Below are 288,358 nucleotides of genomic sequence, written 5' to 3' on the forward strand. Positions count from 1 at the left end.
AGAGAATGATGTCCTTCAAGCACTGCTTTAATGCTTGCTGCGTCTGTGTGGCATAACTTCTAATGTAAACCTATTGTTATTTTTTTTCCTTGTCAAAACAAATCTGAGCGGCAGGAATATGTAATAAAGCAACAAATATGGCTAATATACAGTTTATACAGAAGCCATTTCGAAAACACATTTATGCACTCCTAGGCGAAGGATTCAGCAGTCAGACTTACATTTTTTCCTCATCCATAATAGACTGCCTGGGACAATTAGGCTAATTATGTTTCCATCTTGCAGTTGCTCTGATTTATGGACCTGGCTGCTTAGCTTGTTTCTGTAATGAGTGAAAATGTCTTAGGACTCCGATTCACTAAATATGATTTAGAGCACATCTCTTTAAAATGATAGGCAGTCAATATTCTCCCTTGACCTTTCATGGTGGGGGAAGGCTCACCGTTAATTTCGTACGGTCTGATCAGTAATGTGTGATTTATCATGGCATCGGCAGGGCTCTCATTTCGAGGCTCAAGTTTCACGCAAGAAGAACTGTAGCGGGAGGCTTCTGACAGAGCCGATCCGGTGTGATTGGATGGAAAGTCTCCTGAACTGTAGAAAAGAGAATTCTGACAGCTGCAACTTGTCATTCAGGGATGAGAAAAGTGGTACCTGTGGAAATTGCCCCTTCGACAGCTTCGTCCCTTGCACACGTCTTTCTAGCTCTGACAGCTACAGCAAAGGTAGAGGACTCAGCTGTCACACAGTTCTCGCCATTCAGGTGGCACATTGGAATTGTCTGGGCTGCCTTACCAAGGGTCACAGACCTATGCAGGAGTGAAGGATGGACCAAGCATGCTCAAGCATCGTGTAAGGCTTGCAGTGGGGTGGGATAAGGCAGTCTGGAACAGGATACTATTCTTTGAGCATGCTACCAGCCACTGGGTGTTTTGGTGTTTATTTGGTTGGGTTAAATTTTTGAAAATCTCTCTCCTGCTGCACTACATCAGCTCCAGGGAGGGAGGGTGTATTCCATGGGGGTGTATCACTCCAGGGAATATCCAGGGGATGAGGAAGTTTTGGAAAGGGCAGATCCAATGACTTCCCTGGAATTCTTTGTTTTCATCCTGACTATCAGCAGAGCTTCCCTGGTGGAGCTGCTGTAGCTGCAGAAAGTTCTGCTATCCAATAGAGGCAATTGGCTCCAATGTCAGTGGTGTGGTGAATCTGCTCTGGGTTTCCATCAGAACTAGTCAGAACCTTAAAGGAATTATCCAAGGTGCTGAACCTAATTGGAGTTTAGTGTTCAGCACCTTGGATAGCTCTTTTAGAGTCCTGGCTGGTTCACAGCCCCAATAACATCGGCGCTACCAGCCTTCAGCACCGCCATCATCTAGGGAGGACCACCACTCTCCATCCATGAAGGACTAGGTCCGCAATATCCTATGGTCCCCATGGCAGTCTCTCAAAGATCCCGGGACTGCACCCTCAACTGCTGATTTAATATTTCCATTGATATTTAAATGGAATTTTATACTCCACCAAAAAGCCAACACTTTTGAGGCAACTTCCGATATATGTAAATTAGCATCAAGCCGGCAGAGTCCTTCAATGGGCTTCATCTGAGCTGCTTCTGCTATGGGATTGAATCCATCTTCCTCATTGTGCAGGTGAAACAGGTACCACTGGTGGAAGAGGACTTTCATGTCCTCTCCTCCCCAGTGCAACCCCCATCATGCACGCCCCCAGATGTCCTCCAGCGGGCTTCCTCACCAAGTTCAACGGTGCAGTTAGGCAATGCTAGACTCTGGACGTAATTGTCTTTCAATAGTAATCACTACAAAATGTTGTAAACCAGCACTGCTGTGTAAAGGGGTTTCCTGCTCATTCTACTCAGTAGGACCCTGGATTTCTGCCTGAAAGTCCTGTCTTGATTGCATCTGCACTGCTACTGATGTTTCTCATGGCTTCCCATGGATGGGGAGGGGGGAAGGATTGTGTACAAGCCGCATTCAAGCAGGTGTACACAAGCCTTCCACAGTCTTTATATTTCTACCAATGTAACAGTAATATTGACTTCTCCCTAAACAACCCTTTAGCTGGAATGCTGAAAATTCCATTAATTGGAATGGTGCTGGGCCAAGCAGATAATGGAGTTCCTTCCCTTCAGTTCAGCGCTAACCATGGAGAAATTCAGGAGACAGAGGCCATTTCTACACCTGCCTTTTTTCCAGGGAGCATCCAAATGACACACAGGGGATCCTGGGAGCAGGCAGGGATGACCCCTCCATTTTCCTGGGATAATCCTTAGGTGTAGAAAGGGCCACAGTCAAAATTTCTTCATTTCCATTCTTAAACTAAACATCCGTCCAGTCGTTATGGGTTCCCTCAGAAATCAGGAGAGGCTTCCAGATAACTGTTCTGCCAAGCACAAAATTGTCTACAACCGATGCACTTGGATCACCTCAGGCAAAAAAACAAACAAACAAACAAACAAAAAACCACCCTTCTAGGCATCAGCCCTTTTGAACAGAGAGTTCCGTGAGGAGGAAGGAAGCATGAGTCTTTCTCTCAGTCCCTGGAGGCATTCCTTGGGTTTCTTCTCCTGCTTCTGTCATAATGAACTTCTAACAGCTACGGTAGGCAACATCCACTCACTCTCTAGTCCTGGTGTGTGTCAGTGTGTCTATTGTCTGGGGGGGGGGGGGATGACCCAGATGGTTTTCTATACAATGTCATGTTTGGGGGAGGGGGTGTAAAACTAGAAAACAACAACGTGCCTAATGGCTAGTTCAGATTTTGCACATTCCTAGCTTACGGGAAAAGCTTTGTTATTGTAAAAATGGCATTGAGGAAATTGCATACAGTGGAATGTGGCATGTGAAGTCCATATTTCTGCTCATTAACAAACTATATGCACCCATCAATTCCTCTTCCTTGAGCCGACTTGAGTAGTGGCAGGGCCATGGTCCTTCACTTCTTTTGTGATGGGGAATGAGGGTCCACAGCTCAGCCACAGAGTATACCCTTTATATGCCAAAGGTCTCAGGTTCACTCAAAAGCATCTCAACTGGCACACAAGGAATGAGTTGATCAGGACAAGAAACTGGACCAGAGGAAACAGCTTTATAGAGACTGATTATTCCTGATTGGCTCATAAGAAGATCAGAAGAGCCATGCTGGATCAGACCAGGGGTCCATCTAGCACACCATCAGTTCAAACAGTGACCAACCAGCTGTTGACCAGGAACATACAAGCAGGACACAAGTGCAACAGCACCCTTCTGCCCATGTTCCCCAGCAACTGGGGCATATAGGCTTACTACCTCAGCTAATAAAGGTAGCACATAGCCATCAAGACTAGTAGCCATTGATAGCCTTCTCCTCCAGGAATTTATCCACCCCCTTTAAAAGCCATCCCAATTGATGGCCATCACTGCATCTTGTGATAGGGAATTCCTTCTGTCACCTGGTCTCTTCTGAAGTGGGAGCTGCAGTAGCGCCCTCTGGCAATCTGCAATGACAGGGCTTCAGCACAGCAAAGTTCAGGCCTTCCACCCCCTTTGGTATGCCTGGGCTTCTCCCCCAGAATCCCTGCTTTGGAAAACAAAACAGACAAGCAGATGCATTGCAGCAATGAGGAAGGTGTCATTCCTCTCTCTTCCTTCGTAGGCTAACATTGGCACTGCAGGCAAGCTGAGTGGCTTGCAGGAGACTGCAAACCAGAGGTCAACAATTGCCCAGAGGGGCCACTAAGCAGCTTTCACTCATGAGCATCATCTGGTGGTTGCTAGGCAGATTGGAGCACAGTCCAAGGGTTCTTTCCCTGCAAGATGTTTTCATCAGGCTGGGGCTTCTGTGATACTAGCCTGATCCCAGTTGAATGACTTCAGTCATCAAAGCTGCAGGGGTCTCTGTGTTGTTGTTCTTGTTTTCGTATGGCATGCTAGCAATTGCCATAGGGCTGAGATAAGACATCGTCGACTAATTAAACATGAGTCACACACTTACGCCTGGTGGAAGGAGTCGAGGCGCAAGAAGGGAAGGAGAATGACATTGTCGGAAAGACATTTTGCCCCAGATTTTTCAAACGTCAATGTCCAACACCCCCACTCAGCATGGCCAATGTTTAGGGAGAATGGGAATTGTAGGACCAGGTTGGGAAAGGCAGTGTGTAAGCCATCCTAACCGGGGCCTGTTTCATGCTTCATACAGCTTTTAATAAATACTTAAGCCCTTAATAAAGAATAGCGATCATCATCTTGTCAACGTAAAAGGAGTGGAAGGACAACCATAGCTCCTTCCAGACTGCACCAGACGAAAGGATGGTCATAAGAACATAAAAACTTAAGAACATAAGAACATGAGAAGTGCCCTGATCCTGCATCAGACCAAGGGTCCATCTAATCCAGCACTCTGTTCACACAGTGGCCGACCAGCCATCGGCCAGGGATGAACAGCACCCTCCCACCCATGTTCCCCAGCAACTGGTGCACACAGGCTTACTGCCTTGAATACTGGAAATAGCACACAACCATCAGGGCTAGTAGCCATCGAAAGCCTTTGCATCCAGGAATTTATCCAACCCCCTTTTAAAGCCATCAGTAAATTGTCCAGATTCACTGGTCTCCATCATCCCATGCATGCCAGTGTTCTCCATCTTGAACACTTCTGTAATAGATCTCTCCTGATGGTGATGTCAGCAATCCTTCAAACCAAGAAAGGCAGTGTGGTGTAATGGTTAGAGCTGTATTGCTGCCTGCAATGATAAGATCTGCAGAACAACAGAGGAAACTCTGTTTGGTAAGGCTGAGTTAGAGAGCCAAGCTACGGCAGAAGAGACCTGGGTTCTATTCCCCACTCCACCAACCATCTCACTAGGTGAACCACGTACATCGCCTTGAACTCATTGGAAGAAAGATGGGATATGAATGTGATAAATAAATCAATGATGGTGCTAAAGACTATTTAAAAGGAAATGTTTATTTAAGAGGAATGATTTGGGGGTAGATGGTTCATTTAACAAATTGAATTTGTCATCAACCTCTGAACTTTGATCATAGAATCATAGAATGGTAGAATTGGAAGGGGTCTATAAGGCCATCGAGTCCAACCCTCTGCTATAAGGCCATTGAGTCCAACCCTCTGCTCAATGCAGGAATCCACCCTCTAGTGTGGGAGAACCCACAACCTCCCTAGGTAACTAGTTCCATTGGCGTACTGCTCTAACAGTCAAGAAGTTTTTCCTGATGTCAAGCCAGAATCTGGCTTTCTGTAACTTGAGCCCATTATTCCGTGTCCTGCACTCTGGGATGATGCAGGGATAAGAATGCTGGTGTGCCTTATAGGATGGTTGCTGTGATGATTGCCGGAATACTGCATGCAAAGAGCTTTGAAAAAAGGCCGTATGAATGCAAAATGCCCATATCCCTCTTTTTCCATTTTGATATTCTTCTAAATGTTTGCCATCTGTCAACACGTCCTTCCCTTAATCTAATTTTCATCTCAGGGCTAAACATACCCTCAGCCCCGGCTCGTCACAAAATCAGCCCAAAGTCACAGCACTCTGCATGTTTTGCTTTCCTTTAACTTTAATTAATGCGAGCTGCAGAGAATGAGATGAATTATTCATCTTTAATTTTTTATACATATAAATGTTTCCTTTTAAATGTTTTAGCAAGACAGTTAAGATGAACATGTTTCCAGAAACCTAATTTACAGTAATAAGCCATTTCTGGGCCATAAAATTAAATTATAAGCTAGGGTTCTCTCCTCCCCCCATGCCAGCTTGTTCTGATTTGTTTCATGCCTCGTGTAACATTTTTTTTTTACTATTGCTGAACAGAGAGCAACAGGGCCATAAGAACTGGGATGATCCCGACTTCAAAGACTTTCATTATGAGGATGGGCAAGAATTTTGTTTGATCCACATTTTTAAGCAAACCCATCGAATTCACACGTCCCCCAGACAAACATATTGTCCACTTCTCACATTTTGGAAAACAGTTCTGGTTTCAAGGGTCACATACAAAAATGGGCACACTAAGGAAAGTTGCGTAGAGAAATAGGGGATGCGGTGTTTGAAAACCAAGGTGGTTTTGAAAATATTGCAGACTGATATGGAAATTGAATGGAAGAGAGTTATGCAAAAATGGTGAGGAGTGATTTGTCCATCCCTACAGTTAATAGAATGTTCCGAAGGAATGAGTGTTTATTTGCCTCATTTTTCCCCATACGAAGTTTGGGCCAGTTTATCTTGGATGCCTTTGAAACATCTTCAGACATGAAGGTGAAAATAAACATTTGGCTGCAACCTTGTGAGTCCCAGCCCTATCATGGTTTAATTTGTTTTTAGCTGTGTATATTTACTGTTTCATACTGTATGCTTTTATCTGTACGCTGCCCTGAGATCTTAATTATATAGGGTGGGATATACATGTTTTTTTAAAAAATTATTATTATTATTATTATTATTATTATTATTATTATTATTATTATTATTATTATTATTATGCCTTTTTTCCTCCAAGGAACCCAAGGTGGCATACATAATCCTCCTCCTCTCCATTTTATCCTCACAACACAACCCTGTGAGGTAGGTTAGGCTGAGAGTCTATGACTGGTCCAAAGACACCCAGTGAGCTTCCATTGCTGAGTGGGGACTGGAACCCAGATCTCCCAACTCCCAGTCCAACACTCTAATCACTACACCACCATCTTTCCCCCCTCTTGTGAGGAACCCAGAGTGGCTTATATGGTCCTCTCCATGTTATCCTCACAACAACCCTGTCGTTACGATGCCCTGCTTTGGTTGCAGCAGACTTTGAATGAAGGGGCTAACCAAAGAGCAATGTAATGAAGCAGGCAAAGATTCAAGCACACAGGTTTCAGTCCAGTGGGGAATGGTCAAGATAGCAGGAAAGAGGTCAAAACACTGGCAAGTAGTCAGATGCATTGGGTCAGGCTAAGGCAGGAGTGGTCAAGATAGCAGGCAGAGGTTAAAACATAGGCAAACAGATATATTACACAGTGCAGAAGCAGAGTGAAGAATGAGTCCAGGCATCAGTAGAATGGAGCATCAATTACAGGGCAAGATTGAAGACACTGGAGATGAAAGAATGGTACTGTTTCCAGCACTGGCTAAGCAAGCACTGAAGACTTTTAACACCAGAGCCTGCTGAGCCCCACTTACGGCTCAGCTCAGTACACTAGAGCCTTCTGGTCAGAGGCCTACTCATGAGGAGTCACTTCCTCCAGAGGAGGCCTTCTATGCAACCAAACACTCCTCATGGGAGCTCTACTGGCTGGTCACTTGAGGCGATGGTGCTCCTTGGGGCCGGGGGGGGTGTTGCTCATAGGTAGAGTCCCCTCCCGTGACAAGGCTGGACCTGCAGCCATCTCCCCCATGGCCCATCCTGCCCCAGCTCTGGTGACAGTGACTTATCTAGGGTTCCCTCAGTTTATGGGAGCTCCAGCACTTCCTCTGAGGGAGATTCCTCCAGTGGGGGGGTATGACATCAGTGAAGAGTCAGTCTCTGCCCCAAAGAAATGGCTGAACAAAAAATGTTAGAAATCACCAGGATTCTCTGAACATTGTCTAGTCACTTGTTTCATGCCCAATTCCCTTTTTACATTTGCAAGCACTCCTTGCTCTGTACTAAACTGGGCACTTGTGCAGCAATTGAACAGGCGGAGATTTTCACAAGTCTCCCCAAATTTGTGCAAATTTCCTGATTTGCACAACTTTCCTCCATAGACTAAAACTGATTCAGTCTATGGAGGGTATTGGAATAAATCAGGAAATTTGCGGAAATTGAATTAGGAATTGGGGACGAGAGGAACGTGAACACATCTTTGAAAATTTACAAATATTTTCAGCCACCTGCTTGCGCTCACATTTGGAGCTTCTAGGTTACAAATGGACACATCTGTCCATTTTGTTTTCTCTCCGATTCATTTTTTTTTTAAAAAAAATCACAAATTCTTTCAATCCCAAAATGAAGAAATGTGCAAGTTTGGAAAATTTATTTTTTAAAAAATGCACTGAAGACAAACTTTAACCCATCCCTTTTTGCTCTTGCAACAGGCCCTTAAGAGCAACATCAAATCATTGTGTGGACAACTCCCCTGCCCAGTCAGGCCAAAGCCCTGCTCCTGCTGCTGTTGCCATGTCAGACAGTTCCCTAGCCTCACTGGTCCTACAGGACCCAGTCCATCCAGGGCCAAGGGGCAATGAGACCCAGTGGGGAAAGCAACAGGGGGACAATGGATTAAGCACCCTCTGGATCCTCTGATTCTCCCGTGGAAATGCCCCCACAATCAACACTTTAAAGATCCAGAATTAACATGGGGTTAACAATCCCATGCTTATTGCTGTCAGCTGCATGGCAGGCTGCGGAAGGGTCCCTACTCAGATGTAGGCAGATGAGAAGAGCCAGAGACTGTTTGGGACCCATCATCTGCTCTGGGCTTAGGCAAAGTGGCAGAACTTCATACACACAACTGGAACAGGAGCCGTTTTGGTACCATGGCCAGCACCTCAGCTACCAGCACAGAACGTGGGGTGGTTTCAGGACCACGGAGAGCAGAATCACAGCTACTGTGTCAACAAGTTTCCCTAGCCCTGGCTTTAAGCGACTGGCAAGATTGTACAGCCATGGGCATGTTTGTCTTGTTTTGCTTAGGGTAATACGTTCTGCAGCTGTTGTTATTTTTCATAATTTCTCTTAGGTTTGGTAGCCATGGGAAAGGAGCTTAGTAGGAAGCCTAACCTCAACAGCTGGAATAATAGGGGATTCAGCCATGCCATTGGTGCTGGAAAGGTCACTGTCCACACCCTTTTAACTTTATCTGGATGTCTCTAAGGGCTAGAGACATTCTTTGTAACAAATTGGAAGCTCAGATTTCCAGCAAATCAGATCCTGTGCTCGTTTTCTACTCCTGGACCATTGGGGGCATAGAAACAGTCCTTGCTGGCCACCATCTATTTGAGTGGAGGCACTCAAATAGTTTCAAGACTTATCCACAGATGTGAATATGTAGCTTTTTACTGGAGGAGTGGGAAATCACAGCTATTTGCTGCACATCTAGTGAATCCTTATAGCAATTTCTTGTTCGTTCGCTTGGCTTTTATTCAGCAATAAAGGCATCTCAGATGATGGATGCTTTCCTTGCAGCATCTGTGATCTTCAGTGCCGTAAGCAGTGCTTCCAGAAAGGTTATGCAGAGAGGCGACACTGTGTGGACCACTGAGCTAACATCCCTGGGGGGATCTGGAATGGTGTCTTGAGACAAGAAGTGGCCGACGCCTGAATTGCTGCTCAACATAGCAAATATTGAATTCCAAAGACCAGCATGTAAAAATGAGCCCATATGTCTTTACCTGTAGAATCCCCAGAACAATCAGGACATATTTGGTTACGCGGCACCAACTTACCCATCTTGAATGTTGACATACACACAAGAGTAATACAGCTGCACATGCATCAGAAAAGAACATAACACAACCTCAACGGATTCAAACCACGGACTAATTTTTGACCATGACTAACCGGTTGAGTTTGTGATGCCTGCAAGCAGGGCAGAAAGGAATCAGCCTTTCACCACTCTTTGTCCCCAGCACCTGGTATTCAGAGGTATAACCGCTCTGAACATAGATGTTTCACTGAGTTAACATGGCTAATAGCTCACAGCTGCTGATGGGGTTCTTCTCCATCAAATCCTTTTAAAAAGACACCTGAGCTAGTGACCATCACATGCCTTGTGATTGTGATGGCCACTAGGTCACCGTGTCTTCTGATGGTGAATTCCATAACTAGGCGTGCCTACTAGTTATGGAATAGTAGGAGTGCCTACTATTTTTGCTTGTAATTGTATGCTTTTTATGGTTTTAAATTTTGTATATTTCTTTTTAATGTTCACCATTTTTAACTTTTGTAAACTGCCCAGAGAGCTTCAGCTATGGGGCAGTATATAAATGTAATAAATAAGTTAATTAATTAATTAATTAATATTATCAGCTTCAGCTGATATGCCAGCTGCGCCCCTTCCTAGAATTGGAAGACCTAAAGACGGTAGTGCATGAGCTGGTAACTTCAAGGCTCGACTTCTGCAATGCACTCTACATAGGGCTACCTCTGTGCTTAGTCTGGAAACTTCAACTAGTTCAAAATATGGTAGCCAGCTTGGTCACCTGTACATCTAGGGGTGACCATATTAAACCAACTTTAAAATCACTTCACTGGCTGCCTGTTAGTTTCCAGGTGAAGTATAAAGTGTTGGATATTACCTTTAAAGCCCTACATGGTTTGGGTCCAGGTTACCTGCGGGATCACCTTCTCCCATACAATCCGCCCCACACACTCAGGTCCTCTGGGAAGAGTTTACTCCAGTCAGCCACAACTAGGCTGGCAACTGTTACCCAGAGGACCTTTTCTTCTGACACCCCCAGACTGTGGAATGGCCTGCCAGAGGAGATTCATGAGCTTAAAGCTCTCTCTGAGTTTAAGACAGCCGTAAAGACTAGTCTCTTCCAGCAGGCCTACCCAGAGGGATTTTAAACCTAAGAATTTTAAGATGCTGTGATTGTTATTTTAATATTGTATTGGTTTTATATGCTCTTTTAACTAATTTTATGTAGTATTTTGTGTTTGGTGTTGTTCCCCGCCTCGATCCAGAGAGGCGAGTAATAAATTAGTAGTAGTAGTAGTAGTAGTAGTAGTAGTAGTATTTGTGACACTCTCAGTGAATTCTCAAAACTCTTACTAAAACCAGACTTCCCTTTGGAGAAGCCACACTGTTTGGTCCTCAGCAAGGCTTGTTCTTCAATATATGTAATATAGGCCCATACTCATGATGGCTGCACCAACAAACACAGGAATGCGGCCACAGTCAAGATGGCCACTGCACATGCTTGGTGATAAGATTAGTAAAATTAACTCTGTGTGATTTTAAGGCAGCTTTAGCCTTTTCTGGCAGGCCTATCCAGATCAATGTAAAATCAAGAATTTTTAAGATGTGTTGATTCCTGTACTAATGTTGTTCCCGCCTTGATCCAAAGGGAGAGGTGGGTAAGAATTATTATTATTATTATTATTATTATTATTATTATTATTATTATTATTATTAGCAACATGGCCATGGGAATGACTACAAACTCAGGTCATCGGAAACATTTCATTAAGTTTTTCAGTGAGACGGGATTAGAAATGCTATCCATGTCCAGTGGAAATATTAAGGTTGTATTGAGGATGCTTCTGGTGGCTCTGCAAGTTTTCCTCCCAGTTCTCCACTGGGAACCAGAGTGTGCACATCTTTCCATAGCCACTGGGAGTTTAGCCTACTAGCAGCTCAGGAATGGCATCGGGGCACAAGATCACAAGATTTTTGTGAACCACCCAGAGAGCTCCGGCTATTGGGCGGTATAGAAATGTAAATAATAATAATAATAATAATAATAATAATAATAATAATAATAATAATAATAAATCCTTGGGCAGCTACTGGAGCCCAAATGCCCAGCAGGGCTCACCAGCACTAATGCCAATGCTTGCGTTGCACCACCTCCATTCTCTAGCTGTGGGCTTATTGGGCTACAAAGCACTCTTTTAAACTTCCCACAATGTCCCAGAGCAGTCAATGTCACATAGTTCTGTCTCACTGTGGGAAATTAAACAGTGGCTTCTCAGACACAGTTGCCACTGGTGCATGAATCCATGGCTGGACACTGATGGTGGGATGCCTTCTAGATCCCCTTCAAACCAGAAGCCAGTCTGTAGCAGCTGGTAGGCTTAGATAACTGTGGCTGTTGGACAGAAACAGGAGCCAAGAAGGACTCCCAATGACCTAGTAAGGAAGAAGTCCATTTTTGGGACTGACGGCAGAATATGACTACAGAAGGAGAGCCCTGCAGATATATATCAGGAGTAGCCCTCTGAGAAGCCCATGACAAAATGTGAAGGCTTCACCCTTAGGAGGAGAACAAGAAACAAGTGCTGGGTTACATGGTTAATCTAGTTATACTAGTTGCTGGGGAACATGGATGAGAGGAAGCCATTGCACTCATGTGCTGCTTGTGGGTTACCCTTGGGCAGCTGGCTGGCCATTGTGTGACCAGAATGCAGAACTAGATGGACCTTTGGTTCATCTAGTCCTTCTTACGTTTTTATGTAATCCCCTCTCCCCTAGTCTGAAGCTCAGGGGCACAGACTTTGAGGCATCATCCACAACCCATCTGTGAACCACCATCCTACCCCTCTTTGCTATGCTCAGACTCTTGCAAGCACGTATTATTCCACCATGAACCATCTCCAAGCCCTCCTCAATTATTTCTTCTCAAAGGCCCATTTCTCCACACACTGTTTTTTTTTCCCCTTTGAATATTGGAAGCCATTGTGCAGACTTTACGTGTGGAACAGACAGACACCTGGCTGCACCCCCTCTGTGGTGTGCACTACTGAAAACAGAAAAAGGATAAATGCAGACACAACATCACTGTACAGGTACACACTGCAGGGTTACAAAGAAAAGAGTGTGAAATCAGTTCTGGGCCCCTTAGAAAGCAAGGTGTGACCATGCTTCAACCTAGATTTAGGCCACAGCTAGACCTAAGGTTTATCCTGGGATCATCCAGGGTTCGCCCCTGCCTGAGCACTGGATCCCCTGTGTGTCACCCAGGCCGTAGCTAGACCTAAGGTTTATCCCAGGATTGTCCTGGGATCAAACCTGTTCATCTAAGTGCCACACAGGGCATCCAGCGCTCAGGCAGGGATGATCCTGGGATGATCCTGGGATAAACCTTAGGTCTAGCTATGGCCCTAGATGAACAGGTTTGACCCCTGGATGATCCAGGGACAAACCTTAGGTCTAGCTATGGCCTTAGTCTAACATCACCAGAAGAAGTAGTTATTCCAAAATTCTCTCTGGAAAGCAGTAAATCGGTATGTGTGGGTGTGAAAAACCTATCAGTCCTCAAAGCTCCAAACAGAAGCAAATCTTGGGAAGGAGCAAAACAATTGGAATGGGGGCAAGGCAGGCAATTTGAGGATCAGAACAAAAACTTTGCAGCAGAAAGCCTGAAAAGCAGAACTGCAACACTGGCTGAATATTTCATTTAAAAAAAAAGGAAATGCAGTATTTTGTGTACCATGTGGGTGGGCTCCTTTGTTCATGATCCTTTTAATGCCTCATTAATTTTGCAGGTTACTACTTTGTACTTTCCCTTCCTGAGGGGATTCCATTGTAGGGGTTATTATTATTATTATTGTTATTGTTATTGTTCGTTCATTCATTCATTCATTCATTTTTTTTCAATAATGAAGGAATCTGTTATTATATTTATTGCATTAGACCCTTTTTTATTTTATGTTTTGGGGAAACTGGAATCAAAAACCTGTTTCCATGGTGATGTTTCTGTTTCACTGGTGCACTTCTCTTGGAGAGAGATGAGCCTGGCAACCCATCTTGGGCTTACACAGCATTTCTACAAACTACCCAAGAGGCCCCTGGATGGGACGGAACCAGTGCTAGCACATGTTCATATCTTTTACTGTGAGGAACAGGGAGTTCACCAGAGCTGCCATTTCTGTCATGAATCCGGTCTCCTGACATTTGACTTTGACTTCCATAAGGAGGATACTTGCCTTTCTTTCTTTCTTTCTTTCTTTCTAATGGCCCCATTCAGAAGACACCTTAAACCACAGCTTTAACTATGGTGGTTAAGCCAGAAAGTCAAGCTGTGTTCAGAAGACACTTTAAACCATGACTTTAACAACAGTGACTAGGGCAAAAAGTTTTATGCATCGTGGTTAAAGCCATGGTTTAAGGTGTCTTCTGAACACGGCCCAGCTTTCTGGCTTAACCACCATGGTAAAAGCTGTGGTTTAACATGTCTTCTGAACGGGGCCTACTTAATAGAGGAAGCTGCTTTATACTGAATCAGACCATTGGTCCATCTAGCCCAGGACAGTTGGCCTTGGCTGGCAATGGCACTTTGGGATTGTAGTAAGAAGTCTTTTTGAGCCCTAACTGGAGATGCCAGTAATTAAAACTGGGACCTCTTGCATTCAAAGCATGAGTAGCATCCAGTGGTACTCCTACACAGAGTAAACTCATTGAACTGAATGGATTTATTCTAAATAGGACTGACATTGGATACTGCCTTATGAGTTCTATCACTAAGCAATGGTTTCTTTCTTTTTTCTTCCTTCCTTCCTTAGTACTTACACAACGAAAGAGAGGGGGCTACAACAGGAGGAAAAAAGAGGAAGGTTCTGAAAAAGAGAGCAGGGTTGAAAATGGAGATGTACATATTATAGTAAAAAAAAAAGAATGTTGTCTTGCAATTTTGGTCTAATGGTGGGTCCAGCTTTGAAAAGGCTGAAGACTCCTAATCAAGTTGGACTGAACACCTTAGTTGTCTTTTTGTGTCCAGGCCTTTTAGATCTTATGGTTTAAATTGGTGTCTAATGAGTAGTTTTATTGTCTTTTTAATCATGGTTAGCTGCTCCAAGAGCTTTTCTGGGCTGAAGAGAAGGGTATGGATATTTCAAGTAAATCAAATCAAATAGATAAAACGTTAGCAAGGACAGAAGAAATGTCCACGGCCCACCACAGGCTCTCAGGCACCGACGTCAAAATCAAGCAAGCCAATGACCATGAGATTAAATAATTTATTACCATTGCTAAGATGAACACATATGCTTGGTACCCCCATTATATGGTGAATTGTAAAAAAATAGTTTTAATACAGTATCAAAATTTACATACGTCTTATGTCAAAAGACCCAGCAACACTCAAACTAGCTCCTGCAGAGAGCTTGGCCAAGATCCAATAAGCCACCAACGTGTTTTGAACACTCAAATGTGGGGGAAAGGGGGGCTTTGGACTCTTCTTTCTTGAACAGCAGCTGCCCAATGCCCTGCAGCAAAGTTTCTGTTTGACTGAATAACATTTCCAAACCACGTTGGAATCTGCATTAGGAAAGAGGGCTGCTGTTCAATGAAGAATAGTTAAGAACCCCACTTGAAGCACAGAAACCCTTACGCATGACACAACTAGGTGTCTGGATCTGGCCCTTGACTGCAGGGTTTTGAGGGTTCCTCTTTTTCACTGTTCCTGGTATATAGGAATACAACAATTTAAGATGAATAATAAAAGTGGTGATTTTTATCACCATCAAAGAAGGTGACCGAGTCGCTGCAACAAATCAATCCCTTTGTGATTTTTTTTCTTTCCGTAAAATGTGTAGCCAATTTACGCCACGCTACCATAGAATAAAAGGGTTGTACCGCAACAACGCTGCCACATTCCACGACCCACAGATCAATAACACAACATGTAACGAAGCCCACAAATTAAAAAAAAAAACCAAAAAAAAAAAAGGAAGGTATCAGCTTGGATTCAATTTAACCAACAAAACTTGGGAATTGTTGCATTCCTATTTTTTTATTTTTAGTTTTCTTTTAAATATTCAGCTATGGTTAAAAAGTCAAAGCAACAGCATTTAATCACAAGCCTGTTGCACATTCATACGAGAAACTGTTGCTGCATTTTGATATATACACAAAATAGCTATCCGAGCATTTCAATACACACGATCTAATGGTATGATGTAGAGGGGGGGTTGGAATGTCCATGTAAGCCCATCCAGGTCCAAAAACTCAGACAAACTGAACCTCAGATTAATGAAGGACATGCTTTTGAGAATATTCAACATTTCCTTTAAAGGATGCGACCATCAGCAAAGAAAGCCCCCCCACCCCCTAAATGCAGTGCTAGTTAATTAGGCTCTTATAGAAGTAAAACATTGGGTGGTAAAGGAAACTGAAGAAATTAGGCGTTTGATACTCAGAACGGTCCGGTGGTGGGGTTTTGCTTAGAGTCTCAAATATTTCATACCTATAACAGCCCAATCCTAAAGCCTACCCCACCAGCAAATAAGCATGTGGAAAGGGGTGCATTGACCAACCAGTCAACATATCGCCATGACCCAACCTAGGGCTCTGCACCAGTGCAGCAGACGTCAGTGCCATTGAAATCAGGACGAGCTGCCATTTGCCAATTGTCTTCAAGTGATGCATAACATGTTTACATGGCATAAAAACGGGATTGTACGATGGGGTTGGCTGCGTACACTTGGGCACTAGCCCAAAGGCCTGCTAACAGTGTAGAGCTGTACTTATTATGGCTCTACACCAGAGCATACTTATTAAGTATTTTGACCATACTTGTCAAAAGAAGGAGTCAAGACTAGGGATGGATGGACTTGCCTGTGTCCTGCACTGAACCCAAGCCCCTGCATAAGCTTCTTTTGAAGCTCAGCGAGCATCTGACAACATCGCGAGCCCATCCGCCCTTGGCTGGAGCCTCCACTGTGCACAACAATGGAGGCTCTGGAAATTATGTATTTCTCCCCGTTGCATAAATGGCATACGTAAAGGCCCCATTCACGCAACAGGGGAAAATACATAATTTCCAGAGCCTCCATTGTGGCGCACGGGCCTGCAAACGCACTGTGGGTGCCCAAAAGGGTCTGGGAGAGTCCATTGGACTCTTGGACCCAGTCAGGTAGCCAAGGCATCCCTAGTTAAACATGGATAACTAATGTTCTGTAAATTATAGGCATTAGAAGTTGGCTACAGACGAATTAGTTAAGTGGTGGTAGATTAAGAAATGAGGTAGGGGGGAGATAGACACTGGAATTTGTTTGCCCATACCTTTGGTTCAGATTGTCCAGGATCCAATGAAAAAGAAGTCCAAATCTTTGGAGGCCTACAGGCCTGGTAGCCTGCTGCAATCTTCAGGTTGGGAACGTTTTTTTCTCTAACTTTTCTCCTCACCCCACTTTGTGTTAGCAGTGGTGGTGTAGATTGGTGGATTAAAGGATGTAACAGGATCTTTCAACCCACTTTGTGGGGAGGCCGTGGCTCAGCAGCAGAGCACATGCTTTGTATGTAGGAAGCCCCAGGTTCAATTCCCAGCATCTCCAGGAAGGGCTGGAGAGGTTCCTGTTTGAAACCCTGGAGAGCCGCTGCCAATCAGTGTCAACAATGCAAGAACAGATGGACCAATGGTTTGACTCAGTACAAGGAAACGTCCTTCCTAGGACCTTGGACACCATACATGTGTGGTGTATCCTATCCAGGGCACCTGGACACCATGAAAGCTGCAGAATCCCTGGGGGCCTTGTGCATGAGCTGATGACACACATGCTGGAATAGCCAGCGCTCCTGTGAAGCCTGTGGGCCCCAAATTGGGGTCTCTCCACTCTCTGCACCCTCTCCCACCGGATTCCTCACCAGATGTGGATTTGTGACCTAGAAAGCCCCAGATGCACCCCTACAATACTGAACACCTGGGCATAATGGGAACTCCAGCTGCCTGGAGCACATCATGCCTTCAAAGGAGCACCCAAGCATCTTTTAAGGGCTTTCGGGCTACAAAAGTAATCCTCTCTGCTGCCCCTAGTAAGTAATGCCAAAAGAGGGGCTGCGAGGAGAAATCATTTGTGCCTAGGTATTGGGGGGTTCTGCGAACCCCTCCTCGAAGCTTTGCTTCACTTCGTTCTCATTGCTGACTGCAAGCATCTTTACTATTCCAATCAGAAAAATCTGCACTTTCAATTGGGGGAAACGTATCTTTTAAAAACTGCACATTTATCTCAATTGTAAAAAAAAATGCACCTTTTCAAAAGTGCAAATTTTCCAAATCAAAAATGCTCATTTTCCCCCATAGGTTGAAGTGTGAAAACACAGATTTAAAGGGGGGATTTGCGCAAATGTGAAAATGCACATTTTTGGCGGCGTACATTTGCACACGTGTGCACTTTTGAATGTGAATGCAAGTTCTGGATGTTGCGAAACTTTCCCTAAAATTGCATTCCTGCTCATGTTCAAGGTTGTGAATTGGACATGCTCACAAATTTGCAAACAGGAATGAAATTCTCATACATCCCTATTTGCACCCCAAAAGTTACAATAGAGTCTCAAGTCTCCAGAGTCTTGTACATAGCAATGACCTCATCAATATGTGCCAGGGCTTAAGAGACCCAATCTAGACATAATCTAGAATCAGGGTTAATTTTATGGACATCTAGACAACATGGATTACATTCACCTGGATACTCAAGATTATTTCAGGAGCAGGTATATGCATGTGCACTGACTATCATGAGAGGAATGGGAGTCTTTCAGATCTAGAAGCCGATATCAGTTGGCTGGCCTGAAAAACCTAGCAAGTGTGGACATTTGCAGAACATCCTATTCCCTGAACCAGTGAATGCTGGTGGTTCTGATTTAAGTGGTGCACTGAATCCATTCAGGGTTTCACCCAGAACCTGTCAGAACTCTAATGGAGCTGTACAAGATGATGATCCCATTTTAGGGATAGGGTTCAGCACTTTGGGTAGCTCTTGTAGAGTTCTGGCTGGTTCTGGCTGAAACCCAGGATGGAATCACATCCCCACTGAAATTGGGACATCCAGCCCTTAAGAGATCATTCTAGTCAGGTGAACTTTTGAAAGCATCCTCTAGCTTCTACAAATCCTTCCTTCTGTGTATGTGGTTCCTTGCCTGTTTCCCCCCAATGCTGACAATCCTCCTTTGTACAACCATCCACTTGTTTTCCAGAATATTTCTTCAGCTTCTCCCTGCTTCACCCAAAGAACATAACTGATCCCAAATCAGATTCAATAATGGCTCACACTGCAGCCATTGGGCGGTTGGGTGGAGGGGCATGGCCCTCCTTCACTTTGGCTCATGGATCTACCTGATCTCTCAAACAGGATGTTTCACTCGCTATAAGAGCATAACAGGCCCTTGGAGACTCCATTATGGGATGGCCTTAGGATTGGGCTGGAAGTGTTGCATTTGTGCTAAGGGGGGAATGCCTTCTCTTAAGAGGTGAAACACCAGCTTGCAGGAAGGCATTCAAAGCGAATGAAACTAAAAGTATTCTTCTTGTTGTTGTTTGGCGGAAGGGACGCACCTCAATTTCAGTGCTGTAGTTTTCTTTGCTACACTACTGGCTGGTTCGGAGACCTGACGGCCTTTTTTTAGCACCTCAGAATGCAATTATTCTACACACTGGAAAGGAAATGGTTTCAGTTGCTATCTGCCTAAGCACCATTAACTAACATTTTATACACTCAAGTGTAGGGCTAACTGGGAGAACCCACTTTCTCCAAACTGCGAAAGACCAAAGGCACAGCTTGTTGGCATCTCTCCAATCCAGTGAAAAGCTTCTGGGGGGAAAAGTCACGGGAAGTCCACCAAAGCACTCTCTCTTTCAGGAAAGCACTTCCTCTGTGGGTTTTCCTCCTGGGTCAGATTCTGAACAGCTTTGTGGATAATCAGCCGGATCCTCCCTTTAATATATACACTGAAGATGCTTGTGGCAGAAGCAGAGCTGGACTCATCAGCATATGTGGTATATGTTGAAGGCCAGGAGATCTGGATACTTTAACACGAAAGTCTTCGCAGAAAAAGAAGAAGGTTGCATTCGAGAGAATGATTGGAGCTATCTCACGGTTAGTAAAGAGGTTGCTGTGAACAGATTCAATTCCGCCAGCACTTGAAACTCTTCCTCATTTTGGTATCCATTCACATTGGCCCTTTGTACTGGTTTCCAGACAAGTGTTGTCTAATTCCAGGACACGAGCCTGCAGCATCTCCAAGTTTCCTCCACACAACCTGAAAACAGAAAGGCACATCAGTCATCTTCACCAGAAACCTGCAGCTCAGCGCACAGAACCATCCATGTTCTAGATCGGTACATCTACTGCGTATATTCATTTCAAATTCGGTACAGGGAGAGGTTTTATTTGGTCCAAGAACTATGAGCTGAACTACATGTTTTGGCTCCCATCAGGATGCCATTAAAAAATTGCATACCTGTAGCAATTTAACCATGCTTCCTTCAGCTGTAACATCTGCACAGTCTATATCATGTGACACGATAATATTGTGTTAGGATGATTATGATTAATATGTTCCTTATATAGTTCGTGCATCACCTTTTGAGGGCTTTTAAGTCCTGAAAGGGGGTTCAGGACTTTAAAATCCTCAAGAGATGGTGTAAAACATAATAATAATAATAATAATAAGAATAATAATAAGAATAAGAATAAGAATAAGAATAAGAATAAGAATAAGAATATGTTACCCACCTCTCCCTCTGGATCAAGGCAGGGTACAACACAAATGTGAACACCATAAAATACATATAATTGATTAAAACATTTAAAACTAACATATTATTAAAAGCAGCACATTATTAAATGGCATCTTTTAATAGCATTTAAACTGACCATTCTTCAAAACATATCCACATACACATCTTAAAATGAACAAATCCTCAGGCTAGCAATTAATAAAATGCAGAGTAAAATCAAAAGAAATCTTCTTTTCTTAACTGGTAATGATGGAGCAGAAACCTCAGGGTGAGGAGTGAATCCCACAAAGGCTGGGCCACTGCTGAGAATGCCCTGATCCTGATACCTACCAAAATGGGACTTTTTATTGCTAGGTTCTGGAGTTGGGCCCCAGCATTGATTTACGTGCATGGGCAGGTTTGTGGAGTGATGTGACAAAGCCACCTTAAGTGATCATTTCAGCAGAGTTGTCCAAGTTCCATCTGCATCAGTCTTGCTACGACAAACATTCAACATTATCACTACGTTGACTTGCACATGCCCACATTTGCTTGTTTCCCTCTACACTCACTCTTCCATTCTCCCTTTTGTATTGTGTCTCCTGACTTTGGGCATGATGACAATGATGACGTTGATGATCTGACATGTGACAAGGTCATGGCTGATTATTTCCTGGACCAACCCAGATCTCACATGCTTTCAAGGAGTTGCATTCTTGTTGCTATGTTGCCTGTGAGGTGTCAGACCATCCAAATAACCACCCGTTATGCCAAAGGAAAATCAACCTATGGGAGCTTCTCCTTATCATTCGCAACCCATGGCAAAAGTGAGCAGGAATGCAGCCATGTACAGAGTACCAGCAAGACATTTTATCCACACCTATCAAACTCCAAACTGCCAATATGATGTTGCAGCAGTTCCAGAAAAAGATGTCATCCGTTTTCAACACTGGTGACCACCTCAGCAGGGGAGATGTTGCATCCTAAACAGCAGATCCTGCATAAAGCGGGCAGTTGGACTAGATGACCTCCAAGGTCCTCTCCAACTCTATGATGTTATGAAATGTTGCCTTATTAGAAATACCCAATAGATTGAATTCTTGTGCCACTAAGGAAGTTTTCTGCCAAACTATGTCAGGCATTTCACTATTGTATTAAAATTCCATCCCCACCCCACCCCAGTACCATATTGAGGCTTATCTCGTCTTTTGTTCACTTGCATTTGTTGCTGCCCTCTTTTGCTCTCACATGACTTTCATAGAATCACAGAATAGCAGAGTTGGAAGGGGCCTACAAGGGCATCGAGTCCAACCCCCTGCTCAATGCAGGAATCCACCCTAAAGCATCCCTGACAGATGCTTGTCCAGCTGCCTCTTGAATGCCTCTAGTGTGGGAGAGCCCACAATCTCCCTAGGTAACTGATTCCTTTGTCGTACTGCTCTAACAGTCAGGAGGTTTTTCCTGATGTCCAGCCGGAATCTGGCTTCCTTTAACTTGAGCCCGTTATTCTGTGTCCTGCACTCTAGGAGGATCAAGAAGAGATCCTAGCCCTCCTCTGTGTGACAACCTTTCAAGTATTTGAAGAGTGCTCTCATGTCTCCCCTCAATCTTCTCTTCTCCAGGCTAAACATGCCCAGTTCTTTGATAAAAGGCAGCTCTGTTTAACCTCTTACTCAGTACACAAGCTAGCCTCTTCCTCTAGACAAGTGTACCCTTCAGAAGTGATATCAGGTAGACTACACACAGAGAGAAATACTGTTCCCATCTTTTCCCCTTTTCCCAGATTACAACATTAATGGACCTGAAGGCAATGTAGATGTTGCTCCAGCTTGCCATCCACCTTGCTAAGGTAAGAGGCCTTCCCAGGTGAGTAGCACCATGCCCCCCCCCAAAAAAAAGGGGGGAAGAAAAGATGGGGGGGAGTCACATGGCATTTCGTCTTCCTTTTCATCAAAAAGAAACGGTGATTCACAATTGCCTTGCTCATAGGAAACAAACAGCAAACTTACACAAATTCGCTTTTCTGATGTTACGCAATCTAGGCTGGTAGAACAGTTCTGCTAAGAGTTATTGGGGGCACCTAGCCAGCTAAAAGGACTCTCCTTCAACAGTGATGTACACATGATAATTGGCCATTAAAAACAGAGATAAATTTACCTTCACTGGTATTGCCATCCATGGGGCTGTGCCCTTAGTGTTGCTGTATGAACAATGAGGTTTCCCTGCATCCTCCTTTCCATCTAACAGGTATGTTGATTGATATCCAATCCTGTCTGGAGCACTGTAACATTCTCTATGTAAGGCTGATTTTTTAAAAAAAACCTTCAAAACTTTAGCTTGTCCAGAATGCTGTGGCTAGACCATTATACGGAGCATCCCTAGTTAGATCAACTTCACTAGCTACTGGTCCATTCCCAGGTACAATCTGAGGGGTGCTAAGTTATGACCTTTAAAGCCCTACATGACTTCAGACCTGGCTACTTGACATATCATGTTCTCCCTTATCAGCCTGCCCAGGATTTAAGATCCTTAGAAGATAGTCTTCTCTCTGTCCCACCACATTCAGAGGCACATTTGCCAGGAATGTGAGAAAAAACCTTCTTGGTGGCAGCTCCTGGGCTCTGAAACTCCCTGCCATGGATGGCCAGGCTAGCACCATGAAAATGTAAGGAAAGCCATGCTGAATCAGGCCAAAGATCCATCTTGTCCAGTATTCTGTTCATATGGCCGGGGTAGGTGGGTGGAGGCGAACAGATGCCTGCAGGAAGCCCAAAATAGGGCACTCTCCTGTTCATGTTCCCCAACTGGTATACAGTGGCAAACTATCTCTGATACAGGAAGTAGTTCTCTTCGCCATGACTAGTAGTCATTGATAGCCTTACCTTCCATGAATTTGTTTAATCCCCTCTTAAAGTCATCCAAATTGATGACCATCACATCTTGTGGTAGCAAATTACATAGTTTAGATATGGGTTCTGTGGAGGAGTACTTCCTTTCATCTGTCCTGAATCTCTGACCAATCAGGTTCATGAGATGACACTGGGTTCTAGCATTATGCTAGAGAGAGAACAATGTCTCCCTATACACCATGCATAACTTTGTACATAGAATCATAGAATAGTAGAGTTGGAAGGAGCCTATAAGGCCATCGAGTCCAAACCCCTGCTCAATGCAGGAATCCACCTTAAAGCATACCTGACAGATGGCTGTCCAGTTGCCTCTTGAAGGCCTCTAGTGTGGGAGAGCCCACAACCTCCCAGGCAACTGGTTCCATTGTTGTACTGCTCTAACAGTCAGGAAGTTTTTCCTGATGTCCAGCTGGAATCTGGCTTCCTGTAAGTTGAGCCCGTTATTCCATGTCCTGCACTCTGGGAAGATCAAGAAGAGATCCTGGCCCTCCTCTGTGTGACAACCTTTCAAGTATTTGAAGAGTGCTATCATGTCTCCCCTCAATCTTCTCTTCTCCAGACTAAACATGAGACATGATAGAGATAGACATCTCTATCATGTCTCCCCTCACTCACCCTTTTTCAAAGCTGAACAGTCCCCAGACACTGTAACCTTTCCTCATATGGGATTTGCTCCAGCCCTTGAAGATTTCGGTTGTCCCTTTATCCATCTTTGTTGCCCTTCTACCAACAGACAAAATATTCGCAATCAGACAGGCGTTTAACTTTTGAAATGACATTGCTTAATTAGATTTTAACTGGTGGATGCTCTTTATTTCCCCCCCCCTTTTTTAATGAAGTGCTTTTAATTTATTTGCATTTATGTTTTAATTATAATGTTGTATTTCAGTTTGTGCTTTATTACTGTTATGAAACAGTATTTTCCAGTGGAAAGGTAGTATATAAATGTAATAAATAAACCAAAACATATTTCTTGTTCCTTCCCCCCACCCATTTTTTTTCAAGGTTGCTTTAACTCTACGCATCTGTAGAAATATCACACAACAACCTTCTGTTTTGTTGCTATGGTATTGATTCTTAGCTAAGAGGCTGGAGCAAAAGTTCTCATTATATAAAAAGTGCATCTCCCAACAACTGGTTTTCTGCTCAATGAGCAATAGAAAATATTTACCCAGCAGATAATGCTGATGCAGCAAGAAAGTGTGACTTGACATTTTCAATTGCCTCTATTTCCAGGACCATAATGACCTCTAGCTAGTGCGAAGGGACGCACTGCATAAAATCTGAGTGTGCTGATTGGAGGACACCCACCCGAGCTATTAGAAAATTACATCGTTCTCTTGCAGCATTTCCAATGCCCGTGTGCGAAGCAACAATCGTACCTAAACCCTAAATTCACTTCAATGGTCAGACGTCCTGAAAATGACATTGGGTTTCTAGCTGAGCAGAATACTTAACCACCACTTCCATGTACATGCTGCCGAATCCCAACTGAGGCCATAGCTAGATGGGGCAAAATCCCAGGGTGATTCCAGGGATAATCCCTGTGTGTCCACATGACACACAAGGGATCCTGGGATCAGGGAGGGAAAATCCCTCCCTTACCCCGGGATCTCGCCCTCACCTTTGAGCCAACTTTTTCTGCAGTCTCGGGATGATCCTGAGACCGCGGAACATGTGGGTGGGCATCGCAGGTTATCCTGGTTCCTTGTGAGGAGCTGGGACCCTCAGGAGCTCTGCACCCATCGGGGTGGGGTGGGGGAGGGGAAAATTAAGTTTAAATTTTAAAAAAAACCTACCTTTCTGTGCACGAGTGTTCGTGCGCTCTTCTTCTTTAAGAAAAAAATTAAAATGGCGGCCGCGACATCCTCGCCCTCCGAGGGCGTCGAGCATCGCATGTAAACAGAGGGGGAGATTTCACAATAAAAATAGCACGAGACCTTCACCCCTCCTTCCCACTAGACCGCTAAGTCTAGCTGAGGCCTGAGTTAGTTCCACTTAGTTCCACTGAAGACATGGCTAACTTGTCCAGTTGATTTCATTGGGACACAAGCTCAACTTAGTCGGCCTCCCATCCGGAGATGCCAACCTTCTCTACCAGAAATATATTTGCCTGTAGAATGATCATAGGTAGGCAGATTATTTTCTTCAGATCAAGAAATGAATGGAGGATAGGGTAGGTTTCTAAATAGCTATCAGCCATGGTTGCTTAAAAGATCAGGTTCGTAGCTTGGGATTATTCCTAGAACTGGCCATACTATTAGGTGTTTGGGTGTTTACTGTGGCTTTTGCCCTGCTTTGGCCAGTGTACCAGCTGCACCCATTCTTGGCATGGTCAGACCTGGCCATGGTTCATCATGCATTAGTTACAGCTTGTTTGGACAACTCTGTTGGCAACTCCCTTGAAAACTGGTCAGAAATGTTCAACTCTTCAGAATGCTGATGCTAAATTCTGGACTAGGGCAAAGTGCTCGGATCATGAAACCCAGTCGATGCTGGTGGCTCTGATTTTGGATGGGATTTGATTCCATTCTGGGTTTCAGTCAGATCCTGCCAGAACTCTAGAAGAGCTATCCAAGGTGCAGAACCCTATCCCCCAAAATAGACTCAGCACCATGGATGGTTCCTTTAGAGTTCTGGCTGGTTGTGACAGAAACCCAGAATGGATTCGCAGCCTCACTGAAATCAGAGCCACCAGCCTCTACTGATGTCACTCCTTTACTGGATCAGCTGCACTGGCTGCCAGTTTGTTTCTCAGTGCAACTCAAGGTGTTGGATATTACCTGTAATGCCCAAAGCAATTTAGGACCAAGCTACAAGAAGGACCATCTCCAATGAGCCTCTGCCCATCCACTGAGATCACCTGTTGTGGCCGTGTCTGGGGGCAACATGATTTCCCTGTGGCAGTGCCCCTTTTGTGGAACTCCCTGACCCAAGTGGTAAAGAATCATAGAATCATAGAATAGTAGAGTTGGAAGAGGCCTAAAAGGCCATCGAGTTGAATCCCCCGCTCAATGCAGGAATCCACCTCAAAGCATCCCTGACAGATGGTTGTCCAGCTGCCTCTTGATTGCCTCTAGTGTGGGAGAGCCCACAACCACCCTAGGTAACTGGTTCCATTGTCGCACTGCTCTAACAGTCAGGAAGTTTTTCCTGATATCCAGCTGGAATCTGACTTCCTGTAACTTGAGCCCATTATTCCATGTCCTGCACTCTGGGAGGATCAAGAAGAGATCCTGGCCCTCCTCTGTGTGACAACCTTTCAAGTATTTGAAGAGTGCTCTCATGTCTCCCCTCCATCTTCTCTTCTCCAGGCTAAACATGCCCGGTTGTTTCAGTCTCTTCATAGGGCTTCGTTTCCAGACCCCTGATCATCCTGGTTGCCCTCCTCTGAACACACTCCAGCTTGTCTGCGTCCTTCTTGAAGAGCCATGCTGGATCAGACCAAGGACCAGCACTCTGTTCACACCATGGCCACCAAGGATCCACACAAAAAAAGGACAAGGATGCAACAGCACTCTCCCACCCAAGTTCCCCAGGCGTATCTAAGCTTACTGGTTACTTCCCTCTCTATGTGTGTTCTGTTAAAACATTTCTTTTAAAAAAAATTCCTTTTAAGAAAGCTTTTTGATTTTGTTGCTTAACTTGTTTGTTACCCTCCCCTCCCCCCTACACACACACACTCCCCCCCCTTACTGTTTTGCTTGATGCTCATTTTATTCTGGTCGTCTTGTTTTAATGATGGATGACTCTTATATTTATTCTTGTATCTGGCTTCAGCCACTTGGAGCGACTCCTTTTGGAGGGGAAAAGTGGGATAACGATTTTTGCATACATGCCTCAAGGAAAATAAACACCAGATGCTAGAGACTAACAGCGAGGGAGGGCTATGCTTGGACACCATGCTTCTGAGCGTTCTATGAGGCACCTGGCAAGCTGCTATTAAAAACAGACCTTTGATCTGATTCAACAAGAATGACCTTAGGTCCCCTTCCTGGAGACACCAGTGTGGTTCTGGAGACCTCTATATGGCCACCGAAGGAAACAAAATTACAAGCTAGGCAGAACTTTGGTCTGATCCACTGGGGCTGCTGTTATGTTCAGATGCTGAAAGTCTGCCCATATTGTGTTTATAATATATGGAATCTGAGGGAACCTGCAATTTCTGGCTAGTACAGATCGATAACACGCCTGGGATTTGCTAAAGGGTTTATTGAAAGGTGAGGTCATTTTGAAATCTAGATTGACAATATCAGCAAGCAGTAGTCAAGTCTCCAAAACAGGACCTATTTATTTGTTTGTTTTACTCTATCTGCCTGCCCGAGACCTGAGATCTGTTGGAGGAGCCCATCTCCGTGCCCCACCAATGCAAGATATACACTATGGTGGGACATGGGAGAGGGCTTTCTCTGTTGTGGCACCCCGGTTGTGGAATGCCCTCCCGCTGGAGGCCCGACTGGCGACGGCACTGGCTTTATTGCAGCACCAGGTTAAGACATGGCCTTTGATGGCTAAATCCACCAGCCTGCACACTGTCTTGTTTTAATTGCATTTTACTGTTTTAAAATTTCATATTGGTTTTAACGTATTAATGGTTTGATTTGTTTTAGAATTGTATATTTGTTGTTCTATTTTATATGTATGATTTTATCTGTACGCCACCCTGAGATCCTTGTGATATAGGGTGGGATATAAAGGAAGGAAGGAAGGAAGGAAGGAAGGAAGGAAGGAAGGAAGGAAGGAAGGAAGGAAGAAAGAAAGAATATACAACCAGCCAAATTACCTTGGGCAGTACAAAGGGGAAGAATACATGTCATGCCCCTGTGGGAGAAAACTTCCTCAGAGGAGGAGCTAGAGGTCGCAGAGATGGGCAACATCAAGGGAGAACCCATGTAAGGAGATCTGGGGGAGCCTGGGCCCTCAGGGGAGATGGTTGTGGGTCTCTCCTCGGAATAGTAGGGAAACGTGACCACCTAGTCCCGGAAAGCATTGTTTCAAATTGCAACCCACTAGCACTCCTTTGAGAAGAAGCGCTTGGTTGCAAAGCAGGGCTCCTCAGGAGTAAAGGCCTCCTGGTGAGCAAGGCCCTACTCACAAGTAGAGCTTTTGTGATGAACTGCAGCTGAGCCCTGAGTGGGGCTCTGAAAACTCTGGCCATGGCCATAGCTAGACAGGGCAAAATCCCGGGGTGATACCTGGGATCATCCCTGTGCGTCCACATGGTGCACAGAGGATCCTGGGATCAGGGAGGGATGATCCCTCCATTGCCCCAGGATCTCGCCCTCCCCTTTAGCCTTGGTTTTTCTGCTGTGGAACGTGTGGCCAGGCGCCGCAGCTTGACCCAGCTCCTCGCGATTCCCTACCTCCGATGGAGTTGCACCCATTGGGGGAGGGCGTGGGGAGTGGGGAAAATAATTTAAATTAATAAAAAACTTACCTTTTGCGCACGAGCATTCTGCGCTGCTGCCCCTTTAATCCAAAAAAATGGCGGGTGCAACGCCTCTCTTTCTGAGGGCGTCGCCATCGTGTGTAAACAGGGGAGGGATCTCGCCATAAACACATTGTGAGATCTTATCTCCTCCATCGCAGGCTAACCAGTAGGTCTAGCTAAGGCCTATGTAAACTTCACTGTCTAGCTCCTTCCTATCTCTCCTCTCTCATCTCACACTATTGCCCCGCTCGTGCTCTTTGCTCCTCTGACGCCATGTTTCTCGCCTGCCCAAGGGTCTCTACTTCCCTTGCTCGGCTTCGTCCATTTTCTTCTGCTGCCCCTTATGCCTGGAACGCTCTTCCAGAACATTTGAGAACTACAAGTTCAATCGCAGCTTTTAAAGCTCAGCTAAAAACTTTTCTTTTTCCTAAAGCTTTTAAAACTTGCTTTTGTTCTGACTTTATACTGTTAGTTTTACCCTACCCAGTGCCTGTTTACCCTACCCTGTGCCTGTTTGCATTCTCTTCCCCTCCTTATTGTTTTATTATGATTTTATTAGAATGTAAGCCTATGCGGCAGGGTTTTGCTATTCACTGTTTTACTCTGTACAGCACCATGTACATTGATGGTGCTATATAAATAAATAAATAAATAATAATAATAATGTGTTGGGACAATGTGTCCCTATCAACTCCAGTGGCGGGCGTCCTTGTTTCTCTGGCTGAAATGCTTGACTTTGCTTCTTGGGCTGCATTTGTGTTTGACTACTCACCTGTGGTTGGACCTTGGCTGTGCTTCAGATCTTTCTTTTAGAACTTGCCCTTTTACCTAGTAATAATGTGCATTTGACCATTGCTGTATTCTCACTTGAATTGCTCTCTTGCTAGACTGTTATCTCTGTGCTTGACCATTTACCTATTTATTAACTAGCTACTGGATTTGTTTCTTAATTTGCTGTAATGTACAGCCAAATCAGGGCAATGTCTGTGTGTTATTTCCCTCCCCCTTTACCAGCTAGGCCAGGATAACCTATTATTTATTTATTTATTTATTTATTTATTTATTATTACATTTCTATACCGCCCAATAGCCGGAGCTCTCTGGGCGGTTCACAAAAATTAAAAACATTCAACGTATAAAACAACAGTATAAAACCATAATATAAAATACAATATAAAAGCTCAACCAGATAAAAACAGCAGCAATGCAAAAAAACAAATTTAAAACACCAAGTTAAAATTTATTTATAGACTGTTAAAATGCTGGGAGAATAAAAAAGGTCTTCACCTGGCATCTAAAAGCATATAATGCAGGTGCCAAGCAAACCTCCTTAGGGAGCTCATTCCACAGCCGGGGTGCCACAGCAGAGAAGGCCCTTCTCCTGGTAGCCACCTGCCTCACTTCCTTTGGCAGGGGCTCGCGGAGAAGGACCCCTGAGGATGACCTTAGGGTCCGGGCAGGTACATATGGGAGGAGGTGTTCCTTCAGATAGCCTGGCCCCAAGCCGTTTAGGGCTTTAAATGGTAATACCAGCACTTTGAAACAGGCCCGCACCTGGACTGGCAGCCAATGAAGCTGGAAAAGGACTGGCGTGATGTGGTCTCGTCAGCCAGTCCCTGTTAGTAACCGTGCTGCCCTGTTTTGTACCAGCTGAAGCTTCTGGACCGTTTTCAAAGGCAGCCCCACGTATAACGCATTGCAGTAATCCAAACGAGAGGTTATCAGAGCATGGATCACTGTAGCGAGGCTATCTCTGTCCAGATAAGGGCGCAGTTGGTATATCAGCCTATACCTTGAGGTTGTGCCAAGAGGCCCTTCTTAGGTCAGAACAAGAAGAGATGAATGTCCCATGCAAGACCCCAACTCCTGAGCCCCCAAAGCTAGTGAGGTATATGGGAGTTACGGGCTCACAAAGTCTGTTATCCTCCAAACAAAAAGACCTCATCCCAGTATAAAACTAAAACTTTGCACTGCAATTCTGTGACACAGAAGTGGTGATTATATTTGCCTTTCTTAACCCCTACAATTGTCTTTAATCAGTAAAATGACCTTTTGCCAATGTGCAGTTGTTGGTCTGTTTTGCTTTTTCTTATTTGCTTATCTTCCTTTGGCCTGGCCTAATGGACCACTCCCCAAATGCAATAATAGGGAACACCAAATCCTTGAATAAAAGGTAACCAATCCTGATTTGGTTTAAGCCAAGGAGAAATTGGGCCTATTCAGACAACACGTTAAACCATGGTTAGGCCACTAACCCTTTTGCAGCAAATGATTAATGAGCATGTTTAAACCGTGGTTATGTAGCCACCATGGTTAGGAATGGTTCACAAAGCACACAGAGGTCACAGCTAGACCTAAGGTTTCTCCTGGGATCATCCAGGGTTCGCCCCTGCCTGAGCACTGGATCCCCTGTGTGTCACCTAGATGAACAGGTTTGACCCCTGGACGATCCAGTGATAAACCTTAAGTCTAGCCCAAGTCATGGTTCACATAACACCCATCATGTTAAGCTCAAACTGCTTAACCAAGGTGGCTTAGTGTGTTGACTGAACAGGATCATTAGGAGATTACGGGTGATATCCAATGTTACTCCTATGTAGAATAACTTCAGTTATTAATGACTAACCTATATTTCAATAGGTCTACTCTAAGTAGGACTAACATTGGATCCCACCCATTATCAACAGTGGTTTGACTAGGGTAACCATATTTTGGAAACCAAAAAGGAGGACAACATGGTCGCCATGTTAAAATTATTTTTAAAAAATAATTTTAAAACCTCAAACTTTAAAAAAAAATCCTAAAACTCAATGGATGGACAGATCTGTTTGAAACTTGGCATAGCTAAAGTCCTTGTTAAGAGCAGTCATGGTGCCAACTTTCATCTCTTTATCTTTAAAAATGACGATTTTAAAAATAATAATTTTAAAACCTCAATTTAAAAAAAAATCCTAAAAAATCAATGGATGAACGGATCTGTTTCAAATTTGGTATGACTAAAGCCCTTCTGAAGAGCTACCATCGTGCCAAGTTTCATGTCTTTATCTTAAAAAATGACGGAGTTAAAAGCATTTTTGTTAATTCCCATTAGAGCTGCTCTTTGGAAAAATCCGGATTTCCCCCCCCTCCTGGATTTGTCATCAAAAACCCAAACAAATCCGGGCAGATCCGGTCATACGGTCACCCTAAACGGTTTGACTCCTCAAAGCTCATGTTCCTATGGTAGGCAACCTAATCAAATTTCCAAAGTTGGGTTTGACCTATCAAGACAGTTTTTTACACAGTTCTCTAACAGAGAGATGAAAGGATCAGACAATGCTGTATAGACCATGTTTTCTATATCAATATGTTTTCTATTCATACCCACCCTCTGTTTTTTTTCCAAATGGGACTAGCTACATATCCAGACTGACAAACAAATAGGAAAAAGCCTGCTCATCGTCGCACTGAACAGTGCTTTCTTTCACAAAGGTCCTTTATAGAGTATAAAGTGCAAGATGGTTTTGACTCCCAAAGCGGGTTTCTTAGCCTCTGGACCCCATTTTACATGGGGAGAATGTACAACATTCATAGCTGACCTAAGCAGCACAGTGTTCACACTCACATAAAGTCGATAAATTCACACTACAGGAGAATTAAGGGGTAATTGGTTTCATTTCCATATTAAAATACTTCCAAGGCACATTGTCAGCATTTTAAAAAATTCATAACATTTCTCTGAAGATGATTTTGAGCTTCAAAGAGAGAATACAAAATGAAGCATATTTAAACTTACATTGCACATTTCTCTTACGGATCCCCCCCTCCCCGCATTTGTCTCACTAAGGTTACAGTCTTAATCTACATTTTCTTGAGCTTCCAAGACTTGCACACATTGAGGGGAGTACGGAAAGCAAAAAATGCACATTATAGCACTAAAACAAAAATTTGCTTTTCATCTGCAAATGAAAACATTAATGTGCTTTTGTGGGCTAGGAATACGCAGGCAGCATTGACAATCGCGGAGTAGCGGAGTCGTTCAGAACATAAATTGAAAATATAATTGTCAACGCAGCATGCAGAAATCCTGGGCCCAGGTTATGCATTCTTTGGGAGGGAGGGAGTCTCCCTCCCTGCAAAGTCCCATGTCTCTGCATGAGTGAGCTTGTTCTGCCAAGATGTGAGGGATAGTACCACCCTGGTAAATCTATGAGCTGAGATCTACAGTGAAATTAAAGCCAGGACTCATCTACACCAAGCAGATATTCCACTATGAAAGTGGTATGAAAGTGGTATATAAAAGGCAGGAGCCACATGACTGCTTTATAGCAGTATTGAAGTCCACTGACCACTGTTGGGATCTATTGACACATACCACTTTCATAGTGTTATATCCTGCTTAGGGTAGTTGTGTCATGGGCCCCACTAGTTGTCAGTGCACTTCATTACTGGGGTGCTGGGCTGAAAAAAACAGAATGAAATTTAATAGGGATAAATGCCAAGTTCTACATTTAGGAAATAGAAACCAAATGCACAGTTACAAGATGGGGGATACTTGGCTCAGCAATACTACTAACAAGAAAGATCTTGGAATTGTTGTAGATCGCAAGCTGAATATGAGCCAACAGTGTGATATGGCTGCAAGAAAGGCAAATGCGATTTTGGGCTGCATTAATAGAAGTACAGCTTCCAAATCACTCTCTATTCGGCCCTGGTTAGGCCTCATCTAGAGTATTGCGTCCAGTTCTGGGCTCCACAATTCAAGAAGGATGCAGACAAGCTGGAGCGTGTTCAGAGGAGGGCAACCAGGATGATCAGGGGTCTGGAAACAAAGCCCTATGAAGAGAGACTGAAAGAACTGGGCATGTTTAGCCTGGAGAAGAGAAGATTGAGGGGAGACATGATAGCACTTTTCAAATACTTAAAAGGTTGTCACACCGAGGAGGGCCAGGATCTCTTCTCGATCCTCCCAGAGTGCAGGACACGGAATAATGGGCTCAACTTAAAGGAAGCCAGATTCCAGCTGGATGTCAGGAAAAACTTCCTGACTGTTAGAGCAGTACAACAATGGAATCAGTTACCTAGGGAGGTTGTGGGCTCTCCCACACTAGAGGCCATCAAGAGGCAGCTGGACTACCATCTGTCAGGGATGCTTTAGGGTGGATTCCTGCATTGAACAGGGGGTTGGACTCGATGGCCTTGTAGGCCCCTTCCAACTCTGCTATTCTATGATTTTATGAGTACCACTATAAAGCAGTAGTGTAGATCCTGCAGTGCACTTCAGTACTGCTATAAAGCAATGGTGTGGCTCCTGCCTTTTATATACGGTTTTCATTGAACCAATATTTAGCTTCATCCCACGTACCTGTTTCCCTCGAATTATCCCCTACAGCGCTAAGCTGTCGCCATTGTTGTTGTTGTTAGCTAAATCACACCCCGGGCGGCAGCACTCCTAAGATCCTTTGCATACCAGGAAATGGGTTTAAGGAGGGAAATGTAAAAAATCATTAAAAAATCAACGGATGACCCAATCCAATTCAAATTTGTTATGCTTAAAGCTCTCCTTAATATCTATTACTGTGCCAATTTTGATGTCTTTATCTTTAAAACTTACATAGATGTAAGCATTTGTTTAATTTTTCTTTAAACTTATCGAATTCTGCTCTTGCGCCCCCAGTGGCCGCTCGGAAAACAACAAACGATTCTCTCCAAAACTAGTAGCAAAATAGGTCGATTCTTTGGGCTTTATAGCACAATTAAAGCAGTATGCATGGGACTACTTCACAATCAAAACAGATTATAAACTGGAAAACTTTGGAGTCCTTTGCATGCAATTTGCAGTGATTGCACAGTATAACGCTGGTGTGATAAAACCTATCGAACCCCAGGAGCAGACGGGTGAGCAGACAGGAGGCCCCATGCTTCTGCAGGGAGCAAGAGAGCTGAAATTGCCTCCTTCTGCTGGAGCTCTGGAGTCAGCAACAGGGGCTGCTGCTGCCTCCACTGTCCCTACTGGAACTAAGCCACCGCCTCCTCCTCCTCCTTCCCCCCAGAGACACACAGAAAAGTCATCAAAGCAGGCTAGCTGTTCTCTCTTTGTAAAGCAGTAATTAAGTGCACAATTTCAAAGAGGAGTACAATTGCTATTGTGCATTTATGAATGGGAACGGCAGGCTAGTTACACTCACTGCCTAGTTACTCTCCCTGTGGGGGGGGGAGAGTGAATGGGAGTGAGCGGTCCAGAGCGGTCCTGGATCGTCCAGAGGTCAAACCTGTTCATCTAGGTGACACACAGGGGATCCAGTGCTCAGGCAGGGGCGAACCCTGGATGATCCCTTAGGTCTAGCTGTGGCCATAGTTAACTTAGAAGAAAGAAAAATAATTCGATTATTGTATTCAATGTATCAAACAAGGAGAGAATATAATTCACATTTGTGATATGTAGAGAGCCAAAATATAACTTAACCTTTGTGTGTGTATTTTTTTCCTTCCCTTTTTCCTTTTTTCCCTTTTCCTCGGATCTAATGTCATTATGTAATGCTTTTATGTTATGTATGTTTGCGAAACCATAAAAAAATTGATTAAAAAAAGAAGGAAACTTGTTTCACCTCATTTTACCTGAATGAGACTGGATTTTTTAAATCCTAATTGAATAAATATGCTTTTTTCTCTCTTTTTTTTAAAAGCTCACTCATGCAGAGACCTGGGACTCTGTAGAGAAGGGACTCACTTCACTACCCCAGAGAATGCATAAACTGGGGCAAGGATTTCTGCATGCTGCGTTGACAATTAAATTTTCAATTTCTATTCTGAACAACTCCAGATCAAAACCATGCATTTCCCTCCATAGGCTAAAGGGTGAAAGTGAAGATTGGAGGGGGGATTTGTGCACTTGTGTATGTGTGCATATGCTAGGGCAACCACACGGAAGGGGGGACAGGGCTCCTCTTTTGTAGAGTGACCAGATGCAAAAGAGGGCAGAGCTCCTGCAGCTTTAACTGTTGTGATGAAGAGGGAATTTCACCAGGTTCTCCATATATACAAATGACACCTGCTGAAATTCCCTTTTCAATGCAACTGTTAAAGATACAGGAGCCCAGTCCTCCTTTCCATATGGTCACCCTAGCACATGCATGATTTTTGAAAGTGCACAAATGTGCACTTTTGGTAAGTGGATACGCAAACTTTTGAACACAAGTTTGGGAACTTGCCAAGCTTTCCCAAAAATTGCATTTGTGTGCACATACAGAGTTGTGTTAGCGTGATTTGCAAACAATATTCTCAGACTTCTCTACAGAGGACCAATCAAGGATACAGGAACAGATCTCGGGAAAGCTGTGGTTCCAAAGCAAGGTGCTGCTAGAAAAGGAAACTATCTATACTCCTTGCTCAGAAGGATCCAATGAACAGCCTACCTGGGCAGACTTAGTCCCAGTCCAGATGGTTCTTCATCAATAAGGCTGCCACCTACAGTTTACTCATGGACCAGACAGAGCCACCACACCCAACTCTTGACCGGGCGCTTGCACATACAATTAGCCTTGCATGACTTCTGTGAGCAGAATTGGTGTGCTGCAGCACAGCCCTTTTCCCACTTGCACGCCTACTCTGCCTGGTATGCTAGTGCACATGTGTTGGGCTTGTACTCCAACATGGCTACTCACAGGCATGCTATTGTACAGAGCTATTGCTCAAATTTATTTCATGTTGAGCTCTGTCATCCAGGGATGGGGGGGAAATGGGTTTGTTTCTCATATCTAATGTGTGCTTCCCAAATGAATAACTGCTAATAGAACTGACTTCCTAAAGACAGGACAGGGGCTGCTAGCAGGAAATGATACTTCTATCTGAACATGCACAGCGTGTGAGAGAGAAGGTTCCTGCTTGGGAGTGAGAAATTTATTTATTTATTTATTTATTTATTTCATTTTTATACATTCCTGACCGCTTCCACCCACCCACACCATTCACTAGGGCAGCCCAGTTTGCTGAACCATGTAAGAGTATTTTAAGGCAATATTTCAGGGACTGGGTTCAGACAACAAGATAACCATTGGTGGTTTAAATAGTCAACAGTTGGTTATTTAACCCACCATGTTGTGTGGATGGAGTTTTTTAACCAACAGTTGGTTATTTGGATGAAATAACCAATGCAAATAACCAACTGTGCAGAGTTGGCTATTTGAACCACCATTGGTTATCGTGTTGTGTAGAGGATACCATTGGTTATTTTGTCAGCCACAGAGTCGTGAGGCAAGAGCAGTGAAAGCGGTGGCTGCCCCTCTAGTCCAGCTGGCTGGATAGATTTTCAGCAGCAATGGCTGATGGGATACTAGCAGGAGGACTGAGGAGGAAGAGAGGGTGGGGGATGAGTGAGTCAACTCAGCATGGATTAATAGTCAACTCAACGCTGATCCTAATACACACCACGGTTGATCATTACCATATTATGTGGGGAGTACCCCTAGATAAACTACTGTCGAGTTGATTATTACTCCATCGTTGACTATCCTGTTGTCTGAATGCAGTCAATGTGTATTTTCTCTAGGTTGTAAATGTGTAGTTTACATACACATTTTGAAAGGAAAACACACATTGAAATAGCTTTCAAAATCCATATTTCAATAAATATTATTTTTTTAGTTACCTTTCCTAAAAATGGGAGACATGATGTATTTACTCAGCTGTAGCAAAGAGCTGTCCCGGTGGATGTTAGGAACATCAGCCATGCCTGCACCAAGCAGAAGACTTCTCACTCTGGCTGGATGGCTTAGTAAGTATAACCCCAACTTGACACATAACTGATACACTTAAACGGGTGAGAACTGCGTTACAACATTTGGGGAAGCATGAAGTCCAATTCACACATTAGTTCAAAAGGTGCGGCTCAGGTCACTTCGTATAGGAATTCACAAAGACCAAACGTCCAAACCATCCCCAGGAAAAAGGAGCCGTCATCTGATACCTGAACCTCACAAAAGTAGGTGGTAAAATGCAGTGTGTGCAGTGTGTGTGTGTGTGTGCCAGGCAGGACCTTTGGAAAAAGAAACAAACAGATTTGGAACCCATGACACAGCGCATATGTGCATAATGCATACTTTAGCTTTCCTTTCTTATTAAACTGTTAAATATTTCATCAGAATATGAAATATTAAAATATTTATTTTTTTCTGAATTGCAGAAAATGTTGGAGAAAGTAATTTTTCCTCCGAAATGTTCCTCGACATCCCCCCAACAAAGGATGAGGAAAATTAGGAGGTAATTTCCTGTAAACCCTTCCCTTACCCCCCACCCTCCTGCCATAATAGCAACTCATTGCATTTTATGGAAGAGGATTCCAAACAGGGAGGGAAGGAGGTGACCCTCTCACTCACTACTTCCTAGACAGGAATTGTTGAAGCCTGCGCCGGACCGCAACGCGGGCAGGTAAGTGGGGGATGATGGGGGCTTACCTGCGGTGACAGCAGTGGAGCCAGGTAAGGGGGCAGGGGGGACTTATTCGGCCCCCATTTTGTCCCCCCTTCCCCACTTACCTGCCTCCGCCATCCGCTGCAGAGGCAAGTAAGTAGGGAAGGGGGCAAAATCTCGATCTGCCCCTCTGGATCTCGCTCCGTAGAGCGGAGCGGAGTGGGTCAGATCTGCCCGAAGCGGTTCCGGATCGGGCCACAAAGCGGTTCGGGGGGTCTGTGCACAGCCCTACTGCTCATAGGATTCCTGCAAATGCAGGTTTTCCTACCCTGCAGGACAAACCACACTGGTTGACCGCCCGAGTCGAGATGGGTGATACATAATGGGTGAAACATGTGGAGAAACGCATGGGAGATCAAGTAACGTTTGGGGCTCATCATGGTTGCCCTCTGAAAAATACTGATGTGTTGGGTGCAATGGATCACGGATGGTCACAGGACATACAGATGGCAGGGTCGGCATACAGATGTGCCAAACACAGCAAAGCGTGTTACCTTGAGGGCATTAACCACCACTTCAGGCTGCTGAGAAGGTGAGGAGGCCTGTTCATTGAAGCTAGCTGGATGGCTTGAAGAGCAGACTTCCCCATCTGCCCCTGATGACATCCTAATGGGACCCTTAGTAGAAAACCAAAAACTATTTAATAGTGAATCCTGTGCCAGGCTCATAAAACAGAACAATCCCCTGCTCCCATCCCTTTCTGTCTGCTTTAATTCCCATTGGCTGTGCACACACACACATTTATTTCACTCCCCAGCCTGCAATAATTGTGCCCTTGTAAAGTTGGATTCTCCTTGCGCCACAAATTGAGTCTGTGAGAAGATCCTATACACTTATCAGGCATAGCAGGATGGTGGCACGGCGTCTGCCTAGGGAGCCAAAATCTCTAGCCCCGATGAAGAGAAGGTTAACTTATGTTTAAGGGCTAAGCTACACACTACATTAAATGTGTAACATATACCTGATCCTAAGGTGTGTGTTTTTATTTGGAAGGACATACAACTAGGGTGACCATATGAAAAGGAGGACAGGGCTCCTGTATCTTTAATAGTTGCATAGACCTTTTTATTCTCTCAGTATTTTAACACTTAATTTTAACTTAAATTTAAATTTTACTGTTCTAACTCTGTATTTTAATCTTATATCAATTTTGCTGCGTGGTTTTATCCTGGTTGTGCTTTTTATACTATATTTTGTATCTGTGCTTTTAACCTGTTGGTTGTTTTACTATGGTTTTAATTTTTATGAACCGCCCAGAGAGCTTCGGCTATTGGGCGGTATAAAAATGTAATAAATAAATAAATAAATAAATAAATAGGGGATTTTCAGCAGGTGTCATTTGTATATATGGAGAACCTGGTGAAATTCCCTCTTCATCGCAACAGTTAAAGCTGCAGGAGCTATACTAGAGTGACCAAATTTAAAAGAGGGCAGGGCACCTGCAGCTTTAACTGTTGCGATGAAGAGGGAATTTCACCAGGTTCTCCTTGTATACAAATGACACCTACTGAAATTTCCTTTTCTATGCAACTGTTAAAGATACAGGAGCCCTGTCCTCCTTTTCATATGGTCACCCTACATACAACCCCAATCTAGATCAGGGCCATCACACGCAGGAATAGTTAAACTTTCCCACCCGGCAGCTTTCCCTGCCCCTGAAATTCACCCTGATCCCATGCAGGAGCTAAAGAAAGAGGGAGGGGGGCCCCATTGGTGCCAATCATTTTTTTCTTTATCCCCTGAACAGGTTTAACCCCGATACCTAGAGATAAGTGAATACGCAGTGTTTGAGTTCATTGAGGTTTCAGTAGGTGTCATTTGTATATATGGAGAACCTGGTGAAATTCCCTCTTCATCACAACAGTTAAAGCTGCAGGAGCTATACTAGCGTGACCAGATACAAAAGAGGGCAGGGCTCCTGCAGCTTTAACTGTTGCGATGAAGAGGGAATTTCACCAGGTTCTCCTTGTATACAAATGACACCTACTGAAATTTCCTTTTCTATGCAACTGTTAAAGATACAGGAGCCCTGTCCTCCTTTTCATATGGTCACCCTACATACAACCCCAATCTAGATCAGGGCCATCACACGCAGGAATAGTTAAACTTTCCCACCCGGCAGCTTTCCCTGCCCCTGAAATTCACCCTGATCCCATGCAGGAGCTAAAGAAAGAGGGAGGGGGGCCCCATTGGTGCCAATCATTTTTTTTCTTTATCCCCTGAACAGGTTTAACCCCGATACCTAGAGATAAGTGAATACGCAGTGTTTGAGTTCATTGAGGTTTCAGCAGGTGTCATTTGTATATATGGAGAACCTGGTGAAATTCGCTCTTCATCACAACAGTTAAAGCTGCAGGAGCTATACTTGAGTGACCAGATACAAAAGAGGGCAGGGCTCCTGCAGCTTTAACTGTCATGATGAAGAGGGAATTTCACCTGGTGCTGCATGCATGCAAATGACACCTGCTGAAATTCCCTTTTTTATACAACTGTTAAAAGATATAGGAGCCTGGTCCTCCTTTCCATATGGTCACCCTACTGGCAGCTGCCGTAATTATTTCCTCAGGATGCCCAGAATGATGCTACATCATGGGGTTTACTTTAACGGGCATTCTGGGGAAGGGGAGAAATGGTGGACCACCAGGGAAATCAATACAGTACCCACCAGGTCAGAAGGAGCATGGAGGAATCAGTCCCCACCCACTCCAAACATAAATATGTACATATATACACAAATTCAAAATGCTCCTTGCCTCCAAACAACCAACTTAATGGGACTGTGAATGAAGGTGTCTTAAACCTTGGTCCTGATCCATTCAGGACATACAGTAAAAAGGGTTACCAATCTGACTCAAGCCCACTTCTGTGAAAGAATGACATACAATTTAGGGTGACCATTTGGAAGTGAGGACAGGGCTCCTGTATCTTACATTTTATAGAAAAGGGAATGTCAGCTGGTGAAATTCCCTCTTCATCACAACAGGTAACGCTGCAGGAGCCTTGTCTAGCATGACCGAATACAAAAGAGGGCTCCTGCAGCGTTACCTGTTGTGACGAAGAGGGAATTTCACCAGCTTCTTCATGCATTGGTACCCTGTCCTCCTTTCCATATGTTCACCCTAGTGATACAGTTTATTGATGGAGCTAGTGTGGTGTAGTGGCTAAAGTGCTGGACTGGGACTCAGGAGATCCGGGTTCTAGTCCCCACTCGGCCACGGAAACCCACTGGGTGACTTTGGGCTAGTCACAGACTCTCAGCCCAACCTACCTCACAGGGTTGTTGTTGTGAGGATAAAATAGAGAGGAGGAGGATTACGTACGCTGCCTTGGGTTCCTTAAGAGGAAAAAAGTGGGATGTAAATGCAAGAATAAAAATAATAATAATAATAATAACAATGAAAGAAAGGAGAAGCTTGCACATGCCCCTCAACCCAAAGTTGTAGCTGCCCCCGGTTCCCTTGAAGCAGCAGGCATTGCCCCCGGGGTTGTTTTTCCTGAGCAGGTGCCACACCTTCCCTCTCTCAGATGAGAACAAAGAGCAAACCAGTATGTTTGGATTTTATAGGCGTCTCTCCTAATTTCCAGAAACTGTCAGAAGATACACGCACATTCCTCTCTTCACCAAGGAGAAAGGGGGACGGCTTAACTTCTTGGCAGGAAATTAAGATTCTTACACCAGAGCAAGCACAGTTTTATCCAAAAGAAAGTATGAAATGAACAAAATGGCCACTGAGGATTACCTTCCTGGTGTTAATAACAAGAATCACTGGCCTTTACTATATTTGTGAATAGTTGCCAACACTGCATATGGGCTCTATGAAAAGTTCACACTTAATCTAACTACTCGCCATTCTCTTCCGTGAAAATCCATTGCAGAATGGAAGGCATTTTCCCTCAGTCATAGCTACAATGTGTCTTTACCCAGCTAGTTTGCTCTGTGGAGGGGTTTTATTTTTGGTATTGGGGAGCATTCCGACACATGAGTAGGGTGACCATATGAAAAGGAGGACAGGGCTCCCGTATGTTCAACAGTTGCATAGAAAAGGGAATTTCAGCAGGTGTCATTTGTATACATGGAGAACCTGGTGAAATCCCCTCTTCATCACAACAGTTAAAACTGCAGGAGCTATACTAGCGTGACCAGATACAAAAGAGGGCAGGGCTCCTGCAGCTTTAACTGTCATGATGAAGAGGGAATTTCACCTGGTGCTGCATGCATGCAAATGACACCTGCTGAAATTCCCTTTTTTATACAACTGTTAAAAGATATAGGAGCCTGGTCCTCCTTTCCATATGGTCACCCTACTGGCAGCTGCCGTAATTATTTCCTCAGGATGCCCAGAATGATGCTACATCATGGGGTTTACTTCAACGGGCATTCTGGGGAAGGGGAGAAATGGTGGACCACCAGGGAAATCAATACAGTACCCACCAGGTCAGAAGGAGCATGGAGGAATCAGTCCCCACCCACTCCCAAACATAAATATGTACATATATACACACCTGCAGCTTTAACTGTTGTGACAAAGAGGAAATTTCATCAGGTTCTCCATATATATAAATGACACCTGCAGAAATTCCCTTTTACAACTGTTAAAGATACAGGAGCCCTGTCCTCCTTTTCATATGGTCACTCTATACATGAGTCCCCCACCTGCACTCTGGAAGAGGGCTGGCCCAAGCAAAGATTCACTGCCTGGGTGAGGAGGCCTTAGAATGTGAATTTTTGTGAACCGCCCAGAGAGCTTCGGCTATTGGGCGGTATAAAAATGTAAAAAAAAAAAAAAAAAAAAAAAAAAAAAAAAAAAAAAAAAAAATGTTCAAGATCAGTGCAGCTACCGTCAGGGCAAAGAGAGGTCAGCGTTGCTGGGAACGAAACCTCACAAGAGGATTAGGTACAGGAGTAGCTAAGGGGAAAATAAGGGAGGTATAGGGGGCATGCCATGGAGCTGAGGAGGCAGAGATGTTATGGAAGTAGAAAGGAGAGGAAGATCCTGGAACCAGATCCTAGAACACGGAGATCCTGTGCGCCATTAGTGGTGGTGATGGCTATGGGGACAGGTGGGAGGCCTTCAGATTCACATATAAATTCAAAACAAGCAACCAACACTTTGCACTTCCATGTGGATTCTGGGAGGACCTTTGGCCATGCTTGCTTACTACTCCCAAAATTAGTTTCTGGGTTAGGTGGCTGAATAAGTTGTGCAGAGGTGGTTTAATTCACAGAGGGCCGTGCCGAATATTGCGGCAGCCTGCATGAGGGATTAGTAATAGGGATGTGCTCCGCTTCTCCTTGAACCGCAGGAGCGGAGCGGGGGGCTTCGCCTACCCTTAAGGCGGAGGCGAAAAGGATTGGGGGGCCGGTGGAGCGTTGCAAAAAGGATCGAGGTGAAGGCGGATCCTTCGCCTCGATTCGGAGTTCCGCCAGAAAGGTAAATGGGGTTTACCGGGCCCTGCCACTGTCGCTGTCGCCCATGTGGCGACAGCGGCAGGGCCTGGTAAAAAAAACCCTCCCTCCTCTCCCTTACCTGCGTCCGTCCGCGGTCCCTCGGCTTCTTCAATTGAGCCCGTGGCTCAACCAGGAAGTTTAGGCCGTGCGGCCTAGACTTCCTGGTTGAGCCGCGGGCTCAATTGAAGAAGCCAAGGGACCGCGGACGGACGCAGTTAAGGCCCCCCCTCCCCCTTGGTCTCTGCAGGTAAGGGAGAGGGGGGAGGGGGGCCTTACCTGGCACCACTCCCCTCCACTGTGGAGCTCCGATTAGGAGCCGGCGAAGAGGAGCGGACTATGGGCGGAGCGGCGCAGAGCGAAACGGGCCGATCCAAAATTTTCTGATCGGCCCGCGGGTCGGATCAGGGGGTCCGTGCACACCCCTAGTTAGTAACCAGAAGTCGCTGGGCCAAATCCACCCCTTGGGAAGAGCCACCTGGCCCAGTCAGCTGCCAATGGGAAGCACAAAATGACGGGGGAAGCAATCTCTGGCAGTGGGCTTGCTAGTAAGCCATGCAGGAAATGAAGCTTAGGGTGGCAGCTCATCATCCCTCACTTCCATCCCAAACTGCTCGTCCAGGTAAATTAGTTGCTGCCTAACATTCTATATGCTCTTCAGTTGCCTTCTAGCTGAAAGATTTGAATAGACACACTGCAAACTCTCACCCTGTAAGCTCTCCTTTAATTAGGCTGACCCTATGGAAAAGAGGACAGGGCTCCTGTATCTTTAACAGTTGTAGAGAAAAGGGATTTTAAGCAGGTGTCATTTGTATGCATGCTGCATCTGGTGAAATTCCCTCTTCACCGCAATAGTTAAAGCTGCAGGTGCCCTCCTCTCTTTTGTATCTGGTCAAGAGGGCAGGACTCTTGCAGCTTTAACTGTTATGATGAAGACAAAATTTCACCAGGTGCTACATGCGTTCAAATGACAATTGCTGAAATTCCCTTTTCTATACAACTTTAAAGATACAGGAGCCCTGTCCTCCTTTTCATATGGTCACCCTACTTCAATATAATAGGGTGCATAATTTACCAACTCCTCACTAGAGTGACCAGATTCAAAAGAGGGCAGGGCTCCTGCAGCTTGAACTGTTGTGATGAAGAGGGAATTTCACCAGGTGCTGCATGCAGACAAATGACACCTGCTGAAATTCCCTTTTCCATGCAACTGTCAATGATACAAGAGCCCTGTCCTCCTTTCCCTCTGACCATAAGTTTCAAGATGCTTCCTGCAATGTTTGAGCAAGTTCAAGGCGATGCTGCAGTTGCTGGGGCAACCTAACCCAGCCGTCTGCTTTGGCAGAATGCTAAAAATACCCTTGCTGCAGCCTCACAATAACAGCCTGGACACACTCAGGCATATCAGATCCTTAGGAGATCCTGAGCAGTAGGCGAGAATCCTACCTGCACATTTTTCCTCTTTATATCATTAAAAGTAAGGGCCAAACTAAATCACAGAGGAGAGCCATTGCCTGATCTCTCTCTCTCTCTCTCTCTCTCTCTCTCTCTCACACACACACACACACACACACACACACACACACACACATAAAGGCTGCAATCCTATGCCCACTTATCTGGGAGTTAGATTCACTGAACTCAGTAGTGCTTACTCATGAGAAGACATGTATAGGATTGTATTATAAATGCATGGGGGGTGGGGACTGAATTTGATTGGGGTAGTGGCACAGGGGTTTTAACTTCACTGTGCTGCTTCCCAGAGCAAATCCACCCCCAAAGCTGTTACTGGCCTTGTTGGGGCAAATTATAGACACAGAATAGATCCTTGTCTTCCCCCACACTACCCATACAATAGAAGAAGAAGGAGGAGGAGGAGGAGAGGAGGAGGAGGAGGCTTCCCGTATCTTGAGCCCGTTATTCCGTGTCTTGCACTCTGGGAGGATCGAGAAGAGCTCCTGGCCCTCTTCTGTGTGACAACTTTCAAGTATTTGAAGAGTGTTATCATGTCTCCCCTTAGTCTTCTCTTCTCCAAGCTAAACATGCCCAGTTCTTTCCGTCTGTCCTCATAGGGCTTTGTTGTCATGGTTTGTTTTGAAGTCAGGAAATATGTTTACTCTCCCATGTAGCATGTACTCTGGCCATAAGGCTAAGGGGCAGGTTCTCACAACCCCCTTATGTGGTTATGGTTGTGGGGACCTGCATTGTAAAGGATCTGTTGGTTTCAAAAATGTATTTTTCAACCATCTGTTGGCTGGGTGTGGGGAGCCCTTTCCATGAATGATCAAGGGGAAAGGGGAAAGGTCTCCAGAACTTCAGCTTGCTTGCTTGTATGTACTTGCCTTTCTTAACCTTTTGAATTGGCTGAGGGTTTCCCATCCCCCCTTGCTTTTTAAACCTTTTCAAAAAGCCCAACATGACTCACAACAGCACAAGGTGCTCTCTCTCTCTCTCTCTCTCTCTCCAGCTTCCCACTCTCACACTTCCTGGAGAGCCTTGGGAGCAACACAGCATCACGTTGCATGAAGAGGTGATGCCCGTGGGCACCTACAGAGAGTGCAGAGTGCCTCTGTGAGCGATGCAAGCCTTTAAAAAGACTTTTTAAAAGCCAGAGGCACTGATGACCTGATTAGGGGACCTTGTGTGTGTTAATGGGGCAATTCTTGGGTGAGATTGCTTGTTCTTTGCAAAAAGGGGTCCCACACAATGACCTCCATTGGTTCAATGTAAAGATGAGTCAATACTGCTTATACGTATATTAGAGAGAGCACCTAGGACTGGGTTGAATCCGGGGGGCTGCCTTTGCCCCGGGGTGGCTCCAAATCCACGCTGCATAATAGATGACGCAGCTGCAGATTCGAAGCAAGCCCAGGGCAAAGCGGCAAAAATGGGGACTCACCCTGAAAAGTTGGGGACTTACCCTGACTTTTCCAGCCAGAGCGAGGTCAGCCCAGCTCTTCTGCCAGTCCATCCTCGCTTGGCACCACTCCGAGGGCATTCCCAGGTGGAAGGCGACCTCCTATTGGTCACTGGAAGCTGGGGGAAGCGGAGGGGGCAGCGACCCTAACGGCCATCGGAAAGACCACACTACCTCCCCTCATTAGGAGAAGTTGCCGCTGCTGCACACCAGCGAGAGCAGCGCCAACCTGGCACCATGAAGACAGACCCCAGACAAGGCTGAAGAAATTACGATTTGTAAAGCTGGTGATTAAGCAGGGAAAAGGGTTCCCACTCAGGGTTGCTGCGATGGGATAATCCTTACTCCATCCCTTTGCCAAGATATCCAGATTCTGGTGGTAGCCAGAAAGAGCATTTTTGAACAACATCACCGGGATAAAAAGGTTGCAAGCATTTCTTTCGGATGCAGACTGTTCAATCTTAGCAACTCTCTTTTATGCCTTTGTACCCTCTAGGCAAAGCTAATAATAGCACCTATTCGAATGACTATTTTTAACAAGGTTTCCTGAAGCAGTGGTTTTTCAAGCTTGCTGCCTTCAGGGGAGACTTTCCACACTGATTCACTTACCGAATGACGTGTGTGTCTGTGTGTGTGTGTGTGTGTGTGTGTGTGTGTGTGTGTGTGTGTGTGTGTTTCTGCCACAGAACACCTACACACTGTGGGGGACTCTGGCGCATTTTCTAGGACAGGAGTGGGCATAGGTGTGCGTTTAGATCGTGTGATGGTATGGTTTCGTCACTAGGTGGCACTGGACTTAGTTGTATCTGGGTAGAGTCCAAAGTTCCCAAAATTGTTCTGTTCTTGTTAAAAGGAGGCGATCAAATCCTTGTCAAGCTTCCTGAACTGCTGTGTCCTCTGACACTTCCCAGACAGTTGGGATCTACTGGTAAAATTCTGCATAATTTTAGGGTGACCATATGGAAAGGAGGACAGGGCTCCTGTATCTTCAACAGTTGCTTAGAAAAGGGAATTTCAGCAGGTGTCATTTGTATACATGGAGAACCTGGTGAAATTCCCTCTTCATCACCACAGTTAAAGCTGCAGGTGCCCTGCCCTCTTTCAAATCTGGTCACTCTAGTATAGCTTCTGCAGCTTTAACTGTGGTGATGAAGAACGAATTTCACCAGGTTCTCCATATATACAAATGACATCTGCTGAAATTCCCTTCTCTATATAACTGTTAAAGATACAGGAGTCCTGTCCTCCTTTTCATATGGTCACCCTACCTTTACATAAGATGTAACTGGAAGGAGCTCCCTTGTGATGTTTTGCTGTTCTAGGCATAATGTAAGCATGTATAATATTTTTAAGAATGTTTATTGTTGAAAGATGTACTAATAGACGGTAAGTGTTAAATTCTAGAGGGAGGGGGAGTGAGTGACCAGGATGTGAGATGAGTACTGATTGGCTGCTGGCAAGAGTGTGGGAGGAGTTAGATGAGTAGGTCTGTATGTGAGAGTGAGTTAGCTTTTGGGACTGTCAGAGACAAGAAGGGTCTAGGATCTTCGTGGGTTGTTGTTTTGGGGGAGTAGATAGAGGGAGGAGTGATATTGTGGCCTAGAGGGTAGTGTAGGCAGGGTTGAAACTGAAGCAATTTTAAACCGTTTTGAAACCATTTAAACTGTACTGAACCCATTACGTTTTGTGCCTGAGGAAACCATTACGCTTTGACAACTGCAATACCTTACTGTTTGTTAATAAATCTTCTTTTGTTTCACTCTGGGGTGATTTGTGAGGTGCCTAAGGTGGGGCACAGGTATTTAACGGTGACAGCAGAAGGGAAAGTGAGAGGATGGGGTGCTGTGAACCCAGACAAGGATGGCAAGTGCAGCATTCTGAGGAACCACCCCAGGGTTGGGATTTATTTATTTATTTATTATTATATTTTTATACCGCCCAATAGCCGAAGCTCTCTGGGTGGATCCTTTGATTTACAGGAGAAATAAAGGAGTCTCAAGGGGGTGGACCTCAAAGTAAGAGCCAGGGATACAGGTGGGATACAGGATGCTCACAGGTTGGTCAGGCCCTTGAAGGCTGTCATAGGATGCCCAGAGCTGCAACTCGCATCACACTTTGAACACTTCTCTGATGAACACAAAATGCTGGTTTTAAATGGCTTCTTGGCCCAACCCAAAATGGCTACAGCTATGCTTTTACATAAGATGTAACTGGAAGGAGCTCTCCTTTTTTCACTTTTTTATTTTTGACACAAAGCTGACAGCAGAGAGGCTAAATCAATAACAATGTAAAGCAATTCTCCATTGTATTATAAACACGTCTAATTCCTGTCACCGGCAAGCAACCTGAAGCTATTTTTTTTTTTTTAAGTGAACAGGAAATTGGAAGCAGGAAATCTCCCTGAGGGAAATAGTGACAGGAAATTTTTTAACAACAGCTCAGTCATAATAGCACTTTAGAAAATCATATGCATTTCCCTAGGGCTGACCCTTAAAAACGCAGACTTTTTGGATAAGCCTTTGAGGAAAAACTTGGTCTTCTGCAAGTCATGGGGCAGAACAGTATTTCCTAGATTTGGGAAGGCATCATAGCTAGGGTGACCATATGGAAAGGAGGGCAGAGCTCCTGTACCTTTAACAGTTGTATTGAAAAGGGAATTTCAGCAGGTGTAATTTGTATGCAGGCAGCACCTGGTGAAAGTCCCTCTTACCCCAGATATGACACTTTGAAAACTGTGTATGGGGTGTCTCCTGGGCCCCAACAGTTGTCACTACTCTTATAAACTGATTTAAAGCAGTAGTGTAGATCCGGCCTTCCTCTCAGCAGTTAAAGCTGCAGGAGCCGTGCCTAGGGTGACCATATGAAAAGAAGGACAGGGCTCCTGTATCTTTAATAGTTGCATAGAAAAGGGAATTTCAGCAGGTATCATTTGTATATATGGGGAACCTGGTGAAATTTCCTCTTCATCACAATAGTTAAAGCTGCAGGAGCTATACTAGAGGGACCAGATTTAAAAGAGGGCAGGGTACCTGCAGCTTTAACTGTTGTGATGAAGAGGAAATTTCACCAGGTTCTCCATATATACAAATGAAACCTCCTGAAATTTACTTTTCAATACAACTGTTAAAGATACAGAAGCCTTGTCCTCCTTTTCATATGGTCACCTTAGCCCTGCCCTCTTTTGGATCTGGTCACTTTAGTATAGCTCCTGCAGCTTTAACTGCTGTGATGATGAGGGAATTTCACCAGGTGCTGCGTGTGCATAGAAATGGCACCTATTTATTTGGCACCTGCTGAAATTTCCCTTCCAACACAAGTGTTAAAGACACAGGAGCCCTTTCCTCCCTTCCATATGGTCACCCTAATCATAGCTTAGCGGTAGAGACCATGTTCGCATGGAGAAGGTCTCACCCAGAACATTATTTGTGAATGACTAAACTAGAGTTTTTGTGCCAAATTTTCCTTTAAGAGTTAAAACTCTTTCAGTGTTTGAAGCACTAGCTTAAAAAAAAAGGAAGACATTTTCTCTCTGTACTTGATAAGGGTTGGCACAAGTAGGAAAAAAAACCCATTCTATTTGCCCAGCGCATTGACTCGGAGGTTGTATTCCATTTGTCATCGAGCCTCTGTCAGTGAAAGCCTGGCCGGCTGCCGTCTCCCCCAGCTATTTCCCACTGACGTGCAAGAAGTGCCGAGAACCAAAAAAAAAAAAAAAAAAGACAGAGTAGTACATCAGTATCTTGAGGACAGGCGCTTCAGCCGCCATGGGAAGGTTCCCCACAGACACAGTTCTGTCCATCAGCAATTGCTCATTTGGCACTGGAAGATGCACGTGAAAAAAATGACCTCTGCTAGCTACCGGGCTCTCTCATCTCAACAGAAAAGTAGACAGCCAAGGAGGCATATTGTTTCCTGCTGGACATCCTGGCACCCCATCTCAGACTCCCTCTGATTTCAAAGCCCGTCTTTCTCTCCCCCCCCCCCCCCGCCCAAGCTAACCTAACCTTTAGCTCAGCCAAAACAAACATCGCGCCTGTGAACTGGTTTCCCATGCCCTGCCACAATTTGGAAGCCAAGCGGACAACGGGCACAGAGGAAGTAATCGTATTCACGCAGATGGAGCAAAAAGAAAGGAAATAAGCAGGCCAGAACACTGACACCCCACCCCACTGACCATTTGCCTTTGTTTTATGGATTCTCTGTTTCCTCCTCTGTGTTGAACATGAGATTGGCCCTGTTCAGACAACACACTAAACCACAATGGGTAAGCATTTTGGACTAGGGTGACCATATGAAAAGGAGGACAGGGCTCCTGTATCTTTAACAGTAATGTAGAAAAGGGAATTTCAGCAGGTGTCAATGGAAGAGGGTGAAATTCCCTCTTCATCACAACAGTTAAAGCTGCAAAAGCCCTGCCCTCTTTTGTATCTGGCCACTCTACTATAGCTAGTGTAGCTTTAACTGCTGTGATGAAGAGGGAATTTCACCCACTTCAATTGAAACCTGCTGAAATTCTCTTTCCTACATTACTGTTAAAGATACAGGAGCCCTGTCCTCCTTTTCATATGGTCACCCTATTTTGGACTGAACAATAACTCTGTTCAGATGACTCGCTAAGCCATGGTGGTTAAGCATTTTGACCTAAACACTATGGCTTAGCATGTCATGTGAACCATTCCTAACCATGGTGGCTACAGAACCAAGGTGAAAACACACTCACTCACCATTTGCTGCAAAAGGGTAAGTGACTTAACCATGGCTTAGTGTGTTGTCTGAACAGGCCCATTATGGCTTAGCATGCCATGTGAACCATTCCTAACCATGGTGGCTACAGAACCACGGTTTCAACACATTCACTAACCATTTGCAGCAAAAGGATTAGAGGCCTAAACATAGCTTACCATGTTATCTGAACAAGCCCATTGTAAGTTACTTGGAGCAGGATTCTACATTTCTAAAATGCCTGCAGAAGAGAACCATGAATGCTGCAACAGGAGCACAGTGAGAGGAAGTAGCAGTCAAGAACAGTCCATTGCATTTACATCCATCTCCATGGCCAGCTGATCAACTACTTACCAGCTGACCTTGGAGAGTAAGATATTATGCCTGAGTTTGCTTTTAGACCTCCTCCCTCCAAATCAGTTTTCCTTTTGTGTTGTTCCTCTTAGATTGTACACTTGAGGATGGGGACTGTCTTCTAGCTGACACAGAGGCATTTTGATTTAAGCAGGCCTTTGCCATGTAAGCTGGTCTGTTGGGTGATGTTTTTATTCTTGTGTTGCTTTGATTTTAATTGTGTTTTAGTGTATCTGTTTTATGATTGTTTTAACAAAGTCTTTATTTTAATGTTTGGGTTTTTATTGCCATCAGCCAACTTGAGTGCTGTTTTCTTGTAAAAGGTGTCTTCTCCTCTGTCAATGGATTGTAGCAGGCTTATCTGGCTCTGGTGGCAGTAGACGGTTATCGCGAAATCTCCCCCTCTGTCTACACGCGGCACCCAACGTCCCGGGAGGAAGAGGACGTCGCGCCTGCCTTTTTGTTTGTTTTTTAAAAGGAGGAACGCTCAAACGGAAAATGTAAGGTTTTTTACTCGTGAGGTTACTCGCAAGGAGCCAGGACAACCCGTGAAGCCCAGCCAAAGGGGTAAAAGGGTAGGGCAATATCCCGGGCCAAGGAGGGATCATCCCTCCCTGCTCCCAGGATCCCCTGTGCGTCATGTGAAGACCCCAGGAAGATCTTGGGCGATCCCCGAGATATCGCCCTGTCTAGCCATGCCCTAAACTGTGCTGGATGACTGTGCTCAGATACTCTTTCAGTTTCCCATAACTCCCCATTTGGGGAGGCATTGTGGGCACTTAGAAGGGTAGCTAAATCCAGCCATCTGGCAGTGCACTGAGTGACAGGCCAAAAGTAACTGAAGGGGAGCCCAAGGTATGTATCAGCACTGGGGCCCACCAGGGTGCTGAAAACCCTGGCAGCTGCCCAATGATGCCTGGTGATGGCACTATCATCCCTCACCATAAATTCTCAACCTGTCTGGAACGGGTCTCGGCCTACATTTGGGACTACAGATGCAAGTGACATGCTTGAATAGTTTGGCCATTGCCCAAGCTGTGCAGGCAAGCTGCCATATTGCAAGAATAGCCATTCAATCAGCTTCTAAGTGGAGCTTTTCTGCGAAGCGATGAACTTGTGTGTTCTTGGTAAAGTGGAGAGGAAGTTCTCTAATGATTTCACTGCCATTGCATTAAAGCTGGGCGAGAATTAATCAATCCTTATCAGTCTTCAACTTCCACACATAGTTAGCAGAATGGGAGCATAGTGACTTCCAACAAAGGAATACTGTATCTATTGGCATTATAGATTGGGCTTGTCATTGGCACTGTAACTAAGATTTCTTTATAACAGTAATCTCTAGCCTTCTTTCAATTCAGAAAGTGATTGTTCTTTGGAAGAGGGAGGAATGACACACAGCATTGGTCAGCATCTAGGGTTTGGTGGAACCAATTTGGGGCCACAGCTATATGGGACCTATAGGGGCTTGGTTCCAGGTTCCTTCCCTGTAAGGACACGGAATAACAGGCTCAAGTTAAAGGAAGCCAGATTCCAGCTGGACATCAGGCATTCAAGAGGCAGCTGGACAGCCATCTGCTTTAGGGTGGATTCTTGCATTGAGCAGAGGGTTGGACTCGATGGCCTTGTAGGCTCCTTCCAACTCTGCTTTTCTATGATTCTATGATTCTAAGTTTAGCATTCATTGAAGAATGATAAGGCAAGTCTGTAAGAAAAAACAACCAAAGACTGATATGACTTTCTAGTCAACAATCTAGCTAGTTATGAAAGAGAGGATTTAACAATCAAAGCAGGGATAAAATATACTGAGAGCACAATCCTATGCATGCCGGGCTGGAGAATGCTGGAAGTTGTAGGACTTTTTTTTCCTGTTGAGACAAGCATAGAATTGTGCCCTGAGAGGCTAAATTGAAGGCACCAAGGGTGAAATCCAAGGTGATAAACTAATGGAAGGAAAGAACAGAAGAGAGAAACGGAACGTGCTGGAGGTGTTGAAAAATAAAATAATGTGTGCCTGAGAGTTAGCAATGTTATATTGCACCTTAGCCCTCCAGGAGTGAGAAAGGGCAGCAAAGAGACTGTTTAACACACACAGGGAATTTTGCGTTGTTGGGGTTGTTGTTGTTTTTTAAAAAAAGAACACCTACAGACAGGGCAGGGGGAATGGAAAGGCAAAACAGAAAGAAAAAGCATTATAGAAAAGGTGAAAGGGAAATTAAGAGCAGACAACCACAATGAACAAAACAGGCAAGCCTTGGGAACTTCCTTGCCTGAGACTAAATCAATGACTCATCCATCAGAAGGCTCCAACATTACAGATAACAAGGCACAACTGTGTTAAATAATGCCTCATTTTTAGCTATAGAGAGCGCAACATACTCAAAAGTCTTCTCACACAAGCACTACTGAAATAACTGGGGGCACATAAATCAGATAAACTTAGGGTGACTATACTGAAAGAAGGACAGGGCTCCTGTACTTTTAACAGTTGCATAGAAAAGGGAATTTCAGCAGGTGTCAGCAGAGAGCCCTGCCCTCTTTTGTATCTGGTCACTGTAGTATATAGTAGGGTGACCATATGAAAAGGAGGACAGGGCTCCTGTATCTTTAACAGTTGCATTAAAAAGGGAATTTCAGCAGGGGTTATTTGTATATATGGAGAACCTGGTGAAATTCCCTCATCATCACAGCAGTTAAAGCTGCAGGAGCTATACTAAAGTGACCAGATCCAAAAGAGGGCAGGGCTAAGGTGACCATATGAAAAGGAGGACAAGGCTCCTGTATCTTTAACAGTTGTATTGAAAAGTACATTTTAGGAGGTTTCATTTGTATATATGGAGAACCTGGTGAAATTTCCTCTTCATCACCACAGTTAAAGCTGCAGGTGCCCTGCCTTCTTTTAAATCTGGTCACTCTAGTATAGCTCCTACACCTTTAACTGTTGGCTGGCTGGGGCATTCTGGGAGATGCAGTCCAACACATCTGGAGCGCCCCAGGTTGAGAAAGGCTGTCCTGCAGCTTGAACTGTTGTGATGAAGAGGGCATTTCACCAGGTGCTGCATGCAGACAAATCACATCTGCTTTCTATACAACTGTTAAAGATACAGGAACCTGTCCTCCTTGTCATATGATCACCCTAGATACACTTGAAGTGGGGTTTTTTTATATTGCAAGTTGTCATTCTCCTCTTAGGCCTCCACCTCATGCTGTTCAACCAATGCCTTTTCAACTGTGAAGGTCATTTAGAAGAGAACTAAATGGCAGGGCAGGTGGTGTGTGGCATCACAGCATAGAAAGAGATTCTCTAACTTAAGAATTGAGGTTTTGTTCAGGATTACAGAGTAAAGCAAACCCTCAGGGGTCTTGCCCCATCAGCCTTTCCACCCAGATGTAGAAAGGGGTTCCAGTCATCATTTGTTGCAGTCCTATAAACACACCATAGAGAGTTTGTTCTCTTTTTATTTACTAACTCTGTCCCCATCCCTTACCATTTTCACTCTCAAAGCAAATACTAACACCTAAAGATGGAACATTTCAGGTACTTCTGAGACACAGACACCAAGTATAATGTATGATATAAACACATGCATAGCTTAGAGGTACATGAGGCAGCAACTCTGTTGAAGCGAAGCAAGCCTGGATATGGTCAGGACCTAGAAGGGAGACAACTTGGAAGCCCTCTTCATGTCTCCTTCACTTTTGTAATGGCCCAAAGGGAGGCAATATGCCCTGCAACAAGCAGGACAGTCAAGCACTGAAGAATTGAGAGAAGTGTCTGCTATTCAAATGTCCCTTAGAATGGCAGAGTTAAAGGGGGCTGGTAGAATAAGAATAATAATAATAATAATAATAATAATAATAATAATAATAATAATAATATTTCTTACCCACCTCTCCATTTTGATTGAGGTGGGGAACAACAGTAAATATAAAATACATAAAACTGAGTTAAAACATAGTATACATTGTTAAAACATCCTAAAAACATTCTAAAAACATCCTAAAATTCCACTGGATTGACCATTCAGTACAACTCCCTGCTTGACCCAGAAAATCCAGAGCTAGGGAATCCCCAAGAGATGGCTGTCCAGCCTCTGCTCGAGGGAGAGCCCAATACCCATCTAAGTCCCGGGTTCCATTTCTACACTGCTCTCTGCATCAAGACATTCCTCCTAATGTTCAACCGAAATCCACCCTCCTGAAAATTAAGCCTGTTAGCTCTCGACCTGCCCTCTGACAAGGCGGAGAGCAAACCTTTCCCATGTTCTCTTGGAGAGCTCTTCAGATATTTGAAGAGTGCTATTACATCCCCCTCCATGAAGCCCAAGTCCAAAGGAGATGAACATCATCAAACCCTCCTGGGGACCGAATCTGTCACTCTGGAGTCCCCAGAAGGCCGTTCCCCCTTCCACACATCCCCAGAGGGGCCCCACTTCACCCCTCAATTCTTTTGTAGTTTCTGAGCTTTCCTACTATTTTAAAAGGTTGACATGCCTATGATGGAATTTTTGGTATTTTGGCCCCACCCCTTTTTGCCTTTAGCTCCGCCCACCACTGGTATGCAGTGCCCCAAGAGTTTCTCCAAAACTGGAATTCAGCCTTTGGGCTGAAAGAAGTTCACTAAACATCTTGCCTCCACTGTGTGAGGGGAAGTGCAGGGCCGTTTTCGCTGAGCCCGCTCCACACACTGCCACGGGAAGGTCTGAAGTTGGGATTCTGTTCTGTGCCAGTTGGCTTCCCACATGATGTAGAAACCTGATCACACAGGAGGGCACCACCTTGGGGAAGGCTGATGCATAAGAACCTAAGAAGAGCCCTGCTGGATCAGACCAAGAGTCCATCTAGTCCAGCACTCTGTTCACACAGTGGCCAACCAGCCATCGGCCAGGGGCCAACAAAGCAGGAGATGGTGCAACAGCATGCTCCCACCCACGTTCCGTGGCAACTGGGGGATGGCGGCACCGATTTCGACTGAGCTGTCAATCCATTCCGGGTTTCGGTCAGAACCAGCCAGGAGCTATCCAAGATGCTGAACCTATTTTGGAGTCCTTTAGAGTTCTGGCTTGTTCTGACTGAAATCCTGGATAGATTTACAGCCCCACCGAAATCAGAGCCACCAGCCTCCACTGGGCTGATTTATGATGCATTGAGCAGCATAATAAACAAGACAACAAAGCGTTCTCTGGCTGGCTGGGTGCTGTTAGGAGCAGGATGCTGGCCATGGATCCAGCAAGTTGGTTCTTCTATTCCTGACAACATGTAGTTCAGCCCTCACGAACTTGCTACCCTCCAGATTTGTTAGACTACAATTCCCAGCATCCCCAACCAGTACGCTGGGAGTTGTAGTACAAAATATCTGGAGGTTGCCCCATCTGGGGAAGGCTGATATTAGTAAAGTTGACAAATAGCTATTTTTTTTCACTGTATCCAAAGAAGACTCCAATGTATACAAATAGATCTCCTCACCTATGTATCTTTGTGTTCTCTGGGGACTGCCTGGAAGCCAATTTCTATTCCAGTACCAATGAAGAGAAACAGAATGAAGTAGGATATACAATAACTTGCCCTTCTCAAGTGTAATGCTGAAATATATTTCCACGGTCATTGACTCAACCGCTTAAAGTATCATCCCCAAAGATACCATTCCCTACTCTCCACCCCGCCGGCGTTTTTGATTCATGGCCCAACCCCTGCATAAGCACAATACGCCACTGCCTCTTCTTTGTCCAGCTTCTGCCGCGTTGCCATGGAAGTTGAAAATTCAGTTCTTCCAGCTCTTGTACATATGCTTGTATACTTCTAGTAACAAAGGTGGAATCCTTCTGTTTCATTTAGATACTGTTGTCCTGGCAATAGTTTTCCCTGGCTTATTGTTCTATTAAAAGGTGACACGTTAAGGCACAGGACTGGATTTTTAAGTATCTATATATTATTTCTAACAGGTTTCTGGCTTTCACTCTATTAAAAACAAAAAAACCAGAAGCAGTTTCATACACAAAAAGTTGATCTTAGCGCATTGACTGCATCGTCAGAGAAGAGCAAACATGAATTTGCCTGGTCTATTGAATGAAGAAAGTATTCACAATCCTGTGCATGCTTACCAGGAAGTCAGCCCTGCGGCAAGCATAGGACTTATTTCTGAGTACACACACATAGATTTGCATTGCGCATAAATTCATGCCCATCTCTGTTCTGCCAGCGTGTGTTTATTCAGCAGTGGTACATGTCCTTTTGGCTTGTTGGCACTGACAGAATTGATGTAAGCGTTTCTAGGAGCTATTTGATCTAGGGTAGGGATCCCTAACTTTATTGGTTCAATAGGCACATTTGCAGTTTTGAGACAGTGTTGTGGGCACTTTTACCAAAGGCTGCCATGAGGGCTTGCCCCTTGTTCAGGAATATTCCACGCTCTGCCATCCCATCAGTTCAGACAGTCATGTCAGAGGCATCACTGCCGAAACCAAAATGCAATATAGATTCACATCTGGCTCACGCATGGCCTCTCAAACGTGATTCTTAGGAAATTTTGATGCAACCGACAAGGCACAAAGTTAAAAATGAAGAGAGAGAGAGAGAGAGAGAGAGAGAGAGAGAGAGAGAGAGATTAACTTGCAATGACTTGCCAAAGTCATACCAAAACAGAAGATGGGTACCAAGCCTGAGATACCGATGGTTCCAGAGAAACTACATGATGTCACACAAGACATTTTCAAGATGCAATTTGCCAGGCCGCTAGCCTCCCTGAATACATGTCACACTGTTTCCCAGACTTCCTGATTATATTTACACGCAGCTTTGCGCATGGGTAAGCACTGCCATAAAATGATGATACACATGCCTTTGTGCAGCCAGCCAATTCATGGTGACATGATCTGTGGGAGAAGGATCCAGCAGCCTGCTGCAGATCTTGGGAATGGGGGGTGGGTGGGTGTTCTTGCTTTAAAACTTCCATCTACGGTCACAGATTCAGAAGGAGCTTGGATCCTATCCAGTCTTGCACCAGTTGGAAGCATTAAATGTTTATAAGTCACAGCCTGGTCCGTGAAACCTGAAGCTATGTCTCAGCTGCGTCACACAGAACTGTGCAATTTTCTGTGCTGGTTCACACATTCAGAACTATGCTATAGACCAGGGAGTCCTCATCTTTTTGGGGACCTGTGGGCATATTTGGGAATTTGAGAAACAGCTGTGGGTACTGCCACAAAATAGCTCTCGTGGAGGATGTAGCTAGTCACATAATTGCTGGTGCTGGGGCCTGGCTAGTCAAAAGACATGGGGGTGGGTAGCAAGGCTAGAGGCTGGGAGGGAGGGGGAGAGGGGAGAGGGCAGGATTATGGGGTGGGGGAGAAACAGTGAGGTAAGGTTGTGGGAGGGACAGAAATAGCTAGGCTGGAGCCTGGGAGTGGGAGAAAAAGAGCAAAGCTAAGGGCTAGGAAAGAGGGGGGAGAGAAAGAGATAGTGGAGAAAGGGTTGAATGGAGAAAAACAGCAAGGCTAGAGGCTGGGAGTGCAGAGACAGAGAGAAACATCTGCAAGGATGGAAGAAGATTAGGTGGGATGGAAGAAGGTCAGGTGGGGCAAATAAGCACCTTTTTTCTTTTCTTGATCAGTGGCAGATTCAGGATGGAGAACTTGGCACCTTCTGATTTTTCAAGTTTTTTCTTAATAAAAATATGATTTTGAAGAGGGTGCTGAAGGTCTCTGCAGGTGCCATGGCCCCTGTGGGAACCATGTTGGGGACCCCTACTATAGATGTGCTGGAGCAGTTTGTCAACTTGGGCACCTTCTCACCACACGCATGATGTGGCTTGTGACCAGGGCTGGAGTTAGCACCCAACAAAAAATACCACTGAAGTTGAATGCCTAGCAACTTGGAGCCACCATTTAAATTTCCTGCAATGCCTCAGAGAAGAGCTTTTATTTTCCCTTATCAGTTCAAATGGAGATTGCTAACTCTTACCCAGCTCAGAATTCAGAGGTAGCTACCTCCGAGTGATAACCTTGGGAAATCAACTCTTCTCAAGGAGTTCTAGAACAGGAGTAGGTGGGTGGGCGTCACCTTCTTTTCCCCAACAATGTGCCTAGAATAACACTACATTATAACATAGCATCATTACAACTGACACATTATGAGAGAACAGAAATTTCACGTAAAAGAAAGAGAAGTGTAAAAAATAAATAAACAGAGAGACACTGTTGCCTCCGCTTTTACTGGGTAATACCTCTAGCTCTGAACATTTTAAAACATTCACCACTGTTTCTTCTCCCACTTATGCTCACCCCAGCCCCCCAATTCCTCTGAAAACTCTGAAAAACTTAAAACTGAAAGCTCTGGAACAGTGCTAATTATATGTGCTGTGACAACTGAAACTGAATTTCTAGAATGGAGCCGTCAATTATATCGATACTTTGAAATATATTCTGAAGCATCTAAAACTTTCTGTAGAAAGTGACTGGGGTGGGAGAGGGAGGAGGAGGAGGAAGATAAATTCATGAAAGCTGTTTGTAATCAAATATTCATTCTGCAACCCAGGTTTGAGCCTCCAGTGAGATCTTACTAGCAAAGTATCAACACTTGGGGGGCGGGGGGGGGGACAGAGATAAAGTATGAGAAAGAATTTAATATTCACCACCCAAGAGGAAGCACTCAACAATGCCCATTAATGAGGAATTAAAAGGGGAAAGCAGTTGATTGCCATAATGGGAGGTTTTAGTCAATTGCATCGGTTTTGGTTTTCTAAAAACATAGATTTGGAGATAAAAACAAGCCCAGTGTAGCCTGCAAACTGGTGAGAGATGCGATTGAAAGAGACTTTTCTTGCCCCAATTTCATATTTATCTTGAGAAAAAGAAACCCCACCCCGTCCCGTATACATTCACTTGATGTCCTCTTTGCAGTGACTCTACACAGGTAAGGAAATATGTGCATTCTTCGACGCGCATAGGAGCCGCGGACATGGCTTGTGTAGTTGCTAATCATGATGTCATCACAGGCACCTAGGTGGGGGTAAAAGACTGTACACAAGTTGACCATAGGGAAAGGAGGACTGGGCTCCCGTACCTTTACCAGTTGTATGGAAAAGGGAATTTCAACAGGTGTCATTCGTCTGCATGCAGCACCTGGAGAAATTCCCTCTTTGTCACAACAATTCAAGCTGTAGGACCCCAGCCCTCTTTTGTATCTGGTCACACTAAGCAGGCTTATTGGGAATGATGGGAGGGCACAAGATAAGAGAATGCTGCTGTATATATACATCAAGGATCTGTTGGGATTACTAGCAAGATTAACTCGTAACTGACCACTTCCACTGGTGTACTCACATAGAATTGAGGGAAATGACATGGATGGAAACAGCACACACCCTATAAGCCTGTGCCTGAGTGTACTATTTTGGCACACAAAGCCTGATTGCAGATCAGATGTTGCCAACTACACAGTCCTCTCAACTGGGCTGCTTCCGCAATACAGGGACACTCAAACGAAACGCAAGATGTCCTGAAGCAAATAGAAAGTCTACAGACGCAATCCCATGCACGTTGAGAAAGATTAGAAGTCCTACAACTCCCAGCTTGGCACCCTACTAAAATTATAGCATCTCACACCTTTGCAGGTCTGTCTAACTCAGGATGAACCATCCTGTGCTGCCCCATGCCATAGCAGCAGCCCCCCATTGGTACCCTTGGCCCCAACTGCCAAATTTCCCCTCCTCCACCACCACCACCACCAATTTCTCCCTCCCCCAGAGACCTTGATACAAATGGCTCCTTTTACCCACGTTGCTACCTTGCAATGTGAGCTTGTGATGCGTTCCGCAAAACAAAACAATGCTTTTGACAACACGCGCATGTTTGAAAAATGTGCCGTGAACATTTCCAAAATGCACACAAGCCCGCTTCAGTCACCGGCTACCTGCATCAAAAATGGGTAAGTTGAAAAATACATGCGTTCAGAAAATGTGAACGTTGATGTGTACATTACAAAAAAACAAAAAAAGTGCACAACTTTCTGCACAGATTTCTTTTTAAAAACAACAACACAAGCTTGTGCAGAAACTGAATGGAATGAGCTTCACCTAAAAAAAAAAAACTGATGATCTCGGCAGGTGTGAGATTGAGATGTCCATCTATTCTTAACTATTAGAAAAGCCCAATGAAAAGCAGATCAGGATCAAGCATAGATCTTAACAAGCGGGACCTGCAGCAAAACTGTTGCATGATATTCTCATCTCATACGCGTGCTGCTGCCCAGGGTTACAGCCAACCTTTGTCTCTTTCTCTTTGTTTCTATTTCACTCTTCTCTCCAGCCCATTCCGCTTTTCATTTACAACAGACACGCAAAACTCTGCAGCTAGGAAGCGTGTCCAATCCTCATTTTGGTTGTTTGTGGGGTAGGGGGTTTGGTCTGGGAGTGACCTCTTCAAAAAAAATCTTTTTAAATTGTACTTCTGCAAACTCTGAGGTTCCCCTGAGTATTCCGATACGTCCCTCTTGCTTAGCTTCATTTCTCTTGGAGCTCGTCATCTGGGCTTGCTTTTAGAAAGAGCGACAGCACACCAAATTAAAGACTCCTGGAAGCCAGGACCTTCATCTGCAGAAGGAATTGCATGATCAGCTCTGCTACCCACAGACACCACACAGGTGGGCTGGCAAGTCCCACCACCTGACACAGCACCTGGGCAGGTGACCTGGAGAGCCAACGGAACTCTACCTGGCGTGAGCTGTGGATCCTGCTCACCAGTCTGGGGAACTTGAACCCCGGCAGACTGAACTCCTGTGCTCCACCCTTCCTCGCCCTCGTTGCATCTTCCGGAGTGTGACCATTTGTCTCCTTGAGCTACACGGCTCCCCTCTTGCTCCTAACCGGGCTACTGGTTTGCTCCCTGCTGACTTGAGTTTTCTGATGCTAACCCCCACAAAGAACCCTTGTGATCATGGAATTTGCTACCCATCCATAAAAGCCACTCAGATTCACTCAAGCTCAACCCGGGCTTCGATACCCAACACAGTGAGGTATACTCAGGCTTGAGTCTGTGCCAGTCATCTACCTATGGACCTGAGCTACAAGCTAGGGTGCCCAGCAATAGAAATCACCCACCTGGGGCAGCATGCGATTTTCCTCCTCCAGCTGTCTTACTCTTGCTTCCAGCTGCCTAACATAGGACAAGGTGGATTCTACAATTAAAAGAAGACAAAAGAAAAAAAAAAGCTCGTATTACACACACAAGTCTGCTTTGGCACCCTGGAGAGGTCAGAGCTACTAGATGATTTCTGGCCGGGGGGTCTTCACAGCAGTAGCTACGGACTCTGAGATATACGGTAAAAACATTCCTCTCTGTCGAGCTCTCCCTGGGATAATATATCCAAGCACTGTCTGCGACCAGAAGCCATCTCAGACTTGTAACTCTTGATCAGCTCAGTTTTTTTTCCTTCCTGAATCTAAACTATTGAACCCACAGACCACTTCGCCAGGGTTTTCCCCCCCACACTGTTTTCTGGATTAGCGGGAGGGGTGAGAGATGTCGATGAATTTTTGCACATGCACTCAATGTGTGAAGTGGAATCACATGGTTCTTATAAATCAGGGGTGGGCAACTGAAGGGGGTCCAAGGGGGATTTTCAACCCACCCATCCCAATGTGTTGTATTCCATTGGGTTGTCCTGCCCTATTATAAACGGCTTGGGGCCAGGCTAGCTGAAGGAACGCCTCCTCCCATATGTACCTGCCCGGACCCTAAGGTCATCCTCAGGGGTCCTTCTCCGCGAGCCCCTGCCAAAGGAAGTGAGGCAGGTGGCTTCCAGGAGGAGAGCCTTCTCTGCTGTGGCACCCCGGATGTGGAATGAGCTCCCTAAGGAGGTTCGCCTGGCACCTACACTATATTCTTTGAAGACCTTTTTATTCTCTCAGCATTTTAACAGTTTATAAATTTATTTTTAACTTTGCTGTTTTAAATTTGTATTTCTGCACCGCTGCTGATTTTATCCTGGCTGTGCATTTATATTGCATTTTGTATCATGTTTTTATACTGTTTGTTTTATACTTTGAATGGTTTTAATTTTTGTGAACCGCCCAGGGAGCTTCGGCTATTGGGCGGTATAAAAATTGCAATAAATAAATAAATAAATGCTCAAGTCCATGTACTAAAACTGATTTGAGAGCACAGAAGAACAAGCAGCGGCTTTCTCAGCTAATAAATCAGTTTGGACGCGTGACCATTCCAACTCTTGATCTGGCTTCGGACCACTCAATTCGTGCAGTTGGATGGACCATTTGTATCCCTCCTTAGTGGGGAATCCGCTAGAGAGGTTCTCCTGGCCCCTACATTATACTCTTTTAGACGCCAGGTGAAAACCTTTTTATTTTCTCAGCATTTTAACAGTCTTAGGGTGACCATATTTGGGAAACCAAAAATGAGGACACCTAGTGTGTGTGGGGGGGGGAAGCAGCTTTCTGAGTCCTGCAGAAAGTATGTTATTCCCCTGCCACCTTAAAGAACCCGATTGGAGTGGAGGAGGGGAAAGGATTTCATTCTGTACCACCACCATCCACTCCAATTGGGGCCTTTTCTATAATGTCCACGAATGACCGACTTTCCCCTTTAAGACCTCAATTGGAGCTCGGGGTGGAGGAATGATGTGCCTCAAGAAAGCATGTCATTCCCTCCTGCCATGCTAATGGCAGCCTTAAAGGGGAAGGTGTGTCATTCCGGGACATTATTGAAAATTATAGAAAATCCCCCCTGACACCATGGAAAGAACAAAAATCAGGACAAATCCGGGGAAATCCTGACAGTTGGTCACCCTAAACAGTCTATCAACTTAATTTTAACTTTGCTGTTTAAAATTCGTATTTTAAAATCTGTATTAATTTCTGCATTGCCCGCTCGTAGTTATCCTGGCTGTGTTTTTATATTGCATTTTATACTATGCTTTTATATTGTTTGTTTTATATTTTGAATGGTTTTTATGGATTTAATTTTTGTAAACCGCCCAGACAGCTTCAGCTATTGGGCGGTATAAAAATGCAGTAAATAAAATAAAATAAATAAAATAGCTATGATGCTGCGCACTTCAGCCAAGGAGTTCCTCTATGGCGAGTCTGTTGGTCTCCGTCAGCCAGGCTGCTTTCACAGCTAGCAATCATTTATTTATTTATTTATTTATTTATTACATTTTTATACCGCCCAATAGACAAAGCTCTCTGGGTGGTTCACAAAAATTAAAACCATGAAGAGCATAAAAACAACCAACAATCTAAAAACGCAAATACAAAATACAATATAAAAAAGCACAACCAGGATAAAACCACACAGCAAAAATTGACATAGGTTAAAATACGGAATTAAAACGTTTAAATTTAAGTTAAATTAGGTGTTAAAATACTGAGAAAATAAAAAAGTCTTCAGCTGGCGACGAAAGGAGTACAGTGTAGGCACCAGGCGAACCTCTCTGGGGAGCTCGTTCCACAGCCGGGGTGCCACAGCAAAGAAGGCCTTCCTCCTAGTAGCCATCTGCCTCACTTCCTTTGGCAGGGGCTCATGGAGAAGGGCCTGTGTGGATGATCTTAAGGTCCAGGCAGGTACATATGGGAGGAGGCGTTCCTTCAAATCATGGATTTCAATTCCCTGGGTCTCTAGCCTCTAATGATGGAGGGGTGTATTTGCAAGCCCTAACTCAAGGGCATGCCTGACTTAAAATGGGAGTACTTTAGGGCCCACTCCTGCACATGTTTAGAGAGGAAAAAGTCCTATAACTCCCAGCATTCCCCATCCAGCCACACAGGCACCTCCTGAAAACAGCTCTTTTCCAGAAAGAATTCCTCAACTGACCAGCCACCATTTTTATTGGCATCCTGCTTTAAATTGAGCAATTTCAATCTTCCATTTTAATCTTTTTATTGTTTTACTGTTTTATTCCAACGTTCATCACTCCGGAATCTGGGCTGGCACTGCCATAGAGGCAGCTCAGGTGGCAGCCTAGAGCGCCAAGGTAAGGGGGGTGCCAAACAGTGCGCCCGGAAGCCGCTCTCCCACAGTGTCTCTGAGAGGGCGGCTTCCGGGTGCGCCATTCCAAAGCCATCTGCCCACCCCACCACCCCAGCATCCTGGCCGGGCGCTGGCTTCGAAGCCAGGATGCTGGGGTGGGGGAGTGGGCGGGCGGCTTCAGAATGGCACGCCCATCTGGAAGCCGCTCTGAGAGAGCGGCTTCCAGGCGCACCTTTCTGAAGTCAGCCAGCCTCCCGCCCCCGCCCCCCACCATGTCCTGGCTTAGAAGCCAGGAGCGGCTTATCATAGAATCATAGAATAGCAGAGTTGGAAGGGGCCTACAAGGCCATCGAGTCCAACCCCCTGCTCAATGCAGGAATCCACCCTAAAGCATCCCTGACAGATGGTTGTCCAGCTGCCTCTTGAAGGCCTCTAGTGTGGGAGAGCCCACAACCTCCCTAGGTAGCTGATTCCACCGTCGCACTGCTCTAACAGTCAGGAAGTTTTTCCTGATGTCCAGCTGGAATCTGGCTTCCTTTAACTTGAGCCCGTTATTCCGTGTCCTGCACTCTGGGAGGATCGAGAAGAGATCCTGGCCCTCCTCTGTGTGACAACCTTTTAAGTATTTGAAGAGTGCTATCATGTCTCCCCTCAATCTTCTCTTCTCCAGGCTAAACATTCTCTTCTCCAGGCTTCCAGCTGGGCACTGGCTTCGAAGCCTGGACGCTGGGGTGGGGGAGTGGGCGGGCGGTTTCGGAAGCCGGTCTGGGAGAGCGGCTTCCGGGCGCACCTTTCTGAAGCCGGTCAGCCTTCCTCCCACCCCAGTGTCCTGGCTTCACTTAGGCTGGGCGGGCGAGATGGCACCCCACACCCAGGTACACTGGGGTGGGGGTGGGGTGGGGACGCTGGGGGTGGATGGGTGAAAGCAGCTCACCTGCCTAGGGCGCAAAATAGTCTGGCACCAGCCCTTTCTGGAATCTATTTTAGATATGGACTGGGATATAAATATTGTAAATAAATAAATAATCAAGATATCAACCATTGTGTTTATAAAGCAGGCTTGCAGACAGCAAAGCTATGGGCTCAGCAACCTTAGGAGACCCTGCTTTTGGCTGCTCTCTTATATCCAACTCACCTCATCTGCTAGGCAGCCTATAAAATAAAAATGAGTAGGGAGCAGATGAGGAGTTGCTTCCTTCTGCAATGGAGCTCAGTAGAGAATGAAATACAGGCACTCGCTGGGATTGCATGTGAATGGCAAAAGAATAAGAAGTCCATCCATTGCATTTTGTCAGAAGTAATTAATATAAAGTATGTGGCACCAGACTAAAAATAGGACTGTGGGACAACAGGGAAAACAGTGATCCCAGGTTTTATGTGCTCTGCTATGTCAGACTTGTCATAGCAAGTGATTAGTGAACCTAAAACGATGCGGAAATTAGCACACACCATCAAAGTTTCACGAAAGTAGTTCTGCTCTTTGGGCCCAATCGAATGGCTTAGAATTCAGCCTTCCTCAACCTGGGGCGCTCCAGATGTGTTGGACTGCATCAGTCCAACACATCTGGAGTGCCCCAGGTTGAGGAAGGCTGGCTTAGATGTTGGGAAGTGGATATAATTCTTGAATACTTTTCGATTAGGGATGGGGCAGAAATATATCCAGTTCAAAATTGCACTTTAGAATGAATGCATGAACCAAACTTCAGTTATGCTTCGAAATTCAGACATCTCCTAATATTGCAATGCAGCTCTCCAATGGAGAGATGCCTACAAAAATGCATTTATTAGGGAAACGTGCCTTCAAAAAGGTGTTTGCGACAGTAATGTTAGAATGCATTAGATGACGGAAATTACTTGCAAAAAGCAAACGAACGCATGTATATTAGGCAAAATTGCACACAAAAATATGTGTATTTGGAGAAGTGCACACCAAAAAAATGCAAACGAATTTCCATGCAAACTTTTTTTAAAAAAAACAAAAAATGTTTCAACAATGATTCAGGATGAATCAAACTTAAGACTGGAAATAAGAAACTGAGAGAAACTCAAATTAAATAGCTGCAGCTAGGGCCTGCTCCAAGTTTGAACAGGATTTTGGAATGGAATCCTCTGGTGTCTCCATCTCATTGCCGCCATGTTGGTAGGCAAATTGACTGGGTATGGAAGGGTGTCAGCAGCAATAGTAATAGTAGTAGCTATAACCATGGTCCTGTGTAATTACCCACAATGCCACAGAGTGATGTACTATCGTACTGGAACATTATGTACAATTACAATAACAGTTGGCCAGCACTTGTTAGAACACCAAAAATGTGGGCACAGGACAGCAGTGCCAACAGTGGCAGGCCCTCAGCAGCAGCAGCTACCTGAGAATACAACTTACTAGTGCCAGGTCTGCCTACAGCTCAGGTAAGTGGATGGACCAGCCCTTTGCGGTCCCCATTAATGCAGGGCTGAGGGCAAATGCTTTCCCAGGTTAAAGGTCAGGCAGCTTCCATCTGGACATCCAAAGAGACCTCCCATCACACAATCCTCCTTGCCAGCATCCCGTGATTGGCAGAGAAAATATATCAATGGAATCAAGTGAATGAAACAGTATCACGGCCATCAACAACAACTAAGGAAATCTGCTAATCTTATTGAAATTCTTCTAAGATCCTTCAAAACCCTTACCTATTTTTATTTTCTTAAAACAAAATATACCACTTCAAATTTTCCTTGAATTTCTTCCAGTTAAATACCAGCTTAAATGTTAGGCTGAAAAATCCCCTTCCCCATCCAAGAAAGGTTGCAAATCTTAACCCCAGCTTAACTTCCACTGAAAATTCCAACAGATGCTTTACCTGAGAAAGGCCTCCACATTTTCTTCAACTTCCACTTCAAGCCATTGGTTGGTAGCAACTCCGTCCCTCCACCCCACCCTTTGACACTGAGAGCATAATCCTCGGGCAGAATTTTGACACCAGCCAATACAAAGCCAAATTGGAAGGTGTGGGGGAAAGGAATCTGGGATGTGTTTGACATACGATGGCTGATGAAGGGCAGGTGAAGGAGAAGCAGAGACATGGAGAAAGAAGAAGTGCTTGTGGGGGGGGGGGTACACCTTAGCAGAAGGGACGGAGCTCAGGGGTAGAGCATTAGCTTTCCATGCAAAAGGTTCTGCAGGTATGGCTGAGAATGACCGGAACCCTGGAGAAATAGACAATACTGAGTCAGCTTGATGGGCTGACTCCATATAAGAATGTAAGAAGAGCCCTGCTGGATCAGACCAAGGGTCCATCTAGTCCAGCTTTCTGTTCACACAGAATAGGGAAACCATTAGCAGGACAAGAGTGCCACCGTGCCCCCCTGCCCATGTTTCCCAGCATAGGAGTACATGTATAGGTATACCTCCATTGATACTGGAAGTAGCATATGGCCATTATGCCTAGTAGCCATTGATAGCCTTCTCCTCCAATAATTTGTCTAACCTCCTTTTAAGGCCATCCAGAATCGGAGGCCATCATGACTATATATGCCAGTTTCCTATGTTCCTATGAGAAGGCAAGGGAGATGTGTTCTAGGACCTTCCCGTTCCTTACTCCAGAAATTGGACCTTTCATGTGAAGTCTTTATCTACAATTCCCCCCAGTTGAGCAATGTTTATAAAACATGTTCTCTGTTCAAAGATGAAAATAGCACCAATGGCAGAAATACAAAATAGCTTGGTTGTGATTGCCTTCCATTGCCATTCAAAAGAAAAAACATACTGGGTTGGATCTAAATTTGGTGTGTGCAACTGGGCTGGTAGAAGCAGACTCCCTTGCTTCCTCTCTGCAGTCAGGGCTGGGCAGAGGGCGGGGGGCAGTGGGGGCAGTTGGCATGGGCCTATGATTTTGAGGGGGCGTACTCCGAGTCCTCCTGGGCAAAGTTGCTTGATTTTTCTGTTGTTGATGATGAATTTGCCCAAAGAAAAGCACATAAAGCATTTCTGAATGTGAAGAAGTGATGTCTTATACACATCTTGAATAAAAGTGCTTTACCTTTTCTATAAATCGTTCTGTTCATATGTATTTAGAACTGATTAAAAAATACTCATTGAGCAGTTTGAAATGGGGCCTACATTTCCTATCTGGCCCGGGCCTATTACCAGTTTTGCCCGGCCCTGTCTGCAGTAGCCCCTACGGCCACCAGAGCAGGCTACACAGACGGTTAGTGGACCCTGCTGAATGGGATGAGCTACTGCGGGGGAGGGGGGAATCCCTGAAAATTCGGAAGATGCACCTTACATGAGTGTCAACAGAAGGCAGATCCTGGATCACAGCACTTAACATTCTACGAAGTGTGTGCTTTATCCTCATTGTCTCATTCTGCCTTTGCCAAGCCGAGAGGCTGTAGCTCAGTGATGGAGCACATGTTTTACCTGCAGAAGGTCCCAAGTTCAATTCCCGGCAACTACTGGAAAGGCTGAAAAAAACTCCTGCCTAAAATCCTAAAGAGTCACTGCCAGTCAGTGTTGACAACACCGTGGAAGATAGGCCAATGGTCTAACTCAGTATAAGGCAACTTTCTAAGTTCCGAAGAGCTCTGTGTGGACTTCAGCTACTACTGTTCCTATCTTACAAACAGGAAAGTGAGGCTGAGAGACAGTAAATTGCCCAAGTGACCACTTATCTCCCACGTCTTTGATTTTTAATGCATTTTTCCTGACCGGAAATGTGCATTCCCCCACCCCACCCCAGGCCAAAGTGTGAAAATGCGTATTTGCACAAGTGCAAACTTGCGAATGCAAACACAAGCTCAGGAAATTGCAAAAATTTCCCAAGAACTATGTTCCCATGTTTTGTGAACAAGCACAAAATGCTCATACATCCGTACCGTCCATCATCTGGAGGTCAAACAAGGACAAAGATTACATCAACCATCTTTTTTTTGCTCAAGACAGTAAAGAGGATTTCAAGCCATTTCGTCTGAAATTAGAGGACAAACCATCAGCTCACGGCATCACCTTGTCCTACATGTCACGTCTTAAAAAAAATAAAAATAAACATTAGATCCCCAATTACTGTCGTGCATTTTAATATCTTCTCATGAAATATTTTACAGTCACTATGAGCTTCTCTCATTTGCTTCCGTACAAGCATAAACGTGCAAATCAGAGCTCTTTTTCTACCTTAACAAGGCTGTCAATAAGAGAATCCATACCGTTTGACAAGAACTTTCACAAGAGGCAACGATCTTTTCCCCTAAGAATTCCTCTGGGAATAATGCTAAATCATGATGCAGCATATTTTCAATTCAGGAATAATGCACTAAATTAGAAGGGAATACCATTCCGCGGTTCATGTATTGGCTAGAATTGATTTCTTTAACCCACCAGAGGTTGGATTTACACTGCAAACATATGTCAGTTTTATAACAGTTTAATACAGCAGTCTTATCCATGTCTACTCACAATAGAACTTACTCCCTGGTATGCATAGGTTTGCCTGCCTAACTGGATTGCCCATTCACCTCTGAACTTGGAGAATGATGTGCCTCCTATGCAGAGCAAGGGAAACCCAGAAGTGATCATCACATTTGTGCTTCTCCCACTATGCATTTTGCTAGATGGGCATTTTTGCCCATCTAGCTAGGTCTCTGCATACGAAAAGTGAAAGAAGCTTTGGAAGACTCCCGTCCTCTTCTCTTCCCACCCACAGAACCACCCCCTTTTCCTCCTTGCCAAGGTCGCCTTTGCAACCTTGGAGAGACAGACACTTGGTTGTTTCCAAGCTAGATGCAAGGCAAAGAAATGCTGAGTCCAAGATGAGATTGCAAACTATCCTATGCCCCCCAGCAGATGCTGTCTAAGGTGCCACAGGCTTGCTCTCTAAATGTTTTATCATATAATCATGTTTGGGGGTTGTTGTTTTTTTTAAAAAAAAAAATGTACGCAGCCTATTTTAACTTTTGCCCCAGCTTAACTGACCTCTCTCTCTCTCCACTGTAATTACAGCTGCAGGGCTATCTGATTTACTCATCCCTTCCTAGGACAAAACATACAATTTGTGTGTGCATGTGTGTGGTTAATTCACTGGAACCCAGTGCCAAGTGCTTGGCTCCGATGATTGCTAAATGAAGTGTTAGCACTTGTAAGCTTTATCCTTTGCTAACCAAATTACAAGTGGGATTACATCCTCCTCCTCCACCCCCGATTATCACTCTTCTAGACAAAACAGTTATTTTTATACACCGGCAAACAGGTGCACTTTACTCCTCCTCGGGATGTACACTGCGAGTAATTACACATCTCCCTGTAATTAGGTATTTCTAATTCAGATTACTTACAGAAGGAATTGGTCTTTTTTTAGTCCTAGCGGGTCTTAACTAGAAAATCTCTCTCTCTCTCTCTCTCTCTCTCTCTCTCTCTCTCTCTCTCTCTGCCTGGCAGTGTAGGCTTAGTATTATTTTTCTCCCAGGGCCAACTTGACAGAGTGCCTTCTTGTGCCACACCTCATATGCTGGTGGCCCTGGTGGGTTTATCTGGCAACAGCAGCAGCGACGGACAGCAGCAGCCCTCTGATTGGCACTGGGTAGCTGTATCTGAGAGCCACTATTTCAAATTCCCTCAGTGCCCCCAGCGAAGCATGGCAGAGAGGTATTCTGGGAAATTGAAATAGCAGCTCTTGCACCCATCTGCTTGGCACAAATTGGAACTTCTCTGTGGGAAATATTTTAAAGAGGGGAGAGGTTAGTGTCAATGACGGAATTTGCTAGAATTTGCAAGTGCCCAAGGGTGTCGCACCCTGATGCTGGGCCTGGTTTTTTTCAAAGCCTCAAACTTGCTTCATTCAAGTCGATCAATGATTTAGGACTGCTGGGCTTGAGGTGATTGCATGGTCAAGTTTAAACTAGATTAGCAGTTTTCAAACTGTATTCCAAGTTTCTCAGGAGCTCTTCAGAAACTCCTCAATGGGAAGTGGAGGAAGCTAAAGGTTCCTGAAAGGAAGCTTGTCTGTGATTAACCTAGGGTGACCATATTTGGGAAACCAAAAAAGAGGACACCTAGTGTGTGTGTGGAGAAGCAGCTTTCTGAGTCCTGCAGAAAGTACGTTATTCCCCTGCCACCTTAAAGAACCCGATTGGAGTGGAGGAGGGGAAAGGATTTCATTCTGCACCACCACCATCCACTCCAATTGGGGCCTTTTCTATAATGTCCACGAATGACCCACTTTCCCCTTTAAGACCTCAATTGGAGCTCGGGGTGGGGGAATGATGTGCCTCAAGAAAGCATGTCATTCCCTCCTGCCATGCTAATGGCAGCCTTAAAGAGGAAGGTGTGTCATTCCAGGACATTATTGAAAATTATAGAAAATCCCCCCTGACACCATGGAAAGAACAAAAACCAGGACAAATCCGGGGAAATCCTGACAGTTGGTCACCCTAATTAACCATCTCCCTCACAAGGCACAATCCCAGTAGCACTGGGTATATTCCAGAGCGAGGGTGGACAGAAAGGCGGTCTTCAGATATTTCGGACTTCAACTCCCGGCATTCCTGACCACTGGCCATGGTTGCAAGGGCTTCAGGGAGATGAAATCCCAAACCTGTGGAGATCTACTTTCTGACCACCCCTGTTTTACAGGCACATTTTCAATTTGTGCAGTGCTATTCGAAGACCCAGTACGCCTCACCCACACCCTGCACAACCTGAGAGGATGCTCCCCGCATGCAATAAACAGGGATGTGTTTGCAGACAAATAAATGTGGAAAGGGTTTCTTGAGGGAAAGAGATCTAAAAAATACTGGGCTGGATCTACACTACTGCCTTAAAGCGCTATAAAACTGTTATAAAGCGCTTTAAAGGAATAGTGTAGATCCGGCCCTGGTCTTGCCTGACATGTTGCTTTTCATATTATCTGGGCACAGGATGAGGCACAAATACCTTCTGCAGCCAACTCATGCCAGAGATTTCACCCTTTGCTAGTCCTCTGCCTAGTCTGATGTCAACTCCACAGGAAGCCAGCACATCAAACGTTGCAATTTGAGCCTGCAAAGAGACTTTCAGAGGATAGTCACAGCTAGATAACATTCTTCTCTTTCCAAAAAGAAGGTCCATACTGTTACACAAATATGCTTGAACCAAGTGCAACATAGTGTTCAGATTTGTATACACTTGGTAGAAAGACGACGGAGGCTTCTTGGGTTTCTCTCATTTTACTGAACTGCAGTTAAGGGTGAACACTGCAGCTCACGCAGAAACAATGTCACGCCCCTCAAACATGGAGGGGTTGTTTATATACATTTATGTTATCAACACCATCAGCTTACATTCATTGGTCCATGTGATTTACCATGTGGTTAGTAATGTTGATATGTGCTTGTTAGTGCAATCAAACATTTATTGAGATAGTAAACACGCATGTGCAAAGGCAGCTTATGGGTTAAGTTGGTGAGGTTAGTACTCAAACCTTATTGGTCCATTTGATCACTTAAGTACGCTTCTTTGTCTTCAGCCCGTGGGAACTCTTCTCTAACATCACACCATGTACGAATTTGTATCTCTTCTTCGTGTGTGCAACTCTTACATCAGCGCTGAGGTTAAATCCCCATATGTGGACCTCTCTGAGAGAAGGACCTTCCGGGCGGTTTCTTTAGTTAGTACTTATGATTGATTTCTTGTTAGGCATTGCTTGGCAACTGGCGATACAAGTGAACAGTGGAAATATGTATAACAATACTACAATCCTGCCAATGGGGCACATCTTGATGTAAAAACAAAAGTATTTTTTAAAAGTTCAAATCAATACAAATAAAATATAAAGTGCAATAAAGAGGCAACTTCTAGGAAAAGCGGATGAGCTAAAATGGGAATGATTTCTATTTATTTGCTTGTGGCTGCATTTTTATATCGCCTGTTAAGAACGAGACGCCTCACAGGGAGGGCAACCACTCAGCTAGACAAGGCAATCCACCATTAACAGTATCTCCGTCTTGCCTGTATTGAGTCTCAATTATTGGCCTTCATCCAGTCCTATTCAGGCATGCTAAATCCAAATAAGCTAAGTATGTAGTGGAGGCCAGTGGCTCCAATATCAGTGGGGCAGTGAATCCACTCCAGGTTTCAATCAGAAATCTGAACAAGCTCTCCAAGGTGTGGTTCTGACTGAAATCTGGAGTGGATTCACTGCCCCAGTGACATCGGAGCGGCCAGCCTCCACTGTAAACGTGTGAAGGGAGGGAGCACTCCACGCCTACCCCAATTCCTCATTGTATTTCATCACCCTGTAAGTGTGGGGGGCAACAGTTTGAACAGGGTAGCCGCCTGCATCCATGGGGGTTTTCCGCACAATTCAGAACCCTGGAGAATCAGGGATCTTAATGGCGGGGAGAGCCCCCATGGATACAGGAAGCACCCTGATTCAGATGGTTGCCCTCCACACGTACAGAACAATGGGTGAGACTATGAAGAAGCGCAGAACTGGAGCACTCTTCTGCTCAAACATTCATTCAACCTGGCAGAAAGAATGCCTGAAGAGGGCTACTGCCCCACCTGGATTCGATGAAATCACTGCGCTCAACATCTAAGGTCCTCCTCCGAGTGCCTACTCAGAGGGAAGCTCGGAGGAAGGCAACAAGGGAGAGGGCCTTTTCAGTGGTGGACCCCCAATTATGGAATGATCTCCTCGATGAGGCTCGCCGGGCGCCAACATTGTTATCTTTTTGGCACCAGGTCAAGACCTTGCTCTTCTCCAGGGCATTTAACAGCATTTAACAACATATGCTAAGTTTGTTTTTTTGTTTGTTTTTTTAATGGACCCCAGAACTGTTGTTGTTTAAAATGGATACTGTTTTATACTGTCTCATATTTGAAGGTTTTAAATTTTGTATACTTTTTTAATGTCCACTGTTTTTAACTTTTGTAAACTGCCCAGAGTTTACAAAACTCGGCTATGGGGCAGTATATAAATTTAATAAATAAATAATAAATAAATATAAAAGGCGAGATAGAGCTGGGTGTCGGGTGTCATCTGCATAATGGTGACCATCTTAGTGCACATATTCAGACAAACACTCCCATTAGTTTCATATCAATGTTAAACAACATGGGGAATAACAATAATCCTTTCCCCACCCCTATTCTTCCCCTGTTTCTCTTTCTTTGGGGCACTTTGAGAATCAAAATAATTTATTTTTTAAAACCCCTTTAGGCCCTCCATTGTCTGAGTGGTTGTACACCCTTCAAAATTAAATAAAGTTTGATTACTACATGAATATCCAAACTTTCCACCAAGAAGCTCAGGGTGGCATACAAAGGTCTCGCCACTTCCTATATATTATCCTCATAACAATCTTGTCAGGTTGGTTAGCGATCACCCTAAAGTCATCCATTCAGCTTCATGGCGAAGAAGGGATTTGAACCTGGGTCCCCCTATTCACAGTCTACCACACTAACCACACAGCCTTGAGTGCAATCCTATGTATGTGGCTACCAGGAGGAGGGCCTTCTCTGCTGTGGCACCCTGGCTGTGGAATGAGCTCCCTTAGGAGGTCCGCCTGGCACCTACGTTATACTCTTTTTCGCACCAGGCGAAGACCTTTTTATTTTCTCACTACAGTTGAAGAACTTAATTTTAACTTTGCTGTTTTAAACTTGTATTTTTGCATTGCTGCTGATTTTATCTTGGTTGTGTTTTTATATTGTATTTTATATTATGGTTTTATACTGTTGTATTATACTTTGAATGGTCTTAATTTTGTGAACCGCCCAGAGAGCTTCGGCTGTTGGGCAGTGTAGAAATGCAATAAATAAATAAATAAATATTTAGCCAGGCAAAAAAGTCCTACAATTCCTAGTATTCCCCTGCCATGATTAGGGGTGGGTGAACCCATCCCACATGCACCTCAGCAGGTGGGTGCTCACCCCATTGATGCCCATGTTTGACCCCACTTGTCAGGCCGTGCTAGCCTCTGCTAAGGCTCAATTTGCCCTGGTGAGTGCTTGGCATCTGCCCACCCCTTCGTGCTGAAATTGCTCTTACCCCCCTGCATAAATGGTGGCCACCACTGATGCAAAGATGGAAATGCACTATTTCTGGAGCCTTCGAAATTGTGCATTTCCCTCCCCTGCAACAATGGCAGCCATAAAGGCCCCTGCGACGGCACAGACCTCACGCAGAAGGCCTTGCCTAGCTAGGGTGACCATATGAAAAGGAGGACAGGGCTCCTGTATCTTTAACAGTTGTATTGAAAAGGGAATTTCAGCAGGTGTCAATTGAAGTGGGTGAAATTCCCTCTTCATCACAACAGTTAAAGCTACACTAGCTATAGTGGATTGGCCAGTTACAAAAGAGGGCAGGGCTTCTGCAGCTTTAACTGTGTTGATGAAGAGAGAATTTCACCCTCTTCAATTGACACCTGCTGAAATTCCTTTTTCTACATTACTGTTAAAGATACAGAAGCCCTGTCCTCCTTTTCATATGGTCACCCTAGCACGCCCTTCTAAAGCCAAGCGCTACCTCTTGAAAAGCCTGAGGAAAGGGTAAAATCAACACAACCTCTCCCCTATGTGTGAGGGAACAAGGTAAAGGGTTTTGGCAAATAGGTTCTATTACTGAGGTATTGAACTGCAGGTGTATTTTTAGATGTTTTTACACTTTGTAATAGAGCAGGTAATACATCCAAGCTGACGCGTGGTTTGTGGTAACACAACACAAAGTAAAGTTAATTGAAATTTAACAAATCTTTAGTATTTCAATTCAAATGAAACTTGCATATTTTTATATTCAAAATAGCAATCCCAAGTCCCTTAAAATTCTCACTCCTCACACCAAACACAAGCACAAGCTAGACTAAAACCAAACCTCCCACCAAACAAACAAAACTCCCAACTCAATCTCCTCAGCCAACTTTTTTATACTCCTTAGGGTGACCATATGAAAAGGAGGACAGGGCTTCTGTATTATTATTATTATTATTATTATTATTATTATTATTATTATTAATTTATATAGCACCATCAATGTACATGGTGCTGTACAGATAACACAGTAAATAGCAAGACCCTGCCGCATAGGCTTACAATCTAATAAGTTGTAGTAAACAATAAAGAGGGAAGGAGAATGCAAACAGGCACAGGGAAGTGTAAACAGGCATCGGGTAGGGTGAAGCTAACAGTATAGAGTCAGAACAAACTCAATATTTGAAGGCTATAGGGAAAAGAAAAGTTTTTAGCTGAGTTTTAAAAGCAGTGATTGAGTTTGTAGTTCTCAAGTGTTCTGGAAGAGCGTTCCAGGCGTAAGGGGCAGCAGAAGAAAAAGGACGAAGCCGAGTAAGGGAAGTGGAGGTCCTAGGGCAGGCGAGAAGCATAGCATCAGAAAAGGGAATTTCAGCAGGTGTTAACTGAAGAGGGTGAAATTCTCTCTTCATCAACACAGTTAAAGCTGCAAAAGCCCTGCCCTCTTTTGTAACTGGCCAATCCACTATAGCTAGTGTAGCTTTAACTGTTGTGATGAAGAGGGAATTTCACCCACTTCAATTGACACCTGCTGAAATTCCCTTTTCAATACAACTGTTAAAGATACAGGAGCCCTGTCCTCCTTTTCATATGGTCACCCTAATACTCCTCCCTCCCCTTCTCTCACTGCATCACTAGTCACACCCACTCAGTCAAACATTCCGCACTCACTAGACATACCTAAGGGACAGAAAAGTGGGTATTGCCACAGCTCCATATTTGCAATGGTAGAGGCGTAAATGGCAAGGGTCCGCATTCACATTAGGAGTGCCCAACTGGGTCTGGGGGGTGGGGATCTACCGCTTGAGACAACCCTAACTACGATGGCATTCCCCAGCCATCATGGAATTCTGAAAGTTGTAGGGTTTCTTTTCTGTCTAAACATACATAGGATTGCGCCCCTAAAGGCAAATAACATCGAAGAAGAAGAAGAAGAAGAAGAAGAAGAAGCAGCCGCCGCCCTATAAACTCTGCTCTGTGCCTTAATTATTTGTTACATAGGTAAAGTTTTGGAAAAGACTGGCATTTTTATATTGTATTTTGTATTTGTGTTTTTAACTTGTTGGTTGTTTTATGATGGTTTTAATTTTTGTGAACCGCCCAGAGAGCTTCGGCTATTGGGCAGTATAAAAATGTAATAAATAAATAAATAAATTTTGAATCCATTTGCAGATTTTGGCATATAATTTCTACCCTTTTTAGTTAAAAAGTTCAGCTGTTAGACACAAAATTATTTAAAGATTATTATTATTATTATTATTATTATTATTATTTATTTATTTATATAGCACCATCAATGTACATGGTGCTGTACAGAGTAAAACAGTAAATAGCAAGACCCTGCCGCATAGGCTTACAATATAATAAAATCATAGTAAAACAATAAGGAGGGGAAGAGAATGCAAACAGGTACAGGGAAGGGTAGGCAGGCACAGGGTAGGGAAAAACTAACAGTAGAAAGTAACAGTAGAAGTCTGCACAACATCAAGTTCCAGGGCCAAATATCGTACGTGACAATTTAGATGACAAAATACATCTCTGAACCTCTTCAGGCCAACTGTATCACTTTTATTTTATTTATTTTATTTTTGCCAAGGCAAAAACTCACTTTTGCATTCACACCTCTGATTCACAGATGGAATTGATTCCAGGGCTTGGCAGACGTAGTGCTTTTCTCACCACCTCCCTTGCTATGTCCAACCTTTTTTTGTTGTCCCGTTCTTTTCCCAACCTTGCTTTCATTCTGTGCTGAATCCATTTCAATGACTGAAAAAAGCACTATGAAAATTGATCTCATGCCACCGTTGTTAAAATCTCATCCTGCCTGCTGGTTTGTTGCAGAACAAATTGGCAACTTAGTTCCAGGTTTTTCCTTTTTTCTTCTTTGGAAATTCAATGGCACGTAACTGATTGGGGAATCCTCTTTTGCCAACACAATTCGATGTACTTATCAGGCCAGAGAAATGGTCTGAGGGCCCAGGAAGCTATTAGTTTGTTAAAATGAACTTGAGTAGTGACTTGTTTTGTATCCAGATAGGAGATTGTGGCGTTACACCCCACAAGTCAGTTCCCAAATGTATGTCTGCAGTTTGTAAGTCTGTGGTGAGTTTAGAATGTTGGCCTGAGTGGGCGGAGTTAGAATGTCTTGGGAGGGGGGAGGAGTGATATATAAGGGAATGACGGAGGGGATTTGGAGAGACTTGTTAGGTCCTCTTAGAGTCTTTAGTGCTCTCTGTATTTAGAGTACTTAAGTTCTGGGAAATTTGAGGTTCAGGGTAGAGAGTGGTGTCTTTGGAGTGTGGTGTGCACATAGTTGACGTATATTAATCAATACAGATAATAAAGCTCAAGAGTGATTGTGTGAGAGAAAGGAAAGCGTGTATGAGAATGAGTGAAAGGATTGGATGAAAGGTTTCAAAAAGGTTTTAAAATGTTTTATTATTATTTATTTATTATTATTATTTATTTATATACACCATCAATGTACATGGTGCTGTACAGAGTAAAACAGTAAATAGCAAGACCCTGCCGCATAGGCTTACATTCTAATAAAATCATAACAAAACAATAAGGAGGGGAAGAGAACAGGGTAGGGTAAAACTGTGCCAAACAGGCACAGGGTAGGGTAAAACTAACAGTATAAAGTCAGAGCATTTGTTTATTTAAAACAAAGCTTGTGAACTTTTGAAAATAAATTTTGATTGTTTTGTTTTTAACTACCACAAAAATCCCACGTGTCTGTTTGGCATTTATCATCTGAAGTTTACACATTTAGCACCCACTCTGACAGTAATTCACCTCAGCACATATAACTCACAGTGTTTTATTTTATATATTGAAATCCTTCTCCATTTAACCCCTTTCTCCACATAGTTTGGAGGAAGGTGGTTTTTATCCCTTGCCTCAGGCGTATCAAGCGGTGGTGCTTGGCTTGAGCAAGGAGGAGCCGCGGCCAGGCCTGGTGTTCAGAGCGTGTGTCATGGCAGAGATAACGTGGCAATGTGTCCTGCATTATAGAAGACAGTCCTCTTTAAAATCACTTCACTGGCTAATAAATTAGTTTCTGGCCGAAGCACAAAGTGTTGATTATTACCTTTAAAGCTCTATATGGTTTGAGTCCGGGTTACCTGCGGGATTGCCTTCCCCTGTACAATCCGCCCCGCACACTCAGGTCCTCTGGGGAGAATTTACTCCAGTCAGCCAAAACTGGGCTGACAACTGTTACCCAGAAGATCTTTTCTTCTGCCGCTCCTAGGCTGTGAAATAGCCTGCCGAGAGAGATTCGCCAACTTAACAGTCTTCCCGAATTTAAGAAAGCTATAAAGACTGATCTCTTTATCCAACGCTGTCGAATTTTAAGATGTCTGGCTGTTATTTTAATGATGTATTGCTATTATATGTTTTTAATCAGTTTTATGTATTTTATAGTAATTTTGTATTGAGTGTTGTTCCCTGCCTCGATCCAGAGGGAGAGGCAGGTAAGAAATAAATAAAAAAGCATAATCTGTTTGAAAGGCTTCCTAGTTCAAGTCTTGTTTAAAGACAGAGAGCATTAAAAAAAGGGAAAACAGAGGCATTGGAGTTGCCCATTAGTAGTGTCGGGGCTGACAGCAGATCACCAAGGCCACAGCTAGACCTAAGGTTTATCCTGGGATCATCCAGGGTTCGCCCCTGCCTGAGCACTGGATCCCCTGTATGTCACTAGGGCCATAGCTAGACCTAAGGTTTATCCCTGGATCATCCAGGGGTCAAACCTGTTCATCTAGGTGACACACAGGGGATCCAGTGCTCAGGCAGGGGTGAACCCTGGATGATCCCAGGATAAACCTTAGGTCTAGCTGTGGCCCTAGATGAACAGGTTTGACCCCTGGACGATCCAGGGATGAACCTTAGGTCTAGCTATGGCCCTTCTCACATATTTCCTTTCTAGGGTGAGGTGTACTATATATCTATTTACATTTCTAAATTCGCAAATTTTATGCTAACATGTGTCCTCTTTTATCCTCTCTTTTTGGTGCTGCATTTCCTCCGTCTTGGCGATGGGTAAGCGACCAACCTAATAAGAAACTGCCTGAAAAATAGCCACGTGTCAATTGCTCTCATTGTCAGGAGTATGATTTCAAATTGTGATAGGGTGAAGGCAAAGTTCTCAGCAAGATATTAAACACTCATTCCCGGTTATGGTTAAGGTGAAACATTTTCAAAAGTATATTTTTAACAGTTTTTGCAGCTGGCTACTTTTGCACACACAAATAATTAAGACAATAAATTATAGCCACACAGGTTAAAGTTATCTTCAGGCTATTACTATTTGATGAAGGCAGGTTGTACCTTCAGCATGCTTACCTAGAACATAGACCCATTTCACTGTTTATCCTAACAATCACATAGTATTGCCTGACCAGTGAATTGACAAGAAGACACAGGTTCTGCTAAGCAATTGTCACTTGTGGAGTAATCTGGGTGAGGGCAAAAGGAAGGTGTTTTCCCTAATTGTCATCCCAATGAGCATCCTGAAAGAAAGCAGGGATACCATGGACCAACATGCCAGGAATCACACTATTTTGATGGCAGTTTGCTTTCTAAAATAATTATGGTGGCATTTGTTAGTAATGGCAGGAGTTGAGGGCAGCTTGCACTCTAGCCCTGCAGTAAGCCTAGCATCACAGGAAATCTTCTCCTACTGCCTACTTGTTATAGCTGCAAATACATCCAATCACAAGCAGTGGGGATCATGGAGACCCAGGTAAAAGCCCTATCTTAGCCATGAAGCTTGTTAGGTGAAGTTGGGACAGCAACACTATGTAGGGGGCATTGAGGCCACATTGTCCCACCCAATGAACTAGTGTGAGCTGTTAGCCCAGAACAACCCATCACAGGTAGAGACAGTCACTGAAACCTATGCCAAAACAGTTAATCAGACAGAGGAGAAAAGTGTCCTATTCTGTAGCCCCTTGAGGCCCACAGGAGAAACTGGTAGCAAGATCAACGTAGGAAGAAAATAGGAGCCTAGATAGCTCCAACTAGGATAATACTTCTACTAAGATAATAGGAGAATGTTGTCTCAGCAGAGAGCTAAAGCCAGTTGAACCCTTACATAGGTTGACAAGACCTGCAGTGTGGTTGACTCCACCCCTCCTGGAGAAGCTGACTGGGTTCTTAAAAGGGCCTAGCCTGATTCTTCTGCAAGGCTGAAGAGATGGATGTTCTGCCAGGGTTTCATCTTCTAAGCCAGAGGATTATGGCAGGGTTCTGTCTTCTGGTCAGGAAGGCCCTGAATAAGGCACTGACTGTCCTACCCATAAGAAAAAAGCCTCTGCTGTGTCCTCATCAGAATCCTCTGCTGCACACTGGAAGGCCTGACCGCCACGAGTCATCACAGGAAGTGCAACTCAGCATTTCCCCATTCTTTAGAACCCAAATATGTACTCTGCAGGGGGGAGCACTTTGTGTTGAAGAAAGCCGGCCTCCTAGCTTAAAAAAACACAATAATTTAAAAAATCCTGAGAAATAAAAATCAGGTGGGACAAGGAGATGGGCGGGTGCCAAGAGAGGTATCTGTGAGCACATTAGAGCACACGGGCACCATTTTAGAAAGACCAGGAGAAGATAGTACTCAGCTGGATGAGCAGATAGCCTGACCTGATTTAAAGTAGCATCCTCTGATGCTATGATTTTGCAGTCTGGCTGTTTAAAAATCCAATGCTATAAAAACAACACACTAAGTGCTAATGGTGCTCTTCCCACCCCCCTCAAAAAAAAGGGGGGGAAGAGCGGCCCAGTTATTCAAGGAGGAGGAATAAGGCTCATGAATTGCAAAGGCTTTAGAGCACTGTGGAGAACCTCAAAAGGTTATCCACTTGCACTGAAACATGACCAATTACGTTTAAACCAGCTTTATCTCTCTGCCAACTTTCTGTGGTAATTTGCTGAAAGACAAGCAGAGCTGAAAGCATTTATTGATTCATCAGTGTGCTTAATCAATTAATTCTTTAATCAGAGATTTACAGATTTAAATTCTGGATCTCTAATGAGATTTTAATTTGATCAACCACCTGGACCTCAGTATCCCCCAAGGCCTGGCTTGAGGCCTGTTCCGCGGGAGCGCAGAGGATGGGCAGAAAGGATGTACACAGCTGTTGCTAGGCATCAAACTCACTTAGCGGTTCATTTCCAACTTGGTGCATGCTAGCAGTGCAAATTACATCTAGTGGAGGAAGAGAAGAACAGTGATCCCTTGGAATCAGTTACCTAGGGAGGTTGTGGGCTCTCCCACACTAGAGGCCTTCAAGAGGCAGCTGGACAAGCATCTGTCGGGGATGCTTTAGGGTGGATTCCTGCATTGAGCAGGGGTTGGACTCAATGGCGTTGTAGGCCCCTTCCAACTCTGCTATTCTATGATTCTAAGCAGGGGTGCCTATCTTTTCTTGTGTCAAAATGCAACTGGACACCTCCTCTGAAGAAATAGAGGCCCTAAGGCCTGCAACACAACACAGGCCTGAGTCTGAGAAGGAGCCTACTGAGATCCCAGGTGCTCAGGAAGAGGGGGGCTTTAACTCAGAGGACAATGCAGAGCACACACAGGCAATACTACAAATGAGAAGTATATTGGAATTGTTGTAGATCACAAGCTGAATATGAGCCAACAGGCATTCAAGAGGCAGCTGGACCACCATCTGTCAGGTATGCTTTAGGGTGGATTCCCGCATTGAGCAGGGGGTTGGACTTGATGGCCTTATAGGCCACTTCCAACTCTGCTATTCTATGATTCTATGTGTGTAGCTGCAAAAAAAAAAAAAAGCAAATGCTATTTTCAGCTGCATTAACAGAAGTATAGCTTCCAAATCACACGAGGGACTGGTTCCCCTTTATTCAGCACTGGGCTCTACACTAGGGTGACCATATGAAAAGGAGGACAGGGCTCCTGTATCTTTAACAGTTGCAGAGAAAAGGGAATTTCAGCAAGTGTCATTTGTATATATGGAGAACCTGGTGAAATTTCCTCTTCATCACAACAGTTAAAGCTGCAGGAGCTATACTGCAGCTATACTGTGACCAGATTTAAAAGAGGGCAGAGCACCTGCAACTTTAACTGTTGTGATGAAGAGGGAATTTCACCAGGTTCTCCATATATACAAATGACAACTGCTGAAATCTCCTTTTCTATGCAACTGTTAAAGATACAGGAGCCAGTCCTCCTTTTCATATGGTCACCCTACTCTACACTTCAAGAAGGATGCAGACCTTCTTGAAGTGGAGGAGGTCAACGAGGATGATCAGGGGTCTGGAAACAAAGCCCTATGAAGAGAGACTGAAAGAACCGGGCATGTTTAGCCTGGAGAAGAGGAGATTGAGGGGAGACATGATAGCACTCTTCAGATACTTAAAAAGTTGTCACACAGAGGAGGGCCAGGATCTCTTCTCGATCCTCCCAGAGTGCAGGACACGGAACAATGGACTCAAATTACAGGGAGCCAGATTCTGGCTGGACATCAGGAAAAACTTCCTGACTGTTAGAGCAGTATGACAATGGAACCAATGACCTAGGGAGATTATGGGCTCTCCCACACTAAAGGCCATCAAGAGGCAGCTGGACAGCCATCTGTCAGGGATGCTTTATGGTGGATTCCTGCAATGAGAAGGGGGTTGGACTCAAAGCCTTCTTCCAACTCTACTATTCTATGATTCCCCAAGTCCAAGGGTGTGGCGGTACCAGAACGTGCAGGCCCAAATCAGGGAACGGTGACAACGTGCCAGGCTGCAGCAGTGGTCTACTTGGGAGGAAAGGGGTTCCTCATGAGCAGGGCTCTGACAAGAGAGCTCTAATGTACTGCAGCTGAGCCCTGTGTGGGACAACAGCTTCTGCTGTTAAAAGCCTTCAGTGCTGGAAACAACACTATTCCACCAGCTCTAATACCTCGTCCTGTGACTTCATGCTCCATGATACTGACCCTTGGACCCCTTCTTGACTCTGCTTCTGGAATGAGTAATGTATTGGACTGCTTAACTGTCATTCAGCTGGAACCAGTCGGCATTCTCAAGGAAGTGCCCAAGGTGCAGATTGGTTGCGATTGAAACCTGGAGTGGATTCACTGTCCTGCTTACATCGGAGCCACCAGCCTCCACTGTCTTCAACGCTTGTATTAAAATAATGTATGTGTAGAGTTTTCTTTACAGTTTTCAACGTAGTGGACAGCAAGATGGGCATCCACTTTCTTAGAGGTCTGGTGATTTAGTAATCACAACAGAGTATTACATGTCTCACTGATCTAGTGTGGTGTCGTGGCTAGAGCGTTAGACTGAGAGTCAGGAGATCTGGTTTCTAGTCCCCACTCAGCCATGGAAGCTCACTGGGTGACTTTGGGCCAGTCACTAACTCTCAGCCCAGCCTACCTCACAAGGTTGTTGTTGGGATAAAATGGAGAGGTGGAGGATTAAGGATGCCACCTTGGGTTCCTTGGAGGAAAAAAGGAGGGATATAAATGTAAATAAATAAAAAGTTTGACCAGCTGTTTCTTCTGCCCCATGGCTTCTGAGTTCACTGTAGAACAACAAGGCCTGTTACTATGTGGTATAGGGCTTAGTGGAGCACACAGTCACAATTTAACCTCTCTGCCTGTGGGAGGGAGAACAATTTTGTACACTGCACTGAACTCCTTGGATGATGAATGAGAAAAAATATGAGTCCTCTAGTCATCCTTAACTCACCTAAATTTTACCACTCTCTCCCAGAGAGTGAAACTGGGGTTCTGCAGTCCTAAATACATTAATATCGATTAGCAGAGACAGTCAGGGAGGGAGGTCTTGTGCTACATTTGGGAACAGTCAACAAATTATAGTGACTGGTAACCCATTTTTGTTATACCAACATTTCCTCTTTGCTGTAAGTTGGCGGCTTAATAGGCTGTTGATTTATCTTTTTTTTTCTTCTGTAAAGTTAAATGTTTAATACTAATTTTAAAAACATCCTCTTTTTTGTCCTTTTGACAGCGCTCTCCTATACATGTCTACTCAGATGTGACTTATTCCCAGCTAAATGGCAATAAGATTTCAAGCTAAAAGGTCAGTCCTATACAATACTATACATTACTTTTTAAGTAAAGTAAGTCCCATGAGTTCAATGGGGCTTACTCCCAAGTAACTGTGTATAGAATTGCAGCCTAAGTCTATTATATATAAGCTGCCAGATTTTGTTGTTGTTATTATTGTGTAGGGCTCCCAGAGAGGCATAGAATTGCATGTTTGCCCTGAGTGTAGAAATGATTAGTTAATGGCCGTGTTCTCAATTACTGTGGGTTACGGTGGCTCTTGATAACACTCACTGCACCTGAGAGAGAATGCATTTAATTGTTTGCAGTAAATAACTGAAAGAGGAGTTTTATTGAAGAGATCCAATACCCCGATACAGAGAGTGATCATTTGTCAGGCTTAGCAGCTGAGACAGATAGAGCACCTTTGAAGAAAACAGGGGCGGGGGGAACTCATGTGCTGGTTACCACAACGATTGCAAGAGAGGACAAAGGCTTCCAAAACTAAACCAGGATACATGATTTCTGGAATCCACCATTCTACGGCTGCAGCACACAAGTGTTAAGCAGAAAAGCCATATCCTCATTCTTGTTCCACATGTTGAATGAATGCATGTTGGGAGATTGGGAGAGCCCAATGGCCCCAGCCCCAGGATGATCAGGGGTCTGGAAACAAAGCCCTATGAGGAGAGACTGAAAGAACTGGGCATGTTTAGCCTGGAGAAGAGAAGATTGAGGGGAGACATCATAGCACTCTTCAAATACTTAAAAGGTTGTCACACAGAGGAGGGCCAGGATCTCTTCTCGGTCCTCCCAGAGTGCAAGACATGGAATAATGGGCTCAAATTACAGGGAGCCAGATTCCAGCTGGACATCAGGAAAAATTTCCTGACTGTTAGAGCAGTACAGCAATGGAACCAATTACCTAAGGAGGTTGTGGGCTCTCCCACACTTGAGGCCTTCAAGAGGCAGTTGGACAACGATCTGTCAGGGATGCTTTAGGGTTGATTCCTGCATTGAGCGGGAGGTTGGACTCGATGGCCTTATAGGCCCCTTCCAACTCTACTATTCTATGATTCTGCACATTGAGCTGAAAGAGAGAAAAGATGCTACATGCATACAACCACAGGTGGATTAGGTCTGCAGAAGACCCACATCACCAATTGGATGGTTAACACACATGCAGATTAGAGATGGGTGAACTCACCTGCGTCTGATCCACCAGACGCTCGCCCAGCCACCGCCCATTCCTGTTCATCAGGCCATGTGAGCCTCTTTGAGTCTCAGTGAGGCCCGACAAGAGCTTGGCAACTGTCCACTCTCTCTTCAGAAATCATTCATTTCTCCCATTGTGTAAATGGCAGCCGTAGAGACCCGGTTTATGCAGAAGTAAAGGTGCGACAGAGCATTTCTGCCTAAATGGGACCTTTACGGATGCCATTTTTTCAGTGGGAGAAATGTATAATTTTCGGAACCTTTATTGTGGTGCACAATGGAAGCTCCGGATAAGGGCGGACAGCTGCCCAGTACTCGTCAGGCCTTGCAGGCACCTGACTGGGTCCAGGGGGCAGAAGTGGGGGAGTCCATCAGACTCCTGGACTCTGTTGGGCACACACAACATCTCTGGCACCCCAGCTGTGGAATGAGCTCCCCAGAGAGGTTCGCTTGGCGCCTTCAGTGTACTCCTTTCATTGCCAGCTGAAGACCTCTTTATTTTCTCAGCATTTTAACACTTAATTTAACTTCGATTTAAACTTTGCTGCTTTAATTCTATATTTTAACCTATATCAATTTTTGCCATGTGGTTTTAATCCTGGTTGTGCTTTTTGTATTGTATCTTGTATTCATGTTTTTAAATTATTGGTTGTTTTTATGCTTTTCATGGCTTTAATTTTTGTGAACCGCCCAGAGAGCTTCAGCTATTGGGCAGTATAAAAATGTAATAAATAAATAGTACAGATGCTAAACACATACAGCTACAGGTGTCTTAGGTCTGCAATCTGGAACGCTGAACTTGCAGGGACTTGCATCCTAATTCATATTAGGATTTAAGAACCATATTAGGATTTAAGAAAAATAACTGGATAAAAGAGACATGATATTGGAGATTCATGACTGGAACTCCTCACAATGATGTTCTTTTCTTTCTTGTTGGGAGCTGAGTGTGATCTGATCTTGATCACATCGGTGATGTTGGAGGATTATTTAACGGAATAACAGGCTCAAGTTAAAGGAAGCCAGATTCCAGCTGGACATCAGGAAAAACTTCCTGACTGTTATTTGTTTTTTTATTTATTTATTTATTACATTTTTATACCGCCCAATAGCCGAAGCTCTCTGGGCGGTTCACAAAAATTAAAACCATCATAAAACAACCAACAAGTTAAAAACACAAATACAAAATACAAAATAAAAAGCACAACCAGGATAAAAACCACGCAGCAAAATTGATATAAGGTTAAAATACAGAGTTAAAACAGTATAATTTAAATTTAAGTTAAAATTAAGTGTTAAAATACTGAGTGAATAAAAAGGTCTTCAGCTGGCGACGAAAGGAGTACAGTGTAGGCACCAGGCGGACCTCTCTGGGGAGCTCATTCCACAACCGGGGTACCACAGCGGAGAAAGTCCTCCTCCTAGTAGCCACCTGCCTCACTTCCTTTGGCAGGGGCTCACGGAGAAGGGCCCCTGTAGATGATCTTAAGGTCCGGGCAGGTACATATGGGAGGAGGCATTCCTTCAAATAACCTGGCCCCAAACCATTTAGGGCTTTAAATGTCAATATCAGCACTTTATATCGGGCCCAGACCTGGACTGTCAGCCAATGTAGTTGTAAAAGGACTGGCGTAATGTGATCTCACCGGCCAGTCCCTGTTAGTAAGCGTGCTGCCCTGTTTTGTACCAGCTGAAGCTTCCGGACCGTTTTCAAAGGCAGCCCCACGTATAACGCATTGCAGTAATCCAAACAAGAGGTTATCAGAGCATGGATAACTGTAGCTAGGCTATCACTGTCCAGATAAGGGTGCAGTTGGTATATTAGCCTAAGCTGATAAAAGGTGCTCTTTGCCACTGAGTTCACCTGTGCCTCAAGTGACAGTTCTGGATCGAAGAGCACCCCCAAACTACGGACCCGATCCTTTAGGGAGAGTGCAACCCCGTCCAGGACAGTTAGAGCAGTACGACAATGGAATCAGTTGCCTGGTGAGGTTGTGGCCTCTCCCACACTAGAGGCCTTCAAGAGGCAGCCTGTCAGGGACGCTTTAGGGTGGATTCCTGCATTGAGCAGGCGGTTGGACTCGATGGCTTTGTAGGCCCCTTCCAACTCTGCTATTCTATGATTCTATGAACCCCCGTATACCTTCCATTTCCCCCATCTAAATTGCCCAACCCAACACTGCTAACAGTCACCACCAGGGGAGGGTGAAGACATGGGCTTATATTGTGCGTATACTTTTCTCTCTCAGAGAACATAATAGATGCTTTGGAGGGATGGTGTAGGTAGCAGAAAGTGTTGACGCTCTATTCAGCTGGATGTAATCAAGAAGGGCCAGCTTTATTTGTCATAAAGCACTCAGAAGAAGTCACACCTGTCTATGGCTGGAGAGAAGGGCTAAATGCTCCACCAGCAGCAGCCCAGCCTACCACATGGCCACTGTTCTGGTAAACATCAGAACCCTCTACGGCTGCTTTATAATTATTTTATTTTTAACAAAAACTCAGGAGGAGACCTGATCATTGTTTTCCCAGGTCTTATCCATCCATAGCTGGTTGCTCCTGTTATCCTTATATTGTAAGATGAAAAGTGACCCTGGATTGCGAAATATGTCTGCCTTTGGTAAATTAGTTATTGAAGGTGCAATCCTATGCATCGTAGACAGAAAGGAAGACCTACAGCTCCCATCCTGACCCTGCGAACATGGACTTTTGTCTGTCTGAACATGCATAGCATTGCACCTTAAAAGACCTAAAATGGCACATTACAATAGGAAGCAGAAGGGAAGAAAGTAAGGGGCATTTTTCTTAGTATGAGTTATGCACCAGGCAGCGTCCCATTGCTCAGCGTGGATTTAACAAATACATAAACCTTTGTCATGTAGCAATGAGCAACGTTCAAGTACCTCCTTTTCCATTCCTCCTCTAATAGTAGCAATTACTGAGCACCGAGTCTCAGAGACAGCTGAGGCGCATACACTTTACTCCCTGGAACTATGCCAATGTCTGAAGAAAATCACAAGTCTCTTCCCTCCCCTGCCTCCCGCACTTCCTGAAGCATAAACAAAACTCAATGAGACTCTGTAACAACCAGGGGAAAAGATCGTGCGCAGCAGATGCTGAAAAACATCTTTGTCAAAGGCTACATTTCCCACCATCAATGCAGAGAGTCCAAGATCCCAAGGAAGGCAAAAGTTAGTGTATCTCAAACTTCTAATAACTTGTGAAGCATGTTTCTGGTCTGAATTCAAGCATGAGGCACTCTTCAACCTTATATCAACTGGGTTTGTTTAGCTTGGGGGAAAAGGAGGCAAAGGGGAGACATGATAGAGGTGTACAAAATTATGCATGGTGTGGAGAACGTGGACAGGGAGACATTTCTCTCCCTCTCTCAAAATACTAGAAACCGGGGTCATCCCATGAAGCTGATTGGTGGGAGAACCAGGACAAATAAAAGGAAGGACTTCTTCACACAGCGCATAGTTAAATTATGGAATTCACAACCACAAGATGTAGTGATGGCCACCAATCTGGATGGCTTTAAAAGAGAGTTGGATAAATTCCTGGAGAAGAAGGCTATCAATGGCTACTAGCCCTGATGGTTGTGTGCTATCTCCAGTATTCGAGGCAGTAAGCCTGTGTGCACCAGTTGCTGGGGAACATGGGTGGGAGGGTGCTGTTGCATCATGTCCTGCTTTGTTGGTCCCTGGCCAATGGCTGGTTGGCCACGGTGTGAACAAAGTGATGGACTAGATGGACCCTTGGTCTGATCCAGCATGACACTTCTTATGTTCTTATATCATCACACCCACCCCACAAGAAAAAGCTTTAATTTTTATTCCCAAAGCTTGAGAGTGAACATGGCATAGTGGTGGAGACATATGACTAATTCGTTTCAGTTCATTTTTTATCAGGATTCAGTCCGTTCGCACCTTCCAGACCAAAGACAGAGTAGGATGCAGTCTGTGGTCAAGGCCTGTACAGAGCTTGCAATGTGACACACGGTTAAAAAAAATGTGTTTGACCGGATGTGTACATTTCGAAAATGCACATGAAAATGAATACTTTTGAAAAATATGCACAAATACGCTTTCGTCAGTGGAAGACGAATGTATATATTTCAAAGAGGTGAATAACTGATGTTTACATTTGGGGAAATGTACACGGATTTTCATAAGGAAAAATGAAAATGAACCTCACAATCTGATACAGACTTGAGTCAGAAAGAGGTTTGAGATGGAATTTGAACAATTCCAGCAACCTCAAGTTTTGCTTGTTCACACATCCCTGCATCGTGGTCAAAGTGCTAGACTAGCACCAACATGTCCTACAACTCTCACCTGACAACAACAACAACAACAACAACAACAACAACAAATGTTCTTGCTAGCAGATGGGATTGCTGTGACATAAATTTATTTTCATGCTAAAAACTATGGGTTCAAAGGAATTCAGGAGTGTGGCTCAGTCCCCCATCTCTGCCTTGTACTCAGTCTTTTGGGCAGGATACTTGTGCTTTGCCACACCTCCCATGGCAGCCATGCTGTGGTGGTGCCCGGGACATTTTCTCAAATTGCCAGATGTGCCCATTACAGATTCTAGGCCCCATTTGGGTCACAAAGCTGACTGAGTGACTTTGCGCAGATCGCTGACTCTCAGCCTAATCTACCTCACAGGGTTGTTGTTAGGATAAAATGGAGAAGGGGTGGAGTATGTAAACCGCCTTGGGTTCCTTGCAAGAGGGGAAAAAAGACAAAATGCAAATGCAAAAATCAATAAATGCAATCAAAATAATACACTTCCTCTTTCAATTGCAGCACATTTGCATTTATCAAATGGACTCCTGAAATTTCCTTTGCTTTTGGGGCCAAAATAGTATAACTGGGTCTGTAATCATAGGTGTGCCCATTGAGATCAGGGGTCTGGAAACAAAGCCCTATGAGCAGAGACTGAAAGAGCTGGGCATGTTTAGTCTGCAGAAGAGAAGATTGAGTGGAGACACTGATAGCACTCTTCAAATACTTGAAAGGTTGTCACAAAGAGGAGGGCCAGGATCTCTTCTCAATCATCCCAGAGTGCAGGACATGGAATAATGGGATCAATCGGAGAGGCGGGTAAAAAATAAATTATTATTATTATTATTATTATTATTATTATTATTATTATTATTATTATTATTCCAGCTGAACATCAGGAAAAACTTCCTGACTGTTAGAGCAGTACAACAATGGAACCCATTACCTAGGGAGGTTGTGGGCTCTCCCACACTAGAGGCATTCAAGAGGCAGCTGGACTTTAAGGTGGATTCCTGCATTGAGCAATGGCCTTATAGGCCCCTTCCAGCTCTACTATTCTATGCTTCTATGAGTTGTGTAGTAGGGTGAAATTTAAAGGACATGCAGGTGGGGTGTTAAAGTGGCCAGGTGTCCTCGTTTACAAAGGACTGCCCTCTATACAAAGGGCTGCCAGAGGACTGTCCTCTATTTTGAAGGGACCCAGGGTGACCAGTCCACATCCAGCATAAAGATAAACATCAGGAGGCAGACCTGGACTTCAAGTTGGCCCCTAACAGCACATGGAAAATAGACTGAGCAAGGCACATAGATCACCTTCTTTCCATGCTAAGGTGGGATGGACTATATCTCTATTTAATATATATTTCTAAATTTGCATCCTTACATATGAATGAGTGTATGCAAATTTCATGCAAATCTGCCTCTTCTTTGGCGATGCATATATTCTTTTGGAACGATTCACCAGCGGACACCCTAAGGGGTGTTGAAGCCTCTCACTGCAGGTTCAACTTCACAACCACTTTCCCCCACATGCACTGTTACGCCAGCCAGGCTCGTTTTTGATATAGAAACCCAACCAGCAGAAAAAACACTACAGACATGAACTGTCAGCACTAGAGCAGAGTTGGAGAGGGTTTAGCCCCTTTGATCTTTTAAATTGCACACCCATCCTATGCTTTGCACATCAACCTTGTGGTCATTGGTGGAGGCTCTCTTCTGGGCACCCCATTTATGGAACTCCCTTCAATAAGAAGTTCATTGTGGTACCCTCTATGCCAGGGGTACCAACATGGCACCTGTCGGCACCAAAACAAAATATTTGTATTTTTACCTGTGTGTTTTTTTGTTATTATTATTATTACATGGATTTCTTTTTATTGATTGATTGATTGATTTCATTTTTATACCGCCCAATAGCCGAAGCTATTCTATGGAATGCATACAATTTTCTAACAGGCTTCAACAAAAGTAGACCAAACACCCAAATAAGTATTCATTTGAAGGTGGCATCTATATGTAACCTGTTCAAATATTGAAAGCATTGTACATTCCTCAATCCACTGCACTGTAGGAAGTGAGCATTTATCCTTGCGATGTTGAAGTATCAGTCTTTAGCTCTAAAAACGGTGCAGAGACTGACCCTTTGTTAATTTCCATGAAGCAGGCAAATAATTTAAAAAACGATGTACGTCAATGAATATTAAAGACTGTTCCATTACAACATTTATCTGTGTAATAATCTCCCCCCCCTTCAAAAAAAAGAACCAACTACTGGACAAAACACGTCTTTTTAATAAGTTTTAACTGCATTACACCACCAGCAATTAAATGAATTACACAATCCCTTATTGAAGAGATGTGGTGTTCAATAGACAAGAAACAAAGGTTTTTGCTGAACAGGTTGATGCCAAAGCAGCAATCCACTGATTACCGACATTTTGTAATGGTGCCCACAGCAGTTTCTTAAATTCCTAAATGTGACCACAGGTACAAAAAGATTGGAGATCCCTATGCTATACTATCTTGTCAGCACCAGGGAAAGACCTTTTTTTTTTAATGCTCTCGTGTTTTTTAAGTCCTGAGTTCTAAGCGTTTTTACTGCTGCTTTTAATTGCTGGGTTGGTGTTGTTTTTTTAAATGATGATTTGATATTACTTGGCTTTATTATTGATTTTATTGTAGACCATAGCTTATCATCGTAAACTGCCCTGAGAACCTTTTTTAATTTTTAATTTTGTCTGAAGGGAAGTACAGAAATGTATTGAACAAATAAATAAAAGCAACCCTGCTTTGAAAAATGTGGCTTTTCCGCCATCATTTGTAGTCCGGGCTGCAGTCAAATCTAGAGGATATATTTCAAGCGGAGCCCTTGTAACAGCTTTCAACCATTACCTCAATGCGGTTTAGGTAGAAAGGGATTGAGGAATAAGCTCTCTTTGATTTCTAAGGTAGGAGGACCATGAAACTTGACCTCAATTTAAAACTACAAATGAAAACAAATCAGCTGAGAAAAAGGCTGTAGATATGTTTGGGAAAACAGAAACAAAGAAAGAAATAAGTAACAAACGGTCATCTTATATTTGGGGTTTAAATTATCTCATCTTATGCAACAAAATGCTTCTTTTCCCCCCAAACAATTCACTATTATCTCCCCCACAAAATGAAACTTTTGATTTTATTATATCACTTGTCTACAATCATAACAATTGACAAAATGGTTGCTTTGATGCATCAAAGGAAATTGATTTTTTTAAAAACTTTTCAAATGTTCATAGTAGCCACTTGGGTTCCATTATTTGGCAAGAACTTTTGACTTTAATTCTTCAAGTGCTTTTTTGCAATATTATCTCTTTAATTACCCCTTTTTTTCCGATAAAGGGCAACTCTTACATGATAGCTTTCATATCAGGTCTTATTACAAAATTGCTATCTAAAATACACCCAGATTGACTTATATAAACTCTGTTTTATTATCAAATCACCGTTATGGTGGCAATATATGTTACAATAATGCCCTAAAAGCATTTGGCGTTTCTGTATTGCATGAAATATTTTACATCGGCAAACCAGGTGGAATTGTCATCTGTACTTGTATCTTTCATTGTAGAGCCTGCACTGATCAGGGAGTTGGACGAAGTCTTATCATTTCTTATTGTATAAATCTCTAGAATTGGCCCATTCTTATCGGTCTCTTCCACCAAGACTCTCATTCATGCCTTGTTTTTTCCCCACTTGGACTATTGTAATCTCCTGTTGACTGGTCTTCCTTCTTCTCATCTTTCCCCATTGGTTTCCATTCATCATTCTGCAGCTAAGATTATTTTTCTTGCTCGTCGTTTTGATCACGTCACACTGCTTCTAAAATCCCTCCACTGGCTCCCTGGCTCCTACAGAATTCAATACAAGCTTCTTCTTTTGGCTTTTAAAGCTTGTCATGGTCTAGCTCCTCCCTATCTCTCGTCTCTTATTTCACCTTACTGCCCTGTTCGCACCCTTTGCTCTCATAACACTATGTCTCTTACTCACCCAAGAGTTTCTACTTCTTTCGCTCATCTTCACCCATTTTCTCTCGCTGCCGCCTATGCCTGGAATTCTCTTCCTGTGCATCTGCGAACTACAACGTCGATCTCAGTTTTTAAATCTTACTTGAAAACGTTTATTTTCTTGAAAGCTTATAATCCGTGGTGTGACAATACTAGTTTCTATTATTAGTTTTATTGTGCCCCATGCTGTTTGGCTTTTCCCCTTCCTGTTTGTTTGTTATTGTGATTTTAGAATGTAAGCCATAGGGCAGGGTGTTTTGTATTCTGTTTTATTTTGTTCTGTACAGCACCATGAACATTATATAGATAAATATTAATAATAAGTGCTGGTACTAACATTCAAAGCCCTAAACAGCTTGGGGCCAGGTTATTTGAAGGAACGCCTCCTCCCATATGTACCTGCCCAGACCTTAAGATCATCCACAGGAGTCCTTCTCCATGAGCCCCTGCCAAAGGAAGTGAGGCAGGTGGCTACCAGGAGGAGGGCCTTCTCTGCTGTGGCACCCCAGCTGTGGAAAGAGCTGCCTAAGGAGGTTCGCCTGGCGCCTACACTGTATTCCTTCCATCCCCAGCTGAAGACCTTTTTATTTTCTCAGTATTTTAACACCTAATTTAACTTACATTTAAACTTTGCTGTTTTAATTCCGTATTTTAATCTATATCAATTTCTGCTGTGTGGTTTTTTCCCAGTTGTCATTTTTAAATTATATTTCGTATTTGTGTTTTTAGACTGTTGGTTGTTTTGTGTGCTTTTCGTGGTTTTAATTTTTGTGAACCGCCCAGAGAGCTTCAGCTATTGGGCGGTATAAAAATGTAATAAATAAATAAATATAATAATAATAATGGACTAGATGACTTCCAAAGGACCCTTCCAATTCCAAAATGTGCCATAGATCAAATGGAGTTGCCTGAGTATCTCTCAGCCAGTGGAAGCTGGTAGCACCAACATCAGTGGGGCGATGAATCCACTCCATCAATCCGCTGCATGAATCTGCTCCATGGATCCACCAGAACCAGTCAGAGCTATAAAGGAGTTCTGTATCTTGGATTGCTCTTTTAGAGTTCTGATTGGTTCTGATTGAAACCCGAAGTGAATCCATCGCCCCACTGGGATTGGAGCCACCAGCCTACACTGCTCTCACCTTCGTTCCTGTGCTCGTTGGTACACGCTTACACCATGCTGCAAGGCTGTAAAAAGGCTTCTTGTAGTTTTGCAAAGATGAAACTTTACAGGTGTTGTTTTAGCAGAAAGACCTAGGTAGCCCTGGAGGATTCCAAATGCTTTTCCAAAAAAAAATGGAACCGAGCCAAGGTGTTTATTGATGGATTCACTGGTTGGTTGATTCCATTTTGCACGGCCTTTCCTGACATGATGTAAAAATTAATTTAACGTGGCTGGATATCCCCCAACGGAGTTGTTCGCCTACACAAAAGGAATCAGCGCGGGCGTAAAAACAGAGAAAGTGGAATAATTGCCAACTCTCTGTACCTCCTTGGAAATGGAGGATGGGAAATGTCTGCAGAGGGTTGGAAGCAGATAAGGTGAGTGTGACAGCATCAGGCTTCTGATAAAATGGATTAATTCATTCAGAAATCCAACTTGCCCCAATCCAAAGGCCTGGGCTTAGGGTTACAGTACCGTGTGCTTGAGAAAACCGAACAATTCCGTAAAAGTCCTTAATATATACAATACTAAAAGGCACACTCCAGCCAAACACTTTAAACACATTTCAGTCCTGTCGGCCTCACATGCTTTAAATCTCCCATTAAAATCATTGAAGCCTAAAAGAGCTTAGCTTTGGTTGGCCAAAGATCGTTTATGAAAGTACCCCCTTTGCTCTCGAAGAATCGTAACGTAATGCATTAGATATCCCGTAGCTCCATGTGTATTCCATGACTAATTTCTGACTGCCCCCCCTTTTTTTTAAGGCTGAGAGAAAATCTTCTGTCATTATCTGGAAATAGGCCTTTTGTATCCTGAACACACACACACACACACACAAGAATTGCACCCACTAGCTAAAATGTTCCGGCTGTTCACCCTTAAGCATCTATTAAATCCAGTGTTCCAATAAGACTCTGTCTTCTCCTTGGATAGGGGATTTCCCCCTTTTTTCTGATGTCTTTAAATGCTCCATGTCTGGTGTATTTACTTTCAATTAGACTCATGGGGAATGGAAAACTTTGGTGCAATGGGATGCTTCAATGCTATGCTCTGTTGTTAGGTATTGCCATAATAACACTACAGTACCCCTTAAGATATAAACAAACAATACATGCAATCCTTCAGTACATGTTGGAGCAAATAGCACTATAGCAACACCTAGTGACAGAATACAAACATTAAAACACTATGTTAGAATTCCACCCAGGCAGAATACCAAAGTTATTCCAAATCAGATAGGATCCAAGGTTAAATGTAGCTGTTCCAGACATCTTCACTTTAATCCACCCTATCTTATTTTACCAGCCAGAGAAAGTGGTCAACGGTGTACTGATTATATTTTTTTCCCCTTAAGGGAGCAGTCTAGAACGTCTGCTCACCATTCCTGCTCAGAACAAATATGCATTTTCCCCCTTCCTTCCATACCCAATATCTCTAGCTGTTTGCCCAAAGGAATAAGATTTACCCTGGCTAATTTTGTTCTCTCAGTTGTGAAATAGGTCGAGGCATATTTAAAAAGAAAAACAATCTTACGCAGCATAGATGTAACCTAATTAGCAGCCCGCAAGAGCCAAAATTCTCTAATTATTCTTCAGTGTCTAGATTCTTGGCAGAATCCAATGCAAATGGCTTCTGTTCAGTGTTGCCAATTATTAATTATAGGTGTAGACATCAATTTCTTCCAAGGTCTTTCAAAAACACAACAACACCCAAACCGAACCCCCAATGGTTTTAAAACTTTTTACTTCAAGTACATCTCCACACTGTATCTCTTCCCTGAAGAACCACAGTGGATCTGTGTAGACAACATGCTAAACCACGGTTAGGCCGCTAACCCTTTTACAGCAAATGGTTAGTGAGCGTGTTTAAACTGTGGTTATGCAGCCACCATGGTTAGGAATGCTTCACACAACATGCCATGTCATGGTTCACATGACATGCTAAGCCATAATGTTTAGCTTAAAATGCTTAACCACCGTAGCTTAGCGTGTCATCTGAACAGGGACATCATGTCTACCATGGAACCTTGAAGTTTCAGAGGATTCAGGGATGTATCTATGATGCATTTTCAGTTCAGACAAGGTAAAGTGCCAGCCACAATTATTGCGCTCAACATTGCTCCATGTGATCCAAGAGTACACCCAACACTCTCCAGTGGTTGTGTATTTTAGATTAATGACAAGCAGATCTGCAACAAAGCATTGCAGTGTGGAATTCGGCTGTGCCAGCCAGCTAGTCATAAGCTTTTCCAGGGTGTTCCATTCCAGCCCCCCTCCCCAATTATCTGGTTTTCTACCGCACTGAGCATGCACAGTCCTTACTAAGCTGTTTGGGTTTTCCTAAAGTTTTTTTTTTTTTTTGGTTCTTCTGCAACCTTCAAGGTTCCCCAAGCTTACTGATACCTCCCTCTCATGTGTGGATGGTCCTACCCACAGCAAGCCAGTCATGCGCACCTGACACCATGTGTAGAATAGTTTCTATTGGGCAAAGGTCACTTCCATTTTCCCAACCCATACAAACAAATTGCCAATACCTGCCAAAAGCCAAACTCTTCTCATAAGCCAAACTCTTCTCATCTCTATATGCTTCCGAGCCCAATTCAAGGTGCTGGTCTTAACCTATAAAGCCCTACATGGCTTGGGACCACAATACCTGATGAAACGCCTCTCCCGACATGAACCTACCCGTACACTGCACTCAACATCTAAGGTCCTCCTCCGAGTGCCTACTCCAAGGGAAGCTCGGAGGATGGCAACAAGGGAGAGGGCCTTTTCAGTGGTGGCCCCCCGACTGTGGAATGATCTCCCCGATGAGGCTCGCCTGGCGCCAACATTGTTATCTTTTCGGCGCCAGGTCAAGACTTTTCTCTTCTCCCAGGCATTTTTAACAGCATTTTAACAGCATTTAACAACGTTAAGTTTGTTTTTAATGGACCCCCACAATTGTTGTTTTTAAATGGATACTGTTGTTTTTATACTGTTTTTATGTGTGTGTGTGTGTGTGTGTGTGTTTTAAATTGTATACTTTTAATGTTTACTATTTTTAAATGTTGTAAACCGCCCAGAGAGCTTCGGCTGTGGGGCGGTATATAAATGTAAATAAATAAATAAATAAATAAATAACTTTGGATGCACAGGATCAGCTCACCATGGACTGGAGGCTGGCAACATGCAGATTTTTCCTGGACCTTTCCCACAATCACTATACACCCAATGGTCATGCGAACAGACGTCTCTGTCAAAGCATATACTTCAAAAAACGTTGGAGGACAGAGGAGACACTAGGGATAGGTGCAAGTTCGAGAAGGTTAAAATTCTCTGAACGTCATCTGAGTGCTCATCTCGTCCTGATTCCTGTTTGCTGTGAGCAACTGCTGCTCACTCTGCACGAATGGGAAAACTGGCAAATCGAGCAGTGACTGAACATGAAATCGGTGCGAATTTCCCCAAATTTGCGCAAATTTCCTCCATAGACTAAAGGAGGGCTTTCAGTCTTCAGGGGAAACTTGCGCAAATTTGAACTGAGGAAAGTTGTACAATGCCCTGCAATCTGTGGACGTTTCTGGCAGGCAGGCAGTTGCGATTGCATTCAGGGCTTTGAACAGGGCATGCTTGCACGTTTTGCGAGCAAAAAACAAAATTCTCATACGTCCCTAGGGGAAACGTTTCTGGATGAAACAGCGGCCAGGCATTGTGCTGAGAGTCCCCTTTCCTCCTGCTACCAACTGCCATTGCTGAGGCCATCAGAGCAAAAGGAAGCAGCAGCCAGGCATCCCTCCATCATGCCTGGATCTGAATGAGGCTGTTAGAGGGAGAAGGAGAAGAAGACCATCCACTGTGTCCATGACCTGCTGAACTTTGCAACTATGGCCTTAGCTAGACCTGATGTTTATCCCGGGATCATCCCAGGGTCGTCCCTGCCTGCTCCCGGGATATTCTGTTTGTCATTGAAATGAACAGGGATGACCCCGGGACAATCCCGGGATAAACCTTAGGTCTAGCTAAGGCCTAAGAATCTAGTGCCTAAATTTGATTTTTTTTCCTCCTCCCTCCCAATCTCCTTTCCTTTTGTGCCATGCTTTTTTTAGATTGTAACAGGGACGGTCATAAGAAATATTTTGTAGGCCACCTTGGTTGCCTTTTTGGCTAAAGAGTGGGATAAAAATGCTATAATAAACCCCTCCATGAACTATTATCCAGCTATAGGATTGGATTCTTATCTACTTCTGTTGAAGTGTGCCACGTGAATCCTTTTCTAGCGAGTCTGAAATATGAAGCATTCATCCGCATAGAAATGAGACAGGGAAAGTCTTCCCTCCGATTGGGGGGGAAAAAACCCTTGTAAACCTTTCACATTAAACTCATCGTTTCAAGAGGAAATTACCAATCTTTTTTCTACAAAAGCTACACTTTGTTGAATGTCATGTTTTCTCAGCTGTAATATCTCCTTCACAATACATCTTCCAATGCATCTGTTCAAGCCCTTTTGTTCCCACCCTATAAAGAGCCAGCACTTGCTTGAAATGTCAGTTCTTCAGATCTCTGTAACGGGTTTAAAGCTCTATAAACCAGGCCCATATTGAATTGAGAATCTCATGACTTGAAGAGGAAAGGATTGGGTTGTGTGTGGGGAGGCACAGGCCGCAGAAGGGAACGGAAGATTCATAACTCTGAGAAAAGCTCATTCAATACAATCCATGATACATTGACAGAAAGGATCTGCTGTTCATTATTAAGCACTGTAAAACAAACTTACCATGGTTTTCTACTGATTAAAAGAATAGAATTAAATGTTCTTGGAAAATACTGCTTCTGACGGAAGGTGTTGTGGCTGTGGTGCTAACGTGCTGCAGGAATTGCTCAGTAGTTGAGCCATCCTTTGCATGCAGAAGGTCCCCGGTTTAATCAAAGCAACTCCACTGAAAGAAACCTGATGGTCAGGCAGAGAAAGGTCTTTATCCGCTTGACATTCAGGATGGGCAAATCTGTCGATTTCAGTTTTGCTAAGGGCTCATCTACACCAAGCGGTATATAACAGGCAGAAGCCACACCAAGCAGGATATAGTGGTATGAAAGCAGTAGATGGCATGCGTCAACAGACCCCAATTGTGGTCAGTGCACTTCAATACCACTATAAAGCAGTAGTGTGGCTCCTGCCTTTTATATACTTCTTTCATAGTGGAATATCCTGCTTGGTGTAGATGAGCCCTAAGTCTCTCATTTTCCCAGCCATAAGTTTGCATCAGCATATTTCCAAGTGTCATCCCAAAAAAACCTCTGCCTGAAAATTTGCAGATGTTTTTGTGTGCATTTGCTCGAACATGCACATTTTTACAGGCTTTTCCATGTATGCACACTTTTAATGAGAGATTTTACCCTAACACATGCTCTTTATGAGAACCTTCCCCTAATAGCGAGAACCATCCCCGTTTTTATTGCACTTTTCCTTAATACACACATTTACGTGCACTTTTTAAAGTTGCAAATTGCACCACAAAATTCGGAAAGTGCGAATTTCAGTACACAAGTGCGATGTGGTTCATGTATAAGTTTGGAAGCTGCAAATCAAGTAAGTTCTTATAAACATTCAGACCAAATCAATTTCTCATCCATCTTTATCTGGGACAATGGAGAGCCACTGCCTGTAAGAGCAGGTATTCAGGGTCAAGATAATGGCCGTAGGGTTTGACTCAGTGTACAGCAGATTTGTAAATTCAGTTTGCTGGGTGCAATGTAGCTCCCCCTTCCTCCAACCCAGGCTCCGTGGTCTCCTGTCTCAATTTCTCTACTACTTTTTCTCACTATGGCTACATGATCCAAGAGAAATGCTGCGATCAAAGACAATTCATAACCCAAATGTTCAGAGATATCACATTACACAGGAGGGACGACTGGTTTTAAATCATTGTGATAAGAACATGGGAAGAGCCCTGCAGAATCAGACCAAGGGTCCATCTAGTCCATCACTCTGTTCACACAGTGGCCAACCAGCCATCGGCCAGGGACCAACAAAGCAGGACACGGTGCAACAGCACCCTCCCACCCATGTTCCCCAGCAACTGGTGCACACAGGCTTACTGCCTCAGAAATGTAATTCAATTATTTCAAACATGCTTCAAATTAGCAAGAAGAAGAAAAGATTACTTTATAACATAGAATCATAGAATAGCAAGAGTTGGAAGGGACCTATAAGGCCATCCAGTCCAACCCCCTGCTCAATGCAGAAATCCACCCTAAAGTATACCTGACAGATGGCTGTCCAGTTGCCTCTTGAATGCCTCTAGTGTGGGAGAGCCCACAACCTCCCTAGGTAACTGGTTCCATTGATGTACTGCTCTAATAGTCAAGAAGCTTTTTCTGATGTTCAGCCAAAATCTCTCTTCCTGTAACTTGAGCCCATTATTCCATGTCCTGCACTCTGGGAGGATCGAGAAGAGATCCTGGCCCTCCTCTGTGTGACAACCTTTCAAGTATTTTTTATTTATTTATTTATTTATTTAAAACATTTATATCCCACCCTATATCAATAAGGTCTCAGGGCAGCGTACAGATAAACGTATACAGTATAAAACATTAAATATACACAGCTAAAAACAAATTAAACCATAAACCAAGTTAAAACAATATATAATTTAAAAGCAGTAAAACTAGTAAATACTTGAAGAGTGCTATCATGTCTCCCCTCGGTCTTCTCTTCTCAAGGCTAAACATGCCCAGTTCTTTCAGTCTCTCCCCAAGGGAATCATAGATTTCAATTCAGTGTCCCATTGGAACTTTTTTATGCTTCCTAAATAACAGTTGAAATCTGACCACTGAACCATTACAGCTAACAGGTCAATCCTATGCATCAGAATTAAGCCCCATTTAGTTCCACAGGACTTATTTCCAGTTAAATGTGTAGAGGACTGCTGCCTAAACAGATTATTACTTACACCATTTCATTCTTACTACTAGGATTTGTGTGCTGCGCTGTATACATTTTCCATTCCTTCTTTTAGATGGAATATCTTTAAAATACATAGGTTCTTCCTTACAACCAGCCCCCTTGACATTTTGCAAAGTGTGAGAATATAGGCGCCGAAGCACTGGACAAAGGAGATGCAAGCAAACAATAACAGATGCAAAAAAAAAAGCATTTTGAAGAGCACATGGCTAATAATATCAAGTCAAACAATAAAGAATTCCTTAAATATATCAGAAGCAGGAAACCAGCTAGGGAAGGACTGTTAGATGACAAAAAGGGATTGTGAAGAGCTCAAAGGGATCTCTCCAGGCTGGGAGAGTGGGCATCCAAACGGCAGATGCAGTTCAATATAAGCAAGTGTAAGTACTTTGGCCACCTAATGAGAAGACAGGATACACTGGAGAAGAGGCTGATGCTGGGGAAAGTGGAAGGCAAAAGGAAGAGGGGCCAACCAAGGGCAAGATGGATGGATGATATTCTGGAGGTGACAGACTTGACCTTGGGGGAGTGAGGGGTGGGTACGGCAGACAGAAAGCTCTGGCGTGGGCTGGTCCATGAAGTCACGAAGAGTCGGAGACGACTGAACGAATAAACAACAACAAAAAGGTGATGCACGTTGGGGCAAAAAAAACCCAACCCTAATGGGATCTGAGCTGGCGGTAACCGAACAAGAAAGAGATCTTGGGATGGCGGTGGACAGCTCAATGAAAATGTCCACCCAGTCTGCAGCCGCTGTAAAGAAGGCAAACTCCATCTTCGGCATTATAAGAAAAGGAATTGAGAATAAAACAGACAGTATTATACTGCCCTTATACAAATCTATGGTGTGGCCACACTTAGAATACTGTGTACAGTTCTGGTCACCACACCAAAAAATGATATTATATTGCTGGGGAAAGTGCAGAAAACGGCAACTAAAATGATGAAGGGGCTGGAGTATCTGCCGCAGGAGAGAAGGTTACATCAGCTGGGATTGTTTAGCCTGGAAAAAAGGAGGCTAAGAGGAGACATGATAGAGGTGTACAAAATTATGCATGGTATGGAGAATGTGGATAGGGAGACATTTCTCTCCCTCTTTCAAAATACTGGAACCCGGGGTCATCCCATGAAGCTGATTGGTGGGAGATCCAGGACAAATAAAAGGAAGTACTTCTTTACACAGCGCATCATTAAATTATGGAACTCACTTCCACAAGATGTAGTGACGGCCACCAATTTGGATGGCTTTAAAAGGGGGGTTGGATAAATTCCTGGAGAAGAAGGCTATCAATGGCTACTAGCCCTGATGGTTGTGTGCTATCTCCAGTATTCCAGGCAGCAAGCCTGTGTGCACCAGTTGCTGGGGAACATGGGTGGGTGGGTGCTGTCGCACCATGTCCTGCTAATTCATCCCTGGCCGATGGCTGGTTGGCCTCTGTGTGCAGAGTGCTGGACTCGATAGACCTTTGGTCTGATCCAGCATGGCACTTCTCACGTGCTTATGTTCTTAATTTTGTTGTGTTTCCTTTCTTCTTTACTCTGTCACTCTTGCAGAAAAGACAACAAGGCAGAAGGATTTAAGTCTAACAGCATTTTATTTATATAGTATATTCATATACAATATAATATGTTAAAATGTGTACCGCTCTTCCCCTCCAATGGAGATGTCTAAAGCGGTTAGCATCAGCTATAGAGCATACGGAATTATATGCGACAGGTAGATCATGTGACAAGCTCTCACGTCAACACCACTAGCCCTACACTCATTTGCATGGTTATGTGATCAATCTATCCCACATTGGTAACTCAAACTTTGTAGCATGCCATCCAGGAAAATTTATTTATTTATTTATTTATTTATTTATTTATTTATTACATTTCTATACCACCCAATAGCCAGAGCTCTCTGGGCGGTTCACAAAAATTAAAAACATTCAAAGTATAAAACAACTGTATAAAACCATAATACAAAATACAATATAAAAGCTCAACCAGATAAAAACAGCAGCAATGCAAAATTACAAATTTAAAACACCAAGTTAAAATTTATTTATAGACTGTTAAAATGCTGGGAGAATAAAAAGGTCTTCACCTGGCGTCTAAAGGCATATAAAATAGGTGCCAAGCGAACCTCCTTAGGGAGTTCGTTCCACAGCCAGGGGGCCACAGCAGAGAAGGCCCTCCTCCTGGTAGCCACCTGCCTCACTTCCTTTGGCAGAGGCTCGCGGAAAAGGACCCCTGAGGATGACCTTAGGGTCTGGGAAGGTACACATGGGAGGAGGCGTTCCTTCAGATAGCCTGGCCCCAAGCCGTTTAGGGCTTTAAATGTTAACACCAGCACTTTGAATCGGGCCCACAATTCTAACTCTCTGATGATGTGCCATACAGCCTCCAGGTCATCAGGAGGTTTTACTTATTTATTTATTTAATTTATTTAAAAACATTTTTTTACACATTTCATCCCTAACTGTCCCCTGTCCATGGCCGTCTGCCTATATACAATCACTGCAAAATATGAACAAATAAAAATAATCCATTCCCAATCACAGAATCAGCTTCTTCAGTGACATAATTCTGTACCCGTTGCCTAGAATGTAAATTCCCTGGGAAGGATTTCCACAAGAAGCAGATGTTAATGTCTCCATCTCCTTTGAAATGTTTGAAAAACAAGCGTGACCTTTTATTCAATAGAAGAACCCAGACGGGATGATTTGCTGTCAAAAAGGCAATGCGCTTTTTGATGAGTTTGCCAGCTCAATATAAACTGAATTTGGCATTTTACGAAAACTCTTGTAGGGGAAATGATTCCATGTAAATGTTTCAAGCCAAAAGCATTATTGTGATGACTGTAAAGATGAAGAGTGCAATCAATCTAAAGAGGAGTAGAAAAACCTGAGCCAGTCTCTTGAATGCCAGGGTTTCAAGAGATGGAGAGGGAGGGGGGGATAGCTTGCAATTTGTGCTTAAAAGTCTAAGGCCATAGCTAGACAGGGTTTTATACCAGGGCAAACCCCGGGATCGTCCCTGTACGTCCACATGACGCACAGGGGATCCTGGGATCAGGGAGGGATGATCCCTCCCTTGCCCCGGGATCTTGCCCTCCACTTTGGACCCATTATTTCCACAGTCCCGGGCTGAGCCTGAGAACGCAGAATGTGTGTCCGGTTGCCGCGGGTTGACCTGGCTCCATGAGATTCCTCACGCAGAGCAAGGAGCTGCGTCCATCGGGGGGTGGGGGGGAGCGGGGAAAGTAAGTTAAATTTTAAAAAGGACTTACCTTTTGCGCACGAGCGTTCATGCACTGCTGTCCGTTTAAAAAATTAAAAATGGCGGGCACAACGCCTCTCCTTCTGAGGTCGGCGCGCGTCGCGTGTAAACGGAGGAGGGATCTCGCATTAAACACAACACGAGATCTTCCTTCCTCCGTCGCAGGATAGCAGATAGGTCTAGCTAAGGCCTTGGTCACATTATTACTACATACCAGCTGAATTCCAGCCACTTCCCTGAATGACATTGCCAATCAAATCCTTAAAGGTAAATATTAACTGTTCCATTTTATCATATATTAGCTAAACGACCATCATAATAGGAATGGAAAGAAGACACAGATATATTGCAGGGCCTGCCAGGGAAGCATAGTTGGATTCCCCCCTCCCCCGATAGGATCCCTTTCAATAACAGTGTATGACCAATACAGCACTGTACATTTTATCATTCTCAACGAAATTAAACCATTAATATGTTAAAACCAATATGAAATTTTAAAACAGTAAAATCCTATTAAAACAAGACAGTATGCATGCTGGTGGAATCATAGAATCATAGAATCACAGAATCATAGAATTATAGAATCATAGATTGTAAGCCTATGTGGCAGGGTCTTGCTATTTACTGTGTAATCTGTACAGCACCATGTACATTGATGGTGCTATATAAATAAATAATAAATAATAATAATAAAAAAATAGAATAGTAGTGTTGGAAGGGGCCTAAAAGGCCATCGAGTCCAACCCCCTGCTCAATGCAGGAATCCACCCTAAAGCATCCCTGACAGATGGTTGTCCAGCTGCCTATTGAATGCCTCTAGTGTGGGAGAGCCCACAACCTCCCTAGGTAACTGAGTCCATTGTCGTACTGCTCTAACAGTCAGGAAGTTTTTCCTGATGTCCAGCCGGAATCTGACTTCCTGTAACTTGAGCCCGTTATTCCGTGTCCTGCACTCTGGGATGATCGAGAAGCCATCAAAGGCTTTGTTAAAAAGCCATGTCTTAACCTGGTGCAGAAATAAAGCCAGTGATGGCACCAGTCAGGCCTCCAGGGGGGGGGGCATTCCACAGCTGTTGTGCCACAACAGAGAAAGCCCTCTCCCTTGTCCCACCATAGCGTATATCTCGCATTGGTGGGGCATGGAGAAGGGTTCCTCCAACAGATCTCAGGTCTCGGGCAGGCAGATATAGGGAGAGGTGCTCCCTGAAGTATCGAGGTCCCAAGCCGTTTAGAGCTTTAAACGTCATTACCTTTTAGAATGAGGGTGAGGTGAAAGCTGGGAAGCCACCCAATAATCAGAGAAGAAGGCTGTCTCCTGGAGGAGAAGGCTATCAATGGTTAATAGACCTGATGGCTATGTGCTTATTCCAGTATCAGAGGTAGTATGCCTATGTTCACCATTATGCCTATGTACATGTCCTACTTGTGGGTTTCCTTTGGCAGCTGTTTGGCCACTACGTGAACAGAAGCTGGACTAGACCCTTTTTTATATTCAGAAAGACTGTTGAGTTGGCAGATCTCTCCCGGCAGGCCATTCCGCAGTCTGGGAGCAGCAGAAGAGAAGGTCCTCTAGGTAACAGTTGTTAATCTAGCTTTTGCTGGCTGAAGTAAATTCTTCCCAGTGTGTGGGACAGATTGAACAGGAGAAGGTGATCTTGGACCCAAACCATGTAGGGCTTTAAAGGTAATAACCAACACTTTATACTTCACCGGGAAACTAATTGGCAGCCAGTGTAGTGATTCACACACACACACACAATAAATTATTCCACACAACCATTAATCAATTAATACCTTGAGCACTATTGCCAGAAAAGTCCTGTTTTGACCTTCAGTACCAATGGAATTCAATATTGTCAACACTCATCTATCAATTTTAACTGGCACAGTTTTATAGCTGACAGCTGTTAATCGCTTAAGTGTTCTCAAAATTACATTGGGTAAAAACTTTTATACTTACACACTCTTACGTTGAAGCTGCTGAAGACATTATTGTTATTTGTGGCAATAGATTTGGGACATTCATGACATAAATTAATATTTTCTTTCTCTTACTGATGTCCCTTTCTCTCCCCTTGTGACGGGTTGAGCAGTACGCATTCTGTTCAAGCCTTAATGTTGCCCTCTGGTACGATCAATATACATATCCATCAAAAAAAGAAAGGATGAAAATGGCAGCAGGGTATAGATGCCAATAGGTCAAATGAGACTAAGCTGAATAATTAACTAATCTAAAATTAATAAATAAAGTATCAACAAATAAATAAAGCAACATAAATTAGAATGTATTTTAGGTCATCTTTTACAACCTGTCTTTTAATGTATTATAGGAGGAAGAGGAGAATCACAGCTTTTAAAACTCAGCTAAAAACTTTTCTTTTCCCTATAGCTTTTAAATGTTGAGTTTGTTCTGACTCTATACTGTTAGCCTCACCCTACCCGGTGCCTGTTTACACTTCCCTGTGCCTGTTTGCATTCTCTTTCCCTCCTTATTGTTTACTACAACTTTATTAGATTGTAAGCCTATGCGGCAGGGTCTTGCTATTTACTGTGTAATCTGTACAGCACCATGTACATTGATGGTGCTATATAAATAAATAATAATAATAATAATAATAATAATAATAATAATAATAATAATGTGTTCTGTTCTATAGAATAGGCCAGTTCACAGGATCAACCTAGCCACAGTGGCTAAAATAAAGGTGATCAAAAAGACACCTTGATATGTATGGAGAGGGGAAAACTGTACTCTTCCATAATCCATGAAATGGGGGCAATCCACCATGGGATTCCCATCACGGAGGCTTGGTCCACCTGAGAGCTGAGTTCTTTCAACCCAATTCTTTCTATTTTGGCTGGAAGCAGCAAAACAAAAAAACACATAGCCAATACTTTCCTGTCACTCTAGGTCAACCAGAGAGCTCGTGGTTTCAGTAACTAAATATAAACCATTACCTCCTCAGTATGCTAATTAGGAAATACTGAATGTGAAAGACAATCCAGTGTAAACCAATCCTGTTGAGTTCATTGGGATTTTTCCAAGCTTCTGCCGCACTCCTTGATTTTTGTCCTCAGCCAGGTCAACAAAAACCTATCCGCTCTCCCAAAGAACGGTCTACAGATGCTTTAACTATGTCTATTCCGCAAGGACACCATTTTAATGAGCTTCTAAATTTAACTTTTCAGAAGTGAAGTTTAGTTGTGACCTAGAATCTACTCCACAGCAACTTTCTTCGATGAGCTTTTTCAGGGCTCTCAGTTTTTAAAGTAGGAATGATTGTCTGCTAGCACACAGCCTTCCTCAACCTGGGGCGCTCCAGATGTGTTGGACTACAACTCCCAGAATGCCCCAGCCAGCTTTTCCAGTGTCAATGGAAGAGCACAGCTTTTGCTCACACCAATCATTTGCTCTTTTCCTATATCTCAGGTTTAGGGGTGGGCAAACCTGCAATGTTCAAGCTTGCTGAGGCTGTCTGAATTATTCCACAATGCTCGTTTCACCTCGTTTACATTCCCAAATACAAGTATCTTTCTTTTTTGATTTTGCATTTTCTGAACATTTTTTAAAAGTACACAATATTTCCCAATTGGGGTGGGGGGACACATTATTTTAAATGTGCATTTTCCCCATAGGCAAAGGTGTGAAAATATTTATTTATTTATTTATTTTATTACATTTATATACCGCCCCACAGCCGAAGCTCTCTGGGCGGTTTACAACAATTAAAAATAGTAAACATTACAAGTATACAAAAATTAAAAAAACATAAAAACAGTATAAAAACAACAGTATCCATTTAAAAACAACAATTCTGGGGTCCATTAAAAACAAACTTAACGTTGTTAAATGCTGTTAAAATGCCTGGGAGAAGAGAAAAGTCTTGACCTGGTGCCGAAAAGATAACAATGTTGGCGCCAGGCGAGCCTTGTCGGGGAGATCATTCCATAATTGGGGGGCCACCACTGAAAAGGCCCTCTCCCTTGTTGCCATCCTCCAAGCTTCCCTCGGAGTAGGCACTCGGAGGAGGACCTTAGATGTTGAGCGCAGTGTACGGGTAGGTTCATGTCGGGAGAGGCATTCCATCAGGTATTGTGGTCCCAAGCCATGTAGGGCTTTATAGGTTAAGACCAGCACCTTGAAGTGGGCTCGGAAACATATAGGCAGCCAATGCAAGCGGGCCAGAATCGGTGTTATATTCTCAAACCTTCCTGTTCCAGCTATCAATCTGGCCGCCGCATTTTGCACAAGCTGCAGTTTCCAGACCGTCTTCAAAGGCTGCCCCATGTAGAGGGCGTTGCAGTAATCTAATTTGGAAGTTACCAAAGTATGGACAACTGAAGCTAGGTTATCCCTGTCCAGATAGGGGCGTAGCTGGGCCAACAAACCGAAGTTGGTAGAAAGCACTCCGTGCCACCGAAAATACAGATTTAGGGGGATTTGCACAAGTGCCATATGCACAAATGCGCATTTTCAGAAGTGTACATTTCTGGATGCAAATACAAGTTCAGAAAATTGTAATCATTTCCTGAGAACTGCATTTCCGCTTGCAAACGGGACGTGTCCGCATGATTAGTGAACAGGAATTCTTGTATATCCCTGATCATGGTTGGGACGTGCAGGCAATGGCTAGACGAGGGGGTTGTATGGCGACGATCTTGCAATTTTATGATCGCGAGATTGTCACCCTGGTCTACATGTGGCACGTGTCATCTCAGCTGCCATTTTGAATGTATTTTTTATACGAGAAGGAGTGCACGAGCGCTCCTGCGCAAACCATGTGGGTTTTTTAAAAAAAAAACACCCCTGAGGAGCTCTATGCCCCGTGCCCAGCTCCTAGCTCTTCGCAGTTACTCACGAGAAGCCGGGACAACCCGTGACGCCTGGCCACATGTTCTGCAGTCATGGGATCAGCACGGGACCGTGGAAAAACTGGGCTAGAAGGATTGGGCCAAAGGATCATCCCTCCCTGCTCCCGGGATACCCTGTGCATCATGTGAACACACAGGGACGATCCCGGGGCAATCCCCGGGATATTGCCCCGTCAAGCTATGGCCTCAGTGAACAGGAACTGCAGGGAGCAGGAACTAGAAGTCATGAGGCAAGTGAAAGTCAAAACCTTAGAGTAAGTCAGAACTAAAGGGCAACCTAGGAGGCAGGGTCGAAGAGCAAGCTGGAAGTTAAGACTGATAAGCAACTCAGGACTGAAGAAAAAAGCAAGAAGGAGGGTCAAAGAGCAAGCCAGAAATTGGGACTGAAAATTGCCAAAGATACAGAAGCACACCAGAACTCTGGGAGCTCATGTTGCTCATGCAAGGCTCTATGGGAATAGGAATCTCTCTTATACCCCTTCCTATCCAGTAGGATCCAACGGCCACGAATGTAGGATGCCCATATGAAAAGGAGGACAGGGCTCCTGTATCTTTAACACTTGCATAGAAAAAGGAATTTCAGCAGGTGTCATTTGTATATATGGGGAACCTGGTGAAATTCCCTCTTCATCACAGCAGTTAAAGCTGCAGGAGCTATACTAGAGTGACCAGATTTAAAAGAGGGCAGGGCTCCTGCAGCTTTAACTATTGTGATGAAGAGGGAATTTCACCATGTTCCCCAAATATACAAATGACACCTGTTGAAATTCCCTTTTCTATGCAAGTGTTAAAGATACAGGAGCCCTGTCCTCCTTTTGATACGGTCACCCTAACTAATGGTGCACAGAGCCAAACCGGGTCCAGAAGGCACTTTGCTGAGAAGTGATGTTTCATGACATGGGGAGGTGCACACAGCTCCAGTGACCCTTGACACTTTAGGAATGAATGCCAACCATTCATTTACATGGAAGACAGTAAAAAAGTACACATTGGTTTTAAGGTACACATTGGGATACCCCAGGGTTGAATGTTAAAACTGCTCACTGACCCTGTTGATCCCAATCTCTAGGTGAGAGGCACGTACAACCCCTTCCTTACTGTAGCTTTGTCCCAAAGAACTTAACTGAAGACCTTGAGAACACCGTATCGCAATTCCCTGGTGCAGAGACACGATTTAACTCTTCCAGTTTTCTGGGGCAAACTGCTGCTGTACCCCCATTTCCCTGCTACTATACTAGTGGTTGTAATGCTCTCATCCCACACTTGGAAGAGTTGCCGAAGAGCCAGTTTAAGAGGAAACATATGCAGTTCCAAGGCAACTATGATAGAGTTTCTTCTGGGCGAGTGATCCCAGCTGCCTCTTTTGGCTTTGAAGCAGAAATAGAAGGTGAGGGTTGGTCAGTTGTCCAGACAGAACTCCTCTGTGGAAGACATTGAATATTTTAAGGATCATGGATTTCTACAGAAGATCCCTTTCAACTACCCGACTCCATTGGCACACATTGGCACTGTCATCTTTGGAGTTATGCATGCTCCAGGAGTTCTCAAATATGTGAGCCCCCAGTCACCTTGGACAGTCATACTCACTTTGCATGATGGGTTCTGTAATCTACTGTAGGCTACAAAACCCATCAGGGGGCAACTCTGATCTCGGTATGAATGCATGCACACAGCCATGGCATCTGTAATGTTATAGTTAGGAAGAGTTGGCAGCATAAACAGAAGTGGGTGGAAAACCCAGAAGTAGTGTAGCCATCACTGCCCTAATTTCAGCACATGGTTCAGCCTTAGCAGAACTGTAATTACACCCCAAATTCTACTTTAGGCAGAATTTGGGGAAAACCTTTCATACTGATAAAGCATGGAATTACTCCAATAATGTTTCAATGAAATAACCAGATTGGACTGAGTCAATGATGTAGTTCCTTCCTACTCAACCACTGCTCTCCCTCTGCAGAGGGCATGTCTACACCATGCCTTATCCCGGGGATCGTCCCAGAATCATCCCTGTGCATCCACATGATGCATAGGGGATCCCAGGGGCAGGGAGAGAAGAGCCCTCCATTTCCCTGGGATAACCAGGAGGGCTTTTAGCCTGATTTTTCCCACAGCCTTGGGATCATCCCGAGACCATGAGAGGTGTGGGTAGCCGTCCCAGCTTTGTCCCACCTCCTCACAAGTAAATGTGAGGAGGCGGGAACCAGGCATGGGGCACGGAGCTCTTCAGGCGCTCCATGCCCATCGGGGGGGTGGAGTGGGAGCAGGCTGTGTTATTTTTATTTACTGTTGCATTGGAGCGCACGTGCGCTTATCTTCAGTAAGAAAAAAATGGCAGGCGCAACATCCTTCGTTCCTCCCGGGATGTCGCACGCATCGTCTGTCCAAAGGGAAGGATCTCGAGATCAGAATATCACAAGATCCTCTTCCCTCGCTCCTGGAATGCCGGGAGGTGTAGACATGCCCAGAGATTGTATTCCTGAGTTCTCATTCTCGTAAAACACAAGTGGTCCTGCAAAGAACCTCTGCAGCCTTGGTTTCAATGGAACTGAGGTTGCCCTGTCCCATAAGACGAACCAAACGCTGCGAAAGAATTTCGCTTCACATTTCCATGGCTTAGGCAGAGTTAATGGGTTGACAGGACAAAAGAGAAAAACAAAGTGTCATTTCTGCCCAGAGCTAAGCAAAGAGGTGCCCCCCCTGACCATCAAACAACATATCAAAACACTGCTTAGGGAACACAGCACCCTTTCATTTAATCATCCCTCTCACCCTAGCAAAAAATATCAAAAGAGCCACTGCATTGCATCAAACACATTTGTGGTACTATAATGCCTGAACATATCCAAGCCAATGACACTTCTCTTTTGAGATTGGACTATGGCGCAGGGAGTTATTTGGTACCCTTATTAAAAATTCACACAGAGTGTCTACCTGACGAAGAGCGAAAGCCGAAGCAGGCTCAGAAAATACAAAGTGATGGAGGCGAGGAAAATTGCAGCCTACACTCCATCAAGTTTCTGCTAATGACACGGAAATTGCTTCCCCGCAACACACGCCACAGTGAAGTCGCCAACAGGTTAGACACTTCAAGTTTGTCAACATCAAAAAGTGACAGACGCTTTATGGCTCCCACTATAGGAATTCTGAGTTTGCCAGCTTAAAGCCAAGGTTCTTGGAAGTCGGGGAGGGGGGTGGAACTAGCCAAGCCAGCTTAGTTTGGATTACCACATTTCTACAATGAAAGTCAGAAGCAATGATGGGGGAGGAACTCCCCTCAGTGTCGCTTCACATGGAAATGGCTTGCCAATTATGGGTATTTTTAGAGAATTTACAGAAAAAAACCTGTGTTTTCCCCTCAAAGAGTTCTAAGTTGACTCATCATGTTGGCTGCGCTATGCTAGATAGATTTAAAATTCCATTTATTTTTAGTGCCAATCCCGGACACCAATTAGTGCTCACACAGAGCTAAGCAAAGACCCCCTCGACACCTCTAATCAGAAGGCTTTCACAAAGAAAGCAAAGTCTACAATGAAGAGTCTACGGTCCTTTCTACACCATACGGCTGTAGAGGGAAGGTGGGCGATCCCGGACTTACCTTCTTCCGAGATCATCCCCCATGTCCAAGTGGCCAGCACAATGCCCAGGATGGGAATTGAGAATTGAGAATCTCATGACTTGAAGAGGAAAGGATTGGGTTGTGTGTGGGGAGGCACAGGCCGCAGAATGGAGGCAGCCATTTTTTAAAAAGCTGCAGGAGTTGGAGTGCACTCACGCTCCAGCAAAACTTAAGGTAAAAAATGAAAAAAGCCCCAACCCTGCCACCCCACTCACGACAGCCCTGGACTCCCCCTGTCCTGCTTCCTTCCCTCTGGTGACCCACACTACCTGCGGGGAAGAGAGAAGAAGCCGGGATGGATGCCCACATCGCCCGCAGTCCTCGGGACTGTCCTGGGACCGCAGGTAAAACCGGGATAACGGAGGTCTCAGTTATCTCAGGGAAATGGAGGATCATTCCTTGCTGATCCTGGGATCCCCTGTGCATCATTTGGACACACAGGGATGATGCAAGGATGATCCGTGGAAAAAACCTAGGTGTAGAAAGGGCCTACAACTTGCATCACATGAGTAGAAACTGGAGAAGGAGCCTACAGAAATTTCCAAAGGGGCACATGGTACAGTCCTCTCATGGGATCAGTTGCTATTATCTGCTCTGTGAAAAAGCCATGATTCCTCCAATTGTTTCATTTAGCAGTCCCATACAGTGAAAACTATGTGCTAAAAGATGGACTGCTGACAAGGGACAGGTTTGCACCTCACAAGGGCTGGGAAGAAGGAGTTTGGCCACAGCATGAAGAACTTCATCAGGAGGGCTTTAAACTGAATCCTATGGGGGAGGGAGATGTACACTTGGAGGCAACAATGGATGAAGGCCCATGCACCATAACAGAGAGAACAGCTCTAATAGCGCCTCAAAATAATGTAGGAAAGAAGCAAGACTATAAAGCACATGGTCTTCGATGTCTATATACTAATGCCCAGAGCATGGGAAACAAACAGAACCAATTTGAACACTTAAAACATGAAGGCAAATACCACTTGATAGGTATAACTGAACCTTGGTGGGATGACTCCCATGAGTGGAATACAGCAACTGAAGGGTATAATTTGTTCAAAAAGAACAGAAGAAATAGAAAAGGAGGCGGAGTTGTACTATACGTTAAAAAATAAGTATCCCTGCACAGAAATACAGGAGGATGGGCCTGGTAGCCCCATCGAGAGTATCTGGATTCAAATAAATGGATCAAGGAATAAAAGGAGCATGGTAGTTGGAGTCTATTACCGACCACCCAATCAAAGAGATGATGAGGATGAAACGTTTGAAAAGCAAATTGCCAGTGTTTCAAGGAAGTGCAATGTGGTAGTGATGGGGGATTTCAATTATCCCGATATCTATTGAGAGACAAATTCTGCCAAAAGTGGCTCTTTGTGTAGCTGATAATTTTCTCCTACAGAAAGTGGAGGAAGGAACTAGAGGATTGGCTATCCTTGACTTCATACTGACCAATAGGGATGACTTAGTGGATAAAGTGACAGTTACGGGAACTCTAGAGAAACGTGACCATATCATACTTGAGTTCTTGATTTTAAAGGAAGCAAAAGTTGAGTGTAGCTATACATGGACTCTGGATTTTAGGAAAGCTGATTTTAATAAACTCAGAACAATGATAAGTGAGGTCCCATGGCAAGTGGCCCTAATGAGAAAAGGACTCCAGGATGGATGAGAGTTTCTTAAAAAGGAAAATTGAAAGGCACAATTACAAACAATTCCAACAAGAGAAGAAACCAATGTAGCTCCACAAAAAGCTTAGAGATTACCTGAAAACAAAAAAAGGACACATATAGGAAGTGGAAGAGTACAGACAGATATCACAGAAGTGCAGGAATGGAATCAGGAAGACTAAATCTGATAATGAGCTGAGGCTAGTGAGGAATGCTAAAAGCAACAAAAAAAGCTTTCTTCAGGTATGTGCATAGTAAAAGACAGTGGAATATCAGAGATGATTTAAGGTGGACTCCTGCATTGATCAGGGGGTTGGACTTGATGGCCTTATAGGTCACTTCCAACTCTACTATTCTATGATTCTATGAAATTCCCTCTTCATCACAAAGCTGCAGGAGCCCTGAGGTCTTCTGTATCTGGTGAAGAGGACATAGCTCCTGCAGCTTTAACTGTTGTGATGAAGAGGGAATTTCACCAGGTGCTGCATGTATACAAATGACACCTACTGAAATTCCCTTTTCAGTACAACTGTTAAAGATACAGGAGCTCTGTCCTCCTTTCCATATGCTCACCCTAGCTGAAAGACCAGCCACGTTCAGGCATCTTGGTCCAATGCCATTCATCCAGTGGGGTATCCAAAGGAGGGTTCTGAAGCATGCCTAAAGGAGTGATACCTTATTTGAGACAGTAATCACATGTGCAAATGTACAGGCCATTTCCCCAATACTTCTCCCTCTGAAAACCTGAGAACCCTGTCAAAAGGGCTGAGAAACCTGCGGCCTTTTTGATACTGATGAAGTACTACTCCTATCATCCTACACCATGGGGCAAGCTGGCTGAGGCTGTTGGGAACAGGAGTCCAGCAACATCTGGAGGCCCCAGGTAGAAGGCTCATTCAGTTCTGGCTGATGATACATCGCTGCTCAGTTCACATGAATTTAAAGACAACAACACCAAACACACCAAGCCTATAACACATCTTGGCAAATGGAGCTAAATCTGTCTTGAGAGGTGGAAGGGGTCAGCCTGGATATTTGAAAATGCTAGGACTGGACGCTACCGTCTATCCACACCTTATCTCCCTGTCAACAGCAATTACCTTACTTGGTTTTGGGAATTTATTACATTCGGGGCAGGTGACAAAAATCACCATATACAAAATTAATCCGCAGCGTAACCAGTATGAACGGACTTTTTGATTCACCTTTGCCTTATCTGCTTAATCACGGTTTGGACTCTGCTTTAAGGTGGATGCTTTAATGTGCTTTAAGGTGGATTCCTGCATTGAGCAGGTGGATGGACTTTATTATATTATTATTATTATTATTATTATTATTATTATTATTATTATTTATTGCATTTTTATACCGACCAATAGCCGAAGTTCCCTGATGGCCTTACAAGCCCCTTCCAACTCTACTATTCTAGGGTTCTAGGATTCTATGGGTTCCATCAAAACTCCCAAATCAACCAGAAACAGGGAAATGCCAGATGTGGAAGAGGGAGCGGGTGGTGCATGTAAAATCCAGCAATTTTCTCCATGGAAAATTATAAACTTTTGAGGCACTTTTCTGATGGTATGGGCAAAAAACAGTCAGAACCACACAACAGGATCCACGTACAGAAACCCTTGTAACTCGTGAAACCAGATACTGGGGACAAGCAATGGGGAAAAGCCATTAACTCCATGCACTGCTCACATTCCCAGAGGAATAGCTGGCAACTCGCTGGCATGCTTGACTAGATGGACATAGTCTGATCTAGTAACACAGTTCTTACATTATTTTAGCAAATGATTATGCAAGCCAACAGTGCGATATGGCTGCAAAAAAGGCAAATGCTATTTTGGGCTGCATTAATAGAAGTATAGCTTCCATATCACGTGAGGTACTGGTTCCTCTCTATTCGGCCCTGGTTAGGCCTCATCTAGAGTATTGCATCCAGTTTTGGGCTCCACAATTCAAGAAGGACGCTGACAAGCTGGAGCGTGTTCAGAGGAGGGCGACCAGGATGATCAGAGGTCTGGAAACAAAGCCCTATGAAGAGAGACTGAAAGAACTGGGCATGCTTAGCCTAGAGAAGAGAAGATGGAGGGGAGACATGATAGCACTCTTCAAATACTTCAAAGGTTGTCACACAGAGGAGGGCCAGGATCTCTTCTCGATCCTCCCAGAGTGCAGGACATGGAATAATGGGCTCAAGTTAAAGGAAGCCAGATTCCGGCTGGACATCAGGAAAAACTTCCTGACTGTTAGAGCAGTACGACAATGGAATCAGTTACCTAGGGAGGTTGTGGGTTCTCCCACACTAGAGGCCTTCAAGAGGCAGCTGGACAAGCATCTGTCAGGGATGCTTTAGGGTGGATTCCTGCATTGAGCAGGGGGTTGGACTCGATGGCCTTGTAGGCCCCTTCCAACTCTTGCTATTCTATGATTCTATGATTCTATGAATAGTTCAATGCGTGGAGCAAGACCCCATGCCCCAAGAAGACAGCATTGTAAGAACTACGCAGTTGGAGCGGAGTGTTCTGCGTGGCAAGCTCCTGGCTACACTCCTTCTCCAGCTGAGAGATGGGCCGATAAACTCACCACACATTTTAAAATAATAATATAAGCAATATGCAGATGTCTAGAAGAGACAGCACATGTAGCAGAACAAGCCAGCCGGAGAGACACAGCGATCTGTTCATCTTGATCCCAAACAAGACAAAAACATTTTAAACTAAATTCAAGAGCTGGCAGATTTTACTTGTAATCAAAACTGTAGCTCAAGGGCAGAAGCTCTGATGTGTCAATCGAACAGCAGAAAATGGAAGTTCCCGGAATGTGGACGCCGTAGCATTTTTCCAGAAGCACAAACCAGACTGAGAATGGCCGATATTGTCACTTCAGCAAGTCTGGGCAGTTAATGGTTCTGACTGTCGTCAACACAGTGTGACAAGGAAAGGAAGAGCGGTGAAACAGTGTCTCCATTGGTTCCTCCCTACTTGTCCTGAAAACCCATTTCAATCCTTGTGTTAGTAAAAGAAAAATTCCAGCACTCCGATAATATAATCTTTGGTTACCACGGTGGAGGAATGTCAATTGCACCGCTTCGTCTCTTCCGTTTATGCTGCCCCCCCCCCCATAAAAACAAAACACACACACACACTAATTTTGGAAAAGGGGTAAAGGCCAATCATTCGCGAAGTAGCAGTCTGTGTTTGCTTCCTGTTTCCTGAACCCTGGATCCCACTCACTTCCTGTTCAAAGGCGCCTGCAGTTGCATCATATGGCCAGTAGGAGTTGGTACACTACGTGGCTTAACTGATAAAGGAGCGGGCAGATCAAGCCCTGAGAAGACACTGCAGGGCAAGTGGGTGCCTCATCATAACTAAGAGCTGTGAGCCCATATAAGCTTGGGAGTAATGGGCCCTACCAGTTAATCAGAATCAGGGCGGTCAGGTCTATCAATCGCTAGTACCCAAGAGACATAACTGGAAGCTCCATGAATAGGAGTAGAAATACAGTGACCTGTGCAGAGGAATCCAATGACAGTGGAGGAGGAACCTTCAAATCCAAAGCACGTCTGGGCTCACATTGACATGATGGACAATAGACATGTATGGGAGGGGGGATGTCTGGAGAGGAAAAAAGTATGCCAGCTCCAGAGATCCGTTAAGGAAACAGGAGGACTTCCGATCAGTGGATCCAAAGCTTCTCCTATCTGCCACTGGAATGCCCCTTTTTTCTCATGACACCTGTGTTGGATCACATATAATGGAGTGGCAAAGGAAGCAGATGTTTCCATGCCCACAAAAACAAGAGGAGATCTCCCTCTCCATGGGAAGAAAAGGAGATCCATTCCATCCTGATGCCCCTGAATCCAATGTTAGTCCTACGTAGAGCAGACCTATTGAAATGAACGAGACATACATTAGTCACAACTAACACAAGCCCCATTCATTTCAATGGGTTTACTCTATGTAGGACTAACATTGGATGCTACCCAAGGATTACAGCCTTAGCATTTTATATAGCACTTCAGAGCATTCAAAACAAATCTCATGCATTATCTCTGCAATCTTTACAGCCCTCTTAGGTAGAAGGGCAGTATGATTATTCCCATGCAGCAGATAGAGGGGATGAAATCTTAGAGATGGCAGTGAGCCTAAGGCCACTTAGTGAGTTTATTGCAGAGGGAAGGTTTGAACCAGAAAGGACTTCAGTGCACACCTAAATGCCAGGGATACACAAGTGTCTTTGTGCCCGGCTTGTGAGCTTCTAGTGCAGGGGTGTGAAACCTGTGAGCCTCCAGATGTTGTTGGACTTCAAATCCCATCAGCCCTAATTTACATGGCCTATGGTCAGGGATTTGGGGAGTTGGAATCGAAGAACATCTGGAGTGCCACCCAGTTCTACCGGAATCCGACTGGCTGCTGCTGCTCCTGAAAACTGGATGTTGGAGACTTGACAGACCTTTGATCTGATCCAGCAAGACATGCCTTGCCATCAGGTAACAGCCATAGCTCCACACTAGGGCACATGCTTTGCGCACAGAAGGTCCCAGGTTCAAACCCGGGCATCTCCAGGCAGGGCAGGGAGAGGCCCCTGACTCAAACCTTGGAGAGTCGCTGTCAGTGCAATAGACAGTCCTGACTACATGGGCCTATGATCTGACTCATTATAAGGAAGCTTTCTATGTTCTTATCACTTTCCTACTGCCAGGCTAACCTATAATTTATCAGGAACATCACACTCCTGGAATAAGCGCAGAAAAGGGCAACTAAAGTGATCAAGGGACTGAAGCATCTCCCCCTATGCGGCGGGAAGGATACAAGAGCTGGAATTGTTTAGCTTGGGGGGGAAAGGAGGCTAAGGGGAGACATGATACAAAATTATGCATGGTGTGGAGAATGTGGATAGGGTGACATTGTTCTCCCTTTCTCGTAGTACTAGAACCTGGGGTCATCCCATGAAGCTGATTGGTGGGAGATTCGGGACAGATAAAAGGAAGGACTACTTCACACAGCACATAGTTAAACTATGAAAATCGCTATCACAAGATGTAGTGATGGCCACCAGTTTGGATGGCTTTAAGTGGCAGTTAGACAAATTCTTGGAAAAGAAGGCTATTAATGGCTACTAGTCCTAATGGTTGTGTGCTACATCCAATATCAAAGGAAGTAAGCCTATATAACCCAGTTGCTGGGGAACATGGGCAGAAGGGTGCTGTAAGCCCCGTGTCCTGCTTATGGGTTCCTGGTCAACAGCTGGTTGGCCACTGTATGAACAGAGTGCTGGACTAGATTTAACTTTTGTAAACCACAAAGAGAGCTTCAGCTATGGGGCAGTATATAGATGATGATGATGATGATGATGATGATGATGATGATGATGATGATGATAATAGGTGGACCCTTGGTCCGATCCAGCAGGGCTCTTCTTATGTTATTTATTTATTTATTTATTTATTCTTATGTTCATATGGATTCTTCCCCCAAAAAAACCCCAAACACCCATTCAACACAATATAACATATTGGCACACTCTGAAGGCCTCCTCCTCCACCACCACCTCCTCCTCCTCTCGTCTGTTATTCTAGGGTAATGATGAGGAAGCAGAAACATTTATCAAGATGACACATTATGGCTTGCAGCAGTTCAGACACCAAGATACGGACATGTGAGTAAACATCAGTTTTGAGACTCGCTTGTCAGGTTTCTGAAATGATCCCCTAACATGGCAGAAATAAAGCAGCTGTCTACCTTTCCCCAGAAATGGTAAATGCACTGCGGGGAGAAGCCATGCAAGAGAGTACGCCTGTGAAAGGAATGAGCAATTCCTGTTGGTCAATGTATTAAAAACCACCCCAAATACAACACGGCAAAGAATATGATACAGAAGATAGTTCGATGTTGTCTAATGAAATTAAAATAAAAACCAAGGAAATTCAAATGAAAGGAGGGTGCAGCAAGGGAGTCAAGTGAAGAAAGGGTTCAATTCAAGCACTCAAAGGCCCAATCTTCTTTAATTCCTCCTTATCTTCAACTCTTGATAATCTTGCTCCATCTACAACTCGGATAGTTCGCCCTTCTCAACCCCAACCGTGGCTCACCTCTTCCCTCCGCTACCTTCGCTCTTGTTCCCGGGCAGCTGAACGCCTTTGGCGTAAGACCAGGGACCGGGCAGACTTTGTCCATTACAAATTTGTACTTTCCTCTTTCTCTTCTGCCATCTCACTGGCCAAACAGCAGTACTACTCAACGCTGATCCAGTCAAATGCTAGGCATCCTCAGCGGCTCTTTGCGTCCTTCAATTCTCTCCTGAAGCCTAATCCGCCATCTCTCCCCGCCTCTCTGTCTGCTAACAACTTTGCCTCTTTTTTCAATGCTAAAATCCAAACTATCCGCTCTGATCTGGCCAGCTCTGCTCCTCTTCCAGTTCCTGTTCCTCATCTGTCAGCTCCTCCTGCAAATTTCTCTGCGTTTCCTTCGGTCTCTGCGGATGAACTGTCTACAATACTGCGCTCTTCGAAGCCTTCCACTTGTTCTCGTGATCCGATTCCTTCTCGCGTCTTTATTAATCTTATTCCTGCTATCCTCCCTTCCTTGCTACATATTATTAATCTTTCTCTGTCCTCTGGTTCATTTCCTTCTGCTTTTAAACATGCTACAGTCTCTCCCATTCTCAAGAAACCTACTCTTGATAGGCTATCTCTGTCTAACTACCGACCTGTCTCTTTGTTGCCGTTTGTTTCAAAGATCCTGGAGCGTGCGGTCTACTCTCGCTGTCTTGACTTTCTCTCTAGTAACTCTGCTTTGGATCCATTTCAATCTGGATTCCGTCCTCTGCATTCCACCGAAACAGCCCTTACTAAGATCACCAATGATCTCCTTACTGCCAAGTCTAAAGGCCATTATTCCGTTCTTATTCTCCTTGATCTAACTGCAGCCTTTGACACGGTTGATCATGATCTTCTCTTAGATTCCCTTCATGACCTTGGATTTTGTGGCTCTGTCTATAACTGGTTTGCCTCCTATCTAGCGGGTCGCTCTTTCAGCGTGTTGACTAATGGCAGCTCGTCTTCCTCCTTTCCCCTTTCAGTAGGGGTTCCGCAAGGCTCGGTGCTTGGCCCGTTGTTGTTTTCCTTATACATGTTGCCCTTGGGCAAGCTTATTCAATCTCATGGTCTCCAATATCATCTGTACGCCGATGATACACAACTATATCTGTCATCTCCGGAACTTTCTCCTGATGTTCACGATCGTATCTCGGCATGTCTTTCAGATATCTCAGCTTGGCTGCTTCATCGTCGCTTGAAGCTTAACATGGCAAAGACTGAATTGCTTGTTTTTCCTCCTAAACCTTCTCCTCATCTCTCATTCTCTCTTACTGTCAATGATGTTACGATTACTCCGGTCAAGGAAGCTCGTAGCCTTGGCTTTATCTTCGACTCCTCGCTCTCCTTTATTCCTCATATTGAGGCAGTAGCTAAATCTTGTCGATTTTTCCTGTATAATATTGCCAGGATTCGATCATTTTTGTCTGTCTCTTCTGCCAAGACGCTTGTTCATGCACTGGTTATTTCACGGTTGGACTACTGCAACCTTCTTCTCTCTGGCCTTCCTTCTTCTCACATCAGCCCGTTGGTTTCTGTTCACCACTCTGCCGCAAAGATCATCTTCTTAGCACGCCGCTCCGACCATGTTACTCCGCTTCTGAAATCTCTTCATTGGCTTCCAATTCACTTCAGAATCCAATATAAACTTCTCCTGTTAACCTTCAAAGCTTTTCACGGTCTAGCTCCTTCCTATCTCTCCTCTCTCATCTCACACTATTGCCCCGCTCGTGCTCTTCGCTCCTCTGATGCCATGTTTCTCGCCTGCCCAAGGGCCTCTACTTCCCTTGCTCGGCTTCGTCCATTTTCGTCTGCTGCCCCTTACGCCTGGAACGCTCTTCCAGAACATTTGAGAACTACAAGTTCAACCACAGCTTTTAAAGCTCAACTAAAAACTTTTCTTTTTCCTAAAGCTTTTAAAACTTGATGTTGTGCAGACTTCTACTGTTACTTTCTACTGTTAGTTTTTCCCTACCCTGTGCCTGCTTACCCTTCCCTGTACCTGTTGGCATTCTCTTCCCCTCCTTATTGTTTTACTATGATTTTATTAGATTGTAAGCCTATGCGGCAGAGTCTTGCTATTTACTGTTTTACTCTGTACAGCACCATGTACATTGATGGTGCTATATAAATAAATAATAATAATAATAATAATAACAATCTACACCAAGCAGGATATTGCACTGTGAAAGTGGTATGAAAGCGGTATATAAAAGGCAGGAGCCACACCAAGCAGGATATAGCGGTATGAAAGCAGTATGTGGAATGCATCAATGGGCCCCAACAGTTGTCAGTGCACTTCAATACCACTATAAAGCAGTAGTGTTGCTCCTGCCTTTTATATACCGCTTTCATAGTGGAATATCCTGCTTAGTGTAGATGAGCCCTATGTCACATTATTACTACATACTGGCTGAATGACATGGCCAATCAAATCCTTTCATGGTGCAATATCCTGCTTGGTGTAGTTTCAGCCATAAATATGCTGGCATAAATAATTCTGTATGATGTGGATCTCCATCTTGTGTAGGGACAAGCAACTTTTTTGCTGTCGAAGGTCACTGTCAGGATCAGGCCTGGTCTCCCACAACCCCTTCCCCCACAGGGGTTGCAGGGGGTCATTAAGACTCAGAATCTGGAGGAGGAGGAAGAGGAAGAGGAGGAAGAGGTTCAGCATAGAATAGAATTGGAAGGGCCTATAAGGCCATCAAGTCCAACCCCCTGCTCAATGCAGGAATCCACCTTAAAGCTTACCTGATGGATGGCTGTCCAGCTGCATCCTGAATGCCTCTAGTGTGGGAGAGCCCACGATCTGCCTAGGTCATTGGTTCCATTGTCATACTGCTCTAACAGTCAGGAAGTTTTTCCTGATGTCCAGCTGGAATCTGGCTTCCTTTAACTTGAGCCCGTTATTCCGTGTCCTGCACTCTGGGAGGATCGAGAAGAGATCCTGGCCCTCCTCTGTGTGACAAACTTTTAAGTATTTGAAGAGTGCTATCATGTCTCCCCTCAGTCTTCTCTTCTCCAGGCTAAACATGCCCAGTTCTTTCAGTCTCTCCTCATAGGGCTTTGTTTCCAGACCCCCGATCATTCTCATTGCCCTCCTCTGAACCCCCTCTAGCCAAGACAGGAACCAGTTTTTAAAATGTTTTAATGATGTTTTAACAATGTATATTATGTTTTAATTCAGTTTTATGTATTTATATTTACTGTTGTTCCCTGATGCGATCAAAATGGTGAGGTAGGTAAGAAATAAAAAATTATTATTATTATTATTATTATTATTATTATTATTATTATTATTATTATTGAGATCCTCTAAGTCTCTTCTTCCATCAAACTGGTAGTGGCCCCAAAATCCACTAAGGCCAGAACAGTCACATTCCTTTGTGGGGAATCTGTCAGATGCCACATCTCAGCAGTATTTATTTATTTATTACATTTTTATAATGCCCAATAGCCAAAGCTCTCTGGGCAGTTCACAAAAATTAAAGCCATGAAGAACATAATAAAACAACCAACAATCTAAAAACACAAATACAAAATACAGTATAAAAAGCATAACCAGGATAAAACCACGCAGCAGAAGTTGATATAGGATTAAAATACAGAATTAAAACTGTAAATTTAAATGTAAGTTAAAATTAGTTGTTAAAATACTGAGAGAATAAAAAGGTCTTCAGCAGGTGACAAAATGAGTACAGTGTAGGCGCCAGGCGGACCTCTCTGGGGAGCTCATTCCACAGCTGGGGTGCCACAGCAGAGAAGGCCCTCCTCCTAGTAGCCACCTGCCTCACTTCCTTTGGAAAGGGCTCACGGAGAAGTAGGTGGGGCCTAAGCCAGAGGTGGGCAGAGCCAAAGCAAAAAGTGGGCGGGTCAGCCCTTTTCTCTTTCTGCCTCTTCCTTCCCACATAACTGGCTGGCAGGGAAGGACCGGGGGGGGGGGATCTACACAACTGCTTTTAAAGCGCTTTAAATAGGGTGACCATATGACCAGATTTGCCTGGATTTGTCTGGGTTTTTTATGGCAAATCCGGGAGGGGGAGGGGAAATCCGGATTTTTTTCAAAGAGCAGCTCTAATGGGAATTAACAAAAATGCTTATAACTCCTTAATTTTTAAGATAAAGACATGAAACTTGGCACAATGGTAGCTCTTAGGAAGGGCTTTAGTCATACTAAATTTGAAACAGATCCGTTCATCCATTTAAAAATTGAGGTTTTAAAATTATTATTTTTAAAATTGTCATTTTTAAAGATAAAGAGATGAAACTTTGCACCATGAAAGGATTTAGGTAGAGCTTTAGCCACACCAAATTTGAAACAGATCCGTTCATCTATTGATTTTTTAGGATTTTTTTTAAATTGAGGTTTTTAAATTATTATTCTTAAAATCGTCATTTTTAAAGTTAAAGAGATGAAACTTTGTACCAAGATAGGATTTAGGTAGAGCTTTAGCCACACCAAATTGGAAACAGATCCGTTAATCCATTGATTTTTTAGGATTTTTTTTTAAATTTAGGTTTTAAAATTATTATTTTTAAAATCGTCATTTTTAAAGATAAAGAGCTGAAAGTTGGCACCATAATAGCTTTTAGGTAGAGCTTTAGCCATACCAAATTTGAAACAGATTTGGGGCCAGTAGCAAACCCTGTTAACAACAACAGCAACTTGCAATGAGTGAAGATTCTGGCCACAGCTAGACCTAAGGTTTATCCTGGGATCATCCGGGGTTCGCCCCTGCCTGAGCACTGGGTCCCCTGTGTGTCACCTAGATGAACAGGTTTGACCCCTGGACGATCCAGGGATAAACCTTAGGTCTAGCTATGGCCACAGTCAGAAAAGATATTTGAGGGAAGGGGAGAATGTAACACACAGAGTATACCAAAGCTTCAAAGTACAGCAAAACCTACAAAAGCAGGAGTGAGTGAAGTTAATTTCAGATACATTGAATCTCTCACTTGTTCTTTACTTCAGTGATTTTAACATTAAGATGTTATGTAGAACAGATTTGTCTTAAATGTGTGCTGTAAAATCAGACATGTGACTGCTATGTTCGGGTGGGCACGAACTAGACATGCCCCCTTGGAGGCGACCATGTTGTCCTCCTTTTTGGTTTCCAAAATATGGTCACCCTACTTTAAAGCACTTTGAAAACATTTTGAAAACTGTATATGCAGTGTGTCCTGGGCCCCAACAGTTGTCAAAACTGTTATAAAGCGCTTTAAAGCGCTTTAAAGCAGTAGTGTAGATCCCCCCAGATCACTCTCCTCAGAGGTTTGAACTAACCACATGCAAAAAGCACTCACCAGCTCAAACAGTAATAGCAACATTAATGTGGCAGAATCTGTAGCAGAGGTAACAGCCTGCACTCTGCACTCACACACACACACACACACACACACACACACACACTTGTATACTGCATTATGTATAGCTTGTACGTACATTCCATTTTTGTAGCATATTTTTGCAGATCTTCTTGTGTATGTTTGTACACTTTGGCATGATGTTGTGGCTTGCTAGGATTGTTTAAGTCAGCGAGAGCTTCTTTGCTCAACATTTTGTCATGTACTCGCTTTCCCCCCTTTTTGTTGGTTTGGCTTTTGAAATCAGGCCAATAATCACATAAAATTAGGCCAACGACCACAGCCAAATGTTGACTGTGCCTGATCCAACGGCCGTCTTTTGTCCAGCATGTACAGCACCATAATATAAATAAAATAATAATAATAATAATAATAATAATAATAATAATAATGGCCCCACACCTGACACACCAGCTTCAATAGCTAATGATGATGCACCAGCCGCAACGGGTGGTCCTACAGAGGCCATCTGGGTCTCTAAGGATAAGGCCAGCGCAAAAAAAATATGCCCAGAATGCAAACCAGATCCTTCAGTGGGACGGCAACCCCCTTCCCACCTGGAATGGGCTGAGCGCCACCTCACAGATACATAGAATCATAGAATAGCAGAGTTGGAAGGGGCCTACAAGGCCATCGAGTCCAACCCCCTGCTCCATGCAGGACTCCATCCTAAAGCATCCCTGACAGATGGTTGTCCAGCTGCCTCTTGAAGGCCTCTAGTGTGAGAGAGCCCACAACCTCCCTAGGTAACTGATTCCATTGTCGTCCTGCTCTAACAGGCAGGAAGTTTTTTCCTGATGTCCAGCCGAAATCTGGCTTCCTTTAACTTGAGCCCGTTATTCCGTGTCCTGCACTCTGGGAGGATCCTAGCCCTCCTCTGAGTGACAACCTTTTAAGTATTTGAAGAGTGCTCTCATGTCTCCCCTCAATCTTCTCTTCTCCAGGCTAAACATACCCAGTTCTTTCAGTCTTTCTTCATAGGGCTTTGTTTCCAGACCCCCTCATTGGTCCCACAAACCATGCACCATCAGCACCTTCGTCTGGCCTGGAGAGAGCTTCAGTGTGTTGATCCTCATCCAGAAGGATACCAGTCCAAGATGGTGGTTTGGCATTTCTTTCTTTCTTTCTTTCTTTCTTTCTTTCTTTCTTTCTTTCATGTCAATACTGCCCAATAGGAGGAGTTTGCAACATCTCTGGGCAGTTTGCAACATTTTTCACTTTCACGGCTTCACCTGGATGTGACCAAAATGAGACGTCGATCACCTGAGAGGAGTTGCCCCCATTTTGTAAGTGGCCCTTTTGTAAGCCTTGGAGCTTCCAGCACAACCGACGTTTGTGAGATTGTCCTCAACTTTGTTACGGCGAAAGACCAGACAGCCCAGGGCTCGTTGACAAAGCTGCCTCACATGCAGCAGTTCCTTAAATAGGCAGAGCCGATGTAAAGCCCGATATCCAAAGACTGGATTGCTCTCAAACAAAGGCAACATGATGGAGCAAACAGAGGAAGACTGGGAAGAGAAGGCCCAGGAGGGCTTTCCACCGAGTGTGATTTGTTTCTCACTCCTGAGCAATGAATGAAAGACCACTTCGATCCCCAAGCAGTGAAAGGCTGCTTTGATGTTTGCACTACAGGAGACAATAATTCTCTGATTTGTGAATGCTGCCACGTTTTATGGCTGGGCTTTCTTCTCCCCTACACCTCTGGGCATATTTAAACTAAAAACGTAGATTTAACCACAAGGGTTTCCCTCCCTCCTCCTGCCCCCAGCAACCTAGCATCCTCTAGATGTGCTGGACTACAAACCAATCACCCCCACACAGCATGGAGGCTGAGAATGATAGGAATTGTAGTCCAAAACATCTGGAGGGGCGTGGGTTGGGGAAAGCTGTGTTAGATACGCCTAGCTTCTCTCAATTCCGGGGATACCATGGACAGTGGGAATTAAGCCAATGTAAGTCTTTAGTGGAGTCATGTCCTCTTCCCTGAAAGGAAATAGAGAACCCTGAACCAGGGCTACACCAGTGTGGATCAGAGGGGAATTACATATAAATATGGACCTTGTTTTTTTCGTATGTGAAGCTGTGGCTAGGAATATGCAATTTAGAAATAAACTAAACTATTTAGGTAAAATCCAACATCAGTCATTCTTAGACTAGACCCCTTAAAACGAATGGAACTTTAGTTAGACGTGACTAACTTAAGTCCCATCCATTTCATAGAATAGTAGAGTTGGAAGGGGCCCACAAGGCCATCAAGTCCAACCCCCTGCTCAATGCAGGAATTCAATGGGACTAAGTAGGACTAAGTAGGACTTTGTTTTACCTACAACATTGTAACCCCACCATTTTCCTCATATGGTTCCCCTTACATCTTATCCTCACAATGGCCCTGTGAGGTTGGTTAGACTGAGAAATAGTGACTGCCCCAGCATAAGCCACTGAGCTTCATGACTGTGCAGAGATTTGAACTAAGGTCTCCCTGGTCCTACTCCAACCTTCTGCAGTTTCCCTCCTAAATGTGTTGGAAAGTATGTCCCATCATACCCAGCCTGGCTGGAAATGATGGAAGTTGAATTCCAACACATCCAGAGAGCACCAAGTTGAGGACAGCTGTCCTAGTCTGACATTGTTACCCACTCCACCCCGCATGGTTATTAAAATGTGTGCAGTGCCTCCAGTTGGCCTACCGGGAGCGAACCAATGCAGCCGAAATGCTTCCTGTGCACTAGTTCTCCTCCCCCACACGCACTTGCGTGGGCGATGATGCATCTTCAAATTGCTACTCCAAGCCCATCCATTTCATACATGAAGCAACACTTTGTCATGGTAAACTGAGCCGAATCTTTTATTCAACTGACTGCAGCCTCTGCATTGCTGCAGATTTTCTCCTCCGAGCTGAAAATAAATCAAACCCGCCCAGCCGCCCTCGAATTCATGTGCTGCTGACTTTTTTTTTCCTTCTTAAATTGGGAATAAAATCACAGTATAGTGGCTTAGGTACTAGTGCACAAAGCCCTAAACAACCAGGATAACTATATGTAGCCTATATGTTTCCGAGCCCAATTCAAGGTGCTGGTTTTAACTTATAAAGCCTTATATGGCTTGGGACCACAATACCTGACGGAACTCCTCTCCCGACACGAACCTACCCGTACACTACGCTCAGCATCTAAGGGCCTACTCCAGGTGCCTACACCAAGGGAAGCTCAGAGAATGGCAACCGGGGAGAGGGCCTTTTCAGTGGTAGCCCCTCAATTATGGAATGATCTCCCTGACGAGGCTCGCCTGGCGCCAACGTTGTTATCCTTTCAACGCCAGGTCAAGACTTTTCTCTTCTCCCAGGAATTTAACAGCATATGCTTTTCTAACTAACCCCAGAATAGTTGTTTTAAATGAATATTGTCTGTTTTTGTTTGTATTTTATGCTTTTTATGGTTTTCACTGCTTTTAACCTCTGTAAACCACCCAGAGAGCTTCAGCTATAGGGTGGTATATAAATGTAATAAATAATAATAATAATAATAATAATAATAATAATAATAATAATAATAATAATACCTGAGAGGCTGCCTTCTCCCCTACCAACCTGCCCGGTCACTGAGGTCATCCGAGGGCCTACTCCTGGTGGTTCCACATAGAACCATCCTACGATTGGAGTCCATCAGGGGAAGAGCCTTCAGCGTGGTGGCCCCGCTCCTATGGAATTCTCTATTTCTAGAGGTCAGGCAAGCGCCAACTTTGTATTCCTTTCGGCGCCTCCTGAAAGTGTCATTGTTCCAGGAAGACTCTCCTTAATGACTAGCCATGGTTCACTGTACATTTTGCTTCTTTTAAAAATCTATTTTAAGGTGTTTTATTCTGGTTTTATTTTATTTTATCTTGTACACTGCTCTGAAATTTTGAATGGGGAGTGGTATATAAATATTGTAAATAATAATAATAATAATAATCTTTCCCAAAACAACAGCGTCCTCTTACTTCAGGCTAGATGAAAACCGGACTTGGAAGCTGCTGAACTATTTAAAGATAGGTTAAGGAAGCCATATGGTTGGGTTGGAGCAAGCCAACCCCACTAGATGTATATTTCTCCCCAGAAAAAGCTGTCTATCCTTCATGCAAATGCTGATTAGAAGATAATTTGGGGAACGTCCGTCTCTTTCCATCCCACCACCTTTTCAGGCTGATTTCCACTGAGCAAAACAGACCGCTTTTGGACGTGGCAAATAAGTAAATTAATTAAAGAATGGAGAAATTGAAAGATGAGAAAGTAGGCATCACCGAGGAATGAGGTTTTGCCGGTTTCAAAGTGCGCGCAGCAAATGAATCCTGATTGAGGCCACGAAAATATGTGGTCCCAATGCCAGCGCAGTGGATGGATTTTATGCCGCCTTCGTTCTGCCAATTTAAATGACATGTCATTCATTAACTCACACGAGCCACAGACTCAGGGTCAACTAATTCCCCTTGCTCTGCATCAGCAATGGGACGGGGTTCAGGTCTCCCAAGCCTGAAGCAGCAGATGCTGAAGCTGAGACCAGGAGGATGTCAGGCAGAGAATCAGCTGATGCATCATTCCCATCGCGCAACGGATAAAGTAGAGAACTACATACTGGACAGACAGCCAGATGGGCAAAGAGGCTCTTAGCAGCATTAGGACAGTGTGTGACATGCAATATTGCCTGGCCCTTATAAAAGCATCCCAGTCACCATCACATACTGGCCTGAGCAACAAGGGGACTGTTCTGCTATTCACTGCAGTAGATCGCCTTCACCTCTGTCTTATGTTTTTATGGTCTTTCGTTCTAGGGAAGAGGTGAAAATCCACCTGGGCCCACGAAGTCACCAGACGCTGCTGCGTCCCACCCTCGCCAGTCCCGGTGAACGTGCCCTGAGGATTTTGTCCCATGGTCCCTTTAATGACAAAGCGGGTACAGGTCCGGGTGGAACTAACTTCTGCCCTGACTTGCACGTGCCCTTTGTCCTTTTCCCCCTGCTGCGATAATGGTGGCCGCCATTACTGCAGCGGGGGGGAAATATGCAATTTCCCCAGCCTTGGGGGAACTGTGTTAGTGCCCTGTGCTGATGGGTGTCTTAAAGGCCCTATTAACAGGGCCTTTAAGCCACCCATCAGTGGTGGGGGAGGGGAGGAGAAGGGTTTTGAGCTTGTGTTAAGAGGCCCTTCCAGGCCCTGATCGGCTTGGGGGGGAGCGAAAGCGCACATTCAGGGTCTCCAAAAAGTGCGCAATTCCCCCGGCACACTAATGGCGCATCGCCGAGCAGTCAGCCGGACCAGCTCAGCCGGAACAGGCCAGCCAGGCCGTGCTCGGTGAGCTCACAGGGTGGATTCCCCGTGAGTTCTATAGTCCCTATGTTGCCTTCTGTTCTCACTGGCCACTCCAACTTGGCATGAGTTGAGAATGACTCCAGGGGATAGAAAGACTGGTGGCCTCAGTGGCATGGAGTGCCTTCTACCAGCTACACCCCTATCTGGACAGGGATAACCTGGCTTCAGTTGTCTATGCGCTGGTAATCTCCAAGTTCAGTTACTAAAATGCACTCTGTGTGGGGCTGCCTTTGAAGATGGTTCAGAAGCTGCAGCTAGTGCAAAATGCAAGTTTGATAACCAAAAGCAGAAGGTTGAAACATATAAGACCGACTCTGGCCCACTTGCATTGGCTGCCTGTATGTTTCCAAGCCCAATTTAAGGTGCTGGTTTTAACTTATAAAGCCTTACATGGCTTGGAACCACAATACCTGACGGAACGCCTCTCCCAATATGAACCTATTTATTTATTTATTTATTTATTACATTTTTATACTGCCCAATAGCCGAAGCTCTCTGGGTGGTTCACAGCTCTCTGGGCGGTTCATGTACCTACCCGTACATTATGCTCAACATCTAAGGTCCTCGTCCGACTGCCTACTCCGAGGGAAGCTTGGAGGATGGCAATAAGGTAGAGGGCCTTTTCAACGGTGGCCCCCCAATTATGGAACTATCTCCCTGACAAGGCCCACCTGACACCAACACTGTTACCTTTTCAGCACTAGGTCAAGACTTTTCTCTTCTCCCAGGCATTTAACAGCATATGCTGAGGTGTGTGGGTTTTTTTTAACTGACCCCAGAATAGTTGTTTTAAATGGATATTATCTGTTTTGATGCTTTTCATGGTTTTAAATTTTGTATATTTGTTTTTAATGTTCATTGTTTTAATCTTTGTAAACCACCCAGAGAGCTTCAGCTATGGAAGGAAAGGAAAGGAACCTCTCGTGCAAGCACTGAGTCATTACTGACTCTTGGAGGGACGCCAGCTTTCGTTGACGTTTTCTTGGCAGGCCTTATAGTGGGGTGGTTTGCCGTTTAAATAAATACCTTCCTTCAGGCACAAGTCCCTTAACCAAGAGGCCACATATGTGAAAGCCCTCTCCTTTGGGACTGGGAGCAAGAGTTTAGCTCACAAACCCTTCTTCTGCCTGCCCTCTGCGTAACCTTTGTACTGGAGAGAATCCTGTGCTACTCCAAGCTTAAGTAAATAGCAGACATGTCGGTCAAGTTGTTCCTGCTGCTGAGAAGAGCTAGTTAGAAATGCAGCATTCATTATTACATCTGATACTGATTGCAAAGCAAAGTATTTAGACCAGGAGTGCAGGGCCTCAGAAATGTGATTCAAATCCAGCCCACCTTGATCCCAATCTGGAACTCTGGGATTCCCATCAGCCACATCCTTTTCCCCAAACCGCCCATTGTTTGGTGGTGTCTCAGCCTTTGGGCAGTTTTTTTCTCCATTCTAAACCATTGAAATGCCTCTCCTAAGACGTAGTGACTGGCAGGAAGAGCTTTAATCTAAAACAGGCTGGCCATTTTGGATTCTAACTGCTTTGCCTTTGGCCCCACCCCATAATGCCTTGGACTCCGCTCACCACTGGGAGACGGGCCATGAAAGCCTCTCCGAAAATGGAATCCGGCCCTTGGGTTGAAAGAGTTTTGACACCCCCAATTCAGACGATGTCATAAGACTGTCTTATCTTGAGTAAGACCATGGGTCCATTGAGCTCAGTATTGTCTAATCTAAGAGTAGGTCAACTTCAGGATTATGGGTTGTACTTTGGCTTTTTACTGGAACTCTGAGGTGCACCAACCTGAGCCAGATGCAAAATAACCTGTGGTAGCAGGGGGCAGGGGAGGATGGACACAGAATTAGGGCCAGCTGCAGGTTTGTGAAGGTCTTTGCCATGGACTCCACCACCCATGCTAGCAGCCTCCACTACTGCCATGCCAGTAGGGCCCCTCTTGCATCGTGGAGTCCGACCTATTTATTTATTTATTATTTATTTATTTATTTTATTTAAAACATTTATATCCCGCCCTATATCAATAAGATCTCAGGGTGGTGTACAGATAAAAGCATACAGTATAAAACAGTAAATATACACAGCTAAAAACAAATTAAACTATAAACCGAGTTAAAACAATACATAATTTAAAAGCAGCAAAACTATTAAAACAGTTAAAACAATGTGCCAGTGAGTTTAAGCATCAAAGGCTTTGTTACAAAGCCGTGTTTTTACTCGGCGTCGAAATGCAATCCATGTTGGTGCCAATCGGGCCTCCAAGGGGAGGGCATTCCACAGTCGGGGTGCCGCCACAGAGAAAGCCCTCTCCCGTGTCCCATCATAGCGAATGTGTTGTGCTGGTGGGATGCGGAGAAGGGCTCCTACACTCTGCCACCCTACCATCTCGGAGGGTAGGCCAGCCTTTGTCACAAATGATGGCAAGGAGGAAAAAGGTGAAGGTACTTGTACTTGTAGGTGAACTGGGGAGAACCCTCATGTGGAATGGAGATTTATTTTTATTTGTTAACGTTTTTGTATTGTGCTTTATCCTCTCTCCTGTTTAGTGCTCGGCTGTCGGATTCGTTTAGTTTAGTGGCACTGTTTTATTGGATCATATGGTTATGTGTAATTGGTTCTATTGCATTTTTTAAATATTGTTCTATGTATTGCTCTTTGATATCGTGTAAATCATATTTATCGCTTTTTGTTTGTTATGTTATAATCTTGTAAGCTGCTTTGGGCGCAATTTTGTGGAAAGGCAGTATACAAGTAAAAAGATGACGATGATGATGATGATGATGATGATGATGGCGACGAGGCAAAGGAGGATGTGGAAGCAGGGAGGGGATGGGGGCCATGGCCAATAAATGGTACAGAAGCCAGCCAGCCTTCTGTAACTGCCCCATTGTGCCTCCTGGTGTCAACCCTGCTTCAAATTAAGGAATAGGACCCATGTGTACACTCTCTGAGTCCATGGATTTGTTTCCTGTTCAAGAACTGAAGTCATGGTTCTTCCACACAAAACCCATGCCTAGTTTACCACCACCACCACCACCACCACCACCACCACCACCACCACCATCTTTCTTCATTTCAGCAGCCTAGTTTAAAAGGAAAATGCCATTTTGTTGCCCCTAGTGTTAAATAGGACCTCCCTTTAGATCCCGTTCTACCTTCAGCCCACGGCTTGCCTACTCAGACTGACAGCAGCTCTGAAGATGTGTCTGCCTGCCTTTCTTTCTTTCTTTCTTTCTTTCTTTCTTTCTTTCTTTCTTTTAGCCCTGCTACCGAAAGTTCTTTTAACTGCAGATGCCAGGGATCAAACCATGTGTTCTATCACTGTGCTATGGCCCTTCGCCAAAAGAGACACTTTCCTTTCGTTAATAAACATACGCCTCGCAAGATCTTGAGATGGTGCTACTTTTTTTTTTTTCCCAAAATTACCATTCGGACAAGATGAGAGATTAGCAGTAAATCAAGATGCATTTAACCTTTTGCCCAGGCTTCCCTCCCCTCCCACAACGTATTACAAATCATTTCAGGAAGCTCTACAACCTCCTCCTTCCAAAAGATTATTGAGTTCATTTCTTGATAATCTTTGAAGAAGCATCCTTTTTAATGGATGAAAAGCCTCAATCTGTTTTCTGAACTGTTGCAAATTGCTTTTCAGACCTTGGCTAAAGCAGACCTACATTTGCTGAGGGGCTGGAAATGCTGGAACGCAATCCGTAATGAGGGACATTCATTATTTTCAGCATTTGCTGTTGATGTTGGCTTTTCTTCATCCGGATCTGCTAGCATAGATGCAAATTTCCAGAACACATGGACAAACAGCAATTCCAAGCAAACAGACCACGTTGCGTCACAAACAAAATAACCAAGAATTTTTCTGCTGGCGTGTTTTTGGTTATCCTTGGAGGATGGGGAAATTTCACACCAGTGGTGACCAGTGAGTAGTTGGGTGGGGAGGGGGGATAAGAACATAAGCAGAGCCCTGCTGGATCAGACCAAGGGTCCATCTAGTCCAGCACTCTATTCATACAGTGGCCACCAGCTGCTGACCAGCAATTGCACCCATGTTCTCCAGCAACTGGTGTATACAAGCTTATTGCCTCTCATACAGGAGGTAGCGCATAGCCATCTTGACTGGTAACTATTGATAGCCTTCTCCAGAAATTTATCCAACCCCTTTTGAAAGCCATCCAAAATGGTGGTCATCGCTACATCTTGAGGTAGTGAATTCCATACTTTAACTAGGTGTTGTGTGAAGAAGTCCTTCCTTTTATCTGTCCTGAATCTCCCACCAATCAGCTTCATGGGATGACCCTAGGGTCTAGTATTATGGGAGAAGGAGAACAATGTCTCCCTATCCACCTTCTCCACACCATGTGTAATTTTGTCCTTCTCTATCATGTCTCCCCTTAGCCTCCTTTTTCCCAAGCTATACAATCCCAGCTGTTGTAACCTTCCCTCATAGGGGAGATCCTCCAATCCCTTGATCATTTTAGTTGCCCTTCTTTGCACTTTACTGCCAGTTTTGGCATCTGGGCCTGGGGTCCAACACCCCTATTACAGCAGATAAAATGTTGGATATAGACCAGGGAGACCTGGATCCAAACTAGAGCTGAAAGCCATCACCTTTCCATTCCATTTTCACGATTGTTATCATTAAAGTAGCACCTCCCTTTTTGGATGGGGAGGACATTTCCTATTTATCCCTTGAGATTTTGTTTTAAAGGGAGCAGATCGAAAGGATATCTAACCCGACTCTGCCTATGCTTTAGCTCAGTCATGGCAGATAATAGGGGTGTGCACGGACCCCCCACTCCGCTTCACTTTAAGATCCGCCATTTTCGGATCGGCCCGCTCCGCCCCGCCCCCACTCCGCCTGTGCCCACTCCGCTCCGCTCGGAGCTCCGGATCCGGATCGGAGCTCCGGTCCCCCCCCATGCGGCGACGGCGGCAGAGCCCGGTAAGGAGGAGGGGGGCCTTACCTGCCTCCGTCCGTGGTCCGTCGCTGTCTTCAATTGAGCCCGTGGTTCCACCAGGAAGTCTGGGCCGCAAGTGCGGCCCAGACTTCCTGCTAGAACCACGGGCTCAATTGGAGATGCTGACGGACCACGGACGGAGGCAGGTAAGGCCCCCCTCCTCCTTACCGGAGATGCTGACGGACCATGCGGCGACGGCGGCAGAGCCCGGTAAGGGACCAAGGGGGAGGGGGGCCTTACCTGCCTCCGTTCGTGGTCCGTCACCGTCTTCAATTGAGCCCGTGGTTCCACCAGGCCCAGACTTCCTGCTGGAACCACGGGCTCAATTGGAGACGCTGACAGACCACGGACGGAGGCAGGTAAGGGAGAGGAGGGCGGGAGGCGTTACCGGGCCCTGCTGCCGTCGCCGCATGGGCGACAGCGACAGCGGCAGGGCCCGGTAAACCCCACTTACCTTTCCGGCGGAGCTCCGGATCGAGGCGAAGGATCCGCCTTCACCTCGATCCTCTTCGCCACGCTCCGCCGGCCCCCCAATCCTCTTCGCCTCCGCCTTAAGGGCAGGCGAAGCCCCCCGCTCTGCTACTGCTTCTCCGGTCCGATTAGAAGCGGAGCACATCCCTAGCAGATAAACTCAGGGTCTGCCCAGCTCCCTTGGTCTCAGGATATTTCCTAAGCTGTGCCATGCACAGTTTCCTCAAGCTTTGAAACTCAGCCTTCGGGCGGCTTTTGCACAGCTCCACTGAAGCAGCAATTAGCATCCAGGACTCATTGTATTCAGTTATTTATTTATTTCGTTTATATCCCTTGGAATGGAAAGAAGAATGACGTCCAGTTTTCACGCCCATCTGCTTAAATGTTTAGGCCCAAGCTCGATTACGTGACATTTGATTGCAAAATCAAAACTCACCAAAATTCGACTCAGCCGTCAGTCGAGTTGCTGCTCAGCAATGTTTCCAGATTCAAAACTGGACACCAGTCTTGTGCCTTTCAATTTCCTGTGACGGGGGGCAAGAGGCAAAGCAGCCCTCAGCACCTATCCATCCTCTTCTCAATGCTGACATCCACCCTCCTCCCCTGCTTGCTGTGTGGAATACTTGGAGGCGAAAGAAATGGACAGGAGAATCTACCTGTGCCTTATCCCCTGCTGTATTGGGAGCTTTAAAGGACCCTGTTCTCCAGCTTTGAATCTAGCAATGCTACTGCTCAGCTATAAAGCTCACTGGGTGGCCCTAAGGGCAAGTTGCTACCTTTCAACTTAGGCTACTTGGATGTGGAGATAAAAGGGAGATCAGCCCATCTAGGCCACCCTGAGATTCTCCAAAGAAAAGCAGGATGCCAATACAGTAAACTGGAAGGATGCCATTCAATGCACACAGAAAAGTCAGGAAAGTCTTTCGAACACTTTACACATCACAATTTCTCTACAAAGAAATGATGGGAATGCAAGAAGATACGTGTTTACTGCCCATGGACGGTTCAGTCTCTTTCAAGTCAGTTTCACATGTGTTCACTTGTAAGTCTGTCACATCCCATTTCATTTCTGTGTGTGTTTTTAAAAGCATGAAGATAAGAATGTAAGAAGATAAGAAGAGCCCTGCTGGATCAGACCAGGAGTCCATCTAGTCCAGCACTCTGTTCACACAGTGGCCAACCAGCTGTCGACCAGGGAACCACAAATAGGACATGGTGCAAGAGCACCTTCCCACCCATTTTTCCCCAGCAACTGATGTATATAGGCTTACTGCTTCTGATACTGGAGATAGCACATAGCCATCAGGACTAGTAGCCATTGATGGCCTTCTCCTCCAGGAATTTATCCAACCCCCTTTTACCATCATCCAAATTGGTGGCCATCACTACATCTTGTTGTAAATTAGTTTTGATGTAAAATACACATTTTGGTATATGTTTTATCCTAAAATATGCATTTTGTATGATATCAGTTTAGTTTTTGAGCTGAGAACTGTATCGCAAAATTTGGAGAAAGACACAAAGGATCACTGAAGGATAACTGCATTCCAATGCATGGATTGGTCTAGGATGTGGAAGTCAGATGGATTCACTTCAAAATGCAGACTGAAAGAAATCCCAAACATCCATCACAGTGACACAACACGGATAAGGATGTCGTTGTGAGCATCTTTAACTCATTGGACTGGGTTGTTGAACCTCTTCAAACCTGAGAGTTGAATTCAGTTTTTGGGAAGCCCTTGGAGGACACTTTCCAATGGCATCCAAGGCAAAGGGAGCAGGACCAAAACCCAAAAGTATCATCATACTTTAGCATCGCACTCTGACTGTCAGTCATTACACCATAGAGTGGGGAGAAATACATAAAAGCTGAGAAAACACAAAACAGGTGCTGCTGGGAAGAAGGGGGAAAGGGAGTGTGGCCATTTGGCAAACCCCAGACGGCCAAATCTCATGCCCCTAATGGTAGGGTGACCATGTGAAGACAGGGCTTCTGTATCTTTAACAGTTGCATAGAAAAGGGAATTTCAGCAGGTGTCATTTGTGTGCATGCAGCACCTGGTGGAACTCCCTCTCCATCGCAACATTTAAAGTTGCAGGAGCCCTGCCCTCCTAACCAGATACAAAAGAGGGCAGGGCTCCTGCAGTTTGAACTGATGTGATGAAGAGGGAATCTCACCAGGTGCTGCATGCATTCAAATGACATCTGCTGAAATTCCCTTTTCTATACAATTGTTAAAGATATGGAGCCCTGTTCTCCTTTCCATATGGTCACCCTTGTCAAACCTCAATCACCTCACATCTACAGCCTAAACTCCATGTTAGTGGGAAGAGGAAGTGAAAAAGAAGGACGGTGGGACTCTTAAGGAGGCAGAGATCCTTAATAAGTTGCTCAGAGGGTCCGGGACACTGAAGGAACCTTTACAGTACCTGACGGATCTACTGGCTTTGACCTCTTGCTTCGTATCTGGACCACTCCTGCTGTTGCCTGACCCAGTTCATCTGACTGACTGCCCATGTTCTGATTTCTGCCTGGCTTTAGACCACCTCTGTTGTAGCCTGAACCCCAGTGAATAACTGGGGTTCTATGGGCTTGAATGTTTGCTGACCACACTACTGTTAAGAGTTTACCATAGTCAAGCAGGACAAGAGATTGAAAAAAACAGGTGGGCCAGATTTGGCACCTGGATTCAAGGTTCAATTCCCCCAGCACCGCCACCATCTATGACAATCGTAATGTGTGAAACGACTCCTTTTTCCTGTCTCCTGCATCTGCCGTTATCCATTCCTGACTGAATCCCCACCAGAAAGCAGCTTTTAGACACCAGATGAAGTGCTGCGTATGTGTCTCCTTTGGGATAAAATTTCACTCGCTTGCAAAGGTAAGCTCAGCCGGTGGAGGGAAAGAATAGAATTTGCCTGGGTTCTCAAATTTGGTCCAGCTCTTCTCATCTTACACTAACTCTCTCTCTTTAAAGAGCCAGCTTCCCCTCCTTATATCCAGTTATATTTTAATTTCTAATGCACCATAAGATGATGGGGTGTTGCTAAGGAACTCTGCAGAACATACAATTAAAAGCAGTTAAGAGGTTGCCAACAAAGAGCTTTGGCTATGGGGTAGTATAGAAATGTAATTAAAACAATTAAATAAATAATAAAACAAACCAACGACTAAGTTGCCTCTGGAAACATCCCCAAATTACCAAATTCTGCCCCAGAAATTCACAGCCTGTGAATGGAGATGTGACCGTAGGAGGGGAGAGTATATATCTGTTTGGCTCCGTCCAACATCCCTGATATTGAAAGAGGTGCATAATATCATTTTTTGGATGTTTACCAAGTGGAGAAAGACCACGTGCAGGCAAGGAACACATGTACAAATGTCTCTCCATTAGGAACATTGGAAGCCAATTGAGTCTGAGCCAGAACACTTGTCCATCTAGTCCAATACTGTCAACACTGACTGCCAACATCTCTTCAGGATTTCAACCAAGGGTTTTGCCATCCCTATCTGGAGATGTCAGGGGCTGAACCTGGAATCCTCTGCATACAAAGTATGCGCTCTACCCTTGAGCAACAACCCCACTGCCAGTCAGAGCACAGACCAGATATAACTCAAGGCCACCCCGAAGAGATTTCTTTAATGGTTCGTGCATCACAAGGGTGGTGATTTTTGGAATGCTACTCCATTCCTGTAGCCTCTGTACATGGAAGCAGTGATGGGAAGTATCCCCTTGGGTCTCATCTGGGTTGTTCTGTGTATGTGGGCAAGATGTCTCCTATAGAAGTTGCCACTGGATGTGGATTGGTGAACCTGTGATGTTGGGCTCCAACTCCCATCAGCCCCAGCAAGCAACGTTAATGGTCAAGGATGATAGGAGGTAGGATCCAAGACCAGGATGGACAGAAGTTCTCCATTCCTCGTTTAGATTCCTGGAGCGCATGAAGGGGCAACTCTACTTGGCTCATGTCATAGAATCATAGAATAATAGAGTTTGGAAGGGGCCTATAGGGCTATCGAGTCCAACACCCTGCTCAATGCAGGAATCCACCTTAAAGCATCCCTGACAGATGGTTGTCCAGTTGCCTCTTGAAGGCCTCTAGTGTGGGAGAGGCCACGGCCTCCCTAGGTAACTGGTTCCATTGTCATACTGTTCTAACGGTAAGGAAGTTTTTCCTGATGTCCAGCTGGAATCTGTCTTCCTGGAACTTGAGCCCATTATTCCATGTCCTGCACTCTGGGAGGATCGAGAAGAAATCCTGGCCCTCCTCTGTGTAACAACCTTTTAAGTATTTGAAGAGTGCTATCATGCCTCCCCTCAATCTTCTCTTCTCCAGGCTAAACATGCCCAGTTCTTTCAGTCTCTCTTCATAGGGCTTTGTTTCCAGATCCCTGAACATCCTCGTTGCCCTCCTCTGAACATGTCCAGCTTGTCTGCATCTTTCTTGAAGTGTGGTGCCCAGAACTGGGTGCAATACTCAAGATGAGGCCTAACCAGGGCTGAATACAGGGGAACCAGTAGCCCTTGCTTGACTTATTTCAAGCTCTGTGCCTACCACCACAAGCCCTTCTTTGTCAGCATCCTCCATTCTTATTACAGAGGGGGTTGGGCGTCCCTGTTGCCCTGGCATGCAAGGCTGCACAGGTGCTGAATGGTTTCCCAAGTAATTTGCTTCACGAGAAGGGACCAGTACTCTATACTTGCAATGAAAAATTATTTCTGCCCATCTTTGCTGATTGGACATGGCAAATGGTTCTCCAACATTATGTGGCAGGCAGGTGCATCATGGTCCTCACCAAGCTAGAAATAGCTGAACCTATCAAACTTGGCCAGTGCAGATGGGTGAGAATTTCATTTCAGTTCATTTTTTATCAGAATTGACCAAAACCTGCCAATTTCCTCATATTCGGAAGAGAAAGAACAATGGGTTCTACTGTAATTGTTGTGGTTGCTCATTTTATTGTTGGCTTCTGTTGCTATTTTATTGTGTTTATGTTTTTACTGCTCTTAATATTTTAACTGTTTTTATGTAGTTTATTGCTATAAGCTGCCCCGGAAGGGCTACTGCCCTGAAAGGCAGCCAAAAATGCTTAAAAGAAAAGAACTTGAGGTGTTTGTTTTTTAAAGAATGAATGCAGGAAAAAAAGCTGAGAGATTCACCCACCCACTACTTTAGGCTCTCAATTAGTAGACAGTTTCAACTGTCCTGTCTGGCCAGGTCTAGTATAATTGCTAGGCCTCTGGCATTTGTCCTTGCCTGGTTAACATAGCAATACCTTCTGCATGTTGTTGCACCAGAGCCTCGGCTAGGAATATAGGAGAAATTGATTTCACTTCATTTTTTATTAGGATTGACCCATTTCACACCTTCTGGACTGAAAACAGACTCAAACACAATCCACAGTCGAATTCTGTACCATTCTGAACTTGCAGTGTGATTTGCGGGCATCTGAGAAATGCACCCAGATACGCATTAATCAATGGGTAAAGAATGCATACATTTCAAAGATGCGCACACCTGATGCGTACTTTTGGGGAAACGCCTGTGAAAATCCACATGGGTTTCAAGGAAAAAGAAGTTTGCTATTGGATACAGACTCAAGTCGGGAATGAGGATTGAGGCTGAATTAGGAGAACTTCCGTGAGGTCAGGTTTTGCTGACTCACATATCCCTACATTCAGCATACCTTTTCCAGCAACTATCTTCAGGGACCCTGGATTGCAGAACAGACACTCCCAGTCTTGATTTCAGGATGGCCACCCATGGACTTCACCTGGCTGACCACTGGATCCCTAATTTTGACTATGTACTATTCAAACTTCCTAACAGAGCAGTACGACAATGGAACCAGTTACCTAGGGAGGTTGTGGGCTCTCCCACACTAGAGGCCTTCAAGAGGCAGCTGGACAACCATCTGTCAGGTATGCTTTAGGGTGGATTCCTGCATTGAGCAGGGGGTTGGACTTGATGGCCTTATAGACCCCTTCCCACTCTACTATTCTATGATTCTATGATTCAAACTATATTCCTCGCATTCAAAACACTTCAATGACGTCCATGTCCCCATGAATACATCACGGATTCCCTCTTCTACGACCGCCACCCATCAATTACATGGACTTCAAGTTCCTTGCATGAGCAGCTCTCAATGTAATTTGCAAACATTAAGAAGGGAACCATAAGTAATACATCTCTACAAAGCTATTTTCAACATAAGCAAAATGTGCATTGTTGTCTTCGGCCCAATGGCTCATTCCAATTATGCTCTCCTAAGCTTTTAAGAAGTTACACAATGCTGAGTGAACAATGCCATACACCAGCCCTCTCGATTCTCCACTCAAACATATTCTTACATACCGCCACAGGTCAACCTGCTTTGCAGAGTCCTTATATGGTTGGAGCTGGGCCAAACATTCTTTTTCCAACATAAATCTGCAGGCTAAGGGACAGCAGCTTAAATGGAAAGGGTACAAGAGGGCAGGCCCGTCCTTATAGAATTGCCTTGCTGGCTTGCTAGAGGACATAATGGATGGAAGAGTGTCCAGCCATGGAAAAGTTTCAAAACAGTGAGCTCTCATTATGTAAAACAGTTATTTTGAAAGGCTGTTCCAGAAAGCCCTCGAGCCTGCTGAATTACCATCCTGTCCAGTCTTTGAGATCATTGTATAAGTTGCTCCAATTATTTCCGTGTGGACCTGATGTCCACTCAGAGTAGAGCTTTTAGTATCCTCCCTCTCCCTCTCCGGGCTCATCTACACCAAACAGATATTTCACTATGAAAGTGGTATGAAAGTGGTATAGAAAAGGCAGGAGCCACACTACTGCTTTATAGCGGTATTGAAGTGCACTGACAACTGTTGGGGCCCATGACACATCTACACCAAGCAGGATATAGCACTATGAAAGTGGTATGAAAGCAGTATGTGATATGTGTCAATGAGTCCCAACAGTTGTCCATGCACTTCAGTACCACTATAAAGCAGTAGTGTGGCTCCTGCCTTTTATATATACCGCTTTCATTCCACTTTCATAGTGGAATATCTGCTTGGTGTAGATGAGCCCTCTGTGAAATTCCCTGCCAATTGACTAAGATCTTTTTATTTAAACCAACTTTTTTCCTAAATGACCACCCACAGCTTTATTGGTATAACTTGGCTTTAAATATTTAAATAATTATTAAATAAAAATACATAAATATGATGTAATAATTATTCTTTTTCTTCCTGAACTGTCTTTCGACAAACCAGGAGTTCCTCCATCTTGTCTGGATTAAGCTTCAATTTGCTTGCCCTCATCTAGTCCATTATAGAATCAGAATCATAGAATAGCAGAGTTGGAAGGGGCCTACAAGGCCATCGAGTCCAACCCCCTGCTCAATGCAGGAATCCACCCTAAAGCATCCCTGACAGAGGGTTGTCCAGCTGCCTCTTGAAGGCCTCTAGTGACATCAGAGAGATTTATATCCCACCTTTCCATGAAACTTCAAAGGCAGCTTACAATAAGAATAAACACAATACACAACAATGCAAAACAACAAAAACAACAACAACAACAACAACAGACTAAAAGGACAGAAAAGTAGGAGCACCATAAAAAATATCCCTCAACTGACATGTTGTGAAAGGGCACTGGAAGAAAACTCTTCAATGCCCATCTAAAACTGAGCCATGATGGGGCGAGGCAGACCTCTGCAAATTATTATTATTATTTATTTATATAGCACCATCAATGTACAAAGAGGCTGTTTCACGTCCTGGGTGCATTTATCGAAAAGGTCCTGTCTTGAGCACCCTCACGCAGCATTTCTGACTGAGGCCAAACTAAGAGGAGCAACAGAATTACTGGAAAGCCTTCATGAAGGAAGATGATATTCTGATCCCAAACAGATATTCTGATCCCAAACTATTTAGGTCAACACTAACTGTAAAAGCCAAAAGAGCCAGTGTGGTGTAGTGGCTGAAGTGTTGGACTGGGAGTCAGGAGATCCGGGTTCTAGTCCCCACTCGGCCACGGAAACCCACTGGGTGACTTTGGACCAGTCAAAGACTCTCAGCCCAACCTACCTCACAGGGTTGTTGTTGTGAGGATAAAATGGAGAGGAGGAGGATTTTGTGTGCTGCCTTGAGTGTCTTGGAGGAAAAAAAGGCAGGATATAAATGCAATAATAAATAAATAAATTGGGATGGGGAAAACACTGGCAAGCAGTGGAGATGTCACAGTCAAAACTCTTGAATTTTGAACCAATTGAAACTTTCAGACTGTCTTCAAGGGCTGCCCCATATAGGAAGCTGCCTCATACCAAGTCAGATCATCTAGACCAGTATTGTCGACACTGACAGGCAGCTGCTGTCCAAAGTTTCAGGCAGGATTTCTTCCTAGCCCTCCCTGGAGCTGATGGGCTTTTATACATGCAAAGGACCTTGCAGGAGCAAGGCAAATGCCTACCACTGAGCTGAGTGGCACGGAGTGCATGTCCATACCCTAATTGGGAGCTGACTTGAACATGAATGCCTGGAAAAGAGAAGATTGAGGGGAAACATGATAGCACTCTTCAAATACTTGAAAGGTTGTCACACAGAGGAGGGCCAGGATCTCTTCTCAATCCTCCCAGAGTGCAGGACACAGAATAACGGGCTCAAGTTAAAAGAAGCCAGATTCTGGCTGGACATCAGGAAAAACTTCCTGACTGTTAGAGCAGTATGACAATAAAACCAGTTACCTAGGGAGGTCATGGGCTCTCCCACACTAGAGGCATTCAAGAGGCAGCTGGACAAGCATCTGTCAGGGATGCTTTAGGGTGGATTCCTGCATTGAGCAGGGGGTTGGACTCGATGGCCTTGTAGGCCCCTTCCAACTCTACTATTCTATGATTCTATGACCACCACCAATCTCTCTGCCCACATACAGAGTGGAGAATTTCGAAGGGCCATTTGTGCAGAGGTCTGTTTGGAAAATGGGACAGAGCTGGCTAGAAAAGGGCAACTGGTGTGGCGTTACACCCCACAAGTCAATTCCCAAAAGGTATGCCTGCAGTTTGTAAGTCTGTGGTTTTTAGAATGTTGGCCTGAGTGGGCGGAGTTAGAATGTCTTGGGAGGGGGGAGGAGTGATATATAAGGGAAGGACTGAGGGGATGGGGAGTTCTGTTCTGTTCAGTTCTGTTCTTTCCAGGGAGACTTGTTAGGGACTCTTAGAGTCTGTAGTGCTCTCTGTATTTATGGTACTTAAGTTTTGGGAAATTTGAGAGTCAGTGTAGTGAGTGGTGACTTTAGAGTGTGGTGTGTACGTAGTGGAAGTATATAATTCAATACTGATAATAAAGAAAGTTCAAGAGTGATTGTGTGAGTGAAAGGAAAGCACGAATGTGAGGGTGACAGGATTGTATGGATGGTTTCAAAAAGGTTTTTAAATGTTGTTATTTGAAACAAAGCTTATGAACTTTTAAAAATAAATTTTGATTGTTTATTTTAAAAACTACCACGAAAATCCCACGTGTCTGTTTGGCATTTCTCATCTTAAGTTTACACATTCAGCACCCACTCTGACAATCATTCACCTAAGCAGATATAACTCACAGCGCATTATTATATATATTAAAATCCTTCTCCATTTTAAACCCCTTTCTCCACATAGTTTGGAGGAAGGTGGGCTTTATCCCTTGCCTCAGGTGTATCAAGCGGTGGTGCTTGGCTTGAGCAGGGAGTAGCCTCGACTAGGTCTCGATTTCAGAGCCTGTGTTGCCCCATAATAAGTGGTGGCAGACGTGAGGTCTGGTGTTCAGGGCCTGTGTCGTGGCAACTGGCCACCGTTGTCAACTCCCAACCTGCTGCGTCGGAGGTAGTGCGCAACCCCATCCTCAAACGATTCCTTGTAAGTAGAAAGTTTGAAAATGACAGATATAGAACATGCATCAGTTGCCATGGCTTTCAAACTCAATTTTAATTTGAAGATGCAATCTGCCACTCTCCTGCTGAGAAGCAGAAGATGGGGAGTGACTTGCATCGCTCCTGTAATACTGGAACAGTGTGGAGTGTTATGGCAGTTCTGCATAGGATTCTCTCTCCCTGTGTGTTTTCCAGGCCTTAAAGGGCCAGCAGCAATTTAAAGCCAGACTTCGGTGAAAGAGCTCCAATACACAGGTGCCAGCTTGTGGTATTTATCCACTGTAGTGGAGGCTGGTGTCTCCGATGTTAGTGGGGCTGCGAATCCACTCTGGGTTTCGGTCAGAACCAGTGAGAACTCTAAAGGAGTGATCCAAGGTCCTGTATCCATTGAGCAGTACAGGACCTTGGATTCTGCTCCAATTTGCAATTAACTGTGTTTGTTTAATTATACTTGACATTTTTTATATTAAACTTTTTGGTATTAAAATAAACCTTTATAGTACAGTGTTATAAAAGATAGCCTAATTCTTCTTTTTAATAATAATAATAATAATAATAATAATAATAATAATAATAAGCTTTATAGGCATAAATAAACTCCCAGATTTTGAATTATAGTGAAAACCATTGTTATTTGTGGAATCAGCAAGTCACACGCTCTCCAATGAAGAGTGTTTCATGAGAATGATCAACAGGAAGGCATTCAAAAAGGCCAGACCAACTAACTCCCGACTTTGAATTATACATATATTTAATGTATTTTTCGTAAAATACAGATTTACCCTTAAAAACGTGTTTTTAATGCATTTTTAACCTAAAATATGCATTTCGGTACCTTTTTTGGGCAAAGAACCTGTTTCACAGAATTTGGAGAACTGAAAATAGCAAAGGAATAGACACCCTCCCATCTGCATATCTGTCTGGGAACAGCGAATCAGATCGGTTTACTTAAAAATGCGGACAGAACGAAATCCTTGAGCATCCCTGCAGTGACCTACTCTTCGCCCTTCTCCCCTTCCAGGCAGGAAAAGGTAAATGAGGAAATTTGGACTCAGTTCTGCTTCCAATTGGACAGTGCCTGTTTTTACTGAACAAAACCTCGCCGTCATTTCAACCAAAGTTGCAGATCAGGGGTGCCAGTTTCATCGAAGACACCAAAGCGAGGCTGCTGAATATCTTTCCAGGGAAGCTGCACTGGTTTTTTAATTACTATTGAAGCCTTGCAATCTTAAATACATAAGCTGCTTAAGACTGGGGCACATTAGTATGCCAGTGGTTTTCAAGTAACGGACGTTGACATTGTAATTCTGCAGGGAACTCCCATGCCACATGGAGAGAGACTGGGGCCATAGCTAGACCTAAGGTTTATCCCTGGATCGTCCAGGGGTCAAACCTGTTCATCTAGGTGACACACAGGGGATCCAGTGCTCAGGCAGGGGCAAACCCTGGATGATCCCAGGATAAACCTTAGGTCTAGCTGTGGCCTGGCTTCATCTCTGTGGGAAACCAGATTTGTTAAGGCCATTCACATGTACATGAGAACACCAAGACATTCGCAAGGAAAACACCTAAGAGCCCTGCAGGGTCGGACCAGAGGCCTATCCAGTAAAGCAGCCTGTTTGCTCAGTGGCCAAGCAGATGCCCCTGGGAAGCGCACAAGCAGGACATGAGCAAAATAGCTAGATATAGGCAATACTGCCTCTGATACTAGGGTGGCCATATGGAAAGGAGGACAGGGCTCCTGTCTCTTTAGTGGGGATTTCATCAGGTGGCATTTGTATGCATGCAGCACCTGGTGAAATTTCCTCTTCATCGCAACAGTTAAAGCTGCAGGAGCCCTGCCCTCTTTTGTATCTGGTCATGTTAGGCAGGGCTCCTGCAGCTTTAACTGTTGCGATGAAGAGGAAATTTCACCAGGTGCTGCATGCATACAAATGCCACCTGATGAAATCCCCTTTTCAATTCAACTGTTAAAGAGACAGGAGCCCTCTCCTGCTTTCCATATGGTCACCCTATCTGATGCTGCAGGTAATATACAGCCATCATGACTAGGAACCCTTGAGAGCCTTATCCTCCACAGATTTGTGTGATCCCACCGACCGTCCAGGGTGGTGCACATCTCTTTATCTTGCAGTAGATATATTATTTCTTAGATATTAATTCATGCTCTTTATTACAGACTTTACAGGGTCCCAGATTGTGAAGATGTGTGTGTGTGTGTGTGTGTTTTAACTCACCTGCACAGAGTCTCTCGGACTTACAATAGCTTCCAACTGAACAAACACAGGACACTGACATGGTTGAATAAAGGAAAATGGGCTGTATAGTGTTTCACAGAAAATGGAGAATGGGCTAGAGCAGAACCCATCGTCCATATGGTGATAATTTGGAAGTCAATTATAAGCGTTATAGCAGCCGTTCCTCTGTTCATTTGTTTTTTCTCCTTAGGAATTTTCATTTCCCAGAATTAAGAACATAAGAAAGAGCCCTGCTGGATCAGACTGAGGGTCCATCTAGTCCAACACTCTGTTCACACAATGGCCAACCAGCTGTCGACCAGGGACCAACAAAGCAGGAGATGGTGCAACAGCACCCTCCCACCCATGTTCCCCAGCAACTGGTGCATGTAGGCTTACTGCCTCAGATACCGGAGTTAGCACAGCCATCAGGGCTAGTAGTCATTGATAGTCTTCTCCTCCAGGAATTTATCCAACCCCCTTTTAAAGCCATCCAAATTGGTGGCCATCACCACATTCCAAACTATCACTCTTGATATCTATTTAACATCACAGCTACTGATGAGGGCAGAAACTGAAATGTTTAGCTCTAAATATATTTTGAAATTACTCTGTTATTATATATATATATATATATATATATATATATATATATATATATACACACACACACACACACACACACACCCCTACAGATTCCCTAACAAATGGTTGCCCAGCTTCTACTTTAACATCCCAGCTACCTTAAGCCCAACATCTCCCTAGGGAGATGGCAGGTAGGATGGTGGATGGCGGCAGGTGGGAGAAAGAGTAGTGCCCACCTATCACTCAGCAGAGTGCAAGACTAAATGCATGACAGTAGCCTAATCGGGAGCTTCCTAGAACATGCGGCAGCAATCATTCTTAGGCCAGACCTGCTCCAAATGTTTACCTGCAATTTTCACCTGCCAGTTCTAGTTCAGCTCTCTGGAGCAACAGAAAACAAATCTGTGCCACTAAACATACACAACTCTTTCCCATGTTCTTCATCGGCTTGGTCTCTATTCCCTTCCTCATCTTTATCACCCTCCTCTGAATGTGTTCCAGTTTGGCTACATCCTTCCAAAACGGTGGTTCCCGAGAATCTCCTTTCAAAGACATTGTCAGAGAGAACGGAAGACCTGGGAAGACATAGAAGGTTATAGCGTAGAACAAACACAATCCCGGCCTTCTTCCCTCTTAGAATAGGGTGACCCTATGAAAAGGAGGACAGGGCTCCTGTATCTTTAACAGTTGCATAGAAAAGGGAATTTCAGCAGGTGTCATTTGTATATATCGAGAACCTGGTGAAATGCCCTCTTCATCACAACAGTTAAAGCTGCAGGAGCTATACTAGAGTGACCAGATTTAAAAGAGGGCAGCTTTAACTGGTGAACCGATTGTGAACCGCCCAGAGAGCTTCGGCTATTGGGCGGTATAAAAATGTAATAAATAAATAAATAAATCTGGTGTGATGAAGAGGAAATTTCACCAGGTTCCCCATGTATACAAATGACACCTGCTGAAATTCCCTTTTCAATACAACTGTTAAAGATACAGGAGCCCTGTCCTCCTTTTCATAGGGTCACCCTATCTTAGAAAGAACAATGGTCAAACCTCTGCCAGGTTTTTCATCAAAGAACAAGATCTTCAACCCTAACACCATCTTCAATGTAGCCTGCTCATTGTAGTGCACTGTTCAATATCCAAAAGTGCTATAATCTCCTCTTTACAATTAGGCATTTCTGAATATACCAGTAAATACACACACTGACCTTTGAAAGCAGCAGATACCTGAACCAAGCATGCCGGCGACATTCGCTGGAGTCATTGAGCGAGCTAATTTTTTAAAGTCAACGTTGGTATTTCGTGGCAGAACCCAAAGCAATTAGAACCGCACAGCAATGCCTGAAAGGAATGAATTGCAAATACTTTTCTACCTTCTTTTCTCTTCTCTTCTTTTTTTAAAATCACAATCCAGTTGTGCACAAAGGACATTAAAGGTCAACCCCTCGGCAAGGCAGAGCAAAATAATCAGAATCATGCATGATAAATGAGCTGTTAATTATTAATAACAGTTCGATAGGCTGCCATTAAAAAGTTTCAGAAACTGGAGAGCATCTTCCATCCAGAATGCAGGGACCTAAAAATTAATATATATATTTAATCACACGGCCTGCCAGTGGGAACAGTTTGTTCCCGATTACTTTGCTCCAATAAGGAACATCCCCCAATGGCATTAATGCTCTCGCTAATACGGTCAGAGGGTCACAGAACTCCGTAATTTGCTGTTATGCTAAACAAATTTCACATATTCCGTTCAATACATGCAGCCAAGGTCCTTTTTCTTTTCTTTTTTTCCCAGCATGGCAATGGGCAAAGTATTCCTTATTGGCATTTGCTCAATTTCTGAGCTGGGATGACATGAAATGTCTCGAGTCGCATGGAGAATCGGGTCGCCTCGCAGCATTTTGTGTCAGGGTGCCAAACCATGCTTGTCTCAACAATTCTCAGGCAGCGTGTCACTGAATGCTAGTTACTAGGAACCAATAGCACAGGACGGTTATTGCCTCCATCTCACAGTTGTAGGCTTTATTGGGGGCATCTGGATGGCCACTGTAAGAAGCCAGACGCTTGACAAGATGGATCCAGTGGAGGCTGGTGGCTCTGTTAGAACAGTACGACAATGGAATCAGTTACCTAGGGAGGTTGTGGGCTCTCCCACACTAGAGGCCTTCAAGAGGCAGCTGGACTACCATCTGTCAGGTATGCTTTAGGGTGGATTCCTGCATTGAGCAGGGGGTTGGACTTGATGGCCTTTTAGGCCCCTTCCAACTCTGCTATTCTATGATTCTATGATGTCAGTGGGGCAATGAATCTACTCCAGGTTTCACTTAGAACCCATCAGAATTCTAAAGGAGCTATCCAAAGCATGATGCACCTTGGATAGCTCCTTTAGAGTTATGACTCATTCTGATTGAAAGCCGCAGCAAACCCCACCGGCATCAGAGTCACCATCCTGGAGGGACCTTTGCTCTGCTGATCTAGTAGGGCTTTTATTATGCTCTTAAGAGGAGGCCTATCGACATGACCATCTCAGGTGTGATAAATACTTATACTGTGTGAGCCTATCATTATTATGCACTGGCAGCCAAGCAATTGCCCATCGCACGTGCAGAACTATCATAAGGAGTGTAAGAACAGCCCTGCTTCATCAGGTAAAAGGCCTAACTAATCCACCACTGTGTTTTGCATAGTGGCCAACCAGATGTCTCTGGAAGCCCACAAGCACCACAGGAGGCAATGAGATGCCCCCATTCATGTTCCTCCTCCATTGGTAATGAGAGGCATGTTGCCACCAATACTGAAGGTATAGCAATCATGTCTAGTAGACATTGACAGCCTTCTCCTATGCAAATTAGACTAATTCCTTTTGGTCTAGGTCGGTGGTCCTCACATGTTGTGTTAGCTAATTCCATAGTTTAATCATGTGCTGTGTGAAGGGGGACTTCTTTTTTGTCTGACTCGAATCACCCACCATTCAGCTTCATTGGCTGCCACTGTGAAAAAGCCTTTTCAAACCCTCACTGTGGCATGCAGAAGACACACACACACACACATCCAATTATCAATCACTGATGCTGCAAGGTAGCTCCAGTAAGCATCTTCATAAATTTATGGGGGACAGGAGGAGCTGAAATGAAAAAGATGAAACCCCATCCACAAAGTTCAGCTTAAATATTGGATGGTTTAAATGCTCAGCTACCATAGACCAGGTGTCCAAACCTTCATCTTTTGAAGAAGAGGGTCCAAAGTTAATGGTTGAGGGTGAGAACTTGGCTATGGAAAAGCAACATGAGACTTCCACCTTCCCAAGTCCCCGGAAAGACCCCAGAGACCAGTTCTCCTGCATCCAGAGTAGCTCACATTACCATCCTTAGACTTGGAAGATTCAAGTCTTGAGGAAACTAGCATGCCACAGCCACAATGTTACAAGCTGAGATTTCTAAAATAGGCCAGGCCCCTTTAAGAGAAAAGCCTCAGTGTATGGATGTGGGGCCCAACAGCCTAAAAGCGGGCACACACTTATTTAAACCTCAGTCTTGCTCTGCTCCTTGTTGGAGCAACATAGAGACAACCCCGTCTGACTACCAGCCTCTGCACCACTCTGAGCTTTCCATGGTGCTGATCTCTTTCCATCTTGCATCCGTGAGGAATCTGACCTGACCCAATATTACCCCTTCTCAAGAACTGGTCTGTAGCAGAACCCTGCCCAGGCTACAGTGCAGGGCCTCAACAGAAAAAACCCTCAGCTTGAAATGGTACAGCAGACCAACTCTATGCAACTCCAATTGAAGTGCAAAGGCAAAACTATATTGCTCACCAACATCTGGCATCCTATGGCAGCTGCCAGGGTCCACCACTCCTTATATCTGCCCTGGTCTCCCCACACTGGGTAGTTGGGTCTGCAAACTTCCATCTTAACTTCCCACAATCTGACACTACATTGGGCACTCTTGGGCACTACATTGGGCACTGTAGGAAATTAAAGGGCAGCTGCTACTACCACTGGCAAGTAAACCAGGGAGGACCCACAACAGGGAACTTTGTTCAGGACTCCTTCTAACTTGGAGACAACCCTACTGGTGCCAAGTGGTTTTGGGGGGATAAGGAGGGAACCATTCCTAGTATTGCCAAAGTATCTTAAGCACAAGCATGCATGGAGGAAGAGTGTTTTATGGCTGGATTCAAGGGAGCTTTAGCAGCTTCAGAGCAGTTGTTACCCCAACAAGGATCTGCCTGGTGCCCCATCCCTTTGCTGCAGCAGCACCCATGGCAACAGCTGCAGATTATGGCTCAGAAGGCTTCCTCATCTCTAAATTAGATTCTCCCTCTCCACACACCAACATTTATGAGCCCTGAGCAAAAATTGAGCACATTAAGGCTCAAGCACAAAGATTCCAAACTGACAGTCTGCTTCCCAATCTATACTGTAATTTCCTGCCGGATTTTAAAGCAAGGGTGGTGAAGCTTCTGGCAGTAATTGGCTGAACTGCCCACCCTAATGTCAACGAAGGCTGCCCCTGATTGGACTGCTCAGTGTGAAGAGAAGAGCAGGGCAGGCAGGAGGGCCTAAGCAAGGAGGGGGAGCCACACCATGGGAGTAGGTGAGAACATAGGAAGGCAACAAGCAAGGGAAGCAGAACCTAGGGGGGGAAGTAGGACTGGAAGGAGTCCATCACTCACACAGATATAGAGGCTGAGCAGCCAGCAGTGCCGATGGAGGAGGCATGCAGGCCACACTCCACCAGAGGGTAGGTGGGTTTCATCTGTGATTGGCGGATTGTCAGGTGCCTTTCTTTCCATCAATCACTCATTGGGGAATCAGTTTTTTTTCCAATTTCCTGAATTTACAAAAATTCACATTTGTGCAAATTCACAGCCATGAAAATATGAAAATCCCCCCATCTGTATTTCATGCTTTAGCCACATTTTCAATCAATGTTTTATTTATTTACTTATTTTACATTTTTCTATGACTAAATTTGCATAAAATTGCAACAAGTAGGGGGGGACCCTGGTCCACAACGCCGCAGAAACCATCAAATAAGTCAGGAAAAGCTGGTTTGCTGCAGACTCTGCTGGTCAGATTCATAGGAAACTGAAGTCATTTGATTTCATTGTGGATTTCTCCAAGATCTTTACCAAGGTAACAAAGCATCCCAAGCCTAAGACAAGGACACCACCACCAAGTCCAAGGCAGAGATTGTAGCCACGAGGCTAGGTCCGGCACCTTCACCTCCTAGGGCATCACACTCCACAGAAATGCAAGCAGCACACCTGGCACAAACTCACAAATTGGTGACGGAGTGCTAGGCTCCAGGCCAAAGAGTTGCCCCTTTAAGGCTCTGCACTCCTCAGTAAGGGGGTGGAGCCTAAGAAGTTTGGTCTAGTTCAGTGAACATCAAAGGAAGCAAGTTAGGCAACTGTGCTCTGTCCAAGGTCCTGAAAGATTCGCTACCAGCCACTCTTCACTTCAATCATCTTGACCTTGAGGAAACTGCTCTGGATACCCCACACTTTAAGAAGGATTCAGATAAATTGGAACAAGTTCAGAGAAGGGCAACACAGATGACAGAGGACTAGAAACCGAGTCCTGCAAGGAAAGATTGAAGGACCTGGGTATGTTTAGGCTTGAGTAGGGAAGAAAAAGGGAATATATGACAGCACCTTTCACGTATCTAATGGGTTGTCACACAAAAGAGTGTTCTCTATCATCCAAGACTGGAGGACATGAAATAATGGGCTTAAGTTACAGGAAGTGAGGCAGGTGGCTACTAGGAAGAGGGCTTTCTCCGCTGTGGCACCCCGGTTGTGGAACGAGCTCCCCAGAGAGGTCCGCCTGGTGCCTACACTGTACTCCTTTCATCGCCAGCTGAAGACCTTTTTATTCTCTCAGTATTTTAATTTTTGTGAACCACCCAGAGAGCTCCGGCTATTGGGCGGTATAGAAATGTAATAAATAAATAAATAAATAAATAAAATTAACACTTAATTTTAACTTAAATTTACATTTTACTATTCTAACTCTGTATTTTAATCTTATATCATTTTTTGCTGTATGGTTTTATCCTGGTTGTGCTTTTTATACTGTACTTTGTATTTGAGTTTTTAACCTGTTGGTTGTTTTATTATGGTTTTAATTTTTGTGAACTGCCCAGAGAGCTTCAACTATTGGGCGGTATAAAAATGTAATAAATAAATAAATAAATTTCGGTTGGACATCAGGAAATACTGCCTTATGGTCAGAGCAATCAGGCAATGGAAACATCTGCCTAAGGAGAGGGTGGGCTCTGTGTTGCCAGAGGTATTCAAGCAAAGACTGGACAGACATCTGGGTTCCTGGATTTAAAATGGATTCCTGCACTAACCAGGAAGTTGGACTCAATGGTCTAAATGGCTCCTTCCAACTCTGATGCTATGAAACCGTGCCAGTTTCTTTCCTTGCCTGTCCTCTCCGCCTGCTGAGACTGCTTGCCGGATTTGTCCCCTCCTAACTCACCCATCACTTCTCAGTCTGGTCAGGACAGAACCAGAGACCAAAATCCTTATTCCTTTGAAGGAGGGCTACCACGCCACATCATGCCACCTTTCAGAAAAACACAAGGAATAAACAATTCAGCGCACCAAAACACAGTGTTCCCTCCCAGCGTTAATCTCCAGTTATTTTGCCTGCAAGAGAAACATCTTTAATCTGAAATGCAACTAACTTAGCTTCTCATCGGGATGGTTTAGCAGACTTCGTGTACCTTTGCACCAAGAATAGCTAGACTCCAGGATGCAGACTCTACTTAGCCCACATGCTCTTTCTCAGCGACACAAGAATCAATAATTTCCAAAGGAAGCAGATCACTTAGTGTATCCTGAGATAGATTTTTTAAAGTGAGCCAGTTATTAATAGATTCCATCTGCCTCTGAGTCTCTTAAGATGTACCCACAGCGCTAGACCTTAAAAGAAAGCTGGTCACTGAAGGCTGGTAGCTCCGATGTTGCGGGGCAGTGAATCCGCTCCAGGTTTTAATCCAAACTAGTCTGAATTCTAAAGGAGTTATCCAAGGTACTGCCACACTTTGGATAGATCCTTTAGGGTTCGGACTGAAACCCAGACTAGATTCACTGTCCCACTGACATCGGAGCCACTAGCTTCCATTGGAGCTGGCACTGAGGTTTCAAGAACAGGGTACTATGGGCACATTCGCATGGCCTTAGGTTTGTTTCCAGCACCAAGTTTCCAACTTGGATGTGTCTACATGTACATCATTTGGCTTCTGTATACTTGATTTGGGAAAGCTGAATGCGCAAAGTGACTTCTTTTTTAAAAAAATGCATTCAAGGTGATGTGAGAACAGATTAGCATCCTTTCTGTGGTGGCTTATCTGTTATGGACCATTCACACGTGCAAGAAATTCCCTTTTTGTTGCAATCACTCATTGGCTAGAACCAATGAGCTCCAATGGGGAGACATCACATGTAATCAGAAGTGCAGGAAGACAATCCCCTCTCTGCCCTTCCCAAACTGATACCCTGGATTCCTTTTCCAATGGTTATGCAGAAAAGGAAACTTTATATTTATTTTATTTATTACATATTTATCCTGCCCAACAGCGTAGGCTCTCTGGGCAGTTTACAACTAAAACCATAATATAACAGTCCAAATTAAAACTTTAAAAATCACAAAAACCAGAATAAGTTACAGTCCAGCGAAGGCTTGTTTTAAAAGATATGTTTTTAGGAGGCATTTAAAAGATATCACATTTTCCACCTGGTTCACCTTGCTGTGCAGAGGTTAAAAAATAGCTACATCTGCTGAAATTCCCTCTTCTGATCAATTGGATGGCTCAGGGATTGCAACACTCTCTCCATTGAATCACTGGCATTTGCTTCCAAACAAACAGCCTAAGGACGCAAGCTTATGTGAGTTTAGATCACACAAAAAATCCTACACACAAAAAGGCAAACGAGAAGGCAAAACTGTTCCTGGATTGTACCACTTCAAACTACAAGTAGGGAAAACCACATGGTGGAATGTGGGGGAGGAAGGGAACTCATACAAAGCCTCATCCCAAATCAAACTAGCCTACTATATTGTCTTTGCCTTCTAGTTTTATATAGACAGGGAGTTTTTACAAGGAGGAACATTCAAACATGCAGCCCCTTCCCCAGGCGGTGGTACAGTCCAGGAACAGTTTGAATGCTGCATCTGCTGTTTGCATGTTTAGAAGTTCTGAATTCTTTGATTCCTTCCCCTTTTGCGGGTCACCTGGCAGCTCCTTTGCCCTGTCTCTGACCTGCCCTTCGGAAACTTCTTCTTCACCCTTTCCTTCTTCCCCCACCCTGCTTCATACAGATTTAAATGCCGTCTTCAGAACGATGACTTGCAAAGCTGTTTTTGCATGCCTGACCAGTCTTTCCCTCCCCAGTTTCTTATTTAAAGATGCTCGTTCCCCGGCGCTTCCACCTGGATGCTTGCTGACTTCTTCAAGCAGAAAGACTGTCAAGCGATTTCAAATCAACCTGCCCCTTCAGATCAAGAGCAGACGCCACTCAAAGCCGGCTTCGAGGAATGACATCAGGAGGGTGCGCGGCGGAGATTTGCTATCTGGCATTTCCATATGGAGGAGTCGGTCGATGGCACATATTCAAGCCAGATTCCGCTTCCTTGAAAACCTGACAAGGCGGCTTAATCCAGTGGTTACTTTGAAAGGAAAAAGACCTGAGAATAAGCACTCTTACCATCTTCCCTATTGTGATGCAATCCAGAGATCTTGGACTACAACTCTTGGGATACAACCTCTGGCTAGGAATGACAGTTGTTGCATTCCAAGACCTCTGGACAGCATCAGAGTTGGGAAGGCAATACTATTACTTAGAAGACACCTCAATGACAACAACGAAATTAAAAGAACATCCAGAGTGAGAATCAGCAATGGCCCATGTCATGCCTGGCAGTGGGAGGCACCCGGGAACTGCTGCTGACATGCCTACAAACACTGGGATTATCTGGCTGCCCATACATGATGGTTTGGTGGTTAAGAACATAAGAAGAGCCTTGCTGGATCACGCCAAAGGTCCATCTCGTCCAGCACTCTGTTCACACAGTGGCCAACCAGCTGCCGATGGGAAACTCACGAGCAGGCCACAGGTGCAAGCAGCTGGTGTACATCAGCATGCCCAGCGTGACCAGGTACAAAAGAGGGAAGGTGTGACGTTACCCACATTTCTATTCCCTTAGGTATGTCTGTGTGAGTATGTTTAGAACAGCAGTCCCCAACCTTTTTGGCACCAGGGACCGGTTTCGTGGAAGACAATTTTTCCACAGACTGGGGGGCGGGGGTTGAGGGGATGCCTTCACATAACCAACCCCCTTTAATACCTGGTTTTTGTATTAGAAACAGGAAGTGCAGCTAGACTCTCAATGATAATTGAAAAAAGGTGTGTTTTTAAGATGAAAAATATCACAGGAAACATTTTTCATTTTGTTCAAATTATTATTATTATTATTATTATTATTATTATTATTATTTATAAAAGAAAACAAGCAGCCAGGCCGCTGCTTGCTGTTGCGCTCGCTGAGATATGGGCGGGAACTACCTCGCAGCGGGAGGCCTGGACCTACCCCGAGGTGGAGAAGAGCCGTAGAGAGAGCCGCCCCGGGGGTTGGGACCAGGGGAGGAGGCTGGGTCCCTGCCTGCAAGCGGCGCCGGCAGCCAGGGTCACGCCCACCTGGTCCCCAAGGGGGAGGAGCGGAGCTGCGGTGGCGGCGGCAGCCTCCCCACCCCTGCTGCCACACCCAGAAGCCGCTGTCCCACAGCGGTTCTAAGAGCGCCCCACCCACTCCAGCATCCTGACTTCGCTTCAGCTGGGTAGCCGCCCAGCCAAAGCGAAGCCGGGACGCTGGAGCGGGTGGGCGGCTTTGGAACGGCGTGCCCGGAAGTGGGTGGGTGAAAGCAGCTCAGCTGCGCGGCCCAGTTCCTAACAGGCCACGGATCAGTACTGGTCCGTGGCCCGGGGTTGGGGACCCCTGGTTTAGAGAGTGCGGAATGTTGGACTGAGTGGGTGTGGCTGGTGATGCTGTGGAAAGGGGGGAGGAGTCTATATATGGGGGAGCTGAGTGGTCTGAGGGGTTCGGTTGGTGATTTGGAGGGTAGATGTGTTTAGCTGAGTGATTTTTTGTCAGGCGTTGTGTGAAGAGTGAGTGAAAATAGGATCATAGGGACTAAGGATTGTTATTATTAGATTGGTTACTACCAGTATTATTTCGTCGCCAGCTGAAGACCTTTTTATTCTCTCAATATTTTAACACTTAATTTTAACTTAAATTTAAATCTTACTGTTTTAACTCTGTATTTTAATCTTATATCAATTTTGCTGTGTGGTTTTATCCTGGTTGTGCTTTTTGTACTGTATTTTGTAATTGTGCTTTTAACCTGTTGGTTGTTTTATTGTGGTTTTAATTTTTGTGAACCACCCAGAGAGCTTTGGCTATTGGGTGGGATAAAAATGTAATAAATAAATAAATAAATAATATAAATAAATAAATATAATTCAAAGGAACTAAGAACTGTAAACAACAATAAACATTTTCTTTATTTTGCTACCATAAAACCACATGTCAGTTTGGCTGTGTCTCCTGCTCTTTTAGTTCATGAATAAACACATTACATGAAACCTTCAACCTGCTATATTCACAGAAAAGCCTTTTTCCATATCTCCTTACCTTTTCCCTCTGCTATAAGGGAAAGGTTATACTTTTCTTTTTACCCCTTCCTCAGGTATTTAAGTGGTGATGCTTAGCCTGAGGGAGGTGTGTGCGTCAAAGCCTTGTGTGTGAGGTGATGGCATTGCAGAAGGGCTCCTGCAGCTTTAACTATTGTGATGAAGTGGAAATTTCACCAGGTGCTGCATGCATACAAATGACACCTGCTGAAATTCCCTTTTCAATACAACTGTTAAAGATACAGGAGCCCTGTCCTCCTTTCCAAATGGCCACCCTAGCTTTGTCAGTCATAGGGTAACATGCAGTGTTTGCCACAACCCCTCTCTCTAGCTAACCCTGCCAGCATTGCCTATTCTCATTTCTCATTGGTGTGTATCTTTTCTCTATAGCACAATAAACGGAAGATTGATTCCTCATATCATTTTTTAAAAAATAGATACCTTTTGCAAACATAACCCCAACATACAATCATTTCAAAACATTTTACTCTATGCTTCACTCTTCAATTGCGCCTTCACTTTCATAGAGATAATCTTGTTACAAGGACATTAGCTTCTTTTGATGTTTCAGAAATGAGGTATCTTTCACCCTGACCTTAAAACTCACTTAACGGGGAGGTATGTCATATTGATTTTAATGGAACTTACTTCCAGGGAAGTGGGCATAAGAGTTCATTTCTCTTTATTCCAACTCATATCATCCCTCTGACATCCAGGCAGGATCAGAGCACAAGAACATAATCCCGGAAAGGTGACGCATGTTTAAGTCCCAATGGTTAGCTATGTAGAAAAGGGAATTTTTGCAGCTGTAGCTTTCATAATGCACTACACCTCCTGAAATGTTCTCTTCTGCACAACAACACTTTTTTTAAGTCAATCGACTCTTAAAAATTGTTATCAATAAAATAAAAAGAAGAACACAGAAAAACAATCCAGAGCACCAACAGAGTCCATGTTAGAAATGTATTGAATCCACTGTAAAAGATCTTAAAATTTCAGCACAATCGGAGGAGGCCATGGCTTCCAGGTATTACATAATATGAGGCATTTGACTTGGACCAATATGGCACCAAGTAGGTCTGTAAAGGTAACCCCCATCATTTCCTGACCTAATGGCTACTCGACTTCATCATCCCTACCCCTTTGACTTCCAAGGGTTCAGCTGAAATTCCAAGTTCTTTTAAGGTAGGGTGACCATATGGAAAGGAGGACAGGGCTCTTGGCACTTTAACACTTATATTGAAAAAGGAATTTCAGCAGGTGTCATTTGTATGCATGCAGCACCTGATGAAATTCCCTCTTCATCACAACAGTTAAATCTGCAGGAGCCCTGCCCTCTTGACCAGATACAAAAGAAGGCAGGGCTCCTGCAGCTTTAACTGTTGTGATGAAGAGGGAATTTTACCAGGTGCTGCATTGCATACAAAGGACACCTGCTGAAATTCCTTTTTTTATATACAACTGGTAAAGATACTGGAGCCCTGTCCCCTTTCTATATGATCACCCTATCTAAGGTGGACTCAATATGTTTTAATGTGGACTCAGTTGGTGCTCTGGATTGCTTTTCTCTGCTCTTCTTTTTTATTTTATTGATACCAGGGTGAAGGTTTTTTTAAGCCAATTGACTTTATTTTTTAATTAAAATACTTTTAAAGGCCTTTGCTAACCCTATGCACCATCTTTTCCTGCTCTTCTTTCTTATCACATTCCTGATTCTGAACTTCACTCCTCCAACTCTCCCAGCCTCGGTTGCCCAAATATATCTTGCCCTTTCTCCTTTGGCCTGAAAGTCCATCCAAGATCACCTGTGTTTTGCTACCTCCCCTCCAATCCCTCCTCTGCACATACCTAGGGTGACCATATGGAAAGGAGGATGCAGCTTCTGTATCTTTAACAGTTCCATAGAAAAGGGAATTTCAGCAGGTGTCATTGTTATGCATGCAGCACCTGGTGAAATTCCCTTTTCATCACAACAGTTAAAGTTGCAGGAACCCTGCCCTCTTGACCAGATACAACTGCTAAAGATACAAGAGCCCTGTCCTCAATTTCATATGGTCACCCTGTACATACCTGTCCTCGCCTCCTTTGTCATTTTTATCAGACGTTCTGTGCTGATTCAGTGATTAGTGATAAAAACAACAACATTTGGAGCATGTTTTAACATAAGAACATAAGAAGAGCCCTGCTGGGTCAGACCAAGGGTCCATCTAGTCCAGCACTCTGTTCACACAGTGGCCAACCAGCCAATCAGCCAAGGATTAACAAGCAGGACATGGTGCAACAGCACCCTCCCACCCATGTTCCCCAGCAAGTAGGGTATATAGGCTTACTGCCTATGCTACTGGAGGCATAGCCATCAGGGCTAGTAGCCATTGATAGCCTTCTCCTCCAGGAATTTATCCATCCCCCTTTTAAAGCCATCCAAATTGGTGGCCATCGCTACATCTTGTGGTAGAGGAGAAATCCTATCTCTCCTCTCTCATCTCACACTATTGCCCCGCTCGTGCTCTTCGCTCCTCTGATGCCATGTTTCTCGCCTGCCCAAGGGCCTCTACTTCCCTTGCTCGGCTCCGTCCATTTTCTTCTGCTGCCCCTTACGCCTGGAACGCTCTTCCAGAACATTTGAGAACTACAAGTTCAACCGCAGCTTTTAAAGCTCAACTAAAAACTTTTCTTTTTCCTAAAGCTTTTAAAACTTGATGTTGTTCTGACTTTATACTGTTAGTTTTACCCTACCCTGTGCCTGCTTACCCTACCCTGTGCCTGTTGGCATTCTCTTCCCCTCCTTATTGCTTTTACTATGATTTTATTAGATTGTAAGCCTATGCGGCAGGGCCTTGCTATTTACTGTTTTACTCTGTACAGCACCATGTACATTGATGGTGCTATATAAATAAATAAATAAATAAATAAATAAATAAATATAATAATAATAATAATAATAATAATAATAATAATAATAATAGTGTTTTATTATATGTAATAATATTTCTGCTTCCAAAGATGTGGATTGTGTTCATTAAATGGAAAACGGGAGCAAAATTTTTACCAAAAAGTCCAGTCTAGATCTGCCCTTGGGGCTTGGGCGGCACAAGTTTGTATTTTGTTTTATTTTGTTCTGTACAGCACCATGAAAATTTATGGCGCTATATAAATAAATATTAACAATAATAACCAGTTTCATGGTTCGTATGGGCACCAGTTGTTGGCAGCTAATCTCGAGCCCTGTCTGGCACACAAAACCCTGGAGACACACTAAAACTAGAGGACTACATGGGAGAATTTCCCCCTTGAAACCAGGCTCCTCTAGTTGCTTACTCTGCTTCCGAGGGTTCAAGAATTCCAGCACACTATTTTCAGAAGTGAATTCCAGGTCACTGAACACAGAATGGTGTCAGAGGAGCAGCATTATGGCCTTTGCTGATTCCCAGGGGACCTATTAATGCGATTAGTCTGATGACCAATATATACCAGGGGATTTCCGTTTGCTTCCTTTTGCCAGATGTGCACATATTTAGAAAGCCTTAAACAGAAGTTGAAATGCAATCGAGACAGAGTTGATACACACATTATCTTTATTTTGAAAGCTTTCGGAGCTTCCAAAACGATTTACATACATCTGCGCTGAGCATATTATACACGTTTCGGCTTTCTGCCCATAGCAAAAGAAGGCCAAATGGAGCACTTCATAAAGAATTAGAAGGTTTATCTTATACTGTCTCATATTCTCCAACCTTTTAAGGAAGTTGAGCAATTTACCCGAAGTAGGAAATACGGTAACAGACAGGGGAGCACATGCAAACGACCAGTTACCGAGGGAGGTTGTGGGCTCTCCCACACTAGAGGCTTTGAGGAGGCAGCTGGACAACCATCTGTCAGGTATGCTTTGAGGTGGATTCCTGCATTGAGCAGGGGATTGGACTTGTTGTCCTCATAGGCCCCTTCCATATAGGAAGCTGCCTCATACCAAGTCAAATCATCTAGCCCAGTATTGTCAACACTGACAGGCAGCTGCTGTCCAAAGTTTCAGGCAGGATTTCTTCCTAGCCCTCCCTGGAGCTGATGGGCTTTTATACATGCAAAGGACCTTGCAGGAGCAAGGCAAATGCCTACCACTGAGCTGAGTGACACGGAGTGCATGTCCATACCCTAATTGGGAGCTGACTTGAACATGAATGCCTGGAAAAGAGAAGATTGAGGGGGAACATGATAGCACTCTTCAAATACTTGAAAGGTTGTCACACAGAGGAGGGCCAGGATCTCTTCTCGATCTTCCCAGAGTGCAGGACACGGAATAACAGGCTCAAGTTACAAGAAGCCGGATTCCGGCTGGACACCAGGAAAAACTTCCTGACTGTTAGAGCAGTACAACAATGGAACCAATGGCCTAGGGAGGCGGTGGGCTCTCCCACACTAGAGGCTTTGAGGAGGCAGCTGGACAACCATCTGTCAGGTATGCTTTGAGGTGGATTCCTGCATTGAGCAGGGGATTGGACTTGATGTCCTCATAGGCCCCTTCCAACTCTACTAGTCTATGATTCTATGACCTCTTTTCATGCTACATGTTAAGGCAGGGGTGGAAAACCTGTGGCCAGGGATGTGCACGTCAGCAAATCTCAACCTGACTGAAGTTCTCTGGATTTCATCACGAAGCGCATTCCAAATCGATTCCATATGCGATTGTGAGCTTCATTTTTTTTCCTTTTCACATAAAAATCTGTGCCTATTTCCATGTGTGTTTTTCCAAATGTACTCATCAACTGTGTGCATTTTGGAAATGTACGCATTCTTCTCCCAAGATTAAAGTGTACCTATGCACATTTTTGAAATGTATGCATGCTGTCGATACAATTTTTTTTGGCACGGGCATCACAACATCCAGAGGTAGGGATGTATGAGAAATTCATTTCAGGTCATTTTTGATCAGGGTAAAATCCTGATCAAAAACGACCTGAAATGAATTTCTCATACATCCCTACCTCTGGATATTGTCAGGACTCCAACTCCCATCAGCTCCAACATAGCCAGTGGTCAGAAATTATGGACGTCATAGGGCTCATCTTCACCAAGCAGGATATTATTATTATTATTATTATTATTATTATTATTATTATTATTATTTATTTATATAGCACCATTCCACTATGAAAGCAGTATGAAAGTGGTATATAAAAGGCAGGCGCCACACTACGGCTTTATAGTAGTACTTAAGTGCCCTGCAAGATCTACACTACTGTTTTACAGTGGTACTGAAATGTACAACTATAAAACAGTGCACCAACAACTATTGGGGCCCATGACATGTCCACACCAAGCAGGTTATAACACTATGAAAGTGGTATATGGAATGTGTCAGTGGGCCCCAACAGTTGTCGGTGCACTTCAATACTGCTATAAAGCAGTAGTATGGCTCCTGCCTCTTATATACCACTTTCATACCAGTTTCATAGTGGAATATCCTGCTTAGTGTAGATGAGCCCAGAGTCCAACATCTGGAGGGCCACAGGTTCCATGTTTAAAGTGTACACATAAGCAATGTAATGTGTTAATGTGACAAACAGGTTTTTGAAAATATGTGTATCATACAAATAAATTCATTGACGTTCCAAGACTGGGTGAGGTTCCTGGTGAGACTAAACTTGGTAAACTTGTTTCTGTTGTATAATGTATGCAATGGCCCTTTCAAGAGAACAACCAGGGCCTGCAAGCTCAACAGAGTCCGAGGGCTTGGCCCTCTCAAGCTCCATCAAGGCCGCCCGACGGATTTTCACCCAACGGTCCCTTAGGTAGATCACAGGGAAATACGCACTAGTCCTTCCTGCCCCGTTGATGGAGGTCTAAGGCCCTAGTGCTTTTAGGATGCTTTTAGGATGTTTTTAACAGTGTATGCTAAGTTTTTAATCAGTATTTTATGTATTTTATGATTGCTGTTGTTTCCCGCCTCGATCCAATCAGAGAGGCGAGTAAGAAATATATTATTATTATTATTATTATTATTAGGTCCCAATGGGCGCAGGAAGGGCGTAAAAGCACACATCCAAGGCCTTTAGAAATTGTGCAATTCCCCCAGCATGCTAATAGCATGCTGTGGGAATTATGCACTTTCCGGAAGTCTCGAGCGCTCACTGTGCCGGCTCGGCCAAAAGAGGCGGGCTCCCAGGGAGCTCGCCATTCCTTATACTTGAATATATTTCCCAGAACAGGCCTTCTTTGCAAAACTTTCATTACTGCGCGAAATATAGAAACGCCAGCTGATAGCAATCCAAAAGCCGCGTTTTGGAGAATGGGCCAAGCTGATATTCTAACGCAGCTCTCATTCTGAGCATGCGTTTAAAAGCCAGCCACAGCTTGTAGGATGCCAAGTGTTCAATTGGGACAAAATTTCACCCAGGCAGCTGGAGAAACTCAAAATGCCTTCAGGAAACACATTACTCCACAGGCTAGAAATATGCTCACGGTGGGGCAGGAAGGAGGCAGATGTAAGCTAGTGCACTCATCCCGCTGTCGTCTGTGTTCATGGGTTTGATAATGCTTCCAAAGCACATCAACCCTATTTGACCAGAGACGATGGTGGGACAAAAGAAACCAGTGCCAGGCGGCATGGAAATTGTGACGTCCATCACACCACCTTCAATGCTATTGTGCCTTCGGGAAGTGAAGCCGCTGCTGCTTCAAGGTGTTCTAAGCACCGGGCTTTTCACAAGGCGACCTCAGAGAGCTGCCACAAATCTCCCTGCCCAGAGCATTTTCGAGACACAACTACTTGCAGCATGCCAGTCCTTGCCTCTGAATTCCCAAAAACCTGCACACAAAAAATGTCTCACGATCAAGTGGGGAAGGAGATTTGATTTGATTTTTCAACTTCCATTGTCGCAGCCCCGTTTAAGGAGCCGGCGGACGGAGGAGGAGCGCTTTTCGATTTTTCTTTTCATTTGCAAACACGAGCAGGGAGAGAAGGCAAGAAAGGGCCTTTTCAATGCCAGTGCCCCATCTGTGAAACCTGCTCCTTAGGGAGGCTTGCCTGGCGCTGAGTCTTTTATCAAAGTTCTCATTATTTGCACAGCGCTTTTAAGCTATTTTTAGATTGGAGAAATGCGGCTGATCTTTCTTTAGGTTCTGCTCGGCTGCTTTTTCAGTGCAGTCCTACACCTGCCTCCCCAAAAGGCTTCCTGTATAGCAGGGATGCAGATCACCAGGCCAGGGGAAGAAACCTGGGGCTCATCTACACCAAGCAGGATATTGCACTATGAAAGTGGTATATAAAAGGCAGGAGCCACACTACTGCTTTATAGTGGAATTGAAGTGCACTGCAGGATCAACACTATTGCTTTATGCTTTATAGGCCATAGCTAGACCTAAGGTTTATCCCTGGATCGTCCAGGGGTCAAACCTCTTCATCTAGGTGACACACAGGGGATCCAGTGCTCAGGCAGGGGCGAACCCTGGATGATCCCAGGATAAACCTTAGGTCTAGCTGTGGCCATAGTGGTAAATGAAGTGCTCTGACAACTTTTGGGGCCCATTGGCACACACCATACACCATTTTCATACAGCATTCATTGTGGCCATAGCCAGACCTAAGGTTTATCCCAGGATTGTCCTGGGGTCAAACCTGTTCATCTAAGTGCCACACAGGGCATCCAGCATTCAGGCAGGGATGAACCCAGGATGATCCTGGGATAAACCTTAGGTCTAGCTACAGCCTGTGCTATATCCTGGTTGGTGTAGATGTGTCATGGGTCCCAATAGTTGTCAGTGCAGTTCAGGACCACTATAAAGCAGTAGTGCAGATCCTGTAGTGCACTTCAATACCGCTACAAAGCAATGGTGTGGCTCCTGAGTTTTATATACCACTTTCATACTGGAATATCTTGCTTGGTGTAGATGAGCCCCTGGACATCCTGGAGGCCAAATCTGTCCCTCCAGGGATTCCCCAGAAGAATGCATCCCCTTCCTCTAGCCCCATCCCCTTCCCTCAATCACTGATCATTTGGGGCCGTCTTGGCTCTTGTGCAGTTTTTCTCCCCCATTCTAAAAGGTTGAAACACACACACCCATGGCTTAGTTGCTGGCCATAAGTGCTTTACGCTAAAAGATGCTGGTATTTTTGGCCCTGCCCTTTTTGGCCATTGGCCCCACCCACCACTGGAATGTGGCTCCTGAGAGATTCCTGCAAATGGAATTCAGCTCTCAGGCTGAAAGTGGTCTCATGCCTCTGGTGTATAGGATTGCAGCCTCAGGCCTGCTGTTTCTGCCAGGAGGCCACGATTTCAACATTTCCAACCATGCCCCATTGGGAAGCTATCTCAGCGTTTAAGTAGGAGTTGAAAATGGTGGCACAAAGACCCAGAGAGACCACCAGCACTGGTGAGCCCTGGCAGGACCCTTGGGCCCTCCCAAACACCCCACCCCCAGCAAGGTTCTTGGGGGTTTTGAACCCAGGTATTCCTGACACATGGTCAACACTCCATCATGCCATGTCACATAGGGCATGGCTAGACCTACCAACGGAGGAGAGAGGATCTCGCGATATGATGATCGCGAGATCTTCCCCCTCAGTCCCCACATGGCACTCAGGGCGGAGGATAGAGGACGTCACAACTGCCATTTTGGTTTTTGGGGGGGTTTAATTGTAGACGAGCGCAAAGGTAATTTTTTAAAAAATATCTCACGTTCCCCACCTCACCCCCCAATGGAGATCCTGAAGAGCTCCATGCCCCATGCCCGGTTCCCGGCTCCTTGCGTTTACTCGCAAGGAGTAAAGCGTGTTTCCAGGCGAAGTATAAAGTGTTGGTTATCACCTTTAAAGCCCTACATGGTTTGGGTCCAGGCTACCTGCGGGATCGCATTCTCCGCCCCACACACTCAGGTCCTCTGGGAAGAATCTACTTCAGTCAGCAAAAACTAGATTGACAACTGTTACCTAGAGGACCTTCTCTTCTGCCGCTCCCAGAGTGTGGAATGGCCTGCCGGAGGAGATTCATCAATTTAACAATCTTCCGGAATTTAAGAAAGCCATAAAGACTGATAGTGTGCTGCTTCTAATAATGTATTAGTTTTAAATGTTTTAATCAATTATATGTATTTTATGGTGTTTGCATTTATGTTGTATCCCACCTCGATCCAGAGGGAGAGGCGGGTAACAAATAAATATATTATTATTATTATTATTATTATTATTATTATTATTATTATTATTCATTGATAGGACATGGATCAAGATCAAATATTGTCCACTGGCCCACCAACTGATCAACTATTCTTTGGCTGCAGTCAGATATTGCCAAGTTGTCCAGCCTAATTCTATGACGGAATCATGAGTTAATTTTATGGCATTGACAGAGGAACTGATGTGGGGTTTCCAGGAAATTTGGAATTGGGATTTTTTTCTGATGCAAATGTTCCTGTGCAAAGCAGGCTAATTTGCACTGGGTAATTTGCATCAGAAAATTTTCTGTTTGCGTCCAAAAAAATTCTGATGCCCACGAAAGGGATCGCATTTAGCACATTGATTTTGCTTGTTTTTAAGTAAACAGCAAAACTGAAGAAAGCACCACATGTTAAGTTGTTTGTTTCAGTACTCCACTAGTATTGGACCTAGAATGTTTGACGGGGAGAATCAAAACACTCTTAATGAGATTTAAATGTTATACTGTGTGAACATTTTTATTGGAATACTTGTAAAAATTGAAAGACAATTGCAGGTACATTGTTGAAATTTAAAGGGGAGAAAAACAGAAGGTACTAAAACCACTGACACACTCTCAAAAGGTCTCATTGAGGAAATGAGCAAGGTGAGCACTCCTTACTATTAATATTTTCACTTTAGTTGCAAAGGTTTCTGTAACCTTCACAGCATTCTGGATCCTCCCTGCCTCTCACCTATAATGCAAGAACATCAACCAATAAGACTATCACAGACTAAGCCTTCTTAATCTAGATTATGGCAAACCAAAACACAATGCACCATATTAGAATGCAACAGCACGGATGGCTCTAGAAAGTGAGCCAAGCCACATTCTACAGAAGATACTCCCCTCCAAACACACACAGACAGAATGAGGATCAGAATTGCAAAGGCGAAAAACAGGGAGAAAGACCTGGCCAAAGCTATCAGTCTATCCCTATCCAAAGCCGCACAAAAAAACCTCTTGTTTCAATCTGATGTTCTCTCAAAAGAGGATTCAGAATAACCATTCAAGGAACACCACCTGGTCAATGTTTATTTCGAGCCCACTAATTGAGCATAATGCCTCTCCACTGTCCTAATAAAAAGAGGATCATATTTGGACATGGCACGCGAGGAACTAAATTCAGCTTGAGCAGTAATTAAAGCAAAGCTTTACTAGCTCTAAAACCAATAAACAACATCAATTCAGCAGTCAAAGTTGGAAAGGCATTATTTTATTACCAATTATTGAAGAGCTCTCTGCTTTGGAATCCCCGAGTACAATATCATAGCAAAATAACCAGCTGTACAGCGTGTTCTTATGCTGGGGTGGGAGAAAGCATGGCCTGCACTTTTGCTGCGTACAGATTACATCAGTTGTTTTGTTCCTCAATGTGCAGAGGTAACCCACCTGGTTCTAGGTGCCTCTACTGTATGAATTCAAAATGATCCCCAATCATCCCCAGTCTTCAATCTCCAAACAATTTTAGGCCAACCGAAGCAGCCCAGGAGGTTTCTCCCTTTCCAAGGAAACCGCTTTCCAAAGAAATGTAGGAGGTGCACCCAGTGGAGGCTGGGGGCTCCAGTTTTGGAGGGGCGGTGCTTCACTTCTGGGTTTTAGTGACACCCAGACAGAACTCTAAAGGTGCTATCCGAGGTGTTGAACCCATTTTGGGGGTACCCTTTATCTGATGGAGCATGGCTCATCGTAGCTGCATGTGCATCACTCAGCAAACTCTATGTTAACAATAAACTGCTCCGGTAGATGATAATCAACTTTGTCATCCTATTTTGCTGGTCTGCTCCTGGACCTTGAACTGCAGCTTGGCGTGCAAACATTTTCCCCGCCATTTTTCCCTGCCACTATCTCCACGCCAGTTAAAAAAGCTTTTTAGCATCAGGCTACTGACAAAGGCACTGAAGCAGAGACAATAAAGAGCAGTTGGCAACCTGTGAAACAATCCCACTTACTTAACCTGACCCCCCGCCAATCACTTGGGAGAGAGCCCTGCTTCAAAACATCTCCATTTCTGTCTCAGACAGTTTAAATAATAAGTGCAAGAAAGAAGCCCTTTGATTAATGTGCCTTATAAATCCTAAAGGAATGAAGAGGTTAAGCAAGCAGCCATTACAATGAATTATACTAATGTAGTTACGCATTAAAATCACCGTTGCTCAGTCAGCCTAGCTAATCGCTATTATATTTCCAAAAACACCCTGCCATCCTCATGAATTATACTTCATTAACTGTATCACTCAGGAAGGGAGCGTACGCTGTTTTAAAAGGATTGAGTTACGCAAGGCCAAGCCCCAATAAACCTCAAGTAAAGGCCAAGTTAAAACGTCCATGATTCTGGAAGGAACAGAGTCTACCGCATGTTCTTTGGGTCACCACCAACTAAAAGGACTCCGGAGCAGCGCCTTTAATAACTCCTCAACAACCAGCAGTCAAAAAGGGTGAAGGTTATCCCTGTCACTGCATCTGTATACTGGAGAAAAAAACATCTGTTGAAGTTGTGGGAACTCTACCCCAGCGGTGGGCAAAGCTTTTTCAACCCAAGAGCTGAATTCAATTTTGGAAAAGCTGTCGGGGGCTGGGTAGGGCCAAAAATACAACAACAACAACAACAACAAGAAGAAGAACTACCAGTATGTTGTAGCTTCAAGCTCCTACTGCCAGTACCTAAGCTTTAGGAAAGATGTTTCAGCCTGTTAAAATGGGGGAAAGACTGGGCAAAAGCCAGGAAAATACAAAACTATTGGTGGCTGAGGAAAGGGGGTGGGACTACCAGAGGACCGGATTTGGTCTTTAGGCCTGAGATTCCCCACACCTGCTCTACGCATTGTAATGCTGGAGCATAATGGAGTAATTCTTCCCTTCTGGCTACCACCCATTTACAGCAAGGAGAACATCTTGCTTTGTCTTGGCCCCTTGCAAGAAAGGGCTGGCCATACAATGGTAGACAGCAGACCCTAAACGACGGACCCAGCAGTGAGAGTTTCTCTTCTGTTTGTTGTGTGTGTTTTTAGAAAGGAGCCTGCAGATTTGGGGAGCATCCACTTTTCCGCAGTAAGTGTGTGGGATCAAACCCCTGCCTCCTAATCTGGACACCACTTCCCTGCCCCATCTGCCCACCATGTTGGGCGGAGAGAGAAACAAGGCACCCATGGCAGGGCTGTAGTACACAAGGAGCCCCTCTAAGCAGCTACGCCACCCTCCAGAGGCAAAAGCCAGTGACACAGGTCATGTCTACACCTGAAGGGTGTAGAGCAGCCTTCCTCAACCAGGGGCGCTCCAGATGTGTTGGACTACAACTCCCAGATACAGTCCAACACATCTGGAGCGCCCCAGGTTGAGGAAGGCTGGTGTAGAGGGAGGGAGGGAGGAGGATAGTGGATTTTCCTGATTCCACAATCCTCCCCCAGCGTCTTGAGGGCCATGCGACATCCCAGAAGGACGTTGTGGCTGCCATTTTTTAAAAAAAAATTGTAAAAGACAGAGAAGAGCACAATTGCTCTCCATCAAAACAGTGTTTTTTTTAAAAAAAAAAAACTCAAACCCACTCCCCACCCCCTTCTCCGATGGGCACGGACAGCCCCCGTGCAGCTCTGTGCCCATTTGAAGTGTCCCGCTACTCGCGGGGAGGACAGGACAACCTGGGAGCAGCGGCCACATGGCCCACGCTCCTCAGGATGGTCCCGGGAACGCGGAAAACACTCTCCTACTGAACCAGACACAGTAATATCATCCTCAATATTTTTGTCTTTCAGGAATCTCTGTCCAGCCTGCCGAGACTTGTAATTTAATCGGTGTGGTGTTCATTAAGTAGGTGGACACATCTCTAAGGCATCAAACAATCTGGTGCTAATCGAAATCTGTTCAGCGGAGGTCAAGTACCAGGCGCTTGAAGGCTCTTGAAGATCAGGAATGAGCTACAGAAAGAGACCACAATTGCAAAGTACATCTGGGGGAAAGTGTGTGGCTTTGAATCAGAGAGCCTGCCAGTGAGGAAAACTTAATTAAAGACACACTTCAACATCAAGAGAAAGCTGTTCTGGCTAACTTACCTGCCATCTCATCCTCTCTGAACCCCAAGTGCAATTTAAAGTTAACGCTCGGAAAGGAAAGAAGTGGGCCAAGTCCAAATAGGGGAAAGGCCATGCTAATTGACCCTATAAATGTGTGACGGTAAGCGTAAAGCTTAAAGACGCCCATACCAGATTTCTGTGGTGCCCCCCCCCAATTTATTTATTTATTTATTGAATTTCTATACTGCCCAATATCCAAAGCTCTCTGAGCGGTTCACAAAAATTATAACCACAAAGTACAACCTAAACGATTTGGGTCGCATTTGTTAGGTGAGCCACGGCTTTTCCTGGAACCTTCTACTTGGTTTTTTTAAAAAAATATTAATAATTAAAAAAAGGCAGACATATTTCCACAAATTGCAGCTGTAGTCTGCATAATCTGCTAAAATTTCAGCCACAATTTGACTAAACAGCTATTTATGCAAATAATAAAAAAATGAAAATCCACCAAGTGCCCCATCTCTCTGTCGATCAATTTGGGCCAGCTGGTGGAAGCTGGAACGGAGTCCGACTTGTTGAGCTTCACCCCACAACCAGATTCCTCTGCCATCCCTGGTGGAACATGATGTCAACCAGCTGTCAACCAAGAACCCACAAGCAGGACCCAAGTGCAACAACACCCTCCTGCCCATGCTCCCCAGCAACTAGTGTATATAGGCTTTCTGCCTCTGCTACTGGAGGCAGCACATAACCTAGGGTGACCATATGAAAAGGAGGACAGGGCTCCTGTATCTTTAACAGTTGCATAGAAAAGGGAATTTCAGCAGGTGTCATTTGTATATATGGAGAACCTGGTGAAATTTCCTCTTCATCACAACAGTTAAAGCTGCAGGAGCTATACTAGAGTGACCAGATTTAAAAGAGGGCAGGGCACCTGTAGCTTTAACTGTTGTGATGAAGAGGGAATTTCACCAGGTTCTTCATATATACAAATGACACCTGCTGAAATTTCCTTTCAATATAACTGTTAAAGATACAGGAGCCCTGTCCTCCTTTTCATATGGTCACCCTAACATAACCATCAGGACAAGTAGCCATGGATGGCTGTCTCCTCCAAGAATTTATCCAACTCCATATTGAAGCATTCCAAATTGATGGCCATCACTACATCTTGTGGTAGTGAACTCCATTGTTTAACTATGTGCTGTGTGAAGTACTTCCTTTTATTTGTCCTGAATCTCCAACCAATCAGCTTCATTGGATCACCCTGGGTTCAAGTGTTTGAGAGAGGAAAAAAATGTCTCCCTATCCAAATTCTCCCCACCATGCATAATTTTGTATACTTCTATCATGTCTCCCCTTAGCTTCCTTTTTCCCAAGCTAAACAATCCCAGTTGTTGTAACCTTCCATTATAGGGGAGATGCTCCAGCCCCTTGATCATTTTAGTTGCCCTTTTCTGCACTTTTTCCAGCTGTACAATATCTATTTTTAGGTGTGGTGACCACAGCTGTGCACAGTATTCTAAGTGTGGTCGTAACAGAAAGCCAGACTAGATGGTCTGATCCACCATGGCTCTTCTTATGTTTCTATGATAGTAAGAGTCCCAAATTCATCACTTATGGTCAGGCAAGCATATAAACTTTTCAAAGGAAAAGCATTGAGTGAATAAGGCCCACAAGTATGAAGCTGTGTATGCGTGAAGCCTACACAGCACGTAAATGGTGACACAAAATGATAGCTATGCCAGTGTATGAAGAAGGATGCAGACAAGCTGGAGCGTGTTCAGAGGAGGGCAACGAGAATGATCAAGGGTCTAGAAACGAAGCCCTATGAAGAAAGTCTGAAAGAACTGGGCATGTTTAGCCTGGAGAAGAGAAAAATGAGAGGAGACATGATAGCACTCTTCAAATACTTAAAAGGTTGTCACACAGAGGAGGGCTTCTTGAACATCTCAGAGTGCAGGACACAGAATAATGGGCTCAAGTTACAGGAAGCCAGATTCTGGCTGGCCATCAGGAAAAAACTTCCTGACTGTTAGAGCAGTATGACAATGGAACCAGTTACCTAGGGAGGTTGTGGGCTCTCCCACACTAGAGGCCTTCGAGAGGCAGCTGGACAACCATCTGTCAGGGATGCTTTAAGGTGCATTCAGCAGGGGGTTGGACACTATGGCCTTATGGCCCCTTCCAACTCTACTATTCTATGAATTGGTCCAGAGTCTCTCTCTCTCTCTCTCTCTCAACAAGCCTTCCCTGACCTGGTTATGCTACCTGGGAATGATGGGAACTGTAGTCTAACACTACAGGACACAAGGTCTAAACCATCGACAACAATGGCTATGTGGCTAAAATGCCACTTTAAGCTTCTCCCTGAAAGAAGAGCAACGTTCAACGCCATATGTTAGTATGCCAATGCAGCCGCTGATGAACCCAACCCCGTTCAGCAAGGGGGTTGAATATTGAAAATGTCTACATGGCTGAGATTAACTTGGCATGGCAGAATGGGAGTTGTAGTCCAATACATCCAGAGGGAACTAGGTTGGAGGAGGATGCTTGAAGAAATCATTATCATATCAGGGGAGAATGCTTAATGCACTTTCCCAATTTGACAGTTATTAGCCTTGGCCTTAAAATGCCACACTCCCCATTTGTTTGCAGTCTTCTAAGGACTGATTTGGTGTTTACTGAACTGGATACAACAAGGTTAACTGGCAGGTTTGAAAATGCCAGGGAACAGATGGCAGCAACAGGGTCATAATGCACAAGCAAAATTTTCTGGCAGTAAAACTAGCTGAAAAGTCCAGCTGTTCAGGAAGCTGCCACAAAAGAAGGTCTCCAGAAAGAAACGTAGACAGAATAAACTGGGAAAGGTACACATCAGGGCAGGAGGAATGAGAAAGTGTATAGACAGTGTCATCTAAATCAATGGCTGAATTTGTATGGAACAATAAGCCAGGATTCCAGAGAACCCGGTTTATTGCACAAAACAAGCCCATTCGCTCCTATTTTGCTACTCCGTAGTAGCACAACCACAAAACAAATCAGGAAGGATATGGTTAGCTTAATGTCTAGACCAGGAATTCCTAGCTTGTCACTTTTTTTACAATCCAGAATAGCAAACCAAGGTTTGATCTTGGTTTATGAAGCCTGGCTTGTTTGGAAACAACAAACCAGGATCCCTGGTGCAGACAATCTGCTGGTTTGTTTAGCGGGGAGGTGCAAATGTGAGTGCAAATTGGCAGTACGCATCCCTTTCAGAATAAACCTGGAATTCTGGCTTATTGTTCTGTATTTATATGGGCAATGGATTGAAGGAGAGATCACAGCTCACATGCTTTGCATCCATAATATGCCAGGTTCAATCCCTGGCATCTCCAGTTAAAAGGATTTACCCGGGTCTTTCCAAATCCCAAGAGAAGTGGTGCCATGGACATATACAAATGTATGGATTTTATAAAATCTGTTCCATCTGCATTTTTCATAATGTCAAGTGCCTTTTCTTCTGTTGTCAACTCATCGGTGGAATCAGATTTTTTCCAATTTCCTGAATTTGTGCAAATTCGCACATGCAAAAATGTGCAAATTCACCCCCTCCAAACCCCTCAAAATGCTTTAGCTTACAGGGGAAATGTGTATTTTTTTTAAAAAAAATAAAAAGTATTTTTCTGCAACTAAACTTGCGTTATTATTATTATTTAAAAACGCTCTGTGCAATGCAGGAAAATAAATCCAAACTCACTAGATTCCATTGCAGATTTCTCTGACATTCTTCGATGACATATAAGGTAGCTTCTTGTGGCTTTCAGCTTAGAATTCCTATTGGCCCATTTCTCGAAGGTTTGAGAATGGGCTAGCAAGAAATAACTAATGCTCCTACTGTTCCCCCTAACTCTGTATAAACTAACACTGGAAATGGGAGTTATAAAGTAAAAAGCAGATGGTACATTACACTTTTCTGCTTTTCAGATAGGGCCAGAAAGAAGCTGGAAATGTAAAGGAACATTAATCCACCTTTGGCACGTATGCCCAATAGTACATACATGGGTACTGCAATACATTCAAAGAAGTCCCTAATATCTGTGACCATAGACCAAGAGGCAGTACTACTGATTTTATTTCTATCAATAAAAACAAGCTTTGTCCCCAAAAAAGCAGCAATCTAATTATTTTTCTCATTGCAGCAGCTAAACTCCAGGTGGCAAAACCCCAGTGTATTATCTATCAAAACATGGTTTAAGAAAATCTAGGACTTATTATTTATTATTATTATTATTATTTATTTATATAGCACCATCAGTGTACATGGAGCTGTACAGAGTAAAACAATAAAATAGCAAAACCCTGCCACAGAGGCTCATGTTGTACAAAAGATCACCACAAATGAAAGCCCTACTTGATTGTCAAATTCATTCCAATGACTTCCTTCATTATGCTTGTAGAAAATAACGGTTTTCAGGTTGCACAGCCAGTAAATATACTTTTACTCTTCCTCTCTCTCTTGTACTCTTGCTGGGATACCTTTCTTTCTGTGTTCCTTCTATTGTTCTTTGATCTATTAGCTTTTCTTCTTTTTTTAATCCGATGCCCGTCCATGGACCATAGGATTCCTCTCATAAACTGTTTAACTAAAGACAAGCCTATGAAATCTGACTATCTGTGATTCTGCGCTTCATATATGGAACTCCCAGCCCAAGAGAGGTTAGGTCAGCTGCCTCTTTATCTGTGTTCTGGAGACATTTTGCTTTTAACAAGCAATTGACTCTGCTGTTGCTGAGTTTGATTTATTGACGGCTACTTCTGGCTTTTCGTGTTCTAGTCTTTGCTGCTGCTTTCAGCTTGTCCCAAATGTGTTGCAATAATCAGTTACTATTTTTTATGCATCTTAGACTTTTAGCGACTCCTTTTTTGGAGGGGAAATTTATTTAATGATAGTAATCATTCTAATAATCATAACATTATCTAGGCAGCCAACCCAGCCCTCCGCTCACTCCTGAACACCAAGCCACCACTCCTGCCTTGTGCCCCATCTTCAGGGGTTCAAGAAGGATGCAGACAAGCTGGAGAGTGTTCAGAGAAGGGCAACCAGGATGATCAGGGGTCTGGAAACAAAGCCCTATGAAGAGAGACTGAAAGAACTGGGCATGTTTAGCCTGGATAAGAGAAGATGGAGGGGAGACATCATAGCACTCTTCAAATACTTCAAAGGTTGTCACACAGAGGAGGGCCAGGATCTCTTCTCGATCCTCCCAGAGTGCAGGACACAGAATAACGGGCTCAAGTTAAAGGAAGCCAGATTCCAGCTGGACATCAGAAAAAACTTCCTAACTGTTAGAGCAGTATGACAATGGAACCAATCACTTAGGGAGGTTGTGGGCTCTCCCACACTAGAGGCATTCAAGAGGCAGCTGGACAAGCATCTGTCAGGGATGCTTTAGGGTGGATTCCTGCATTAAGCAGGGGGTTGGACTCGATGGCCTTGTAGGCCTCTTCCAACTCTGCTATTCTATGATTCTATGATTCTATGAGGTTGGCTAAACTATCGCAGCAGGAACAACTGCCTGGCTGGGTTGGTTGGTTGGCAGGCCAGTTGGCCTGGCAAACCAGTAGGTTGGGTGGGCGGTTAGGTGAACGGCAGCTGCGGCGACTCCAATAAAAAGAAGCCGTGAGCCCTCTGGCCCGGGGAGGGCGAGAGAGCAGTGCATGCATATCATACTGGCTAATGATAGGGCCGGACCTGGGAGGACCCCCAAGGTTTGAAGAAGTACAAAAAATCTTAAGGAGGAAAAACCCTAAGCGGCAAAAGGAAAACCAAAGGGCTAAGTTTGCTCAGTGGCGACAGAATGCAGACCATCTGTTGGGGGAAGCAGAAAAGGATGGGGAATTAGAGGAAATACCTGTTTGCATCCTCAAATAGGAACTCTTCTTTGACAAGCAGGGGGGAGGGGGATGCACTATAACACATTGCTGCAGGCCCCACAGGTATCCTCCAGCACTCCTCCAAGAAAAGAGACTTAGTGCAAGCAGGGTTCACAACAATTAGCTGTGCTTCCATGTGAGCCACACGTACTGTAGATCTTCTTTTCCTCTCCCCCACCCCCGCCACCCACCTCGCCCTTTAAACGAACGCTGGTTCTCCAAAGGACTCGTTCCTTCCCTGACCTATCACACCTCCGGCGGTACGTGCCAGAGAGCGTTAGTCAGCAGTTTTCCTCTTGCTTGTTAATGACCTCAACGGGGAGTGAGAAGCAGAGCCGGCCACTTTGATATTTCCCGGCGATGCAAAAAAGAGAAAGTGTGTGTGTGTGTATGTGTTGGGGGAGGAGGTGGAGAGGGCTGTGCAACGAAGCAAGCAGCATTTCCCCCAAACAAAAGGGTTATAAAATAAGAGGCTTACACTAAAACGAGTGAAACATGTTTTAAGAGCCTGTTCGTTTAGACGTTCTTCTTTAGTACTGATGCATCATGTGAATCATACCAGAGTACAGTGACCCACATAATGATTTGGGGGGACTTGGGCTGGGGGGGAACATAAGAACATAAGAAGAGCCCTGATGCTGGATCAGACCAAGGGTCCATGAAGTCCAGCACTCTGTTCACACAGTGGCCAACCAGCCATCGGCCAGGGACCAACAAGGCAGGACATGGTGCAACAGCACCCTCCCACCCATGTTCCCCAGCAACTGGTGCACACAGGCTTATTGCCTTGAATACTGGAGAGAGCACACAACCATCAGGTCTAGTAGCCATTGATAGCCTTTGCCTCCGGGAATTTATCCAACCCCCTTTTAAAGCCATCCAAATTGGTGGCCATCGCTACATCTTGCGTTAAGTGTTACTGAAAACGCAGGACTACAGAAAACACAGGAGACCCTTGCGAAGTTCCTCCTCTCTTCCAGTAACATGCAACGATGGAAACAAGTGGACATCACCTGCCCCTTACCCCCACGAGCAAGTGATGCTTAGCAAGGATGGAGAACGTAAGAGCCATGCTGGATCCAGAAGCCATGATTCTGTGCACACAATGGCCAACCAGGTGCCTTGAGAAGCCCACAAGCAGGGCATGAATGCAGTAGCCCCATCCCACTCATGTCCACCAGTAAGTGGCATACAGGTGGAGAAATCGCAGGTGTCTGGCTGGGTCCAGGAATCCAGCAGGCAGCCCCCCATCCAGATTCCCATTCCCAGCTCGCCGAGGGCACACACGTTCATCACATACGGACCACTCACGTGTGGTCCGTGAGTGCCCACAGCTTCTCCCTGCGAGCCGGCATTTTCTGTAAAAGCTGGGCTCCCGAAAGTACACAGATCTGATCTTGCACACAATGGCTGCCATAAAAGGCCATTTCCTCAAGATTAGAAGCGTAAAAGGGGGGCTTTATGCCTCTAATCTTGCGGAAATGGCCATTTGCAGCAGCCCTTGTGCCCAAGAGCAGAGCTGCACACTTTTAGGAGCCCAGCTTTTACAGGAAATGCTGGATCAAAGCCAGTTCACAAGGAGAAATGGGCAGCTCTGGGCACTCAATCCACCCACCGCTCTGGACCCAGGGGAGTATGTCCATCCCTACGTACAGAGGCATGCTAAACTATAACTTTGAATTACAGCCATTCCAGCAGGCTGTACAGAAGAAGACAAGCGAGGGAAGCAGGAGCGTTCCACCAGCCCTGCCAAAAGAATTCATTTTCCCCCTCTTCCCTCCGCATTCCTTTCTCCTTGCGTGTCGTGTGGTTTTAGATTGCAAACCTGCAAGGGTGAAATCGGTCTTGTTTTACTGACTGCATGTAAGCAGATCCCAGGGCATTTTGGGCTGAGGAGTGGAATAAATGCATTGAAATACATGATGATAAATAAAATAAATAAATACTAATTGCACTGAAGCATAATTACATGTATGCACATTGCAAGCTACTGAAGATACTGGGATCTAAACTGATACAGAGTTCTTAAGAAGCTATTAAATACTTCCTCAGCCAGGCTACCAATCCATTTATGTGCACTAGTCCACTAATGAGTAATTCAATTCTGTCTCTCTCTTTTTATTCGGCCCTGGTTAGGCCTCATCTAGAGTATTGTGTCCAGTTCTGGGCTCCACAATTCAAGAAGGATGCAGACAAGCTGGAGCGTGTTCAGAAGAGGGCAACCAGGATGATCAGGGGTCTAGAAACAAAGCCCTATGAAGAGAGACTGAAAGAACTGGGCATGTTTAGCTTGGAGAAGAGAAGATTGAGGGGAGACATGATAGCACTCTTCAAATACTTAAAAGGTTGTCACACAGAGGAGGGCCAGGATCTCTTCTCGATCCTCCCAGAGTGCAGGACACGGAATAACGGGCTCAAGTTAAAGGAAGCCAGATTCCAGGACATCAGCTGGACATCAGGAAAAGCCAGCTGGACATCACGAAAAACTTCCTGACAGTTAGAGCAGTACGACAATGGAATCAGTTGCCTAGGGAGGTTGTGGGCTCTCCCACACTAGAGGCATTCAAGAGGCAGCTGGACAACCATCTGTCAGGGATGCTTTAGGGTGGATTCCTGCATTGAGCAGGGGGTTGGACTCGATGGCCTTGTAGGCCCCTTCCAACTCTGCTATTCTATGATTCTATGATTCTATGATTCTTTCTCCAGCTAGATACAGAAGTACATGTTACTCTTAGGAGAATACTTTACCTCCTGGGCAGTGGATTCTATTATTATTATTATTTATTTATTTATTTATTTATTTATTTATATAGCACCATCAATGTACATGGTGCTGTACAGATTACACAGTAAATAGCAAGACCCTGCCGCATAGGCTTACAATCTAATAAAGTTGTAGTAAACAATAAGGAGGGAAAGAGAATGCAAACAGGCACAGGGAAGTGTAAACAGGCACCGGGTAGGGTGCAGCTAAACAGTATAGAGTCAGAACAAACTCAATATTTAAAAGCTATAGGGAACAGAAAAGTTTTTAGCTGAGTTTTAAAAGCTGTGATTGAGTTTGTAGTTCTCAAGTGTTCTGGAAGAGCGTTCCAGGCGTAAGGGGCAGAAGAAGAACCCAAAGGCCATCAGCTGGCTCCCTGCAGTGCTAAAAAAAAATTATTCGCAAGGAGTTTAGTATAAATGGGGAAGCAGTCCAAATTGGCCTGTCTCCCCTCCCTCCACCTGCAGCCTGAAGTGATACTGTCTACTCTACAACCAGAGGACCCTGACAGGCTATTCTTTTTCTCTGGAGCAAGCAGCCCTGTGGTCTTCCTCTATAGGCTTGGGATCAGGCTGGGAACATACTAATTTTAACTTTGGAAATTAGTATGTTCATAATCCAATCCCAAACCTATACAGGCAATCCCCTGGGCTGCTTGCACCAATTCCTTCTGTACAGGATAGAATCATAAATGCAATACCAAGATCCTTTCAACCACAAGATACTTTCCTAGCTGTGCCCCAAGTTCTAGAAATCAGTAAATCACCATCATGGCAAATAATCAATGATGCATTTATGATCGAAATAATCAATGATGCATTTATGATCGAAATAATCAATGATGCATTTATGATCGAAATAATCAATGATGCATTCATAAGAAAATGATCCAGGCTGAAATCCTTGCATTTCGCAACAGTCCACTTCTCTACCAGTTGAGAATCAATTCTAGAGAAGCCTCCATGAAAATGTCAGCCTACTCTTGCAAACTGTATTCCAGGGCAAAATGCCAAGAACTGTTTTCTGTTTTGTTTTGTTAAAAGAACCCTGGGAAAAAGTAATTAAGCTTACAAGCCAACATGCACCCAGTCGGCAACTTGAATTTCATTTCATTTCTTATATTTCTATACCTCCCCATAGCCAAAGCTCTCTGGGCGGTTCACAGAAGTCAAAAGCCATGAAAATACATTACACAAAGCTACAAAAACGCAGCACAAATACTGCACTGCCCAAATGTTTCCCCCTTAAGAAACCCCCGTTGCAACATAGATGCCGATGAAGGGGCAGTGAAGCTGAGCATCACGGGAGCTGTACGCAGCGACGCTTGGCTTCCGATTCTCAGTACTATCTCAATTTCACTGGAGGAAAGTAAAGCAAAAGGCTAATGGCTAAGTCTTCATTTGTCAAGAGGAAAGCTAAACCGAAAGACCCTTGTGCGAATTGCCGAACTATGGACATCAAGACGACCCCTGTGCTGTTTAATACTGTATTTCTTCGATTCTAAGACGCACTTTTTCCCCTAAAGTAACAGCTCTAAAAATTGGGTGCACCTTAGATTCGATGGCGCCTTAGAATCGAAGAAATACGGTAATTACATTTGTCGAGTCTGCAGCGGGACAGGCGGGGAAAGAGGGTAGGGGGTGAAGAGAGAGAGAGAGAGAAGGGAGTGGAGAGAGAAGCGGGGGGGGAGAGGGGCAACGTCTCGGAGCATCTCAAACGTTGCCGCCAGGAGCCGGCTGGGAGGGACCCCAGCTCCGGCAGGCCAGCGAGCTTCCAAAGAGCTCGGCCTCGCCTCTGTTAAGGAGATGGGAAACGGAAGAATCACCTGAGCAGTGCTGGTTGGGCTCGCCCGCCCACCCCCTCCCGTCCATGTGAATGGTGCAGACCAGCTTTTGAATGCATGTGTGGCTGTCCGTTCCCAGGCAGGGGACGATTGGTTCCTGCTTCCCATTCATGTAACCTGCCTCTATGCGTGTGCGTGTGGGTGCGCACGCGTGTGTCTGTGTCTCGCTCGCTCCCTGTTCCTCTCCCCCTCCGCTGCGTGTATGTACCGTAAAATTGCTTTGCTGGCTGATTGGAGAAATTTATTTTTTCTTCGAATTAAAGCTTTTTTCCCCTGTTGGTGGCACTGAAATTAGTGTGCGCCTTAGATTCAATGGCGTCTTACAATCGAAGAAATACGGTAACAGTTCAGTAGGCAGTCCTTCGATATCCATGGCTTCACGGGTGTTTTTAATACTATGTATCAATTAAGATACTCTCTCCCTCTAGCCCATTCCTCTCTCTTCCATCTCAACCCCACTGTATACCGTACATTAGCATCAGCCCACAGGAATGCATATTTCAATGCCTCTTTGTACGGGCAAGACGCTTTCACGGAAAAGCCTAGAGGCACAACTGTTGTGTAGCCGGTTACGGCAGCACATCCTTCAACGCCAACTCTACTTATCCACCCCCATTATCAACAGGAGCAACCGCGGCCATCGCCATGGCCCCTGCTCCGTTTGGTAGAAGAAGCGCTTCACCCTGAACACGCCACGAACGGAAGACAGAACGCTGCCGTGACCCTAAGCGGGCGTCGTTTTGCAAAACCTCCTCCTCCACCACCACCGTCAGAAATAAATCAACAAAATGAGAACCTACCGTTCATCCCATTGTAGAGGCCCCTGTGGTGGGGCGATAGCTCATCCGCAACTTGCCTCCTTAAGGTGCCTTCCCTGCTGCCGCCGCCCAAGTGTTTGAGGTGTTCCGGACTTCCCCCATAGTGCTGTTTGAGGTGCTCGGGGCTGGTGCCCCTCACTTTCGGGAGGTGTTCTGTGCTCCCGCTCAGGGTGTGTTTTTGAAGCAGCTCGGGGCTACCCCCACCGCCGCCGCCGCTGCTGTGCTTCTGAGGCTCCGGGCTGCTGCCGGGCCTATGTTTCTGAAAATGTTCCGGGCTTCCGCTCAACATGTGCTTAGGCAGGGTTTCCGGGCTGCTGCAGCTGTGCTTCTGCTGGTCCGGCGCACCTTTGCCGAGGCTTTTGTGATGCTCTGGGCTCGGCCCTTTCAGATGCTTTTGATGGTCAGGGCTACTGGAAGCCCTGGGTTTGTGCAGGTGCTCGGGGCTGGCGCTTCTATGCTTTTGGTGCTCGGGGCTCCCCTCGCTCCTCGTTTTTTGGAGGTGCTCGGGACTGGAGCTTGGGTGGTGCTTGTGATGGTCGGGGCTATCCGTGCTCCCGGTGCTGGAGGTACTGCTCCCGTCTCCCACGTCCCGCATGAACGTACTGGCGGCGTTCAACTGGCAGAGGCTGGCTTGGCTATCGATGGAGTTCCGGCAGCCGGCCACGCCGCCCTTGTCCTCGTCCAGCAGGACGCAGAGCTCCTTCAGCTCCAAGTTCTCCTTCACCACCTCTTCCTGCCTCACCTCCAGCTCTTTCAGCTTCTGCAAGTATAAGGCCACCTCTTTGTGCATGACGCCGGCGCTGTACCGGCCGAGTCTCTGCCACTCCCGGGAGACCTTTTTGCCTTTCTGCCGATCGTCATCCAAGAAACAGCAAAGGTCTCGCAGCTCCTGGTTGTCTTCCTGCAGTTTCTGATTGATGTCCTTCAAGAGAGAGAGGGAGTGGGGGGGAAACACCAGATATTACTAAGGAGAGACTCCAGGTACGCATCTACGGACGAGACGCTAGAGCACAAAACAGGGCAATCTTGCAAATTTCTCATTAGCTATTTCCTCCCACGTTCCATTGCCAGCTTGATTTAACGTTGGCAATGATGTATCTATTCAACACCACTCCTGGACTGTTGGGTGTTCCGGACATGAATTGCCACCCACCAGTTGAAGACCACTGTTTTAGACTACAACTCCCACAATTCCCAACTATTCATCATGCTGACTGGGGCTGATGGAGTTGAAGTTGCAAACACCTGGAAAACACCAGGTTGGGGAAGGCTGAGGTGAAGCTATGCAGACATAAATCCCTCCATCCTCAATGGCTCCAACTCAGTCCTATAGGAGAAAGTAAACTGGCTAAAACCTGGACTCACCAAAGTTGAAATGAAAAAGTAAAGTTGGCATGAGAAAGCAAACAGGCTGACACCTATGTCCCTATACTTTGGTCCATGGAACAGACTCTTGGCGCCCTGTGCCCAGACGGCCGTGCGACATCCGGGAAGTGAAGAGGAACGTCACACCCGTTGCAGCCGCTATTTTTTTTAAAAAAAACAACATAGGAGTGCAATTGTCCTGAAGCGAAATGTAAGTTCAAAATGTAAGTTTGGAGGATGGCAACAAGGGAGAGGGCCTTTTCAGTGGTTGCCCCCCGACTGTGGAATGATCTTCCCGATGAGGCTCGCGTGGCGCCAACATTGTTATCTTTTCGGCGCCAGGTCAAGACTTTTCTCTTCTCCCGGGCATTTTAACAGCATTTAACAACGCTAAGTTTGTTTTTAATGGACCCCAGAATTGTTGTTTTTAAATGGATCCTGTTGTTTTTATACTGTTTTTATGTTTTTAAAATTTTGTATACTTCTAATGTTTACTATTTTAAATTGTTGTAAACCGCCCAGAGAGCTTCGGCTGTGGGGCGGTATATAAATGTAATAAAATAAATAAAATAAATAAATAAAAACAAAAAGCCCTGACCCCACTCCCCCCATCCCTGATGTCCCTAGACTCCCCTCGGCCTGGCTCCTTCCTTCTGCTGACCCCTGCTAGGGAAGAAGCTGGGATGGGCGCCCACACCATCCACGGTCCTCAGGATCATCCCGGGACTGCAGGTAAAACTGGGATAACTGAGGTCTCACCTATCCTGGAAAAATGGAGGCATCAGTCCTGCCTGTCCCCGGGATCCCTGTGTGTCATTTGGATGCGCAGGGATGATCCAGGGGAAAATCAAAGGTGTAGAAAGGGGCGGAGCCTCCTCTGGGGTGCCTCCTCAAAAATGACCCAAGATTTCAGTTTGCTGGAATCTGAGCAACAAGTCATAGCCTGCACCTCATCCAGAATGGAACGCTAGACTAGCTCCTCTTCCCAAACTCTTGTGTCCCAGTAAAGTGAATCCCATGTTAAAAGAAGTAAACGTTGTCCCGCAGCGTTCCACGTGGTGCATAAAGAAGGGCTACTGCACAGAACATTTTCTCCTTCACATTTGCCACTTGTAAGCACAAGCAGGGGCACCTGCAGGTGAGTGCATCTACTTACGAGGAGACACCCCAGAGGAGGCTGTATTGAATAGAGTCGGTTCCATTCAATAAATAACCAGAACCAGAATTTCCTAGTCCGTCTGTCTGCCTCCGATAAAGTTGCAAGAGGAAAATGATTTCGGGCGGCGGGAATTTAACACAATCGAGGTTTATCAAAAAAGAAAAACCAGAAAGCATCCTTTTGGAGAGACTAGGAAGAATAATCAGCAGGAAGCTAGCACAAGCTTAACTCAACTGTCCATCTTTAAGAAGAAAAGCTTATTATCTTCCTGGTAAAATAGGTATAGCAACAGTTTTCATCTTCCATCCAGCAATGGGGTTACCTAAGCCTCGTGAGATCTGCCTCTTTCTCTCTCCCTCACCAAGACAAAGGTAGATACCAGGAAATCCAGAAGAAGGGACTGAGACATCTCCTACGTCCATTGCAGAAGAGCCAAACCCTGCCAGAGTTCCAGAGTGAAAGAAAAGTGGACCGTAGGTGTAAAAAAAAAAGTGCATTTCCTTAACTTCCTTACTTGTATGTTTGTACAATGATGTACACAGACCTTAGGGGAGAAGTAGATGTGACATTAATTGCGTATTTTTTTTAAAAAAAATCCATTTCAGCACATTAAATATAAACATGCAGAAGTGGATTTTTTTAAAAAAAAATGTAAAGAGAGCCTAATCATTTTTTAGATCACAACAGGCATGGAAGTGCAATTTAACCTTTTTCCTCCCCAGCTACAAGGCACAGGAAATCCCTCCTCTGACAGTGCAATTCCCATTGGGGGGGTGTCTCATTGGCACCAGTGGGAGGATACTCGACCATATGGTGGGGGAAGGAAATACCAGCTTCAGAAGAAGGGTTTTTCTCAGGAGCACAGCAGAGGAAGAAAAGGTTCAATTTCCCCTATATGCTACTGCAATGCCAGTACCTATCACACCCTCCCAAGGTGATGCTATCTGCATCATCATCATCATCATCATCATTATTATTATTATTATTATTATTATTATTATTTGCAAGTTAAACTCAAGGATGCTGTGTCACTACTTTTGGCTCAAACAATGTGTTATGTGGTGTTCCCTGCACCACATCTATTTTTTAAAAAAATCCAAAACAGCCCAGAGCCAGATACATCTAAACATAATAGCGGACTGCTTCACTCTTTTTACCGGCTTATTTTCCAGCTCAAAATCCCACCCACCCAGACTGCTTTTCCACTCCCTATAGGTTCCCCCATCTCTTTGCGGGCTTTGAAAAAGCAACCAGATTGGGGGGAGGCAGAGTTAAGCAGCCTTCTTTCTCCGCCCTTCTTCTGTTCAGCTAGGGTGACCATATGGAAAGGAGGACAGGGCTCCTGGATCTTTAACAGTTGCAAAGAAAAGGGAATTCCAGCAGATGTCATTTGTATGCCTGCAACACCTGGTGAAATTCCCTCTTCATCCCAACAGTTAAAGCTGCAGGAGCTATACTAGAGTGACCAGATACAAAAGAGGGCAGGGCTCCTGCTGCCTTAACTGTTGTGATGAAGAGGGAATTTCACCAGGTTCCCCATATAATGACACCTGCTGAAATTCCATTTTCTATGCAACTGTTAAAGATACAGGAGCCCTGACCTCCTTTCCATGTGGTGACCCTCGTCCAGCTGCGCCCTGATCTAGGTTGCATTGGCTTAAAACACACACGTTTAACATGTATTTGAGCCTTAGCGGCTTCTACCTCAGTCTCCAGGTCAATTGAGTGCATTATTTCAGTTTTCTATTCCTCCTCTGCCTGCTGGATCAATAGCCAACCAACGCTGCCGCTAAATGTAATCATCCAGAAAGAGCTAGGCAAAGACTTTTTAAAAAAAGTTTCTGCTCCCATCTCTCTTTACAGGATTAGGGAAATGTGGGCATGCATGCACACACACACACACACAGGTTCCAATCTGTAGGGCCAATGAACTTTGCAACCCGCAAAGCTTTCGCATGAGCAGAAACGGAAGCTGGAAGAAGCTGAAAACTTTTCAGAGTCCATTAAAAGGCCGAAAAGTAGAATGGGCAGTAATAAATGTGGTGGGAAAGGAGAAAGGCAGAACACACGCTTTGCATGCCAAAAGGCCCCAGTATCAATCTCCCACATCTCCAGTTATTGGGGCTGGAAAATATTCCTGCCTGAAACCCTGGAAAGCCACTGCCAGTCAGTGTCGACAATACTAGCCTAGATGGACCAATGGTCTGTTCCAGTCTCAGGCAGCTTCCTATGTTCTTACAGATCTGCACATACCAGCTCAGCCCAGCTTACCCTCACCTGAGCACCTATGATGCATAAGAATTGCCTCCAGGTGACCAGATAGGAAAGCTTTACAAAAGCTACTGGTAGTTGGTGTTTTGCTTTGTTTGTTTACGACCATGACTTAGGGGTGTGTGGTCATGGGAGAAGGGGGGGCATTAAAAATGGTTGCCCAAGTAACTCTTGTGAATGTATTTGCAAGGCTAGGTCAGCATTGTAAGCAGGATAACCAACTCTTTGCAATCCCAGTTCCTTTCCTGGGCTGATGCATATACTATGAAGTCTTGATCAATTTAGGAGAGATGGGTTAAGGTAGAATCAAGTGAGCGTTAGCCACAGAGGACAGCCGGCGGGCACTCGTCAGAGGGCAGTCTGAAGACATAAGTAGTAGTTGTGGTTGTGATAATAATGGCCAGCATGCAGCCATGTGCAAAAGAACTCAGGACAGTGGACATGGTTCTCCATTCCCTGTTCCTTTAATCTCACTACAAACCTGTGAAATAGGTTTCATTGAGCAAAAGAGCCAGTGTGGTGTAATGGCTAGAGTGTTGGACTGGGAGTCAGGAGATCCGGGTTCTAGTCCCCCCACTCAGCCATGGAAACCCACAGGGTGACTTTGGGCCAGTCACAGACTCTCAGGCCAAACTACATCACAGGGTTGTTGTTGTTAGGATAAAATGGACAACCATCTGTCAGGGATGCTTTAGGGTGGATTCCTGCATTGAGCTGGGTGTTGGACTCGATGGCCTCATTGGCCCCTTCCAACTCTACTATTCTATGATTCTATGGAGAGGAGGCTTATGTACGCTGCCTTGGATTCCTTAGAGGAATCAAGGCAGGATATAAATGTAACAATAAATAAATAAATAAATAAATAAATGTGACTGTATCCAACTAATCATCTGTCAGTCTAGTGATGTACGCTCCAATAAACAAAACCTGTGAAGTAGGTTCCATTGAGCAAAAGTGACTGGGCCAACGTGGATCCAACTCATCAATGGTCAACTGATCATCTGCCAGGCCAGTGAAGTAGGTTCCACTGGAGTAAGTTCAATTGAACAGAAGCCACTGGCTTAAGGTGGATCCAATTTGTCAACTGTTAGACGAGTCTTCCCCAACCTAGTGTCCTCCAGCTGTGTTGGACTACAACACCCATCATTCCCAGCCACCATGGTGTTGCAGTCCAACACATCTGGACAGTGCCAGGTTGGAGAAGACTATAAGGCATTCCTGAGGGGGTCAATGAGCCTCTGGAGCCTTCTTCCTGCTCTGCTCCTATCATATAAGACAGACAGACTCAACTGGTACACAACAGTTTCAATAATAATAATAATAATCTGTCACTTGCAGTTCACTGTCACGGCGTCAGAGGACTTGTTCAATAGTTACTGAACACACCACTGGCTACTATGCAAAGTACTGAGGAGGAAGGTCTTTGCTCAAGCAATTTCCCCCTCCAATCTTACAGATGTCCAGATATTTCAGACTTCAACTCCCAGCATTCATGATCATTGGCCATGTTCGCAGGACCTTCTGGGAGTTAGAGTCCCAAACACCCAGAGATCAACCTTGGGCCCACCTGTGCCATAGACAACCAGGGAGTTAACTGTGCTGGATTGGAGGGGTCCTCATATATTTTAATGCCTCCAGTTCCAGACAGCTTGCATCATCCTGATCCTCAACTTCCTCAGCTTTTGTTTGCTGGCCAATTTATTTATGTAGGGTCCTATAACTTTAGCAGATCAACACACACACACACACACACAAGATAGGGGCTGATAACCTACATGTCAACAATGGAAAAGCTAAATGACAGAACAGGAAGGAAAAGAGAATCAGGAAAGATGAAAGGTATCAAGTCACAAACGTCGCCAAATGCAGTCACACGTACTGCGATATTGTTTCCATTAAGGATGGTTAAAGACCTGCCTGATCGGAAGTCAAACAACGTTCCAGCTTGCCCACTATTGTCAGGGAGTCCAGGAAAGAGAAGGAGGCAGTGAAAGACCCCTTTAAATGCCCTCTTGGTCCAGCAGGACTACCTGCCCACTGCACAGGGCTATCTGCTATCAACTGCGCCGTGTTAGATTTCAATATTGCGTATTGTGATGTTTTTAGTCCTCTATCTTCACGTTGCTTCTAAAGCCGGATTGGCAGGTATCCTGAAAGGCAGGATATAAATAATTGTAAAGGGTCTCGAGGCGCCTTAAAAACAATCAAAATTTTATTATGGCATAAGTTTTCACGGACACTGTCCACTTTCATCAGATGTACATCAGGTTGTTAATCTTAAAAACGCCACAAGCTCCTTTGTTAGTGTTTCTGCAAGAGTTCTGGAAATAAACTCTAGCCCTCCCAGAAAGATATCTTCCTAAGCTCTGCTACCCGAAGACTTTTTACTGGAGATGGGGTAGATTGGAACTGAAACTTAGTAAGTAAAAAAAAAAAAACGGGGGGGGGGGGATTCCATTGTAATTTGTACATGCACTGGGAAGACAAAACTGGTCACTGCTTTCCCACAAAGTACCCTCCATCTCACCCTCCCACTTGCCTGGGCACAGGGTTCAAGCAGTGAAATAAATGCCTGTGCAATCAATGCACATTTTCTACAAAGAAGCGATCTTGCATGCAGCAGCGCCCTGAAGTGTGATGGGAAAGCGCTCTGCACATACTCAGAGGTGATCTGTTATGATTACCTCACAAGTTCTGGATCCGAATCGTAGCAATCAAAAGAATATGGGGAGGCGACGGTGGGGCTGCCCCCGTCCAAGGGAAATCTTGTTTTCGGATCAATAGGGGAGGGGTGTAAATGACCCTGCCGTGAGGTTAGTGTTGGCAGGCTGTCTCAAGTGGCAGATTTGGGGGGTGGGGAGGGTACCCTGATGACAAAGCAGGAAGCAGAGGAATCTCATCCATGATGCGGAACAAGCCACCGGGGGGGGGGGGAGTTCTCCCCCATAAGACCCACTGAAATTAATGGGGGCTGCTCTGGAGAGATGTTCTGTTATTGCAAGAGGGCTTCTATGGGAGAACATCAGGGCAGATTGAGCCCCATGGGACTTAGTGGAGGAGGGAAGGCCCCTTTGGGTTTTCAACTTCAGGCCTATTAAGAGTTTGGACCTGCTCTGCAAAGGAGTAGAACTTCCAGTCTCCTTGGGTTCCTTGCAAGGGGTGGGGGGGAGGCAGAATATAAATGTGATGATGATGATGATGGTTAAAAAGCCCCCAAGGACCCCGTTTCAATTCACAGCTGTTCACCCACTCCCCAACCTGCTCTTCATCCCCATTTGGCAGGTGGGTGCCCTCAGTGGAAGCTGGTGGCTCCGATTTCGGTGGGGCTGTGAACGCACTCAATTTGCGCCAGCCAGAGCTGTAAAGGAGCTTTCCAAGGTGCTGAACCCTAACCCCAAACTAGGTTCAGCACCTCGAATAGGTCCTTCGGAGGTCCAGCCGGGACTGACTGAACCCCAGCGTGGATTCGCAGCCCCACCGAAATCGGAGCCACCCGCCTCCACTGTGCGGCGCCTTACCTTGAGCCCCCGGATCTCGCCCAGGTGAAGCTGCAGGCGTCGGTTGACCTCGCGGATGAGGTTGCTGTGGTCCAGCATAGCGCTCATCTTCTCGGCCTCGGCCTTGCGCAAGCTCCGGATGAGCTCCTCCTTACTCCACTGGAGCAGCTCCTCGTCCGACACCTTGGAGAGGTCTTCGGCCGGCCCCGGCCCGCCACCTTCCGATCCCGCCGCGGCTCCAGCCCCGGCCGCCGCCGCCGCCGCCGCCACCTTAGACATGCTGGCGACCGAAGCTGCCTCTGAACTCCGGGGAAAAGGCCAGCGCAGCCGAGCGGAGTCCTGGAGTGGGCAGTTCAACGCCGGGCTCCCCCCCGGGGGGGGGGAAGAGGCGAGCTGGACGGGGGGGGGTGTCTTTGGGCAACCTCTATGTGTGTCCCCGCCTCCACCCCAAATCCTCGAAAAGACCCCTTCCTCTCAGCCGCTACGATCTCTCCTTCTCTCCAGCGGGCGCCGAAGCGAAGCACCCCAAGAAATCGGAGCGACTTCGGAATCCAGCCAATCTTCGCAGTAAAGAGCGAACTTCTCCCTCTGCTTTTGGGTCACGGACTTTTCTCTTCGCCGCTGCTCCTTGCTCAGAAGGAAGGAGAGGCTCCCCGGGTGGAGTTTTATTTGTCGCAGGGGGAGAAAGGGGGGGACTTTCCCAACCCCCGATCGAAGACTTTGAGAGTGAGTTTGGGGGCGGGGGGGGCGAAAGGGGGCACAAGGGTATCGGAGTACAGCTTGGCCGCCGTTTATTGATTCCTCGAAGTTCAACTAGAACCCCCCCCCTTCAAAGGATCGTGCAATTCCACCAACCAACTTGTCTTTGTTTGAACGCTGTCACGCGTGGGGAAAGTCAAGCCCCCGCACCCACCCACGCGTCCCAAGCCGGCTACGAGGGAGTCGGCTCAAGCCATCCAAGAGCCCCGTCAGGGAAGGAAGCCGTCGCCAGACGCGTCTCCGGCGATCGCGCGTCTTTTTCAAAGCTCCTAGTCCCTCGTGAGGTTTGGGGCGCGGGGAGCCGAGAGAGGCGAGGACTTTGCTTTCTTCGCCCCAAAGCAGCTCACAACCCGGCAGCCGAAGTGCTGCTGGCGCTTCCCGGGACTTGGGCGCGGGGTAGAGGCGACGAAGCGGGTCCCGCTCCTGAACCAGCGGTGCGCCCTCGCTGCTCTCCTTAGAGGCAGGGCAGTGGCGAGCGGCGAGATCCCAGCACGCGGCAGACTGGGGTGGGGAGGGGGCGTATCCGGCACACATACACCCAGAAAAGCGGGGTCCGATAGCACTATCCAAGGTAAGAGTAACTTAAAGCCCGTTCATTTCAGTGGGCCTACTCGAAGTAGGACTAACATTGGACACAGACCCCTACCCCCAAAACCCCAGATGTGCCACAAAGCGGTCCAAGCGCCCTTTCCGGACGCGCTGGGCGGTTCCAATGCCCCAGGGCCCACCCGGGGTGATGAAGCAGCACCGGGTCCAGGTCCGGGGGGGAGGGGGAGGGGGTTCGAAGTCTCCGCGCCCACCCCCGCCCCGCGAGCGGCCGCCTTTGCTCCTGGAGAGCTGGGATCGGACGCTGCCGAAGCCGATCGGGTTTTGCGCGCAGCCGGGTCGGGCTGCTGAAATCGCCGCCCGGCGCCCCCTCCCTTCTCCGAAGAAGAAGCCGCCGCCCCTTCCTCAGTGGCCGCTCAGGCACCGAGACGCCTCGGCCGCTGCGCGCCGCCTCTCAACTGGGCTCGCCCCGGGCAGCCATCGTCTTGCTCCGCCTCGGGAGAGGAGGACCCTCGTGCCGGCGGCTCCTTTGCTGGGCGCCGCGCCCTTTCAGCCCGTGCTAACGACTCCTGGCGGCGGCGGCGGCGGCTGAATCGGAACGCGCCGCTCGGGCGAGGCGCTGCGGGCGCGCATTGGGGACTCTGGCGCCCGCGGCAGGCGCAGCGCACGCGGCGCGGCGCTCCGCTTGGCGAGAGGGGGAAACGGCGAGTGAGGCGGGCGCCGGGCGGCTCGCGGCTTTTCTGCCGGGAGGCGGCGGGCCACGTGCGAGCCCGAAGGGAGGGAGGGAGGGAGGGAGGCGGTGGCTCCCGCGGCTCGCAGGCTCCACCTGCCGGACGCGGTGGGCAATTTCGGTCCCTTCCGCACCCCACCCCACTCCCTCCACCTCCTGCCCCTCCAAGCCGAATCGCGTTGGTTAGGTTCAGAGTTGTGCAATGGTGCCACCGTCAGGGCCGGAGTTTGGGGCAAGGTTCAGCGGGATGGGCCCAAGTCGGAACAATGAGCAGGACGGCCCGAACACGCAGCAGAGCTGCCTTAGGCGTAGGCAGGTGGTTCCGATTTCGGTGGGGCTAGGAAACAAGTCTGTATTTCCGTCAGAACCGGCCAGACCTCTGAAAGAGCTATCCAAGGTGCTGGATCTCCTTTGGGAGCGGCGTTCAGCACCTTGGACAGGTCCCTTTGAGTCCTGGCTGGTTCTGAGTGTGACCCAGAATGGATTCACCACCCCACCAAAATGAGAGCCACCAGCCTCAGCTGGCTGCCTTGCCCCATTTTGTAGTTAAGTGGGGGGGAAACGCATGTTATCATCTAAAGACCGCTATGCCTATTAAAAGTACCTACTTGCACCAAAGTGTAAATGGTAAGCTACTAGTGCATTCTGAACTGTGGGAGCTTATCGTAACAACCCCTCCATAGCCTCAGCCTGAAGGAGAATCTAAAAGCGACCCTGTATAGATGTGTATATACACACGCAACAAAACATCAGCAGTAAATAACATAATACCAAATTCATTAGAATCAGCTGACAGTCATAGAATAATGAATTGTCCTCATTCTCTGAGTTCCTCTACACCAATCCGACAAACGACAGTAAATCTTGAAAGCCTATCCCCTAATTCAAGTCCTGCTGCAGCAGAGAATGCCATCACTCCTGTTCTGTAAAGAGGTGTTCAGAATTATGCATGGCGTGGAGAATGTGGACAGGGAGACATTTTCCTCCCTTTCTCAAATTACTAGAACCCAGGATAGTTCCATGAAGCTGATTGGTGGGAGATTCCGGACAGATAAAAGGAAGGACTTCTTCAAACAGTACATAGTTTAACTATGGAACTCACTTCCACAAGATGAAATGTTGGCCACTAATTTGGATGACTTCAAAAGGGGATTGAACAAATTCATGGAGGAATTGGCGCTCAATGGCTACTAGCCCTGGTGGCTATGTGCTACCTCCATTATCAGATGCAGTATACCTGTGTGTATACCAGTTGCTGGGGAACATGGGAGAGAGAGTGCTGTTGCACTGATGTCCTGCTTGTGGGTTTCCTGTGGGCAGCTGGTTGGCAACTGTGAGCATGTGGCAGGCATTATAAGGCAGGCATTATAAGAAAAGGAATTGAGAATAAAACAGCCAGTATCATACTTATACAAATCTATGGTGAGACCACACTTAGAATACTGTGTACAATTCTGGTCACCACACCTAAAAAAGGATATTATAGAGCTGGAAAAAGTGCAGAAAAGAGCAACTGAAATGATGAAGGGGCTGGAGCATCTCCCCTATGAGGGGAGGTTACATCAACTGGGATTGTTTAGCTTGAAAAAAAGGAGGCTGAGAGGAGACATGATAGAGGTGTACAAAATTATGCATGGTGTGGAGAAGGTGGATAGGGAGACCTTTTTCCTCCATCTCTCAAAATACTAGAAGCCGGGGTCATCCCATGAAACTGATTGGTGGGAGATCCAGGACAAATAAAAGGAAGTCAGGCTTCACACAGCGCATAGTTAAATTATGGAACTCATTACCACACAAGATGTAGGGATGGCCACCAATCTAGATGGCTTTAAAAGGGGTTGGATAAATTCCTGGAGGCTAAGGCTATCAGTGACTAATAGCCCTGATGGTTGGGTGCTATCTCCAGTATTCGAGGCAATGAGCTTGTGTGCACCAGTTGCTGGGGAACATGGATGGGAGGGTGCTGTTGCACCATGTCCTGCTTGTTCATCCCTTGCCGATGGCTGGTTGACCACTGTGTGAACAGAGTGCTGGATTAGATGGACCCTTGGTCTGATCCAACATGGCACTTCTCATGTTCTTATGTTCTTATGACTCTTATGTTTTAAAAGATCCTTCCTGGGGGTGGGCCCCCTCTGCATTCCCCCTCCATTACACCACTGTGTAGCATGGCCTGGCTTTCTTCTTCCTTTTCAGCAGTCAACTTGCCCCTTCTTGATTTCTTTACATTCTAAGGAGTGTAAAGCAGCATATATAGTTCACACACACCCCTCTTCTTGCTTTTAACCTAACAACAACCTGGTAAGGTAGGTTAGGCTGAGAAATAGTGATGTATCACAGGTCCCCCTGTGAGCTTCATAGGAAAGGCAGCTAGAAACTATACCCCCCCAAATCAGAGGTGGACAGCCCCTATGAGACCAGGTGGGGAGCTCTCACCCCCTGTACCTTTCCCTCAGGCTGTATCTCCCCCCTGCAGTGCCAAAATGTTTTTTTTATTATTTAAAATGTCACCTGGAGCAGCTACAGAGCACCCAAAGTGTCAACTTTAGATTATTTTCAAACTAATTTTAACCCTTTTAGTGCTCTTTAATAACTACAGAGCACTAAATGTGCCAAAATAAGGCATCAAAATGGCCACACTGGTCGCCATTTTGTTTTGGGAGGAATACTGTTTACAGTGTTGAAGGGGGGGGGCAGTAGCCTACCTTTGCCTTAAACTTAAAGCACCTGCAGGATGTTGAGACGCTATGTTAGAGGTTCCATTGGGGTGTTTTATACGGTGGCTGCCTGCTCTTGACTGTGCAGCTGCACAACATGGCTCCCATTTTAAAGTGCTACATTAAAAGGGCCACCCCGCCACTGCCACCATTGGGACTGGATGGTCGGTGGGCAGGGAGTGAAAGGTCCAGCCTTGTGGAAATCTGGATGGAGATGCGGTGTAAGAAGAAGTTGGAGTGGTGAAGGAGAAAAAATATTGGGGAATGGGGGAAGGAACAGTGCAGGGAGTTGGGGTGTTGAGCAGGTGGAGGGTGATGCTAGAGAGCAAGAATGTTTAGTGTTGGGTGGAGCGGTGCTAAAAGAAGGTAGATAAGGGGGCACAGGAGCAAAATACTCCCTCAGCGTAGCTGTGAAATTCCATGGGACATAATCAGCCCGTTCCTGGACTGTTCTGTCTCTTTGTCAAACTGCCGTTGCCAAGAAACAACCCAAGGCAGTGTTATGCAGGTGAAGAAGCAGAGCTATACACACAGGCCAATGTATTGTTATTGGTTCTGTGTCAAAACACACACACACACCACTATTTGCACATTAATAAGTGACTTTTCCCATCACCACTGAATAACCACATATCCCTATTACAACTTGTTAGTGTTCCTTCTATGTCTTGGACCCCCTGAGCAACTCCTTACAGATCTCTGCCTCCTTAAGAGTCTCACCTTCATTCTTTTACATTCCCCTTTCCAGTAAAATGGGGTTTAGGCTGTAGACATTGGGTGAGGGACACTCCAGACACTTCTGGCTTAACACAACAGTTTACTAGTGAAGTAAAGCTGGAAAATTACAAAATGTATTTAGTTAATAGAGCTGAGTGATACAAAAGGCACTAAAAGAAAATAAAAGTTGCAAAAATCAAGTTCTTTTACCCTAAGCTTCACCTAGACTTGTTCAGGCTGCTTCTTTCCAGTCATTCCTCATGTTCTAATCTTTTCTAGCTCTGGCTCTTTAGCTGTCGCTCTCCTTTTATCCCCTCTACCACCAAAACAGAAAGTGTTGTTTCAATCTTGAAGAAATTAAACTTAAATGAAGAAATGAAACTTAACCAGGGCAGGATCTAGGCCGTAGCTAGACCTAAGGTTTATCCCAGGATTGTCCTGGGGTCAAACCTGTTCATCTAAGTGCCAGTCGGGGCCTTCTGAAAGGAACCTTTTGGAATTGTTGCTCCTTGTCACCCTTGCAACCTGCTTATTCACCTGCCTCTTACTCAGGCACAGACAGTAGTGCTGATGAGAAAGAAGAGCAGCAGATGCCATGGCCAACTTCCTCACAGGCTCTTGCCCTATCAAGCAAACCAGGGGGAGCACTGATGAGAAAGAGGAGGAGGTGAACATGCAGCTCACCATTGTGGGTGTCTTGCCAAGGGAGCCTCAAAACATGGAGCTGGCATGATGAGAGCCATTCCACTGTCCATCAGCTGTGTGATCAACAATCACAGACAGGCTGATTGTAGTTAGAGCCAACAAGCCAAATAGGGCAACCCACCAGGAGTTCCATAAATACCCAGGTTTTGCTATCTACTTAGGACTCCAGGGGTGTCAAGTAGCTGACAGGCCAAAAAGTGACTGAAGATCTGTGTTTGGTCTAGTGCAGGAGTAGGCCACTTGTGGTCTTCCAGATGGGTTGGCCTACAATTCCCATCAGCCCTAGCCAGCGTAAATAATGGTGAGGAATGATGGGAGTTGTAGGCCAAAAGCTCCCTATCCCTGGTCTCATGGATCACAAGTTGTGAAGATCTACATGAAGATATACCAAATGTTATAGGGTATGAACCTCTAATTGTCATGTATGGGCAGAGTTTGAATTTCAACTAATCTCATCCTTTTGTAAAATGGTGCCACCCAAGTGCCTCCTCTAGGGAGGTTCAAAGAATGACCTTCGCGGTGGTGGTCCCCTAATTAGGAAACACCCTCCCCAGTGAGGCCCACCTCTCACCAACATTGTCATCTTTCCAGTGCCAGGTGAAGACTACTTCCAACATTTGACAAATATGATCATATTTTTAATGGGTCCTGGGATTTATTATTGTTGGGTGTGTAAAATTGTTTTATATTTCTGTATGCAAATGATTTTAGATTATATTATCATATTGTATTTTTGTTTTGTTTTTTGTAAACAAGCCAGAGAGCATTTTCTATTGGGCAATATAGAAATGTAAGGAATTTAATTTAATCACACCAATTAGTGAAGCTGCACTGCCAAGAATTCCTAACAACAATGTTTTTGTCTTCAGTTCTCATTTTTGCTATCCTCAATTTGGGACGTTTCATCGCTCACGATTTGCCCATTCTTACACCTTCTATTTAAATATGTGCATCCCCAGCATATTATAAATAATACATGTTTGCGTTTATTATCTAGATTTGTTCCCAAAATACTTCATTGGGATTTGCAAAGTCACACTTTATCAGTTGTGAATCAAGATGAAAATGAAAATGAACTTAGCAGAAGCAATCAGAAAGTATGAGAAGGACCAACAAAATGAAAACAAACCACATTTAAGCATCTTATCCAATGGAACCATTAGACTTGCAAATTTGAAAAATGTTACTAGTTCTGGCTCTGATTGCTTCTACATTTTCAGTAACACCATCAAACACAAGTTGCCGGTTGCCAGCAAATTTATTGACAGCCAGTAAAAACTGTTGTAAAAAAAAAAATTCTTGCCAGTAAATTCTTCCTTTCCTGGCTCTGCTGATGTCCCTCCTAACAACTTAATAGCTATTACTATTTACTATGTATTTGCCTTGCTTCTTTTTAAAGATCTATTTTAAAAATCACCCGACCATCAGGGTTTTCATAAAACCCCTTTCAAGTTGTCATTCTTGATCATATTTTGCCTAACACCCAATACGCTGTTTGCACCTATCCGAGATGATCAGTGGCCAAACTGTGGGTCAGATCGCAGGAATTTGTGACACTCCTGGAAATGAAGATCTGGGGACAATACATAGGAAGCTCAAAGCTGCCTTATACTGGGTCAGCTCATGGTTCCGTCTGGCCCATATTGTCTAGTCTGACTCTCTGTGGCCATAGACAGAGGTGTTGCACATGCTGTACAGCAGAACTACCTCAAGGCAAAATAATAATAATAATAATAATAACAACAACAACAACAACAAGAAGAAGAAGAACCATCTCCTACACCAGTGGTTCCCAATTGGTGGTCCATGGACCCCAGGGGTCCACAGAACCCACCCAGGGGGTCCGTGGCACTATTCACATATTCACCATTCATTTCTGGAGTCCACTGATGATGAATTCCTACCAGAAGTAAAATATAACATCACTGAGCACCTGCGTGGTTTAGCAACTAGCTTCAGAGATTACTTCCTTGCACCTAATCCTGAAAATTCATGGATAAGGAATCCTTTTGAATGTGGTGATGTACAACTAACAACTCTATCTGTGTGACTTGTGATGGTTCATTGAAATCATTTTTCAAAGAATATAGACTGGGTGAAGGTTTTTCCTGATTATAAGAAGTTAGGTGAAAAAACTTTGAAACATCTAGTTCCCTTTTGTTCCACATATCTTTGTGAACAAACATTTTCAACATTTTGTTATATGAAGAACAAGCATAGAAATTGGCTCAATGTTAATCCAGATTTGAGATTAAAAGTAGGAAATATTGAACCAGAAGTGGAAGGGATTGTTCGGGACAAAAAGAGGTATGATTTCTCCCATCACATTTAGGTTTAGTAGCTGCTACACATGTCATAATTTGTTCAGTTGTAAACTAGACGTTAGTAAAATTAAATTTGTCTTTCTATTCCTAACTAAATCATTGTCATTTTTGCGTGGTAATATCACAAATATCACAAATGTTATGGTCTGTTTTTTAGTATACCTAAAATCCTTTGCTTATTAGGGGCTACCCCTTATTTTCTCCAAAAAATTGCTTCACACAGGTAGCTACCATAGAGATAACGAATTTTTCAAAAGGAGGGGGTCCATGGCTTGGCATTTGAAAAACAAGGGGTTCACAGTACTTAGCTAATTGGGAACCACTGACTTACACTATACTATACATGCCCACCCAAAACAATCTTGGAAAATGCAGATCATAAAATATACTGGGACAGAACAATACCTTGCAACTGACTAGACATAACAGTTATAGACAAAAAAGGGGGGAACACTTACCTCATCCACATAGCAATACTTAATGACAAAAATGTTGTTGAAAAGGAAGAGGAAAAAAGAGGAAAATATATACCACTGGCTATGAAAGTTAAAGAATGATGGCAACAGGAAAAGGTCACAATTATTCTGTTAGTCACATCAGTCACAGGCATCTCATCAAAAAAAACTGTACAGAAAACCTTCAGAAATTGGGCCTACCAAAATACATCCACACCAACATCCAGGAAAAAAGTCATACTTAAAACAAGTTCAATAGGCAGGAAATTCCTGAATCAGTAAAAGACAGCATGATTTGGCTAAGCCCATCATGTCCATCTACGCCATGAGTGAGAAAAGAGAGATGATGATGATGATGATGATGATGACAACGACGACGATGCATTTTTATAGTCCTTCCAAGTGCACAAAGCATTTCACATGCATTTTCTACTTTTAATCCTTACAAAGGCCCTCTCAGGTAGCCCAGTATGATTATCTCCTATATTGCAGATTAAGGGGAAAGGGGCTGAGGCTGAGAGTGAATGGCTTGCCTAAGGCCAGAGTTCATAGCCAGAAGCAAGATTCTAACTGGGAACTTCCTGATTCACAGCTCAGTCTCTTAGCCACTACGCTACACCAACTTGCATACAGTGATCTCTATTTGCATACACCACATCTGTCTTCATTACGGGTATTTCTCCAGTTGGTGCATAAAAGATCCCAGCTTTTTGATCCGTTTTGATAGTGGGGAGAGTAAAACTACTTATTCTAGCCAGGTGTAAAGAGGATGGAAAGAGTACATGTCTTTGAAAGTCGACATTATTGATTCTCAGATGAACCTTTTGCCTATAAGCTCTCTAGCTGTGCTTCTTCATTTTGAGACCGATTACACAACTTTAGCCCAACTCAAACAGAAAGCACCCAATATGAGCGCAAAACGTTTGTGTATGATTTGGAAGCGTAACCTGACAGAGCAGGAGGGATTTGGTGTACCTTTAGATTTACACTGCACAAAAGCGGAGGGATTGAATCCATTACTTGGATCAATGGTTGCATTCACACTACAAAATAAAGCTCAAGCAGATTGCTCCTATATATCAGATGCCTTTGAAACTGCTATCCCACACAAAGTGATCTCGCCTTCAGAAGTGAGGGAGAGTTTCTAGTCCTTAGGAAGAAACATTGTTTCTTAAAGGAGGAGTAGGAGTCTCTTTGTGGCTGTAGGTCTGGAAGGAACCTGAGCAATCAACTCAGTGTCTTTTAAGCTTATTCTGCATCCAGGTTCCTAGTTAGTCAGGCCCTCTGACTAAAATGGATAATTCTGCGGTTCAAAAGAGGAGAAAGTTAAGGTAACTCTTTGGATCTGAGGTAATATATTTCTGTGGAAGGAACTGGAAGGTGTGAGTATTCTAGGACACTCATGGAGTGTATATTCCTGAGAACAAGACACTACATCTTCTATTCCATTTTTGCGACTATATTTAAAAGGGGAGTATAAAGACTTTATTTGGTAACAGCAATAATGACTCTGCCTTTCTTTTTATGGCTTTTTTATTTCCATTTTTCATCCAGCTCAAAAAGAGCCCAAAATGTTTGCTCAGGCTTATTACAAGGGACTCTTATTACATCTCATCAAGCATTTGCATATGCTCCAATATTTCATGGCTAAATATAGGAGCATATTTCCATCCTTATAATATTACTGTTCCACACCAAGGATTGCTGCTTCAGCATGACATCCTAATTCAAGCCCTCCTGCCCACCCATCCTACACACACACACAGACACAGACACACAGTTTTCTCCAAGTTCTTGTCTAATCTCACACTTTCAGATCAATACACAAATTTAAACTTGTGCTTCTCCAAAATTTTCAGTGTGGTTCTCCAATAAAAAAAAGTGTTCAAAAATGAGTATAATAGGGGAATGTGGGCACAAAATTACATACATACATGACAATAACATTAAAAATACATTATATTAGGAAAATGACTTGCAAAAAATATGTAAACAAACTACATACAAAATTGTATCTGAATTTTCATGCAAACATTAACAAAAAAAAAACTGAGTTTGAACTGAATTTAAGATTAGAAAAATGAGAAATGGAGAGAAACTGAAATTGACAGATTCATCCATGCCAACCCGTAACCTGCACTGAATTAGGGAAAGGAGGACTGGGCTCCTGTATCTTTAACAGTTGCATAGAAAAGGGAATTTCAGCAGGTGTCATTTGTATGCATGCAGCACCTGGTGAAACTCCCTCTTCATCACTACAGTTAAAGCTGTAGGAGCTATATTAGAGTGACCAGATACAAAAGAGGGCAGGGCACCTGCAGCTTTAACTGTTGTGATGAAGAGGAAATTTAACCCATTTCTATGCAACTGTGAAAGATCCAAGAGCCCTGTCCTCCTTTCCATATGGTCACCCTACAAACTAAATGAAGAGGGAGCATTGATTCTCCCCATCTCAATCATCCCACATCCCGAATTGTCATTCAGCAGGTGTGCAGAACCTCCAGAGCCATTTTGGGGGGGGGGGGGCGGAAGGCTGCAGACTGAAAGAAACTGGCAAAACACACACACACACATTTGTATGAAAGTGCTTTCTGTGTGAACGGGGGGCGGGGTCTTCGGGTCTTTAAATTGCTGGATAAGGCCCCAATCCAGCCATTCAAGGTGAACAAAAGTGGGCTAATACACACACTCACAAACACACCCACACACACAGTGAGAAAGCCTGAACAACTGATTTTCCCTATTTATTTAAATGGATCTTGGAAAATAAAGGGATGGATTCCCAACTGAGTTTCAATTGTATTTTCCTGAAAAATCATCAAGGAGCTATGCTTTTGGGAGTACTGCATTTCAAATGCATATTTTCCCACAGCCTTGAAATATTTTCTAACACTGTCCTGACATAAGTGGAGAACATGCACCTTGTTTTGAAGATAAATTGGCCAACTTTTGCTGCTGCACCACTGAATTTTGGAAGCAAATCACTGCTTTTCCCATTGCGCCAGGTACATTGTACCAATATGGGTTTACACTAGCACTACATCATTAGCTCTAGCGCTGGGAGAACTTTGGACACTACCATTAGATACCAGAACTCTTCCTGTTTTGTTTTGTTTTAAATGTACTGTACAACTCCATCTAACTTCCAAATACTGTTTTGTTTTTTCTAAATTTCAGAATTAATTAAGAGCTGCAAAGTTAAGCAGACTGGTACCAAATGTGAAAAGCTATGTTTTCAAATGTGAAAAGCTATGTTTTAGTGGGGGCTGCTCGCATAAAAAAACATTAATATTCGGCAATTTGTGGTAAGAAGGTGCTACTTAGCTCACGTTTAGTTTCGGCCTATATAACTCATTTAAGATAGGGACTCCCCCCCCCCAAAAAAGCAATATGGTGGCCATCTTTCAAAATGGCGGACTCTATCTTGAAAATGGCGTAGATAAGCAGTTGAGGTGTCTGTTATAATTTTTTTTGGTCTGGAACTGAAACTGGAGCTGGAGCCCATGTCATATCGTATAATGGGGTCAGGTTTTACCTTTGTTTACCTCTTAGTGCACCCATCTGTCTACCAGGCAAAGATTCATCCTAGCCTAATAAATGCCCAAAGTTATTATTATTATTACTTCTGCACTTAATTTCTGTACCACCCATAGCCAAAGCTCTCTGGACAGTTGACAACAATTGATAAAAATACAATATACAACATCGTAAAAAACAGTCTAACATTTTTAACATAGAAAAGTTAACACAATGTAAATGACTAAAAACAAATAAGCAGTGTTTTTTCCTAGATGTGTTTTCAAACAGCAGATTTTGATGCCACATCATATACCCCCAAAGGTGTTCTTCTGTTCCATTTGAGCCCCCCGCCCTCCACAAATGCTGAAGACAACACCAGGGAGCTGCAGGGGGGAAACTTTGCTATATGACCTGAAGTTTAACGACAAGTTTTTAAGCAGTTTAGCATTGACAGGCTCCCATTAATAGATAGAAGAAACAACCAAGCAGGTCGTAATCCAATAAGAACATTAAATAACCTAATTTCACCCTCCTCTCTGTGCACACCTTGATCACAAAGAAATTGCACATTGTGAAATGATTACCATGCTCTTTTCTCCTAGCAGGATTTGTACTGTTCTCTTGAGTCCCTTCTGCAGCTTCTCCAAAATGGGGCATTTACCTGGATTTGGACTCTTCCTCTTACCTTCATTGATTGTGGTAACGAGGACTGCTCTCCTGACACAGTTGCATTGATTTTGGAATAAATGCATGAGCATCTTGTGCTTCTTGTTTCATTTCGTTTTGTTTCCCCGCTTCTGAACTCTCCAAAATTAAAAAAAACCCTCATTCGAAGCCAGTGCAAGACGATATGAATGGCTCACTGTGGGCCTTGCTAGACCTGCCAGATAATCCGGCCGGGAGTCGGGGCGATGGCGCGCTGCAACTAGCGTGCACCGTCGCCCTTTCCCACACGCAAGGGGAAGCCCCGTCACGTCCGCCATTTTCTTTAGTTCTTAAAGGGCCATGTGCGCAGGAGCGCACCGCCGGAGCAGGTAAATGATTTTTTAAAATAAATAAATAAAGGGCCCCCCACTCCCCCTGCTCCTGATCCCCCCCACAATTCCTCATGCCCCCTGCCTGCTCGCCCGTCCTCCCCCCATGCCCGATGCCTTGTCCCCCGTCCTTTCCCCCCTGTCTGCCATCCCCAATGCCCGCTCTTCTCCCCCTGCCCCCGCCCCTGATGCCCGATGCCCGCTCTTCTCCCACAATCCCCCGTCCTCCATGCCCGTGCCCGTCCTTCTTCCCCCCCTCTCTCCTGCCGGGTCTAGCCTTCCCCCCAGCCCCTATCTCTCCCCCCACGTGATCCCCCCTGGCCCAATGGGTGCTGTGCCCAGTCCGTGGCTTCTCCCGGCTACTCACGAGTAAGCGAGCAGCCGGGAAAAGCCACGAACCCTGCTAGACCTTCCGCAGCCCCAGCCTCAGGCCGGGGCTGAGGAAAAACCGGGCCATAGGCGAATCCGCTTATGCCGGGTTAAGGGAGGGTTTAGCCCGGCCTGACCCCGGAATCCCCTGTGCGTCATCTGGATGCACAGGAGGGAGACCAGGCCTCACACCGCGCTAAGACCTCATCTAGCAACGGCCTGTGTTTTCACAACTTGCCCAAGTATGAATGCCTTTTAGACTCGGTCATGACAGTCTTTCACAAGACCCACGACTAGGGTGACCATATGGAAAGGAGGACCAGGATCTTGGATCTTTAACAGTTGCATAGAAAAGGAAATTTCAGCAGGTGTCAATTGTATGCATGCAGCAACTGGTGGAATTCCCTCTTCATCACAATAGTTCAAGCTGCAGAAGCCCTGCCCAGAGTGACCAGGTACAAATGAGCCTCTTCTATGGGTACAACTAGACATTACTATTGATGGGGAAAGGCCATAGTTCAGTGTGATAGAGCACATGCTTTGCATGCAGGTGGTCCCAGGTTTGATCGCCAGCTTCTACAGGTAGGGCAAGAAAAGACACCTGCCTGGAAACCTGGACAGTCACTGCCAGTCAGTGATGACAATACTGGGCTAGACAGACCAATGGTCTGACCCATCTTCCTAAGTAAAAAATGACCACTGATTTTTCCCTGCACTTCCAAATTTATATAACAATGTTCCCATGTGCTTTTTTCTCTTTTTCTTGACCCCCTTCCGAATGTGTATGCCCTCTGAATGTGTAAAGATAGGCACACATTTATTATTCTCTCTTTCTCACTCATGGTGGTTTTTCTAGGCGGACATGACGGGCTTTGCCAAGTCATGCTGTCTTTTACAGATTCAGGAATTTCCTGACAATTGAGCATGTTTAGTTATGACTCCTCTCTGGATCTGGTGTGGATGTATTTTGGTAGGCCCAGTTTCTGAAGCTTTCCTGTTTAGTTTTTTGATGTGATGCCTGTGACTGATCATAGAATCATAGAATTATAGAATAGCAGAGTTGGAAGCGGCCTACAAGGCCATCGAGTCCAACCCCCTGCTCACTGCAGGAATCTACCCTAAACCATCCCTGACAGATGGTTGTCCGGCTGCCTCTTGAAGGCCTCTAGGTAACTGATTCCATTGTCGTATTGCTCTAACAGTCAGGAAGCTTTTCCTGATGTCCAGCTGGAATCTGGCTTCCTTTAACTTGGGCCCGTTATTCCATGTCCTGCACTCTGGGAGGATCGAGAAGAGATCCTGGCCCTCCTCTGTGTGACAACCTTTTAAGTATTTGAAGAGTGCTATCATGTCTCCCCTCAATCTTCTCTTCTCCATGCTAAACATGCCCAGTTCTTTCAGTCTCTCTTCATAGGGCTTTGTTTCCAGATGTGACTAACAGAATAATTGTGATCTATTCCTGTTGCCATAGTTCTTTGACTTCCATGACCAGTAGTGTATATTTTTCTCTCTTTCCCTCTTCCTTTTCAACAACATTTTTGTCATTTAGTATTGCTATGTCGATGAGATATGGGTGTTTTTCTTTTCTTTTCTTTTTTTGTCTATAACCATTATGTCTGGTCGGTTGCAAGGTATTGTTTTGCCAGTATGAATTGTTCTGTTCCAGTATATTTTATGATCTGCATTTTCCAAGATTGTTTCAGGTGAGTATGTATAGTATGAAGTAGGTTGTTTGGTAAGATTGAATTTGATGGCCAGTTGGTGAATTATTTTTGCAGTTGTATTGTGTCAGTCCATATAGTCCATTCCTGCCAGAATTTTACATCTTCCTGTTACAATGTTTATTCTTTCTTGAAATTGGTGGCATTTCCTGCACAGGTCTGTTGTTACATTGTTATCTTTTATGATGTACTTTTGGTAGTTCTTGGTTGCTATAACTTGATCCTGTATAGCTATTAGGAATTCTTCTGTTTCTGGAAATAGCTGAGCCATTCGCATGATTGTTCTTTGTTTATTTGTGGGTTCTGTATTATGTTGTAGTGCTTCCCATGGAGTGCTTTATGTGCCCATTTTTCTTTTTTCTCTGTGAGTGAGAGTGGTCGTGTTTGGTCTTCGTTCTGTAGTGCTGGGTTGAGTGGGATGTAGTTTTTATCTGCTTTTACTATGGCTTTATGAATGGCGGTGTTTTTGATGTGGAAGAATTCTCTGAGTGATTTTATATTATTATTATTATTATTATTAATAATAATAATAATAATAATAATAATAATAATAATAATAATTACCTTTTTTCAAAATAGCCCATGAAGCCAGCATCCCTGTATGGCAGATCCTCTGCTCAGGAATAAAAGCCCTACAAGTAAGAACAGCTGCTCATTCAGTTTACTTTCAGAGTGCTACAGAGATGACTTGAATTCACAAGGCATCTGGATGCCACAAAGACTAAAACAGCAAAGACTTCAGAAGAGGATGCAAGGGAATATTGCTAAACAATCTTCACTTTTTAAAAAATGGCCTCATTTTTTCTCCATCATGGATGAAATGTAAAAATCAATACATTGTAATTTCTCTATCTTTCTCTCTTCTTCATTCCCACCACCACCACCAGATTAATAAATGAAATAACCACCACAACCCACCTTGATTTGTGTAATTGGTTTCGAAATACAAATTAAACAGCACTTCTGGGAAACTGGTGCATCCCTACAAAGGCATGACATTGAAAGTGTTTTCAACTTAAATGGATAATTACAGCTCTCTTTTTGAAAGGTTTGTGTGTGTTTTTGTTTTGTTTTTTGCAAGCCTGGCAGTTCATTCTGGCCTGGTTCGGCTCACATCCATTTGTCCCAGTGGAAATCTGAGCACAGCCTCTTTTATTTTCTGCCTATGCAACTTTTCTTTGAAAATGAACAGAGCAGGCACTGTTCTGCCTCACTCTGGTTCTCACCACCACTACATAGGGCTTTGGTCTAAGGCAGTATGGCTCTTTTTATTCCATGGGGAGAGCTTTTCATAACCCAAGGGCCACCATCAAGAATGTCCCCTCCATGAAGTATTGTCATGTTTCCCAGCCTTGGCCCATTCTTGGGCTCTGAAGATAACTCACAGGCAGAGTAGACTCCCTCCACTAACACATCTCCAACTATGCCAGGGGATTCCAGGCCAGAGAATATGCCTGTACCTGACTCTTCAGATGCAGAGGACACTCCGCCATTACAGCCTTCACCAGCCCCTTACCTTGTAAGAGCCAGTGGCTACAAATCAGGGAGTAGTCCTTTAAGAAACCAACTGCTCCTCTGAAGTGGTGGAGCTAGCTTCAGGTCTTCAACTGCTAGCTTTTACAAGGCTTCAGAAAGCCTTTGCATGTTGCTGAGTCAACAGTTCACCTTGACTCTCAGCTAACTTTGAGCTGACCAGGGTCCTGAAAGACCCTGCCTGGTCTAACCTTGCCTTGCTATTCAGTACACCAAACTTGACCTGACCTGACCTGATGCAATAGGACTTGACCTGACCTGATTGGATGTGACCAGACTTGGCCCGACGGGGGTCTTGCATTGACCTTCCTTTCTCATATGTGCCTTGTCGGTTTCAATACCTCTGGGCACCTTGAACCATGCTGGACAGGACAGCTTTCATATTGCCTGCCTATCACTGGAGCTATTTGACTCTGCTTCTGGCCTGTGCATAGTATCTTATTGCTTAACTGTGTGTGATGTTACACTTCTCTATATATACAATCTGAAAGTATACAAATGTGTTCCTGTTATCAATCTATGGTGAGAGACAGATGAGAGGCAGGAATAATCAGTGAAGGGGGGTGATGTGTGTGTGCTGTACAGACTTTGTGCTGTTCTGTGAGGTTCAAACAGGGACTAGGAATGAGGGATAAGATCAGAGTTAGGATTTGGGATGAGACAGGGATAGGATTTTTAGGACTGAGAGAGACAGACAGACGGACAGACAGACAGACCAGTGGTTATTGTGCAAGTATTGTTTGAGAGTGTGATCTAGAGTATTTTATAGGAGGGAACCTATTTTGATAGAGCCATTAAGAGTTATTTGTTTATTATTCAACAACTTATTACTGTAATTAAAAAAGCTTACTTTGTTTATAAAACCCTACACCTCTTGCTCTTGGCTACATAAGAAGGAGATAATAAAGGGAACTTTACAAGGTTACAGAATAAAGTCAATGTGTCCTCCCAGCTCGAGAACAGGGTAAAAAGAGTTAGGCCTGAGTCTTAAAGGTCCTGGTGCAGCAAAACCCAAAGTGTGAGAGAGGAGATGGTTCCTGCTGGGGGTGAGAAAGGCCTTGGAGAAGGAGAATTCTCACTGGGAAGAGGTGGGAATGGCACACTGTGCTTTGATCTTCGCTTGTATCTGGATCCTTTGCCTGATCCCATACTGGATTAGACTTTTTTTGCATAAACCTTTGCCTGCTTTCCTGCTTGCCCTTGGGATTGTCCCATAATTTGCTCTAACAGTGCGTCTGATTCAGCCAGAGCAGAACAGCTAACTGGGATCAGCCTTAATCCACACAGCAAAATCGACTCAAGACTCAGGGTGCAAGAAGTGCACTGAAGGCTGGCCTCTGAAGGCCTGGTTCCAGACCATTCCCCTCCACGTTCTGCGAAGGTGGCGAAACAGAAGATGTCACCAGCAGGGGCAGGTTGTAGATTGCTGCATGTACCAAGTGGCAACAGTTTCCCCATGGGATGCAAATGTCTTCCAGCACAGAAATGTGTGGGGAAGGATGGAGAAATGAAATTGGCAAAGCACTGGGAGAGCTACTGCTGCTACCAGTCAGCGTTGACAATACTGGGCTAGATGGACCAATGGTCTGACAGCTTCCTGTCTTCCTAAGTTTGTTTCAAGTGCCTTAACTAGATAGATGGCTGGCATAAAGCAACCTGCATTATGATTCCACTGAGAACCATGGAGGAGCCCTGCATCTGCTCTGCCAGTAATCATTCCAGCTCTGTCGTCTTTTGCCGGTGAGTAGCAGAAGCCAAATCATATTTCCTCAGAGAGTTTCTGCAAGCAAACTCTACCTTCCCATAAATGCCAAACAGAAAATGCTAATGCCCTTACTCATCATCATATCCAAACCTGCAAAACCCCGGAGAAGTTCACCTGAAGGGCACTGCTTAAAAAAAAGACCGCGAGGAAAGCTTTTCAGCAAAAGCCATCGACGGCTTGAATCTCCATCTCCTGGGAAGATCCCCTGGCAACGGGTCCCTCACATCATCCGCTTTTGAGGGCATTAGAGATGCGTACACAGGCAAGAGTGAAGGAGGTTCAATTTGGATTCAGATTCATCATTGATCTGGGCATTAAATCCACGGAAGTGATACAGACACGAGATGCAAGCTAAGCCAAGTGCCGCTCTCAAAACAGGAAGCTTGGGCCGGGAGATGACACAGACAAGCTGATACAGACAAGGCAGCCTCTCCAGAGAATCTCCAAGAATTGCAGCTGGTGTTGCACTCCCTGTCAATCAGTAGCAAAATTAGGGGGGGGGGAAGAGGCTTTGGAGGGTGATCTGTCAAGAGTAGCTGGGGTTAGAACCAGGCATCCACCAGGGCTAGGGTTTGATGCATCTCCCTGGGCAGTAAAGGATCCCAGGTACTGGAGTGGCTCAGCCCGTCCGTAAGAACTTGGAAGCAGAAGCTGCTAGATGCCCCATCTAGCCCAGTATTGTTGACACTGACTGGCAGCAATGGCCCTCAGTCATTTACTTTCTCATGATGGCCAACCAGATGCCATCATGAGAATGGCAGGAGGCATCTGGTTGGCCATCATGGGAAAATAAATGGATTCTTGGTCTGATTAAGTAGGACTCTTGTTATGTTCTGGTTGCCCTCTGTGAGAAACAGGATGCTCGACTTCACAGACCTTTTGAGAAGCATCCAATGGTGTCTGTGTGCTAGCGCTATTGACATTGTGCTAGGGGAATCCAACGCTTTCACAATGTCAATAACACTAGCCCATGGACACCATTGGATCCTTTCCTTGGGGGCAGCAGAGCTCTTCTTCATCCACTTAGACCAGGGATAGGCGATGTGTGGCCATCCAGATGCTTTGGCCCACAACTCCCATCCCTTGGGCATTATAGGCCCCAAATCTGGAGGGCCACAAGTTGCCTATCCCTGACTTAGATCCTGCACCGGAGCAACAGGTCAATGAGCAAGAGAGGAATAAGATGACAAACGTTTAAGTAATCCCATGATTTTCTCTGACACCACTAACTGCATTTGAATAATGTTTAAGAAACAGGCGGGTAAGTTACATGGTAGAAACATGGGGACATCACTCAGCCAGGAGTATCTGAAACAGGAAGGAGAGGCCCCTGCATCCCTGTAGAGGGGTTACTAACAGCCCTGCCAATATGAGAGAGAGAGAGAGAGAGAGAGAGAGAGAGAGAGAGAGAGAGAGAGAGAGAGAGAGAGAATGACTACTGAGGTCCTGGGCTTGTTCTAATAAGTCTGTCTCCACCTGCTACTGTCTGTAGGGGAGGTCATTGCAAAGCCACGGGGACTGCAGGGGCTGCTGTGTTTTCCGCTGCAACAGAGATAATAAAGGAATTGCTGCTGGCATTTCAAATGAGCACATGCTGAAGATCTGAGGCATCATGGAGAGGTTTAGTGATGTTAAATGGCTGAAGGAAGCCATCTCGCTGCCTTAAATAACAAAGGCATGGATGGGAGTGGAAAACATGGGCTTAAGGGGATCAGAACATGGAGGGCCGGGATGGGAGGAGAAATGGCTCTCAAAAAAGTACAGTGTGAACCTGAAGTTCCTGCACTGATCCCGGAAGTTCAGAGATGTCAAGAGGTTTGATTGAAAATGGCTATTTCCCACGGACGGAAGGCTGCAGGCTTTTAAAATCCCCAATTTTCCATGCAAAAGATTGTGGCAAAGCTTTGCAAATGCTCTTCTTCTATTTAAACTAGCGCTGTGCTGAACTTTCCCGCCCATTTATTTCTGACCATTTGTTGGCAGGGGAGGAATGAAAAGAAATCACATCCAACAATTAAGGGAGCAATGAAAAAGTTAGAGACATTTCTGAGTGTGCGACGCTTAAGGGCAAACCTTACCGTGATGTGGTGGCTGAGGTGTGTATGAGTGTGCTCTTTCCGTTTCAATTTAAGTCCCATTCTCTTTAAGTCCTCGCTCATAATGCTATTGGGGTCGTACTTTTAGGATGCTTTTAGGATGTTTTTAACAGTGTATACTATGTTTTTAATCAGTATTTTATGAATTTTATGCTTCCTGTTGTCCCCCGCCTCGATTCAATCAGAGAGGCGGGTAAGAATTATTATTATTATTATTATTATTATTATTATTATTATTATTATTATTATCCCATGAATCCATTGGGTGAGACAGAGAAAATGAAACACTTCAGACAGTGTATAGTCAAACTGTGAAATTTGCTACCACAAGACATAGCAACGGCTATCAATTTGGATGACTTTTAAAGCAGGTTAGACAAATTCCTAGAGGAGAAAACCATCAATGGCTACAAGCTCTGATGGCTCCATGCTACCTCTAATATCAGAGGCAGTAGACCTATGTATTCCAGATGCTGGGGAACATGGGTGGGAGTGTGCTGTTGCACCCGTGTCCTGCTTGTTCTTCTTGGTTGACAGCCGGCTGCCCACGGTGCAAACAGAGTGCTGGACTAGATGAATTATTGGTCTGATCCAGCATAGCTCTTCTTATATTCTTATATGCAAGAATATTTGTGAGTAAAACTATTTTCTTTCCTTCGCTGAACAAGGGTGTGGTCTCTTTCATTGTTGTAAGGAAACCCATGTGCAGGTGCAACGGGCAAATTCTCATTCTGTTTTACCTTTTGCTTGCTTGTTTTCTCAGCTAATTGCCTTTCTAACATTTCTAAACCATCCCACTAAATGACTCTACACTAGCATTAGAGGAAAGCTAGGGTCACCAGCTTCTTCTGAATGCAGCGTGCCCTGTTCTGTTCACATTTGGCCAATGGAGAGTTGTTCAGGAGACAGCTATGAAGCTTGTGCATTAAACAACTGGTTTGCTCATGCAAAGGGAAATAAGCTCTGGACGGGTGCAGGGCACCAATATTTCCTGCGTTTGTGGCTGACAATCATGAATAATGCACATGTAGCATAACCCCCAGTTCAGGATTTCTTGCCTCTGCAGCAGAATGGGAAATAAAAAGTGGATCCTTTCCAGAAGTCAGGGAGGGGGGCTAGGCTGACACTGCAATTGCTAATCTGAGGCTTAGAACACACAGGTTTCGACCTTTAAGTTATCTGCAACCCACACTGCTGAGGAGGTCATTCCTCAGAGGTCTGAGAAATTAAGTGAAATGGATGCCCCTAACAGCAGTACAAAATGGAACGCTTAATCCATGAGTGTTCCTGGGAGAGAAATGCTTCATCATGCCTATGTAAGGCTTCTGCAAGCCATGCATTTAAGGGCCGGCTCATGCACGAGCCTTGAATAGGGCCTCCATGCGGCCGCCAGAATCCTTGGAGTGACTGTAGCAGTTATAGGCTAGGACAGCTACTACATCCAGCCGCCTCCCAGCCCTCTCTCAGCTCTGTACCAGCTTCTCCTAGCAGTAGGAGAGAGAAACAAGGAAGTTGGTGCTATGACTTCTCTGTTTCTCTCTGTTACTGCTAGGAAAAAAAGTGGAATTCTGGAGGGGAAGCCAGCAGCTGGGGGACAGCGAGAAGATTTGAAGGTGGCCCTTTGTGATTGTCTAATCACCGCTGTCAGTATCAGTGGAGGCTGGAGGCTCCCATTTCTGTAGGACTGTGAATCCATTCTTGGTTTTAGGCCATTTCTACACCAGCCTGGCGTAGAGGGAGGGAGGGGGAGGATCTCATGATATCCTGATCACGAAATCCTCCCCTTAGTCCACATGTGGGCACGATATCCCAGGAAGAAGGTAAGTGGGGGGGAGCCCCAACCCCTCTCCCTCCCACCCCCAATTCCTCCCGACCCAGGTCCTTCCCTCTACTGCTCCCTGGGATGGGTGGCTACACCTCCCACGGTCTTGGGACAATCCCGAGACCACGGGAAGAATTGGATTTTCCCAGGGATTATTTATCCCTGGGAAAACCCACGCTCATCCCCCCTGCCCTGGGAGTCCCTGTGCATCATTTGGCCATGACCAGCCCACATTTTCAGGCCGGTGTAGAAATGGCCTTAGAAGGCCCTCTTCCTAATCACTACTTACCACACTTCAGGGGCACCCAGAGATACTAATAACTTTGATATCTTTGTGCTCCTGTTGGGGCAAGTCTATTGAACAGCAGCTATAAATATAAATATCCAATCAAAATAGGAATAAAAATTACCCAACTCCCATGTACATTGATGGTGCTATATAAATAATAATAATAATAATAATAATAATAATAATAATAATAATAATAATAATAATTTATCCATAGCTACTAAAAGACTATCCAAACACAAAAGTCCTACACTTGTTAGAAGGTCATAAAAATGGGCATCTCTATGGCAAAGTCTTGAGAATTATCCATGCCACAACCAGTTGGTTTCTGCACAAGTCATAAACCACCCTTTTTCTCCAGCAGCCTCCCTTCCAGATTCATCCACCTTAGTTAGGGCCTCTGACAAGCAGAAAGATCTGTGCAGATGATGTAGCAAGAGAAGACACTTCTGATTAACTGTGCCAATGTCCCTCAGCCTTCTATTCCACCAGCTGAAAAAGCCATCAACAGAGTAGTTATTTAAGTTGCTGAGAACATCTCCCATGGGATTTTTGGAAACCAATTGCCTCCCCTAGACTGTCGGGAAGAACCAACTTAACTGATTATTACTCTGATGGCCTCTTGGGGAGGACAACCTTAACTGGTCTATGGGGTTGGGAAAGCAGGGACCCTCAGGAAATAACAATCAGTCCATGTTGATTGCCAAACCTTATACCAACTGACCAATTTCTGGGCCTGTGTAGAAACTATATCCTGTGAAACACATGGAACAACTTACCATTTGGAGAAGCTTTCAACAGATAGAACCATGGACCATGATTGTCATGGAGGCCAAGCTGAAGACAGACTCAGGCATGAAGAATCAACGTCAGTATATATGCTGAAGATCCCCATAGATTCAGTACTTACAAATTCTGATGCAAACTAACCTGATTTACACATCCCAGATTAGTGCACAGACCAGAACATAATTATCCAGATTTCACAATTCTCCTAATTTTGCAATTCCGTTCTCAGATAAAAGCCATGCCAAAGTTATTGAGTGTGTACATTAGGATAAAACACATTTAGAAAGGCATGCATTTAGATAAAAATACATTTACAAATGCATTTTGTGTAAGTGGAACCACTTCAAAGATGTGTATTTAAATATATACATATATTCATGAGGATATATTTTTTTAAAAGCACATTAATGCAGAAATAGAATGGAACAGATTTAATGAACTAGTGAAATTGACATGATCCAGAAACAGACTGATCCATCCAGCCCTACTCCTAGATCCATCTTTTCCAACCTTGCACCCCTATACTATATGTTGTTGGACTACAATTTCCAATATCGCTGCTCTTTGGCTATGCCGGATGGGGATGATGGGAGTTGTGGTCCAACAACATCTGGGGAGGCAACGCCAGGGAAGGCTGCTCTAAAGCAATGGATCTTGGTGACTTCAGCACCACCTCTGTGACCTGGCCCCTGTCTTTATGGAGACACTTTCGTCGCCACGAGGCGCCTTACACCTGCACTTGCCTTCCTTCCCGGCATCTGCACGGGAAGGAAGGCAAATGTGTTTTTTTTCCGGCCCTGTGCCTCTTGAAAAGTTTTTTTAAAAAAAGGGGGAGGAAAGGAACAGGGCTGTTCCTCCCCCCCCCTTTTTTTAATTTTATAAACTCTATCTCGGGAGCTCTGCAGATACATATAAGAAAAACAATAACCGGGGGGGAAGGAATGAGGCAGCAGAGGAGGATACTAGAGGGACTGAACCATGTCTCCTCGGGGGGGGGAGGAATGAGGCAGCAAGAGGAGGATGCAAGAGGGACTGGAGACTTGCACAAGCAGCGAACCACCCAGGTCTCCTCCCCACCAACTCATTAATTTTATTATATGTATCTGTGGAGCTCCACAGATAGAGATTATATTAAAAAAAAGTGGGGGAGGAATGGCCCTGCTCCTCTCCTCCCCCCCCAGTTGGGTTTTTTGTTTTGTTTTTGTTTGTTTGTTTGTTACTTTTCTAGAGACGCAGGGCCACCCCCAATGCCAAAATAGTTGGGGTAAGTGCCCGACTTTTTTGGAGTGGAGTTTCCAGGGTTTGCCACCAGATGGCTTTGCAATGGCAGCTGCATCCTGTAGATGACTTGCCACTACTGTAAAGCCCCACCCCAGGGCAAACCCTTCATGCAGATGTGCCCCTAGTTAAGATGTAGGGGGCAGTACACCTAGATGTACCTCTCATGCGACGATTCTCGGATAATATAAGTTACACAGAACGTTTGTTAGGTCTGTTGTTCCATGGAAGAACACAAGCTCTGCATCAAGATGATGTCAAGTTCAGTCCTGGGGCCCGTCTACACTTGTCTAAATGAAACGTAACAAGTTGGCAGAGATGACGTCAGCAGTCACGTGATGCTGTTGTTGTTACGTTTCTTCTGACTTTTAAAACCGTTCCACTTTCTGTTAAAATCGTTTTAAAACTAATAATGTACCCCAACCTTTCGTTGTTTTCAATGCCGTCTTTCAAAGTCATGTCTCGTGACCATGGTCTTTGCTTCCTGATTAGGACAAGTGAGGGCTTTTCTAGACGAGGGGAGGGAGAGCTGGCACAACGCGATGAGGGGGAGGGGGAGGGAGGGCGGTGAAAGAGGGGACAGAGGCTTAATTTTTTAAAAAAACTGCTTATCTTTCGGGGCGCACGTGGCCCCTTTAAGACGCTGCAGGGCTTCCCTCGTCCCTACACATCGCCCCGCCTCCCTGCCGGCTTATCCCAGCAGGTCTAGCTCAGAGTCACCGGAAGAAGGAGGTTTACTTCAGAGCCGGTATGAGCATAATGAAGAACGTTCTAAAGAAGAGTGTGCCGGGGTAAAACGATAGAAGAAAAGGTATTTCGATTGACTGGGCTCATGTTGCATTTTGTAACGTAGCAAGGGAGGACGCAACAATGCACTTAAACAATGGTGTAATGAATAGTGTAGATCCTGCCCTTGATCTCAGCAGTTTCAAGGCTGGAAAAGACTTCATCCTGAGACCTTAAAGAGCTGCTGTTCTGTGTGGATGATGCATGTGGAGGTGAATTGAACCAATGGCCTGCCTCAGTATAAGGCAGCCGCTATCCTCCTCGCTGTCTGCAAAGGAAAGGCTAATGTGGCCCATGTTTCTCATTGCAGGCTGGGCTGCTCTTGCCCTGGGCAGGCTCTGTACCTTTATTGTGCACTGATTCCTCCATGTTCTGTGCATGGGCATGAAACTGAGGCCTTTGCTACACCTACTGGTAAATCCAGGCCTGACCAGGAGAGATCCCACGATGCAAATATCACGGGATCTCGCCCTAGTCTACACACGCCCGCCATTATTATTATTTTTCAGAAGGGGCCAGATGCGCAGGAATACTCCTGCGCAAAGGTAAGTTTATATATATATATATATATATATATATATATATATATATATATATTCCCAACACCCCCGTCCGCAATCTCCTTCCCCTGTCCGCAATCTCCTTCCCCTACCCGCGATCTCCCCCATCCGCGATCTCCTTCCTCCCATCCGCAATTTCCTTCCCCCCAACCTGCGATCTCCCCTATCTGCGATCTCCTTCCCCCCCCCCCCCCCCGGTCTGCGATCTCCTTCCCTAGCCCCGATGGGCGCAGCACTCCTGGGGAGCGCTGCGCTCCGTCCGCAGTTCCCGGCTCCTTGCGAGTAATCACAAGGTGCTGGGGAAACCGCTTGCTAGAGGGGCCACATGCTCGCGGTCTCGGGCTCAGCCCAAGACCACAAGAAAAACCAGGTTACAAGTGGTGCCCATTATCCCAGGGCAAGGGAGGGTTGATCCCTCCCTGAGCCTGGGATCCCCTGTGCGTCATGTGGACGCACAGGGATGAGCCCGGGGTTCACCCCGGGATAAAGCCCTGTCTAGCTAAGGCCTGAGTCTGTCCTTGTCAATGTAGTTCATAGAACAGACTTCAGTCCATCCCTGCTATCTCCAAGATCACATCTTCTTAATCCAATTACAGTAAAAGAGGACTAATTAAACCCGGTGGATGATGATAGTTCTATGAGGACTTAGCATTCTATCCTCAAAGCTCTTTATGGGAATTAACTAATTAATAGGGGAAAGGAGCTTTAAAAATCAGAGGATGAACTCAGCATATGATTAGAAATGGTGACGCAGCTCTTTCTGGCTACAGCTTTTCTATAAGCTGCTTCCGATCATTTTTTTAAAAAAAAATTATGTTGCAAGTAAAATGTACATTGAATTTTAGGACTCTTTGGATTGTCCATTTTCCCTAGGCAGATTGTGATATGTACCTGCCAGGCAAGTAGCCTGTGAAGGTTTGTGGCCTACAGAGGCAAGGTAATAGAGTCAGACTTGGAGGCCTGGAATTTTTCTGTTGGGAGGGGTTATCCCTGAGAGGAGTAATTTCATTTCTCTGGTTAAGATTCATCTCCCTGTTAAGTTTCTTTTCCAGTGGGGGAAGGGGGAATAAAAGGAGAGAGACAGCCAGAGTAGAGCCAGAGAAAGTCCAGACCATAAGAAAGGAGCAGCTTGAAGAAGTCTAAATGCAGCTTAGGGTAAAAGAACTTGTATTTTGCCATTTTTATTTATGCCTTTTGTATCACTCAGCCCTATTGACTAGCTACCCTTACCACCAATGGAGGAAGCATGCCTCCATTGGCTGTAATGGAGGCATTTTTTCTTTCTTTCTTTAATTCTCCACCCCACCCCACCCCACCCCACCCCAGGAATGGAGTTTTGGGGTGAAAACAGGTGGGTGAAGAATCTTAATACACACATACCAAGTGCTATGGCCTCAATCTGAATTGGGATCATGAGCACTTACTCTGGAGTAAATAATGCACAATGACAAGAATGTTTAGTTTGGCCCTCAGAAGAGACAAAAGTGAGAGTTTCTTCACACAACACTTAATTCATTAATGGAATTCTCTGTCACAGGATGCAGTGATGGCCACTGACTTGGACGGCTTTAAAGGGGGACTAGACAAATTCATGGTGGATAACTATCAATGGCGACTAGTCATGAAGGCTTTATGGAACTGCCATGTTCCTAGGCAGAGGATCACTGCTGGGAGTAACAACAACAACAACATGAGAGCACTATGGCCTTCAATTCCTGCTTATGAGCTTCCCAGAGGAACCTGATTGGCCACTGTAAGAAACAGGATGATGGGCTAGATCAGTGGTTCCCAAAGTGGGCAGTACCATCCCCTTGGGGGCGGTGGGATTGCATAGAGGGGCATTAGGAGGCAAGGGGGTGGCGGGGGGAGCGCTAAGAGGCAAAAGGGCGGCAGGGGGGCACTTGAGGTGGTCTTTTCCATACCAGGAGTTTTGGTTACAGAAGGAAATTTCGGATCGCTATCCTGCACTGCACTATGGAGAGTGGTTCAGAAGCTCCTGGTTTCATTTCCAACATTATATTTGGTGGAATGTGGTTTTAGTGTGGTCTGCCTACTTCTCTCCAAGCGAAGAAATCGATTCCAGATTACTAAACGTGGTGATTTAAGACTCATGTTAAGTGACTTTAAACCAGACATTGGGGAGACTGGTATCACTTCATCAAGCCCATCCATCACATTAAGAATTTACAGAATAGTGCGGTACTCTACCCTCGTTACTAAATGTGATCTCTAATATTCTTGCTAAATGACTATCAGACTTTGAAAAGATGATATCACTGGATCAAGTTCATCAATTATGTTTAATTGAATAAACTAAAAAAATGTAATTTGATTTTGAATAAATATTCAATTAATTGCTACTGTTTTGAATTTTATTGTTATTATCTTCCTTAGTGGGTCGTTGAAAACCGCTATTCGGAATAATGATTTTTATAGGGTAGGGTTGGGGGCACTGGGCATGAGTTTGTGGAACCAAGGGGGTGGTGACCTGAAAAAGTTTGGGAACCACTGGGCTAGATGGACCTTTGGTGTGATCCAGCGGGACTCATCTTATGCTCTTATTTCAGGTAGCAAGAGAGAAGGTGTGAGCTCATTTCAGAGACCATGAGGCAGCTGGGAAAGGCAGATCCTGTGTAGAGGAAATCACAGGCAGGGATAGGCTTAGAGAAATATTTCACGTCTCTGAACAAAACAGAGGACCCTGTGCATAAGAACACTGGATGTCACAGCATCTGAAACCAACAATGATGAAAATTGTAAGTACATGAGTTCAAGAACACGTTGGGATGGAGGAAAGTTGCCAACCCAAAATCTACCAACCCAACTTCCCCCAGAACGTTCCAGTGGGCTGATGAAGCTTTCAGAGCACAATAACAAGCCAACATTGTTCGTTTGTTCTTAGTTTTAATAACTAATGTACTCACGAATGTACTCACAGGGAAATGAAGCTGGCAGAATCCTGGACCATTGTTGTATATTCCACATTACGTTATTTTCCAGATGCACTATTTTTTAAAAGAAATTTTAAAAAATTCCTTGTGTCAGATCAGCCTCTCAGAGTTCTGGAAAGGTGCCTCGTTTGCATATTGCTGCATCATAAGAAGACCAGAGCAAACAAATCATATCCATCACTCTTTTCCCTGAGACTTTTCAACAGCCTTCTTGGAAACAGAATAAAAATGTCAGGAGAACAGATGGACTTCAGCTCAATGCCAGATTCAATCGTCAGCAAGGTCAGTCAATGCAGATCTGCAAGGTTAATACCTTGATTTGGAGTCCCTTCTCTCTTTATGATATAATGCAATCAAACCCCAGACAATAACTTGGGCAGAGGTTATCATCATCACTTCTCAAATAATTCACCATCAAAGCCTCAGAAGAGCCCTTTCTACACCTAGGATTTTTCCAGGGATCATCCCTGTGCATCCAAATGGCGCACAGGGGATCCTGGGATCAGGGAGAGATGATCCCTCCATTTCCCCGGGATAAATGAGACCTCAGTTATCCTGGTTTTACCCATGGTCCTTGGACAATCCTGAGGACTGCAGGCAGTGTGGGCGCCCCTCCCAGCTTCTTCCCTCTTCCTCGCAAGTAGTGGGGGTCACCAGAGGGAAGGAGCAGGGACGGGGGAGTCCAGGGCCATCAGAGTTGGGGTTGGGGTGGGGAGTGGAAGCAGGGCTTTTTCCTTTTTTTACCTTAAATTTCACTGGAGTGCGAGTGTGCTTCAGCTCCTGCAGCTTTATTTTAAAAAATGGCTGCCTCCGCTCACGCAATGTCCCTCCTCCCATCCTGGATGTCACACTGTCCATTTGGACATGGGGGACAATCCCAGAAGAAGGTAAGACCAGGATCACCCCCGCTCCCTCCCTCTACACCCATATGTTGTAGAAAGGGCCAAGGACTAAGAAAATAGCAGCTGTCCCCTTCCACACAGTGGCCAACCAGCTGTCGACCAGAGACCAACAAAGCAGGACATGGTGCAACAGCATCCATGTTCCCCAGCAACTGGTGTATACTGGAGGTTGCACTTAGCCAGATGTCAGTGTCAGCCCCATAACTGTATCAGTTCCATACTCCAATGGGAGAGGAAAAAGAACCACTGCAGTAGCTCTTACAGCTTTCAATAAAATGGACTTTAAAGTTTGCCCAGCAACAGCAGAGACCGAAAACACCCTTGATATGGATAGCATCACCATTCAATTGCTCCACCTTCGGTTCATCCACCTGTGGCTATCGAGATCAGCTTGCGTTCTCCCTCCTGTCTTTCTGAATAGGTGTCCTACCACCTGGGAAGTCCCAGAATCCTGCCGGGCCTTTAAAAGCAGAATATTTTAGCCTAAAGCCCATGAGAGTGGGGAAGAAATAGGGTTTCCATTGGAGTCAACGGAGACTTAAAAGCAACAATATCCCATGTGTGCATGTGTGTGTGATTTGGGGGAGAAGTGGGGGAAGGTTTAGCTCCCCTTCTCCAAGCGCCATGGTCCCAATCCAAGTTGGGGCTACACACACTTACATACTATAAGTACTATAAGTACTTCACAAGCTCTCTAAATATCACACTGCTGCAGTCCAAACCAATCTATGGTGGTCACACACACCCAGTTGTGTTGGAGAAATCTGCAATGGAATTAAATGAGTCTGGAATTCTATGAATCCAACCCACAAATTGTGCAACAGACTAGCTCCCCCCCCCCCCCAAGATTCTGTGAACTTGCAGGCCATCTTTTTTTTCTTTCTTTTTTTTCTTTCTGAAATTATACACAAAATTAGTTGTAGAAAGATACATTAAAATAGGGTGACCATATGAAAAAGAGGACAGGGCTCCTGTATCTTTAACAGTTGTAGAGAAAAGGGATTTTCAGTATTATTATTATTATTATTATTATTATTATTATTATTATTTATTTATTTAGCACCATCAATGTACATGGTGCTATACAGAGTAAAACAGTAAATAGCAAGACCCTGCCGCATAGGCTTACATTCTAATAAAATCATAATAAAACAATAAGGAGGGGAAGAGAATGCAAACAGGCACAGGGTAGGGTAAACAGGCACTGGGTAGGGTAAAACTAACAGTATAAAGTCAGAACAAAATCAAGTTTTAAAAGCTTTAGGAAAAAGAAAAGTTTTTAGCTGAGCTTTAAAAGCTGCAGTTGAACTTGTAGTTCTCAAATGTTCTGGAAGAGCGTTCCAGGCATAAGGGGCAGCAGAAGAAAATGGACGAAACCGAGCAAGGGAAGTAGAGACCCTTGGGCAGGCGAGAAACATGGCATCAGAGGAGTGAAGAGCACGAGCGGGGCAATAGTGTGAGATGAGAGAGGAGAGATAGGAAGGAGCTAGACAGTGAAAAGCTTTGTAGGTCAACAGGAGAAGTTTATATTGGATTCTGAAGTGAATTGGAAGCCAATGAAGAGATTTCAGAAGTGGAGTAACATGGTCAGAGCGGCGAGCCAAGAAGATGATCTTAGCAGCAGAGTGGTGAACAGAAACCAACGGACTGATGTGAGAAGAAGGAAGGCCAGTGAGAAGGTTGCAGTAGTCCAACCAGTAGGTGTCATTTGTATGCATGCAGCATCTGGTGAAATTCCCTCTTCATTGCAATAGTTAAAGCTGCAGGTGCCCTCCTCTCTTTTGTATCTGGTCAAGAGGGCAGGACTTCTGCAGCTTTAATTGTTATGATGAAGAGAAAATTTCACCAGGTGGTACATGCATTCAAATGACACTTGCTGAAATTCCCTTTTCTATACAACTTTAAAGATACAGGAGCCCTGTCCTCCTTTTCATATGGTCACCCTAATTAAAACACACACACACACACACACACACACACACACACACACAGCAGCAGCAGCAGCCAAAAATGGGCATTTCCCCCACAGATTAAAGCGTGAAAATGTGCGTTTTGGGGAGGATTTGCGCATTATGAGCGGGGATTTTCGCAAGTGCAAATTTGCACCAATTCAGGAAATTGGGGTGAGGGAATCTGATTCCACTGATGAGCAGGCTGATGAAACAAAAGACACCTGCAATCCATGGAATGGATTTTACAAAATGTGTACATCTCTAGTTGGGTGTGCTTGAAAATACCAGTAATCACATTTATGTAAATATTACACTGCTACAAGTGAAAATTTGTGCCAATTCAGGAAATTGGGGGGGGGGGGATCCGGTTCTGCCAATGAACGGACGGTGGAACAAAAGGCGCCTGAGAATCCACAAAACACAGATGGAACAGATTTTATGAAATCCGTACATCCCCAGTTGAGCATGCATGAAAATACCAGCGATCGCGCTCCCGTTCGTATCTCCTTCACAAATGCTACGATAAAGCTTCTTGGCTTGCTGGTCCGGAGGCCTCGCCTTTTTGTATTTCTTCCAAAGTAGTATTTGTTTTATATAAGACTGTGGGATATAGCCTTCTGCGACTTACGTGCTCGCTCTTATGTTTCCTGTTCTCCTAGTGCATTGCATGTTCATTACGTTGGGCCTCCTCAGCTGGCTGACTATCTAAAGAACCTGTCGGTGGCTAAATATCGTATTGCTTTCTCCAAGGCCCGATGCAATGGTTATTCTATTGAATTACTTCAGGGCAGATATGCTGGTGTCCCCTATCAGGAACGACGGTGCCCCTGTAGGAACATGGAAGTGGAGACGATGGAGCATATCCTTCTGTCCTGTAGCTTTTATAATCAGGCCCGCCATCTTATGATCACCCCATTGTTGAGCAAACTGTCCAGAAGTTCAGACAAATTTTATGTTAAGTTTCTGTTGGAAGATAAGTCTTCAAGAATAACTTTGGCTGTTGCTAAATTTCTTACAGTGGCGGCCAGGATTAGAGCTCTCTATGTATTAGACATAAGTAGATAATAGCTCCAACTGTATGATTTCATGTTTGATTCTTGTTCTTTGTTTTTTTCATGGATCATAATAAAGAAGTATATAGTATAGTATTTGTTTTATCTAGGCATGCTGGATCTCCTGGGAGCAGGGTGCTGCCCTCCTCCTTCTGCCAGGTGCACCTGTTTGAAAAGAATTTATGCAAAGCGCCGTGGTTTTTCTGCTGAATATTTATGGGCGGGGACTGGCTCTCCCCGCTTTTCCTTGTCCTCTGCTATGAGCAGATGCCAGCAGCCAGTGTGAGCATCTTGTAAGGACTGGCTCTTCATGCTCTTGATCGCCTACTTCAGATCAGGACGAGCGTTCGACGAGGGACCTCTAAATAATGAAGGAGAAAGCCAGCGTTGCCTCTCTTCATTTCAATTGCTTTCCTCCCCACTTCTTGTACGATTGCTCTTGTGGAGCTTCTACCACCAAACGAGCTCTTATTGTCCTTCTGATCAATAACTCCGTCTGACGTTTAGCGTGCTTCTTCATGCTGTGTGAGTAGAAGGTAGGATCTCAGGGCGAATTTGTGCATATGCACCCACATGAAGCGATGACTTGAGTGCATGTGTAAAGATGCTACGATTTGACCAAACGCCATAGGAAGAATGGACCCAGCACTTCCAGGGCCGGTGCCAGATTATTTTGTGCCCTAGGCAAGGTGAGCTACTTTCACACACACCCCAAAAATGTCAACTTTGACTTTTAAGAACTTATGTTTCCTGGAAAAAATAAGAAGCACAAAACTTGAAACTGCTAAATTTATTTTTAAGTGCGAGAAATACCTCATGCCAATTATAGCAAACAAATTGGAAAGGAACATCTATGGGTCTAAAATGCATGATTTAATAGGAATATCACCTCCAAATCATCTCCCCCCAACTCACACGCGAATGCACACACACACACTCCACATCACTCACTCCGAACAAACATACGCATGAACACATGCATTCACTCAAAGACCCCATGCATGCCATTCACCCATACATTCTCTCTCTCTCTCTCTCTCTCTCTCTCTCTCTCTCTCTCTCTCTTTTCCGGGTGTGTTCTGGAAGTCCGAACATGGAGCCTCCCCATCCCCAATCCAGCGTCCCTGGCTTTGCTTCGGCTGGGTGGGCGCGGGGCGCCATCTCGCCCACCCAGGCCCAGCTGAATCCTCGGGCGGGGCTGGTTCACAGCCAACACGCGTGAGTGCTGCACTGCGCCCGGCGCCCCTCTTAGCTTGGCGCTCTAGGTGGCCGCCTGAGTGGCCTCTATGGTAGCACCGGCCCTGAGCACTTCAAAGGTAATAATCTCGCCTATTCTGCACTAAACCAGCACCAGAAAATAAGTACTGAGCATTTATTGCACCAGGTTTAAAAGCCCAAGCCGGCACACTTGTAGTTTCAGCCAAATATTCTCTTGAATTGTGCCTGGAGGAGAAGGTTATCAATGGGTACGAGCCCTGATGGCTATTGTGCTACCTCCACTATCTGAGGCATTAAGCCTATATGCAGGAATTGCTGGGAAACATGGGTGGGAGGGTGCTATTGCACCATGTCCTGCTTTGTTGGCCAGTGTGGGCAGGTCTACACCTCCCAGCATTCCAGGAGGGAGGGGGAGGATCTCACGATATGCTGATCGTGAGATCCTCCCCCTGCATTCACATGTGACACACGATATCCAGGGAGGAAGGAGGACATCGCACCCACCATTTTTTTTAAAAAAAGACAGAACCTAGAGCGCACGTGCGCTCCAACGCAAAAGTAAGTTTAGAAGAAAAAAGTCCCACCCCCAATGGCCCTGGACTCTCCCAAGCCCAGCTCCCTTCACTCCGATGTCCCCCACTACTTGCGGGGAAGAGGGAAGAAGCCGGGACAGGTGGCCAGACCACCCGCAGTCCTCGGGATCGTCTCGGGACCATAGGAAAGAGAGAGAAAAAGAAGAGTATGGTGATATCCCAGGGAAATAGAGGGATGTTCCCTCCCTGCTCCTGGGATACCCTGTGCGTCATGAGGACGCACAGGGATGATCCCCGGGATATTGCCTGGTGCAGACATGCCCTGTGCGAACAGAGTGCTGGACTAGATGGACTCTCTGTCTGATCCGCCATGGCACTTCTTATGTTCTTCTGTTCTTCTGTCCTTACTCTTTGACTTTCTTCCCCCCTGCCCAAATGGATAATCAACACCAACGGGGCTGTGTAGACCCAGCTTTGAACTCCCACTTTTGAATTCAAGGAAATGGGCAATTGTATCCCCTCAATCGTTGGGGATATTATCACTTACTCTGTGTCCAAGAGATTTGAAATCAGATCTCTTGTTATTTTTTGTTGTTGTTGGGTTTTTTTAAAAAAAAAAAACCAAAGACAGCCACAGAAGTTTTTCCCTTCTGCCTTTTTCATTTACTTCAATTTTCTCCCTAAGTCACCATTAACCATACATAAGAGGGGAAATACAGATTCCTGTATAATAACTGTCACCATCCCCAATGGCTAATAGCAGGTTCAGGGGGCAATTTGTCATGTTCCCTGGTTCTGAGGCTCTGCATTACTTGCGTTCAGCTGGGTCACAGGTCTCACCACTTCAGGAGAAGCGCTTGACTTCTCCTTCTACAGCTTCCCAAACTGAGGCTGTGGCTTTCCCGTCAACTTCTGACGTGGAAGATGACTCACCTGGAGCTCTTAAATCTTGAGCTTTTTAAACATCTTCTCCACTGCTTCCTTCTCTTCTTATGCATATGTCAAAAGTCATGTTTTCATGTGCAAGTGCAAAGGATCCTGGAATTGTTGTAGATCACAAGCTGAATATGAGCCAACAGTGCAATATGGCTGCAAGAAAGGCCAATGCTATTTTAGGCTGCATTAATAGAAGTATAGCTTCCAAATCACATGAGGTACTGGTTCCTCTCTATTCGGCCCTGGTTAGGTCTCATCTAGAGTATTGCGTCCAGTTCTGGGCTCCACAATTCAAGAAGGACGCAGACAAGCTGGAGCGTGTTCAGAGGAGGGCATTGAGGATGACCAGGGGTCTGGAAACAAAGCCCTATGAAGAGAGTCTGAAAGAACTGGGCATGTTCAGCCTGGAGAAGAGAAGATTGAGGGGAGACATGATAGCACTCTTCAAATACTTAAAAGGTTGTCACACAGAGGAGGGCCAGGATCTCTTCTCGATCCTCCCAGAGTGCAGGACACGGAATAAAAAGCTCAAGTTAAAGGAAGACAGATTCCAGCGGGACATCCGGAAAAACTTCCTGACTGTTAGAGCAGTACGACAATGGAATCAGTTACCTAGGGAGGTTGTGGGCTCTCCCACACTAGAGGCCTTCAAGAGGCAGCTGGACTACCATCTGTCAGGGATGCTTTAGGGTGGATTCCTGCATTGAGCAGGGGGTTGGACTCAATGGCCTTGTAGGCCCCTTCCAACTCTGCTATTCTATGGTTCTATGTATGCGCAGTGTGCTGTGGGTTGGTTGATCAATGCAGCTACCTTCTCTCAACCATTCCTCTTTTGCTCGCACTTTAGCTTCATGCATGTGCTTTTCACATTGGTGTATTTTCCCCCTCTGCTGCTCCAAATGTTATTGCTGGTGAAACACAGCTTTGGAAGATAAACCTTCTGCGCTCCGGCAGCTGCACAGGAACCAGCAGATGGCTCCCTACCCCAACTTTACAATGCATACACGCACACTTCCCAATCTGTGATCTTCCTTTTCACAACGGTGCTCTTGTCCTCCCATCATTTGGAGACGGGCTGTTGTGTCATGACTTCCTTCCTTACGATCTCTTACGATCGGGAGACAGCATGACACTGTGAGTATTAGTATCCTTCATTTTAGAACTTATGCAGCAAGGCGATCAAGGAGGCAAATGGCAACATGTTTAGCAGCTGCCTACATGAAATAGACATAAGACAAAAACGGGATGGGAATTTTTGACAATAGCCATCGGAATAGACAGTGCAGATACACACAGAGAAAGATTTGGTGCTAGCAAAGAGCAGGTGAGAAATGAACATACGAACTTCAGAAGAGCCCAGCTGGATCAGATCAAAGGTCCTTCTAGTCCAGCATTCTGTTCACACAGTGGTCAACCAGCTGTCGACCAGGGACCCACAAGCAGGAAACAGGTGCAACAGCAGCCATCCTGTCCATGTTCCCCAGCATCTGCTGTACATAGGCTTACTGCCTCTGATAGTGGAGGTAGCACATAGCCATCAGCACTGGTAGCCATTGGTACATTCCTCCAGGAATTTATTTAACCCCCTTTTAAAGCCATCCAAAACCCTATCCCCAAAACAGGTTCAGGACCTTAGGCAGCTCCTGGCTGGTTCTGGCTGAGACCCCAAATGGATTCACAGCCCCACCAAAAGCCATCAGCCTCCACTGCTGTTATCCCATACCAGCGAAGTTTTCTCAGGAGTCTTTGATGAGATACTACATCAAAACGTCTTTTGAAAGTCCAAGGAAGCAATGTCTACAGGATCACCTGTATCCATGTGCTTCCTGTCATTCTCATATGGGAAGAGGCAGCCCATTAGATATACTGCAATGTTTTCAATCCTTTCCCGAGACTTCTAATGGAGGCTGGTGGCTCCGATGTCAGTGGGTTGGTGAATCTGCGCCGCGTTTCAATGTCAATGGAGTGGATTCACTGCCCCACTAACAATGGAGCCACCAGCCTCCACTGAATCCTTCCTAACAAAGAATTGGTCTTTTCTTCATTGCTGCAGCATGCCCAACTGTCCCTTCAGTATCATGTTTGGCTACTAGCAACCCCCTCTTCACCTATGGCAATCCCTAGGGACGCTTATCACAAAGAGAGTATCCCCCCATCCCCATTCTCTCACTTTTCCTCCCTTTCGCAGCCCATCCATTTTCTTGTGCCAGGGCTCAAGCTTTGAGGCAATGAGGCCTTCAGCTCATTAAGAAACAAGAGGCCAGGCCAGACCAACCTCTCCTCCGCCAACCACACCAAAAAATGAACGCTGCTTCATTTAGAGGGGGGTGGATTTTTAAAATGCCATTTATCTTTGTGACATGGGGGAGAAGAGCTAAGAGACTCCATGCATAAGTTTCATTTCCATTGGCCTTTGACCTCTGGGGGCCTTTGACCTGGGTATTTCATCAAGCCTGAAGGATGCGGCACTGAGGGATGGACCAGTTATCACTGCTGTGCTGGTAGCTGGAGTTCATAACATTTGCCGGCACATAGGCCTGGAAGTTCCTCTTGTAATACTTACATGGTATCACCGCTCACTCACCCACCCTAATTCAAACCAAACGCAAAACTAGGAATGTATGAGAAATTTGTTTTGGACAGAATTGACCCGGTCCACACTTCCCAGAAGCAGATACGAACCCGAATGCAAAGTGCAGTTGACGTCTGTACGTTGCCATGGTTGCAATTCAACATGCGACTCAACAACAAAAATTGCACGCGGAAAATGTGTGCATTTCAAAAATGCTTATGAAAACAATCCATGCTTACAGGGGGGAAATGCACATAAACGCGGGAGGTGAAGAGGCATACATTTTTAAAACATGCAGAGTGGATGCACACATTTGGGGAGAGGCACTGAGAAATGTACACTGATTTTCAAACAGAAAGGAAAAACAGAGCTCACAATCTGATACGAACAAGCGTTGGAATGAGATTTGAGGTGGAATTTGGAGCACTTCAACGAGCTCAGCTTTTGCTGATTTGCAGATAAGAACATAAAAAGTAAGGCTGTGCACTGCCTCGGATCCGAACCCCGAATCCAAAGCAAAGCAGGGTGGTTCGGACCCTACTGAACCGGATCTGAGGCGGTTCGGGCGAAGGCCAAGTCAGTCTGAAGCAAATTGGTTCCGAAGCTTCAGGCTGCCTCAGTACTTCGGAGCCAGCCCCACCCCCACCTCCTCACCAGCCCCTTACCTCCTGCCTCCGTTGCCGCCGCCATCTTTCTTCTGGTGGCTTCCGGTGCCACTGCCGAAAATTAAAGGGAGTAGGCCATGCAATTTAAAGTTATTGCGCGGCCTACTTCCTTTCATTTCCGGTGGCACCGGAAGCTGCCAGAAGAAAGATGGTGGTGGTGACAGAGGCAACAGGTAAGCCCCCCTTCCCCACTTAACTACATCCGCCATCTGGTGGCAGAGGCTTGCGTCCAGCAGCTTCCACTCAAGGACACTGAAGGCCAGAAGCAGGCCTCGAGTGGAAGCCGCCAGACGCAAGCCGCCAGACGCAAGCCACCGACGGCGGACGGAAGACACAGGTAAGTGGGGAGGGGGGAGGGGGCTTACCTACTGCCTCCACCGTCCACCGCGGCACCAGGTAAGTGGGGAGAGTTTTCTGGGTGCTGGCTGTGCAGCCAGAAAACTCCAAGTCGTCTCGGAGGGTCTGGATTTCACCTTGGCTTCAGCGCCGAGGCGGATCAGGAACCCCCCGAGGCAGCACCGAGGCGGATTGGGGCTGCCTCAGAGGCTCAGGATTGGCCTCCAAGGTGGATTGGGGGGGGGGCTGCACAGCCCTAATAAAAAGAGCCCTGCTGGATTGAACCAAGGGTCCACCTAGTCCAGCATTCTGTTCACACAGTGACCAACCAGCTGCCCATTGAAAACCCACAACCAGGACAGAATGTACACTACTGCTTTAAAACGGTTTAGAAAAGTAATGTTGGGGCCCAAGACACACAAAATATACAGTTTTCAAAATATGTTTAAAGTGTCATATCCTGGTTGGTGTAGATCTGGCCCAGGACACAAGTGCAACAGCACCCTACCACCCATTTTCCCTGGCAACTGTATATATACTGCCTCTGACACTGGCACATAGCCATCAGGACTAGTAGCTACTGATAGCATTCTCTTCCAGGAATTTATCTAATCCCCTTTTAAAGCAATTCAAATTGGTGGCCTTCACTACCTCTTGTGGTAGCAAAGTCCATAGTTTAACTACACACTGTGTGAAGAAGTACTTTCTTTTATCTGTCCTGATGTATATATTATGTGGTGTTCTGTATAAAGGCAGGGTATAAATTGAATAAATAAATAAAAAATAAAAATGGGTTGCTCTTTGGGTTCTTTATATTGATTTTTTTAATGTTATGGTATGGTAGATATCCCTGGGAGAGCATTATTAAAAACTAGTGCAAGTCCTGTGTCGTAATGAGGTCTAGTAGCCTGAGAATGATTTGATAAAAATATGTTTGCCCATTTCCGTTGCAACTAGAACAACTTTACAGTTTTAAAATAAATGTGCCACAAGTAAACCAGCAAAGGTGAAAACAAAACTAAGATGTTCTTTTTTTAAAAAAAAAACATTTACTATTTCTTGAAGTTTGAGGTTGATGTCATGATGTCAGAGCAAGCACTGTTTGGGACAGAGCAAATAAAGTAGCACTGAACCGTTGAGGAATAGGAGACTGGCACAGAGCCAAGAAACCTGCTGTTTTGCTATTAATGCTCGAGCTTTGAACTTTTTCAAAGTTTCAAAATATGATGTTACTTTAAAAACATTAAAGTTAACAACAACAACAACACAATTTTCTTCCCATCTATCAATTCTGCTGCTTTTCCTCTTCTTTCAGGTGTCCTGTCTATATGTTTTCATCTCTTATTTTTCTCTCTTTTCTCCCATGGGTTTCCTTTTAGCTCTGTCTCCTCATCTTCTCTTCCTTGTCCTCTAACTATCACTAACTGACTTTTCTTCAGCCCTTTTCCCAATGTTCTGTGCCTATCCTTTCATTAGCACAGCACTCTTACGAGCTCACAGGAGTTGGCATTATTATTCGTGCATACACACAGGGAGTCACGTGTTAAATCACAAGCACAGTGTGAGGCGTTATCCTACCCTTTTGCCTCATCCCTTTCCATTCTCTTTTCCTCCACTGCTCAAAGCTCAAGCTTTGAACTTTCTCAAAGTTTCAAAAATTTCCTCACATCTACACTGCTCAAGCTTCAATTTAATACAAGAATGAGCAAAATCGATCTGGTATATCTCAAGTAATAAGCTTTACAATGCCATATTCTTATAGAAGATTAGCATAGGGTTGTGTTTTTTTAATATCTTTCAGAACTTATGGGGGAATGTTTCTTCTCCCCTTACTTTTATGCAGTTACTAGTTGAATGGCGTAGATCTCAGTTTTGGTATATATAGCAACTACTGGTAAATTCATTCTTTTATTAATAGATATTGATTTGTTTATTAACGTAATGAGCCTCGCGTGGCGCAGAGCAGTAAAGCAGCAGTTTCTGCTGCTGAAACTCTCCCCACGGCCTGAGTTCGATCCCAGCGGAAGCTGGTTTCAGGCAGCTGGCTCAGGTCGACTCAGCCTTCCATCCTCCCGAGGTTGGTAAAATGAGTACCCAGTTAGCTGGGGGAAAGGTAATCACGGCCGGGGAAGGCAACGGCAAACCACCCCGCTATAAGGCCTGCCAAGAAAATGTCAGCGAAAGCTGGCATCCCTCCAAGAGTCAGTAATGACTCAGTGCTTGCATGAGAGGTTCCTTTCCTTTCCTTTATTAACGTATAAAATTTTAACCATAGGTATATTTCAATCCATATGTTTTGCATTTCAGATTCCATGTAGGAATCCACTGTTGATCTTATTTATTTATTTATTTATTTATTTATTTATTTATTTTATATCCCACCCTTCTACAATATATATATGGCACTCTTGTTTTAGTAAGAACTGTAGTGATGGTTTACCTGTGTGCTTTCTCCCACTGGAGGGGACCAGGTAAGTTTAAGCACATTTGGGGCATCAGCCCTGTCAATACATGCAGCCTATGTATTTCATGTATCATTGGGTCTCTGCGACTGCTCATTTATCGGTTTAAATTTGACTGAGATATCTGTATTTACAGTAAAAATTGTGTTGTACTTTGGGCCTAAAATATCCCTTTAACTGTCTTTGGTTTTGTGTAAATGGTAATGGGGGGGGAACTGTTTGGCTGGACTGAAGAATATGAGCCAGAACATCTCTGATTCAACCCTACTTCTAGGGAAGGCGTGGTTGGGCACCTACCGAGGGCCCATACCCATTGACAAGAGCACCCTGGAGTTGCTCCTCCTCTTCACCCTTGCACTCTGCTTGCTCACCTGCCTCTCGCTATGTCCCGGACAATGGTGGTGGTAAGAAGGAGGAGTGGTACACAGAATCATAGAATAGCAGAGTTGGAAGGGGCCTATGAGGCCATCGAGTCCAAACCCCTGCTCAATGCAGGAATCCACCCTAAAGCATACCAGACAGATGGTTGTCCAGCTGCCTCTTGAAGGTTTCCAGTGTGGGAGAGCCCACAACCTCCCTAGGTAGCTGATTCCATTGTCATACTGCTCTAACAGTCAGGAAGTTCTTCCTGATGTCCAGCTAGAATCTGGCTTCCTGTGACTTGAGCCCATTATTCCGTGTCCTGCACTCTGGGAGGATTGAGAAGAGATCCTGGCCCTCCTCTGTGTGACAACCTTTTAAGTATTTGAAGAGTGCTATCATGTCTCCCCTAAATCTTCCCTTCTCCAGGCTAAACATGCCCGGTTGTTTCAGTCTCTCCTCATAGGGCTTTCTTTCCAGACAGCCTCCTTGCTCACTGGATCTCTGCCTGTCAAGCCAACAAGTGGGAGCAATGATGAGAAAGAAGGGGAGAAGCAACAGCAGCTGATGACAATGGCCATAGCTAGACCTAAGGTTTATCCCTGGATCGTCCAGGGGTCAAACCTGTTCATCTAGGTGACACACAAGGGATCCAGTGCTCAGCCAGGGGAAAACCCTGGATGATTCCAGGATAAACCTTAGGTCTAGCTGTGGCCAATGGCCATGAGTTGGTAGTCTCACTGAGGAAGGGTGGCCATGGACAGTGACTTGCCCAAAGGACCTACAAACCCTGGAGCTGGCACTGCCAACCTAAGCCACAAGCTCAGGAGAAAGCCTCGGCTGTACTACAGTTTTAGCCCTCTCTACCAGCCCTCAAGTTCCTTACCAGAAAGACCCCATTCACTTTATCTGGATTCAGTCCCAGTGTAATTGTGTGGTGTGCAAATGGATCCACAGCAAGGCCTTCGAGCAGGAGGGCTGCTGTGGATGGGTTTTTTGATGCCTCTCAACTCAGGAATGCTACGATCCTGCCTACTGTGGTAACCCCCTTGTTGAATTCTACCAGCGTTAGCTCAGGTTACGTATTCTCCCTCTGACCATGCCCACCGCCTGGTGCCTCTGAAGAAGACTTAGCAATGCTGCAGGAGACAGATGTGGAATCCTCTCACCCCACAATTGTTTTGCTGTAATCTCTGATGCTTAAAAGAGATCAGCTTAATCTCCCAGCACCGGGCTTTCTATCCCTCTCCCAAATGTTGACACTCCCGCATTAAGCTGTTATGCCCTTCGGTTATTATTCTCTTCTTCCATATGGATAGCAAATCTCTTTTGGAAGCAGCTTTTTGCATCACAGAGGCCAGTCAAGTCTTGATGCAATTAGCTAGCAGTAACTATTTTCTGTTTCTCGTATAATCGTTGTGATAAACTAAGGGCTCATCTACACCAAGCAGGATATTGCACTATGAAAGCGTTGTATAAAAAGCAGGAGCCACACTACTGCTTTACAGTGGTATTGAAGTGCACTGACAACGGTTGGGGCCCATTGGCACATACCATCTACCACTTTCATACAGCATTCATTGTGCTATATCCTGTTTGGTGTGGACATGTCATGGGCCCCAATAGTTGTCAGTGCACTTCAGTACCACTATAAAGCAGTAGTGTAGATCATTCAGAGCACTTCAATACTGCTATAAAGCAGTAGTGTGGCTCCTGTCTTTTATATACCGCTTTCATACTGCTTTCATAGTGGAATATCCTGCTTGGTGTACATGAGCCCTAAGTCAATATGGAAACAGAAGAGGTAGAGGGGAAAACTTGAAGTCTTTTCTCATAATGCTGAAAACCAAAGTGATCATCCGAGGAAGCTGATTGGTCAGAGATTCAGGACAGATGAAAGGCAATACTTATTCACACAGGACATAGTTTGCTGCCACAAGATGTGGTGATGGCCACCAATTTGGATGGCTTTCACAGGGGGTTGGATAATTCCTGGAGGAGAAGCCTATCAATGGCTACTAGTCCTGATGGCTAAGTGCTACCTCCAGTTTCAGAAGCAGTGAGCCTACATCCACCAGTTCCTGGGGAACATGGGCAGGAGGGGGCAATTTCACCCATGTCCTGCTGGTGGGTTCTTTAAGATAATACTTTAAAATGCATTTCCTCTCGAAATATGGATTTTGGAGCATATTTTCCTCATCGTCTTTCTCATTGTTACCACTTGCTTGCTTGGGAGGCAGAGAGAGCCAGTGAGCAAGTAGGCCATGGTGTCCACTGCCTCTCCTTCTCACCAAAACCAAACTCTGGGCCAGAGTGAGAGGCAAGTGAATGAGCAGGTTGCAACAGTGAAAAGGAGGAACAGCTCCAGGGGGATCAAATCAATGGGCCCCTGCTGGTGAGTGGGCCCTTGACAGGTCCCTGACCATGCCTATTTTGACACCAGTCCTGCCATCCACTCCGCAGTGCTGGACTTCATGCGTAGCGTTCATCAGGCTGGCAGCTCTCTCCTCTGCCAAACTGTCATTGTAGTGCAGAAATAAGGCACCTCATTCCACCTGACCCTTCATTCCTTGCCTTTGCTGTCCATCCAACTGAGCAGTGTTGGTGTGGTAAGACCTGGTGCTTGCCAGTCCTTCCGCAGCACAAAAATGTGGATCCAAATGTGGTTCCTTTGCAATGTTTTCACCAACAAAACCACCAACAAATCACAAACCACATCTGTAGTCACAGAGGGCACCTATGAGTTGCTGGTGGTTTCGTGGCGGGAAGGGGGTGTGGAATCCCTTGTAAAAAAAAAAAAATCAGGAGGATCCATAAGGATCTATGCCTTGGATCTATGTTGTTGTCTGATAGCAGTGCTGGTAAGTGCCAGAGCATACTGGGCAGTCTGTAGACAACAATGCAAACTTTAATTTGATGGTGTTTTCTTGGGGGCGAGATCTGAAAACTATGCAAAATCGAGCAGATCTGTTTGAATTCTACTAGATTTGATTCTTTCCTCGACCCTGAAAAGACAACCCCTCAACCCATGAAATCCCCCAAAACAATAACTGCACCTTATATTACATTCAAAAGCCTCATGACTCTGTGGCCATAACTGCTCATATCTGTATGTCCCTGAAATATAAGCAACTAGCAGCAGACACTTCCTGCCTGCCACATACCAGTTTACAACCCAAGTTCATATTATTATTTTTTTGTATCCTTGGTATTTTAACTCCTCCATTGTACAGCTCCATAGAAGCAATTATTGCTCGGTGTGTCACCCTAGATAAATGTAACGGCCTTCAGTTCTTTGATAAGAGGGCTTAATTTCCGTGTCCTATTCAAATCCTATCCTCCGTACTTAATGGGTATTGCAAGATTGATCTCCGGCGTTGCTCTTTATGAAACCGTTAAGTATCTTCTCATAAGATATTGCTCAGTTTACAGCGACAATTTCAGGATTCACCGTGCGTAACAAAGCAGGCAAACCAAGAAAGGACATGCAACTCAAGGTAGAGAAATGCATGCATTGTTGCGGACCTACTGAATAGTTTGAAATAGTTTCTGAAAATGAAGGAAGATTGGCCTCCATACAAATTAATTAACTGGAGAAGAGTTAACTGGAGTAACTGGAGAAGGGGTTCAACAATAGGCCCAACAGTTATACCTGGTGGAATAAGCGTATGCGCTCTTTCAGCTGTTTTAAATGGAATGACGCTTACATTCATTCACCTCAGCTGTTGTCTGGAGCTGCCTCTTTCCAGCATGTAACTTCTCTGCTGAGGTAACTGCACTGGCTGTCTATTCGCTACCAGGCCAAGTTTATTTATTTATTATTTAATTTATTTATTGCATTTTTATACCGCCCAATAGCCGAAGCTCCCTGGGCGGTTCACAAGGTTCTTGTACTTGTGTACAAAGCCCTAAACAACTTGGGATCAGGATACCTGAGAGAGCGCTTTCTCCCCTATGAACCTGCCCGGTCACTGAGGTCATAGAATAGTAGAGTTGGAAGGGGCCTAAAAGGCCATCGAGTCCAACCCCCTGCTCAATGCAGGTCATCCGAGGGCCTGCTCCTGGTGGTTCCACATAGACCCATCCTCCGATTGACATCCACCAGGGGAAGAGCCTTCAGTGTGGTGGCCCCCCTCCTATGGAATTCCCTGCCTCTGGAGGTCAGGCAGGCACCAACTTTGTATTCCTTTCGGCGCCTCCTGAAAACAGCATTATTCCGGGAAGCCTTTCCTTAATGACCAGCCATGGTTCACTGTACATTTTGCTTCTTTTAAAATCTATTTTAAAGAGTTCATTCTGTTTTTATTTTATTTTATCTTGCACACCGCTCTGAAATTTTGAATGGGGAGTGGTATATAAATATTGAAAATAAATAAATAAATAAATCATACACAGATTCTCCTTTTGATGAGTTGGCTTAACTGTTCATGTTTCTTTCCTGCCCATTTTCAGCTGAAGCCGCGTATTCAATAATCAAAATTTAGAAGGTACAGAAAGCAGCGCATTAACCCCACCATCTGCTGCCCGGCTTTGGGGTTTTGGTCCTGGAGTTCAACTTGAAATGAATTACTGGAAAATAAGGGAGTAAATAAATCCCTGATATTAGCTGGCACCCCTGCCGTCTTAATCCATCGGAAGAGGGGCATTCTTCCTGGGCTTCCTAAGTTTGATTAGTCCTAGTGTAATTAAAGAAATTATGAAGGACGTCTTCTACTTCGACGTGATTAACCCAACTAGAATTCGTACGTACCATTTCCTAAGAATGCTTCCCCCCCCCCCCCGCCACTCCCTCACCAGAGCACTGTCAGGCTCAGTTTGCATTGATTAATAAAGGAGACAAATGAAAACTGTAAGGAAGGTACATCAGTCCCTTTGTGATTCATGACCAACAGCCCGCGTTTTATCTTTTGCCTTGTCGAGGGGTATGCTGTGTGTAATCATTTATAACGATGTCTGCTTTTTAATTAAACAGAGCAAAAGGGGGGATTTATGTAAATGGAGGGGCATCTTTTCCAGAGAGGAACGATAGCCAAAGGGAAAGACATTGTGCCAATGTTTACTGTTTTTATTACACATTGGGGAAGTGCTAAGAGCATTTTGCTTGTTTATCGGCTCTTCCTCTGAGGATTTCCAGGGAGTTTACATGGCCGGGGGGGGGGGGGGGTTGTGTGATGGTGGGTGTTAGCTGAGTTTTATCCTCACAGCAATCCTGTGAGGTAGGCTCCCAGGCTGTGGAATGGCCTGCCGGAGGAGATTCGTCAACTTAACAATCTTTTAGCATTTAAGAAAGCTATAAAAACTGATCTCTTCCTGCAGGCCTATCCAGTGGAATTTTAGGATGCTTTTAGGATGTTTTAACAATGTATACTATGTTTTTAATCAGTATTTTATGTATTTTATACTTACTGCTGTTCCCCACCTCGATCAAAATGGAGAGGCGGGTAAGAAATAAATTCATTATTATTATTATTATTATTATTATTATTATTATTATTATTATTATTATTTATTATTATTATTATTATTATTATTATTATTATTATTAGGCTACTGAATGACTGCTGGTCCATGGTCACACGCAGAGAGACTCATGGCTAATCAGGGATTTGAACCCTATCCACAGCACCACACTGGTGCTCAGTATTACTTACTTATTACATTTCTGTGTCACCTATTAGGCAAAGCTCTCTTGTAATACTTACAGCAACAGCGGAGTATAGGACAATGCTGAGTTTAAAATCAGGGTCTTCTGAGATTATTACTTCAAGACACCAGCTCTTAAAACCTGAGTACAAACAACAGGGATGTGCCGAACAGGCGGACATTTTCTACTTCTTCTGCTTTTTGTGAAAATAAGGTCATTCTGGATGCAGCGTCATGCCAGGCAGGATCCTGGCTGTAGACATTGCAAGCATTCCCTGGTGCCACTAAGCACATGAAGAAAAAATAAGAGCAATCCCAAGATCACCTTCTGGCAGATGCATCTGCCCTTCTGTGCTTCAATCTTTTTATATGGTTTGTGTAGGAGCATCAAGAAGTTATTGGAAACGGAGCCCTATGAGGAGAGACTGAAAGAACTGGGCATGTTTAGTCTGGAGAAGAGAAGATTGAGGGGAGACATGAGAGCACTCTTCAAATACTTGAAAGGTTGTCAGTCATAGAATCATAGAATAGCAGAGTTGGAAGGGGCCTACAAGGCCATCGAGTCCAACCCCCCGCTAAGTGCAGGAATCCACCCTAAAGCATCCCTGACAGATGGTTGTCCAGCTGCCTCTTGAAGGCCTCTAGTGTGGGAGAGCCCACAACCTCCCTAGGTAACTGGTTCTATTGCTGTACTGCTCTAACAGTCAGGAAGTTTTTCCTGATGTCCAGCCGGAATCTGGCTTCCTTTAACTTGAGCCTGTTATTCTGTGTCCTGCACTCTGGGAGGATCGAGAAGAGATTCTGGCCCTCCTCTGTGTGACAACCTTTTAAATATTTGAAGAGTGCTATCATGTCTCCTCTCAATCTTATCTTCTCCAGGCTAAACATGCCCAGTTCTTTCAGTCTCTCCTCATAGGGCTTTGTTTCCAGACCCCTGATCATCCTGGTTGCCCTCCTCTGAACACGCTCCAGCTTGTCTGTGCCCTTCTTGAATTGTGGAGCCCAGAACTGGATGCAATACTCTAGATGAGGCCTAACCAGGGCCGAATAGAGAGGAACCAGTACCTCACGCGATTTGGAAGCAATACTTCTATTAATGCAGCCCAAAATAGCATTTGCCTTTCTTGCAGCCATATTGCACTGTTGGCTCATATTCAGCTTGTGATCTACAACAATTCCAAGATCCTTCTCGTTTGTAGTATTGCTGACCCAAGTATCCCCCATCTTGTAACTGTGCATTTGGTTTCTATTTCCTAGATGTAGAACTTGGCATTTATCCCAGAGTGCAGGACACAGAATAATGGACTCAAGTTACAGGAAGCCAGATTCCAGCTGGACATCAGGAAAAACGTCCTGACTGTTAGAGCAGTACGACAATGGAACCAATTCAAGACACAGCTGGACATCTGTCAGGGATGCCTTAAGGGTTCCAGCTCTATGATTTCATGATTCCAAGAAGATCTTTTCCATCCAGTGCTGCATCAAAAGTGCTGCATCCTACAAAGGGCCATTCTAGATAGAAACCTAGGGGAATATCCAATGATACTCCTACACAGAATAGACCCATTGAAATCAATGGGCCTAGTCTGTGTAGGACTACCATTGGATACTACTCCTGGTGGTGAGATGCAAATGCTATTCTCCCATCCATTGGGTCATATCCAATATTAGTCTAAACTCCAGTGCCTTTCATTTCAATGGTCTACTCTACATAGGACTAACATTGGAGGCAATCCATACATCCCTGCCTTTGATTATTCATTCCAAATGCTACGTGTTGTGCTTTTTGGTAGTGCTGCATATTAATTACTCCTGCATGCACATTGAAGTCCCTTCTCTCCCAGTTAAGTCTGTAAATTAGAGGCTGGAGAAAAGCTTGTGCCAGTGACTCTCGTTGACCTTCAGGCTGTTAGAAAAAAGAAAGATATTGAGCAATGATTAATCCCAGGAAATTTGTATGGAAAGCAAAGGATGCAGGTTGCAAAATGCTATGTTTAACAGCATCTCCCATTAGCATTGCAGAAATTAAAGATTTGTCTGCATTACTATAAACACAGTCCCACTGGGGAGTGTGAAGGAACAAATAATTTATGTCTGCCCTTTCTTGTTTCTTGACCCTCTAAAAGAGCCCTCCCCAAACTTGTGCCCTCCAGCTGGCTGGGGGATTCTGGGATTTGCAGTCCAACACAGTGGGAGGACTTCTTTACATTAAAGCAAAAATCCCGCAGCCTTGCTGGGCTTTCTTCTTGTGGAGTCTTTCCAGAATCATGATGTATACAATTTATTTATTTATTTATTTATTTCATTTTTATACGGCCCAATAGCCGAAGCTCTCTGGTGGTACACGTGTCTTCCCCTTTCCTCCCCCCCCCCACCTTTTTTTGGCCATTTCCTTTGTGGGGAAGTTCCATACGTTCCATTTATACAGCATTGCTGCAATATTCCACTATTCCAGAAATACACCAGCTCTTTGATGGTGCTGTATATTTGTTACTGCATTTTCAACAAGTTAAATCATGGTGGAATAAAGCTTTTTAAAAAAAAACAGCAGGAGGGGCACCAGAGGATGAGAATGTCATGAAAAGAACCCACAAACTTCAGTGAGTAACCAATCTTGATTACACAACAGTGGCAAGATGGTTTCTAGCTAAACTTAAGCTATCAGAAGCAATAGAACAAGAGGATAGTACTTACTGATAGTGGTGAAGTGGAGTCTGGGCTCAGAGAGATGCATTATCAGCACTTTCACCTCCCTCAGAATTTCCTGTTTCCTTTGAGCTTCGCCTCAATTCTCAAAGTAGCTGGAGGGAAATGGATTTTCTCACCAATGATAGGGTAGCCATATGGAAAGGAGGACAGGGCTCCTGAATCTTTAACAGTTGTATTGAAAGGGGAATTTCAGCAGGTGACATTTGTATGCATGCAGCACCTGGCAAAATCCCCTCTTCATCCCAATAGTTGAAGCTGCAGCGCTGCCCTCTTTGTATCTGGTCAAGAGGACAGGGCTCTTTTAGCTTTAACTGTTGTGATGAAGAGGGATTTTCAACAGGTGCTGCATGCACACAAATTACGCCTACTGAAATTCCCTTTTCAATACAACTATTAAAGACACAGGAGCTCTGTCCTCCTTTCCATATGGTCATCATTATCTGGTTGAGCTTTTATATTGTATTTTATATTATGGTTTTATACTGTTGTTTTATACTTTGAATGTTTTTAATTTTTGTGAAACGCCCAGAGAGCTCGGGCTATTGGGCGGTATAGAAATGTAATTAATTAATTAATTAATTAATCATACCCAACTGTAAAATGGGGATACACACAAGGTAAGATGTAAGGGTGTGTGTAAAAGACAGAGAGGTGAACAATGGAGCAATTTCAAAATGTATTTAGATAGGGTGACCATATGAAAAGGAGGACAGGGCTCCTGTATCTTTAAAGTTGTATAGAAAAGGGAATTTCAGCAAGTGTCATTTGAATGCATGTAGCAGCTGGTGAAATTTTGTCTTCATCATAAGAGTTAAAGCTGTAGGAGTCCTGCCCTCTTGACCCGATACAAATGAGAGGAGGGCACGTGCACCTTTAACTATTGCTATGAAAAGGGAATTTCACCAGATACTGTCTGCAAATCCCTTTTCTCTACAACTGTTAAAGCTACAGGAGCCCTGTCCTCCTTTTCATATGGTCACCCTAATTTAGAGGTAAATATTTTATCTTCCACCCTCATCAGTAGCTATGATGTTAAATGCATACAAAGAGTGGCAGTTTGGAATGCTGGAGATGAAAATTCCTAAGTAGGAATATCTCTTTAAATAAAACACTAACACAACATGTGGCAATGTGTGTCAGAGAGGTTCTGAGCTATGACATGCTGGAGGTTTCAAGCTATAAGAAGAACTTTGTACACTGGAGGTTCCGAGCTATGAGAAGAACTTTGTGCTGCTAAACAACAGGATATATAAATAAAGCTGGGAGCAGGGGAGGAGTCAGGCAGGAAGCTGGGCAGCTTGCCCATGCTCCCGGAGGCCTCAGGTAAATCCCATGGGTTGGTGGGCAGGCGAGCAAGGCTGGGATAGTGAAATCTAATGGACTCCCTGTTGGCCTCATGCCCGGCTTTTCCGGGTGCCTGCAGAAAAGCCAGGAAAGTATGATACTAAGCAATAAAATACTAGCATGCAGATGGTCTGTGTGAATCAAGCTAATATACACATGGCCTCACACATACATACATATATATATACAATAAAAATGCAAGCAAACTATTCCAAAGCATTTCTTTTCCTGAGCAAAGAAGATGCAAAACCAGCCACAGCTTCAAAAATCACCTTTTAAAAAATAAAATAAAAAATGTCCACACGATACCTTTGGGAATTCTAGCAATAATAAAGGTTGGAACTGGAGAATATAAGGTCATCTGAAGCAAATCTATATAGGGTGCTTCTGTGGTTATTACCTTGAGACACAAATAAATATCACAGCATGATGGCAGCTGAACACTTGAGAGCTTTTCAAACAAAAAACAAATGTCTACACCCATTTGCAGCAAAACTTGTGGTTTGTATGCCAGCTGTTGAGCTGCGGAAGTTCACAAATAAGCACCATAATTTCTGCCGGGGTGCCAAAATTTATTTCCCTGGCTCATTGATTGACATCTGTGTGGCTCTAGAGTTTGGCAGGGTGGCAATAGTAGCTGGCCAGGCCTACTGCTTAGCCAAAGGTTCGAGCCTAGAATAACAGTGGTTGTAGAAAGGGGTTCTTGAGTCCCACCTGTGGCCGGCCCCTCAGTTAGGCATGGCTGCTTCTGGCCCTTCAGCTATGCATGTGAATGGACTGCCCCATAAAGTTGCTATATTGGAAATTTAAAGGGCTGCCTGACACTCTCCCCATCAAGGGCCTCCCCACACCTGGGGCCAACCCTAGACTGTTTCATTGTAGAGAAGATGGCCCATTAGGTAACCTGGCTCCCAACCATTTCGGGCAGGTGCAGATAACAGCTAGCCTTTAGGGAACATGTAGCTTGCAGGCAGGAATGTAGGAGGAATCTGTTTGGGGGTGGTGTTCAATAGATTCTCTTAGGCTTGCCCTATACCCCCAGACTTCATTTCAGTTCACACTGCGGCGCCCAACTTGATCTGCCACAGGTAGGGGCGAGTTTGTGGATTTTCCAGGAATTTTGTGCTTTTGTGTGTTGGGGGGGGTTTCTGCAATTTGTGTGCAAATTTCTAAGCAATTTGAACAATTTACAGCTGACCTTCTGCAAACGCCAGTGGAATTGGCACAAATTATGGCCGAACTGACATAATTTACACGAATTCCCCATCATTTGCGCAAATTCAGCCACAATTTGTGCAAATTCGGACATAATTTGCACAAATTGCAGAACCTCCCCCCAAAATGCACAAAAAAGGTGCATTTAGAGAACAGTCCACTGCTCAACTTGCAGATTCAAAATGAATCATACACATCATGGAACTCCATCGAGCCAAAAACGACCTGGATTTCCCAGTGGCGAACATTCCTACCTGCAAGCCACATGCAGCCTCCAGCCGTTTTTGCAACCCCCTGTGCCACGACACAGGCTCTTTACAACAGGCCTGTCCATGGACACTCCCTGCTCAAGCTAAGCGCCACCACTTTATGAGCCTGAGGAGAGGGACAAACACCACCTTTCTACAAACTATGTGGACAAAGGGGTTAAACAGGAATAATTTCAGGAATAAAATAATGCGCTGTGAATTATATGTGCTGATGGTGAATTAATGTCAGAACGGGTGTTACATGTATATAACTGCAGATGATAAATGCCAAGGAGACACATGGGATTTTTGTGGTAGTAAAACAAACTGAATAAAAATTATTTCAATGTTCACAAACTTTGTTTCATAATAAAACTTTTCAGACCCTTGTTAAAACCTCTTATCCAAGCCTTTCTCTCTTCTCATACACGCTTTCCTTTCTCTCACACCTTCACTCTTATTTATTTATTTATTTATTTACATTTATATACTGCCCCACAGCCGAAGCTCTCTGGGCGGTTTACAACAATTAAAAATAGTAAACATTAAACTCTTGAACTTTCTTTATTATCAGGATTGTTTAATATACACCCACTGACTATCTGCACACTACACTCAAAAGACAACCCTCTTTTCCCTGATCCTCTAATTCTCCCCTGTACCAAATTACTTTAAAAACACACCCCTTATCACCTCAGTCATTCCCTTATATATCCTCCTCCCCCCTCCTAAGATATTCAATCTCCACCCACTCAGGTCTACATTCTAAACACAATAGATTTACAAATTCTAGACATATATTAGGGAACTGACTTGTGGGGTGTACCACACCCCCTACCTCTAAATTGCTATAGCCACTGCCAAATTGCTGCCAAGCCTCAGCAGCAAAGTTTCGGTAGTGGCACACACACCACCACTCCGACATTTTTGCTTTAAAACAAGACACACAAAGAGCAACAATGGGGCAGTGGTAGATGGGCACAAAATAGGCTGCAAACCCTCATAAAATGGCTCACAGTCATAAAATCAAATGGATATTGTACAATGAATAATGATATTTTTCAAACCATAGCACCAGAAATAAAATTATACACAGTATCTGCAATAAAATCAATGCAAAGTTTGGAGGAATAGAAATGCTGTTGGGTTCCGATTGAAGTCTAAAACAGACAGGGCTAAATGAAGTTCTTAGGAAGAGCATTCCTCCAACATGGGGCCACCACACAAAAGACCCTTCCCCTAGTACCCACCAACCTGATCAGGCTTAATGATGGGCAAGTGAACAGGGCCTCTGAGGCAGTTCATCAAGTCAGGACAGTGTCAACTGGGTTTAGGTGGCCCTCCAAAGCGCCTGCTCCCAAATTGTTCAGGGCTCCAAAGATTAATACTAGCACTTTAAATTGAGCTCAGAAATGAATAGGTAGTCAGAACAGCTGATGCAAAATTGGTGGGACATGGGTGAACCATCCAGTTCCCAGAAGCATTCTGCTGTCTATATTTTTCAGAATTTTCCAGACTATCTTCAAAGGCATTTGTTTCATTGCTAAATTGCTTATGAAAGTTTTTGAGAGAGAGAGGGAATCTATCTATCTGTCTGTCTATCTATCTCTATCTATCTATCTATCTATCTATCTATCTATCTATCTATCTATCTATCTATCTATCTATATAAGTTTCCAGTCCCTATTACACAGACCTTATGCCTCCATCCTCTCATTTTCTATGGCTTTGTACCATCGTAAATGAATGCAGCTTTTGCAATTCTTCCATCGTCCTTGGAAGATCGGTCCACAGCATAATGCATCCTGCAGTCAGGGTGCCTCCTTTTTCCTTCTCCTTCTCCTACTTTCTCTTTTATCATCCCAGCAAATTTCTAACTCTTCTTCACCACTTTAGCCTCTCAATCATTTCTCTGAGACAAGCAGACAGTAAATGCAAGGAGGTGGGAGGCGCGGAAACATTATAGAAATCAAAAGGGCAATTTCATGTGTTCCAATACATTCCTAATTGCTTGCTTACAAGTGATGTGCTTTTATATGTATATAAGTGGACACTTTGCATCCCTGTATAAAATGCATTAAACAGGGATTGTAAACAGGGATTGTATTGGTGGATTGTATTTCATCAGGCCATGCAAAGGTTGGAGGAGGACTGGGTGGGGTGAGGGTGGGTGGGGAAGAGTGAGAATTCAAAGGTGTTTCGGAACGACTTGAGCAATTTATCATGATCGTCTCTGGCTGCACTAAAAACCAGGGTTTTTCTTCTTGAAAGCAAAAACATTCAACTTGAAACAGTTCAAAACGGCTGTTTGTATCATCCCTGCAGCTGTGGCTTCCCTTAGCTCTTAAATAAAATATTAGGGTGTGTTTCTATTGTTTGTAGGCTGTCATCAGCCCATTGCTCAGCTGACTGGGGTTAAAGGCTATGTAGATTAGAGGGGCCGCAGTTTAGCAATTGTCATAGTTACTTGGTAACCCATGGACCAGCACTCTCTGGGGGTAGAAATGTTGGTTGCTAAGTGATCAATTCAGGTAAGATAACCGCCTTGATTTCAATGGCCCAGTTTTGGTATGTTCTTTTTTCCCATAAATCAAAAGACTTTTAAAATGTAACAGGAAGCAACTTCCTGGGATATTTGGGATTATCACTCTTGGAAGAATCACACATCCGACAGCAAACAAGACATTTTGATTCTCTTTATCTGCTGCCAGTGTAGTGGAGGTTGGAGACACGGGTGCTTAACCGGTGGAGGCTGGTGGCTCCAATGTCAGTGGGGCAATGAAGCCACTTTGAGTTTCAAGACCTTGGAACACCTTTAGAGTTCTGACTGGTTCTGACTGAAACCCAGAGCAGATTCACTCCCCTTCTGACATCGGAGCCACCAGCCTCCACTGTGTTTAACCCTTTTCCTGCCCTTGACTCTGAAATGCCTCCTCTCCATCCTGGGTTTTTCCCTTCCACTTCTGACAGTCAAGAGGGGGGAAATGACCAGAGGGAAAGGATCCCTGAAGAAAAGGGGTGGGAGCTCTCTGTGTCTGTGTCCATCTTTTTGCTCATTGTCCAAATCGGATTTTTTTTCTTCTTCAAGGGACGTATGAGAACCTCTTCTTCACAAATGTGCATTTGCACTAATGCACTCTCTGGTGCAAATTTGCGCTTGCAAAAAATACACATTTGCGTGCACAAGTCTGTGGAATCCGCGCAACTTGAAAAAAGCTGATCCCCTGCAAAAGCTGCAGGTTGAATCCATAGAAATCCTCACTCACTTGAACCCATTGCACATTTCTCTGACATCCCTGAGCATACATCAATAAATGAAGGAAAGGCAGAGCAACAGTTCCCTAAACAATCTCAATGAACAGGGAGTTACACTGGAGAGCAGGCACTTTGCTGGTTGGGAACTGATGGAGGAAGTGAAATGAAGCAAGAGGAATTGGACTGGGATTCAACATGTCCAGAATTGTCCCTGTGTTGATCTTTCTTTCTTTCTTTCTTTCTTTCTTTCTTTCTTTCTTTCTTTCTTTCTTTCTTAAGCCCAGGGAAAATTCATTGCTTTGGTTCATGATGTCCCAGATGTCTTTGTGACAATCGCTTACTAAGCTCATCGCTGGAGCACTCTCCAACCTTGACAGCCTTACAGAGGTCATGCTGCCACAGCTATGAACTCTCCTTCAGCCATATTTCCCCAAACCCACTATATTTAGAACTCTGTGCACTCCCAGCTTAGCACTAAATGGCACAGTCATTTGCTTCTTTGTGCTTCTCCTCAAAGGTGTGACAAACATCAGTCCATGCCATGTTTGCTCTCCAGTAATCCACCTTACGCTCCAGCAATCTGGAAGCTGATGCATATTTTGCTGCACAGAATAAACGCCCTCCACGTTGTGGAGAAGACTGGTCCTTGGCATGCAAGATTTCCATGTGCTTGGAGTTCAGGAGAGCTATTGAAGACCTGAACTCCTGCCTGCACATGCTCTTTTATGCCGTCCGAATTTTTGAATGGATCTCCAAGGGGAGTTCAAGAAAGGGCGCTCAAGATAGATGTAACAAACATCTCAGCGTACACATGAGGGATCAATTGTTTGAAAGTGCCACCACAACAAATAGGGTGCAGTGGTTAGAGTGTCAGACCAAGGAGAGTCAAGTTCAAATTATTGATTTGCCATGAAGCTTACTGCTTGAGACAGTTTCTCCTTGGGTAAGGCCATAGCTAGACCTAAGGTTTTTCCCTGGATCGTCCAGGGGTCAAACCTGTTCATCTAGGTGACACACAGGGGATCCAGTGCTCAGGCAGGGGCCAACCCTGGATCATCCCAGGATAAACCTTGGGTCTAGCTGTGGCCCAAGTTAGTTTTTCTGCCTAAACTACATCACAGAGCAACTTTTAAGATAAAATCAGGGAGTGGGGAACCATGTCTGTGCCTCCTTAACTGTCCTGTATAGCTCAGCTCAAAGTTCCCAGGGGAGCTAATCTGAAGCATTTACTAGATGGGCAAGGCACAGTTAAGTCTGATGAAGCAGAGCTATACTGACTGGAACTCACTCTAGAAGAGCTGTTGTTTCAGCGACATCCAGAGACCTTATGAAGACTGGCAGGTCTTAAATTTAGGTCATACCTTTCCTCTAAAAAATACCACTCACGGAAGCTAGCAATAATAAAATGAAAAATTATAATTAAAGTATTTTTTTAAAAAAAAACCAAATCAATTAAAAGCGCATTAAAAAACCAGAACCCAGTGGTTAAAACCTACTTAGGCAAACAAGTCAGCTTAAAAGTGAAAAGCCCATCTGAATGCAAATGATTTTGCCTTGCGGGGGGAGGTTTTACTGGACATGAAATGGTAGAATGTGTAGCACAACATTCAGCTGTATGAACGCAACCAAGGAGGATCCTTTCCCTAGATCGGGGTGAGCAACTTTGGGAGATCCAGGGACCATCCCACCCCTAGAATTCCTTTCCCCCCCCCCATGGGTTGCAGTCTGTGGGGTAACCCATTAAAAAAGAGTAAGATGTTTTTTTAAAGGAAAAAATGGCAAACTTCACTGCTACGGAGCAACAAAAGGGTAATATCAAGCTTCCTTGTAAAGCTATATATAACTCTGTTGGCATTCTCAAATGGCTATGGATGTCATTTATTTTATTTGGGGGGAGGTTCACTCTGAATTCAGTGGGGCAGCAGGGTCATGTTGCTCACCTCTCCCATAGATCTTACCTTATGCCAGTGGAGGGTGGTGGGTCTGATGTCAGTGGGGTGATGAATCCGTTCCATGTTTCTGTCAGAACGAATCAGAACTCTAAATGAGCTATCCAAGAAGCCAGACATATTTGGGGGCTAGGGTTCAGCACCTTGGGGAGTTCCTTTAGAGTTCTGACTTGTTCTGACTAAAACCCAGAGCGGATTCACCACGTCACTGACATCAGAGCCTCCAGCCTCGACTTCCTCATGCCAATTGTGGGGAAGGACAGCCTGAGCTCTTTGCAAGTTTGTTTCAGATAGAACAAAGATGGGGGGAGGTGTGAGCAGGTTCTGCACCCAGTCTAACATGGGTTCTTCTGAAGAGAACCTCTGTGCCCAGACGGCTCTCTCCATATAATCAGCAACCCTGCCTTTTGAGACTTCTTCAGATGTTCTAGTGAACATGGGTAGATCAAGGGTGGAGTCAGCTGCTGCTGAGGTCCCATCTCCCCCAGTATGGATACATTGCCTCCACAATGAATGCATAAAAAGGGCTCTTGTCCACTGGAATTGCTGCTAGCTCTTCACGGTAATGTTTGGAATAGGAGGCAAAGAACATAGCAATTGTTTTTAGAAATAGGTTGTCTGAGTAAATGGTTTATGTAAATGGTTCTCCCCTTTATATAATGTATTTTAATGGTTTTTAATCTTTGTGAGCTTCAGCTATGGGGTGGTATAGAAATGTAATTTGATCATCACCATCATCCTACAAAGATGATTATGAATATCTTACACAGAACACATCCACTACAACCTATATCAATTTTATCCCAGTTTAACTATCATCACTTCCCCCAAAGAATCCTGGGAGTTATATTTTCATGAGAATAAATTCTCATGCATTGTCTCTGAGATCTCCATAGTCCCCTCACAGAACGATGGTTTCTAGAATTATCCACAGAAAGAAAATTACTACTAAAATAGCTTACACCTCTGGTGTAACTTGTGTTGTTCGCTGTTGTGATAATTCAAAGATTATCATGTAAATTGCTTAGCTTCTATCATATACTGTTGGCAGTAAATTCCCACCAAGGAAATGATGAGCAATGGAGGTTTTATTCTGGGTTGCCACCAAAAATGTTGCCTTAAATGAAAGTTGATGACATCTTAGGCATTCCTCTTCCGATGAAATATCTGAGGAAATTTGAGGGAAGGTAGAAGACTTTGGGGCAGTTCAGTGAAAATTCAAAAGGGTTAGAGGGGATGTCTCTTCATATTTAGGGTGCCTTCCAATTTCACCTCAAGTGAAGTTCGAAGCAAATTTGAAGATTCCCTCCTCAGACAAAGGGATTGCTATGGAAGCAAAAGGAAATAAGGAACGAAGGGAGAAGAAAAGCTGATTAAAGTTGCTTCCAGATGAGGGTGCAATCCTATGCATGTTTAGACAGAAAAGAAGTCATAGAATCATAGAATAGAAGAGTTGGAATGGACCTATAAGGCCATCAAATCCAACCCCCTGCTCAATGCAGGAATCCACCCTAAAGCATCCCTGACAGATGGTTGTCCAGCTGCCTCTTGAAGCCCTCTGGTGTGGGAGAGCCCACAAACTCCCTAGGTAACTGGTTCCATTGTCATACTGCTCTAACATTCAGGAAAGGTACACTCTGCACATCCTCAGATAACTTTTCTCTCATAGATATGACAGTATTTAGCATTAGCTAGCCCCAGAAGTGGAAGGGAACATAAGAAGCTGCTATAGAATCAGGTCAGACTATTTTTCCATGAGGCAGTAGCTCTCCAGGGTTTCTATCACCTCCCACCTGATTCTTTTAGCTTGAGGTGCCAGTCATTGAGCCTCAGATCTTCAAAGGGCACCCTCGACAAAGGGTGCCCTTTGCCAAGGGATGGGTGAGAATTTTCTTTCAGTTTGGCTTTGGCAAGAATCTCCCAAAATTCGCAAAGTTCTCCATAGGGCCTTATCTGCAATTGCCCCACCCCTTTGAAACAAGCTGCCATCAGAGGTCCACCATGCTCCGTCATTGCAGGCTTTTAAGAAGGCATGTTGAAAACATGAAAACATATTATTTTACCACGGCCATCTCATGATAGGACTACTGCAACTGCCATTGTTGTTGCTAGTTTTATTGTTAGCTTTTATTGTTTTTATTGATATTCCATTGTGTTTATGTTTTCGTTGCTTTTAATATTTTAACTGTTTATTGTTGTCAGCTGCCTTGCGAGGGCTTCTACCCTGAAAGGCGGCCAGGACATGTTTTAAATAAATAAATAAATATTCAGGACAAAAAGAACTTGAGATTTTAAAAATACTAAGGCTTTGCTCTTACAGTCTGCATTCAAATTCCAGCCAGGTTTGCGGTATAGAATTAGGGTTGCTACCACTTTTCTTTTTCCTGACAGGCTTCTCATCTTTAACAGCTATGCAGCAGGCAGGTAAACATTTTATTTATTTATTTATTTATTTATTTATTTATTTATTTATTTATTTATTACATTTCTATACCGCCCAATAGCCGAAGCTCTCTGGGCGGTTCACAAAAAACATAGTCTTCACCATGAGGGAAATAGCTGTATCTATTGAATTTGGCCTATGTAAATGGGGAGGATTTCATTTCAGTTCATTTTCGATCAGAATTTAACAAAATTCACAAAGTTCTTCATATTCAGGAAAGGAAGAACTGGGGGAATTCAGAAATCTGAATGCAGGAGAAGGCAAAATGAACAGATTCACCCCTCTGTAATGGTGCCTGTCATAGAGCTATGTTCCTTCCCACAACAAGTTATATGTAAGTAAAAGTGCAAGATATTAAACGTGCATTGAGCAAAAAGTGCTCAATGCACAGGAGGTTTGTCTCTGTAACTTTATAACAAAGAGAGAAATTTGCATGTTTTAAGAAAGGACAAGGTCTGTAAGGGTGTAACACTGTGCATGTTTAGATGGGGGGGGGATTCTACAACTCCCAACATTCCCCAGCTAACATGGCTGGCTAGGGAATGCTGGGAGTTGTAGGACTATTTTCTGTCTAAACATGCATAGGATTGCAGCTTGGAATATAAAAGCAGCCTTCTGCCACGTCAAATGTTCTGTTTTCACCAAGCCATTACTGTATATTCCACCTGACCCCACTACCCAAGCCAGGATCTTCATAGGCCACAGCTAGACCTAAGGTTTATCCTGGGATCATCCTGGGTTCGCCCCTGCCTGAGCACTGGATCCCCTGTGTGTCACCTAGATGAACAGGTTTGACCCCTGGATGATCCAGGGATAAACCTTAGGTCTAGCTGCGGCCTTAGATCTGGGGCCTGAACTAGAGAAGCCAAAGTTTAAGGATTGGCAGCCCTGCACCTTCTTCTTCTACTCTCCCCTGGAATGGCTGCTGAGACTTGGGGTGATTCCAGATGTAGCTTTTATTGCTCAGTTGCCTTGACATCAAACTCAACATTTTACAGGGGGTCCAGACATCGTCATCTCCTATTTGTAACCCTCCTGTGTTTTTCCCACCACTTCTGTTAAGGAGGAAATGATGGAATAGCTGCACAGTGTCTTTTCGCTGGTAGCGCCAGGACTTGTCTGTCTGGAAGCACCCAGATGGCAAGATGCGGCTTACATCACCATGCGTTGAGTTTCCCCAGCCTCCGGTTGAGCAGTTGCTACCAGCAAGGGCAGGGAATCTCGTGACACATCACATGATGCGGTGCGTTTCACTAGGGTGACCAACTGTCAGGATTTCCCCAGATTTGTCCTGGTTTTTGTTCTTTCCATGGTGTCAGGGGGGATTTTCTATAATTTTCAATAATGTCCTGGAATGACACACCTTCCCCTTTAAGGCTGCCATTAGCATGGCAGGAGGGAATGACATGCTTTCTTGAGGCACATCGTTCCCCCGAGCACCCTGAGCTCCAATTGAGGTCTTAAAGGGGAAAATGGGTCATTCGTGGACATTATAGAAAAGGCCCCAATTGGAGTGGATGGTGGTGGTGCAGAATGAAATCCTTTCCCCTCCTCCACTCCAATCGGGTTCTTTAAGGTGGCGGGGGAATAACGTACTTTCTGCAGGACTCAGAAAGCTGCTTCCCCCACACACACACACACACACTAGGTGTCCTCTTTTTTGGTTTCCCAAATATGGTCACCCTAGTACTATGACTGTTGTGGTTGTTTATTATGTTATAAAAAATAAAGAAATGGTTTTATATAAGTGTAAGTTCCTTTTTTTAGTATTTAGTATATTATTATAGTAGTTGTGTGCCTTTGCTACTCATTGGTTGCTATCAGTTACTTTCTGTGAACCGCCCAGAGAGCTTCGGCTGTTGGGCAGTTTAAAAATGTAATAAATAAATAAATGTGACCGAGGCCACGCCCCCTTGGGGGCCGGACATGTTGAGTTGGCACCGCCCTGGGGGTGGGCATGTTGGGGTGGCCACGCCTCCTGAGGGCAGCCATTTTGTCCTCCTTTTTGGTTTCCAAAATATGGTCACCCTAGTTTCACTAAATCAGGGGTGTTCAACCTCAGGCCTGAAGGTTGAGCCCCTGCCAAAGGAAGAGAGGCAGGTGGCTACCAGAAGGAGGGCCTTCTCTGCTGTGACACCCCGGCTGTGGAATGAGCTCCCTAAGGAGGTTCGCTTGGCACCTACATTATATGCCTTTAGACGCCAGGTGAAGACCTTTTTTATTTTCCCAGTATTTTAACAGTCTATAAATAAATTTTAACTTGGTGTTTTAAATTTGTAATTTTGCATCGCTGCTGTTTTTATCTGGTTGAGCTTTTATATTGTGTTTTATATTATAGTTTTATACTTCTTGAATTGTCTTAAATTTGTAAACTGCCCAGAGAGCTCTGGCTATTGGGCAGTATAGAAATGCAATAAATACATAAATAAATAAAATAAATAAATAAGGCCACATCTGGCCTGTCTAGAATCCCTATCATGTCCTCTGGAGTTCCCTAGAAGACCACACCCCTGGACCTGCCCACTTCTTCCCAACCACCAATCATTTGTTGGTTCCTTGGCTTTTGCACTTTTTCCCATTCTAAGACCATAAGACGTGCCATGCTGGACCAGACCGTGGGTCCATCTAGTCCAGCACTCTGTTCACACAGCGGTCAACCAGCCATCGGCCAGGGATGAACAAGCAAGACATGGTGCAACAGCACCCTCCCACCCATGTTCCCCAGCAACTGGTGCACACAGACTTACTGCCTCGAATACTGGAGATAGCACACAAAGGCTGAAATGCATAGGCGTGCACAAGGGGTGTGCCTGGTGTGCCCAGGAACACCCTAAAGTCTTGAGCAATAAGCGCCAACTAAGGGGGGCATTGAGTAGGGATCTAAAGGGGGATCCAGACGCAGTGGGAATGGTTCTCTGGCTGCCCTCCAGCGGCTCTGCCACTGCACTGAAGAACCGCTGCACCTGAGAGCGCATTGTTGCTTCCAGCAGCAGGAAAGAAAAGGAATCTCTCTTCCAGGAGCCACACCCCCTCAGCCACTAGGCCTCTGCTGGAGCTTATGATACTTAGGACTGAGTATTCAATAAATGTTCACCTCTAAAAGAATAAGAATTCCCCAGGTGCACACTCTCATGAAACATGCTGCTCACGCCTATACTAAAATGCTTCTGCTGAGGCTAACTTACTGACATTAGAAACTTTAAGATAAAATCAGATGGATTTGGGGGTATTTTGGCCCGCCCCTTTGATCTTGGTCCAGCCCCTTTTACCTTTGGCCCCACCCACCACAGGATTATGGCCCCTGAGAGCTTTGCCCAAAAGGAATATGGTCCTCAGGCTGAAAGTGCCTCAGCACCTTTGTCCTAGATATTGGACAAGAGAGGGGGAAATTGACGCAGAGCTGCTGTTTCCTGCGGCAGCCTCACATCTGCTGTGATCTCCAATTCCACCCAACGCACAAGCTCTACTGTTGAGTGTTCGCTTTGCCCTTCCCATTAAAGCATCCCAGGCTTTGGATTTCCCTGCTTGCCGTCCCATCCTGGCCAGTTCTTTCTGCATTGCATTGGGGGAACCGTTTGATCCTGCAGCGCCGGCAAGCAAAGTTGATCGACTTCTCGCTTCTGGCCATTCAGAAATGTGTGTGATGCCGTTCATGCATTTTATTTTATTTGTTTTTTAAAAAAAAAACACAAACAGAAAGGCTTCTGGTAATAATGCACATATATGTGGCGGAGGAAAGCCTATGTGCATGCTCACTTATGCGCGTATATGTGCAAATGCACCCTCGCACGGTATATAAATACATTGTGTGTGTGCCTGCGTGTATCGGTGTGCATACAGGCTCACAAAAACCATGGGTCCTCCAGTGATGAGGCAACGGAAAAAATCAATACTTGCCATGTAGCATGTAACCAATAGAATAAGGGGAATGATTTATGGATGGAAGGATGCAGTCAGAATCATCTAGGGCCTTGTACAGAGAGAGAGGGAGAGAGAGAGGAGAGAGAAAGAGAGAGAGGTGTGAGTGAACCGGACTGCAGTGATTATTCCTACTGTATGGCCAGCAATCTCTCTCTGTCTTCTCTCTTTTTTTCCTCCTGCAGCAATAACCCCCTTTTCTCTAGCACCGCGGGACGTAGGTGAAAGAACAACGTGTGGAATGTCGCATGGATCAGCTTTTCTTCTTGCCTGGACTCCAGATGACAATATGTCTCACACTACAGGTACAGTCCAGAAAGCAGACGAAGACGGCGAAGGAGGATCGCTGGAGTCCTTTGGCTCTCCCAGGTACGTGTCCGCTCCTTAACATTTACCGGATCGGATAGGCTCTGCATGACTAAGATTAAAGAGGCTCCAATTATCCACCAATTTATTTATTTATTTTTAATGTGCCGTCTCAACACTACACAGAGAGTGGGGTGGGGAGGGGGGAGAGCTGGAACAGGAAAAGAGCTTACCAGTCAAAACTACCGTATGCTAAGAGTTTTTGTGGGGTAGTTTTTCAAAAATTAAATTGCCAGGAGAGGCAGCAGTGTTGAGATCTTATCTAGCAGGTTATGGTAACTTTGAGCCAGCTGGTATTATTGTCAATTCCAGAAAACCAACCAACCAACCAGGAGGAATTGGTTTCTTCGAATGCAGGATTCAGGCTTGGTAAACTGAACGTCTGTTTGAACTGTTTCTTTCTGTCTCTGGTGCCACCTGAGTGACAGGCATTTACTTAGGAGCAAGTCCGGTTTGATTGCAATATAACTGACTGTTTAGGATCAGTGCCTAAGACTTTGAACTGTGTCGATGACCTGCTTCATAAGATGGGGTGTTTTTTTCCTTCACATTGCATCTTCTACGCTAAAATAATATCATGTCCGGTCGGCATTTACAATTTGGTAAAAGCTATGCTGTTTTGGGTCTGTATATTTATATATATATTGCTGAGAACGGAATACTCAGGTCATGGGGTGTGTTTTTCAGCCATAGAGTTTGCCACAAAGTAAGGCTAGCAGTGGTACTTATGCATTTATGAACAGCTTACTGCTGAGCTATATCCGTTTATTCTCTTGAAACCTTTATAATATTCAAAAGCAGTTCTTGCCAATCATTCTTCAAACAGGGGCAGAATGTTATTGGAAATCTCATAACAAATACTACTGGACAATGGGGAGATGGGTCATTTGCATTATACTGTTCATTTGGACTAAAATGACTGTGCTGAAACAGGATAAAATGGTGTGTGTTGTTCTATATTATGGATGCTATAGGGACAACAAACTGCTGGTTAGACATTTTTGTATCAAAATTGGGGAAACATAAATGAACTTTTTTTAAAATTAATTTGTTCAAATGTGAAATATGATTCAAAGAGGAAAAAAATGTTTTTGAGACATTTTGCTCTATACTTGGAAAGGCCACACAGCAGCATGACCACCAAGTTTCGTTTTATTATTTTGCTTTGCTGCTACTTCCTCATTCACTTTGTTTTATGTTAATAATGTATTTAATTCACTTTCCACTACGAAAGGAAAGATGAGCGTATCGATTTACATAATGCAACCACAAACATATTGCAATATATAAATCTCAGCCATTTGTACAGCTCAAGTCCAGGAAAAGAATCCACAGATCTGCTAGATGTCTGTAGTTTGCTGGAAAACAGATGTGTGTCTTCAAAACTTCACAACAGTAATGAACAAGCATTATTCAAATAATCCTGTCTGTGGTCTACTGGAGAATTGGACGCATATCTCTAAAACTTTGAATGAAGCTCTCCACACTCCAGACAGATGCTTTTTGACCTGTAGTATTCTTTCCCGTAAAGATGTGTTTTGTGAAATTGCCTAGGACAATATGATATGTTCCTAGATATGAAATAATCCTAAATACTACATTGGGATCAACGCCAAGGGTCGGTCCCAATGTAACCAAAACAGCACCGACACAGAGACAAGAGAGAGGAATCAGCAGGCTCAAGGGAACTCCAAGAACCTCAAATCTTTTTCGGGAGGGAAACAAAGTGAGGACCAAGACAAACCAATGAGTACTGAACATGCTTAGTGGCGACAAAATGCAGACTGACTGTTGTGTGGGGGACAGCAAACTGGGGGGAGAAAGAATGTAATGGAGTGCCCTGAAGAGGGCATAGCAGACTGGCTGGCTGGAACCCTGAATAGGAGCACACCACACTGTAACATTTGATGTGGGTCCCATATATATGCAAACTCATGAGCTATGACAGAGAAACAATAGGGAGGTATCAATACTCTTGGGATACCAAAGTTTGCAGAAGTAGAAAAATCTTTAGGGGGGAAACATCTAGGGCCAATAACAAAAAAGCCCCACAAAACAGCCCCAAAAGGATTGACAGAATGGCACTGAATGCTGAGCATCTGTTGGCTTTGGGGGGAGTGGGGGGAACCATAGAGAAGGACAATGGAATGGAGTACCCAGAAAGAAGGCGTAATTGGATGGAACTTTGAACATTCAAACTTTGGAACATTCTGTTGCAGCTTTCATTTGTTCCCTCTAAAAGCTCCATCACACCGGGGCTTAACACGCTCCCTACCGTCGCTTTTCCACCCGTATTTTCATTCGCTATGATGGGACAAGGAGAGGGCCTCCTCTTTCAAAAGAGGAAGTAAACAACGAACACAAGGCCCAATCAGCCCGCTGTTCTAATGGCGCGACTTCTCCTGCACACAACAGGAGAGAGCAGCAATTTCGAGTTTAAAAAAACTTCGGACTTAATTAGGGGTTATTTTGTCACACAAGGAAGGCCAGAAGGGGCGGAAGGCACGCAGGAGGCAGACAACGTCATTTGAGGGACCTCTGTGAGTGCCCAGTAATGAGCGTGCAATAAAACGCTCGTCGGATGGAGCTTTAACTCAGGTAGCTACATGCCTATCAGTTTGCAAGTGAAATGTGAACCGCCCAGAGAGCTTCGGCTATTGGGCGGTATAAAAATGTAATAAATAAATAAATAAATAAATAAATAAATAAATAAATAAATAAATAAATAAAATGGCACCACCACTATACACACCCCAAAGGCAGTGGTTTCTACATACTCAGGGGATTCCCTACTAAGGTAACCATATGAAAAGGAGGACAGGGCTCCTGTATCTTTAACAGTTGTATTGAAAAGGGAATTTCTGCAGGTGTCATTTGTATACATGGGGAACCTGTGGAAATTTCCTCTTCATCACACCAGTTAAAGCTGCAGATGCCCTGCCCTCTTTTAAATCTGCACAATATACATCCAGTGATGAATAGTAACAAATAACCTTATTTATTTACAATATATAACTGATGCATATCAGCTGCACGGTCATTAATGGCCAACTACCATTTGTCCAACAAAACTGTGCAAAAAAGGTGCTCCTAAATGGTAGTCACTTTACAATAAATATTATTTCCATATACAATATACAAAATCAAAGTCACAATTATTTAACATGACACAGTGCTAATAACGAGATCAGATGAATACCCTTTTAAACATATAAGGTTTTATTTGTTATTTTTCTTGTTCTTATATGCGTTATAAAACTTTACACGACAGGTCTCCGCGGTCATGTAAAGTTTTATAATGCATATAAGAACAAGAAAATAACAAATATAACCTTCTATTATAAAATATATATGTTTAAAAGGGTATTCATCTGATGTCATTATTAGACTTAGGCCAGAGCTAGACCTAAGGTTTATCCCTGGATCATCCAGGGGTCAAACCTGTTCATATAGGTGACACACAGGGGATCCAGTGCTCAGGCAGGGGCAAACCCTGGATGATCCCAGGATAAACCTTAGGTCTAGCTGTGGCCCTAGTCCAAAATGCTCTGCCCTGCCCCAGGAACTACTGAAATATTTCTGGGCTCCATCCCTACCTCCACTTCCAGACAAGCTCTGGACATCTCCCATCCTAGACCTCACTCCCTGGGTTTGAGGGTTCTGCCTTTAGGCATCGCCCAGGAACCAAGTGTATTTATTTATTTATTTATTTATTTATTTATTACATTTTTATACCGCCCAATAGCCAAAGCTCTCTGGGCAGTTCACAAAAATTAAAACCATAATAAAACAACCAACAGTTTAAAAACACAAATACAAAATACAGTATAAAAAGCACAACCAGGATAAAACCACGCAGCAAAAATTGATATAAGATTAAAATTTAAATTTAAGTTAAAATTAAGTGTTAAAATACTGAGAGAATAAAAAGGTCTTCAGCTGGCGACGAAAGGAGTACAGTGTAGGCGCCAGGCGGACCTCTCTGGGGAGCTCATTCCACAGCCGGGGTGCCACAGCGGAGAAGGCCCTCCTCCTAGTAGCCAACTGCCTCACTTCCTTTGGCAGGGGCTCACAGAGAAGGGCCCCTGTCGATGTTCTTAAGGTCCGGGCAGGTACATATGGGAGAAGGCGTTCCTTCAAATAACCTGGGGCTTTGAATGTCAATACCAGCACTTTGAATCAGGCCCGGACCTGGACTGGCAGCCAATGAAGTTGTAAAAGGACTGGCCCAAATAATATTTTTCCTTGTTATTGTTCCTTTTTCGAAGATGCAGAGATGGAAGAACCTTGGCAACCTCATCAACAACCTCCTCTCGGGTTCCAGGTTCCAGCCACAAGGAGCCATTTCCTTGGACCACCTGAATTCTGTGGAGATATTGGATTAACATGAAGGGAGTCTGGTTCAAGCAATCCGGCAATCGAAAGTAAAAAGGATGCTGCCCCGAAGTAACTGAAACTGGTAAGAGCATCTCTGGACTGCACCACCAAAGGAAGTAAGTTACTTCAGGAACTAGAATTCATTCTTTATTGTTCAGTCTAGACCAGGGATGCAGAACCCCTAGTCTCTGGGCCAAATCTAGACCACCTGGAATCCCAGTCTGGTTGTTTGGGATTCCTCAGAGGCCACACCCCCTTTCCCCTCCCCAACCCAACCACCAGTTGTTTGGACATTTCCCATTCTGAAACACTGAAATGCCTCTCCTAAGGCTTAGTTACTGGCAGTAAGAGCTACACGCTAAATTATGGTTGTATGTCTGGTATTTTGGCTGCACCTCCTTTGTCCTTGGCCACCCCCCCTTTTGCCTTCAGCCCCACCCACTGCTGGAATGCAGCCCCAGAGAGCTTCTCTGATACTGAATTCAGCCCCTGGAGCTGAAAAACACCGCTGATCTACACCAAGTGAGTGCAACTTTGGATCCATCAACATGAATGGAGTCCACCAGCCAAGCACCATGTACATTGATGGTGCTATATAAATAAATAATAATAATAATAATAATAATGTTGGATCCTCCTGTGCCTTCAAAATGAGAGGGTTGTTAATGCAGCTGGTAGCTCACAATGCATGGCTGGTGAGCTGTGTTGTCTAGTTATATAAGGTCCTGATTGAACAAGAACCCACTTCCATTTATAGTGGTAGGAGAAAGTAGGATCTGAACTATTGCATTGCTCATAGGTTTAGCTGTTTTTGGTCTGAATTTACCTATCCTATAGGTAGATGCTGACTGGAGAATCTTAGAACAAAAGGGCTCAGAGAGAGAGAGAGAGAGAGAGAGAGAGAGAGAGAGAGAGAGAGAGAGAGAATTTTGCTATATTGTACACATGTCTTTCTAAAGTTACAGCTATATAAGCTACTTTATAAATCCAATCTAACATCCAGTGATGCGTATTTCATGATTTTCTTGGGTCACTTTGATCTCCACTGCTACAGAGTTTATTTCTTCATCATTGTTTCCAACACAATGTTATTGGCTATTTAAAAAGAAACCTCTCTAGATGCAAGAGCTAAGCCGCTATATGAAAGCAGAGCTTCTTGCAAGAGCTTAGCTCCTCGGCATGTTCATTCGAATTAGCAATGGAAAAGTCTTAGACTAGAAAAGGCTTTCCAGGTAATAGAAAATCCTATATTTATTTATTCATTTTATTGCATTTATTGCCTTATTTCCTCCAAGGAACCCAATATAGCATACAAAATCCTCCTCTGTTCCATTTTATCCTCATAAAGAGCCAGTGTGGTGTAGTGGCTAAGGTGTTGGACTGGGAGTCAGGAGATCCGGGTTCTAATCCCCGCTCGGCCATGGAAACCCACTGGGTGACTTTGGGCCAGCCACAGACCTACCTCACAGGGTTGTTGTTGTGAGGATAACATGGAGAGGAGAAAGATTATGTACACCGCCTTAGGTTCCTTGGAGGAAAAAAGGTGGGATATAAATGTAATAAATAAATAAATAACAACAACCGTGTGGCCAACCAGCTGTTGACCAGGGACCCACAAGCAGAACATGGTACAACAGCACCCTTCCACCCATGTTCCCCAGCAACTGGTGTATATATATAGGCTTACTGCCTCTGGTACTGGCGGTAGCACATAACCATCAAGTCCAGTAGGCATTGATAGCCTTCTCCTGCAGGAATTTATCTGGCCCCCTTTTAAAGCCTTCCAAATTGGTGACTGTCACTATACCTTCACACACTGCACTGTGTGAAGAAGTCCTTCCTTTTATCTGTCCTGATATGCAACTTTTGTGCTGAGGACTGCATCACAACGTTCAGAGATGTGGGGAATCCAAAGGATAACCATATTCTGATCCTTATACTAGTTTGGGAAGTGCAAATAAGGTTTATTCACTTAACAATGTGGGTCAAATGAAATTCCCATCAGTTGGCAATTCTATGTCACCAGGCGAGGCAAGTTCCCCTTTGAGTATGTCTAAAGGGATTGCCTGGAATCGAGCCATTTGCTATTATTTCCCACGCTGAAGAGTTAAGCCAACACAAATACAGCCGTACAAAACAACACACATGCAGAGATCACCGGTCGTACACAAACATGGAGGCAATCTCTTAATGTAGAGATAATTTCCAAATAGCTGGTATCTAATCTCCACTGGACAACCTGACTGTGGGGTGAAGTGTATGAACAGGAAAAGATGTTCGAGACAACCTTCGCTCCGTTCTTAAGAGCAGACTGTTGTTATTCCACTTTTATTCCCTAAATCGTAAAAACAGGCAGAAGCCATAACTTTGGTGTACTGTAATTGCTGGTCAGTTATAGTCGTTCTTTCTTCAGTGTGTTGCAAGGTTCTCTTAGTCCTTTTATCTCGGGCAAACAATCCCAGCTCTGTCAACACAACGGCACAAGAATTTTAAACAGCCCCCCCCCCACCAATATATATATATATATATATATATATATATATATATATATATATATATTGGGCTCCGTTTTATTCCTGCTCTATTTTCTAACTCTCTTTTCTCCTCTCTCCTTCTCCCCCGCCCCCTCCTGATATTAAGACTAAAGCAACTTGTATGGATTTAATGGCCGTAGAGGCGTCACCCAATAAAGTACTATTAATTGTAATGGATTTTTTGGGTTTCTTCTTCCAATGATATTTCCATGGTAACATTTCCACATCCTATTGTTGCGGGGGGTTGGGGGGGGGGTTCAGTCCGGGAGAGGGTTAACCGTGGGGCAGCAAAGGGCAGCCGAATGGCCGGCCTTTTATTTTCTCTGGTCCTTCAAGCAAAGGTTAGTTGAGGTCACCAAAAGCCAAAGGGTAATTACTTTTCCTCCACAGGGTTAAAGTCGCACAGATTGCGATTGAGACAACTGTATAGATGACCTTCAGCTCCTTTAAATTTATTTATTTATTTAACGTTCAATCTTCTTTTCTTTTAAGCAGAGCAAATAGCAATAAGCAAAAAGCCCAGAGATCCATATATGCAAGGCAGATACGCAGTGATGCGCCTTTTCGGTCTGCTAGCATCTATTAACTGAATCTATAAATTAATAAAATAATAATAATAATAATAATAATAATAATAATTTGAGCAAGCCCCATCTAGAAAGGATTGGAATGCAACTCAACACCTGCTCCACACACACACACACACACACACACACACACACACACAAATAATTCTTTAAGTCTTTGGAAAATTGAAGTGTTTTATTGCTTTTTATATCATTTATCTATGCAATAGTCATAAACACTGTTCACATGACCATGCCAGTGTGAATGGATGTCTGGATGATGGCAGGATTGTGTCTGCTGGCCCTGCGCCTTCATAGAACTATAGAGCTGGAAGGGACCTTAAAGGTCATCTAGGCCAACCAATGGAAGCCGGTGGCTCCTATATCAGTGGGGTGGTGAATCCACTCTGGGTTTCAATCAGAACCAGCCCAAGTTTGCATAGAGCATCTAAAAATGGGCAGTGTGAAAGACTCCTTTTTTTGTGGGGTTGGTTTTAGTACTTCCCCCCCCCTCTTTTTTATTGTGAATTTAACAAAACAGAACAAAAATAAATCATGAAAATGAAAAACAAAGAAATATTGCATACGTAGGAATATCATCATTTTTTTCATCAGATATACCATCCCCCCCCCAAAAAAAGTGAGTTATGCATAGGTTTTAAGGAAAACAGACCAATTAATCCACTTGCAAATCACGTCTATATAATTATATTATTATTATTATTATTATTATTATTATTATTATTATTATTTACATTAATATATCACCCCATAGCCAAAGCTCTCTGGGCAGTTTACAAAGATTAAAACACGGAACATTAAAAACAAATATACCAAATTTAAAACAATAAAAAGCATAAAAACAGGTTAAATGCAATATCCATCTATTCTGGATATAACACCCATTCAAATGTTGAAAGTGTTGTTAAGTCGTCAGTCCATTACAATATGGGAGGTGAGCAATTATCTTTTCAACGTGATAGTATTAGGCAGGATCTACACTACTGCTTTAAAACGGTTTATAACAGTAGGACACATTCCATCTACAGTTTTCAAACCATTTTCAAAGTGTCATATCCTGCTAGATCTGGCCTGAGTCTGTTAGCTGTCATAAGGGCTCTGAAATTCCATTTGCGCTGACCCTGTGTTAACTTCCAAGAAGCCAGTAGGTAGTTTAGGAGGACATGCACATAGTTCCATATTAAAGATTGTTGCAGTACAAAGTTTATCCTTATTATAACCTCCTCCCAAAAGGGGGCAACTGATGGGCATTGCCAAAATATGTGTGTTAAAGAGGCATTGTGGCATTGCATCTCCAACAATTATGCAAGTTAGACAACCCCTCATTAAAAAGGTACTGTGGAGTCCAATAAACCCAAACCTTTTTTTTTTCTGAACTAGCTATACCTGGTGTAATATACGCCGTTGTAGCATATCTTAAAGTTTATTAATTAAATGTCATCGCGGGGGCACGGGCTGCTTGGAGGCTGCCGATACAGCGCCGTCTGGCAGACCTGGGGGGCAGGGAGGTCGGGGGGGAGGGGAGCAGGTGTCCCTCTCTCCCCAGGGTTCCTGTCAGCCTTGGGCCGCCCACCCAGCTCGCATGAGATTAGGCCGGGGCCGGGGCTCACAGAAGGTGAGCGGCCTCCCACCTGGCCACGAAGGGCCCTGGCCGTGCCTCGCTCACGATCCGGACCTTCTCCCTGGGGTTCCTGTCAGCCTTGGGCCGCCCGCCCAGCTCACATGAGAGTAGGCCGGGGCCTCAGCTCGCAGCAGGCGAGCGGCCTCCCATCCGGCCACTAAGGGCCCCGGCCATGCCTCACTCGTACTCCAGACCGTGGCGCTGCCCCCTTCGTGGGGGGGGGAGCGAAGAGGCAGAACGGGGGGTAGGATTACCTTGGAAAGCCCGGAGGAGTCAAGCGAGGGGCTTAGCAACCTTTATCAGCTGACATTACACATTGTTACTGTTGTTTAGCAACCTGTATCAGCTGAAGCCTTTACAGAAACATACCTAAGCATTTTATATATAAAGATAAGGCATAGCCTAAGATCCATAGACGCTATACAGACATTAGGGCAACAATCCATTGATTAGGCAAAAAGAGATTCCATGTTTATGTGCCCTACTTCTTTCAGGATTTTTAAAGTCTACAGAGGGTGACATGACTAGGTGTTCTGCAAACCCTGGCCTGCATTCGCCAGCCAATCAGCCCATGTATTAGAGGGCCCTTGGGCAGGACACCCTCAATGGCCCCCTCGAGACTACCTTCTCTACGGTGACCATATGAAAAGGAGGACAGGGCTCCTGTATCTTTAACAGTTGCATAGAAAAGGGAATTTCAGCAGGTGTCAGTTGTATATATGGGGAACCTGGTGAAATTCCCTCTTCATCACAACAGTTAAAGCTGCAGGAGCTATACTAGAGTGACTAGATTTAAAAGAGGGCAGGACACCTGCAGCTTTAACTGTTGTGATGAAGAGGGAATTTCACCAGGTTCTTCATATATTTAAATGACACCTGCTGAAATTTCCTTTTCAATACAACTGTTAAAGATACAGGAGCCCTGTCCTCCTTTTCATATGGTCACCCTACCTTTTCATCAATATGGCCACCAGCTGGTATTGCGCCTCCTCCTCTTTCTCATCATTGCTACCATCTGCTCGCTTGACAGGCAGAGAGCCAATGAGCAAGTAGGCCATGGCCTCTACTGCTCACCTTCTCATCACCACCATTGGGCCCGTTCAGAAGACAGCTTAAACCATGGCTTTTTGCTTTATCCACCATGGTTAAAGCCGTGGTTTAAGGCATCTTCTGAATGGGGCCATGTCTGGGCCAGAGGTGAAGAAGAGGAACAAGTCCAGGACTCTCTTGTCAGCGTGCCCCTGATGGGGTGTGGGCCCTTGTCAGGTGCCTGAACAGGCCTACCCTTTACATCAGCCTTGCTACCAATCGCAGGGACTGGTGTTACACACGCTATTCCCCTATTAGCCTCATTAGGTTGGTCAGACTCCACATCATAACTCACTAACTTAAGCAAGGCCCCGGTATTAGAGCAGGAAGCTGCTTGTTCATGTCCCAGAGTCCTCGACAGATATAGTAATGTTCAAGCACTATAATTAAACACCTGCTGGGCCCTCCCTCCGTCCCCTTCTGCATTTCATTCATAAAACAACCGACCATTCAAATGGTGATTTGCTACTCAAAGGCAAAATAGATCACATACGGTTATGTTGTGGCTGCAGCTCCTAATTCATATTTACAAGCTTGGTGTTGCCCAAATACTGTAGGTGATGTAAAGATTAAATGATGGCTGCTGAAATAGCATATATATATATATATATATATATATATATATATATATATATATATGAAAATCGCAATTCAGCACGCTGACGGATGGCCTGCTTGGTTCAACAGATCCTTGGACTCAGCAAAAGTTATAAATACTGATAAAGGCAGCAAATGGAAGATATAGTATACAATCAATTTCGCTTGTTCTAGATGGGAGAATAATGCATCACGTATATTCTTGGACGTATAGAGCGTTGCATGTAAATTATTGAGCAGCCTCTCTGAATTTTGCCCCCGTCAGGGAAGGTGGTGGGCAAATGGCCACTCACAGAAAAGAAATTATCAGTTCTTTGGCCTTGTCTCGCTGGTGAAGCATCTGCTAAACATACATCCCCACCCCCCACCCCTGCTGGGTTCCTGCCAGGGATGTTGGAAGTTATCTTCAAAGCAAGGCCGGCTTTCTCTATATGCTCTGTATATCCCATTGTAGCTGCGCAGTTGCGCCCTGTTGTTTATACGACACAGCCGCCACCTCGCAGCCGCCATACACAATCCCCTGCGAAGCTGCACTTTTTCGATGTGTCATTTCATCGCAAGTTTTTACGTTGCTCTGATGTCACCATGGTTGTTTGTTGTCTGTCCATGGTGGCTTCAGTTCAGATTAAGAGCGTGGGTATTTTAGGGTCATATCCCAGTGCAGGTTAGGTGCAGGAATGCAATGCAGATCGTGGGCTCAACAAGCCTCGTAATGGCCACCATGGCAATATTAAATAGTTTGGGGAACAAAAGTAAGGGCAGTTACGGGGAATATCGCATAAATCCTATGAACTGTAGCAGAGCATAATTAAACTATGGATTTTTTTTATCACAAGACATAATGACGGCCACCAATTTGGATGGCTTTAAAAGGGGGCTGGATAAATTCCTAGAGGAGAAGGCTACTAATGGCTATTAGTCCTAAGGGCTAGGTGCTACCTCCAGTATCAGAGGCCACAAGCCTATATGCCCCAGTTTCTGGGGAACATGGGCGGAAGGGTGCTGTTGCACTGTGTCCTGCTTGTGGGTCCCTGGTCAACAGCTGATTGGCCACCATGTGAACAGAGTGCTGAACTAGATGGACCCTTGGGAAAACAAGAAATGGTGGGTGGAGAGGGCAGACCTATAAATAAATAAATAAATGACACGAGGGGCAGTATTCAGCTGTGCCATTCCGCTTATGCAAATGATATTGGTGGAAACTAAGTTCCAAACTATGGAGGGAAAACCCAATGGGAGTTATGTTTGCACAAGCACGGCTGCACAGGAAGTCATGCAATGAGAAGATGTACCTATTTATTTATTATTGCATTTATATCCTGCCTTTTTTCCTAGAAGGAACCCAAGGCAGCGTACATAATCCTCCTCCTCTCCACTTTATCCTCACAACAACAACCCTGTGAGGTAGGTTGGGCTGAGAGTCTGTGACTGGCCCATAGTCACCCAGTGGGTTTCCATGGCCGAGTGGAGACTAGAACCTGGATTTTCTGACTCCCACTTTAGCCACTACACCACACTGCTCTGCTATCACCATTTGAGTTTGTGGAATGACATTGTTGGATGCTGCCAGAGGTTTTTTCCCTCTCAGATATCTTTACCCAAAGGAGAGACGACACAGGCCCTCCGCAGGCTCCCAAAGGATGCTTTGCAGCAGAGAGATGGCCATCGAACTGATGTTACACACTGTAAAGTGTGCAGTGTAGTGGGCCCAGGCATTGGGGGTGAAAAATGAGCCTGTAGCAAAAGGTGGGTTGGGGGGGGGCTGCTAAATTTCCTCTGCCCCTACTATTATGTTTTATTTTTACAAACAAATAATTAAAAAGTTTACAATTTTTGTCTTTAAATGTCTGCAGATGAGATGAACTTCCCCCCAACTTTTTTGGGCACACCCCCACCCCCAGAATTTTAGCCTGGCTACAGGCCTGGTGAGGAACGGCCTCTAAAGGTTTATGGCACTCATTCCTTAAGGTTTACTCTGACTTAATGGGGACTGTGTGCTCACATCCCCTATATCTTCCCTCCACCTTAAATAAGGCATGCATTTAGTTCAGAGTGCTGTTCTTCGCAGTGCTTCTGGGGAAACAATTTCACACTGTCTCCATGTGTTCTTAGCATCGCTTGTGAAAATCATGCCTACAGAATTTGCTTTATTTGGCAAACAGCTGGGGATTCTAAAGATGCCCCCATCTGTGCAAAAAAGGCTAATAATTTTGTATCTTTGGTTGTTTTGTAGAAGAAGGGATTTCAGTCGGTGGAGCTTGCAGTTCCAGCGCCAGGGGTCATCATAGGCAGGCAGATGCCGAGGGCCCAGAGGCTCAGTAGGGTCCATTCTTGCCCTCCCCCAAGCCTACCGTCATCCTCATCTTCATCCTTCTTACTTGCCCACCCAGCCAGCAAAAGGAAATGCCTTGGCTGAGCCTGCAGGCTCCATGGAGTCTCATTATAAATATATATTTTTAGTTCCATTTTGTGTAGCAGCAACACAAACCAATCAGACACTGCCTTTGGGAGCAGGATAGAAGACATGGCCAATGAGGGCAGAGGGCAGTCTTTCCATTGCTTTTGTCCCCCTCATTGGCCATGTCCACTCCCCAAGGCAGCATCTGATTGGTTCAGGTAGCTCCTACTCAAAATGGAACGTTAAAAAGAAATGTTTTCAAATTGCACACAGTGCGGGGCCTGCAGGCTTTGCTAGGGAATGGGCTGAAAAGGAGGAGGAGTTGCTGCATATCCTCACGCCACCCCCAGTAAGGAAAAAAAAATATGGAGGGAATGTTATTATTATTATTATTATTTATTTATATAGCACCATCAATGTACATAATGTTCATAAGAACATAAGAAGGGCCATGCTGGATCAGAGCGAGGGTCCATCTAGTCCAGCACTCTGTTCACACAGAGGATAACCAGCCATCGGCCAGGGATGAACAAGCAGGACATGGTGCAACAGCACCCTCCCACCTATGTTCCCCAGCAACTGGTGCACACAGGCTTACTGCAGCTGATACTGGAGGTAGCACACAACCATCAGGGCTAGTAGCCATTGATAGCCTTCCCCTGGCTGGCTGGGGTGGCAATATTAGCAGCCAGTGGTTCGAAGGGTGGCTTGAGCAGCCGATGATTCGGCTTTGGTGGTGGTAGTGGCAGAAGCAGAGGACGGGTTACAGCCAGCAAGCAGGCATTGGCAGCAGTGGGCAGGGTGGCAGGACAGGAGACCTTCAGCAGCACTGGGGGGCTTCAGCAACAGGGCAGCAGCCAAGAGAGCCAAGCGCCAGCACTCTGCCGGGAGTCCAGTGGGATCTGGCTCTGGCCCTGGTAGCTTCTCATGCACCAAGGTCAACCACAGCAATGTAGGAAGCTGCCTTATACTGGGTCAGATCCTTCATCCATCTACCCCAGTATTGCCAGCACTGACTGGCAGCAGCTCTCCCAGGTTTCCGTGAGGAACCTTCCTAGCCCTTCCTGGAGATGGCAGAGATTGAACCTGAGACCTTCTGCATGCAAAACAAGTGCTCTACCACTGAGCCACCAGTTCCTTGCTATAAATTATCTACAAAATACTACATGCTGAACGTTGTAGTCCAAAACAACTGGAGGGCACCAGGCTGGGGAAGAATGACCAGAAGTTTTAACATGGAAAATAATGGCCTTCTAATGGGACAATGGCCAAGTTGACAATCTCTTACGTTCTGTGAATTGCCCCTTCCTGAATCACGCTCAGAATTCAGATTTGAAAAGATGGTTTCAAAAAACCCCGATGCCCAACCGACATCTTTTGACAGGGTTATATCAACCTGCTCATCAACACCTTGACATCCTGCCTTGATTTATGTCCTGGCTAATGTTCTTTACAATGCCTGACGTTCATGCAGTTTCTAATTTATTTATTTATTTATTTATTTATTTATTTATTTATTTCATGAGCAACAGTGTAACGTTCCATAATCTAAATGGACCCTGGCATCTCAATGGTGGTGCCCTCTGGATTTCAGGGGCCTCTCTGTTCCATTCCAGAATCGAACGGGCAAAGTGTTTTTCAGCCAAGACAAAAGTTCTCACTTGAGAATATTTGGCTCAATGTTTAGGGAGGGGATTCTGGGAAGGTGAAAAACGGGGGGCTATTGGAGAGGAATGGTTCAGGGGGTTACTGGTTAGCTGTAGCAGCAGGAATGAATTCTTTTCTTTCCTTCCCACCACCCATTCCACCCATCTACCCCAACATCACAAGCCATAGCAATGGTGCGGCTGTTGTTGCCAGGTCTTTTTTTACCCACAATGCCATAGCATTATGTCATCACATAGCTTGCTTCCAGCAGCGTTGGGAGGAAAGAATGCCATGCCCCACTGGCACAGCAATTCCCCTAGAACCATGCTGCATTATATTGTAGCGTCTTCCAAGGTAGAATTGTCGGGGGGGGGGGGGTGGCAGCTACAAGCAGGAATTCTGCTGCTGCCATTGAGGAAGTGGCATGAAAAGAAGCTGCCACTGCTAACCATGAAGCATGTCCCCCCCTTCAAACATTTAGACGAATTCCCCAAAGGAAAATTACCAATCAAAATGTGCACAACTTGGTACCAGCATACCTGAGAGAGTGCCTTCTCCCTTACCAACCTGCCCAGCCACTGAGGTCATCTGAGGGCATGCTCCTGGTGGTTCCACATGGACCTAATGCCCAATTGGAGTCCACCAGGGGAAGAGCCTTCAATGTGGTGGCCCCCATCCTATGGAATTCCCTGCCTCTGGAGGTCAGGTAGGCGCCAACTTTGTCTTCCTCCGGTCGTTGTTCCAGGAAGTCTTCCCTTATTTTGCACTTCCTGTCTTTTAAAACTCTACTTTTAATCCGTTTTTATTCTATTTTATCTTGTTCACCGCTCTGAAATTTTGAATGGGGAGCAGTATATAAATATTGTAAATAAATAAATAAAGTGCACACTTAAGAGAGGAATCCTATGGCCACTAGATGGTCATAGGATATTTCAGTTTCTGGGAACCGCTCTCCCTGCCCCAGCCCAACTACCTCATAACTGGAGTGGTTCTCTCCGCCCTGGCTCCTTCTCCGCACTCGGGAACGGAATGAGGAGAAGGCGAAAAGGGGGTGTGCCCAAAGGGAAGGAAGGGGAGGAGACCAAGGAAGTTCTATTATGCAACTTCCTATGTGCTGCAGGGCCTTTCCTCTCCCGCTCCAAAGCTCCCTGGCTACATGCTTGAAATCGAACGTCTACCAAAGACTGCAGGGCATCCTGCTTTGGATAATCATTCGCTTCTGAGTTCAGATGCTTATGACTATCCTGGTAGGATTGCGCCCTAAGTTAGGTTTATTCCAACCGATCTCATTTCAGCTAAGGCCTTTCAAGGTTCTTGCTTTTACCTCTTCTCTTGTTTTGCTGTCCGATGTTTTGTTGAATTTCCATTCATCTCGTTGTGTGGTGTTGTATTCTCTTTTAAGTATTGTAAGATGACTTGGATGTACTTTGTGTAGAAAGGTGAGCTACTCAGCTTTGAATACATACAATAAAGGAAAGCTTCAGGAGGCAAGAGGGATGGAAGGCCCCGTGCTTAGGATGAGAGGTAAAGAATACAATGTTCTGCGTGATTCTGTGGTTTGACTATTCTGATCTATCATTAAGGCTTGGGGTGGGAGCTCTTGACAGGGCACACTTAGGACCAAAACAGAAGTGACATCTGCAAAGGTGAAGTGTTTGTCTGTGAAAACACTCCATCTACCTACCTACCTGCCATGCTCCCCTGCTACCACTGATGAATTTACCACTACTGTGGCAAAAATGTGCTAATGTGGCAGAGAAACAAGGCACATAGGGAGCATGCGCCTTGTTTCCAAGTAGAAATGCATTCCAAGAAACCTTCCAGGAGTGTGATTCTGCTTGGAAACCAAGCACACATTCTTCCCCATACATCATTTTTTCCCTGCTAAATTGGTGCAAATATTGCCGTGGCAAATGCAGCAGCAGCAAATGAAGTGGGCGTTGAGTGCGGCCGCTGGTGTGGGAGGCAATGCGTCCCCTTGACCCCCCCAGACATTGCTCATCCCTGATCTCCACTTAGCAAGTGTGTCAGCTGATTCGAGTGCAACGTACTATTTCATAGGGCGGATAAGGCCATCAACGGCTACTAGTCCTGATGGCTGTATGCTACCACCAGTATCAAAAGCGTCATGCTTATGTACATGGGTTGCGAGGTCATGTCTTACTTCTGGGCTTCCCATAGGCAGCTGATAGGCCACTGTGTGAACAGAATGCTGGATGGGACCAAGCGTCCATCTCATCCATCATGGTGTTTCATCCAGCATGCCTGACGCTCAAAGAGACTGATAAGGGCCCTTTCTACACCATACGGGTGTAGAGGGAGGGAGGGGGGAGGATCTCACGATATTCTGCTCACGAGATCCTCCCCTTAGTCCAAACAGATGTGACATCCTGGGAAGAAGGAGAGATTTTGTGCTTGCCATTTTTTTTATTTTATTTTTTAACCAGAAGATGAGTGCACGTGCACTCCAGCTAAGAGTGATTTTTTTAAAAAAAGTCCCAACCCTGCTCCTGACCCCACCCCCGATTCCTCTCAGCCTGGCTCCTTCCCTCTACTGATCCCTGCTACTCATGGGGAGGAGGGAAGAAGCCAGGATGGGTGTCCACGCGTCCCATGGTCTCAGGACGATCCCGAGAACGTGGGAAGAATTGGGTTTTCCCAGGGATTATTTATCCCTGGGAAAACCCATGCTCATCCCCCCTTGCCCCTGGGAGTTCCTGTGCATCATTTGGATGCACAGGGACTCGGCCGTGACCAGCCCAGATTTTTGGGCCGGTGTAGAAACCGCCATAGTTAGTGCATTTGGATGTGCTGGGGCATGCATGGACGGACATGCAAAAACACTATTCTCTTGACCCATTATTATTATTATTATTATTATTATTATTATTTATTTATTTATTTATTTATATAGCACCATCTATGTACATGGTGCTGTACAGAGTAAAACAGTAAATAGCAAGAGCCTGCCGCATAGGCTTACATTCTATTAAAATCATAGTAGAGCGATAAGGAGGGGAAGAGAATGCAAACAGGCACTGGGTAGGGTAAACAGGCGCAGGGTAGGGTAAAACTAACAGTATAACAGTATAAAGTCCAAACAGCATCAAGTTGTAAAAGCTTTAGGAAAAAGAAAAGTTTTTAGCTGAGCTTTAAAAGCTGTGATTGAACTTGTGGATCTGGCCCCTGGAGATGTGTCCCATTTCAGGAAGTGAACACGTATGCACTTGCGTGGCACACTGAATCCCCACCACCCATGATTTCCCACAGCTCCAGCCTGCAAGTGGTTCTCTACCTGTTCACAAACCAATGGGAAGAACTGAAGGACCAGCACAGGTGTACAACTGGCAGTTTGCCTTCCTGCTATCAGTATGCAGCATTCACTGAACTGGGAACGCAGGCACCTGCTGGACAGGTGATTGTGGCACAGAATGGCAATGCATTGACTCCCAAAGATGATCCGTGCAAATGTTGGTGCTGAATATTCACCAAGGGATTCTCTGAGGATTTGACCATTTGTTTATTTTATTTATTTACCATATTTATTACTGTTCTCTATCTGAAGATTTCAGAGCGGTGAACCAATAGAATGAAAGAATAAAAACTGTATAAAATTACATTTTTAAAGAACAAGGTACAGATTGAACCATAGCCTGTCATCCCAGGAAAGCTTCTTGGGACAATAATGTTTTCAGGAGGTACTGAAAGCAATACAACGTTGGCGCCTCCCTGACCTCCAAAGGCAGGGAGTTCCATAGCAAGGGGGCCACCACACTGAAGGCCCTTCTCCTGGTGGACTCCAATTGGACCATAGGTCCATATTTGCTAGCAGTCAAAGAACTTTCACAGTGGCTGTTGGTTGTCTGACAAGCAGTTGTTAAATGCAGACTCACACATATCAGACATTGGGCTCATCTACACCAAGCAGGATATTCCACTATGAAAGCGGTATGAAAGCAGTATAATTATTATTATTATTATTATTATTATTATTATTATTATTATTATTATATTTATTAGTATCCCGCCTTTTGCCCAATACTGGGCCTCAACGTGGCCTAACAAAATTTAAAACATATACATTTTAAAACCTATGAAAAGAAATAAAAAGGCAAGAGCCACAGTACTGCTTTATAGCGGTATGGAAGTGCACTGACAACTGTTGGGGCCCAAGACACATACCATGTACTGCTTTCATACCACTTTCATAGTGTTATATCCTGCTTGTTGTAGATGTGTCCTGGGCCCCAACAGTTGTTAGTGCACTTCAGTACCGCTATAAAGCAGTAGTGTCGATCCTGCCTTTTATATGCCATTTTCATACAATTTTTATAGTGGAATAACCTGCTTGGTGTAGATGAGCCCATAGTTGGTGGGGGTGGGGGGAGATATGGGATCTGAGTGGGGCATGACAGACCATGAAGAAGATCTTGGGGTTATGGTGGACAGCTCAATGAAAATGTCAACTCAGCCATTGTAAAGAAGGCAAACTCCGTGTTAGGCCTTATTAGAAAAAGAATTGAGAATAAAACTGCCAGTATCATACTGCCTTGATACAAATCTATGGTGCAACCACACTTAGAATATTGTGTGCAGTTTTGGTTACCACACCTAAAAAAAAGAAGATATAGTAGAGTTGGAAAAAGTGCAGAAAGGAGCAACTAAAATGACCAAGGGGCTGGAGCATCTCCCCTGTGATGGAAAGTTACAACAGCTGGGATTGTTTAGCTCGGAAAGAAAGAGGCTAAGGGGAGACATGATAGAGGCGTACAAAATTATGTGTTGTGTAGCAACTGCGGAAAGGGATGATGCCATGTTTCTTACCTGCCCAAGGGTCTCTACTTCCCTTGCTCGGCTTCATCCATTTTCTTCCGCTGCCCCTTACGCTTGGAACACTCTTCCAGAACATTTGCGAACTACAAGTTCAATCACAGTTTTTAAAGCTCAGCTAAAAACTTTTCTTTTTTCTAAAGCTTTTAAAACTTGATTTTGATCTGACTTTTATACTGTTAGTTTTACTCTACCCTGTGCCTGTTTGGTGCATTCTCTTCCCCTTCTTATTGTTTTCTTATGATTTTATTAGAATGTAAGCCTATGCGGCAGGATTTTGCTATTTTATTGTTTTACTCTGTACAGCACCATGTACACTGATAGTGCTATATAAATAAATAAATAAATAAATAAATAAATATACATTTTTCTGCCTCTCCCATAATCCCAATGGGGTCATCCCATGAAGCTGATTCGTGGGAGATTCAGGACAGATAAAAGGAAGTGCTTCTTCACACAGCGCATAGTTAAACTATGGAATTCACTACTCCAAGATCAACTACACCAAGCAGGATATTCCACTATGAAAGCAGTATGAAAGCGGTATATAAAAGGAAGGAGCCACACTACTGCTTTATAGCAGGATTGAAGTGCACTGACAACTGTTGGGGCCCATTGGCACATACCATGTACCGCTTTCATACAGCATTCATTGTGCTATATCCTGCTTGGTGTGGACATGTCATGGGCCCCAATAGTTGTCAGCGCACTGAAGTGCACTGACAACTGTTGGGGCCCATTGATGAATACCACATTTCGCTTTCATCCCACTTTCATAGTGTTATATCCTGCTTGGTGTTGATGTGTCACAGCCCCAAAAGTTGTCAGTGCACTTCAGTACCACTGTAAAACAGTAGTGTAGATCCTGCTGTGCACTTCAATACCACTATAAAGCAGTAGTGTGGCTCCTGCCTTTTATATACCACTTTCATACCTTTTTCATAATGGAATATCCTGCTTGGTGTAGATGAGCCCCTAGTGATGGCCACCAATTTGGATGGCTTTAAAAGGGGGTTGGATAAATTCCTGGAGGAAAAGGCTATCATTGGCTACTAGTCCTGATAGCTGTGTGCTACCGCCAGTATCAGATGCAGTAAGTCTATCTACACCAATTGCTGAGGAACATGGGCAGGAGGGTGCTGTTGCAGTCGTGTCCTGCTTGTGGGTCCCTGGTCGACAGCCGGTTGGCCACTGTGTGAACAGAGTGCTGGACTAGGTGGACCCTTGGTCTGTTCCAGCAGGGCTCTTATGATGTTCTATTCTTAGAGTTTCCAAGACAGAGGGTGTAACTTTCTGGCACGATTAGAACCAAGCTCTGACTAGAATCTAGTCGCTAGACAATGCATGCAAAACCTTCCTACTTTCCCATAAATTGATTTTTGAACTCTGTTATACTTTAGACAGAAGCAAGGACTGTAATCCCCTTAGCTTATCCAGTGTGTGTTTGGTGTTAGCATTTTTTCCCCTTGCTTGCCACAGCCTAAGCTGCGTTTTTCACACAAACACGTCTTTCCATTTGGGTTTCCTCTACCAATTCAGCAAGCCTTGGAATTGATCTCTCTCTCTCTCTCTCTCTCTCTCTCTCTCTCTCTCTCTCTCCTTTGCTCTCTCTCTCTCTCTCTCCTTCCCCCCCCTTTCCTGAACAGCCGTCCTGTCCCCAAACCGCCACGCAAACCACAGGACGTGGATCGATATACCTTCAATTGGAATAATTGTTTTCCTTTGTAAGGCCTCCGCTACTTCTAGCCCTGAATGGAGAACTGTGTGATTGACCTCCAGAAAAGCAGCAGATGTGACTAAAGCGTAATGCCTCTGGCCTAATCAGTCAAAGCTGGACCTTGAAAAATAACCAGGGAGTATATCCACTGGGCGTGTGCAAGCAAGCTGTGGGAAAGAAACAGCAGGGCAAACTGCAAAGAGCAGCCCTTTTTTGATACCACGCAAGAAAAACCTCCATGCGTCCAAAATGGGTTCCTTGTTTTTATTAATTGCACAATCATGCAATTTTGTGGGGACGGGAATAGGAATTGGAGCGATGGAGAAACTAAAGTACACCCCCTTCCCAAGTTTATGATCAGCCGATGTTAAAGCCATAGACTCTGATCAGAGTCGCTATTTCAGATTTCATTCAAAGCAGGCAACAATATCTGAGTGTAGATGGGAGAGATTCTCAATGTAGCTTTGATTACGTTCAAGATGAATGTCTCAATCATAAGAACATAAGAAGTGTCGTGCTGGGTCGGGCCGAGGGTCCATCTAGTCCAGCACTCTGTTCACACAGTGGCCAACCAGCTGTCGACCAGGGACCCACAAGCAAGACATGGTGCAACAACACCCTCCCACCCATGTTCCCCAGCAACTAGTGCACACAGGCTTACTACCTCAGATACTGGAGGTAGCACACAACCATCAGGGCTAGTAGTCATTGATAGCTTTTTCCTCCAGGAATGTATCCAACCCCTTTGTTGTCATCACTACATCTTGTGGTAGTGAGTTCCGCATTGCGCTGTGTGAAGAAGTCCTTCCTTTGGTCTGTCCTGAATCTCCCACCAATCAGCTTCGTGGGATGACCCCTTTGGGTTCTAGTATTTCGAGAGAGGGAGAAAAATGTCTCCTTATCCACATTTTCCACACCATGCATAATTTTGTACACCTCTGTTAAGTTTGTACCCCTATGCATGTTTACTCAGACGTCCGTTGGATATGAGCTAGAGTTCCTCTGGGCACATCGCATTGCAAGCGTTTTTAAAAACCTGTTATGGTCACTCAGTGTAGTAGTAATACATTCTTTGTCCCTAGACAGTGCAGAAAAGGGTTGTCATAGCACAAATTAATACAGAGCACAACCAGCAGAAAAGAGAAGGTAGTGTGTGGACAGAACTCCAGCAGTGATTCTGGGTTGTGTTACAACTACAGAGGAGTGACTCTGTTTTCGTTTGCGGATATGTGAAGGCGAAGTTCTCTCCTTCCGGCTTTGCAATGCGGTCACACTGCCTTGCCTTACTATGGATTCACAGGACTTCAGAACCTGGTGGCTTGGCAAAACGGGCAGGCTTTGAGCATCTTGTGTTTTGTGAACATGTTAATACCATATGCCGCAGCCGGTTGAGATGCACATAAAATGTACGAGGCAGCCAGAGTTGATGTTCATACATGTGAAATAGCCTGAATTTGGTAAGAAAGTCAGATCAAAGAGACCCAGATAGTTTCTGTAGGCTTTTGTTGTTAATGTATAACTCTCTTCACCCTCCCTCTTTTGAACCGTGGATCCTTTGTCGACTGAATGATAGTTTTCTATCCTTGTTTGACTTTGGGCAAAACTCTATTTCTCAACGTTAACCTCCCTCACAGGGCTGTTGTGAGAATGAGGGCTGTCAATATTTTGTTTTTATTTATTTATTTATTTCTATACTGCCCACCAGCCAAAGCTCTCTGGGCGATTTACAACAATTCATAAGACAATAAAATCGAGCATTAAAAATACGATGTAAAAAATTAAATATCCAAAATTTAAAAGAATTTAGACAGCTAAAAACGATTTCCATAAAATACTAGACTTGTTTAGGTGACTGTGTACATGCCCCATCATATGCCATTAAATGGCTGGGAATAGAGGGTATTCTCAACATGGTGCCAAAAGGATGGCAATGTTGGCACCAGGCAGGCTCTGTGAGGAGCTCATTCCATAGTCAGGGGGCCACCACTGAGCAGGCCCTCTCCCTTGTTGCCAACTTTTAATTGATTTGTTCCGTTGCCAGTTGCAAAAGCAGCTGTGTCTCTGATTGTTTGATGTAATGAAGGAAGGGTAGGGCACTGTAAAACTTCATAACCAAAATCTACTATTCATATGAGAATGTAAGTCTATGCAGCTAGGTTTTGCTATTTTATTGTTTTACTCTGTACAGCACCATGTACACTGATGGTGCTATATAAATAAATAAATTAATAAATAATAATAATAATAATAATAATAATAATAATAATAATAATAATTGTTAGAAGACCACCTTGAATCACATTTTAAATTTCCTATCCCTGTTACACACCTGAAACAATTAGCTTCCAAAAAAAATTTAAAGCATGCCTTTAACTTGTAGCCCCACTGATTAAACTTGGCCACCAATTAATCAACTACAGTTTCAGTTGATTAAGTATGTGGATCCCAATGACATGTTTGCCTCATAAAGCTATTGTGAGGGAAGGGTAGTTGCAGGAGATAATAGGTAGCAGATTTTGCACCTGCTAGGTCTCCCACCCCTCAACTATTATTTCCTTTATTTTACCCCTAGCTAGCCTCCAAGATTGGAAATTAATTTGCCTGATGGGGGAAGACTGGGGGGCATTCGGAGGGGGAAACTGGCAGGTGTAGCAATGGCTAAACACTCACCCACCCATCCTCTCACCCACCCATTCTCCTCTATAAGTTCCTTTCACTACATTTTTGTTGTACTGTTCCTGAGCCATGTGGTTCAGAAGTCAAAAGAAGCTCAACTGAGAGCCAGTGTGGTGTAGTGGCTAAAGTGTTGGATTGGGAGTTGGGAGATCTGAGTTCTAGTCCCCACTCGGCCATGGAAACCCACTGGGTGACTTTGGACCACTCACAGACTCTCAGCCCAATCTACCTCACAAGGTTGTTGTTGTGAGGATAACATGGAGAGGAGGAGGATTATGTACATCGCCTTGGGCTCCTTGGAGGAAAAAAGGTGGGATATAAATGTAATAAATAACTAAAATAAATAAATAAAATAAAAAGAAATGGGTGGGAGCGCATTTACAGAGGAAAATCCTCAGGCACAGACAAGATTAAGCAGCTCCTTGCTGGCCACCAATTCCCCCGCAGCAAATGACCTTCTACCCTGGTATTCACGCAGTGGCACCATCAGGGGTGGCGGATTTGGGGGCAGAGGTCTAGGCCCGCCTCAGCAGAATAAGTGAGAGCAAGGGTAGCTTGCCCCATTTTGAAGTAAGTGAAGTTCCATCTAGAGGAGCACTCACATAGGATCATTAAAGTCAGTATTAAAAATTACCTAACTGCACCTCTGCATTCACATTCACAGTCGGAAAGGAATTTCAGAAAAGACACTTGCCAGTATAATATATAATTCCAACCTCAAGGTTGCAGGTCAAGTTAAAATAAATGGTATAGTCCCCCACAAACTCACCAGCTTTGAAGAAGGAGGCTAGAAGTGCAATAAATAGATAAAAAATTAATACGTATTACACCCAAGTCTATTCCTCCCCATATTCATCAACCTATATTTTGGAAATTAATTCTCCTTTAAACCTCTTCCTAAACAGCAGAAATACTTGGTCTACATTTATCAAAAGAACCCATGTTCAGCACACTGCAGACATTAGACTTAACTCTGGGGTTTTCAGTCTTTTATGTCAGCAATTAACAGCAAACACCTTGTCATAAACATTTTAAAAGGTCAAAGAGATTGCAACAGTTTGGCTAAAGAGATAAATGGTCAAATAAAACATCAAATTGTTAATTCCCAGGTGACAAAAAAGCGACGTACACCCGATCAATAAGGAGTCCCAAAGCATTCTGGGAAAGAGGGAAGGGTCAGCCTTGAAGTGTTAATAACTTGTTCACATTATTTTCCTCCAGTTTATCATGTGACATAGCAAGTAGTTTTAACAGCAAGTCAGTATTCACAGCTGAGCAGGAGTGAAAGCAGGGATGATTTAGTGGGATCTCTAACATTTAAAAGAACAGAACAGAAAGGATAGGTGAGTACCAATCCTTGCTAAATTTGCATTAACAGCTGGGCTAGGCAAAATATTTCTCTGTGCTCTTATTGTATCTTGATTTAGTTTGGGTTCTCTGGTGTTTTGTCAAAGATTGAAAATTCTCCCACTTGGGGGGCAAATCAGAATTTTAATCGCAACTGACAATTTTTCACTATCAGTTTCTTTATGTGCCATCCTGTGCATGTATACTAAATGTATTTCGGTCACTGGATTCACTCCCTAGTTCATAAAGACAAACATTTGCCCATGTCATAAAAACTGAGAGGTTATTGCAATACACGGTTAATTTTGTGTCTGTGTCTAATTCTATCTAGCTATAGATTCATACAGAGATTTCTAGAGAGATATACAGATTTTTAGATATGCTGCCCACATCAGTTTTATTGGCATTTTGCGCTGCAGTAATTATAAGTTCAAAATTCTTTCCAAACAAATAAAGAATATTGACAGGTTTGCTTCCACCCTGCATGTCGGCCATAGCCTGCACCATAAAGTCCACAAGCTCCAGTTGACCTTATTAATCAGCACGGTTCCTGTTTTCCGGTAGCTCTGCTTAGAAAACCATTGTCCATATTTTGCCCTTGTTTTGTCTCCTGGGGAAGGGACCAAAGCCCAGTGACAAAGCACATGCTCTGGTTCCACCCTTGCCATCTCCAATTAAAAGGATTTCCACTGATGGAAAAGGCCCTGAGACCCCGGAGAGATGCTGCCAGTCAGAGTTGGAAAAACTCGGGGGGGAAATGAGGGGAGAGAGGTTAACGGAGACATGATAGAGGCGTACAAAATTATGCATGGTATGGAGAATATGGATAAGGAGATATTTTTCTCCTTCTCCCATAATACTAGAAGCCGGGGTCATCCCATGAAGCTGATGGGTAGAAGATTCAGGACAGATGAAAGGAAGGACTTCTTCACACAGTGCATATAGAACTATAGAATTATAAACTATGGAATTCACTACCACAAGATGTAGTGATGACCACTATTGGGGATGGCTTTAAAAGGAGGTTGGATAAATTCCTGGAGGAGAAGGCTATCAATGGCTACTAGTCCGGATGGCTATGTGCTCCCTCCAGTAACAGAGTCAGTAAGCCTATATACTGGGGGACATGTGTGGAAGTAGCTGGGGGACATATGTGGAAGGGTTTTGTTGCACCCATGTCCTGCTTGTGGGTCCCTGGACTACAGCTGGTTGGCCACTGTGTGAACAGAGTACTGAACTAGATGGACCATTGCTTTGATCCAGCATGGCTTTTCTTAGTAGAGAATACCAGGACAGATGGAAACATAAATGTCAAGAAATACTTTTGTAAGCCGCCTTGAGTGCCTTTTTTGGCTGAATGGCGGCATAGAAATGCTTAAATAAATAAATAATAAATAAATAAACATAGGCCAGATCTACACCAAGCGGTATATAAGAGGCAGGAGCCACACCAAGCAGGATATAGCACTGTG

At 44.6% G+C, this 288,358-nt stretch overlaps 1 protein-coding gene across 1 annotated transcript; it reads right to left on the reverse strand.

Moving 5' to 3' along the window:
• Positions 1-19,468: 19,468 nt before the first annotated feature.
• Positions 19,469-196,202, reverse strand: CCDC85A (coiled-coil domain containing 85A). The gene is made up of 4 exons (XM_063125374.1): positions 195,945-196,202; positions 187,614-188,553; positions 62,450-62,526; positions 19,469-19,671 (listed from the first exon to the last, which is right to left on the reverse strand). Exons 1-4 carry the CDS (start codon positions 196,200-196,202, stop codon positions 19,582-19,584), a joined length of 1,365 nt encoding a protein of 454 aa, XP_062981444.1. The 3' UTR covers positions 19,469-19,581.
• Between the last annotated feature and the right edge of the window lie 92,156 nt (positions 196,203-288,358).

Source organism: Elgaria multicarinata, chromosome 4 (assembly GCF_023053635.1).
Source record: "Elgaria multicarinata webbii isolate HBS135686 ecotype San Diego chromosome 4, rElgMul1.1.pri, whole genome shotgun sequence".
Classification (NCBI taxonomy): Eukaryota; Metazoa; Chordata; class Lepidosauria; order Squamata; family Anguidae; genus Elgaria; species Elgaria multicarinata.

What these genes read in the sequence shown, in the direction of transcription:
- CCDC85A (XM_063125374.1), bottom strand. Translation starts at nt 196,202, where the DNA reads ATGTCTAAGGTGGCGGCGGCGGCGGCGGCGGCCGGGGCTGGAGCCGCG. An exon ending in CCTCTACAATGGGATGAACG is followed by an intron (nt 62,527 to 187,613) that starts GTAGGTTCTCAT and finishes TTTTAATTGTAG; the next exon opens with AATCCACCTTGTCCTATGTT. An exon ending in AAAATCGCATGCTGCCCCAG is followed by an intron (nt 19,672 to 62,449) that starts GTGGGTGATTTC and finishes TTCTGTTTTCAG; the next exon opens with GTTGTGTGGAGGAAACTTGG.